General features: G+C 40.9%; 1 protein-coding gene, 3 long non-coding RNA genes and 1 other non-coding gene across 17 annotated transcripts; 3 read left to right on the top strand and 2 right to left on the bottom strand.

Moving 5' to 3' along the window:
* Nucleotides 1–22,344: 22,344 nt before the first annotated feature.
* LOC116594239 lies at nucleotides 22,345–34,441 on the bottom strand. The gene is made up of 3 exons (XR_004287121.1): nucleotides 31,389–34,441; nucleotides 23,104–23,206; nucleotides 22,345–22,585 (listed from the first exon to the last, which is right to left on the bottom strand). It is a non-coding gene; the product is annotated as an uncharacterized LOC116594239 (long non-coding RNA).
* Nucleotides 34,442–35,398: 957 nt separating this feature from the next.
* On the top strand, nucleotides 35,399–39,052 carry LOC116594238. Its single transcript, XR_004287120.1, has 3 exons — nucleotides 35,399–35,630; nucleotides 36,030–36,131; nucleotides 38,885–39,052. It is a non-coding gene; the product is annotated as an uncharacterized LOC116594238 (long non-coding RNA).
* Nucleotides 39,053–49,988: 10,936 nt separating this feature from the next.
* On the top strand, nucleotides 49,989–79,398 carry LOC116594237. Of its 3 annotated transcripts, none has more exons than XR_004287119.1 (5): nucleotides 49,989–50,226; nucleotides 69,876–70,064; nucleotides 70,603–70,832; nucleotides 74,371–74,480; nucleotides 77,988–79,398. It is a non-coding gene; the product is annotated as an uncharacterized LOC116594237 (long non-coding RNA). The 3 variants fall into 3 exon arrangements; XR_004287117.1 differs by having other exon boundaries at nucleotides 77,831–79,398; XR_004287118.1 differs by lacking the exons at nucleotides 74,371–74,480; nucleotides 77,988–79,398 and adding an exon at nucleotides 71,655–72,233.
* On the top strand, nucleotides 73,060–73,163 carry LOC116594580. Its single transcript, XR_004287293.1, has one exon. It is a non-coding gene; the product is annotated as a U6 spliceosomal RNA (small nuclear RNA).
* Nucleotides 79,399–101,433: 22,035 nt separating the features above from the next.
* Nucleotides 101,434–280,195, bottom strand: ZNF438 (zinc finger protein 438). Of its 11 annotated transcripts, none has more exons than XM_032349365.1 (8): nucleotides 280,108–280,195; nucleotides 271,126–271,174; nucleotides 244,055–244,113; nucleotides 237,525–237,698; nucleotides 204,959–205,036; nucleotides 128,507–128,574; nucleotides 103,834–105,664; nucleotides 101,436–102,445 (listed from the first exon to the last, which is right to left on the bottom strand). In XM_032349365.1, exons 6-8 carry the CDS (start codon nucleotides 128,541–128,543, stop codon nucleotides 101,827–101,829), a joined length of 2,487 nt encoding a protein of 828 aa, XP_032205256.1. In that variant the 5' UTR covers nucleotides 128,544–128,574; nucleotides 204,959–205,036; nucleotides 237,525–237,698; nucleotides 244,055–244,113; nucleotides 271,126–271,174; nucleotides 280,108–280,195; the 3' UTR covers nucleotides 101,436–101,826. The 11 variants fall into 11 exon arrangements, with proteins under 11 accessions (XP_032205265.1, XP_032205262.1, XP_032205256.1 ...); XM_032349373.1 differs by lacking the exon at nucleotides 271,126–271,174 and adding an exon at nucleotides 103,175–103,292 and having other exon boundaries at nucleotides 102,288–102,445; nucleotides 280,108–280,189; XM_032349363.1 differs by lacking the exon at nucleotides 271,126–271,174 and having other exon boundaries at nucleotides 280,108–280,189.
* Between the last annotated feature and the right edge of the window lie 8,163 nt (nucleotides 280,196–288,358).

Below are 288,358 nucleotides of genomic sequence, written 5' to 3'. Positions count from 1 at the left end.
GACAGTTGATCCTTACCTTGCCATGTCTTTTGTCTGGGTAAACTTGGAGGCTCAATACGGGCTCAAGGAGCCACCAGCTGGGTGGATGCAGATCCCCCCAGCTCCCCAGCCTGGACTCCTCTCTCACTGATTCCCCGCAAGATCAGCAGCTCAAAAATAGAAGTGCTAGAAAGTCCCCCAAGCAAAAGTCTGTTGGCACTCTCTCAGGAAAGTCTGCACTCTCTGGCAGATGCCTTCTTATCAGCTACTTCTACTTTGCTGCTGCTGCCCCGGTGGTGCCATTTCTACACCCTCATTCTAACCACCCAATAGTCCTGGGCAAACAGCTCACCCCCATTCCGTAATGTCTGCTGGCACTGCACCCCCAGACCAGGACTGAGCAGCCCTGCCCTGCCTGAACTGGTCACATGACCCTACCAGAGACCACGGGCACCACAAGCCACAAAGGGTATGCATTTCTGAACCCCAAGAGTCTGAATACTTGGAGAGACAACTTAAGACACAACCACGATCTAAGGCAAGGTTGAAGAATAAGGTTCATCTCCTACATAGAGGTACCCTGTCAAGACAGGGAGAGAGAGCAGTTTCACATAATACACAGAAACAAACATAGTCAAGCAAATGAGGATACAAATAAATTGTTCCAAATAAAGGAACAAGATAAAATCTCAGGAAAAAAAAAAAAACTTAATAAAATGGAGATAATTTACCTGGAAAATATACCTGAGTTCAAATTAATGGCCATAAAGATGCTCACCAAACTTGAGAGAACAGATGGTCATAGTGAGAACTTCAGTAAAGAGAGAAAATATAAGAAAGTACAAAGCAGGACACTCACAGAGCTGAAGAATACAATAACTATACTGAAAAATACACTACAAGCATTCAACAGCAGACTAGATGATACAGAACAGATCAGTGACCTAAAGACAAGGTAGTGGAAAGTATCCAAACAGAACAACAAAAAGAAAAAAAAAAGAATTTTTAAAATGAGGATTGCTTAAGGCATCTGTGGGATGACAACAACAAGCATATTAACATTCTCCTGAAGGAGAATAAAGAGAGAAAGGGGCAGAATATTTACTACAAGAAATAATGTCTAAAAATTTCTCTAACCTGAGGGGGAAAAAAACAGACAAGCAAGTCCAGGAAGCACAGAGTCCTAAATAAGATGAATCCAATGAGTTCCACACCAAGACAAATTATCATTAAAAATATCAAATTTGGGGCACCTGGGTGGCTCAGTGGGTTAAACCTCTGCCTTCAGCTCAGGTTATGATCTCAGGGTCCTGGGATGGAGCCCCACATCAGGCTCTCTGCTTGTCAGGGAGCCTGTTTTCCCCACCCCTCTCTGCCTACTTATGATCTCTGTCTGTCAAATAAATAAGTAAAATCTTTTTTAAAAATGTCAAAAGTTAAAAATAAAGAGAGAATCTTAAAAGCAGCAAGAGAAAACAAATGGTTACATAAAAGGAAATCCCATAAGACTATCGGATTTTTCAGCAGAAATTTTGCAGGCTAGGAGCGAGAGACATGGTATATTCAAAATGCTAAATGGAAAAGACTTCCAACCAAGAATATTCTCTCTGGCAAGGTAATCATTCGGAACTGAAGGAGAGATAAAGAGTTTCCCAGACAAGAAACAGCTAAGGGAGTTTATCATCACTAACCTGGCCTTACAAGAATTGTTAAAGGGACCTCTTTGAGCTAAAAAGAAAAGGTCATAACTAGAAATAAAATATACCTCACTGGTAAAGGAAAATATAGTAAAGGTAGTAGGTCAACTTCTTATAAAGCTAGTATGAAAGTTCAAAGAAAAAGGTGGTAAAAACTACACAATAGTTAGGTAAGGGATACACAAAATAAAAATCTGTTACAGATGTCAAAAACAAAAACTGAGTAGGGAGTAAAAACGTAGTTGCAGCCAAATTGAAGGGACTATCAACTTAAAGTAGGCTGCTATATAAATAGGTAATTACATACAAACCTCATGATAACCATAAACCAAAACCTTATAATAGATGCATAAAAAATAATTAGAAAAGAACCTAAACATAACACTGAAAAATGTCATCAAACCACAGGGAAGAGAGCTAGAGAAGAAAGGAACAGAGAAAAGCCACAGAACAACAAGAGAACAATGAGCAAAATAGCAATAAATATATGCCTATCAATAAGTAATTTAAACATAAATAGAATAAGTTCCCCAATCAAAAGGCATAGTGTGGCTGAATGAATTAAAAAAGAATATGACCCATCCATACGCTGTCTACCAGAGACTCTCTTCAGAGCTAAAGACACATAGACTGAAAGTAAAGGGATGGAAAAAGAAATTCCATGCAAATGGAAATGAAAATGCTGGGATAGCAGTACTTAATATCAAGCAAAACAGACTTTAAAACAAAGACTGTAGTTAAAAAAAAAAAAAAGGAAAGGATTACATAATGATAAAGGAGTGAATCCAACAGGAGGATATAACATTTGTAAATATTTATGCATCCCAAAGAAGAGCAGCTAAATATATAAAGCAGTATTGACAGATACACAGGGAGAAATTGACAGCAATACAATCATAGCAGACGACTTTAAAACCCCATTTATGTCAACAGATATTTCATCCAGACAAAATAAATCAAAAAGAAAATATCAGCCTTAAATGACATATTAGGCCAGGTGCACTTAACAGATATTTCCATAAGATTCCATTCAAAAGCAGCAGAATACACATTCTCTATGTGCACACATTCTTCAGGGTAGATCACATGTTAGGCCACAAACCAAGTCTCAACAAATTTAAGAAGACTGAAGACGTATCAAGCATCTTTTACAATCACAACAGCAGGAAAGTAGAAATCAATCAGAAGAAGAAAAATGGGAAAAACACAAGCACATGAAGACTAAATAGCCAATGGGTCAGTGAAGAAGTTAAATATAAAATCAAAAAATATCTTGAACCAAAAAAAATGGAAACACAATAGTCCAAAATTTATGGGATACTACAAAGACAGTTCTAAGAGGAAAGTTCTTAGCAATTTGAGCCTACATCAAGGAATAAACAAAAAAATCTTGAATAAACAATCTAACCTTATACTTAAAGGAACTAGAAAAAAATGCCACGCCCAAGGTTAGTAGAAGGAAGGAAATAATAAAGATCAGAGTGGAAATAATGAAACAGAGACAAACAAACAAACAATAGAAAAGATTAATGACACTAAGAGCTGGTTCTTTGAAAAGATAAAGTTGACACACATTTAGCCAGACTCATCAAGGAAAAAAAAAAAAGAGGAGGACCCAAATAAAATAAAAATGAAACATAAGTTTTAACTGATATCATAGAAATACTAAGAATCATAAGATACTACTTTGAACAAATTATACACCAAAAAATTGGGCAACCTAGAAGAAATGGATACATTCCTGGAAACACACAGTCCTCTGAGACTTAATTATGAAGAAATAGAAAATCTGAATAGACTAATTACCAATAAAGAGATTGAATCAGTAAACAAAAAACTTCCAGCAAACAAAAGTCCAGACAGCTTCACTGGTGAATTCTACCAAACATTCAAAGAAGAGTTAACACTATCCTTCTCAAATGATTCCAAGGTAAATGAAGAGAGGGTCCATTTCCAAACTCATTTTACCAGGTCAGTATGACACACAAAAAATTATAGACCAATATCCTTGATGAACATAGATGTAAAAAATCATCAATAAGATAATAGCAAATCAATTCAACAATACATTAAAAAATGATACACTATGACCAAGTGGGATTTATTCCAGGGACGCAAGGATGGTCTAACGTCTACAAATCAATCTATGTGATACACCACATTAACAAAGTGAAAGAGGATGATCATATGATCATTGTAATATATGCAGAAAGGCATTTGACAAAATTCAACATCCATTTATGATAAAAAACTCCCAACCAAGTAGTTACAGAGGAAACAGATCTCAACATAATAAAGGCTATATATGACAAATGCACAGCTATCATACTCAACAGAGAAAAGCTAAAAGTTTTCCCAAAGATCAGGAATAAGACAAGGATGCCCCCTCTTGCCGCTTTTATTCAACACAGTATTGGAAGTTCAGCCACAGCAATTAGGGAAGAAAAAGAAAAAAAGACATCCAAATTGGTAATGAAGAAGTAAAACTGCCCCTATTTGCAGATGACATGGTACTATATATTAAAAAGCTCTAAAGACTCTAAATTAATTCAGCAAAGTTGCAGAATATAAAACAAATATACAAAAGGCAGCTGCGTTTTTATACACTAAAGGAACTGTCAGAAAAAGAATTAAGAAGACAATCCCATTCACAATTGTATATTTAAAAAAATTCCCTAGAAATATATTTAACCAAGAAGGTGAAAGATCTATACTCAGAACTGTACGCACTGATGAAAGAAATCAAACCACAAACAAATTAAAAGATATTCCATGCTTATGATTGGAAGGATTAATATTGTTAAAATGTCCATGCTACCCAAAACAACTTATGGATTCAGTGTAATCCCTATCAAAATACCAATGACATTTTTCACACAACCACAACAAATACTATTAAAATGTGTATGGAACCACAAAAACAAAAACAAAAACAAACAAAAGAAAACCAAACCAAAACAAAACAAAAAACAAAAAAACCTGAATAGCCAAAGCAATCTTCAGAAAGAAGAACAAAGCTGGAGGTATCACACTCCCTGATTTTAAACTATACGACAAAGCTATGGCAATCAAAACAGTATGGTACTTGCCCAAAAATAGAAACATAGATCAAGAGAACAGAATAGAGAGCCCAGAAATAAACCCACACAGAGACAATCAATTAATCTCAATAAAGGAGGAAAGACTATACAACGGGGGAACATCTTCAACAAATGGTATTGGGAAAATTGGACAGCCACATGCAAAAGAATGAAACTGACCCACTTTCTTAATCATACATAAAAATAAACTCAAAATGAATTTGACCTGAAACCATAAAACTAGAAGAAAACATAGGCAATTAGCGCCTTGATGCCAGCCTTAGTGATATTTTTTTTGAACTGGTTTCCACAGGCAAGAGCAACAAAAGCAAAAATAAACAGGCCTGTATCAAACTCAACTCTTTTTGCAGAGCAAAAAGAACGATCAACAAAAGAAGGCAACCCACAGAATGGGAGAAAATATTTGCCAATCATATATCTGGTAAAGGGTTACCATCCAAAATATATAAAGACCTCATACAACTCAATAACAAAATCATAATCATAAATAAAAAGCCAATTGAAACTAGGCATAAGCTCTAAATAGACATTTTTCTAAAGAAGACATAGGGGCACCTGGGTGGCTCAGTGGGTTAAGCCTCTGCCTTCGGCTCAGGTCATGGTCTCAGGGTCCTCGGATGGAGCCCCGCATCGGGCTCTCTGCTCAGCAGGGAGCCTGCTTCCCCTCTCTCTCTGCCTGCCTCTCTGCCTACTTGTGATCTCTGTCTGTCAAATAAATAAATAAAATCTTTAAAAAAATAAAAAGAGGACATACAGATGGACAAAATGAGAAGATATTCAACATCAGCAATCATCAGGGAAATGCAAATCAAAACCATAATGGTATATCACAGCACACCTGTCAGAATAGCTATTAGAAAAAAAAATAAAAAACCAGTCAGTGAGGATGTGGACAAAAGGAAATCTTGGCACACTCTTGGTGGAATATAAATTGGTACAGCCATTATGGGAAATAATATGGAGTTTCCTCAAAAAATTAAAAATAGAACAACAGGATGATCCTGCAATTCCACTTCTGGGTATATACAAGGAAAACAAAAACACTAACTCAAAGAGATCTGTATACACCCATGTTCATTGCAGGATTATTGACAACAGCCAAAATATGAAAGCAACAGAACTATCAGTAGATGAATGGATTAAGAAGACATGGTATATATATATATATATACACAACAGAACATTGCTCAACCATAAAAAAGAATGAGATTTTGCCATTTGTGACAACATGGATGGGCCTGGAGGTTATTACGCTATCCGAAATAAGTCAGAGAGAGAAAGACAAATACCATGAGATTTCACTTGTATGTGGAATCTAAAAAAAAAACAAAAGAAATGAACAAACAAAACAAAACCAGACTCAAACAGACCCATGGTGGCCAGAGAAAAGGGATTTGAAAAGGGGTACGCAAAATCGGTGAAATATCGTATTAATTTTGTATGGTGATGGGTGGGAACTAGACTTACTATGATTATAATTTATATAAATCTTGAATCACTATGTTGTATCCCCGAAACAAATATACCACTTTATTTGTGTCAATTATATTTTAATAAAATTTTAAAAATTGTCAACTTAATGCATCCCCTCATGATTAATAGAATTTTATAGTATAATATGGTCTAATAGAATACAGTATCATATATCATATAAATTATTATGGTCTTTATAAGATGGGTAATGTTTTTCAACAATCACACTTTTGCCTAATCTTCAATAATTACATTATTTCTTTTCCTTTGGTAACAAACCCAATGTTCAGAAAAGCACAAAGAAGAAAAATTGAAAATCACTCATTTTTTCGCCATACAGAAAATGCTAATGGTTTGGTGACTCTTCTCCCTCAAGCATATATAATATATTCTTTTTAATATAAAATTGAGATCTTATGATATATTCTACTTTTTAACTGGCTCTTTGCATTGAACAATATTTCCATTATACATTGCATAACATGATTTTTATGGCTGTATATCATTCCATTGCATGGCTGTCCCAACCCTCATTAACCAATCCCCTTATGCCGGACATTTGTGAGCACGAGCAGTGCTCCCCTCAGGATCTCCCCTACTAACGGTTTCCCTTAGGAAAAATTCCTGGAAGTGAAATGGCTGGGTCAAAGGATCCAGTTTTTGATACTTACTGCCAAATGGTCTCTTGCAAATTTCATAACATTACAGTATGCTCCCTCACAAGAGTGCACGAGTGTTCATTTCCCCCGAACACTTACCATCAGCCAGTGGTGGTTTCTTCTTGCCTCTTTCATTTTAAACACAGCGGGCCATGTTTAACAGTGAAATTCATCTTTGGAATTCATCGCCATCCTGGGTAGCCTACAGATACACAAAAGACAGGCCTTCTGAAATGACCAGGGAAACGAATGACATATCTCAACGTGAACTGAATGCTGAATTTGGTTTTGCAAAATAAATGATAGAACAAACTCTTTTGCTGACATATTAGGGATTAAAATTCTGACCATGACCGTGTCCATATAGTTAAAATGACTGATTAGCCAGTGACAATGTCCCAAAGGCTTGTCACTCTCTCCACTTAGTTTCTGGTAGCGTCGGCTCTATACTCTAGAGGGTTGTGTTTTTAAATACTACTCCAAGTTTTATTCTCCCACCATTTCATGTCTCCTAGTTCTCATCTTGTGTGGTATCCCTGGGCTAAGGAAGAAGACGGGGTGCCATCTAAGCCCTCCTAGGGACAGCGGAGTTGAAATTCCGCCATCAATCCTGGTGCAGTGTCCAGCTGGGCATGCGTGCACTGCCTCCAGAACACTGACTCACACCTAGGGAACAGCCACGGTATTTGATGCAGGAAAATACCGGTGACTCATCTTCCTCTGGAAGGCCGAGCAAGAGTGTGGCCCTTTCCTAAGGTGAAGGTGCCTCATTTGAAATTCACCCAAAACCCCCAATGTCTCAAACAGTTCCTTCCGTCTGAAAAGCTGTATAAGATTTGTCACATTTGGCTACTCACATTCGGCCATAGGAAGTTCCAGCTCTGGAATGTAATCATCATATTGAACAACTAATTTCTAAATTGGGCTTGTGATCAAGACTGTTTTATAGGAATATTCATTGCTTCAAGTCTGCAGCCAGAAAATACATGACAGCCTAGATTTTATGGCTGGTTCTAGATAATGGTGACACATTTCTGAGAAATGTATCTGCTTCCTAACTCCATAAATTGGATGCTGTTTATAATAATGCAGCTAGAGCAGTCGCAGTTTATCATAAGAGCTGTTGTCCCCATGGAAATCATTATTCAGTGTATACTTGATAAACTAGTCATCATTCACAGACAGAAGAGAAATTGATGTGGCCCGTTTCTATTTACAGGGGAAGGGGCAATATGTCATCTTCTTATTGGACTGATGTTCATCCTACCAGAAGGACTATGTTGCCTCCTGCGTGTTGCTCAGAGAATTTTGTTAATGTCATTAGTTTTACAGGCTCTAACGCCCAGGGCTTGAGAAGAACCACTCCTGAGCTCAGACTTATTTTCAGAGAAGAACCTAGGAAAGAGATTTCCAGAAATGAATTTCGTCTTGTACTTCTCAGATGGAAAAACAAAGAGGAAGTGATGAATGGTGACGAGGACCTTTGCTCTTCAAAGCTGTCCTGGTCAGGATAGGCAAGCCACAATGACTTCATGTGCTGTGACGTATAGGAAGACGAATGGTCAACCATGACCTGGTAAAGAGTTTATAGCTGTGGCGAAGCCTTCCGTCCTTGTGGACATGTGCTCCCCACAAGGAACATGGTAACCTCTCCCTGGAGATTAAAATCCTTCTCAATGGAGAACAAGGCATCAATGCAGGGGACAGTCATGCTGTGGACATCACCCTGTCCTGCCCAGTCCTGCAAGCTCTTGGTCGGCAACCGTGGGTGACAGCTCTGTTGCCCCTGCAGAGAAGGCTGCCCCGGGCCCTGGCTGCCAGGTGTGTTTGCCAGCTGTATGAACAGGTGCCCTGGGAAAATGCATAGTGGCCATGTGTCTTCTGAATGGCGGTCAGGCTGGGTGTGGGCTGTGAACTGTCCTACTCACAAGGTCTCAGTCTCCTTTGGGGCCACACTGAGACTCTTACCAGCTTCTAGCACTTTCCAAGTTTCTAGTAATCTAACTTGCAGGCTGCGCAGCCTTGCTCAGTTTTTCAGCCTCTCCTGACTCACTGGAGGAAGCCATATTGAATTAACTTGCAAGGATTTATCACAACCCAGCTGCATGCCTGCCTCCGCGCTGAGAGAGAACTATGATCCCAGTTATAGGGTCCTTCTAGGTTTCCAAACGCTTTCACAAAAATTGTCTGGAGGTGGCACAAGCAACGGTTAGAGCTCCGAAGACCCAGCTGGGCCCCTGTGTGCTCTTGGCGACCTCCTCGGAGCTGCAAACATCACTTTCTCATCTGCAAAGCAGGGACCATCCTCATGGCCATGCAGTTCGTTTCCATGAAAATCAAAGAACATAATCCCTAAGAAGTGTTCGTTCGATGCTGGCTCAGGGGAGTTGTTCACAATCCCCCTCCTTTACAGGTGAGGGGACTGGAGGCTGGGCAGCGTTCCTCACTTTTTGGTACTATTGGCACTTGGGGCCAGATAATCTTCGGCCAGAGAGCCGGCCCTATACAGTGTAAGACGTTTAGCACCATCCCCAGCCTTGGCATGACAGAGATGGGGAGCGCCATCCCATGGCGCTGCTGACCAGCACTTTTTGATGCCCCCAAAAGTCTCCAAACATGGCAAAACCATGCCCCTCAACCCAACCAAGTTGGGAGCTACAGAGGTGGGATAATTTGTTAGAGAGCTGAAGAGGAGCCCAGAGCCAGGACCAGAGCCCAAGAGCCGAAGCCTGTAGATGACCCATCCTCTGTCACCACAGTATCTCCCCTCAAAGGATTTATTAGAGACTCACAGAGACAAAAACACCAGCAACTTCTGCCTGATACTCAAGGGCCATGGGGGTTGAGAAAAGGGGGCATGCAGGAGGGGATTCCTATTAGATGAGGACGGACAAGGGAAGGAGACGGAATGTGGCTGGGAGCTGCAGGCTGAGGGAAGACCAGGTGAGGTGTGGCTGCTGAGAGAATGAAGGGCAAAGGCTGGAGTTGGGGGGACGCATGGGGCACCAGGAGGACAGAGGGACCTACTGTGGGGAAAGGCGGGGGGCAGGGGAATGGAGCCAGGCCTCAGGGAACTAGCAAAGAGCTTGGAGCTAATGCTGAAATAGGTCTTGGCAGGGTGGTCCCTGGTCCCAAGGGTGGGGGTTAGAGGCGTGTGCCTGCAGGCTCAGATGAGGACATCTACTCAGGATGGGACTAAAGGGCCCCTGCGACCTGGAGGAGAGGCCTTCCCTGGCTGCCACCAGCCGTTCTGACAGCCAGCCTGTCAGAGCGGACCACAAGCAAGTTGCCTCAGAGAGAGAGGTGCTGTGTATTCAAACTTCGGTGAGGACTACGTGGGCGGTGGGCCACCTGCCTGCCCTACATGGACCCAGGCCATGTTCTGGGCCTCACTGTGCTCAGAAGCTGTGACAAATGACTTCTCCCTTAAGACTGGCCAGTTATCACAGGAGCCATTGTCCTTGTCCCCTGTCCTTCCAAAGCCAAACTAAAAGTCTTTGCTTAGGCCTCTTCCTGGTTCTGAGGCGGAGGTGACAGAGGTGTTTGCTCTAACCGCCATCTGGGGAGTCAGGATTTCCTGAGGCAAGGGGCAAATGCTTCACACTCCTACTCCTCAGGAAATCCGCCCCAAGAGGCAACGAAAAAAAAAACACACACACACACACACACATTGGGTCATTAGTCTATTTTTATTCTATGTGGCCTGCTCTGATGCTTATCTGCCCGTACCTCCATCTACCTGAGAGGATTTCAACATGATGTGTGTTCAGGAAGATGTTCTGAGAACTTCCAGCTTATGAATTCTGGGGGACTGTTGACAGAGCTCAGACAGGCTAATGGGTCCTCGGCCTTGGGGCAGGGTACCAGGTTGGGCAGCTTCTGAGAACACCTGGTGACTGGCCTCGTGAGCTCTAGAATAGGCCTTTTTCATTTCTTACTATTTCAGTGACCAGACCTTTCTCCCACATAGCAACAAGCCACCCACTGAGTCATTCATAGAGTGGTTCACACATTTATGCAGAAATACCATTGCCATGAGCAGGGTTCTCTGCCCAATGTGGGATCTCCACGAGATCTCGGAGTGAAGAAGCCAACAGCGCACAGACCCAATGCCATAAAGCTCTCCCGAGCTTGTGGGAGGTTGTGCCACATGCCACGAAGGGCCACGCATCTAAACCGTGGATGTGACCCCCAAGCACAGAAGTTTAGTTAAGTCAAGTGAGGAGAGCGGGTGTTACCACACGAAGTGTGGCCAGCGGGACAAACTCTTTCCTTCCTGTTATCAGTCATCTCACCGTGCTAAGGAAAATGCCTGTCGACTTTCTGAGTTTGCTTCTATAGTGCAGATGGCCTGGCTGGCCGCCCCTGGCAGGGCCTCTTGCCGGGTGCCATGGAGGCCGGCTGCCGGCAGAGGGGGCCTCAGGCCCATCTGGGGAGCCGGCTGCACGCAGAGGTGTGTGTTTGTGCTGCTGAGCGAGCCCAGAACACAGTAGAGGATGAGTTGATCAGAACACCATTTGGCTCGATCTCCACTTGCCGGACTGACGGAGACTTAAGTCCACGATGAAGTCACTTACAATGGAAAGTGCCTGGCAATGAGCAGAGATTACAAAACCAGAGAAAGGAAACTGCAGGCGGGAGGGGACCACGGGGACCAGGAAGCACTGCTTTTTCTTAGAGCCGGCATCTGAGCGGGTGCCAAAGGCCCACGGGGCTCACGCTGGCCATCGGAAGTTCCGGCCCGGCTCTGGTCTTCGTACCAGGTTGAGGCTGGTCATCCTGAAGCTGGAAGGGTCTCTAGAGGATGGAGAGTGAGGCCTCCAGGAGCGCTGGCCCTGCAGGCTGGCAGTCCACCCGCACTACTTGATAGCCCGCTGCGGACCTTAAGCGCTGAAGCCATTTGGTACACAGAAGCGGGGACCATGCAGGCAAGGCTGAGATCCCCTCTCCAGGGAGCCGTGCCATCCAGAGGTGGAGATGTGACAGCTTAGGAAAATTAAATGTGACTGCCGAGCCGTGCCTGCGGTTATGTGGCCCCAGCAGGGGGCCTGCAGCTTCCATGGCTCTTGGGTCTGGAGACGGTGCCCAGAGGGAGAGTGGGACAAGAAACTGCTGTGACAGGCTTGCATTTAAGAAGGTGCTCACCAAACACTAAAGCAGCCCCTTGACACTCCAGCTCAACTCAGGTGAGGCCCTGCCTCTGCACCCCTGCACGCAGCAGGACCTGGGGTCTGCTGTAGAGAGAGGTCATTCAGATGGGGTTTCTGTTCCTTCCTTTCAGAAGGGTCTGGGAGCCTGCAGCCTCCTTCATGGGTGTGGGGAGCGTGTGCAGAGCCAGGATGGCTTGGAGCGGGCTTGGTGCCAGTTACAGGGCACACGGGCCACCCCCATCTCTTCCTGCCCCTACCTGAGCTCAGCCCACCAGCTTGGCCCCAAGGCCCTGGGTGTCTGCCCTGACTGGGTTCTCAGGTCTAGCTTTACCGGGAGGTCCCAGAGCTGCCACGGAGCACAGAACGGCTGCCCGGGCCCAGACCTTCCCCACCCCTGAGGGATGGCACCGGAGCCTTGGCAGCCTAGGCCGCTTTTGCCTGAGATATTATGTAGATAATAATCATTTATTCACCAGTCATAACAACAAACCATGGCCCATGAGGACTCAGAGCTGATCTGATGAGCAGCAGGCAGCAGGCCTAATCAGAAATTCAATATTCTCTACCTTTCTTTTCTATTAACGATCCAAGCGCATTCCCTGCAGCGTGCTGAGCTCAGGAATGAGACTGTGGGGGTGCAGTCAGCCTGGAGGCCCTCCGCCTTCCTGGGTACCCCCTCCACCACCTCCCGGCCTCCCATCCCAGTGCGGGGAAGGACTCCTAGGCCCACAGCTCGGAAGCCGGGGCCGCCAGCAGCGGTTTGGTCCAGTGTCTTCCATCTCCACAGCTGCCTGAGATCCCCTTCGCCCATCTGCTTAACCACCACCCAGGTCTTTCAAACAAAGCTGCGCTGGCTTCTAGGGTTTTTGTGAGTGAGAGTCAAGTCTAAGGGCAAGGCTCTTACTATTTTTGTGTCCTTTCCTTATTTTTTTAAAAGACTGCTTCACCATTTGCTGTCTGGGCCACCCAGGGCCTAATTGTAAAGGAGACGAGCTATGGCCACACTCCTCCCCTTGCTTTCTTTCCTCCTGCTTGTCAGCACCCCCTTGTCCTCCAGGAAACTGGCCCACAGACTCTTGAAAGTACACCCATCCTGGGGGAATTTGCACTTCATAGGCTAGGAGACGGCCTAGCTCCCACAAATGCTACCGATACTTCTAGACTGGAGAGCAGTGTGGCGCTGCTTCCTGGGCCCTTTGCATCACAGCATTTGGAATATTCTGGAGGCCTCTGTTATAGAGGCCCCTGGCAACGTCTGTCCACCTCCTGCTGTCTGAGCCGCCCTCCCTCCCTTCACCTCCTTGGCCTGTTAGCCTGAAGATGGGGCGTCCGTCCACTGCTTTTACCTCAGTCCTGGGCTCCAGACTTCCCTTCCCATACATGTACTGAAACGCTAAGACGCCAGGTCACAGTTTCGGGAAGGCTCCATGTTGAGAGAACATTCTCTCCCCTCTGACTCTGCAAGGCCAGTATGGAGGCTTCTGCGTTCTCTCAATGCTGGGCCCCTCCCCCATGGCCCTGGGCCTTGGAGGGATGTTTGGAGGGTCTTCTGGGCAGTCCCACCCCGCCAGTGTGCTGACTGAAACCAGGCCTCCGATCTGCTGGCCTGAGGCAGGGATCCACCTGGGAGGGTCAGGGTGTTCGGGAAAGGAGCAGCCGTGGTCGAGGGGGGCCAGCGTGCGCCGGTGGTGTGCAGACTTGGCCGCCGGAGTTCTGAAGGTTCGCAACTCATGGGAAAATGCCGGCGCTGTTTACCCACCAGCCACTAGATCGTGGAGCAACATATACGTACCGGCTGGCGATCTTTGCAGGGAAGTTTCTGCAGAAGCCTGACATGTGGAAGAGCCCGAGCGGGCAGCAGGAGCTACTACGCACAGACTGGAAGTGGTGGTGCCTGGCCCTGGAGGAGGCCTCCCTACTCCTGGGCTCCCCCAGGTCCCGCACACTAGAGGGGCTGCACCTGTTCAGCCCTCGGGGAAGCCGGTCCGAGGGGATTGTCTTGTACCGTTGAAGTTTAGATTCCAATGAGGGTCTTGCTCCCGGCAGGCTCCCGGGGGTGAGCTCCGAGCAGCTCTGAAGAGGGGCAGGGAGGAGCATCAAGCCAACTGTGAGCACCTGCGAGAAGCTGCCTAGGGATTTCCGTTGTTTCTGTCCCCTCCCCCCAAGCCCAGGCACCACTGCCTCTCGTGACTCTTCCTTGGGGGTCCTGCTAAAGGCGGTGGGGGTGGTAGGGCTTGGCTCAGAGACTCTCAGCACCCCTCCTGAGAGGGGGAGTTGTGCCTCTCCGGTCCGACATTCCCACGTCTATTGAATCGGTGCAGGGAGAGGTGATGCGGATCAGTGTTATGTCAGGTCTTATTTACCAAAGGCTACAGGCCAAAGGTACAGCGTGGGGCAGGGACATGGGGACCTCAGCATACCTGTGAGGAGCAATAAACAAATGGCCTTCCAGAACATGTTTTCCTTTCTCTCCGGGCTCCTCTGTCGGCGATGGGAAGCAAACAGGGCAGCAACCTGCTGCTTCTCGAGTCGGCCTGTTTGCCCACACACACCCCCTGCTTCCATAAAAGTCAGAAAGGAAAGACCCCAAAAAATGTGCAAAAATTCGTGCTTTAGGTCCAGGAAATCCCACGTCCCGGAGCCAGTGGGTTAATAGGGTCCACTGATAAGCTCCAGCTGTGTCTGCGCGCGCTCTGAGCTACGCTCCACATTCCAGCCGGAGGCCACGTAATCAGTGTTGGAGTGGGTAAAAAGGATCCTATCCTGAGCTGTTTAATTTTTGTTCCTGCTTCCCAATGGGCCTCTGCTAAAATTTCAGCTCCTCGCCTCAGCTTGGATGGGTGCGGGTAAAGTTACTTTCCAAAGAAGCCAGGAGAACGTTTCGTGTGGAGAAGGTGTGGGGCAGATGGAGTTGGCCGGCACGTGACAGAGAACGAGGCTCCATGCTGGGCTGGGCCTGAATGAGTCCCAGCTGTGTGGCTTCAGGCTGCCTCCCGCCCACTCAGGGGACAGGGCTGCCCGCCAACCCCCCCCCACCCCCTCCCCCAGAGCAGGACATCCGGGAAACAGGCGGGAGGACAGGTGGGTCACCGCCAAACGCAGGCTCTGCACTGGCGGGCCCAGCCAAGACCTCAGAGCCTGTATAGTTCCTCAAAACCAGGAGGCCTAGCTCCCGATGAGGGAAAGCCCTCAGGAAAGTAAGTGTCCAGTCAGAAGAGGAAAAGCCACAGAGCCCCAGAAAGGCCTGAGAACCCCCCAGCCTTCAGGTTCAAGTCATTAACTTCTCCGTCTCCTTGGCCAGAACCGACATCGAGAGTGCTGGAGTTCTTAAAAGGGGAGGCAAAGGAGAGTTCCAGGCCGGCGTGGGCCTCCAGGACTGCTTCAGGTGCAGACGCTGGAGTGGAAGAGCTGAAGGCCCCTTTCAGGGCGGGTCTGTCTAAGAGCAGCTCAACTGGGCAGTGATGCTTTTACAAATAGGCAGCTTTCTCCGAGATGCACTAACACACGACGGCTTCCTCTTGGGTAGATCTCACACACAGGCGTCCCAGTAAATGAAAACAGGGGGCACCAACGGATCCAATGAACACTATTTGTCACGTCAGTACAGAGACTAACAAGGGTGTGCTCAGAACTGAGGGAATTTTGTCTGCACAATTTCTAAGTGGTTTCTCATAAATTGTCACTCAGCAAAGACTCAAAACACTTCAGTCCATCATTCACTTATAAGACTTTCTAAGCCGGGCACCTGGGTGGCTCAGTCAGTCTAGCATCTAACTTGATTTTGGCTCGGGTCAGGATCTCAGGGTCATGGGATCATGCCCTGAGTTGGGGGGCGGGGTGAGGGTGGGGGGGTCCTTGCTCAGCAGGGAGTCTGCTTGAGAGTCTCTCTCTCTCCCTCTGCCCCTCCCCCTTCTTGCACATGCACTCTCTCTCTAAAAAATCAAAACAAAATCTTAAATTTCTAAGCAATGCCGGTAAATAATCACTATCTCGAATATTCTCAAATCTGAATCTCTCCATCTCAGGTGGTCACCCAGAGGTCATAGTTCCGCAGGAAGATCTAAGGGTTTCCACCTGAATCCACTTCACTGAGGAGGCAAACAAGAAGAAGGAACCCCTATTCTGGGCCCCCCACCCCAAGTTAGCACGGTTGGATTGGGGTAATCAAACCCACCCGTTGCTCCATCGCTGACTCAAAACAGTGATGGGCTGGAGGAGTACAACTCCAGGTTGCTTCCTCCCTGGCCTTTAAGAGAGGACCAAGGCTCCCACCTACAATGCTGCCTTTCCCTGAAGAAACATACACAGTCTTTGATGGCTGATCTTGGCTGTGAGTGGAAAGTTTTAGAATTCCAGAGAAGAATTTCCTAAGCATGGCCCTATGGTACAGAGGGCTACGGCAATCATTTCTTAATTTCCTGCCCTCCCGGAGTTGACAGTCTAGTGGGGGCCGCATTGCTCATTGTAAGCAGACTGTCACTAACTGACTCCAAGGGAGATGGCGACTAGACCAGATTGTTACTTGGCTAAGGGCAGAGCAATTCCATTGTTCAGAGATGGGACCATGAGCCACAGCGGGAAAATAGCTAGCTAAATTACTTGAGGTTGCCTGAAATGAATGCCCACTGAGGGCAGAGCTTGGGGGACGGGGCTGGATCTGTCATAGAATGATGTTTGGGGCATGAAGGATGCACGGATTATGGGGCAAAGTGGCTGTCTACAATGGAACTGGACAGCTAGAGAGGAAAGCGAAGTCAAATCAGTAGTTTTGCCTCTCAAGGCATGGACTGCAACCCCCGGGGCTTAATTCTTGAGAGAGTGAGCCACAGGGCTAAGGCCACCAAGAAATGGCTGTGGGAGTGGCAGTTTTGCAACTCCAGGATAGCGAAAGCAAGGACCCACGTGGTGGCAAGTCAGCAGCAGCAATGAGACCAAGTCCAGATAGGGTCACCTTGCTACACATCCCCTATCCTTGCTCTTGACACTTCCAGACTCCAAGGATTTCCACACATTCTGTGAGCTACCTGTGATTTTCCACGAAATCACTGTTCTGTAGAAACTCCCCAGGGTCCGTTTCTGTGCTTAAAAATCCAGTACAGGGGTGCCTGGGTTGGTGGTCAGTTAAGCGTCTGCCTTTGGCTCAGGTCATGATTCCGGGGTCCTGGGATCCAGCTCCAAATTGAGCTCCCTGCTCAGTGCGGAGCCTGCTTCTCCATCTCCCTCTGCCTGCCACTCCCCCTGCTTGTGCTCTCTCTCTCTCTCTCAAATAAATAAATAAAATTTTTAAAAAAATAAATAAAAACCCAGTACAGACACTGGTAGTTCACTAAATGCTACAGAGATTTAAAAAGACTCGAGGGCAGGCAGCGATTTGCTCCCCTCATGTGAGGGGGTTAGGGGGGTGAGGAAAATGTGTTATCACAGGCTGTAGACTTTATGAACAACTATCTTCAGGGCTGGGCTCAAATCAGGCTGAAGTTCTCTTACATGCTGGGGGCCCAAACATTAGCCACGGAGGGGACTGATCACGCCTCTCACTGAGGGTCATACACTCCAGCAAATAAAAAAAGATTTACAGGCATGAAACTGGAATCACCGTCCATCACCACATAACCAAACGAGAGGAGCCAGCTGGTGGGTCTTCCTTCCAAACCCAGGACTGCTTCTTTGTGTCTACTTTGGGGCAGTTTCTGGGTAAACCCTTGCATCGAAGAGATTTAGATGCATCAATCCCTAGGTTCTCAGGACTGGAAAGAACTGAAATCCATTGAGTCAGAAAATAATGTTTCTCATCTGATTGTATTTTTACGTATCTTCTGAGTTACCTTAAGTGCTTTCTAGAAAAAGCGATTCAGCACAAGCTCTCTGGGACAGCTGAGGAGCTATGGGCAGCTGGGGTGGGAAGGCAAAGGTGGGCGGGACACGGTCGCATAGTGAGATGTGACATGGACCCCAAACAGCGCAGGGAAACCTGAACCACCATGCGCAGCAATGACAACAGCAAGGCAGGACTGCAGAAGATGAGAGGCTGGGGGGCTCAGGATGATGTCAAAGATATGCAAATGAGCTGCATGAGGGACCCTGTAAAGTCCCCCACCTGCCCAAGAGGCTCAGCCAATACCTAAGAATGACCCTCACTGACCCAGAGTCCTCTTCTGCCCAGCACCTGTAGATTCCATGGGAGTCCCTCCTCCTGTGACCCACGGTCTCCCCAGGGTCTGGCTGAGGTCCAGGTGATGGGGTCATCCTAGAAAAACAGGAGATGGGATTCTGCGGGGATGGAAAATTTCCGAATCCCAGGGGGTCACATGGAGCCCAGTGTGTCTGCAGGCTTTGGAGGGCACAGCAGTCCTCACTGTGCCCAAAAACGTAGGGGTCCCTCATCCCCTTTGTGGCCCAGGCAGACCCAGAGAGCTGTGGGGAAGAAGTCCCCATGTCCCTATGGCCCTGGCAGTGTCTGGCAGGCACTGGGATCCAGGCGAGGTGGCCACTGAGGAAGGGGACGGCGCAGGTGCTAAGGGATTGCTGGCAGTGACCCTGACAGGATACCCATGGCAGTTTCTACCCTGATCGAACCAACCCCACAGACTCTCTCCCTCGTTTTTAGGAAGAGCCATCTGCCCACCTAAGGAAGTGCAACCATCCCACAGGCCTGAAGGACACTTACCCTGGAACAGAATGCCCAGCATCCCCACTTTAAACCCCCCTCAAGGGGGGTTACAAGTGGAATCTGCCTTAAAGTGGCCTTCAAAGCATCAGACAGTAGCTCTGAGTTAAAAGGACTCATATGAAGCCATTGTAAGCTTCTTTTTTTTTTCTTTTTTTTTTGGTCACCTTTTTCTCTTTCTTTTCATTCGAGGTGAGGAGGAAAATTTTGTTCCCCTTATGGTGCAGTTATCTTTTTGTGCCATCAGCAAGGTTTTCTTGTGCCTCCAGCCAACACAAACCCAGTTTTGCTGACTGCCCCGGGCAGCACCCACTCCCTCACGGCATCCTGGGGAGCCCCATGTCTCCCAGACACACCCAGGAATGAAAGGGCTGCGGAGAAGTGGTTTCCAGCTCCGCTCTCCACAATTCTCAGAGTCAGCTCCTCAGCGAAGGGACTTTTCCAGAAGTTCTAAAAGGCTCACAGGAGGTTTTATTTTGTTTTTCAACAATTACCAAGGAAAAGAAAAATAAATCAACCTGAGTAAAAGCAGAAATCCCTGCTCCCTGAAACACACGCAAACCAGGGAAACGGCCCATGCTTTCTCACAGGCGGGTCGTACCCGGCCCCAGAGCTGGGAAAGGTCCAGAGTTGGTGTAATTGGCCTCGTGGACATTTTCTTTCCCTCTGCGCAATTCCCTAAGCCTGTTCCTTATTGAATAGACTTGCTCATGAATTAAGGCCTTGAAATTAAAATATATGGATCCCCAAGGGCACCTTTCAAATTACCTAGTCGGAGTGTTACACAACTACTGGTTTTCAACAAGCCAGGCGAAGGCTGCTTGACACCAGCCCCGTGCTGTTAGAGCCGCTCAGGCCCATGAACGGTGGGCTACAGCCAGGAGGACTGGTGACTCAAGAGCCCCTGATCAATGTTAACCACCCTCGCTCATAGTCCAGGGACAACACAGGGAGGAGACTCGTTTAAAACTCTCCAAAGACGTCCTTTGTTAAAAATCTATTATTGTAAAAGTGTGTGTGTGTGTGTGTGTGTGTGTGTGTGTGTGTTTAAAATGGGACGTCTCTCTAATTTTCCAGCAATGACTTTCTCTTCCAAGTCACACCTGAATTCACTTCTCATGGAAATTATCCATTAATACAAAACCAATCTTCCAAAATAAAGAATATGCCACTGGGGAAATCCTGAAAGATTAGCGATTTGCCACTGATGTTTGTTGACTGAATCACAGTTGTGAGTTGAGGTGCCGAAGTATCTCACCAGATGGGCCGTGGTGGTGCCCCAGGGGAGTGAGGGGCCTCGATTCCCTCCCAGGCCAGGATGAGACGGGAGCAGTGGAGGATGGAGGTGGGCCCGGGCAGGACCGAGGGGGAGCGCCCAGATGTGCCCAGCCTGCTGAGGGGACGCTGTGCCCTGTCAGCAGCCCACCCTGAGGCAGGCATGCTCCAACCCAGCCTTCCAGACAGAAGCAGAAGGGACACAGGGAGAGGCGGCTTCCTGAAATACTCCGGTCTGTGTGGAGAAAGAGGCAGTTGTCTCCAGGTTCGAAAATACCATAGGCCATGTGGTCAAAGCACGTAGGGCAACTGGAGTCTGCTGAGAACCAAGTCTCCAATATTTACATCTGTGGAAACATCCCATTTGAACACTAATTCCCAGGTCATATTTTTCCCTAAGACGATGGGGCATTTGGATGGGAAGGGGGTCAGAGGGAAACTGGCCGGACTGAACTGTATGGAAATCTAAGACTATTATGGAAGATTTCATGAAGCCCTCCAAGCTTTTAAGTATAACAGCTGGGTAAGATGAGAACTCAAAATGGGACCAAACAGGGCTGCCTGGGTGGCTCTGTCGGTTAAGTGTCTGACTCCTGATTTTGGCTCAGGTCATGAGCTCTGAAGACCAAGCCCCGGGATGGGCACTGCGCTGGGTATGGAGCCTGCTTAAGATTCCCGCTCTCTCCCCCTGCACCCCCAACCCTGTGTGCCTGCGCGTTCTCCTCTCTCTCTCTCTCAAAAAAAAAAAAAAAAGTGGGATCAAACATTTCAAGTTCAAAGTGAATGCTAGATTTACTGGAAGCTGAACTTACAAGCTTAAGAAAGACTGAGTTTTTAACGTTTCTAATTTTAATAAATATAATATTTCTTTAACAAATAAAATATTCCTGGGGCCCTACTGTGCCCCCTGGGAATGGATGGGGTGTTGGGGGGGCAGGAACAGCTTCCTCCTACCCCAGGTCAGACCCCGCTGGCCCTTTCAAGAGGCCTGAGTAGGAAGCTCTCCTGGGAGTTCTCATCCAAAGGAGCCCCAGCTGAACCCAGATCAGGGCTCCCAGAAGGCGCTCAGAGGGAGCCTGGGTCCTAAGTGGAAGCAGGGAGTTTGCCGGGTTCGCGGCCCCAGGGAGGAGGAGCCCTTGTGGTAACTGGCTCCCTTCGCTTCCCTGTCGCAGGCCCTGGAACTGATTAGCAGGACATGAGTAATTTACCCATTAGACCACCTCCGAAGCAGGTGGGGTGCAGAAAGCAGTGGGCAGAGACAAATAAAAGTCTCCATTTCCACTCTGTGAAGGCAGCACTTAGGCGAAATGAGGGGGTTTTAGCTTTCTTTGAAATGAAACCTAGGAAGACTGAACTTCAGCCTTTTTGTTGGCAGAGGAAAGGCCTGTGGCTGCCTCTGTGCTCCCACCCCTACAATTAGGCCAGAGGCCACGCTGCTTCCTGAAACAAGATCTGTGGCGTGGCCCCTTGCTCCCGGCCGGACACGTTGGCCACCGTGGTGTGGGAGGGACAAGGACAGGACGGCTCATTGAGGGAGCACGGGGAGCATGTGCAGAGATGCTGGGAGTGGGGGGCAAGGCACTGGCTCTGCTCCCACCCGGGAGACCCACGCTGCTCTACTCCTTCAGCTCAGTGGTCCGGGGGAGCCATCCATGTGGTGTGTCCCGGGCACCATCTGGAAGGTCGGTGAGGCCAAGGCAAGGGTGAGCCCTAGGCCCAGGCTCTTTGGCCCAGTCTGGGGTCCTGTCACCAGGAGTCCTAAGCAGCAGCCTGGGTCATTTGTTCCCTCTTATAATGGGAAGACACACCTAATCCGGAATAAAAATGTGTGTTTTCAAGTGTATGTCTCATTTCCCCAGGCTTCCTTCCTCACCCTGATGGTGGTTTTAGGGGATGGTGAGCGGCGTTGCCTCCCGGCCAAGGCCAGCCCCTGCCCCATCCGTTCCCCAGGGCCAGTCGCCACCTGCCCCTTTACTAGCGTCAGGAGGGCCTGGAATCTGCCCCTGAAGCTTGGTTTTAAGTGCTTCCTCAGATAGGTGAGTCAACTGGCTCTACCTGGAACATCATTTGGAAAATGCTGGACATTTCTATAGCAGGGCATTTGCTCATTTAGGAAAAAGTTATGGAGAAAGAAGGACCGGGCTCCCAGGAGCCACTCTCTGCCCACTCCCTCTCTCGGCGTCTGCTGTCACATTCCTACCGCCACCGGAAGCTCCGCTTTGACCAACCACCAGGCATTTGACAGCTCGGGCTTTTGTCCCCAAAGGAAACTACGTTCCGGGCTCTTAAATTGGCACACTCCACTTTACTTTCTAACAACTCAACTGCAGAGGAGCAGTAAAAATTTTTTTTATTGTTTCACTGGAGGCAATTATGATTGTGTGCAATAGAATCCATTTCCTTCAGTTAGTTAAGGTTTCTGACAGCTGTAGAGCAGAGAAGGGGAATTTCTGGGAGGGAGCGGACGAAGCACTGGGTCTCGATGGCCGCCTGTCTGGGGAGCGGCGTCTCACCACAGGCTCCTTGGTGTCCTGAGGCCCGAGTGTGGTTCTTCAGTAACTGCCTCTGCCCTTCCACATGTGACCTGCCAGGAGGGTCCCCCAGAAGCCTCTTAGACTGCTCCCCCTCCCCCAAAGAGGGGCGCCCTCCACAGCCTTGTGGAAAACTGGGCACATGTTGGTGGGCCTGGAGTGTGGTCACTCTTCTCTTTGGTGGTTCTCTCTCTCACCCACTTCCTTCCACACCACCCCCCATTTGGTGCTATTAGTGTATCATCCCTGAGTCCAGCATGGGTTTTCCAGAGGTGAAGTGCTGACAGAGGATTTGTAGACCCCAAGGATTAACCTACAATGTTTTTGTTTGCATTCAAACTAGACTGTGAGTTTACCTCAAATGAACGGGTCCTCGAATCCAGCTGGTTTGTGACCCAAGCCCAAAGCGTGGTGGGCACACCTCAAAGAACGTGCGCTATATTTAGTCCACCACAGGCCATACTCCAGTGCAGATTACTTACAGTTGTTCCAAAACACAAAATTCCAGGACCCCCAAAGGTCTCTTTCCACCACAGTTGAGGCTCGGATATAAGGTCTTGCCTCTCATTACCTCAGGCAGGTCTGTCCAGGAGCTTCTTTAGGAGCAGCTCTTCAAGTCTAGTGCACGATATTCCGAAGACCGAAATTGAGAAAGAATTCCGTGGCTCCCACACCTACAACAAGTGATGGGGATGTCAGGATAGGAAAGCTCCATTTAATACCCTCCCTTCAAAAGCAGAGAGGAGGGGAAGCCTGTGTGGGCAACTGGTCCATAGCAATTTGAAATCCAGCCAGGCTCATGTCTCTAGTTCCCTGGTTGGAGCCATGTCCTGCTCTCAGAGAGTGGCTCCCAGCAGCTCTCAGTCAAGTGCTATTATGGACAATGCCCTTAACATTCTTGTTTTTCATTTTTATTTTTGAAGATATTTATTTATTTATTTATTTATTTAAGAGAGAGAGAGAGCATGAGCTGGTGTGACCATAGGCAACGGTGTGCCAAACTTCCTTGTAGCCTCCAATAACATTTTCCTCACTGTCCTCCAGGCTTTCACAGTAGTTTTTCTGAAATCCCTCCAACTTTTATTAACAATTCTCACAAGGTCCTCCCCGATTTTTCCCAATGTCTCATCCCAAAGCCAAGGCCATGTGTTAGCTTTTTGCTATGGCAGCAACCCAATTCTGGGTACCAAATTTTGTTCTAGTTATCTATTGTTGAATAACAAATTACCCCAAAATTTAGTGACTTAAAACAACAATCATTTTTATTGTCTTTCCCAATTTTGTGACCTTAAAACTTAGATACAGTCCACTAGGTGGTATGTTTTTCCCTTCTCAGAGTCTGTTGGTGATGTTCAGCTGGTGGGTGAGCTAGCCAATGGCGGCCATGATGGCACCTTGGTGGAGAAGGCTAGAAGACTGGGTTCAACAGTAACTGTCAAAGGCAGTCCTTACACAGGGCCTCTCCAACACTGCCATCAGGATAGTCAGCTGTGTCACATGGCAACCCAAGGTTTCCAGAATGTTCTTAGAGGCTGTGGAAGCTGCCATTTTCTTAAGACTTAGACTTGGAAACTGGTGTAACATCACTTCTGCCATCTTCTAGAGCACAAAGTAGTCTACTCAAGGGGTGAGGACATAATCCCCACTTCTCAGTGGGAGAACTGTCAAGGAATTCATGGCCATGTTTAGTTTTCCATTTTTCTTTCTGTTGCCTGGAATGACATGTGAAGGCTGGAGTTGCAGCAGCCATACTGGCCCATGAGAAGCTATTGGGAAGAAAAGTCATGTACTGCAGATCCATAAGCTGGAAACAACTTGGATTGCTGACACCATAGAAAACTATCCAATCCCTGAACTATCTACTGAAGTTTTAGAATGTGAGAGAACCCAACCATTTTTAAGTTGGTGTTATTTTGGGGCTTTTCTGTCACTTGGGGTACAACCCATTCTCAGAGTAGCAGATTACCCAGAATATTTTGTACCTGAACCATTCATCCTGTATCCCATAGCCAGAGTTTCTTGAGACACCACATGTGGGGGCTGGCAAAATCTCCCCTACAATACCTTCCACTGTAAAACCTCTAACTCCCACCCTGATCTCATCACCTCTTTCAAAACAAATTTTCTGTCAGACTAAAATTTAGCATTCAAGACCCTGAACGATTTGGTCCCAACCCACTTCTCCAGCCTGATTTGTCCTATCTCCTCCTCAGCCCACCCGGCCAGTGAACCCATTGAGCAAAGTGCCCTGTGTGGTCCTGTCCATGGGCCTTTATGTCTGCTGTCCTCTGCTGCCACCCCCATGTCTTTCAAATTCTACCATGTTTTTAGGACAGCATTTAAATCTCCTTTCCTCTGTGAAGGGTTCCCAGGATCACCAAGAAAGGGCTAGCTCCTTCTCTTGAGACCTCTAAAAGGAATCATTCTCCAAATCCCTCATCTGACATCACATTCCACCATCAATGGAGAGTTCTATTGGTTTTATATCCCTCATACACACACATCTCAATCCTCTAAGGAGACTATGAGTCACCAAAGGGCAAGGGCCTGTGTCACAGCTCTTTGGGTCTGTTGTGTCTAGCCAGTCACGGCCAGCTTTGTTGCCCGGATCCCCCCCATACAGTCAAAGAAGAGCCAACTGCTGACCTAAATTGAAAGAGGGGAAGAAAATGCCATTCACCAAGCTACCACCATTTGGTCCCTGGCAGGCTTCTTGGCATACGCTGCCCACCATGCCACCTTCTTTTACCCTCACTCACTGGACACTTGTGTAAGTCCACCTCAGAAAAAAGATCAGGGAGGATCTAAGTACAGAAATGAGAACTTCTCACCTTTGCCTGTGGTTGCCTCAGAGAGAAGCCCAAGGTGCCCTCCAACCAAATATCTTGCCAGAACCCCCCGCTTCCCCCCTACACACAAACACGGTCCGGGACTGCAGAGAACCAGGATGGACTCTGCTGGGACATCAACTGGCTACAAATCAGGAAAACAGCTAAAGATGGCAACAATTCCGAAGGGAAACTTAAGCTAAGCTCTGCATTGCTCTCCGTGTGCACCAAAGGCCTGACGATGAGCAGAGCTGACATCCGGGGAGATTACATTTAATGAGTTATTTGGCAAAGGCTTTTTCTGAAATTAATTATCAAGCACTTGTAATTATTTTTAAATGGTGTTTATTAATCCACAACGCTTGGGGCAATGTGTGTGTTTGGGGGGAGTTCCCTCAGCCACTCTCAGGATCCCCACTGAGATGCATCCGGAGATTTGGTCCAACCTGGGCGCTCCATACAGCACCCGCTTGGATTTCCAGAGCAGAAAGCAGAGCTGGGAGAGGGAGATTCTGGCCTGAGCCAACCCCTGTTCAACACTGAAGCCCCATCTCCCTTCGGGCTCTGCCCCAGCCACAGGGCTTGATTAATAATTCAGCCCCATTTAAACCCAACATGCCTGAAAATCCAGCACCCCCAGCACATGCCTGACCTGTGTGTGGCACAGGTGTACCTGGGGCGCCCTTCGGAGCCACCATCAGGAGAAGATCAGGAAGGTGGGACAGGCGCTAAAGCAGGGACTCGAGCCCCGCCTTAGCTCACCTGAGCGGAGAGAGGAAGCAGGGCTCTGGCTGCTCCCACTGCCTTCCCGGGACCCTATCTTGCGGGCAGTTACTGAAGTCAGTGCTAGAAAAACAGCCAGGTACAAACACACAATGGAGTGACAAGGAGCCTAGCTAGGGCAGCACTTCTGTCCCCACACTCACCAGCAGAGAAATGGGTGTGACATGCTCAGCCACCAGCCTCTAGCACTGTTGCCAGGGCTGACCGGAGTGGCTCTCTTGGCCCGAGGTGTTCTCTGTCAAGCACACACACACCTCCCCTGTACTGGGGCATCTGTCTGATGGACCTGAAATAGTTTCCTCCTATATCTGCCAAGATTGGGGATGGCAGCTGGCTTCCCGGTCCTCGTGGCCCTGGTGCCCAGCAAAGTGCCCGGCAAGTGGTGGACGCTCAACAAAGATTGGTCTACCGATAACAGATGCTCCCAGACCTGCCTTCCAGGAGGCCTAGCGTCCACTGCCATGGTTCGGGGCCCCCGCCCGTGACACTCTGGGGCCGCCTGGAGAACTTGGAAGGCTATCCGTGTGCAGCTGTCCACTCTTCCCACCCCTCGCCAGCTGCTCTGTAGGCTCCGATGAGCTAGGGCGTGTTCTCGTTCATTAATGCTGGCTCACCGGCGTAGAGGGACGGCGGCCAGGATTTGAAGGTCTGGGTTCCTGACCAGGCCCTGCCTCCCACAGTCGCTACAGGCCACATTGGAAAAAACACTCTTCCTCTGAAATAGGGAGAGGGAGACTTAGTGGAGAACTTGGCAGACTCCCCCTCAACAGCCAAAAAGGTCCTGAAATTCATTCCTTTCCTGGAACAGTCAGTTCAGACAAGTCACAGTGTAACAGGCTGGAGAGCATGCACGTACCCTGGTCCAGACCAGAGTAGGTGGAAGGGGGTCTTTTCCAGGTGGTCTGAGAAGGCTGTCCCTTGGTGCAGACAGTCCTCAGGAGGTGTCCACCCTGGACCTGCCCCTAACACTTAGAGCAGCACATGACACTGTGACTCACACAGTGATCAGACTTACCCTGGTGTAGACTAGAAAAGACCCAAGCAAGACTTTCTAGAATCTTCACCCTTTCTTAGCACTTTTAGAACCATATAGAACCCCCAGACTCTTACCTACTAAGAATAAATGTCCTTGAGCTGGATCAGTCTAAAATCTCATGTCCTTCTCCCGTGTCCTTCCCATATTACAGGGTCAGGAAACTTTGAACTCAGATCCTCAGGCTGATAAGCTGCTTTGGTCGACTTTTTAAAAAAATGTCATTTGTGGAAGAATTTCTCTTTAGCTGAGGGTATACTAATCACCCCGCAATGATCTGCACTTAAAAAATGAGGCACAACCACAGAAGGACTAGATGGAAGTAGATATTGACATCAATCATCAAACTGCACCTTGGGCCAGTTCTAGCTGCTTCTACCTGGTCATGTGACCTGAAACAATCATGTCAGTGATTTGGCCATGGGTCCACATCTGCAGAATGAGGGTCAGGCTAGCCCATCTCTAAGGTCCCCTCCAGGCTCAATATGGGGATGCCCTGAACATGGCCTTAGCCTCATCACCTCCTGCTGGTGGGCAAGCACACTGCTTTAGCATCACACCTCAAGGGACCTCTGGAGAGCTCTGAGGTCTACTATGGTTTGTCATCTCTGCAGGGGGCCCGTTCTGGCAGAAATGAGAACAGGGACACAGTAGCTGGCTCTCCCAGAGGGATGGCATCTAGCTGGGAGTTACGTCTTTTAAACTGGTGATGGCTGAGCCGACCACAACCTGTGTGGTTTCAGAAATCAGCACACGCAGAGTTAAATCTTTTGAGACATCTGCTAGGCAAACTCCAAAAGGCGGGCCCAGGGCTTGAGAACCACAAATTCGGGGTGTCCAGGTTTAGCACAAACTCCAGGCATCCATCTCTAGGAGCAAACTGGCCATTTGGCACAGAGATCCGAGCCTGAGGCCTGCCAACGCTCAACACCTAAATCACAGTGTGCTCTGAAACTGGGCATTCCATGCGGGAGGGAGGGGTCTGCCCTCAGTCCCCAGTCGGATCCCATTTCCCTGCAAATGGTCGGCATGGCTCTTGTTATCACTATTTCTAGCTCGCGGCTCACGTGTTATGCCTTAGAGATAGTGTTTATTGATACTAAACAATGCCCAAGCCGCTCTGAGGAACATCTGTGCCGCAGCTGCCATGGCCCTGGTGGAGATTTTTGTAATAGTTTGGGGATGATTCGCTAGCACAGTACACACAGTCCTGAGAGGGCTATGTTCTGCGAGTCCAGAGGATTTGGGATAATTGGAAATTTCAGGGTTTTTAAGGTTGTTATTGGGTGTGGTTCTAGGGGGACGTTTTGCTTGGTTTTGGTGTAGAAGTATCAATTGCAAACATTTGTTTATAAACGTCAGCCAGAAGAACTTGGTATAGCTACAGCCTCCCACGGCCCCTGCAAAATGACTGAAGAATTGTGCTTGAAAAGTGCCCAAGGTCATAGAGCAAGTTACTGGAATGTTCTAGAACATTCGGCTGGTAATAACTAAACTGCCAACAGTTGAGCCGACTTCCTGGGCTAGAGGCAAAAGCAGGTCTTTTATGTTAAAGGATAAAAAAAGACAAAAAAAAAACAAAACAAACAAACAAACAAACAAAAAACAACTCCTCAGAGAGAAGGGATTTTGGGGGAAGAGGTTGTGATCCACCCTTCACTGGCATGTCAGCACATCACAGTGGTTGTTATGCTAACAGTCCTGAAAGGTTTCAGTAAAGCGTAAATACCTTCAATGGGTCTCATGCCCTTGTTCTGGAGCACTTTCCCTGTTCAATTTTCCTATTAGACCTAAGAGTCCCAGGGGAGCAGAGCTGAGGCCCACAAACACTCAGTATCTAATTCTTTTTTTGTTCTGAAAAGTGGGCAGAGCCTCGTGCAGAGCACTCAGCTACCAGATTCTAGTGCCCCCAGCCTTTCTGGGTCTTGCATTCGCACCTGCATCATGTACAGATTGTATGGCTACTGTTCAGCAAGCCACTGTTCTAGAAAACCAGTGGCAAGCAATCAGAGAAGGCCCCTTATCTCCACAAGTGATGCAATCCCCACACACATAAACAACAAGAAGAAACACACGGAATATAGACAGGGAAAAAGGACTGTGCAAAGCTGAAATAAGACACTGTGGAAGACAAGGATGGGGGCGACTTCAGAACGCCAGGTCCCAAGAAAGCCTTGTTGACACTGAACTCAGACTGCAAGAGGAATCCACCAGGGGAAGAGGAGGAGCTCAGCATTCTGGGCAGCCCTAAAAGCCACAACACTGGGAGAAGCTGGCCTTGCGGAGGATCCAGGGCTTGGAGCACAGTGGCTGGGAATGGGGGTGAGGTGGACGACAGAAGAGTGTGACAGCCAGGCAGGCGCTTGGAGAGCGGGGGCATATTGCCCCAAGTGCTGTGGGAACCCACATGTCAGTGCGGTATCATCTGGGTGTGTTGCTCTGCTTTCCCTTCAGGATAGAACCTTCTGGAAGGACAGTGGTCAGACAGCTTCCAGCTACAATGCCATCAAGATCCACCCAGCACTCAAGCTGAGGCCACGCTCTGCCCCATGACTGACCCAGAGGATTACTGGAGCTGGAACCCCAACAGTGTACTCCCTGCTGGGCTGGAACAGGCTTTCTAGAGCAGCACTGTGGTCCAAGGCTGTTGTTACCCACTTTCTTCCTCAGTCTCTCCTTTCCCAGCTGTCAGACCTGCATCCTGGTCTGAAGACTCTCCGACTCCTACTGCTGTCTCACCCCTTTCTCCCTCGCACATCCCCCCCGCCCCCACGAGCCTTCTAATCTTGCCTTGCAATTGCTTCCCAGAGAACCTGGCCTGACAGTGGGTCTGGAGCAGAGGAACTGTTGGGGACTGTTGGATGGAAGATAGCATGTAGGGTCACAAAGGGAGCTGGAGATCAGCTAGGAGCTGCTGGGGACAGCTAAGTCTTGGTCATGCTGTTTGAGTGGCCCATTAGACCCCTGCATGGGTTTCTCATTATTTTCTGGATCCAGGGGGAATGCTGCTTTTTGCATGAAACCATCTTAGCTGTTGCCATCAGGATTAAAGATGGCTGCCACTTAGGGAGAGCACTCGTGGGGACAGCACACGGGGCAGCATGCTGGGCACGCTGTAACAGCCATTCTATCCGGCCTTCATAACAATTCCACTTAGAGAACAAGAAGCTGGACTCAGGTTCACTGCAGAGTTCACAACCAAGCTAGGGCACTACGGGCCCCTAGGTCATCCTACGACAAGCATCCATCTTTCCAGTCATCTCCTACAGGGTTGAGCCTCCTGCTCTGAGCCCTTTCCTGTCAGAATCTCCAGTATGAACCCCAGGGTTCTGCCTACAGGTGCCCAGGCAGTAGAGGAACCTTCAGAAGGTTCTCAAGCTCTTCTGAACGCTGGCAAGGGGGGAGAAGCTGGTATCCCCAGACCACCAGGACCTCGACTACAGTGACCCGTGGGCCCCCTCCCCTCCAACTTAGGGAGAAAGAGAACCGTCCCAACCCCCGCTCCCCAGGCCTCCTCCTAAAAAAATGACTTTTTCTTCTTTTTTAGGCACTACTCTGAGCATCCAGGCAAGGCCCACTGGCCCGGAAGCCACTGTGAGACTGGGAGGCAGCAGCCTGAGGGCTTCAGCGCCAGCCCGCCCCGGAAGAAAGCTCCCTTGTTCCAGGCGCACAAAGGAAGGGCTCTGGGCAGGGACAGGCCGTGAATGCTAATAGCCCGGCGCTGGGAGACCTCTCTGGGTGCTTCTGTGGACGCTCCTGCCCTGGGCTGGCCCTGGCTGGGACCCTGCCCCATGTGGCTGCCCTGTACCTCCTTTTCCAGGGCCCTCCCCCATGCCTGTGCCCGTCACGTGGGGACCCAGGCGAGCATCTGTTGCAGGCAGCACAGCGTCTAAACATCCGTGCAAACTTGGACCAACAGGTCCTGTGAAATGTGCTAACCATCTGCTTTTCCTTAGCCGTTTTTGAGCAAATTATGTTTATTATGTTAATTTATTTTACTGTCAACAACACCGAATAACACAGTTGCTGCTAAACAACATCATTATATATCTCTTCTGGCATGTTACCAGAAGGTTGGGTTCGCGTTTTTGTAAATGCAGCAGGAATACATACATATTGAAATGCTGATCTATTTAAAATTGAATCCAGGACAGTAAAGCCATAGGTTGGGGGGGGGAGGTAGGGGTGGGGGGGGGGTTTGAAGCCACTCACCTTTTCAGGGGAAGGCGCTCTCTGGGAGAGGCCACAGCCTCCTGCCAGCCCTCTCCTGTGAGACTGGGCTTGGCTTGGGCCCCTGTGGGGTTGGGAGACAGAGAAGCTCTCAGGCATCTGGTTTTTCCTTTCAAAACTTGCCCTTCCTTCAGAAAATCCTCCCATTTTCCAGGTGGTCAAGCCAACGGGACCCAGAAGAGCCCTAAGCTGAGAGAGGGTGTGCCCTAGTGATTCACTGGGAACCACCCTGAAACCAAAAACAGCCAGGCAGGGTTTGGATCTTACAGTAATTAAGTTTGTGATTGTTTTTCCCTCCAGCAGAGGCCAATAAACTCCATACTTCCAGAGAGAGAGGAGAAAAAAAGAGGAGCGCTGTGTGGAAGACAGAGAGAGAGAGAGACAAGAGAGCGAGAAGATGGATCTCAGAATATACCAGATCAGTGCGTTGGGCCTGCCATGGGCTGCTCTCAGGAGCTCCTCGGGGGCCCAGCTAGTGCAGAGCTGGAGAGCCTCAGAGAAGCACCACGCTGACTCTGATAGTTCATCAGTTAGGTAACAAGCAACATGAGGTGAACGCAGTTCCTGGGAGGAAAGAGGTGGGAGAGCCTCAGACGGAGACCAGAACCACCTGCTGTGGAAAGGAGCAGCATCTCCCCCAGTCCGCTCCCAGGCCCCACTGAGACAGAGTCTGCACACCCCGAGATCTGGAACATGCCTGTGACAGCCGGGAGGCCAGGCTCCCTGTACCATGGGAGGGAGCTTTGCCTGCTGACCTCTCAGAAGCCCAGAAAATTCCCCAGGTGGGATTTTCACATCACCAGTGACCCGCCTGATCAAGAGATGTGGTAGCCAGGTGGCTTCTGGGTGTCCTCTCGAATATTTGGTTTCCGAGCACAGGTCGTGTTACACAGTTTAATACTGGAGACAGAAAGGGCTGGAGCAAGAAGCTTTTGTCCCCTACTTGTCCTGCAGCCGCCAGTAGACAGACTATAAAAACGTGGGGCTCATGTTCACACAGATGGCTGTTGGTTTTACGGGCTACAGAGGCGGGGGAGAGCAGCGGAAGAGGATGGCCTTAGTGAGGCTGTCTGAGAGTCTCCATTAAATGGGACTCAGCTGCCAGAGATAACCAGCAACCATAGAGGGACACCTGGGTACTGGGGGCCCGAGGGGGACTCATTATTCTTTGAAGGCTCCCTTACCACCCCCGAAATGTGCACAGGACTCTGTCCCACCCTGTCTCCCACAGGCACCATCTCATCACCCTCTAGTCTCACCATATGGGTGATCCCTGCCCCCTGCCCTCGAAGGGTGGTCACAGGGCTGGCTCCTGCCCCTCTTGGACATGGAAGGGGGAAGGGGGGACTCCTGCTCTTTGCTTTCTCCCTTCTCTAGGAGCCTTCTTACCCTTGAGAAAAGGTAACAAACCAGTTCACTCTGAAACAAGTGCCTAAATCCTATCTCTACTAGGACATTTTCCATTTTGTTGGAGTGGGGGTCAGCCTTAAATCATAAGAATGGGTTTCTTACTGTGGAATGTCTTGGTACATGACACGAAAGGAGAACCTGTCATCCTGTTTGCAGCTCATTCTAGGGATAGAGACCATTTCCACTACAAATCCTGGTGGGGGTTCCTCTGCAGCCCTGGATCCGTTTTGGGGCCCCTGGATCTGTTAAGGCAGTCTCCATTCCACGCAGGGATTGTTCAGCATCCTGGCCAAGGATCGGAGGAGACGTGTGCAGAGGAGATGCCCACAAGGTGGCGCTATTGCCCAGGGCCGTCTAGTTGCCCTCCGAACCCGGGCGGAAAAGGGAGAAGTCGCTGGAGCCACACTGGGGAAGGAAGCGGGGCGGGGGGTGTCACTAGAGAGTGCCGTCTTTGTGGGGTGCGGCGAGTCTGGAGTCTGTAACTCAGTGACCACCGGAGGGCGGAGCCTAAAGAACAAATCGCAAACTCTCCCACATTAGTCCGCATCTCTGTTGTCAGCTCCTGCAGTTCTCTGGTTCCTGGGGTGATGGGTCGCGGCTGGGTCAAGAACGGCCCGACTCGGCAAGGTCCTTGGGGTGAAGGGGGTGGGCGCAAGACACCGCTCTTTTCGGGTCCAAGCGGAGCGGTGCCAGCGAGTGGCCGGGGCAGCAAGGGCCGTGGTGCCCGGAAGGTGCGGCCAGCGCTGCGAGGACCGCAGGGCCCACGGACCCCCGCCACCCCCACCACCGGGCTGGTCCCGCGCGGAGGTCGGGAGGCGGGGTTTGGGCGGGGCTTGGGCACAGCTGCGCGCCCCCGCGCCCGCCGGGCCCGCCGCTCCCGCCTCCGCTCTGCGAAAAGCAAAAGCGTCTCTTCTTCTGGCTGGGCTTTCTTCGCATAAAGTGATTACCACGTGTCAGAAATAAACCGCTGCTTTCTGAATAATCACAGACCACTCGGGAGAACAGGGACTCTGGATCAAAAAGGAAAACTGTTTCCCAAGAAAATGCTACACGTTAGTTTTCTCTCTTCCTCCACCCCCCACCTCTCAGTTCGGGGGTGGATTTCCAAAAACAAACACCAAAAGTAAGTCGGTATCTTCTCACAACTGCAGCTGATTTCCTGTGTAAACGAAAACCATGTGATATTCCATAAATGCTTCCAGCTCTAAATGACAGGAAATGAAAACCATCGTGGAAAAGGAACGCTTCGGAATGAATTCCCAGCGCAGATATCATTAGGGCGACATTGCAGGGGGACGGTGGCGGGGCGGCCTGCACAGACCTGCAGGTCATTAGAGGGACTGCTAATGGGGGCCGGGCGCCGGGGAGAGCGGCCCCGCGAAGTGTTTCTTCTGCGGGAGAAGCGGGGCGGCGGCGATCACACCCACGGCGCAGCGCCTGACAACTCGGCTTTCAATTAGGGACCGAGCCGAGAAAAGTAGTCTTTTCTTTATGCACGCCTCGCCGGGGTCAGGTTATGACCTCTCAACCGTATTCAATCGGCGGTGGCATCCATATTCATGAAGGCTAATTAACTCTGAAAGGCCCGGCTGGCTGGGCCCTCCCCGCAGCGCAGGGGTGAGAGGGGTGGGGTGGGGGCTCAGGAGGCCTCCTGAGCCTCCACCCCCACCCCCCGCCAGCTTCCCCCGCGGCCGGGCCTCTGCAGCTGCTCCCGCGCCCGCCCGAGTGCGCACGTGTGCGCGGGGAGCGCGGCGTCACCGCGGCGCTGGGACCAGCGGGGCGAGGGGAATTAGCCGCGTCATTTGTCGCCAGCCTAGCAACACGTGCTTACTTAACCGGCTAGCGCCCGCCGGGGCCGATTGTGAGAAAGGGATGCTCTTTCTAAAGGGGGGTTTCAGGTTGGGGGTTTCACTTGACTTTGCAGCTTGGAGGCTCTGGGCCAAGATTCTGGTCCCAACTCCGGCTGCCTGTGGGAGCGTGGGTAAGTCACCCCAATTCTTTGGGCTTCTCTGCCATTGCCCTGCTCTGATGTGAGGCTGCCGCACTGAAGAAACAGTCACATCCTTTTCACGTAGGAACAAATCCCAAGAGATCTATCCGGGCACCATATTTTTCCGCTCAGAGTATTTTTAGGTTTCCCAGCTCATGACAAGCTAGGAGGTGCCTTGGTTTCCCCGAGATGCAGTCTGCGGATGACATTTCCTACTCCTTCCTGTAGCAGCCCAGACCTCTGATTCCAGTTACAAACTAACTGGACCTAGCTTAAGGCCACATGAAAAATTTTCTTTTATGGATAGATCCATGGACCCACAACACAGAATGCAGCCAGATTCAAAAAGCTCCTGCTTTCTCCTTCACTCACCTTTTCTCTTTTTCTGCTGTTTTGGTTTTGTTAGCCGACTGGCTTCCCCTAGGCCTGTTCCTCTGTCCACGCAGCATAGAAGATGGTCCCACCCACACTGTTCTATCAGTTTACAAGAGCCCCATTCAACTGAGAGATGAGCTAAGGGCCGCTGGTCTGAGAGAGCCTTTCCAGATTTCAGAGACACAATCTCCGATTGGTCCAGCTTGGGTCACGTGCCGAGCCTTAGTCCAATAAAATGTGAGAGGAGGGTCGGTCACATGCCACAACATGGCTGCCAGAGGATTCCACCTGGAGAGGGGACAGGAGTTAGGGGGCGAGCCGGCCTGACCTGCCAAAGGCTACTGCACTAACTCAAAGTCTGGTTTCTGCTAGGCACAAGTTAATTTCCTTAGCGGTAGCTCTTGGGCTCCAGACCCGAAGCTGGCTTCACCTTTTAATAAAGAGGAAGGGTAGGATTCCTTAAAGTGAGTTCAGGGTCACTAGGAAGAACATGACTTCTCCCAGCATCTAGTAGGGTGTGAGGAGCCCTGCCATCCCAGATAAGAGGAGAAGCCAACTCTCCTTAGAGAAACTTCTGTGGCCTGGGCCTGAGGAAGGATGGGATTTCTGGACTAGGGCACTGGCGCGTGCCCTCCATCCTGCTTGAGGGGGAGAGGTGTTTTTGGAGCACAGTGCCTCCAGCTCTGAGGGAAGGGGAGCCTACTGTGTATATGACTATCAATTTAACTTTGGCTAGTTCAGGGAAAAAAAAAAAATAAGTGTATTAGTCAGGGAAGGCTAACACTTTAACAACCCCGGAATCAAAGTGACTTAAGCAATAAGAAGCTTATTTTTCATTTGCATCACAGTCTAGCTGGGGAATTCAAGGGCCCAGACTTCTTCCTTCCAGTGGCTCCACGGTGTTTCTAGAGATCTTGTCCTGCATTTGCTCCTCTGCACTACGCTGGAAGGTAAGAGATGGAACATTGTGCCATAGGTTTTAGGGATCAGGCACGGAAGTCTGTCACTTATGCCCACTTTCCATTACTCAGGATTCAGCCATGTTGCCTCATGCAAGAGCAAGGAAGAGTGGGAAAGCGGGTCCAGCTCTGTGTGTGTCCAAGGACAAAGAAAATGGTTTATATCTAGCCGTTCTTTAAGTAATGTTAGGAAGCATGGAGAGTCACAGACAGGTGGGAGTCAGAGCTGAGGCTGACCTTCCATGAAGGTCCCCGAGACTCAGCCTTAGACCCCAGTCTAAGGAAGTGGAACTTCCTCCTCCGGGTTTTTCCCCTTCAGGTTATTGACTTCCAAATTCAAGTCTTGAATGGGAGCATTTGAAGGGCCAAGACTTCATCCTTCTTTCAAGGGATGCTGGGAATTTGAGTTCTGGCTCTCATTCGGAAGGCTGGACTCCTATTGTGAGCTCTTCCTGTAACAAGGAGATAGGCGCGAACGAGACAAATCTCCACCATCAGAGGAGCAAAGGGAGGGAGGCCTCCTGGCGGTTGTGCTCTGGCTGGACCTTGATAAAATGGTGTTGAGGATGAATTGTAAATTATTTTCAAATAGCTCCAAAAGCAAAAAAGGCCAAGTGGCAGAAACATAGGTTCTGGGAATTGGGAGTGATGTGAGAGCTTATCTGTCTGGTCTTCAACTTTACTCCAAATCCCTTCTACCGAAACTGCCCACAATCACTCAGCCCCACTGAAATAGTCACAGTGATGGATAACTCAGTATTTATAAGGTAGCCTTTTCGGTCACCTTTTGTTCTTAGAAGCTTTTTTTACGTGACGCAGAAATCTGGTTTTCTAGAACTTTTGCTGCTGGGAAGCCACTTGGAACAAATCTGTCTTCCGAGCATGCTGCAATTTTTATGTTCCACCATCCCATAATTTCTTTACTCTGCTCTAGGTTGCGCAGCCCTACTTCTTTCCAGTCAGTTCCTCATGTGGCTATCTGCTTAACAGAGGCCTGTGGGCAGAAGGTTGGGATGATGCAACCCCAGTGGTAGTGCTGTAAATTTCACTAGTCCTTCAAACTATCTCAGAGAGGTGCATAAACATTCCAGTTTAACCTATGGGAAAACTAAGGCACCGAGAAATCAGGCGATAGAAGAAATCCAGGGTCTAGATCAGCACTTGAAACCACTGTCCTGAATTCCACAGGCATGTCGCCACTCGGTCACAGCCTCCCCAGTTCCATCCAACGGCTCCTTTTCTGTGTGCTGGCACGCTGGGCTCACTTGGATTCCCAAGCTGGAGGAGGTCTGGTCTAGTGGCCCTCTGATGTCCCCATGTGATGGCTGTCACATCGGTACCTTTCAACAGTTCCTACAATCAGTAAAAGACACAGCCATGGGAACATAGAAACAAGTTCTCTATGAGAGCCTCTACAACGTTACTGTGAATGTGTGAGTAGAATAACTCAGAAAAAACAAACAAACCACAAACTCGTTTACCCTGACTTTTTCCTGTTTGGAAGAAGAAAGAAATGTATGTCATGTTACTGAAACCACTACCTGTCATCTCTGCTGGACTTGGCCTAATGTGTCCCCACGAGAAAGGAAGGAGCCCATTATTAGAGGAGTCACTGGTGACCAGGCAGAGCTGCTCTGAAAATGACAGCTGTAATAGACAATTGCTGTGGGCAAGTTCAAATGTGGGTATTTCCCAGGAAACCTCAACCATTCAGATCTTGCTCGCTATAATGGTTTATTTCAAAAGTTCTGGATCCTTTGCAATATCTGTCTTACCCCTTGTTTTCCTAATTATAAAGGGAATGGATGTTTATTATAAAATATCTTGAAAATACATGCAAATATAAAGAAAAAATTAAAATGCCTAAGAATAACCATAGCTAACAATTTAGTGCCTGGGTCTTTACACATATATTTTTATGTAATAATGTTAATGTCATGTAATATATACAGTTTTGTAGACTTTTTTTCTCATTGAATATTGTATCATATGGATATATGGATTCATTGAGAATTCAGCCTTAAGACTGAATCACATTCTTGAGGAGTCTGGCTGGCTCAGTCAGTTAGGCATCTCACTCTTGATTTCGGCTCAGGTCATGATCTCACGGTCATGAGGTGGAGCCCTGTGTTGGGCTCCACGCTGGGTATGGAGCCTGCTTAAGACTCTCCCCGCTTCTCCTTCTGCCCCTTGCACTCTCTCTCTCTCTCTCCAAAAAAAAGAGACTGAATCACATTTCACATTCCTTCTTTCACTTGCTTATTCCTGGGTCAGGAAGCATCATGTGTACCAGGCACTGTTGTAGGCTTTGGGGATTTCTTAGGAAACAAGACAGCCACATGGAGCCCTCAGGAGACTCACCATCTGGTGGGAGAGGCAGAAGTGGGGAGCTGGCCAGTACAGGGGTGATGAGCGCCATAGGAAAGGACAGAGCATCAGGTCAGAACGGGAGCAGTGGGGGTGGTCCGTGGTGGGCAGGGCTGTGGCAGGCCTTCTCTGAGGGGTGTATGCAGGAAGTGGTCAGATTCCTGAGGGAGGAGGTGGTGACAACACTCGATGGGAGGGAGGAACAAAGGATGGCTTCAAGGCTTCTTTCTAGAGTGGCCAGGCAGAGGGCACCGTGACCAACCTCCTGGTGTCAGAACTTCAGATTGTCTCCATTTTTCCCCCTTTGGCTATGAATAATGCTGCAGTGAACACCCTTCCCCAGAAGATTGTGTGAGCTTCTCTGTTCACGTTTTCAGGGTCAAGGAATTGCTGGGACAGTTTTTAAGGATTTTGACCAAACCACCTTCCAAAGAGGCGTTCCCACCTGAAAGGCAGCAGTGACGGTGACAACAGTAGTAACAGTGGAACACGCGTGGCTCTCCTGACACGGTGGGCACTGTTCTAAGCACTTCCCGTGCTGTACTTATTAAATTCTCTCAACAGCACTCTGAAGTAGGCGTCATTATCTCCAGTGTCATGGAGCTGGAGGAGACACAGGTGTAGTGACCCACCTGCTGTCACCCAGCACAGAAGCAGTACTGACGACACAGCCACCCAGGAAGTCTGAACTCGCAGCTCCCAGAGCAGTGTTTGGTCTCATGTAGCCGAGTTCAGATTTTTCTAAAATCAGTATTTCCTTGAACACTAGTAAGTCTGAATATTTTAATCTTTTTTTTTCTTTTCTGTCACATTTTTGGACGTGTGTATCGTGCGTGTATGGCGAAGTGTGCGGAGTGTTCAGTGCACAGTGTCACGTGGGTTGTGTGTTTAGGTGTGTGGTGTCTGCATGTGTGTGTGGGTGCGTGTGATGAGTAGACATGCGTGTCTGAGTGTGTGTGGAGTGTGTGTGAGTGGTGTGTGTGTCTGTGCCCATGGGCAGTATGCGGGTGGGGGGTTATGGAGTGGAGTGTGGGTGTGTGAGGAGGTCTGTGTCCATTGCCCACCTACACCCACGAAGTCATAGGGGTCTGGAGTCATGAGGAACTTTGGAAACTTGAGCAAATTCTGAGGTGTTTTCTCCCTCCATAAACTGGAGATAATGAAATAGCCTTTTTCGTGTTGACAGAGGATGAGGGCAGATGACACAAAGCCCGTGCCCGGAGTGTTGCTCACAGTGAGGCTTGCTGTGGGCAGGGTGAATATTTGGTCGTGGGTCGTACTCCGTAGTGGTGTCCCCAAGAGTCTTCTCGGGCGCATGTCTGGTGTCCGCTGGCTGTGAGATTTCCTGTTGCATGGTGAGATTTGAAGAACAACCTGAGGCCTGGCTGGGGGCGAGTTTGTCTTTGTCCTGCCTTCCTCACGGTCCAGAGGAGAAGTTGTGCTCACTCACAGTTAGAGGGACTGAAATCGAGCCCCTCGTCAGGTGACAAGGACCTGTGTTCAACCTCTCTCTTCCTTGCCCTGCCCCACTGAGCAGCTTTCACCAGGGGCCTCAAAGGGGCCCCCCGTTCTTCTGTCAGCTGTCTTCCTCCTTCTCTCCAACAGACTGTGGCGCATGTGCAGGTAAGAGGCTACCCGCACCCTGAAGAGTTTGCATCCTGCTTGAACACAAGCAAAAACAGCTGAGGTAGAAAGTAGTAAGTAAAACCCACCCAGGACCAAGGATCCAAATAATTAGGAGGTGTCATTGTCCTGTGGACCACCGCTCGGTACTGAGTCCCATCTGGGGCGCTGGGAGTGCATCGGGGTAGTCTCCTAGAGAGTCTCTTCCCAGACGGTAACTTCCAGAAGGCTCTCCAGCAGGCCCAGGGAGAAGCTGCCTCTGATCGCCGTGGGGACGTTTGTGCCACTGTCCAGCCCAGAGATGGTTCCCTCCAGGAGGAGCACCCCTATTTGCACCTCAGCTGGGGAGGGGGTGGGGAGGGAAGCCCAGGCCTGAGCAGGAAGTCCAGCTGTAAATGGAGTGAATCTTTTTATTTTACCAGAACCAGATGTATAAAAGTACCAGGAAAAAGGGAAGCCAAAGGTTAAAAAAATAGACTACTGCCATCAGGAACAATGAAGTTTTATTGCCATGCTTGTCAATGGCGCGGTTTACGAGTAGACTCACTGTACAGGACAGTGGAGGACAGAGGAGCCTCCTGCCCGGGAGGACAGGCATCCCCCTGCGTCAGCCCCATGTGAAGTGCTGCCAGGGCTCCCCCTGGCGTGTACCTCTAGGGGTCTGGGTCCTCCAGCCTGGACCACCTCTACAGTTTGGAAGTTGATCTCCACCACCAGTCCTGTCTCATCTATGACCAAAGCCCCGCCGTTGTCTCTGTGCCTGGATAGTGACATTCAGTATTGCCTTCCCTGCAACTCCACTCACCCGCTGCACCTGCTGGCTGCCTTTCCTGAGAATACCAGCCTGAACCGTGGTGAGGCTGGGATGTGTTCCCATCACTGTGACAGTTTGTACACAATTGCAATATAATCAGCATCACTTGCTCCTCTGCTCAAAAACGCCTCCAAAGACTCCCCTTCTTCCTCTCTCCAAGTAAAAGCCCCAGGCATCCTGCCAGCCCTCCTGCTCACTCCCCCACTCCATGCCAGCCCACTGGCCACCAGGCCCTTCTCCAGTGGGCAGACATGGTCCCACCAGGCCTCTGCGTTTGCTAGTCCTCCTGCCTGGAATGCTGCGTCTGGATATCCATGCATCTCCCTCCTGTGAGTTTCTGCTCACGCTTTGCCTGGCCAGGAGGTCCTCTCTGAGCACCATGTTTAAAATAGCAAACCCTCCCCTGCCACCTGCATGCCCTACCTTCCTCTTGCCTTATTCCCCTCCGTCATATTGTAAGCTACCTGAGAGATTTTTCTTTTGTTGTGTTCACTACTGTAATTCTAGTGCCTAGAACAGTCCCCCCTCGCCCCCCCCCCGAACAAATGAGTCACATGTGGATTTTCCATGCAGGGCATTTCAAGGAACAGTTTGGGCTTTAGGGGTGCTTAGGGAAAGCAATGTCAACATTAACTTGAGCTAAACAAAATGTGAAAGGTAGAATCTGTAGAAAGATTAAAGATATTCTCAAATCAAACATGTTGTGTGGTCTGTTTTTCCCTCCTCCATTGGCACAGGCAGCTGTGCAGGACACCCTCAAGCCTCACTTCATATACTCTCAACCCCGACCTTGGGATCCAGCCCCTGCTGCAGAGACCTGTTCCATGGAGGCCGACTGACCTTGACGGGTACAGCGAGACCCTATCTTGCCTCAGGCTCCTCTAACGTGCCCACCTCTCAATTCCCGATTCTGGTGTCTCCCCTGCCTGCAGGAAAGTGCTTGGCTCTTACACTTGTGCAACTTGGAAGTGTGGGGGCTTAATGCCCAGGGGGCCATCCTCACCCAGCAGGGGACAGGAATTGATGGGTAAAGCCTTCTACCCTTTGTCTCTGAGCAGAGTTCTGCCTTATCACTCATAAATGCTACAGTTCTCTCAGGAATGAGGACCAGTGGCCTGTACTGGTGGCCATGTGGCAAGTGGGTGGTGTTAACGTCTGATATGCAATCGCATCCTACTTACTCTGATCGTTCCCTTTGGCTGAAGTGTGTGGAAGGGAAGCATGGGGATACGTGAAGCTGTGGCATCTGATCAGCCTGGAGGCAGTGGTCACAGTGAGGACGCCAGAGCTGGCCAGGTGTTACCTGATAGGCTCGGGACAGCCAGGTAGCAGCTCAAGGCACATGGTGAAGGACAGAGGGGCCTCTATGACAGCATTGAAGAAGACGGTTCTCACCTGTCGTGGGCAGAATAGCTTGAAAAGGAAAGGATTTATTGATATGGGGCTATCACTCAGGACTGGGGATTCAGTGCCTGGCAAGGACACTTGGAATCAGTCGGCACAGTGCTAAGAAGGCTTCTTGAAGTTTGGGTGTAAATGGTAGAATTTCATAAATGAGGGAAAGATTTGGGATTATGTCCTTGCATATTATTGAGGAAGCGATCGGAAGGCTCAGGGGTGTTGAGTCAGTGGCTGTGATAATGGGGGATGTGGTGCAAGGGGGAAAAGGTCCCCACTACCACATCCAGAGACTCTAAAAATATCCTTGCTTATAGGGCGCTCTCATGTTCTTAGATCCTGAGGACAGGAGCACAGTATAACCCACACAGACCCAGGAGGTACGAGCTGGGCTCCCTGAATCCTTTAATAAATGGGATACCTCAAACCTGGGCCCTTCAAGTAAGAGCTGGTTGTTCCAGCGGGATGTGTCACACAGTGTATCACTGTTGTCACATTTCACCGAAAGCAAAGGAAGGCACCTGACTGGCCAGGGGGACCAAAAATTTATTACAGAACACAGTAATGCTAGAAGGTGGCAAGAGCTAGGTGAATCGATGCATTGGGATCAGAGCCCAAGCTCGGGCCGCTCAGAGAGGCAGGAGATGAGGAGCTGGGTGGGTAATCACCCCAGAGAGAAGCTCCCATGTCCTCACCGCCCCACCCCCTTGTTTAGCATCTGGGCTCCTTATATCTTACAGATTCCATAATTCGCTACAGAGAGGTTTATCTTCGAGTTAAGCAGAACTACTACATCAGGTTTTCTTGTTTAAGCATTTGCAAACTGTACTTGACCCCTTGCCCACCTCGTTCACCCCCACCGCTTTAGATGCCCAGCCTGACTCTAGTGTGTGGGTGTCCCTCCAAGCTGGGCCAGGTCCCGTAAGAGTTCTCCCGCAGTCACTTGGTCCTTTGGGCAGACCTGCTAGACAGAGGGAGTTGGGCAGTTGCACCTACTGTGTGCAAGGCACCGTAAAGGCCCTGTAGGGCCCCATGGGAGCAGCACCCATGGGAGATGTAGGTTGGAGGGAGGCACAGTGGCCCCTGGGTGCACCTTGCAGGGGTTTCCAGAGCTCTTGGTGGACATGCCCTCGAGAGAGCAGTAAGCCAATGAGCATCTCCGTGAGTACACACATGCAGAACCTGCTCTACTCGTCCCTGCTTCCCTCAGCCCGACCTGCCAAGACAAACGCAGGGCGCCATCCACAACCTGAGACGGGGGTGGAGGTGAGGGCTGTTAATTTAATGTATCGCTGGAGACAAGAGGCCGAATGTGCTGACTGAACATATTCTAATAACTCGGAGGGAAAAATCCATATTGCAAATCACCTTACTTAGTTTGGCTTTATAAGAACTATTTATTCTACAGGAACCGCAGTGCGTTTATCAATTTCATTCTCCTCGGAGCGGCACGAAACGGCACGCAGATGAATTAGGAAACTTTCCCTCTCCTAGCTACAACAGGAGGGTGGGAAAGAATGCATAGACGTTAGATCCTGTTCAAATAATTGATTCAGGCAGTGGCATTGGTCATTACGCACCAATACTCTTCACGTTTGGTAACACTGAGCAGTGGTCCCCCTCCCTGGGACAGAGGAAAAGAGAGTCATCTGTCATCCAGTGCGCACAGGGGCCCTGTATATCCTCCGGGTGCTCAGACCTCTGCCGGGAGCGGGGGGAGACAGGTAATCAGCACAGGAGGGGTTTGTGCCCGCAGGGACAATCGTCAATAACGCAAGAGGGTATAAACTGAATGTCTCCTGGAAGCTCCAATGACAGGTTATTACACATTTGGGAGAAATACAGGGAAGGGAGGGACACCCAGCATGCCTGCCTCTTTTGTGCCTGGCCCTGCACCCACTGCCAGGTGTAAGCAGGACCTGGTCAGGCGCATTGTTATCCCGCTTTGCAGCGAAAGGTGCCAAAGCCCAGAGCCATTCAGTTGGCTCAGGATCACATGGCTGGAAAATGGCAGATCCAAATCTCAGCCCTCTGACCTCACATCTACTCCCCTGTCCCCTGTCCACTATATTTTGGGCTGGGAGGGGGCAGAAGAAGATTAGAATGAAGACACAACCTAAAGGAAGGAGAGGGGTAAGATGGCTCCTGGCAAAGAAAGGACAGCTGAGACTGCAGCAGGGGGCGGGCGTCTCCCTAGTGACAAGGGATCCCAACTCGATGAAAAAGCCAGCTCCCTAGGGTGGTGACACCATGGCCTTGAGTGTCAGTTACATCTTACTGTGACTTTATTTCTCAGCCCCTTTGGGGAGGGGGGAGGGAGACAGAGGCACGAGGAGCCACTAGGGGCAAAGGTTGCTGAGGTTTAGAGTAAGGGTAACTAAGGAAAAATCTGAAGTCCATAAAAGCACATTTTTCTGACCTATGCATATTCTGGAGTGATCATCAGAGGCTAGGACAGAAGTGCCCTTGTTTAAAATTCATAATTCACAACTTATTCATTTCAATTACATCATATCCCCAAAAAAGAGGATTTTCTTTAGAACCTAAACATTGAAAGTCTTCATTAAAATTTTGATTAAGCCTAAAACCAGTATTTTTCTGAGCATTATGGACTGTGTGATTAATAATAGAACTACTTTTAATGTCATGGTTATTTTAACCCAATTCATCAGGGAGCCAGGGGAAACCATATTTGCCTATTCTTTGAATGCTGATCTTTTACATTCGATGGCATTGATTTTAATTTGGATGATTCTCTTTTCCTTGAATGTGGAAAGAACTTGAAATAATGAATAGAGTAACTTGCAACACAGCTCGCTTTTGTTTTTCCATATAGACATTGCCACTTGCCTCTCCCAAAGACAAAGCTAGAGAGACAACGCTGCCCTCCCATAGCCCCTGAGAAAGGATCCTCTGATAATCCCCAGCTGCCAAGCTAAGTGGGCAAAGGGAGTAAGACAAGCTAAGAGACAAGAGGAGTGAGATACAATGCACTCTTTCATGGGACTGAGCCTCCAGCACGGGCTTAGAAAGAGCCCATGAATAACTGTGGTGTAAGTATGGCGGTGCTAAGCATCATGGGAGAGGGACCGGGCCATGGGGGACACATAATGGAGAATCACATTTGGTTGAAGGGTAAAAAACCCAAAAAGCCCTCAAAAGGAGATGGTGTTTTGAATGTTTTATAGCAGCACTATTCAGAAGAGCCCAAGGTGCAAACAGCCCATGTGTCCATCGACTGATGAATGGAGAAGTAAAATGTGGCATAGTCACACAACAGAATATTACTCAGCCATGAATAGGAATGAAGTGTTGACACGTGCTCCAACAGGGGTGAGCCTTGAAGACAGCACAATAAGTGAAAGAAACCATTCACAAAAGACCACATATTGTATGACCCGGTTATACAATAGGTCTAAAATTGGCAAATCCTTTGAGACAGAAACTCGAGTGGAGGTTGTGTAGGACCAGGAGAGGTGGGGAGGTTGGAGAGGGGTGATGGCTAAGGGCCGGGTTCCTCCTGGGCCATGATGGAAGTGTTCTAAAATAGATCATGGTGATGGTTGCCCAGCTCTGAATCGTGGGACTGAATGATCTACTTTGAGCAGAATTGTATGGTGATTTCAATCTCAATGAAACTATTTTTTCTTTTTTAAAGGAGAAGATGTTTGAGATGAGCTTTGGAGATTGAACTGCAAATCCATGGAGGTCTTATTAGCGCTGTGCACAGGAAATCCACCTTTAGGTCTGAGCCGAGGAGCCATGATGGTAGACCCACGCATTCTCGCTTACGAGTAAGTGCCACAGCAGGTGACTGAGGCAAGCCCTGGATGTCACAAAGCTTCTTTCGATTTTTTCCAGCAGCTCTACTGAGGTACAATTGACAGATAAAAAATGTAGTTTATCTGAAGGGCACAGTGTGGGATTGGATATACATATATACATATATATTACGAGAGGACTTCCCCTATCCAGTTAATTAACACATCCATCACCTCACAGATGGTCTGGTTTTGGGGAGGACACTTATGTTCTACTTTCTTAGCAAATTTCAGCGACATCACCTGCATTATCAACTGTAGTCACCACATTATACATTAGATCCTCAGACCACATTGCTCTTGTAACTGAAAATTCATATCCTTTAAGCCATCTCTCCCTATTCCCCCCCCCCCCCCCCCCCCCCCCGGCTACCACCAGGCCATTCTCTGTTTCTATGAGCTTAATGGTTTTTTTGTTTGTTTGTTTGTTTGTTTTTTTAGATTCTACATCTAGGTGATACCATGCAGTATTTGTCTTTTTCTGTCTGGCTTATTTCACTTAGTACAATATCCGCCAGGTTCATCTGTGTTGTCACAAATGGCAGGATTTCTTTCTTTCTCAAGGTACAATGACATTCTATTATAGATATAATATTTTCTTTCTCCATGCATCCACCAATGAACTCTTGGGTTGTTTCCATACATTGGCTACTGTGAATGATACTTCAGTGAACATGGGAGTGAAGACAACTCTTTAAGATAATGATTTCTTTCCTTTGGATGTATATACTCAGAATGTAGCTTGCTGAATCATATGTTAGTTCTATTTTTAACTTCTTCAGGAACCTCCATACTGTTTTCATAGTGGCTATACCAGCTTACATTTCCACCAACAATGTACCCTGGTTCCCATTTTTTCATATCCTTGACAGCATTTGTCATCTCCTGTGATAACAGCCATCCTAGCAGCTGTGAGGTAATAGCTCATTGTAGTTTCAATTTGCATTTTCCTGATGATGAATGATGTTGAGCAACTTTTCATGCACCTGTTGGCCATTTGTATGTCTTCTCTGGAAAAATGTCTATTCAGATCCTCTGCCCATTTTTACGTTGGATTACTTGGTTTTTTTTTTTTTTTCTATTGTGTTATATGAGTTAATTGTATATTTTGGATATTTAACCTTTATCAAATATACGGCTTTGGGGGGTTCCTGGGTGGCTCAGTTGTTAAGCTCTGCCTTTGGCTCAGGTCATGATCCCATAGTCCTGGGATCGAGCCCTGAATCAGGCTCCCTGCTTGGGCGGGAAGCCTGCTTCTTCCTCTCCTTTTGCCCCTCCTCGTGCTTGTGTTCCATATCTCTCTGTCAAATAAAAAAATAAAATCTTTAAAAATATGTGTATATATATGGCTTGCAAATACTTTCCCCCATTCTGTAGTTTGCCTTTTCTGTCATTGATGATTTCCTTAGCTATGCAGAAGGAGTTTAGTTTAGTTTAGTTTAGTTTAGTTTAGTTTGGCTTAGTCACACTTGTTTATTTTTGCTCTTATTACCTTTGCTTTTGGTGTAAAATTCAAAAAATCATTGCCAAGACCAATGTTAAGGAACTTCAACCCTATGTTTTCTTCTAGGAGTTTCGTAGTTTCATGTCTTACATTCAACTCACTAATCCATTTTGAGTTGATTTTTTATATGGTTAAGACAGGGGTCCAACTTCCTTCTTAAGCTTTCCTAACACCATTATTGAAGAAACTATCTTTTCTCCATTGTATATTCTTGGCTCTGTTGTTGAAAATTAATTGATCATATATGCATGGTTGGGCTTTCTATTCTGGGCTTTCTATTCTGTTCTACTGATTTATTGTCTATCTTTATGCTGATACCATACTGTTTTGATCACTGTAGATTTGTAATATAGTTTGAAATCAGGAAGCATGATGCCTTCCACATTGTTCTTCCTTCTCAAGATTTCTTTGGCGATATAGGTCCTTTGTTGTTTCACAGGAATTTTAGGATTGTTTCTCATATTTTTATGAAAAATGCCACTGGAATTTGATAGGGATATTACAGAATTTGTAGATCATCTTGTGTACTGTGACTATTTTTATAGTGTTAATTCTTCTAATCTGTGGACACAGATTGTCTTTCTATTTGTTTGTGTCTTCTTCAATTTCTTGGATCAAGATTCAGTAGCTTTTATTGTACAGATCTTCCACCTCTTTGGTTAAATTTATTTCTAAGTATTTTATTCTTTTGATGCAATTATAAATGGGATTGTTTTCTTAATATCTATCTGATAATATGTTATTAATACATAAAAATGTAACTGATTTTTCTATATTGATTTTTTATACTGTAACTTTAGTGGATTTACTAGTTCTAACAGGTTTTTTGGTGAAGTCTTTAGGGTTTTCTACATGTTATAGCATGTCCTCTGCAAACAGAGACAATTTTATTTATTCCTTTATAATTTGGATGACTTTTATTTCTTTTTCTTGCCTAATTGCTCTGGCCAGGACTTTCATACTATGTTGAATAAAAGTGGCAAGAATTTAGCATCCTTGTCTTGTTCCTGACCTTAGAGGAAAAGCTTTTAGCTTTTCACCCATGAGTATGATGTTAATGTGGGCTTGAAATGTTGAGGTACATTCCTTCTATACTCAATTTGCTGAGAGCTTTTATTATGAAAGGGTGTTGAGTTCTATCAAAAGCTTTTTCTGCACATGCTGGGCTGCACGTACGATTTTTATACTTTTCTTTGTTAATGTGGTGCATCAAATTCATTGATTTGTGGATGTTGTATCATCCTCGCATCCCTGGAATAAATCCCACTTGATCATGGTGTTTCATCCTTTTAAAGTACTATTGAATTTTCTTTGCTAATACTTTGTTTTTCATCAGGGGTATTGGCCTTTAATATTCTTTTCTGTAGTGTCCTTGTTTGGTTTTGATATCAGGATAATGCTGGCCTTGTTAAATGAGTTTGGAAGTGTTTCCTCCTCTTCAGTTTTTTGGAAGCATTTGAAAAGGATTGGGAATAATTCTTCTTTACAAGTTTGGTAGAATTCGCTAGTGAAGTCATCTGGTCCTGGACGTTGTTGGCAGGTCTTGATTACTGATTCAGTCTTCTTAGCAATTTGGTCTATTCAGATATTCAGTCTTCTTGTTTCAGTCTTGGTAAGTTGTTTCTGAGAATTTATCCATTTCTTCTAAGTTATCGAATTAGATGGCATGTGATTGTTCGTTGTAATTTCTTTTGTACTTAGTATTTCTGTGTTATCATTTGTAATGCCTTCTCTTTCATTTCTGATTTGTCTTCTTTTTTTCTTAGTCTAGCTAGAGGATTGTGAATGTTGTTTATCTTTCCAGAACTTAGTTTCATTGATCTCTTCTATTGTCTTTCTAGTATCTAGTTTATTTATCTCTATTCTGATATTTGTTATTTCCTTCCTCCTACTAATTTAGGCTTAGTTTGTTTTGTATTTCTAGTCCCTTGCTGTGTAAAGTTAGGTTGTTTATTTAAAATATCTCTTTTTTTCTTAATGTATTTATTATTATAAACTTTCCTCTTATACTCGTTTTGGCTGCATATGGTAAGTTTTGATGTCTCGTGTTTCCATTTTTCATTTGCTTCAAGATTTTATTTTATTTTATTCTTGATTTCTTCTTTCATATAGTGGCTATTCAGGAGCGTGTGGTTTAATCTCCCCATATTTGCAAATTTTCCAGTTTTCTTTCTTTCTTTTTTTTTTTTTTAAGATTTTATTTATTTATTTGACAGACAGAGATCACAAGCAGGTAGAGAGGTGGGCAGGGAAGCAGGCTCCCTGCTGAGCAGAGAGCCCATGCGGGGCTCGATCCCAGGACCCTGAGATCATGACCTGAGCCGAAGGCAGAGGCTTAACCCACTGAGCCACCCAGGCGCCCCTCCAGTTTTCTTTCTTAATTGATCCCTGGTATCCTACCATTGTGCTCTGAAAAGATATTGATGAGATTTCAGTCTTCTTAAGTTTATTAAGAATTGTTCTGTGGCCTAACATCTGATCTACCTTGGAGAATGTCCCACGTTGCACATGAAAAGAATGTGTATTCTGCTGCTATTGGATGGAATGTCCGATAGGTCTGTAAGTATATCTGGCCTAATGTGTACTTTAAATCCAATGTTTCTTTATTGATTTTTTGTCTGGATCATCTATCCATTGTTGAAAGTGGGGTATTGAAGTCCCCTACTATTAGTGTATTGCTGTCCATTTCTCCCTTCAGCTCTGTTAATATTTTCTTTCTATGTGTAGGTGCTCTGATTTGGGGTGCATAAATAGTACAAATGTTATATCCACCAAATGAATTGACCACTTTATCATTATTTAATGATTTTCTTTGCTTCTTTTGTTTTAATTTTTTAAATTTATTCATTTGGGGGAGAGAGAGAGAGAGTGGAAGCAGGGGGAGAGGCAGAGGGAGAAGGAGAAGAAGACTCCCTGCCGAGCTGGGAGCCTGACATGGGCTTGATCCCAGGACCTGGAGATCATAACCAGCCAAAGGCAGACACCTAACCATCTGAGCCATCCAGGGACCCCTTTTTTGCCTCTTGTTACAGTTTTTAGTTTGTGGTGTATTTTGTCTGCTATAAATACAGCTTCCCCTGCTTTCTTTTATTTCTTTTGCATGGGATATTTTTTTCCCCATCTATTATTTTGAACCTATATTGTCCTTAAAGCTAAAGTGAATCTCTTGTAGGCAGCATATAATTGGGTCTTGTTTTTCTTTTATGCATTCAGATACTAATTGTTGTTGCTTTTGGTTTTGGATGTTTTATAATTCCTTTGTTCTTTTCTTCCTCTCTTTTTCTCTTCCTTTGTAATTTGTTGATTTTCTGTAGTGTGTGCTTTGATTCTTATCTCTTTATCTCTTCAACTGTAGTTACTATAATTTTTTGCTTTTTTCTCACCAGAAGGTTTACATGTAGCATCTTATATTTATAACAGTATATTTTAAGTTGATAACAAGTTAACTTCAAATATATATATATATATAAAGCTTTACATTTTTATATACTCCCCACCCACATTTTGTGTTTTTGGTGTCATGATTTACATCTTTATATTGTATATCCATTAATGAATTATTGTAATTAGAGTTACTTTTAATTCTTTTGTCTTTTAATCTTTATACTAGAGTTATAAGTGATTTATCCATCTCTATTATAATATTAGAGTATTCTGAATTTACCAGTTTTATACTTTCATATATTTTTATGTTACCAATAAGTGTTTTTAATTCATATTGAAGAACTCCCTTTTGCATTTCTTTAGGCCAATCTAGTGGTGATGGACTCCTTCAATTTTTGTTTGAGAAGCTCTTTATCTCTCCTTCAGTTGTAAAGAAAAACTTTGTTAGATAAAGATTCTTGGCTGGCATGCTTATTTTTTTTTTTCCTTTCAAAACTTTGACTATATCATCCCACTTCCTCTGGCCTGAAGATTTCTGCTAAAAAAAAAAAAAAAAAATCCATTGATATTCTTTATAGGGTTTCCCCTCGTATGTAACAAGTTGCTTTTCTTTTGCTGCTTTTAAGATTCTTTGTCTTTAACTTTTGTCAGTTTAATTATAATGTGTCTTGATATGCCTCTGTTTGAATTCCCTTTATTTGAAAATCTCTAGGGTTTCTGGATCTGGATGTTTGTTTCTTCCCCCCAGACTAGGGGGAATTTTTTTTTAAGATTTTATTTATTCATTTTGAGAGAGAGAGTTTAGGGGGAGGGGCAGAGGAAGAGGGAGAGAGAGAATCTCAAGCAGACACTATGCCAAGCTTAAAGCCCATGGCGGGGCTCGATTTCACAACCATGAGATCATAACCTGAGCTGAAATCAAAAGCCAGATGCTTAAACAACTGAGCCACCTAGGCACCCCAGCCATTATTATATTTAAATAACCTGTCTGTGCCTTTCTATCTCTCATTTTCTTACTCTGTAATGTATATATTTGTCTGTTCACAGTGCTGTGTAAGTCCTTAAGATATCTTTATTCTATTTCACTCTTGTTTCTTTTGTCCTCTGATTTGATCTGTTCTACTGCCTTGTCTTTGAGGTTAATCACTTATCTTCACTTCACTTCACTTCATTTTTTTGAAATGTATTCCCCCATTTCTTCATTTTCCTTGACTTCCTGCATTTGTTTTTGTGCAGTAGATAAAACAGCCTTCTATCCCAGGTCTTGACAGACTGGTCTCACGTAGGGAAAGAATCTCATCAGTCCACTTGGCTTGAGCTCCTGATTGCCTATCAAATCTTTGTGATTGTTCAAGTTGCTGACTTTGTTCCTAGTTGCTTCTAGTAGTTGAGAGTGTACCAAGACTTGTCAGTGACCCTGAAGGGGAGGATCACAGTCATCCAACCTAGACGCAAGATGATTACAGACTGGACTCTCAGGTAACAGCTGAAAAACTGTGAATTCAAACCCATTTCAGGGAGATACCACAAGATGGACATTTTTTGCCTGCACCATCTGTGCTGAGTCTGGGTGTATAGCCAGAGGGGGTCTTCCTGTGTCCATTTAAAAACTGCTTCTCTGGAGACACCTGGGTGGCTCAGTCAGTTAAGTGTCAGTCTTCAGCTCAGGTCATGATCCCAGGGCCCTGGGATCAAGTCCCGCATCAGACTCCTTGCTCAGGAGGGAGCCTGCTTCTCCCTCTGCCTGCCATCTCTGCTGTGTGCTCTCTCTCTCTCTCTCTCTCTCTGACAAATAAACAAATAAAATCTTAAAAAAAAACAACAACAATAGCAACTGCTTCTTTGTTTTCTATAACCCTATGGGACTCATGAATGTAAGTAAATCACCCATCAAACTAGGTGATTTGGAGGCCCATCCTTTGGATAGTAGCCATAAAAGTTGGGGGTGCTAGATGTATAGAAAAGCTCTTTCCAGGGAGATATTGGTGACTTGGTTTTATTTTGAAGTGAGGCAGAAAAAGAAGGCATGGGAAGTTCTTATTGGGTCTGTCAGGCTCCAGGGATGATCACAGTAAACACCTAGATGCATGCTACTTGGGACTCCCTGGCAGCAGCTTATAAAGTATGCAGTAGGAAAAAGCCCTGTCCAAGGAAAACTCCACTTTCTGTTCATTTTAATATGGGTGTTTTCTCAATTGCCCAATATGTAGGAGTCACTCAACTAGTTTCTGGATCTCTCTCAGAGTGAATTGCTTCCTGTGTAGCTGTAAATTTGATGAATCCATGGGAGGAGGGGAATTCAGGAGTCTACTGTTTCACCATCCTGGCTAGTCCCACAAACCCTCTTTTAAAGCAAGTTAGCAGGGGCACCTTGGTGGCTCAGTCAGTTAAGCGTCTGTTGTCAGCTCAGGTCATGATCTCAGGGTCCTGGAGTTGAGCCCTCCATGGGGCTCCCTGCTCAGTGGGGGGCCTGTTTCTCCCTCTCCCTCTGCCCCTCCCCACTCTCATGTTCTTTCTCTCTTGCTCCCTATCTCTTCCTCAAATAAATAAATAAATAAATAAATAAAATCTTTAAAAATAAATAAAGCAAGTTAGCAGTCTCTCTCTTCTCCCATCTCTCACTCATACAGCTACTGGCACCATCTTCCCTAAACACAAGAAAGAGTCACAAGTTTTCCATTTGGCCCTATTGTCCATATAAAGCCCTGTAGCCTTCAGGGCGCTCTTAGTATCGGTAGGCAGTAAACGCATCCTTTTCTCAAATAGGCCAGCCATTTTCATGCCATGTGTTGCATTTATGCTGATTCTTCAGCCTAGAATGTCTTCTCTGGTAAAGAACTCACACTCAAAATCTAAATGACATTGGGCCTCCCGGTTCTCCTGATTGGAATTGATCACATGTTCTTCTTTGATCCCCCAGTAGTTATCTAGTGCCTCCATTCTAGCATTTATTTCATTTTAGCTTTTGTATTTGTTTATATTCCTTAGCCTATAATAGATGCTTCCTGATGGCAGATATCCTTCCTCTATGTCCTTTGGATATTGATTGGGTCATACTGTGCACAAGTCACAGAACTCAATATTATGAGATTCAGATTTAATAAGGCATAGATCTTGACGTTAAGAAGTTTCAAGTCCATACTCTCAATATGTGTGGTAGAAAGAGATCTAATATCTTAAGCATAATGAGAGCTCTTACAGATCAATGAGAAAAGAATGAACATCCCTATAGGAAACGAAGGTAATTTCAGATGCTGTTGCTGAGAATAGCCAGTCACCACTGTTCCGGGGCACAGTTTAACAAAACACATTTAAAATATGTATCACCTTTGGTTCAGTAATTCCACACTAAGGAATTCCCTGCTAAGGAGTTTCACCTAAGGAAGCAATTAGGACACGCACCAAGATTACATATTACTGTAACTTAACATCATTATGTTAGAGACAGGGTGATTTATAAGGAAATAGCACATCCACAGAACAGAATATTTTGCAAAAATAAAAATCACGTTTTCAAAACATATTTAAGGTACAGGAAAGTATCTAGGATAAAATACGAGAAAAGGAGAATACTCACGAAAACCTGTTTTAATACTACGGTGTATCATTAAGAAGGGTTACTTAGGTTTCAAAAATTTTATCCCTTAAAATTTTTAATAATGATTACAAGTTTATTTCAAAATCAGAAAAAAATAATTGGAAGAAGAATATTAAATTTAAGAGGAGCATGAAGACACATACAGGAAGGCCCAGGGCTGTACAGTCATTACATACCAGTACACACCAGTACACTCCAGTATGTGCAGCTATTATGCCTCATGGCCTTTTGATTGGTTAGGGCCTTGATATATGGATCATTAAAAATATTTAATATCCTTTAAAATAAAATATTTAATATCATGCAAATAACTATGGTCAAAGGCAGAAAGTGACACATTTCTTAAAGTCTATGTGAAGTGCTTTGAAAAGAATTACTTGAAAACTGTTAACAAAAGAAAGGAAATAGGCCATCATATTTGATAGATGCTTGCAATCACTGAGCTTAAGTCTGAAAAGAGTCTTAGAGATTAGCAATGTCACAGATGGAGAAAATAAGGTTCAGAAGTATTCATCCACTCACCTAAGGTCCAAAAGTCAGGGTAGTGTTACGGTTAAATTGTGTCTCCTTACCCAAATTCATATATTGAATTCCTAACCTCTGGTTCCACAGGACATGGCCTTATTCGGAAATAAGGTCATTGTAGATATAATTGATTAAGTGAAGATGAGGTTATTCAGTTGGGCCCTGGTCCAATGTGGCTGATGTTCTTATTAAAAGGGGAAATTGAGGGCACCTGGCTGGCTCAGTTGGTGGGGCATGTGACTCCTGATCTCTGGGTTGTAAGTTTGAACTCCACATTGGGTACAGGGATTACCTAAAAATAAAATCTTGAAAGAAAAGAAATCTCAAAAAGAAAAGAAAGAAATCTTAAACATGAACACAGACATGCGCACAGAGAAAAACCACGTAAGTATGAAAGGTAGAGATTGGGATAATGCTTCCAGAAGCCAAGGATTCTTGCCAAGGATTGACCAAAGATTGCCAGCAAACCACCCAAAGCTGGAGGAGAGGCCTGAGCCAGAGTCTTTCTCACAGCCCATGGAAGGAAAAAATCCTGCGCCCACACCGCCATATTGGACTCCAGACCTGTGAGACAATCCACTGCTGTTACGTTAGCTGCTACTCGGTTAGAGCAGCCTTAGTGAACTACTGCAGGTGGGAGGCAGGCCTAGAACTCAGGAGTGCTAACTCCCAGCCCAGTGTTAAGCTTTTAAACATATTATATTGTATCTAGGAGAAGTTTCCCGACTCAGTGAACTCTTGGACCCTCTCTTGTGTGAAGGGTTTTCCGATCTTCATGCTCAGGATGGAACTTGTTTTGAATTCCACGCTTTGAGGTTGGAAGTTGAGCTGAACTTGAAGGGTCATGAGGACCTTACTCCTCTGGGGTCCACATGTGGCTGGAAAGGGGTGCTGAAGATCCCCTTACCCGAGTTTGAGGCCTGACAGATGGCAGAACCTGGACCACAAGGATGCAGGCTTGAAAGGCTTTCTGTTGTCCCCGACTATATGAGTTTCTAATTAAGACTAAAATGGCAAGTTTGGGACGAGCACCTTTATCCCAGGCACTTGGCGGCTCTTCATACATTCCTCCTCCAGGCACAGATGTCTGAGGCCAGAACACAGAGTCCGGGACTTTTAATTCAATCCAGATTATGTACTGAGTATGCTTACCGTTAGGGCAAAGAGAGGAGCTGTACAGGCTGCTGTCTGGCTTGGTAGAGGTTACCCTCTGTGCGTAGAGCACGACATATTCCCAGGAAGGTGAGCAACAGTGGTCTCGCCACCCACGAAACACCAAGGACGATACATCGAGAAGCGTGAGTTGTTGTCACCAACAGCAGACGACGGAGACCCCCGTCCTTGTCTACCCTCACAACACTCCAGTCCACGTTCAGAACCACCTGGAGACTCAGAAGAGGCGGGTAGTTGATGAGGTTTGTGCCTGAAGGCCATAGCGAAATGCCAACTCTTTAGGATGAAACAAGGCCGTCAGTAAGCCCCTAGGACTCAGTTTCCCTAACTGCAAGTTAGGGAGGCAGGTGAGGCATGCATGAGGATTTGGGGTTCTACAGGTTTTCCGCCTCCTGGCTGACGCTGACAGACCTGTCCCCACCCAGGCCCGAGTCTGCCAGCCCCCAGTCCAGCCTCCGGCCCTGCCTGGATCACCCAGGGAGCCAGCCTCTGGGGGCCCAGGCAGGATGAACACTAATTGTTTTATGACCCACAGAACCTTTGAAAATGGAGTATTTCCACAAAGCAGCTTTAAACACAAACAAGAAACCCTTCTGGAAACCACTGCCTCAAGCTGTATGAGGCAAAACAAGAAAAGGAAAGAAAGGAAAAGAAGAAAAAAGAAGAAGAAGAAGAAGAGGAACAACCCACAAATTAAAGTTCATAATACATTTTTAACATAGTTCGTGGTTTTATAGTCGCTTTAATCTTTTTTTTTCCCCGAAACTCCTCCAAAGATTTGAGCATTAGCTGAGCCAACACACAGTTGCATTTCTAAGCAACAAACTAGTAAAACTAGACTCTGGACCCCGTCCACAACAGCTTTGTAACATCTCCAAGAGCAGAGGGTGACACGATAGATTGAAACAGATCCAAGGAACCATGACTGTGTTTTGTGTCAAAGGGCTGCTTCGTTCAAGTCTTACCGGGGTAAATCAGGCTCTCCCACAGCACGTCTTCCCTCCCCTGTCTGTGTGCCAGGGGGACACAGTCAAGCCTCAGGGTCTAGGGGTGGCGCAGGGTGCCCCCGGAGTCTCTCTGGGGTAAACTGAGGGCACACACTGCTGAGGCGGAGGTGAGCGCACAGAGGGCAGGGGTGGCCACGAAGGCCCTTGTACAGGGCCCTACAGCTGTCTGCTAGATGTCCGGACACCGACATTTCCCAGAGCCCCCTGACCCCCCACACCAGCTCTCTGCCTGTGGTTGACCTACATCTGGCGGGAGAAGTCATTATCTTTTTGGTTTTTGCTTTTTTCCAAGTCTCAATTTCAAAGAGGAGAGTTGCGTCTCTAGGCCTGGCCTTTGTTCTTCTCTTTTGTGAGGGAAGCCTGAGCCCCGTGAGCCAAGGAGAGCCTCACCCAAGAACCCGTTGGCCTAGGAACAATGGAGTTCAGCTAATCCTTAGCATTGTAAGCTAATCTCAGGTGTTCACATTTCAGTAGGTGTGACAACAGGACCTCGGTGTTGAGCTCATCTATGTGTACCACGTGACACAGCCAGGCCTGCAGAGTCACGTGGGGTGACCTGGGGCCCACTGTCTTCCCACCAAGCGGGATGAGGCTCCCTCATGGGATAGCGGTGAGGGGATGCAGGTGGGGGGCTCAGGGCACAGCACCATGGGATCATCTATCTGTGGTCTGACAATCACTCCAGTGTCCTTCACAGGGGTCCTTGGGGAGCTTTACTTTTGCAAATCTCCCAGGAAGTGGGTTTGGGCTTTCCTACTTGTCTGAACGGAAAGGCCACTGACTGACACCAGGGAGCAGATCCCAGCAAAGTGACACCACTTCTGCAGTCTCTGATCCAGCTTGTCTACCTGGAGCACAGACCTACAGGTGACATCCAAGGACAGAGGTCAGGAAGTCTCTTGCGACTAGAGGTGTCTAACTGGCTCTGAACCCTTTGCTGCACCAGCACACAGATGAAGGGGAGAGAGAGGAATTCTAAGTGTATGTGAATGGGAGGAACAGTCTGGAAGGCAGGGAAACAAGGCCAGAACCAAGAAAAGGGATTTCTAGGGGAGAGAGGAGTTGAATGCTGTGAGGAGGTACAGTATGATGAGGACCATGATGAGGCCACAGAACTGGATGACACAGAGGTCTTGGTGGCAGGAAGGGACAGAAGCTGATCTGAGGAGGACAGGAAGGCCCGGGAGGAGGACCCACAGACAGTGTCCCAGCACTAGCCATCCAGAAAGACCAGCTGCCCCCCTGTAACCCTGAGTTCCCGGTAAGAAACAGTTCCCTTCTCCATTCCCTTCCATTCCACCTGGTGATGCCAGAGAGCACTTCTGTCTCACACCCATGGGCCCCCAGCGCCCCTTCCCTGATGGCTGATCTTCCCTTTGGAATAGAGAGCGGGCCCAGTCTTACAGACATCCGCAGGCAACAGCTAAATTTGGATGACCCTGTTTTGTTTTCATTGTATTAGTATGGTCTTCTCCTTCTCCTTCCTCGTCCTCTTCTATTTCTTCTTCCTTTTCTTTTTCTTTAGAGAGTGAGCGAACTCGTGATGGGGAGGGGCAGAGGGAGAGAGAGAGACACTGAAACAGGTGCCACATCCAGGGCAGAGCCCAGCACGGGGCTTGATCTCACAATCATGCCCTGAGCTGAGATCAAAAGTCGGATGCTTAAACCACTGAGCCACCCAGGTTCCCGTAGTATGGTTATCTTCTATGTCTCATGAATGATACTATTTTTCACATTTAGGATTGCACTAAGAAATTTCCTTATAAACTCATTAACGGAAGTAAAACTGAGTCCATTGAGGGAAACAAGATGGAGCAGATAGCAGACTACAGGAGGTATGTGGTTATGGCAAACATGATTAAGAGAGTACATCATGGTGTGGGGCCATGGTGCAAAGAATCATCCACGAAGGAGCGGAGTGGGCAAAGCTTCTGGTGGACGGGGAGTCCCAGAGTCCAAGTCGAGGGGCTGGCCCAGCTCCTTCCAGAGAGGCCAGGACAGAGGACCTGACTGACTGGTCTTATAGCTCACTGTGGTTGCTGACCAGGAGGGCTGCCTTTGTAAAATGGCCCAACAGGCTGCCCAGCCTGGACACACCTGGACTGGTAAGTTCCTGTCATTTGGGATCAGAACTTCTACCACTTGGGGTTTTCAGTAGCTGCTCATTCCTAACATGATAATACAAACAACCCAAAGCAAAGTAGTGCAAACACCAATGCTGAGGCCACTTGTCCTGGTCCCCAAGTCCCAGGGAGGCCGGATGGGCATCAGCCCACGAGCCTGTTCCTGGACGTCCTGGTTTGGTGACCTGCCTTCCAGGCCTCCAGCTGCTGGAGGACAAACAGCAGAATAGACATGCAAACTGTCACTGGGACGTCACAGAGGTGAGCAGGAAACACCAGACTCGTGGCCCTCCCTGCTGAGGAGCAAAAAGAGGGGAGATTGCGACGGAATCAAAGGAAGTCAGCTCGGCAGTAACACTGTGCAGACACAAACAGAATGAGGGATAGGTCTGTCTTCCTTTTTCCTTCTTGACCCCATAAAGAAAATAAAACACACATGTGGGGAATGTAAACTAGCGTGTGCTATTACCAAGTAGCCTGCATTCAAATTAAGGATGAAAATCTAATGCTTTTGGGGGGCTGCTATTGAAAAATTTATGATGTTCTGAAGACAAGATGTTTATCATTCATTTTCTCCCTCATTTCCCCCAGGAGAATCCAATCACAGGTTATTGCTCCCTGCTCCCTCTGCATAGTCCCAGGGTCTCCACCAGAGAAGAAAAACGGTTAAAATAACAGGCGGCCTGTGGGACTTGCCTTTAATTAAATAGTCTAGGAGGCAGGAATTAACTTACAATTTGACCAAAACTAAAGCTCGAGTTTAATTGAATCCACATTATGTCCACTTGCTTGCTTTCTTGTTGGCCTTCTCTTGGTTTCTGCTTTCGTCTTTCTTGACCCCTGACTTTTGGCTTCCATTTTGAGAGTGGTTTCCTTCAGAAATCTTAGAAAAATGAACATAGGGCAAAAATATGGTTGCTTCTGGAGCATTCCCTGAAACTGTTCCCAAAGAGTCCCAGCCAGGCCTTAGCCCTTCATGAGCTTCCTCCAGGACCTCAGGCTCCATGAGGACAGCTCTAAGAGGGCAGACACCAAACCAGTACCAAGCCTGCCACCTGGATGGTCCAGGAGAGGGCCCTTGGGTGCTACACAGGACTTACTAAACTGAACAATTTAAATGTGTGAAATTTATTGTATGTTAATTATATAATTGTACTTTCACAAAACATGAAGAAAAGGGTGGTGGAGAGGAAGGGGTGGGGAGAGCCTTCGCCTCTCTGACCTGAAATGGGCTTGAGACCCCTGGTTAGATGGGCAGATTGCACAGGCCAGATGGGCTGAGAAGGGCTGGGCTTCTGAGTCCCACTGGATTTGAGTCCACATCATTCACATGTTCATGGGCAAATCTTTCTGCCTCTCTGTCTGTCTCTCATTCTCTCTCTCTGTCTGCCTCCTGCCCAGCATCTTCCCCTTCCCATAAAAGACAATCAAGCAAGAATCACACCTCCCACACAGTCCTGGAGCATGGGGACCAGCCGGTGGCTTTGTTCTTCCGTGCTCATGGGCCCTGGAAAGGGAATGGCTGACCCATTTCCAGTTCAGATTTTAGGATGTCCAGACTTTCCAGGAATTTGGGAGTCTTCAAATGCAGATGAAGAACCATCTAGAATCAATAGAAAGTGGATAGTTATAGAAAAACCCATCTCCATCACTGGCAACATAATAATGAATAATACAAGAATGAACATGACAATGACAGGATCTCCTAACTATAAGCTCGCCTAGAGCTAGGCACTGTGGCAGGTACTTTGCCCACTGTCTCCCCAGTTCTCCCACCTTTCTTCCATATGTGAATATCCTTATTTTACAGAAGAGGTGGTTGAAGCTTAGGGAAGTTGTTGATGTCACTTAAGCAGGCGGGTGGTAAGGATAGACAGTAGATTGGGAGTAGACAGGGTAAGGAGAGGGACTCTGGGTGCAGGAAGCTGAAAGTGGCCTTTGTGTTGATTTACTAGCTTTGCTTTTTGAGAACCAGGCCCCATGAGCTCCACAGACAAGGAGACAGGGTTGTTGCACTTAGAGAAAAGGATGGAGGTGGCTTCCCAATGTCCTTGCACAGAAATGGGGATGAGAGTCTCTTCCTACTAAGTCCCTTTAGAAGAAGTAGATCTCATGGGTACTTTAGGAATGACTGAAGTCACCAGGACAAAGAGTTGTTCCACTCCTGGAATGGATGTGAGGGAGGTTTGCATTCTTGTCTTGGGAAGTGTGGACCACAGAGGAGCTAGCTGGGTTCCAGGGACTGGATGAGACTTCCTGCCGGCTATCAGAGTTACTCTGAGCTCTGATACCATGTGAAGTCTAACCAAGCCAGGAGCATGATTCTAGAAGGAAGAAGGACTTTTGCAAGTCAAGCCCAGTGCTTCCCTGGCTCAGGGCTAGACAAGGAGTGAGCCCAGGGCCCATGCCATTGCCAGGTGGTGGGAACTAGAGGGAGGGCAGGGGGTGGGCATGTAGCCACAGAGAGGAGGGAGCTGCGTCATGGACATGGGCCACCGTTGATATGGCCTATGGGCATGTCCCTTTACATGGTCACTGTGAAAGCAGAGAGGCACACACCCTCTCCTACAGGTGAGAAAGTCACCGGCAGCCCCACCTTCAGATTTAGCACCAGCACCTCCAAGCCATGAACCCCAGGCAAGTTCACTAACTTCTACCTTCCTCAACTGTAGAACAGGGTGACAACCTTTCAGGCTTGCTGTAAACACGGAGAGAGACAATACCCTGCAGGTACTGGTACCATACTGGCCCTGAGCCAGGGCACCAGCAGCAGCAGCCTTTGTAGAATAAGATCATGCCACAGAGTATTTTACCAGTTCTGAAAACCCCTCTCCCTTTGTCTTCATCACAACATTTGGAGATGGAGACCATGACACCCATTTTACAGATGAGCAAGTAGAGAGGTTAAAGAACCTGCTTCATGGGGAGGAGCAAGATGCCAGAGGAGTAGGAGACTTAAATATCTTCGGGTCCCAGGAGTTCAGCTAGATAGTTATCAAACCATTCTGAACATCTACAAACTCAACGCGAGGTCAAAGAGATGAAGAGCAGCAATTCTAGGAACAGAAAGGTGACCACTTTCTGGAAGGTAGGACCTGTGAAGAAGTGAATCTGAAGTGACGGGAAGATAGACTATAGCGGGAGGGGCCAGCTCCCAGCAGCAGTGGAGCAGCAGAGCACAAAATTGGAACTTTTTGAAGTCTGCTCCACTGAGGGACATTGCTCCAGAGGTTAAGCAGGGGGTGGAGCCCTCACAGGGACAGTGTGGTCTCAGTACGTGTGGGGTCACAGAAAGACTTGGGGTATCTGAGTGTAGCAGAGCTCCCAGGTATTGGAACAGGGGAAGTTGGATACAGAGACAGAGCCGAGCAATGGGCTCTCAGCTCAGGGTTACTTTAAACTGTGATCCAAGTCATAGGCCACTGTTCTTTGAGTGGGGACCCCACAAGTGACAGATCTGGGGAGACTCACCTTCCTCCTCTGGAAGGAGCAGAGCAGGAGCACACTTCAGGAATCTTCTGGGTTTGGAGACTCTAAAAAGGGCTGTGCACCAGAGATAGAAATGCTCAGTCACAGGGCAGGTGAGCACGAAGTGCAGCCGGAGACCAGGGTGATGGGAGGGATTGACTGCTTTTCTCTGAGGGTGCACTGAAGAGTGGGGCCCCAAGCTCTTGGCTCCTCCACGCCAGAGATTGGGAGGCTGCCATTTTCATTCCCATCCTCCAAAGCTCTATGAAAAGCATTCAGGGAACAAAAGCTACTGAGAGTGAACCTGAGCAGATTACTTAGCCTGGCCTCTGGAAAGGGTGGTGCAATTCCACCTTGAGCAAAGACATTTGAGAATCCCTGCAACAGGCCACTCCCCCAGAAGATCAACAAGAATATCCAGCCAGCCAAGACCAAGTTCACCAATCAACCAGAACTGCAGAACTCCAGAGCTAGGGGAAAGCAATGCATAGAATTCATGGCTTTCCCCTCCATGATCCTTTAGTCTTGCAAAGTTCATTTCTTTTTATTTTATTTTTTCTTGTTCTATTTTTTTTAGCTTTTCTTATTTCCTACTTTAACTTTTTTTAAACTATTTCATCCTATCAATATCTTTTTTAAAATCTTTTTAAATTTTCATTGTTATACTCATATTCTATCCTTTCATTGTATTTAACCTTATTTTTTGTATACATATAGGTTTTTCTTTCTTTAAAATTTTGGGACACAGTTTCTTCTAACAGATCAAAATATACCCTAACACTAGCTCATGGCTTTGTTCTAGTCTCCAGCCTGATCATACTCTTTCCTCTTTTTTTTTTTCTTTTTTCAACCAACTTCTTATCAATTCCTTTTTTAGAATCTTTTAAAATTTTCATCTCTATGTCACATTCCATCCTTTCATTGTATTTAATCCTATTTTTGTATATATACATTTTTCTTTCTTTAAAATTGTGGGAGTCAGTTTCTTCTAACAGACCAAAATACAACCAAAGTGTGTGGCTCTGTTTTATTCACCCATCTAATATATGTATATAGTCTTTGTTTCTTTGTTTTGTTCTCCTTTCTTCTTCCTCTGTTTTTGGGTCTCTTCTGCCTTGGTTAGTATATTTTTCTAGGGTCATTGCTACACTTTCAGTATTTTATTCTCTCATCATCTTCTTATCTGGACAAATTAACAAGGCAGAAAAACTCACCTCAAAAAAAAAAAAAAGAACAAGAGGCAGTACCGATGGCTAGGGATGTAATCAATATGGACATTAGTAAGATATCAGAACTAGAGGTCAGAATAACAATTATCAAGATGTTAGCTGGGCTCAAAAAAAGCATGGAAGATACTAAAGAATCCCTTCCTGGAGAAATAAAATCTCTTTCTGGAGAAATAAAAGAACTAAAATCTAACAAAGTTGAAATAAAAGAAGCTATTAATGAGGTGCAATAAAAAATGGAGGCTCTTACTGCTAGGATAAATGAGGCGGAAGAGAGAATTAGTGACACAGAAGCCCAGATGATGGAGAATAAAAAAGCTGGGAGATAAACAACTACTGGACCATGAGGGTAGAATTTAAGAGATAAGTGACACCATAAGATGAAACAATATTAAAATAATCGGGATCTCAGAGGAAGGAGAAAGAGAGAGAGGGGCAGGAGGTATATTGGAACAAATTATAGCAGAGTATTTCCCTAATATGTGAAGGGAACAAGCATCAGAATCCAGGAGGCACAGAGAAACCCCCTCAAAATCACTAAAAAGAAGTCCACACCCTCTCATCTAATAGTAAAACTTACAAGTCTCAGTGACAAAGAGAAAATCCTGAAAGCAGCTCAGGAGAAGAGACTTGTAACATACAACTAGAAATTTTAGACTGACAGCAGACCTATACACAGAGACCAGGCATCCCAGAAAGGACTGGCATGATATATTCAGAACACTAAATGAGAAAACTATGCAGCCAAGAATACCATATCCAACTAGGCTGTTATTGAAAAGAGAAGGAGATATAAAAAGTTTCCAGGACAAACAAAAATTACAAGAATTTGCAAACATCAAATCAGCCTTACTGGAAATAGTGAAAGGGGTTCTCTAAGCAAAAAGAGAGCCTAAAGGTAACAGACCAGAAAGGAACAGAGACTGTATACAGTAATAGACACCTTACAGGCAATACAATGGCACTAAATCCATATCTTTCAATAGTTACCCTGAATGTAAATGGGCTAAATGCCCCCAATCAAAAGACAGGGTATCAAAATGAATTAAAACAAACAAACAAACAAACAAACAAGCCCTGTCAATATGCTGTCTACAAGAAACCCATTTTAGACCCAAAGACACCTCCAGATTTAACATGAGGGGTTGGAAAACAATTTACCCTGCTAATGGGCATCAAAAGAAAGCTGGGGTGGCAATCCTTCCATCAGATAAATTCGATTTTAAGCCAAAGACTATAATAAGAGATGACAGAGGACACTATACTATACTTAAAGTGTCTGTCCAAGAAGAAGATCTAACAATTTTAAATATCTATGCCCCTAACATGGGAGCAGCAAATTATACAAACCAATTAATAACAAAAATCAAAGAAATACATGGACAATAATACAATAATAGGAGGGGACTTTAACACCACCCTCCCTGAAATGGACAGATCATCTAAGCAAAAGATCAACAAGGAAATAAAGGCTTTAAATGACACACTGGATAAGATGGACATCACAGATATATTCAGAACATTCCATCTCAAAGCAAAAGAATACACATTCTTCTCTAGTGTACATGGAACAGTCTCCAGAATAGATGACATCCTGGGTCACAAATCAGGTCTCAACTGGTACTAAAAGATTAGGATCATTCCCTGCATATTTTCAGACCACAATGCTCTGGAGCTAGTACTCAATCACAAGAGTAAAGTTGGAAAGAACTCAAATATATGGAGACTAAAGAGCATCCTAGTAAAGAATGAATGGGTCAACCAGGAAATTAAAGAATTTTAAAAATTCATGGAAACTAATGAAAATGAAAACACAACTGTTCAAAATCTGTGGGACACAGCAAAGGCGGTCCTGAGAGGAAAGTATATAGCGATACAAGCCTTTCTCAAGAAACAAGAAAGGTCTCTACACAACCCAACTTACACCTCAAGGAGCTGGAAAAAGTACAGCAAAGGAAACCTAAACCCAGCAGGAGAAGAGAATGTAAATATGGAATAAAATCTAAATGACTCATACATATGGTTTACAAAATAATAAATGTCAATTTATGGAAACTAAAAAAAAAAAGAAAGAAAGAAAGAAAGAAAGACCAGAGCAGAAATCACTGAAATAGAAACCAAAAGAACAGTAGAACAAATCAACAAACTTAGGAGCTGGTTCTTTGAAAGAATTAATAAGATTGATAACCCCCTGGCCAGATTTATCAAAAAGAAAAGAGAGAGAACCCAAATAAATAAAATCATGAATGAAAGCAGAGAGATTACAACCAACACCAAAGAAATACAGACAATTATAAGAACATATTAGGAGCAACTATACACCAGCAAATTTGACGATATGGAAGAAATGGATTCCTAGAGACATATAAACTACCAAAACTGAACCAGGAAGAAACAGAAAACCGAACAGACCCATAACCAGTGAGGAGATTGAAGCAGTTATAAAAATCTTCCAACAAACAAGAGCCTAGGGCCAGATGGCTTCCCAGGGGAATTCTACAAAACACTTAAAGAAGAAATTGTTCAAAAAAATAGAAATGGAAGGAAAACTTCCAAAACTCATTTTATGAGGCCAGCATTACCTTGATCCCCAAACCAGAAAAAGATCCCATCAAAAAGGAGAATTACAGACCAATATCCTTAATGGACATGAATGCAAAAATTCCCACCAAAGTACTAGCCAGTAGGATCCAACAGTACATTAAAAGGGTTACTCACCACAACCAAGATGGTTTTATTCCTGGGCTGCAAGGTTGGTTCAACATCTGCAAATCAATCATTGTGATACAATACATTAAAAAAAAAAACTACGAGAGTCATATGAAACTCTCAACAGATGCTGAAAAAGCATTCGACAAATTACAGCATTTTTTCTTGATCAAAACTCTTCAAAATGTAGGGATGGAAAGTACATACCTCAATATCATCAAAGCCATATACGAAAAACCCATAGCAAATATCATTCTCAATGGGGAAAAACTGAGACCTTTTCCATAAAGCTCAGGAACACAGCAGGGCTGTCCACTATCACCACTGCTAATCAACATAGTCCTAGAAGTCCTAGCCTCAGCAATCAGACAACAAAAAGAAACAAAAGGCATCTGAATCGGCAAAGAAGAAGTCAAACTCCTCATTCTTTGCAGATGATATGATACTTTATGGGGACAAGACAAAAAATTCCACTCCAAAACTGCTGGAACTCATACAGGAATTCAGTAAAGTGGCAGGATATAAAATCAATGCACAGAAATCACTTGCATTTCTATACACCAACAGCAAGACAGAAAAAAGAGACATTAAGAAGTTGATCCCATTTACAATTGTACCCAAAACCATAAGATACCTAGGAATAAACAAGAATCCATACTCAGAAAACCATAGAATACTCATGAAAGAAATTAAGGAAGACAGAGCAAAATGGTTGAAAGACCTCAATGTGATACAGGAATCCATCGAAATCCTTGAGGAGAACACAGGAAGCTACCTATTTGACCTCAGCCACAGCAACTTCTTCCTAGAAACATCGCCAAAGGCAAGAGCAGCAAGGGCAACAGTGAACTATTGGGGCTTCAAGATCAAAAGCTTTCGCACAGCAAAGGAAACAGTCAACAAAGCCAAGAGAAAACGGACACTATAGAAGATAATTGCAAATGACATATCAGATAAAGGGCTAGTATACAAAATCTATAAAGAACTTATCAAACTCAACACCCAAAGAACAAATAATCCAATCAAGAAATGGGCAGAAGACATGAACAGACATTTCTGCAAAGAAGACGTCCAAATGGCCATAGTCACATGAAAAAGTGCTCAATATCACTTGGCATCAGGGAAACACAATTTAAAACCACAATGAGATACCACCTCACACCAGTCAGAATGGCTAAAATTAACAAGTCAGGAAATGACAGGTGTTGGCAAGGATGCAGAGAAAAGGGAACCCTCCTACAGTGTTGGTAGGAATGCAGGCTGGTGCAGCCACTCTGGAAAACAGCATGGAGGTCCCTCAAAAAGTTGAAAGTAGAGCTACCCTATGGCCCAGCAATCACACTACTGGGTATTTACCCGAAAGATACAAATGTAGTGATCCAAAGGGGCACGTGCACCCAAATGTTTATAGAAGCAATGTCCACAATAGCCAAACTATGGAAAGAACCTAGATGTCCACCAACAGATGGATGGATAAAGAAGATGTGGTATATATACACAATGGAATACTATGCCACGGTCAAAAAAACGAAATCTTGCCATTTGCAATGATGTGGATGGAACTAGAGGGTATTATGTTAAGCAAAATAAGTCAATCAGAGAAAGACAATTATCATATGATATCCTTGATATGAGGAATTTGAGAGGCACGGAGGGGGGTTGCTGTGGGTAGGGAGGTACCAAATGAGACAAGATGGGACCAGGGAGGGAGACAAACCATTAGAGACTTTTAATCTCAGAAAACAAGCTGAGGGTTGCTGGGGCTGGGAGGGATGGGGTGGCTGGGGTATGGACATAGGGAGAGTATGTGTTACGGTGAGTGCTGTGAATAGTATAAGTCTGATAATTCACAGACCTGTACCCCTGGGGCAAATAATGCATTATATGCAAATAAAAATAAATAAATTAATTTTAAGAAAAGAAAAAAGGACGGCTTTGGTTAACCTGTCCTGCTACTCAACCAAATTTCTGACACACCACTTTGTCAGTGTTAACTGCAAGTAGAATCGTATATAGAAAACCATTAAAAATTGATAACCATTGCAAGATTTAAAAAAAAAAAAAAAAAAGAACCTGCTGCAAATCCAGTCTCCAGACTAGGGCTCATTCCATTGCACCAAGACTCTGTTTTCTTTTGTTCCCTTTTTGGTTAAACCCAAATACCCACAATGGGCCCCCTTCCCTGGCAAGCTCCAGCAGCCAGACGACAGGCAACTTCCTTCTCACTCAGGATCCATAGCAGTGTCCTGGTTCTTGCTGTCCTCGGCTCCTGGGGGATAGGCTGTCTGCTGCCCTCGGCTCTTCCAGCCACCTTTCATGTCACAGGAGTGGACCTTTTGTATGCCCTCCTATTCCACTCTTACTCACTCAGTTAAAATGCATTCTGCTGCGTTAAGGTGCACGTGTGTCCCCGTGGTTGGTGACTGTCTATGGAAAGATGCATTTAGAGGAAGACTTGTCTTCTAAGCGGCTTAAAGCCTTGCTGTCGAGTGCAAGGCCAGCTTTGATCATGAGCGGTGGCTCTGTGGGGCGACACTAGTGTCTGTCCACCCTCTACGCAAACACCAAATAGGCATCAAAAGCAAGGAAGCAGGAGTATGAGGAGGAAGTTCACAAGGAAGGGAGTGGGCAGCTCAATGTTGAGTATGAAAAGGTTCAGTTACTGTGTCTGGATCCCAAACTCCCAGATTGAAGGGAAAGTCAAAGGCACTCACCGCTGCAGAAGGCCCTGTGGCATGCCCCAGGCTGCAGAAAAAGTCCTCAGCAGATCTCCAGAGCCAGGGATCACCTTGACCTTCTTTTCTGCCCACCCATTCTCTCTTGACTTTTTCTCTCTACCCTATCCATCCCAGACCCTGCTGTGGTCAGAGGTTGCTGCATTAAAATCATGCCCAACAAGAGTTTTGCTGATGTCTTAGAATTTCTAGGGTGACCTAATTCCTTGTGTCTGTTTTTCACGACTTTTCTATTTTTTTCCCCCTCTCTTGTTTATAAGAGCGAATTGCTGGACTGAGATCAAGCGGTTCATGGTGCCAAAAAACCAGGGAAGCTGCTGAGGCTCCAAGGGCGATGCAGAAGGGCCTTCAGGGGCAGCATCACCCCACTGAGCGGTGGCCTGGCATGCAGATCCATGGGACCGCTGGTGTCGGTCCTGCACCCCGGCTCACCAGGGCTCACAGCTCAGGTGCACGACAACCACCACTCTGGGCTCCATCAGCAAACTGCCCTCAGCTCTGGGGGGGGGGGGGCATCGCTTTTACCTTCAAAGCTGGGGTGCAGGTGACCTGCACTGGTGTCCTATAGAAGAAAGAGAAAGTGTTCACGGCAGAGGGAGGGGTGCACACTAGAATGGGGGTAGATGACCCTTGCATTTTCTTCTGCTGGGAGCTCCTGAGACTTACAGCCTGGCGTGTCAGTTCACACCCCTGAGACTCCAAGGTTCCTGTGTGCTTGATACAGTGGGATTACTTCCCTGACCCTGGGCCCAGAAAATGAGAAAAATGCTATAGGAACTTGCCCAAGATCTCTGAGATAATAAATGGAAAAGTCCCAATAGAAACATAAATTTTTCTGAATCTAAGACTAAAAAGAAGTTACCCATATATCAAAAAGTTTAGATTGTAGTGTTTGTTCTTTCAATCGTACTTAAGTGGTGGGATTATTAGAGAGAACCTGATGGTGACTCTTGTGTGACCCATATTTAATCTGCTTGATCTATGCAGGTGCTCCTTTGCACATTCCTTAAAGGGAAGCCCCTTGCTGGGGTGAGCTCCCACGGACTTGGGAATGAAAGCCCCAACCAAGCACCTAGAGATTCTAGGTGCTTCCAGCCCATCAGCTCATTCAATGGATACTCTCATCACCCTCACCATCATCATCATCCCTTACCCCTGTCCGACACTGGACAAAGAGGCACAGAATCTTAATTCACCAGCCAGAGTCCTCCCCAGAGGTAAGGTAGTGTTGGCTCAAGCCCAGGAAATCTAGTCCATAGTCTCTGCATTTCACCACTTTGCTCTCTTCTCCTGTCTCTTTCTAAGCAGCCCTCGCTTTTCTCAACGTTTCCGTGGGGGAGAGGGGCACAGATTCAATTGTGCAGATGACCTGACCACACTGTGCTTGCCCTCCTGGAAGCTATAGCTGGGCTCAGTTCGTTGCAGACTCATTGTCAAAAGCCTCACCCAGGTATTTGGGATGACCCAAGAGAGAAAGAATATTTGGGAGTAAATCCTTTTAGATCTGCCCCCCAAATTTTAATGTGCACACAAATCCCCTGGAGAGGGTATGAAAATGCAGATTCGGTGTGGCAGGTCTGAAGTGGGCTGGATGCTGGACTCCTTCCTCACAAGTGGCCAGGTGACGCAGAAGTTTCTAGTCTGTACACCAGGCTTTGAGTAGCATGGCTCGAGACCACAGTTTTCCAGACTAGATTCCAGGGGCTAGCCTGGGATTGTGTGAAGAGTTTTGAGTAAGATTTCCTTTGAAAAAGAGGTTTTCATGCTTTGAAAAAAAGTTTGAAAACCACAGCCCTAAATTTAATATCCCATACATTTGGAGATACTTACTAGGATGTGTGGTAAGAAATTTCTGTCCCAAAGATCATTTTTTTATAGACTTTGCTGACTCAGGGGAATCAGCAGCCATATTTGGACAGCTGGCCTCACAGTGACCTCCCTGCTACCTAATGGAAAATGTTGAAGGTACTCTACTTAGAAATAATTATATTTACATAGCCTCTGTGGTCTCTCTCTCTCTCTCTTTCTCTCTTTCACAGATGCTTGTAGGAGAAAAGAATATTCACTTCTGGAATTCATCAGCTCCAGCTGTTTACTTCCATTTGAGGCCAGAAACTTATTTTTTCCCCCTGTGGTTAACTTTCTTATGGGAGAGGGGGAAGGAAGGCCTCTAACATGCAATTATCAGAAATTGTTACCCTTCACCAACAAAATCACTCAATTTGTCCCAAATGTTGACTGAGAGCTCACCACCAGACCAGAGGAGACAAGATATGGGGGGCTGAAGGACCTTAATAGAATCCAGGGTCTTCCACCATCTCCAGCTGCATTCTTCAAGGATAGGATTCTGTGATCAGAGAAGTCAAGGAAATGCTGGGCTACACGAATTTGTCTACTATAGGATTTCTTAGAGTCGACGTAAGCTAATAAAGCTGTAATGCTCCAATAGTCACCAATAATCTGCCATGCTGGGGCGTCCCAGTGGCTCAGTTGGTTAAGTGTCTGACTCTTGGTTTTGGCTCAGATCATGATCTCACAGGTTGTAGGATAAAGGCCCGCTTCAAGCTCAGCGCTCAGCAGGAGTCTGCCTGGATATTCTCTCCCTCTCCTTCTGCCCCTTTCCCCACTTGCATATGCACTCTCTATCTCAATAAGATAGATAGATGATAGATAGATAGATAGATAGATAGATAGATAGATAGATAGACGATAGACAGGTTTAAAATTGTATGCAGTGTTTCTTAAATTTCCTTGAGCACAGACAGAGCCTGCTTTTTATTGAACATCTCAAGGAACACTTAGAATTCCATGGATCCCAATTTCTGAGACCAGCTGAAAAAGCCCCAGCTTCAGAGATTCTGACAAAATCCCTAAAGCTGGAGGACATCTGCCCTTGCTGTCTGGTTCTCAACACAAGAAGACACCAAGACCTTTCGCATCTGGAATTCCAATTCTTCCTGCCTAAGATTCTGGGCCAGCCCTGGGAGAGTGATGTCAGAGGCTGAGGTCAGAGGGCCACCCTAGTGGCCAAGGGCTGCTCCTGCAAGACTGGGGCTGGGTTTTATTCCTCCTTTGGGTCTACCGGGTGGCCTCAGAGAGCCATCTGTAAATGTGGGTGGGGTAGGACGGAAGGGGATCACAGGAAGATGGTCAGAGGGACATGAAGGAGGAGGTACCCAAGCCAGTAGATATGCACAGCATTCAGGAGACTGGGGAGAGTAGGAGAGAGGCCTCTGGGTATGAGAGTTGGGAACCTGGACAGAAAGTACAAATTTCAGGTGGGCCTGGGCCAGTGCAGTGGGAAATCAGCAGGTCACTAAGAATCCATTCGGGCCAATATTGGGTGGGGCCCTGTTTTGCAAGAGTACCCTTCTGCTGTCCTGGGCCTCAGCTTACTCATTTCTCAAACAGGGAAGATTGATGGTTCTAAAGACCCTCCCAGTAGTCGTTTTGGCAGCACATATACTAAAATTGGAATAATACAGAGAAGAGTAGTATGGCTCCTGTGCAAGGACGACATACAGATTCATAAAACGTTCCATATTTGTAGCTATGGAGAGCCTAGATGTCCATCAACATGAATGGATAAAGAAGATGTGATATATATATATATATATATATATATATATATATATATATATATATACACACATACACAACAGAGTACTATGCAGCCATCAAAAAAACAAAGATCTTGCCATTTGCAATGACATGGATGGAACTAGAGGGTATTATGCTGAGCGAAATAAGTCAGAGAAAGACAATTATCATATGACCTCATTGATATGTGGAATTTGAGAAACAAGACAGAAGATCATAGCAGAAGGGAGGGAAAAAGGAAACAAGATGAAACCAGAAAGGAAGAGAGACCATAAGAGACTCTTAATCTCAGGAAACAAGCCGAGGGTTGCTGGAGGGGAGGGGGTGGGACATGGGGGTGGGTTATGGACATTGGGGAGGGTATGTGCTATGGTGAGCGCTGTGAATTGTGTAAGACTGATGAATCACAGACCTGTACTCCTGCAACAAATAATACATTATATGCTAAACAAAACAAAACAAAAAATCCTCCCGGTCTGGCACGTCCCTAAATATGGTGGTTCATTGGAAGCAAGTTGAGTGAGCCTAGGGGGTACACAAACAATTTTTTATTTTAATAGTGATGTTTTTGTTTTAACATTTATTAGAAAAAAATGTGAACTAGAACCTCCTGCTAATGCTCTCCCCAGCATTCCTGCATCAATGGAGGCTTAAAAAAGAGGGAGCCCCTGGGCCTCCAGCTTTGCTCAGCTCCTGAATTCTGCACAGTAGGGAACAGACATGACAAAAATGAGAGCAGGCAAAGGGAGTTGTAGTTATGGATGCCCAGGAAAATTCAGAATTCCCTCCAGGGAAGTAGGCTTCCTGACTATGGGAGGGAGCAGGTCCCTAGGGCCAGGGGAGGTGTGACCATGAGGTCACAGGCTTGGCATGCCCCCCTGTACCCCAAAACCCCTCCAACCAGCAGCCAGGGGATGGCTGGGCAGTACCCAAGCTCAGCTGCTTCTCAAAACAGCAGTAACTGTCATGTGTTCCCTTTACTGAAGCCTTCGCTCGTCTGCTCTCCAGTGTCTTTGGAACCCAGATCCCAAGTCATGGAGTGCTTCTCTCCCAGCTGTGCCGTTTGTCCCCGGAAGGGACAGACCGCCTGAAGATATCTACTGTCTGCAGATGAAAACAAAATGCCAGAAAATGCCCCATTTCCTGTCTGTCCAGCTGCCTTACAGTCTTTGGATTCCGAGACCTGGACTGCATGCACAGCATGAGATTACCTTAATTCACGCTGCTCCCAAGTACACCTTGCGAAGCTCTGTTTAAACTGAAAGGTAAGAGAGTGCTCCCTGAGTTAATTCCAACTAGGTCTCCAGCTGACCCCTTAATGCTGCAGTTTAATGTGACACAGGCTTCTCTGCAAAGCAAATGGCCGGGCTTAAATAATGTAAAACTTTCTATTTTCTGACTCTGGTTCCAACCTGGTTCCGGCAGGAGGGCTCTGCCCATTCATCACTCTCCTGCCGGGAATATTAATAACCACGGGGGGTTAGTGAGGGCCTGTTCTGTGTGAGGAGCTATTCTAGGAACTTGACATTTATTAACTCACTTAACTCCATGAGCCAGGGACAGTTATTATTCCCATTTTAAAGATGAGGCAAGTAAAGCACAAAGAGGTTAGCGCCCAGGGTCGCATGGCCGGGTAAATCACAGGGCAGGGCTTTCGAACACTTAACGGGAACATGCCCTCCCTAGAGAAAAGCTTCCAGGCCTACATCTTTCTAGTCATAGGCTCAAACAAAACAAAACAAAAACCAAACACCAGATATGTGGATTGCAAGTCAGCAATTTTCGCTGTGGACTGAGGACACTGAAAGCTTCCTCTAGAACAACATGAGAATTTAAGAATCTCAAAAAATCTCCAGGTAGCTGGGTTTTGAAATGTGACTGCAGGCGAGGAAAAAACCTGAGGCTGGCACCAGCTGGGCAGTCCAAGCTACCCAGTGGGGAGACGCCAGGAGAGAAGGAAGGAGAAGACGGGGAGTGGAGAACCCCTTCTGGAACCTCTGTCCCAGGGTTTGGTGCAGGGGAGAGAACCCGTTCAGTTCTTCCATGGGGAGCATCCTGGGAAACCCATCAGTGGGTACAGGGGGTTCCGTGGGAAGCTGATCTCACCTGCCGCTTATCAACCCAGCTTATCGGGGGAACAGGAATCAGTTTTGTACAGAATGGCAAATGTTGCACTGTTGGCCACATGGCGTTGGACCTGGAATCCAGGTGGGCCCTGGGGGCTACACTCAGCATGCTGGTGTCTGCCTGGTTGGCACCCCACGGGTCCGTGTGGGTCCATGTGCAGTTTCCTGCCCACCCTGGCCCTGGGTAGTGCCTGGTTGCTAGGCCATCAGTGATGCTCCCAGCAGGAAAAAGCCCTATAGACAGGACAAAGTAGGCATACTTAGGCCATGGGAGCCGGTAAAAGGTCAAGCAGACAAGCCAATGCAGCCACCAACCAGGGACTTCAGGCTTTGGAGGGTAAACTGGGTCTAAGGTCCTGGGCCTGGGAGCTCAGCCTCAGGATTCTTCTAGCCACGCCCCCCCCCCCCCCGCGCTCGTTCTAGCCACGCCCACCCACAAAAGCATTCTAGCTATGCCCATGCTTAGGCTCACTTGGCCACGCCCACCCCCAAGCTCCTTCTAGCCACGCCTACTGCCCCTGAGAGCTGTGCTGTACCGTCTCTCTGTTGGTGGTCCCAGCCTTCAGTCTCCAGCCAGTACCTCCCTTCTCAGCTCCTGACGGAATACACAACTGCCCACCTGACATCCTCACTTGGGTATTTCATGCGTATCCCAGATTTCACTCTGATCGCCTCTGCACCAGACCTTCTCTTCACCTTTGCTAGTGCCAACTCCATCCTCCCAGGTACTAGGCCAGCAACTCTTGAAGTGATCTTTGATTTCTTTTTGTTTTTCACCCCTCACACCAGCATGTTCTGTATTAGGTTGTCTGCTCACAACATATACTCCTCACTCCTGGGCCTGTGTCTTGATCAAGACCCCTGCTTCCCACCTGGACCTTTGCCTTGGCCTCTGCACAGCTTCCTGGACTCTCCCCTGACTTCCCACTTGGCAGGGCATCCCCTGGCTGCTGAGGGAGCCCTTGCCATGGGAGTCAGGCCATGGCCCCCTGCTCAGAGCCCTCTAAGATCCCACCTTGACCAGAGCACGGGCCCTCTGACCTGGCCTTGGAGCTCCTCTGTCCTCCTGTGCTGTTGCACTCCCCCCTCCCCCTCCAGCCACTCCGGGCCCCTTGCCCATCCCAGCGGGCCTTCGTCCTTCCTCAAAGCACGCTTCCCAGATATCTGAATGACTTGCTTCCTTGCCTCCAAATTCTTCCAGTCGCCACCCTCCCAGTGGGGCCTACTTGGGTCACTCTACTGATAACAACTGCCCCCTCCCAGGCCCATGACATTTCCTCCCTCCCTTTCCTGATTCCTTTCCTCCATAACAGTTTCCCCTTCTATGCATTCACTGTCTGCTCCCTTCCCCGGGGAGGCAGGGGCCACAGATGCAGGATCTTCACCCACATTGGCTGCTGCTATATCTGAGCACCAGGCACCAGTAGGTGCTGATGCTGGTTTGTTACCCAAAACCCCGCCTATCTGCAGCATAAAGAATAAGAGCCCTCTTCAAACAGAGGAGATGCTCACTGTTAGGATTTATAATCCTTAAACCGAAGACCTTCAGCTTTCTGGCCTCCCCTGTTGCCCACATCCCCAGGGAGCTCACTCAGGCCCGGCTCTCTGGATCTCAGCCATCAAGGGAGGGAGCAAGGTGGTCCCTGGGGACAGAGACTTTGTCCTCTTCTTGCTGGGATCCTAGGGAAACCTGGGGACCAGGAGCTGCCCCAGAGGCAGTCAGGTAACAGGAATAGTTGGAGGTTTGCTAACCATAGGCTGGCTGGCGACAGGCTGAGGCACTAAATTCAGGCAGGCAGACAAGGAGCCCGTGGCCTCACCAAGACGCAGAGCAGGTGGGACCCCCCCAGTGCTATGTGCTGTCTCTTCACCAAACTGCAAGCTTCTGGAGGGCAGGGCCTGGCCTTGGCCCTTTTCCTCTGCCCAGCGGCTGCCTCAGAACTTGGTACACAGTAGGTATTCATCAGAGGCTCATGAGGTGAGCTAAGCAGTCACCAAGTGACCTCTGGGGTCACTGCCTTTGTTTGCACATTCTTAGCATGGGCAAAACCCCTGGAGGGGTGCACGTATGGAAGATATGGTTCCCCCCAGTTTTGCCTCCCGGTTGGTTTCTTGGGATCAACCAGTTTCCTTTGAGGTAAGGCAGCTGTGTCTGCTCCAGGAAGTTTCAGAGTGGCCTCCGCTCTCCACTCACCCTGGGTTACCCCCAGGGCATACCCCGAAAACCAGAAAAACAGTGGAGCCCTCCTGAGCCCCGAGAGACAGAATGACATTTCTACAAGCCCTTTTGAAAAGAGAAAGGAGCCTGGAAGATCAGACCATAAAGAATCATCTCCTACATTTTCCTCCTTCTGCCCATCATAGAGGACACGAGGGAAAGGGCGGGATTCACCTGGTTTCCCTACACCCATCCCCTAATGGTTGCATCTTCTCTCCCACGGGGGGAACACAGCCTCCTTCACAGCTCCCTTGTCGCTTTCCTTCTCCAGGATGGTTTGCCACTTTGAGGCGGTAGGAATCTAGTGTGATTCCTGAAGCCTGGGAGATTTTCCACCTGTGGGCTCACGCTTTTGCAGGGAACCGAAACTGTGCCCTACCTGTTCTGCATAAACCAGGACACCCCCCAAGTCCCTCCCAGCCTTTCAGATCTATCCTTGAGGTCTCCACGCAGCTTTCACCACCAAAGGGAGGCTGCCAACCACACCAAGAGACCTGTCCCCAGCTCGGAATCCCCGAAACCCCCAGAGCGGGGAGGAACAGCTCCATTTCGCGTGACAGCTAGCTCGCTTGAGGATCAGTGGAAAACTCAGCGACACTGGGAGTAAGGAAGTTGGAAAGAATGTCGGTCTTTGCTGGGATTTAATATGACAGATTTCTGGCTCTGAACTTGGACAAGATTAACTCTTCGTTCTGAAGGAAAAAGAGAAGGGAAAAAAAAACCCCACCTCTCTGAAATCACAGTTTGGTGGAAAAATGTGCAGCTCTCAAAGTGTCACAGGCCGTCAGATTTGCACGTTCCCTTTTTCCGGGGCTGCATATTTCCTGCATCTGACAATATGTTTGTTACCCCTCCTCTGTGCCAGGGACACATACAGTAAATTGTCAGCTCGAACCATGTAATCTCTTAACCAGAAGGCTCCAACATCTGCTGGCCAGTTGTCGCATGGTTGGATCATTAACATGGCTTCTAATTTTACCCTTTGAATTTAACATAAAAGTTTTAATGAGCGTATGTAATTCATACTTTCCAACTTCAGAGAGTCCTGAAAGAGAAACCTATGCTTTTATAATCCAAGCCTCTGACGTAGCCGGTTTTATTTTTAAATCCCGCTTCCCCCCCAACCCCGTCCGTGCACAAATGCATTATAAAAGAGACCACTTGGACATCATCTCCCTTGCCAAGAGAGGCATTCAAATATTTGTCTAGGTTTTGGTGAAGAGCCCCTTTCAAGTTTGGGCTCAGATGATAGGGCAGACGTGCGCATTCTACATTTCATCCTGAGAATCGTGTTGGGAGCCCCCATTCATCCGTCTATAAAAACAAATTGAAAATTGGCATGAGAAAGACGACCCCTGAGTCATGTTGAGAGAATTCAGTTTTAAAACTTGCCATCGCTCTCATGCCTGTTTTTACTGAAACGAGCTGGGGTTAGTAATGGGTTGTTCCTGCCAGTTTAGTTCACTTTTCCCATTGCCTCCTCTCTGGGTAGAGAGGAGTCTCCAGCCTAGAAAGTGACTGCACTGGATTAAATGCAATTTGGAGTGACCTTTTTATTCAGAGACTTGCCTCCGTTGATATGTTTTGGGCTATTTTTTAAGAACAGACTCCAAGAGATGAGAGCAGAAACATTCAAAGCCAATAGAGAGAGACTGTCCCCTGAACACCGACTAGAGCTGTGCTTCTCATTTACCAGCTCCCGGTCAGTTTCAAAAGGAATTCCCCGTTTGAGTATTTGCCTCCTGTTCGGGGTCTTCTGTACTGAAAGCTTAATGAAGCTTTAAAGCAAAAGTCCCAGAACGAAGTTTGTTAGTGTGGCTTATTAACTCCTGCTGGAAGTTCTGCCGATATTCTACAGACACACATCCTTTTCTGCCACATCCATTTCATCTGCTCCCACCCAGGAGAAGGGGACAGGAATGCCAATGGTGGATTGTTATAGGAGATGAAGGGGACAACTTCCCTTTAATTCTCTCAGGTTTATGCAAGTTCGGAAGTAGGATTCCACTGCAGCATTTTGTAGGGAGAACCACATCTCAAATACACAACATTGATTCAAACGCGTGAGGCTGACCAGCTTGACCCAAGTCGAGATAAGGTTCCTCCATTCCTCAGGAGCTATGTATTGAGTTCTGTTTTATGCTGGGCAGTTTCTGAGCCCCAGGAACATAGTGGTGAAGCAGAACAAAAACCTTACATTCTAGCACGGGGTGAAAAATGATTAACCCATAAACGATTTGCCTATGGCAGTGAAATTTTTCTCTTGAAGAGCTGAAGAAAATTTCTAGTTTCTCTGGGGACTAGCAGTTCGCTGTTTTTCTAGAATTCTTAGGAAAATTTGCCCGTAAAACACATTTCAACAGCTAGCGGCCAGCACTGGGGCTGGTAAAGGGGCAACGGCCCCGGCAGTGGGGTCGGATGGCAGTGGGGAGCGATCTAGAAAGAATCTAGTCCAAGGATTTGGACTCAACAGGCTTGCAGGCATGGCATACGTGGGAGGGACCACCACCGCCTGTGTCGTCTCACATTCTCTAAAGAAGACAGAGGAAGGAAGATGGGGACGGTGACATGATAAGGGAGAATGAGGATCAGAGGGGAGGAAAAGGGAAGAAGTAGGGTGGGGAGTAGCTTGTGCGGGACTTCGGGCACCGAACCACATCCTACCCGTTAACTGGAAAGGACAGAGCTGGCTTCCATCCTCTTCAATCAGTGGGACAGACCTGGCTTCTTTGTGGCGAGTTTCAAGGATGATGTGGCTTATTCCAGCTCTTTCTCTTCCTAAGCTCTTCCCTTTGTCCCTGCCCTGAAGAAGGGCAGGATTTGCAGGAAGAGTCCTGGGTCTGGAGCATATATAACGCAGGGGTCGGGCACCAGGGTGGCTCAGTCGGTTAAGCGGCTGCCTTCGACTCAAGTCATGATCTCAGGGTCTTGGGATCAAGCCTCATATCGGGTTCCCTGCTCAGTAGGGAGTCTGCTTCTCCCTCTCCATCTGCCCCTGCCCCTTGCATGTGCTCTCTCTCTCTAATTAATAAAATAATCTTAAAAAACAAAAAAAATCACACAGGGGTTATCACGGTGCATGTGTCAATGGAATACGAAAGGAAATACGAAGGCCATGTAAAATCAGCAGCACGTCTGCTACCCCAGTGCCCTACCTCCTGAGATTTATTAAGCTGCATCCTTGGAGCATTTTACATTTTTAGCTGAGCACATATTTGATGGTGCTGACTTAAACCGCTGCTGCCCAGTTTGGCTGCCCAGGACCAGAGACGAACAGGAGACGGGGAGAAGACAGCTGTGTGGGCTCACACTAGGAAGGTCTCGGGACTCTGCCAAGCCAAAGAGAAGGGTCATCCTTACTCTGAACATCTACCGTACTTTCTGAATTCCTCCAAGAAGGCATTGATTGAGGTGGGGGTTGGGGGAGGAAAGAGAAAGCCAAGGAAAGGGATGGCCTTGCCACATGGATGGCCCACAGTCGCGCACCCTCAACCTCTTCCTTTCAGCCGCCTCCTCAGCCCTCAGCCTCTAGGACAGCTTAGCTTTGTTAATGGGATCTCCATCCATTCAGCTCTCCCTGAGTCTGTCACCCATCCCTACCCAATTCACCTTCAACCCCTCCAACCTGTGCTGGCCAATCCAATATGGCAGCCACAAGTCACCTGTGGCTATTTCAATTATTACAAATTAAATAAAATAAAAGATTCAGTTCCTTGGTCACATTCACATCCTCTCAAGGGCCCAAGAGCCACATGTGGCCAATGGCTACCATATGGGGCAGTGCACACAGAGAGCCCTTTCCCCTCACAGCCGGTTCTGTTGGGCAGAACAAGGGACTGTGTCCCAAGGGAGCACAGTTGGTGCGAAGCCCAACTGTCCTGTCTGTGGCTCTCTCACTGAACCCAGGCATTGCTACTTGAGGAAGTGACAGCCTCCCTCAGCCCAGAGTTTCATCATTTCTGGCCGGGACTAATGTTATAGTCTCCTAGATACCTCAACTTGACCCTGAGGGTTAGCATGCTGCCCGGCAGAAGTGTCCTCACTGCATACTTCCTGGGGGGCTCTAGGTTCTGAGCATCCTGCCTACCAGCCCTGCAGCACTACGCCCTCCCAAGTTTGTTCCTCCAGGCGACAAGTCTTCCAGGCAGTCCCTCATCCTTCCTCTGCTCTCCCACACACAAGCTGTTATTTGGTCCTGGAGGGGCCACATTCATGGTTGTCCTCCCTTCCAGCCCTGCCTGGGACGTGGGAAGGTCCAGGGGCTGTCGAGAGAGGGCTGACCACAAGGGAGGGAAGGGATACAGTGACAGATGGGGAACACCCAGTCCACCTTGGCTGGGGCTCTTACCTTGATGGGCCAGTCGGCAGCGCCAGAGGCAACGGCTGTCAGCCCAGTTGGTCTTTTGGATCATCTGCAGGTCAGGTGAGTGTGAGTCTCTGGGTGGGAATGGCCTGGGTGATTTGAAGGTTCCCTCTGAGATTTCAGGCACCACCAGAGCTGGGGAGCCTCTGGCTCTGGGCAGGAAGCAAGGCCAGCTTGCTTTCCACTTCCGCTGACCTTCTGCTGAACTCAGGGGATGCCACGGCTGCCTTGTGACCAGAGATCTATGAAGATCACACACGGTGAATGTAGGTTCTTATGCATGTCCCACAGTGTGGGACAGAGGAGGGGAGTACCGCAGAATGGAACCTGAGATCCCACACCGGGCCGTGTGACGGAGGACAGATCGTGTCCCCAAGTTGTGCAAGTTCTCTCTACACCCCTTTCTCACTCTAAAGAGGCAAAGGTTCGGAGCATCATTGTACCACTGGACATTGTTATAGAGGGGGGACGCTGATGGGACATGATGGACACTGGGGCCAAGTGGACCTGGATGACCCTGGTGTCTCCCAGTAGGACAAAGAAATGGCACATGTGTGCATGCTCATGTGAATGTATGTTATGCGTAGGCACATGTGAATGTGTGTGTGAATATGCACACATAGGAGTGTGTACAGGTTTGTGTGCAAGTGCATGTGTGGTTGTGAGTGTGCACATGCATGTGTATACACGTGAATGCAAATGTGTGTGCTATGAGAGTATATATGCAAACACACGAGTGTGTGCTTTGTATGCATGTGTGAGTGTGTACATGCATGTACGTGTATGTGTACACGTGTATGTGTACACGCGGGCGTGCACTTTGTAAGCGTGTGTGTGTGTGTGTGGGTGGGTGTGCATGTGCACATGTGTAAGTGCGAATGTGCATGTGAGTTCACATGCACGTGTGTGTGAGTGTGGGTACGCACGTGCTGAGAACTAGAGAGAAGAGCGGTTAAGTGTGGCAACAGAGACTCACCCGTGGACCCTGGGACCCTGCCCCACCTTCCTCTGCTGCTGGCGAGTCACAACCTAACGCCAGCATGAGGTCCAACCTCGAGACCAAGCAGGATTCGGAGGGCAGGCGGGGCCCTGCGGGCTTTGCAGATGAACCGAATGAGTGAATTCAGAGAACAGTGTGACTGCCATGGGCAGCGGAAGTGCAGCAAGAAGAAAGTGAGCAGGAAGCCCGGGGCTGCCTCCTCACCTACCAGAGGTGTGGCCCTTCACTTCTGCGAGCCCTTGCGTGTGGGCAGGGTGACCACGGCGCGCGCCTCTGCCTGCTGTGTGGGGCTCAGGTGGGTTCAGGGCCGGGCACAGGTTCCATGCTGGCCCTGCTGGGCTTGCCAAGCCTCTTCTTTCTCAGCGGGGACATCTCCAGGCCAGATGAACCAGCCCGGCATGAGCTCTGGCCTGGGGGGCAGCGCCCAAGCCCCACAGACGACCTGTCCGGAGCAAGGCTCGGTGAGTGAGTGATTTTGGCTCCATATAAAGGTACTGGAGAGGATTTCCAAAGTCCTAGTGGCCTTTGAAAAAGCCTAATAAATACTCCAGAGGGGAGCTGGGTCTTGCTGAAACACTGTGGCCAGGCTGGAGCTGGGCCTTGGAACTGGTGCCCAGTGCCCCACATCAAGCCTTTTCTCTCCGTGGAGCCTGTCATTCCAGCCATGTGTCACTGGGAATAGCAGAGACATCAAAGCTGTGCCCCTCATAAGGGAAGATTCATGTTTTCAGCCCCTCTCTGAGTGCCCCCCTAAGCACACAGAGACCCCCCAGCCCCTTCCAACAGGAGTCTCTGGCTTCTCTTTGGTTGGCCACTATGAAATCCTGTAGAACAACTACTGGAGACAGAAGCGTAGGCGTCTGCATTATTGGAACGGACTTCTGATTTTGTCCTCCCTGCATGCCTTTCTCACAGAGCCCTCTCTCCAGAGCGCATGCACTCATGTTTGCTTTGGGGGGACCTTTTTCTCTTCTTCTTTTTTTTTTTTATTTTTTTTTTTAAGATTTAGTTACCTATTCTAGAGAGAGACAGAGAATCCTCAAGCAGAGTCCAGCTGAGTGTGGAGCCTGACGCAGGGCTCGATTTCATGACCCTGACATCATGTCCCAAGATGAAACCAAGAGTTGGACTCTCAACCAACTGAGTGGTTGGGGATCTCTCTATGGACATCATCCCACCCCAGGCCAAGAGTGGGCATGTGACCAAGCTTTTGGCAGTGAGGCAAAGGACCCAAAGCCATGACCAGGACTTCTGCCGGCAGACTGGGGAAAGCTGTTTCCTCTTCATGTAGTCGGGAGATGTACGGCTTGGTAGGTTTGGGGCTGCCGGTGTCCATCTTGTCTCCACATACAGAGTCTGTTTGGAGAATAGACCCAACAAAGGCGAGAGCAGACCAAGCCACGGAGCCCTGATAACATCCTCTGGGCACCAATGGGTAGTGTCTAAACTTTTCAGCACCTGGCCCACCCCTGCCTCATTTTTGAGTCAACGCGGTTTGAGCTGAGTTTCTGTCACTGGCTACCATATGCTGATCATTAGGAAGCTCACTGCAGAGACTTTATTCCTAGCTGTTGGCAAATAATGTCAAACCCTCAAAACACGAAAACGAACAACTGGGAAGAGCTGAGATAAATGACTGTACATGACATTGGCCAGTGCAGGCTTCTAGGGTAGGGTCAGCACCCTGAGGCCAAAGCTGGATGGGAGGAATGGTGTGACATTGATGTGGGAGTGAAGGTGTGGGCAAGAAAAGGGGTGGGGGCGAAAGAGAGGGAGTAAAGAGATTCCAACTCCGCCTGACTTTTCAATTTGTCCATCACGCAGAGCTCTGGGGTGGATGGCTTAGGGCCGGGATTCTAGGAGAGAACGTGTCTCTACAAAATGCTTGCCAGTAGCTCCCACTCTTCCCTCTCCCATTCTGCTGCTCCAATCTGAGACCTCCCACGAATCCAATCACCTGGCCAATGGACAATTTTGGGGCATTGCCATGTGCCAAGTTCAAAACTGGGCCCCGGAGATGTAAAAGATGCCTCCTTAAGGGGCTCATGATCTTACGATCAGCAACAACAACAAACATGAGCAAACATGACAAATGACCCCAACGAACACAGGGAGAATGAACAGGGAGTTCATTCTCCAGAATGAGCAGGAAAAGAATGTGGCAAAGCTCCATGATCCAAACGAGAAACCATTCCTATCGTCCCCATCCTCTCAAGACTGGAAGAGCAAGCTTGCACGCTGGTCTGCAAACCACCTCCTTTTCCTTCCCTCTTTCCCTCCTGGCAGGCCTTGAGCGGGGGTGGGGGGGTGCGGTGGGGTGTCTTATCTCAGGCAGGTGCACAGATGTGCAACTACCCGGGGCAGAGGTAAAGGCCGGTAGTTGGGTCTGTCATGTGCTGTTACCTCAGGTCAGATGACCGTGCTCCAGGGCACAGAGTGACAGAAGCCTCACCAATTACTCTTCCCCAGTCGCCTCTCTGGGCCTCGGTCTGCTCAGACACCAAGGCTCTGGAAACACCTGCCGACCAGCAGCCGTGTGTGTCCTCAGGAGAGAGGGTGTTCTTCAGGAAGCTTGAGTATAATGGGCATGTCTGTACGATAGGCTCTTGGGTTCCAATCTAGTAACTGCTACTTGACAGCAAGTTACTTAACTGCCCAGGGACTCCGTCCCCGCATCTGTAAAATGGGCGTAATAAAAATACCTACCTCAGAGGGACACAGTCAGGTTTAAAGGAGCTAACAAACGCGAGGGCTTAGCCCAGTGCTCGGCACACGTCAGCTGCTACAGATGTCTCTATACTCACCCCTGAGGCCCCGGCAGACTGAGCAGAGGTGAGACCATCTCCTAACTGGAAGGGAACGATGCGGCCGTCCCTCAGGAGGAAGAAGCACTCTGTGCCCGGGTGTGACGGCCACGCTGGCAACTGCCAAAGTGAGCCATTCCCTCAGTGCTTATAAAAAAGCCCTGAAATACCAGTACCGAATGGCTAAACAAACCCAGATTGTTGCTGGGGATTTTGATGGGGAAAGGATTAACTCACTTCCAAGTGCCCTGGCTCTATCCCAACATTATTTACTTAGCTGAGAACTGCCTTTCAACACCAGCCTGGTGAGAAAGACCAGGAAGTCTGAGCCCTGGGGGAGGTGTGATGGGCGGAGAGGGGATGACGCGGGCAGGTTACAAAGACATTGGCGCCCCTCTCTGCTGGGTTTCTTGCTTGGCCAGACATCTAATTGAGGCACAGAGACACTGGAGCGGTTTACTTTTTGTGTTCCAGAAAGGACTGCATAATCAGGCTCATAATCAGCAACTGAAGTCTCGGCTAGGGAGAGCTAGCTTTCACCTGCTTACTTTTTCCCAGTCGTTAATCGTGATGACGGTGGTCCCCCCCGCCGGCTTTGTATGTGAGGGATACGTTCCAGGACCCCCGGTGGATGCCTGAAACCATAGATAGTACAGAACCCTACAAATCTGATATTTTCTCTTATCCGTATACACCTATGATAGAGTTTAATTTATAAATTAAGCACAGTGAGATTGACGACAATAACAAAACAGAACAATTATAAAAAGATACCGTAATAAACATTACGGGAATGTGGTCTCCCTCCCAAGACATGACTGTCTGGTACTCCCCCTTCTCGTGCTGATGTGAGATAATAGAATGCCTAAGTGATGATATGGAGGGTTGTCAATGACGTAAGCACCTCAACGTGGCATCAGGCTACCACTGACCTTCTCACAACAACCCAGAACAAGGATCACCTGCTCCCAGACCCTGGTTGCCCATGAGTAACTGAAGCCCCGGGAAGTGGAACTGCAGACAAGGGGCACCACTGTATTATGATTTAAATCCCTCTCCCCTAGCATCCCCGACAACTGAAGTGCAAGGTGTTAAGAGATGTTCTCATGCCACATCCCTGGCTTTCTGCTTAATGTGCCTCTTTGCATATGTGAAACCAAAATCTATGGACCTGGAAGGTTCTAACTAAATGTTGATAATCGGTCTGTTCTGGGTGGACTTGCTTATGATGCATGTCGGCGGCGAGCCAGGCTGGGGGTCTTTGTGGTGGGAGCTGCTTTCCAGGGACGTGCCTGTCCCGCTGGTGTGTGTTGTGTGCCTACAGGGGGCGTTTACACCAGTGACGCTGCCCCAGTGAGAGGGGCCCAGCATTCAGTTTATTCGCCAAACAGTCAAGTGTAGGAGTTTATGTCAGGTGTTTTCGTATTTCCTCTCTGCTTTTAAGAATAGAGGGTAAAACATGAAGCTTTGATTTTTCGGAACGATATAGGAGCCACCATAGAAAGCTAAGGAGCTGAAAATTGTTACCAGTACTCGTTGAGTGCTTAACTGTGGGCTCCAGTGGTATTAAGAGCTGAAGACCTAAGATGAATTAGCTCCAGATGCTTGCTTTTAAGGGACTCATAGTCTGTGGCACCAGCAAGTAGCCTTGGCCAGAACGAGTGGATGAAAACCAACATCTTCAGAGTGCCTCCCAAGGGGCTGGGCTTCTCTGGCCCCCCTAACAACTCTCTGAGGAGGCAGGACTGCCCACAACCGACAGCTGAGGACACGGAGGTGTGGAAAGGTGACTTCATCCCCGATTTCCACTGAGGGTAAGAGGTAGAGTGAGAATTCAAACCCAGATCCCTCTGCGCTCTGGGGTCCGTAATTTTCCAGTGGCACATTTGGCCTCGCCAATGCTACTGGGGTTCCAGAGCAAGGGGAGGTGGGCTCTATCCAGAGAAGCTGAGAAAGGCCTTGGAGGGAGGGTGACTTCTGAACCATAGAATGAGCCGAGACCCCTTCCCCTTCATCGCCCATCTCGGAGAACCATGGGGGTAGCCCTCCAAGAAGGCTGGAGTGCGGGGGGGCTCTGCTTCCTGCTAGTGCTGGGACATATGAATGAATCTTTCTCTTTACCACAGAAAGAAAGGAAGGCCCAGGATCCCTGGGGTACCACACCTAGGAGGAAGGGGATCAAGGCTGGGCCACCAGACAGGGCTAATAGTGTGCCACGGGTCACTGGCCAGAGAGGAACACAGGTGATTCTTAAAATGATGCACAAAGGGGCGAGGGCTTGTTTTGCAGCATTGACAAACGACCCTTGAGGGATGAGGATGTCACCGTAATAAATTCTGCACACATCGCTCAGACTCATGCCTTGGAACTGCCATCATCCCATGTCAATAACTGCTCTAGCTTGGGTGCTAAAATGTGCCCGGTACTTTTAAAGGGCTCCCGACTGTGTTTTTCAGATGTTGGCTGTGGGAGAATGCTCAGCTAAGGGCTAAGTTGTTGCCTGGGCCCCTCATTTCTGCCAAGGAGCTGTGAGCCCCTGGGAGTAAGTGGACACCCTGTTAGATCACACACTGGTTGTCACTGGCACCCTCTAGCCGACGCACCCGGGCTGCTCCCTCTGGAGAGAGGTGCCCACCCCAGGTGGGGAGCAGGAAGAGGGGTTGTAGAAACAGCCCCAAAAGAAGGGTTCACCATCTTGGGTTTGGACTTAGTCTCTCCCACCTGTCAACCAAAACTCAGAAACAAGCAAGCAAAACCCCACCAGCACGTATGGGCACTACACGTGACTCGCCTTTAGATGCAATGGAGAAAACTCCAGAGCTTGTCTCTTGGGGCCTGTTTAAATACTCCAGTGATAGTCATTTGTGATATCAACAGAAAGTCTGACCTGATGTTCAGTATCCATGGCCCCAAAGGAAGAGCGAAAGTCTGTACTAGAAAAAGCATGTGGGATCTGGGCTTATGATTTCATAAGGGAGAACTCTGCACCCCATCCCCTGCTGCCCCCCGAAGGGTCTTCTTTGGTAAATATTTCTGAAATGATCTAGGGGTGTCCTTCCAGCAGCCCCCACCTTCAGTATCAATACCAGTACAATTCCTATCTGAAATGTCTTTTATAATTGTGTAATTACACACCTCATTTATCCAATTGTTAAGCCAAGAGACTGATTAAATATTAACAACTGCTTGGTTCTCGCGGCGTCATTAGTTGGAACACAACCCTGTAATCTCAGGTAACACCCGATGGTAATTATGCTGCACGTTCACACTCAGCTGAAAACCCAGAGCAGTCAATCCAGATAAGGTTGCCAGGTAGAAAATGCATTGCCTTTAAATCCCATTTTATCTCCCCGGTCTGGAGCGAGGTGCATTTCAGCCCGGGCTCAGGGTTTTTGAGAATGAACTGGCCCCTTGCTGAGTAATGGCTGGGGCCAGGGGGAGGCAGCGTGGCCATAACAAACAACTCAATTCCCGCCTAGCCAGCCCTCTCCAGCCATAAATCCGACTGGGCTTCAGAAGTTATAATGGGATTTTTCCCCTAAGCACCAAGATGGAGAATCTGGTTTAGTGTAAGCATCCCTCATTTTAGGAAACAGTGCTGAGTCCGGCTGAGTTGGCGTTTGTTGCTTCCAGTGGGCCGAGGGACGGCGGGAGGTGGTGGTCCAGGCCCCACGACTCCCCGATCTGGGGCTGCACCCTGCCTGGCCCAGGTCTCCTGGGCTGAGCTGGCTGCAGGGCTTGGGAAGGGCTCTGCGTGGGCGGGCTTCCTTCCAAACTGGCTCTTTCTGCCAGGCCATCCCGACCATTTCCAGAGACCTGCAACTTGTCCGCCTGCTTTTTCTTCTCTTCCATATTCTCTGATCCCTTCCGTTCCTCCCCCACAGGGCTCTGCATGCCGTAATTCCTGCGGGGGCTCCCAAGCCCCACAGCCTTGGCTTGCTGATCCCTGAGCTGACTTCCGGAGACCCTCGGGTCTCCTGTGTCGTGTTGGTCTGGCTCCCCAGGCTCGGGGACACCTGGGGATGCCTCTCCTTTGGCAAATGTCGTAGTCTGGGGACATATTCAGCAAGACCAAGTGCTCTGTGCGTGCCTGGGGCAGTACTGAGGGCCTTAGCAGTCTTTCCTTCTAGCATCCTTCACACATGTGTGCCTTCCTGGTGGATGGGTCATGGTCTGTCTTCCTCTTGCCCCAGACTATTAGGTGGTATTGCGGCTTTGTTCAGACTCCAGGGGCACAAGGGGACCGCCCTGCTGAAGCTGCCACTCTGGAACATTCCTTCACCACAGCTCAGATATGGGGGATGATGGCAAGGTCTGACCAGCCCCGCAGGCTGGCCAGGGTGGGCTGTCTCCCCTTAGCCCAGGAGGCCAGCCAAGATCTCCCTTCTGCCCCTGGGGTGGTGCTGGGGCACATCTGGAAGGCGGCTGCCTTGAGAAGAATCATGAAATCACACGTCACATCTCTTTGTAAAAATACAAGACAAAGGATGCACGGCCGAGTTCCACGTGGCTACAGATGAGACAGCATTTGTGAGAAAGAATGAGCTCATTGTTGCTCACGTCACACTTTTAAAAAAACCGCTACCTTTGCTGAACTCTGGGGAAATGTCTAGAAGAATCTGGGTCGGTGTTAAAGACTGATTAATACATGGAGATATTCTGAAGGGAGGAGCAAAAGGAGGAAAGAGAAGGAGCAGACTGAGCAGAATTGATAGCAGGAAGGAAGCCTTGGAGCAGGAGAGAAGTCTGGGATGTCAGGAGACTCAGGCTGGAAGCGGGTGGGAGTTGCTGGCAGAAAGGATCCTTTAGGCTTCATTACATAACCTCACCCTCTGTGGTGTCTCCATGCCTAACCCTGATGTCTGCTGGCTTTATAAATTAATTGTGATAAAAGACGTTGGCCTGGACATGACATGCCAAAGATCCATTTCAGGCCAGGGAGAAACATGCAAAAAACAATCTCTTTTGCAAAATAAACATTCTGGGTTGCAGATTTGGGGTTTGCATTTCTTGCTCAGCAGGGCAGAGCTGTTTAAATCCACCAAAGCAAACAGGATGGCAACAATCCTCTGGGGAAGAGGAGGCAGTTTTCCTCTGACAACTCATTTGCTCCATCTTAATTAGAGGAGGTTTTCGTTGTTGTTGTTTGTTTATTTAATACCAAAGTCAGGGGGAAAGTCAGATGGAGCAAAATTACACAATGCTCGACTCTCTAGCGGAGAGACTCAGGACATTAAAGCTGTTTCTATAAATCGCCTGGGGAATCATTAAAACTAACTTCGAAAATAAGGAGACTTGATCAGTGGCCCCTGTTTGCTAATTTCTTATTTGACAGCTTATCCAAGGATTTGCTCCCGCATTCAATCAGCCAGTTCTGTTGGAAGCCTTCCTCCCCTTCTGATGTTTAATATGGAGGTTCCATTTTCTGCTCCCCAACTGAACTATCCACCCCTCTGTGTACATCAATGTACCAAACTCTCGTGCCTGGTGGCAAGGCTCCCTTAGCAGGTCCGGGGCTGCCCTGATGCTAGAAAAATATCCAGAAAGGCCCACCGTGGCCCCTGCCTCTGTGGATTTATCATTTCTCTTCCTTATTTTGCAACTGTTCCCAGGGACTGCCTTTTCGCAGCTGGCAGTAGGCACACGGCGCCCGAGGCACTGAGCCCCAGGGACATGACAAGACTGCTTGAGCCATGCCTGAAAAATGTGGCTCGTCTTACAGCCGTAGTGGGAAAAATGCAAGACTTTAATTGGTTCTGACTTCAGAATTCAGATCATAGTTTTCCCTGGAGGTGTGCACTGCAGGAAACAATATTACCAAAGCCAGGTTCTTTCTACACCGTTGAAGTCAATCAAGTTGCAGGATCATTTGTAATGGGAAAACGAAAGAGAGCATTCAAACATTTAATTACAATATTTTGTAATTGTTGAGCGACCAGTGACATTACGAAATGCTCTTGGTGACCAGCTGCACCATGTCTCTATGTGAGAAAGCAGAAACGCTCAGCAAAAATGAAGTAATTGTAGGCACCTTTTCTTCTCTTCAATCTTTCCCCAAAGGGACCAATTCAAATAGATAATTTGACTCGATTGTTTTTAATTACATTGTAAACATTTAAAAAAAACAACAATCTAGGATAAAGGTGAACATGAGTCAGTTGGTAATAAAATTCAGGCTCCAATTCTTCTTGGATGACAGATGAAATGAGTTTAATATATTCTTGTTCCGTGGAAAACACAGAGCATTTAAAACTGCAAACAACTGAATTCAATTAGCAGACCTTGTTCAAAATGGCCTGGAGAACCGGAGGGCCAGGAACTCAAATTATCCACCCATTGTAGAACGGGGAAAGCATCACAGTTCAGGGCTGATATGAATTGGTGAAGAAACAATATAAAATTGGTCCCTGTGTTTTTCCATCCAGCCATATCTGGCAAGCAGATCCACTAAGAGATTCAGCTGTTAATGCTTTCAAGCCCTCACCTTACATAAGCTCTTAATTCATCAGAAAGATATAAAAGGGGAGAAAATACATTCAGTGTTGAAAGATGAACTACTAACTGCATTGCTTTGAAATGCAAGTGAATCCCGGCGGTGAAGTTCAATTCCAAATTTCCCTGCACTAATAAATCACAATCAGCCGTTCCTGGGGGGCCTGTGTGCCCTGCTCCCCACTTCGGGCCTTGACAGTCCCTAGGAGAAACCTGGCCTGGGCCAGCCTGTGACGGTTACGTTTTTGACTTGGGAGAAGGGAACATCCGTCCGGTTTGCAGAAGAGCAAGGCCTTGCCTCAGTGTTCGTGTTTGAGGGAGGTGGCTTCCATGGTGGGGCCGGCCATGAGTGCTCCTGCCCAGGATTGCACACGTGTTTCATTGCTCTCACTGGTTGGGAGCAGAAACCCTGGGGGACACCTGTGTGTCCTACAGGCCCAGTCCTTCCTTTAACTAGCTGTGGATCAAGCTCAGTGGCAGACACAGCACAAGGCCCTCAAGGTCCAGAGAGGGATGATGTGGACAAGGCGACCGGAAGGCATTGTGCCTATATCTAATTTCCAAGAGCCAGACGGTGGTCCGAGAGTGAGGGGCTGGGCCACCGGGGGGAGGGAGGCGTCAGGGTACCCGCTGAGTGCCGTGCCTCCGCCCTACTGGTCATGACAACCAGGGGCCCAGGGGTTGATGGTTGAAATCAACCCGACCTCCCATCAGGCCTGCTCCAGGGTGGGTGGAAAGAGGGTAAACACAGGCTCAAAGGTCATCATAAGAAAACTTGAGGACTGCCTCCCACCTTGGGTCCCAATAAAACGTGGTGTCACTGTTGAGGTGGAGGGCACAGCCTCGTGTGGGTGGCGTGGACGCTCAGCTGGGCTCCTTGGTTCATGACCATGGGCAAGGGGTCAGGTGAGCCCAGAGGGGGTGAGGTGGCAGAGCCAGGGCAAGGCCAGTGCCCATCACCACAGTAGAGAGCAGGGAGGGCCAGCTGGGGGCAGGAACTCTGGGCAGCTCCAAGGCGATGATCTCCGAGCCAGAGCCAGAGAGGAGTTGGGTCCATATTCCCTGGCTGGCAGGTACATGGCCAGGCCCATAAACCATGGGACATGAATCTTGGTTTGAAAGGGGAGAGTGAAGGCACTCTGTGGAGGCTGGGGAGGGGCAAAGGTCCTGTGTGCAGCAGAGTCAACAGACTTCTCAGTGGCTCTTGATCTTTTCTGTGGCTTACTTTCATGGTCTTTTAAAAGAATTGCCCACGTTTTCTCAAGGATGTTGGTGACGAACCTGACAGAAAATACTGCCACCCGGGTCTGGCACTCAGCGGGACATTGGCAGATCTTCGCTAACAATCGGATGCCATTCTGGTCAGTGTGAAAGGTTCCATTCAAACCTCACAGCCTGTTCACGTTCCCCGAGCCTCCTGTGGTCCCTGCAAATAGCATCTCCCAGCCACAGTGCGTCAATAGAGAGCAGTTAGCCTGTTTTCCTGAAATATGGTCAAACGCTCTTCCTTCAGGAGAATTAGCTCTTTCTTCTGCCCCCTCCATCTGCTCCACCACCAACCGAAATTCAGTGGCTTCTTCCCCAAGTCCAAAGACTGTGAATGCCAGAGTGTGCTGGAGGTCTCACTGAACCTATTTTTAAGTTCCTTGCTGTACTAGAAGGTCTTTCGCTATTTCTGAATGGCTTGACTGCGACCTTGCAGCCCTAAACACTCCTTATCCCTGGAAGAGAGCAAACCTTGGGTCAAAACAGCATGATTTCCTTCCTACCTACCATCTCAACTTTTTAGCACATTGTTCAGTATTGGGGCTCAGAGCTTTCTTTTCTGGGATTGTCAACAATGAGGCCAATTAGTGTCCATTATAGCAATGGATTTTGTGATGTGGAAATTTTCCCGATTGTAAATGGACTGAAATCCCCAATTAATCCCACAGGACCCAGAAGAGCAGGAGTTTTTTTGTGAAACTGGTATAAGCTTCCCCTCTTCAACAATAAAGGCCCTTAGAGTTACACCAATTATTGCTCTAATTATTATTTTCCATGTAAGATGGCGGACATGTTTGAAGTAGTATTTCAGCGCACTGAGGAAAACCAAAGCAAAGCGAAAACATCCAATCATTGGCTAATCCCTGCCAATCTTCTTCTCTCCTCGTGCCTTTTATTATCAGTGAGAGGGCCAGATTCTCTTCTCCCGTCTGCTCCATGTGCAAGTGGAAAAGTACAGTCCAGCAGTGGCACCTCCGAGGTATACTCACCTGGCTGAAAGTCCAGAAGCCCTTCCCCAAGCCAGACTGGCTCTGCAGGCCAGTGACCCCTGGGGCAGGCATGCTGGGGGTGTGCCTCTGCCCTTGAGCATGGGCACTCAGGAGCTGTGTGTTGATTTAGAATATCCCCGGCGGACCGGTGAGTAGTTCCATAAACACTTTTCTCGCAACTTGGGGACAGATTAAAGCTGCTATAAAAAGGGGAACCAGACCTGTTTTCTCCAAGCCAACATACTGAAACTGAAAAAGAGGGACCCCTGAGGAATACACACAGGAGAACGAATTAACCAAGTGTTACCTCTGAATGGTCTGGACCAAGCAACAGCTAAGCAAAAGCGCTGGGTCTCTGCCATGAGGTGGGGGGTGGTAGCCTTTGTTTGCGTCAGTAAGAGACTTGGCCTAATTTCAGAATCTCTCCTTGAAGAGACAATGGGAGGATGAAGATCACTTTGAAGCCCCAGAGGCGTTTTCTTTGACTATGGTCTACCCTCGTGACCCCATCACCCCATTGTTCTGCAGGCCCGGCAAATGGCAGAAGGTTCTCCAGGAAGTGAGGCTGGGTGGAGGAGAGGGAGTGGTCATATCCCTGTCTTCAGAAAACTGGCCAGTGGGGGCTTCTTCGCACAGGACAGAAGGGGAGCCGGTGGAGGGTAGAGGAAGGCTGTGGGTTTGAATGTTGTCGGACTTTGCTTCTTGTTCAGTCCACGAGATTGCTGCCTCAGCGTTTTATGTGACTTTGGGTGAGAAGTCAGAGATGATTGCAAAATCAACCCAAACCCAAAGAGTCGGTAAATCTAGTCAAGCGAAACTTTGAGAAAGGTTTCAAATCCCAGAGCCTCAGTGAGGCAGCGATGTTTCCCCTTGCCCATTTCTGAAGGGGCGCTCAAGATCCACCAGGACATTGCTGGAGAGGCACCAAAGGCCTTCCTAGTGGTCCCAGGGTGTCCAAAACGCCCAGCTTTAGTCATGCATTTGGCCCGAGGCCACCCTTCAAAGGTCTATCAAATGCATCTTTGTGCAGAGAGAGGAGAGTTCCTCATCAAGCCTCTGGCAGCAGGGACCTGAGAAACTGGGGAACAGCCCAGAAAGGCTATGAGGGGATAGGGAGGGGTCACAAAGTCTAAAGTTTACAGTGGTGTATTTCAGATTGCATTTTCTTCTTAGTGGGTCATGAAGTCAATTTAGTGTGAAGTAGCCAGCCTCTAAAATCCAAGGGAGAAGAGGACATATCAAAATGCAGTGTGCATTATTACGTACGTTTTCACAAAGTCAAGCTTCAGTCTGGATTGTAGGTATCTGTGTCTCTGTGTGTGTATATCCATGTGCGTACTGGGTTGACAAGATGTCTCTGTCACCATGGCTCACTGTCTATGCGGTAATATTAGGCAGCAAGGGTGCAGATGGGGAAATGTGCGTGGGCCCCAAAGCTGAGGGGTGATGAGAATTTTCCTTCCTTCATGATTTGGCTGAGGCCTTCCTGAAAGAGCTACCACTTAATCTGGTAAAGCCATTTTTTTTTCAACTGAAAAAACAAAATGCAGCAAAACATTTCAACGGGGCAAAAGTGGGTCCCTCCTTCACATCTCCCAGTACTCCTTTCCTGAAATGACCCTCTGGAAATGTTCTATGCATACACAGGCATCTATAATACATTTATCCCTTCTCCTTCTCCCTTTCCTCCTCTGTTTAAAAAGCAAAGGAGAGTGGGGCGCCTGGGTGGCTCAGTGGGTTAAGCCTCTGCCTTCGGCTCAGGTCATGGTCTCAGGGTCCTGGGACTGAGCCCCGCATCGGGCTCTCTGCTCAGCGGGGAGCCTGCTTCCCTTCCTCTCTCTCTCTGCCTGCCTCTCTGCCTACTTGTGATCTCTGTCTGTCAAATAAATAAATAAAATCTTAAAAAAAAAAAAAGCAAACAAGAGCACACTATGCATTGTTCTGGAGTTTGCTGCTGCCTTCACACGTGACAGTCCAGCTCGCAAAGAGCTACTTCAGTGTCCTACGCTCTGGCGCGGTGTTCCATTATATGGTATGCGGTAACGTTTTTTTAAACCAGAATGGACGGACACATAAATTGCGTAAGTTTTCCACGCGTTATCACCTGCGCTGCCATGACCTTCCTCACACATCCATCTGCGCACATGCGCATTGATATCTTGAGGACATAGTGCCGGGAGCTCGGAGATCCTGGATCCAAGAGGTTGGTGCGGTTTCGATTCTGCTATGTGTCTGATTTCATTCGCCCCACTGTGACTGTACCTGAATACTACTGGCACTTGGCTGTGGGGGACACGAGATCCAGGAGCGCCGCTACCTTGAGAGTGCTCCCTTGGGGATTTTCATCATCAAAAAACTCCTCCCACCACATCCTGACATAGGACTACTGCCCTTTTGCTCCCCTAACCCCACCCTTTAGTTCAGGAAAGAATAAACACCATTCAAAAGACTTCGTTGTCTTGGATATTTTAACTTTCTTTGGGTGTAACTATGGTTCAAAAGGCTTGGCTCCATGAATGTCTGATGAAAAACTGAACTGTGCTTTAATTCGGATTACACTAGGAAAAGGCAGTGTTTTAGTGACCTAAGAACATATTCTTAAATATTGCTTCCAGATATAGCCAGAGCTCCGGGACGGTTATGCACTCATATGTTTGAGCCACCTGGATCTCGTCCATGGCCACATTTTTTTACTCAGATCTGCATTGCAATTCAGGCAGTAGTCAGGTCAGATTCATTGCTGTTTCTGCAAAAGCCTCTAGAAGATGGGGTGGTCTCTTTACAACTCCGGAGTTGGAGATTAAATTCATATTTAATGATAGAAGGTGAAAGCTTTCATTTATTTATTTATTTATTTATTTTGGAGTAGTGCTTAGTGGCTGTTTGACTTATCAGAAATGATCTATCATGTTAATTGCTTGCGATTTTGATTTTGGAGCCTACCGAAAGAGACGCTATGTAGCCTTCCTATTCTAGGTGAAGTCTTTGCTACTAAGCTAACCCAGGCATGAGGAGCAGTTCTGAAGATGAGAACAAGTTTCATAAAACGAAACCCTGATGAGCTTCACATCAAAATTAGAACAGATCATCTTTATTTCTCTTTAGCTGTCCCATTTGGTTTCCTTCCACAGATAGCGATTTTTTTTTTCTAGGCTTAGGCAACATGTTGAACCGTTTTCACACTTTGGAGTATGGAAAATGTGATGTACTGCTAAGCTAATGTCTGCATACTGAAACCAACTTTAAAATATGCTCACAAAACCGTGGCTGTAGTTTTATGATGGGGATGACCATGACCATGACCAAACAGGAGATACAATAAACATTTCACCTCAAAAGGAACATTCCCGGAGAGGTGGATATAGTTAAAATAGCTATTGGCTTGCACCACAAGCCTAGATAAGCTGCTGATGGTCTAATGTCGGGCAAGTCAGTATATAGTTGAAGCTAAAAGCCTGTTCCGTTAAACCCCAGTTCATCTCTATTGGGGCACTGTTTTTCAGGAGCTCAGCAAAAAGAGGAGACTCCATAAAATATGTACCTAACAAAGCATGTCAGCAGCTTGAATGGGGCAAACCAGTCCAGATCTGAGAATTCTAATAAATAAATGAAGTTGAGCATTTATTGCCAACAATCCTGTCACTGGGGCCACAGAAAGCTGGAGCCGTGCAGCTGGGAGGCAGGAGTGTGGAGCCAGAGAAGGTAATGGAACGCACCCAGGTTTGATTATTTATGGCGTGCTGATGAAGAGACAACTTTCCATATGAGGAACAGCTTAACGGAGGAACCGTCAAACTAAACCAGGAAGAGGTCCAGAGAAAGCGAAACAAAAGAGGACATGAATAAAAATGACAGCTAATAAAACAATACAAATCTAAAATGCTGTAACTTTCAGAAATAATTTAGGGCCAAAAGAAAAGAAAAAAGTCTCGTTTTGCTGGCTCTGGGACAATTTTCCAAGAGGCAAAGACATTAAGCAAAATGTGCGTGCTGAATTTAAGACCAGATTTGCCTCTAATACCTTCCTTGCTATGAGTTTGGTGGCTGCTAAAGCTGGCTTTATTCATGAAAAGGCAAGTGGCAGTTCTGTTGGTATTTAGCTAATGTATCTATTTTTTTCAACAAATATTGATTGTACATTATTCCAGTGTCACGTGCTGGATCCTTTGGGGTTACATGCTGAACAGACACAATCCCTGCCTTCAAGAGGCTTGTGGTCTGGCCTTGGAAGTGGACAAGACCATTGTCAAGTTCAAGAAACTGCTGGTACCCCCTAAATCAGGATTGGAGGCGGGGGGAGATTGGGAGACAGTAGCCCCAGGGAGACATACGAGGCCCAAAGTAGAGCCTGGAATGAAAATAATTCCATGAATTCTGCTTTCTGTATCGATTAAGTAAACCCTTGGTGAGCCTCCATGCAATCCAGGTCCTGGTTTGATTACTGAAAAATGAAAATATCCATTTTGTGCAAAGATGTGTATTTCTATGGTTCTAAGTTTTCATTTTTGAATTCTGGACCTGAGGCCTACCTGAGTTGTTTGACATGGTCTTTCTATGGTGCAACATACCTCTTATCCAAGGCTGGCTAGAAGCATAGTATCGGCCCCTGGTTCCTAGGCCCAAGTGTGCCAGATACTTCCTTTGGGTCTCCTTGGGCCTTCACCGCAGGAACATCCTTTCCATTCTACAGGTGAGGAAATGGAGCCTTGGACAGGTCGCCCTCTCATGGTCACATGGAGGACACAGCACATTTCTACCCCTCCCTGCCTTTGGGTCAAGGATGTGGGTTGGGACTGTGCCAATAACACGTCTGTGCCCAAAGAAGGCTTATCAGTGAAGAGGGGTGCCTGGGTGGCTCAGTGGGTTAATCCTCTGCCTTCGGCTCAGGTCAGGATCTCAGGGTCCTGGGATGGAGCCCCACATCAGGCTCTCTGCATAGCAGGGAGTCTGCTTCCCGCCCCCTCTCTCTGCCTGCCTCTCTGCCTACTTGTGATCTCTCTCTCTGTTACATGAAGAAATAAAAAAAAATCTTTAAAAAAAAAAAAAAAAAAGAAGGCTTATCAGTGAAGATCCACTGGGCCATCAAAATGAGCCATTCCCCGAGTCACTTTAGCTGGAGGGCTCCTTTTTCTTCCTGGCCCTCCCCGTCCCCACACCATCAGTAGGAGTCCTTCGCCGAGCCATTCTTGCTGAAGAAGGGCTAGTCTTAAGGGCCAGAAACCCCTTATCTTAGGAGGCATTGGGGCCATTCCCACTAAATGTAGGGGAGTGTCTCTAGAAGCTGAGAACTAGAACATTCTATTCCAAGTGAACCCACACGCATAGGCATCCAATGGGGTCCCTCTGCACTGCACACTTCCTCTCCTAACAAGAGTCTTCTTAAAGATGAGTGCCAACCCCCCCAAACCTAGGGTTTGGGGCCTTGCTGAGACGGGGATCCAGCCAGGCATGAGCTGGTCACACCTCTCTATCCAGGCTGGTGCCCCATTCCTAAATCTCTTCTTTTCAGAGGTCAACTACACCCTCAGTGTTGTGCCCTTGCTGTAAGAATCTGTGGTTAAACACTGGCCCTAGGCGGGTGTTACCACAACCTTGGGGACTCAGACTTTCCTTTCCATGCTGGGTGGGTGTCTCCTGTCCCCACCCCTCTGTTTCATTCATACTTCATTCATACCCACTCCTCTGCCTTAGCCAACTGACCTGTATTTCAGAAATGCTGCTTAATACCTGAGCACCAAGGAGTCTGAATTCGAGTTGGAATCCACCTTTCATGGTCTGAATTCAAGTAGGATTTTCAGTTGACCTCCTTTTTAAGTGTCTCCAGACCCATCTTCCCCAAACAAACTGGGTGCTGCACTGAATGGCAAAGCGGTTTCATTACTAACCCTGTTCTCCAAGTATCAAACAGTGAAGGTCTGATAGGATCCCTTTCAAACTGGGTAGAGCCCGATCAATCAGTAAACTATGGCAAAATCTTCCAGAGGTTTCCACCCTTACCCTCCTTTTCTCAAATTTATAGAACAGTTAGCAAAAATGCAAGAGGTGAGTTTTACCTTTCTGGACGATTCGAGCCAAATCCTGCTTATGAACATTTGCTTTAAAAATGAGACATTAAAAACAGATGACTTAAGATCCACAAGCTTATCAATTCTAATTCAGTTTTTCCTGCTTAGGCAACTTCCTGCAGCATGGAAAAATGGGCCACATGCACGGTACCTCCGCCCATAGGCTGAAATTCCAGTTGGCCGGCCGCTCACACTCCCCCGTTCTAAGAAAATGATTCTGCAGCCAAGGATGGCCCAGAGCTCCAAATGGCAACTTTTCTGATGAGAGGTCACTTCCCGGGAATTTAAGAGGCAACCATTTACTCTTTGACTTTCAAAGTGAACCCTGGGCTTGAAAGGCACAGAGCTTGGAGAGCCAATGAGCTAGGGACAACCCTGTGAAGTTTCTTGGGGGGGAGGGCAAGCTCTTCAGACACCTCGACATCTGGACTGCACACCTAGTGCACTTTCCAGGTTGTAAATTTCCTGGCCTGAAAGACTATTTGAAAAGAACTTTTAACCAAAAAAGTGGTTTTTTATTAGCTGAAGTACTAAAAAAGGTTTGATTACTTTGATATGGAACACTACAGCTGTAAGGCTTGGCCAACATCTGATCTTCAAGGCAACATACGTTTAAGAAAACAGCAAAATTAAAAAAAAAAAACAAAAAACAACCTGAGTCCTGGAAACATGGATTTTCAATTACAGTAGACGCGAACCTTATTAAATGTACTGCCCTATAGCCTCTCCTACTACCCCAGCAAATCTGATAAATATCAACACTATACTACACTTGAGACTGAACTGGTTTTGCCACCTGGAAACGTATCACATTTGTCGGTCTACTTAAACAGACACCAGCTGAACCAAATGACATATGCACACATTCAGAAACGCCGCAAACTGTATTTGAAAAAAAAAAATCTCTCATCTTTTACATTTCAATCTCCAAATTTTCATCTTTTTATTCATTCTCAAATAAAGTCTAGGCCATTAACAGTTAGTATATAGAATTTTGGGATAAAACTGAATGTAGTTAGAAAAATATACATCAAGGGTTTGTGTGCATGTGTATGTGTGTATATATATAAATATATATATATATATATATACATACATATATATATTTAAATATTTACTTATTTCATAAGAAAATAAAACTATGTACAAAATCACTTGTGCTCATTCATGCTAATCCTAACTTGTTTGACTTTTATAATGAAACACCACCCTAGGAACACAAAGCTTTGAGAGAAAGAGAAAGCCAGTGAGCAACACTCTCGTTAACCCCCTTTCCCACCCCAGTATTTCATTGTTCAGGTTTGTCGGAAAGTCCGATCACTCCCTGGTGGCAGAGTGTGTGTAAGATGGTCCACAGCTTGGAAGGGTTCTCACAATTGTGCTGCTGCTCCCAATGCAGGAGGAGTTCTTCCTTCCTTGGCAATGTCTGTGTGCACAGGATGCAGTTCAAGCCTGAGTGGGACCGAAGCAGGGGGACGTGGGGGTTGGGACCCGCAGGGGCCCAGGGGGCCACACCTGCCTCGCTGGGTCCTGCCTGGGCTCCTTCAGCCTTTCTGAGGATTTCCATATCCTTCTGGGGATAAAGGCAGAGCTGCCGTTTCAGTTTGGGAAATGCGGGGAACTCCTCCTCAGGGGGACAGTGCTTGTGAAGCAGCTTTCTTCTCTCAGGATGCTGTTTCCAGAAGGGAGCAGCGTATTTCATCAGCTCCTCCGGAGTGCCTCTGCTTCCTGGTAGGATCTCCTCTTGCAGCCGGCCCTGAATTTCCTCTCCGTGGACGTAAAGTAAGTGAAACTTGATTTCGGCGAAAGACTGGGCAGTGATCTGACAGCGACCACATTTGATCTGTAACTTGACTTCATCTGCCTGGGTAAGGAGGAGGTCCTCTTCCAGGCTTGACTTGTTTTCCCTGGAAAGGGGGAAAAATAGCCAAGAGAAGATTTCACGAAAAGCACCCCTGAAGCTTTTCCTCTCAGACGCTCACCTTCGGGGATCCAGAACACGCCCGCTGAGGAGAAGCTCCAGGAATGGGGGGAACAGCACCCAGGAAGCAGAGGCCGCGGGGAATACCGGCCGTCACTCCTGCTTGGGGCCACCTGGTTCTCAAGCTCCCAGCGTCCACGGAAGGAGGGGGTGTTTCCTATCCTGTCTCTCTCTCCCAGAGGGGCTAATGGCTCTTTGGTGACCAATGAGGTGTCATTGACTCAAGAGGCAGGTAGCATCAAGTGAAGCCTGGCAGGGACCCCGTTGGTTCAGCCATACTGTTGCCCTTCCTCACTAACCTTGAGTGTGCAAAGCAGTTTGGACATTTTACCTAAAAATCAAATTGTAGCATAGAAGACTATGAAGAAGGCGGGGTTTCGTGAGGGAGTCCTCTATGTGCATCAATGGAAGGCCCAGATGTCCCCAAGTGGACAGGAATGTCCGAAGAAAAGCAGAGAAACTATAGAAAAGGCGGGAAGAAATAGGCCAGATGGAAGATTCTAACAAATGTAACGGAGGAAGACACAACTGGATAGAAAGTATCTGGAACAATTAGGACAATTAAGAATGATGAGGGGCAGAGCATCTAAGGTTAGAAAATGTTTAATTTTCCAGGTGCAATGAGAATGGATTTCAGTGAAACTCCCCCCGTCACCCGGTGGAAAGTGGGCAAACGGAGGGGGACCACCTGGCGTAGCCACTGCTCGCAGCCCTGAGGCCAGACTGTGGAACTCCATGGCTTACTGCTGGTTCCTAAAGCCCAGAGCCAGGACCTGCACAGGACAGCAGTGTGACATGGGAAACGTTAATCAGGCCTGACAGGAAAAACTGGGCCAACGTCGCGGGCTGGGTCTGGGCACCTGAGGCTGTGGTCAGCGTGGGGCATGCGGAGTCCCCACCATGGGTCAGATTGTATTCCGGGGCAAAGGACAAGGTTTAGATGTAAATTCTGTGGCCACAGGTTTGGGGAAAATTAGTGTGCAGAAAGCACCAGGAACAACAGGCAGCACCTTATGGATTCCTGTCTCAGAGGCCAAAATCCTCCCTCACTCTGCTGTCGCCGGCAGAGCCCCACCTGGCACGTGCGCCCTGCCCTCCGGGGCGAGCGTAATGGACCACCGCACTGCTCGCAAACCCAAGAGAGATGAGACCATTCTTTACAGAACAAGAAGGAAGAGGCAGCTCCCTGTTGAGATCTTAATCTGGGGGATGTTTTTATGAAGTCACCTTTCTGAATGTGAAATCCCGGTCTGTTCTCCAAACCCAAACCGAGCCCCCTCCCCCGCTCCATGCCTGCATCTGAGGGTCACTCACCTCTCCTCGGATCCCTCGGTTCCTCGCGCACCCAGGCCTCTGTTCCTCGGCGAGTCCCCCGGCTGCCTCTCTCCAGGGGAGGGCTCCGTGCTGATGACCACCCGGTGCACTTCTTTCAGGTGGCCGAAGTAGACTCTGACGTGACCGAACACCTTGGCGCAGAACTCACAGCACATGAGTTTCTTCAGACGGTTCTCGCCGTGCTGGAGCCTCATGTGTGCGCTCAGGCTGCCCGAGCGCACGTACGCCTTGCGGCACAGGCGACAGCTGTATGGCCGTCTGTTGGTGTGTGTGTTCATGTGGTCTCGGAGGTGCTGCTTGAACTGGAAGTGGTGGTCGCACACGTGACACCTGTGCCAGGGCTTCTTGAGGCTGGGGAAGCCATTCCGCAGGGTGGAGTTGGGCTTTGGGGACGTGCCACCGTCCTGTTTCCAGCCTAGGTACTTAGGAGTGAGTGGATTACTGAACAAAACGTCCTGTCCCAGGCTGCTGGGGGCATGGGGCTGAAGCACGCCTGCCGGAGAAGCCAGGGTAGCCAGGGCAGGCACCATGATCACCGGCTTCGGCATAATGCTGCGGTATTTCTTCAGAGCCCCGGGTTTTTGGTCCCTGGATTCCTGGGGATCGGTTTTCACTCTTTCTTTACTATCTTTACACTTATTAATGAGACACTTCCTCCTTTTCCCCTGAAATGCCAACATTTCCTCTGATACCTTCCGTTTCCGTACTCTTCTCTTCGCTGCCCCGTTGTTCAGTTTGGCTTTGTGGCCTAGATCCAGTCTGGTGGCGGGACAAAAAGTACTCTCACAGGGATTCTGCTTTGATGACTGTGGAGCAGGTGCCTTGCCAACTGTTTTGGTGGCTGCATGAAAGCCCTCCGTGATGGAAGCTGTCTGATCACAGACGGCCCTGAGTCCGGACAGAGAACTGTTTGCTGTGTTAATATCCGACGGACCTTTGCACACCTCCGCTGTTTTCATCCGGGCATAGGGGAGGATTGGCAGTTTACCTCTGGGGACTGGAGAGATCAGCTGAACCGTGTTGCCAAAAACAGCGGGTGATAAAATGGTCATGGCTTTTGCAAGATCAACTTGTTCTTTAAGCTTTTCACCAGCAATGGAAGAAGGTTTACTGCAGGTTTTCTTGGTCACCAAGTTAGCTTTGCCTGAAGGCTTTGCGAGATCCTGCTTGCCAGAGAGCTCCTCTGGTGTCGACGATGGTGGGGTGGCAGGAGGGCTCATATCTCCACGGTCATTGGTCACTAGAGGTGGAGAGTCCCCGGGGCCACCTTGGTCGGTTGGTGCCACTGTGTTAATGCTGGCTGGGGCTTGGTCTCGTGACATCACTTGCTCCAACAGCCCAGCTTTGTGCGGGGGTTCGGGATGGTCAAGCGGGGAGGGGGACGCATGGGTTTGGGCAGGAGGTATGCCAGCACCAGTCTCAGAGGAGCTCAGAATGGGTTTCTTTCTTGATCCTTTGTTATTTCTTGGAGGTTGGTATCGAGGAATAGGCAGTTTAATGTTTTCAGGCAGCGGTATTCTGGGCTTCTGGATTGACTGAGCTGAGGCAACGTGTGGCAGAGCAACGAGAGAAAACGTCCCTTCCTGTCCAGCAACCTGCATCAGGGCATAATTCTGGGCAGGTACTCCCAGTGGCTTGGCGTTGATGGAGGGTCCTGGATTCACCTGATCAGAGAGTGATGGGGAATGGCACGATAGCACTCTGGATGTTAGGACCTTGGGCACGATTTTTGGTGCAATGGTCCTAAACTGACTTTTATTCTGTAAACCTTTCCCACTCTGAATCGATCCGGAAGAGATGTGTGATTCGCCTGCAATGACAGTACAATATAAAAAGTCACCCTAGTGTCGCTGTCCTCCTGTGGAGAGTTTATTTACCTGCAGTAAGCTCTCAGACCCACCGTGACCCTTCTGGGCAAACTCCTGTGTTTCTCAAGACCCAGACCTAAAATCAACTCTTACACACCTTCCCAGGGGCTGATTAGTCTCTGCTGTGGTTCCAAAGCCCCCAGGATACCATTGACCACTTTCCATGATAATTTATCTCTTTGTATATCCCTACTACTCAACACAGAGCTTCTCAAGAGCTGGCCTCTGTCTTTCCCAAACTGTATTCCACAAGTTCACCTTCTCTATGTACCTAGTTCTCGTTCCTGACCTCCCGAGCCATGAAGACTCTCCTCTGGTATGTTCTGCTGTGTATTTCATTTATTTTATGGACACGTCTTATTCTCCTTATTAAGCTTTGAGAAAGGAAAGCTTATGTTTAATTCATATCCATATTTCCCTATCTCCCGTATCCCTATTTCACCCCATCTTCAGTGTGAAACAAACGTGTCTTACATCAAGCTTGCTTCTCTCTCTCTTTCAGGACACACTATTTGACCCACTGGCAGTGGGCTGTTTGCACAGCAGAGGAATTCCTGACTGAATGCTAGTTTTGTTGCTGTTCCCCAGGTGACTTGTGAATTTCTTCTCACACCTTTCAAACTGTTTATGTGTGCTTTTGCAATTAAATCACCAGCATGAAAAAGGCTGATGTGACACCTTAAAAAATGTTGAAGGAAAACAAAATGATACAAAATGATAAGATATGGAGACAACATAAAAAAATACATGAATCACATAAAAAGCACCTGCTGGGACACTAATAGGAATACTTTTAAATTTTAACAATAACACTTCCTACTCCTGGGATTTATTAGGTTAATGGAAGACTAATTACAATTTATAAGCCAAGAGAATATTAACGCTACATTTCAATGCACCGCTTCTAAGAACTGAATCATCTTTTTTTTATTCCCCCAAGACCTCAAGGTCATCAGGCCTGGCTGTGGAAAAGCTCCCCTTTCCTAGGTGCCTCACGTTAGCCAAACTTCACTCCCACTCACGCTTATGGGGTACCCACGCCACCCTAGGGACTGGCTATGACAGGCCCACATCTCCTTTCTGAAACCTTTGGGGCCAGATGTATTCTGTGACTTACACTTAAATTTTAGGGAAGTAATAAGATGCACAAACCAAATGTTATGGAAACACCCAGTAGGGTCTGCAGAGCACCCAAATTAAACCTCTTGCCACTTCTGTAGTAAAACAGATGAGTATTCACAAAACACTGGGACAACTGAAGATTTTTAAAATAGTCTCACTCGGTTCAGGTTTTGCCTCTGAACAAGTTTTGCTTCCCAGCTATTGATGAGATTTTGTTTTCTGTGCTTTTGAGATTTCGAAGTTGTGGATGAAGAATCCAAGGGCAGATTGGGGGATACCAAGGACACAAAGATGAACGACACAATCTCTGCCTTCAGAAGCTGATAATTAAAACATTGTTGAGGCACCTGGGTGGCTCAGTGGGTTAAAGCCTCTGGCTTTGGCTCCAGCCCTGATCCCAGGGTCCTGGGATGGAGCCCCTCATCGGGCTCTCTGCTCAGCGGGGAGCCTGCTTCCCCTACCTCTCTGCCAGCCTCTCTGCCTGTTTGTGATATCTCTCTCTCTGTCAAATACATAAATAAAATCTTAATTTTTTTTTTTTAAATAGGCCTAGATTTTAATGTCTACAGTTACCAAAACTAACAATTTTAGCAGAAAGCTGTTTCTTTTGGCAAAAATGACACTCCTCACATTTAAGTAGTGCAGTAGGAATAAGGGTGAAATGTATACTGACCAACTTGTTTTAGAAAGTAATCACTCTCTGGTGATGAAAAAGTATGTTAAAAACACATTTCATGTGGCAGCTTGCATTAGAGTAAGAAGAAAAAGAGAAGCACGATGGTCTGGAAAAACTCAGGTTGGGATAACTGTGTGATCTGCTGAGATCCTTCTCAGCTTTGTTTCCATAAAGTTCATGGGTAAATAAACAAGCCGATCACCTCACAACAGTTTCCCAAATGGGTCTGCCACATTGGCTTCTTCCTGAATACTTTGATTTATTTTCTGGTTCTATATTTATGGCTTTTAAATTTAAATGTCTTTCATTTTAAGCCTTATCTTCTCGTGTTTGTGGAAAAAGTACAGAAATAAGTTGTTAAGAAATATGTTAAATCAGGATTGAATTTACAAAAAGCTTAATGTTATTGAAAGCTCTTGTTTGCTTAAAGACAAGGCTTATTAAATAATTACGTTAGTGATAATAATGGTCTTGGCATCTACACAACAAATTGAAGAGGGAGGAAGAGGAGAGAAAACATGGGGTCCTTCAGATCTGCTTCGTACTTGCAACTGACTAAGCACAGAAGTGGAAGAAAGGCTACTCTTCTTCATCAGTCATAAATCCTCTTGAATAACATGTGACAATACTACATCACAGAATAAGACATATTACCTCACTCCTTTGCTAAAAACTGTCCAATGGCTCTTCATCTCAGAGCCTGAGCCAAAGTCCTTGCCATGGCGTGAAGGCCTTATGGCATGGGAACCTCTCTGACTGACTTCCTCTGTTCACTACCCTCCAGCCATGGTGGCCTCTTTGCTGTTCCTTCCAGGTGCCACATATCTGCTTCCTTAGCCTTTGCATTTGCTCTGCTCACTGCCAGGAAGCCCCTTCAACCCCACATAAATCCCTGTATTTGCTGCAGCATTTCCTTCAAGTCTGGTCAAATGGCTTTTTCCCGGTGAGCCTTCTCTGACTACCTTAATTGAAACTACCCCCATTCTGAACTCCCCACCTCCTTTCCTGTTGTAATTTTCTCGAGCACATTGGCTCCATCTCCTGGACTACATTATGGGCCACTGCCTTCCCTCACAGAAGTGGACTTCTTTAAGGCAGAGTCTATCTATGTCTCCAGGATCTAGGACAGTGTTGGGTATGTGGCAGAAATGTCATAATTGTAATTACTTGTTGAAGTTGTAAGTGACAATTAAGTGACTCATGGCTGAAATAAAGACTTTATAGATTCAGCTTAAAAAACCGTCTTTAAAAAAAAGAAAGGGGGTCACAGTTTAAAAGTAAACTTTAACTTTTCCAGATTTTCAAAATTAAGAGGAGAGGATCTATGTCCAGAAAAAATTTTTTTTCAACTTAATTTCACTGCCAGAATATGAAACTGGGTTAGCATCACGATAAAGCCCTTTAATACAAAGGGGATTGGTGAGGCCTGCTGATTAACCATCTGAGGGAGGAAGAGAGAAAAGTAAATTATGCTGCTTGGGTACAAGATAACACAGAGCAACAAGCAAGCTCTGAAGAAGAAACTGTTTTGTTTTGTTTTGTTTTGTTTTCTTTTTAAAAAAGGACATCCACAGAAGAGTAAAGTGGGAACTGAAGAGGGAAAAAGACAACTGGAAATGGAAAAACTGAACCTCAAAGGCAGAGAATGGTGATGTCAACGTGAAGAAGAGCAGAAATAACAAAGACCAGAAGGTACAGCTGAAGCAACAACCTGTGGTCAAGGTCACTTCAAAGTCTCTAAAGATTTAAGTTGGGAAGGGGCTTCCTATTTTTTATGACCAAGTATAAGAAAGCAAGCTTCTGACAGTGAAGGTTTCCAGAAATGAAACTAGATATACTTTAGAGAGCCATCCAAAAAAGGAGCGAGCTAATTATGATGCATTTAAAGTTAATGTGCTTTGATTGATCTTCAAAAGTTTCTACATTACGGTGGAAATAAAATCACACAGGAAGAACAAGGCCATTCAAAGGAAAAGGAGGCCGGCTGTGATCTGGGAGCAGAGGGAAGCCTTTGGGGTCCCTGGCTGCCCCAGCGTGGGAGAACACTGAGCAGTGAGCAGCCCAGGCAGCCTGAAACAACAGTCCGAGGTGCCATATGTACAATGTCTCCCAGACAGAGCCAACTCTCTAGTCTGCTGCAGTTCAAAGAAGTAGGCCCGGGGGTAGAACTGTTGATCAGTTGTCTTTGTGAGCAACAATTACAGGGTAATCATAAGAAATCTGTCGGGTGAAATATAGGACCTTACTAGATAAATGTAAACTCAGCATGTGGGCCTGGATCTATCAGGAAGCGTGGACAAGGGTGAGGGTGTCCATGAAGGTGGTGATATGTCCCTTATTCCAGAATCATTAATGATGGAGCGACACAGAATGCAGTGATTCATTAGAAGAAATATAAGGCAGGAGAAAGAGGACAAGGTCCCCAAAAGGAAGAAAAGTAAACCCTAGAAATTACTTAAATATGTCCAGCAATAGGGACATCATAAAATAACCCTCCAACCATCCAATGTAATGCCATGCAACAGTAAGAAAGACGGGTGAGCTAGATCCATCTAGAATATTCTCCAAGATGTGAGATGTATAGTGTGCTATCACTTGGATTAAAAAAAATAGTGAGGTACACACACAAATATATTCCTTTTATGCAGAGAATATATCTGAAGGGAAGCAAAAGAAACTGGCACTCATCGTGGCCTTGGGTTTGGGGGACACGGGAAACAGAGCGGTCAGGATGGGATACGCGCTTCTCTTCCACTGAGCATTCCCTGTGCCTGGCGCACAGGAGGTGCCTGCAAATATCTGTTGGAGGAACTCAGGGACAATGAAGTTTCCCTTTTGAATCTGTTTTTAAAATGGGTACCTTTGGGTATAAGTCACAGTGGGTAAGTGTGTATCTACATAAATGTGTGTGTCTAGATTCCACATGGTATGTCTTCTGTTTTCCTTGCCTGTTTAAGGACAAGAATTGCTAACAATGAGGGAAGTAATCTAATCATCTGACAGGCCGTGCATAACCACCCCCCAAAGTTAAACACTGAGAAGTATGAGAGCTCATTACTTCCCAAGGACAATGGGAGTCCTGAGAATTGTTCCCGCAAACAGTGGGCTCTTTAGGATAAAACGAGGCAATTTGCAATAAAGGTCAGTTATGCTAGAATAACTACAGGTTTTTGTTGTTGTTGTTGTTGTTGTTTTAAAGTAGTTTGAACAATAGGAGTTGTTAGAGAAGCTGAAAATGCTGTTAGCTTTTTAAAACTCTAAAACACGAGGACAGCGTGACTGCAGGAAGTCTTTCTTGGCAATGCAGCTGCAACAGTGGTTTGCTCCACAAGCATTTACAAGGCCTCCCCAGATGGCGTGATCTGAAAACCCTCCCCGTCACCTACTGAATTATAGATCTCAAAGAACTGTGCACTAAATAACGAGAAGTAGAAATTTCCAGTGACATTCATAATTTCTGGAAATCCTGCAAAATTTCCCATAACACAGTTAAAGAGACTCACAGGACTCACAGGCACTAAACATGGACTTTTATTAACTGAAAACATAAAAGGCTCACTCAGTAAAATTAATTTTGTGCAATTATACAACGTGAAACTGAATATTAGGATTTTAAATATGGGCTGTTTTTACTACATTAAGCATATTAAAAATAACTATTTGCAAAAGTGACATTTACAGTTGGTGAAAAATTGACGGAACTATGGATTAAAGGAAAACATGGAGGTATGGAGTCCTTACTGTGGGCTGGGATCTGTGCTCGATCTTTTCACTGAGCCCTCACACAAACATTGCACGTAACTTATTGTCCCCTTTTCACGGACCAAGAAAAATGAAATTTGAGGAAGTTAAGCAATTGCCAAAGTCCAAACCACGCAGATCTGTCCCATTCTGATTTGAAGCTATGAACTTCCTCTCCTTCGTTCTCCCCTCAAAGGGGCTACATTATAAACAAAGTTGTCCTATTTAACTACAAGATATAATGTTGTCTCTGAATTTTAAAAAGAGGAAAAAAGGGGAAACTTGAAATAGGAATGACTTGTCATATTCCAAAACTTCTATTTACCATTAAATGAGACTTTCTGAAAGCTCACTCACTAGAGAGAATTCATGAAAAATAGTCATTAAAGTTTAAAGCAGATTTTTTAAAGTTGACTTTGCCCTTACTATCCATAGGAATCTGAGAAGTCCAATAATGTTACCAGACCTACTTGTTTGGAGAAGGTACAATGTGTGTCCTCCTCCTCCAACACCACCAAAGGACTGGTCCGACATGTGTCGGCTGCAGGCAGAGACAGCAGAGGGAGGAATGAGGGCCTGATGGTGCTAAGTGCCAGCATGGAAGCCAGCTTGATCACAGTCTCACAAGCACAAGAGACTAAGAGACAAGCACAAGGGTGGGCGATTCTGTCAATGACTGCAACGATCAATTCACTCCCTCATGTCCCCTGGCAGAACCAAAGCCTGCTCTGTGACTTCTGAGTGAAGTAGGTCCTGCTCGTCCCTTTGTTGGTTTGGGCACAGTTCCATGACCCCATCTGTTTGCGACCCCTCTGGCCTTCTGCTGAACATGGAGTAGTGAATGGGCAGAGGGAGGAGAGTCCCCGCTCTTGAAACAGGCTCCCTGACCTAGGCTCAGAACACAAGTTGCCAAAGTCTTAGCCACAAAAGAGCCAAAACTTTCAGATGTTGTTTAGGTTTTAATTTTCTTAAACTGTAAAACCCTATTTTTAATTTTATTTGCTGGCATCCCTGTTCTTCCTCTCACTTGGCTTTTAAATGATAAATTCCAGTTGGGGTTCAAACTGTTTCCCAAGATGGTCTCTGGTTAAAACACATTTGGTTAAACCCTGGATAAGTAGGAGATAAAAGAAACAGCTCATAACACAAAGGAGCTCAACTTCATTTTCTTTGAAAAACCTATAAACACACTGAGCCATTGCCTACCCTGTTTCCAAGGCACCACCCAGCCTCTGCAGCAACAGAGTCAACAAGAAATTCCTTCAGCACTAACTACAGAGTGCACTGTAAAATGTGCTGGCAACAGGCACACTGTTGTTTTGTGTCTAAGGACTCAGGATGCCAAATATAATTTCTAGTCCACTTATGTGGAGCACTAAGACCTCCTAAAGTCAGTACATCTAGGACCCAGATTTCAGGCAATCTGATACCATACAAATAGGCACTTCCCCAATCGGTTATCTTGTATCCAGAGTCCAGTTTTGTCCATTCTGCTCACACGCTTCCCTCCCTGCTCAACGCCTTCTCCTTCCCTCCTGTAATGACACCCACAAGTGACAGCCAGGTACACTCCCTGCAGCAAGGGACTGTGAGAGCCATCCTGCCAGAGAGTGAATTCATTCCCTTGATTAGCAAGAAAGGCAATGCTTGCTGAGCACCAGTTTCTTCACTTCCTAGTATTTATCAACACTTTACATACACTATGTCATTTAATTGTCACAAAAACCTGAGTTAGAAATTTCCATTAAGGGGTGCCTGGGTGGTGCAGTTGGTTAAGCGTCCAACTCTTGATTTTAGCTCAGGTCCTGACCTCATGGGTCCATATCAGGCTCTATGCTCAGCACGAATTTGCCTGGATATTCTCTCCCTCTGCCCTTTCCCCAACTTGTGCATGTGCCTCCCCATCGCTCTCAAATAAATTAATTAAAAATCTTAAAAAAATAGAGAGAGCAAGAGCGATTATTGCGAAGTACTTTTTATAGATCAAGACTTTGAAGATGGTTCAGTACCGGTGCTGGGACTCAAAACCCAGGCCTGGCGGACATGCTGACTGAGCTTACGGAGCACAGTGATGGCCTCTATCATGGTCACCAGTGAAAACATGGAGCTTGGGGTTCAGAAAGGTGTGGTTTCAGCTCTTGGCTTTATCTCATGGCTTGGGAAAGTCACTCTCTGAGCTTAACTGTCCTATTTACAAAATGGGCATAAGAGTATCTTGCTGCTAAGGTCACGGTCAGGATTAAATGAAAAAAGTACCCATGAAGGGGCCAGGATAGTGCCTATGACAGTTAGATGCTCAGCAGACATTAACCTTTCGCTTTCTCTTGACAAGAAGTCTATGAGGTTCCCAACAGTTATTTTTGGTGAGAAAAAAAAAAAACAAACACAAATCTTGAATGCTAATCATATGGAAATAGTACTGAATCCTTAAACTGATTTTTTCTTTTTTGAAAAGTAAATAAATATGGAAAGAGGGAAGGAATGGCTATTATTTGTGAATAATGGTCCCAATAAAACTGTAAAGCATTTTTTCCTTCACACCTCTCTCCAGCCACCTCTTAGGGCAACTCCACCGTCCCCACATCTCAGCTATCCTATCAACCCCTCTTCCTCCCTGCCCCCAAGTTTCCCATGCCTGTTGACAAAGTGCTAATCAGAGGAACCATTATAGTGAAAAGGAGTTAACATATGTGCATTTTAAAGAGTTGTTTACTGGGACACTCTTCCCTGATTTGTTTATATTGAGTATAGAGGCTAATTACTGTTCTCAGCCCTGGCCAGAAGAAAGTCACTCCCCTTAGTAGACTGGGAGTGGGGGTGAGTCCAGGTCTCAGTGGCCCTGGAAGGGAAGGAGCCTAGAGCAGAACTAGGGATGCTGGCCACAGCTCTGCAGGACCTAAAAGCAAAGAGCCATGGTGATTTTGCCATTTAGGAGGGAAAATATCCTCTCACAGAGGACAGGGACAGGTCCACCATAATTTGAAACCATTTTCTTATAGATTTCAGTGTTTTGGGTGAGGAAGTCATTAAGAAGAAAATTTAAGATAGCTTAAAAAAAGATACAAGGAAAAGGTGGGTGCAGAAAGAGGAGCCCATAAAATTAAATAAATTAGACATGTAAATATATCAGGAAGCAAGAGGAAATAAGCATTCTTTATGAAAGAATTTGAAATCCCATTACCTAAAATGTCAATGGCAATAAAAGGAAAACTAATATGACAGGGTTTGTTAAGTTTAAGTAACTAATTATTCTTTTTGGACCACATATTTCATGTCCCAAATGAAAATATAAAAAGCTTTATCATTTAAAATACATTTTAATAATCCTCCATTTCAATGAATTTTTCCTTCATTTTAATTATCAGTCCTTTTATCAGTCCTTATTTCTGGGAGGAATTCTGGATTTCAAGTGCTTCTGATGAAAAGCAGTTGAGAACTAAGAAATCTTTTAATTTTAATACAGTTAAAAAGATAAAGTTATTAATCTTTTTGGCCAAAAAATTATAACATGCACAAGACTGTATTAATTATTACAAAACAGTCAATTTTGTATCTTTACCCAAATCTAAGAATGACTGAGTAGGATGAAAACAACAGTTTATGATCTATGGGGGACACAAAGAAGACAAATAGAAACTCGAGAAATGCTTTATTAATTCCATTCTCCATTTCTCATTGTTACTGTTAATATTAACTAGAATTATTAAGACTCAGTTCGGTCACACAGCTGAAATTCAGAACAGTTTGAAACTGAATGTGATCCAGGTAAAAACATCACATCACTTCATTTGATGTCCTTCCCCTCCTAGCAAATACTGTGCACACCATCTTTCCAGGAGATTCCGACATTTTCTGAGTCAGTGGTTTTTCAACACAATGGGTGGGCAGGGAAACATCTCCCTCCCGCAGACGAACTTTCGTAAGCCACAGGGATGTCTCAGGGCAAGAACTCTTCGATCAGCAAATTAAAAATGGGCCCCTTTTTAATCATATTTTAATATCAGTTGGAATGGTTAGGAATCTGGGATGAGTAACAAGATGGCAGTTAGTGAAGAAAACCTTTTCCTTAGTGGGATAAACAGAAAGATAAGGTTTCAACATGAGAATGTACAGTCAGTTGGAACAATTAAACCGGGACACATGCAGAAGGCTCTTGCCTTTGGTCAAAGTACCATTTTTACGAACCCAAAGTGGCAAAGATCACAGTATGGTTAAAAGCAAGGGACTGGAAACACAAAGACAGTTTTATACTGTGATTTCAAGAGTAGATTTACTTTATAGAATGGGTAAATTTTAAGAAGCATCCAAACGGCATTTTTAAAAATGAAGTAATTGTTCCACTGCTTTATCGTACGGTTTTACAGATGTTTTGTTTTCACTTCTGATTTATCTTCAACTCACAGTGATTTGCTGCAAGTTTTTCTCTACCTCAGCTTTTATGTCAAATAGTTCATGATTTGTAAGTGCAAAGGCACAGGACTGTGTATCCCTTTGTCATGGGATACACAGATATTCCCTAAACTTGTGCTTGGTAAAGTCTTGACTGAATTATTTCTTAGTCAAGACACACCTTGATTAATATAGAGAGATCACCTAGAATACAGACACACTGGAAAAAAAAAAAAAGAAAGACAATGAAGCAGCAGACGCTCGCTGGTACTGAGGTAACTGCATGAGCGGTGGTTACCTTTGTGAAATGGACCAGACTGGTTGTGTAGGAGTTAATCAGCAGATACTGATTCTGAGGTGCAGCTGAGGTAATCAGATGCCAACCTGAGTCACCATAGAGAGAGAAATCATTAGAGCCGGAAAGCTGTGGGACCACTCTGTTACCCTTTCCTTGATTCTGCCCGGCTTCTTCTCTATCAACACCTTTACTGTAATTTGGATGGCAATGATAAAGTCTGGTTGAAGGAATATGTTCTCATCTACATGAGAAACGCGTCAGAGTTAACCCTCCATCTTCCCTGAAGAGATGCAGTGATTATGCAGTCCACCTGCGTTCCCTTTTTCTCAAGGCTCTGCTCAGTGATACGTGTGTGTACTGAGGTACATGACCCCTGGTTCTGGAGCTGACCTAATGGCTGACCATCCGTGGACACTGCTAGCATATGCTGGGTTCACCCCATTGCTATCTTCCTACGGCACCTACCCTACCTGGTCCCACGCTGTGCTCTCCACTCCCACTGCTTGCTGCCTGGCGCTGAGGAATCCAACCTCTGTGAACAACGGACAACATTACAAATTTAAAGTTCCCAGTGTCGAACAGCAGACCTGTTCCACAATCTTTTATCTCTAGGAGACTCCCTTCAGTTCTTCACAGGGGTTAGTTCAGGTTTCTCTCATTGCTTTTCTGAGGCACTCTCTCTCTCCTCCGCCTTTATGCCCATCTCACTCTCTCTCTCTTGCCAATGATTTCTGGCATTGACTCTGCAATGGACAAAATGTTTGTGTTCCCCCCAAATTCATATATTGAAATCCTAATGCCCCAGCATAATGGTATTTAAAGGTGGGGCCACTAGGAGATCATTAGACCATGAGGGTAGAACCCTTATGAATAGGATTAACGTCTTCATAAAAGAGACCCCACAGAATACAATGAAAATATAGCAGTTTGAAACCCAGAAGAGGGCTCTGAAGGGGAGAATACAGGACACCAAATATGCTACTTTGGCATGAAGATTATTTTGAGCTAAAGGCAACCAGATATAGAAGACTCGAAAAACTTTTACCTCTTCCCAACTACCTGAAAGAATTTTGCTAGGGAGCCTGGCTCAGAGAGAGGGGTATTACCAGAGACACGTTTTATCTGAATTTCCCATCTCTATGACAGGACAAACATCTAATTACCAAACATCTGCTCTTCTTATCATCTTATGAATTATCCTCCTCTTCTTTAGAGCCCCAGGCCCTTATCCCATTCCTTAGCTCAGGATGACCTATAAAAATCAATTCCCCAACTTGTCTTTGGGTCACACTGTCTTTGTGGGGCTTGCATTCAGACAAAATTGAATTTGTTTTTCTCCTGTCCTGTGTTAATTTTATGATTAGGTTAGCCAAAGAACAACAACAACAAAAAAGGGTAGAGGAGAAATTTTTCCTCCCCAACAGCTATCTCCAGAATCTGACCATGTTGGTACCCTGATCTTGTACTTTCAACCTCCAGAATTATGAGAAATAAATTTCTGTTGTTTATAGCCACGTATTCCACCGTGGAATACGTGGCTATAAACAGCCTGGATTGACTAAGACCTCATGGACAAAAGAGAAGTCATCAAGTAGAAAATCACTTACTGTTCCTTATTTCTATTTCTTAATTCTTATATGTAATTAAACAACACAAATAAATTTCCTATTATGGGGTGAGGGGAAAGGAGGCAGAAGCACTGTTACTCTAAATGTACAATTCCATCTACCTCAAGTCCTAAGACTTGAGGTAGTAAATGTAAATGTAAAAAAAATTGCATTTTAGAATAAGGAAATGGGAGTATTTCCAACCCTGTTCTGTACCTCATGCTTTTCTCTAGGCCCCTCCTGGTGTTTCAGGGATCCTCTACCATCAGTGAGCTCCCAGCCTTCCCTGACCATCCTGTCTAAAAGTACCTGCTTAGCCCCATGTGATCACCTGCTGTTTCTTTCTCTGCTCTTACTGTCCTTCATTATAATGATACTATATTATCTGTTTCCTCCTGTTGGAATACAAGCTCTAAGCAAGAGGAGCTTATTTTATTCACTGCCAAGACCTCAGTCTCCAGATCAGTATCTGATACACAGCCATCACACAGTATGTTATTCTCTAAATGAGTGAACTATTAACTCTCAACTATATTGTCTTGCTTTCTCCTTTGCTTTTGCTGAACACAAAAATATAAAGTGCGAGACACCAATTAGGAGTGTATTTGGGATCTATCTCCTCCTCAGGCTACTGTCCTATCTCCTTTCTGTTCTTCATGAGAAAATTAAATAGTAGTTAGTGTATATGGTCCCTGTCTCTACTCACCAGCTTCTATTCATTCCTCAATCCCCTATACCTTAAATTCCATTGTGTAATCCTAAAATGCCCTTCTGTCAGGAGTCAGATTTTGTGCTTAATTTATTATATCTCATTTAATCCTCCACCAACTCTTACTATTAACATCTCCAGACTACAGATAGGGAAATAGAGTATTTCTTGAAAGGGCACAAGGCTGGTAAGTGAGAGTAAAATTTGAACCCAGGTCTGTCTGGCACTAAAGCTGTTCTCCCTTATATTCCAACACACTGAACTTATTACTAAATTGTTTCACAACTTATCTATTTACATGTCAGTCTCCTCTGGTGGCTGGTGAGTGCCATGTAATAGGAAGCCATAGCATCATTGCTGGAGAGAGAGTTAATACACAGAGTGATCCCCTTCAGTGTCCTGGGCCATTCTTGCCTGGGTGGCCTTCTTTTACAGAGCTTCTAGTGAGCAAATCAAGTTCACACCAAAATGTCATTTTTAAAAAGCAACAATTACACAATAAATTTAATGGCACTTCCAAATACTGATGTATTTTTTTATGCTGTGAATGAAGAAAAAAATTATTACAAAGGTGTTTTATAATTTTAGAGATAATATAGGTTTTGTAATCCTATACCACCTGCTTTTGAAATGAAGTCACTGAAGAACACTAGGACTGAACAAAAAAGTCTAAAAATGCTGAAAGAACTTCTGGATTCCTCATGTGGCAAGTCCTGCCTCTTTAATAAACTTGATCAAACATTAGGGCTTCAGTGCTATGGCCTATGGTTTGGATCTGGGGGATTTCCTTTTTTGGTGGTTGCAGGGGAGAGGGAGTTCCTCAGGGAAAAGCAAACAAATTACATCACATATTAAAAGGAGGGCAGGGGTCTAGCTTTGGTTTTTCCTTTTGCTACTGGAATGGGTCTGAGCAAGATAATAATCCTTATTGGACTTTAGTTGCCTCCTTTAACAAGAGAGGATTACAGTGGATCATCACGTCTCAAAGTGTGGTCTACCAACCCTGGGAAGAGTCCCAACACTGTCTTCTCATACTAATAACAAGATGCCGTTTGCCTTTCCCAGTGCGTTGATCTCTGCATCTGTTGCACTAATGGGACAAAAGGGAGAACTGGGTAAAACTGCTCTGACACCTTAGCCTGAATTCAGGCAGTGACAGCAAACTGTCCACACAGCCATATTCTGTACCAACACACTCTCTCAGTACAGTAACACAGAGGCAGCACAAATTTTTAGTTTTATAAAAACCATGCCTTTTAAAAACGCTGTGTGATGGAATGGTTCATACTCATAGAACTTCCTGCTGCACACCGAAGGATGACTTGAGGCCAAGCACTTGAGCCACGTAGTTGCAAAGCTGAACTAGTGGCTTTTGTCACGGAATGCCACTTCTACCTGACACTACAGCTGACAGACACATATTGAAAGAGCATGGTCAAATTTAGGTACTTGGCAGACATTATCTCAAAAGTGAATGAACAGAGCTTGTCACTACAAGAAAAAACATCTGATGATAACCGTTGCCAGTGATAAAACTCATTCTTAAAAGCGGCAGAATTTTGGAAAACATGACTCCATCACTGGGAGCTTGAAGTTTCCCAATACTCAGTGATTTTTGAAATGAGACTGGCAGTTACATTAACAAATCTTTCAAATACTGAGTAAAATGTTACATAGAAGATCTGCAAACTCAATGAACTTCCCCCCCAAAAAACCAATACCTGATGTTACATGTATGGTTAAAAGACTCACTCAAGAGTAAGACCAAAAAGTAGAAGAAGAGAAGTACCTTGACGTGGTTTCAAATTTCTCATCACAACTAAACTTTAAGAAGTGACCTGACTTATTTGAAGTCAGTTACAGTTATAGGACATATTTTAGTGTTGTATCAAAGAAGAAGAGGCACAATTACCTGAAAAGGCTATTAATATATTCCCTCTGTTTCCAGCTACTGGAAAGCTGGATTTCCTACAAACACCTCAACATAAATGACATATCACAACATACTGTATGTAAGACCAAATGTGTGACTCTGCCATTTTTAATGAAGCCAGACTTGTAAAACATATTTGCAAAGAACAAAAGTCAATGCCAGTCTTCTGATTAAATGTTTCGATTACATAAAACAGGTTACTTATATTAAGCTGTAATGAGCTTCTTATTCTTATTTTAAAATGAACTCACAAATATATATATATATATATTTTCAGCTTATAATCTCAAATATGATAAATACCAATAGATACAATGGATATACACAAATGTTCTTTAAAGTCCTCAAATTTTTAGGAGTATAAAGGGGTCCTGAAACTAAAAAGTTTGAGAACTGCAAACTTAGATAAAATCTAATGTCCCAGCTCTTCTGAGAGTCTATGATTTTTTTTTTTTGGGTTTGTGAATGAGAAAAGAAAATCTGGAAATGTCTTGCTATTGGTTGATAAGTTTCTATTTCTTTCACTGTGGTGTCCTGTGAGAATATAATATGGCAGATCCATAGGACAGGGTTTTGAAAATAAAGCATCTTTAAAGGTAATTTATCCTAATAAAAATATCAACTATAATTAAGACTTCAGTAGTTGGAAATGTTAGAATGAAGATTAAGTAATGAAATGCTTGACAAAAATCTTACAAGGGTGTAATGCTTCAGAAATTTATTTTACTTAGTGTGAATTTATATTCAAGGAATAGCTCATAAATTACATTTAAACTAACGATGTTTGTACTTTCCCCCAGTTTAAAGAAATGCCATCACAAGGTTCTCTTGGTAGTATAAAATCTTTTAAAACATAAAGCACTGTTTTTAAAGAACTTGTAACAAAATGCATTCCCAATCATTTTAAACTATTTTATCAAACAAAACTAGTACGTTTTTGTTTCTAGTATAAGTTGCATGTTGGAATTTCTGTAAGGATTTTAATAATTTTGGTGCCAATTACTTTACAGATAGGACAGTATGTTTATCCATTAAAGCACTGTAAGACTTATGTATTTCTGTTCTTATTAGTATTAGACTTTTACAAACATGAAATGCCTAGCCTACCTTTCTGGCTTGCAAAGCATCCATAATACCTCTGTCAAACTTCTTTGCTTTTATCTCGGCTCAACTCATCATACCAACCATCTGCATAAATAAAGATGTAAGCATCTGCTATATGGCAAATGGTCTCAGGGGCAGATGTTTCCATCCTTGTGTTCATGTCACTGGGGCTAGATACATTATTTGAACAGATGTACACAATCTGAAAGTGTTGTGTCCCTCAGTGAAATGTCTCCAACTGCTTTCTATCAAAGAACATAAATGCTATTTGCACCTGCATTTATGTTAATAATATAAAGGCAGCGGGGGTTCTGACAAAGTGGAATGTGGTGCTATGAAATATATTTGCATGGTTAATTGGAGCTTCTGAGAGACTCTGCTGCCAAATGGCCGCAATGACATTGATACATGCCCAAGCGGACTATCTGATTAGTAGCCTGTTTTTTAAGCAGGGAAATACGGCTATTTCAAACAACAAACTCATAATCTGAATTTACTAATAAGAATATTCTAAAGCCTAGCATGGTAGCTCAAAATAGGAAAATAACTTCCAATATAAGTTCTACCTGATAAGCTGCAGGCCACCCAGGTCATTTCCATTTTGTTCTATAAGGAAATTTCTATAGGTATTTGTGTGTTTTCCATTTGTAATGCTCTCAACAGCATAACATACCAATAGTCTATAGTGGTATTTTGCAGAGGTTATTACACTGGAAAGTTCCAATTTCCAACATTAAGTAAGTTAACCAAAACCAGCTTGAAAATGTCAATTTGTAGATGGTCTATGACATAAAATGGTACCAAAAGTCCAAGAACAGCATTTATACCACTAGTTAAGATCAAAATGTTTCCATATGAATGTCACATATTTAAAAACTTAATATGTTGGTAATACATAGGGAATGATTCCCCACCCCCCAATAATGAGGTGACAAAGCCATGTTAACCACTAAACACAAAGCATCAGATTATAGTGGTTCTCCTTGCTACTGTGCATTAAATGTGAGGGCTGAAGAGCTAAAGAATTTGCATTAATTGTATTCAAAGCTTTACTGAGCTAAAGACTTGTGGTCTCTTTCAAATAATATATTTATTACTTTATTTTTATTTTTTTAAAGATTTTATTTGAGAGAGAGAATGCATGACAGCACAAGTGGTGGGAAGGGACAGAGGGAGAGGGAGAAACAGACTTCCCACTGAGCCAGCAGCCCAACTCGGGGCCCGATCCCAGGACCCTGAGATCAGGATCTGACCTGAAGCCAGACACTTAACAGACTGAGCCACACAGGTGCCTTATATTTATTATGAAATTATGAAATTGACATTGATGATATCAGTTATCAGTGTGTTGATAACATCAAAGTGTTCCCTGAATTTTATTTATTGTTTTTTTTTAAAGATTTTATTTATTTATTTGACAGAGATCACAAGTAGGCAGAGAGGCAGGAAGAGAGAGAGGGGGAAGCAGGCTCCCCACCGAGCAGAGAGCCTGATATGGGACTTGATCCCAGGACCCTGAGATCATGACCTGAGCCGAAGGCAGAGGCTTTAACCCACTGAGCCACCCAGGCGTCCCAGTTCCCAAAGTTTTAATATGCTATACTCATAAATACCAAAAATCAACTTTGCACAAAATTCTTGTATTTGAGCTAAATGTTACCCAAAGTAACTTATTTAACTTATTTGGCACATTATTCTGAGATTTACATTGCATTTTAAAAGAATTTATAAGGTAAATTATAGTTGATCCTCATTATTTTCAGATTCTAGAGGTACAAATTTCGCCTGCTTGCTAAAATTTCTTTACAGTCCCCAAATCCATACTGGTGATGCCTGCGTGGTCATCTGTGAACACGTACAAGCGAAACACGCGAGTCACGCCACACACACATTCTCAGCCGTGGCTGATGCTCTCTGCCTTCTTGCAGCTCTTCTATTACAAACAAGTGTCATTTTTGTGCTCTATTTAGTGTCACCTTTTTCTTATTTTTTTCCCTTTTTGGTTGGTGATTTCACTGTCAAGCACAGGGCTGCTATGCTGTCCAGTGTTCCTAAGTGTGAGAAAACACGGATGTGCTTTGTAGAAAAAAGACATGTGTTAGATAAGCTTTGTTTAAGGCATGGGCGATCATGCTGTGTCTGTGAGCTCAGGGTTAAGGACTCCACAGAAAGCTAGGTTCTGTACTGATAGTTGATGAAAATATTGTGCTGTGACCAGAGCCTCAGAGGAACCTAATGGTGTGGGGCAGCAGTTCAGTATTAGCTACGACCTTATAGCGCCGGGCTCTCATGAATGAGAGCATCAACTGTATCTTATCTCATCTGGCTGGTCCAGAGCAAGAATTACTGTTCCCAGTTGAGAGATGAAGGGAAAGGCTCACTGATTTGGCCAAGATCAAAGAGCCTGAAAAGAAGGGTGGAGGGGTCAAGAGAGCTCAGCTCGTCAGCTCTTAGTTAGGTATTCTTTCCCCAGACTGAGGGAGCAGGAAGAGAGGGGGAAGGAAGGAGAGGGGAGAGGAGAAGAGAAGATAGGCCTGGAACTTAACAAGCGGCTTCAATACCATGATGTAAAGAGTCAAACTGTAGTTAGATAAGACAATAAACCATTTTTAGGTTAAGTCCTCACAGAAAGTAAAATATTCTCATAGGCAGTACAGCTTTACTGAAACTGAGCCGAAATTGTAGAGCTTCATTTGGATTTCCTTTTTCCTTCTGTGCTCCTTCCTCACGGCCTCTCCAAAGGCAGTACGTATTTGTTAAGTGAACACGCAGACTTGGGAACTCCATCTTGGTGTTTTGTCAAGAAGCACAGATTAAAATGTTTTCACAGCATCTAAGTCTAAGAATTTTTTTGAAGTTTGAGTTTAAAGCATTTTCAACAAAATTTAATGTATATATGAGAAGCCACTACATGCCAAAGTGCTTGAAAGCCTGCCAGAGAAAAAAAAAATGCATCAAGAAGTTTATGAAGAACCTGATTCTAGGAGCTTAGAAGAACATTTTGCTTAACTTTAAAAAAAAAAAAAATTCACTACTTTCCCCAACTGTTCCCTTAGTTCTAATATGCTATACTCACAAATACTAAAATGTTTATGTTGAATGTAAGTATATATATATTTTAAGTCTACATTTTTAAGCCATACCATAATTATTTTAAAAGTATTTTATTAAATCAGAAAATCCATGTTTTTTGTTTTTTGTATTTTTTTTTTTTAGATCTAAATCTGAATTCACATGATACATGGTAATGGCCATGACTGCAGTGTTAAACACTGTACAGGTTTCGGAAATGAGTCGGGGTTGACTGCATATTTAGCTAACTGCTGTAGTTCGAAAGGGGGTCATTAAGACCCTCTTGCCTCTTCCCTCTGTTGTGTCCTCACTCCCACTTATTATTAGTCTCATTGACTAAAAATAGCACTCACAATTGGAAAACTACCTTTGAACAATGCAAATGTTATGACAGAGCTGAGAAGAATGTTGGAAGATCTGCATAAGAAGACCCTTCTACCTGCAGCACATTTGCCTCGTTAATGGCAAAACTGAATTGTGAAGTTGGCAAAAGATGAATTTCGAACGACTCCAGTAAAACAGACCCTCCCTGGGCTTAAATGAAGATTCTTTCCTATCCATTGAACAGTAGGACTTGTTTCAACCAACTACCTGGAGACAATTCATCCTGTCTTCTCTGAGGAGCAAACTTCAATCCTTCATTGGCATCACCACAGTGAACTTTCTGGCACATGGAAAGCATAAACTGTCCTGTCAAAGAACCATGGGGCAGAGCTGCTCATTTGTATGTTCCTTACCTGGCAAGTAAAAAATTCATGTGCATTTTCAATCACTGTGGTGGTTTTGTCTTCCTTCAACAAATTTAAAGTAGATGTTACAACAACTGTAGTCGGCTTTATTCCATTGTTTTCATACCTTTTTTTTTTTTTTTCCAAAACATGGTCTATTACTTGCTACAATTTGCTATTTTCCAACACGAAATATCCACCCTTATAGTTCTATTATCTTACCATTTGAAAATATCAAGCAAAAAACTAGAAAGTTATGGGAAAACCATAAATCCTATCTCCAAATCCCAAATGCATGAGAAGACAGAATATTGTAATGAAGTAAGTCTAATGAACTTCTGGAGATTCGATACGTAATACTTTCACACAAAAAGGAATAATGATGACACTAAATTATACTGGAAAGCTTTTAATATACTACAGATTATCATTAGAGTGATACTATGATATTAAATCCCCTTATCCAAAATTAGAAAACATTTAAATAGAAGGCACTAGAATTTCTAATTAGTTTCCTCCAGTTCTTTCTCAGCATTAAGCCCATATCCCTTGACCCCTAAAGTCCACTTCTTAGTGTTCTACACACGGATTAATGTCCTGAACAAATGTCATCTCCTCTGGTGTGTTTCCCCCCCAAAACATCAGCCTCAAAACTTCTGGCCTAACCAATGATCCCTTCATCCAGGTTCACAAAGGATGTCATACTTTCAATACAGCATTTGCCATGAGTTTAGTTAATTACATACATGTCTGCTCTTCTAATAGGATTTTGTGTTTTGTAAAAGCACAAAGATCCCTCAGATCTTTGGATCTGACTGGTTAACTATTATACTGGTGATCATTAAATCTGCTTCCACCATGGAAATTTTGTTAGGAGACACTATGTGACACATTGGATTTTCTTAAACTCCACAACTCTGCTAGTAATATCTTAACCTGAATTTCATATATTAATATGTATAATATATGTTCATGTGTGTTTATAAGTCTGAAATGTTTAAGTACCATAATTTTAGATAGCCATCAATGATGTGTTAAATAAATTACTCAGCATTTAATTAACAAATGACATGTGCTTAGCACATGTCTCTTGTCACATAACTGATTACATTTGATGACAGAAACATAAATTCATATGGCTGATCAAAGAAGAAAAAGGGGAATGATCTAAAAATAGAACTAGAAATGCTCTTTATAGATTTACCCTGTGACACAGGGAACACATAGTGAGTTTTGGATTTTGATAGCTCTGCGTTCAAGTTTTAGCTGTCACTTCCTTGATTGGTGATCTTGGTAAAAGTAACCAATCTCTCTGAACCTGTCAAAGATTATACCTAATTTATGGTGAGGATTAAAGAAAACAAAGTTGTGGGCAGAGTGACTACCATACTGGAGGCACTTGATCAATTGAGCTCTTTTATTTTTTTTCTTTTTCTCTTTAAATTCTGGGCTTGGGGTTCAAGCATCTCTGGTCCCAGAAAAGACTGACAAAGTATTTACGAGTGCTACTGAACTCCTTGCTAGGCTTGAAGGTATCTTATTTTTTGGCTAGGGCCATGGAGGTAACTAAGCTCATGCAGCTCAAGAAGTAGACACACACACAAAAAACCAGAATAAGGCCTGATGAGAAACAAAGGAGGCAGGAGGCATGAGAGGTGACATGAATGACTCTCCCATATTAGATGGAAACCAAGCAGCTCATTGCTTCATTACACAGATTTACCACCTTTTAGAGATGGAGAAGAATATCTAATAATCCTGGCTTTACTAATGGGGAAACCGAGGCTTTGTAAAGCAAAATAAGTTGTCTGAAGTTCCACAGCTAGTTGGCAGTAGATGTGGGAAAGGAGGCCAGTTTTCCGGACATTCAGTCCTGTGCTCTTCCTTCTAAGCAGTCACACCACTAGCCCAGATAAACAAGGTGATACCAGCTAGGACACTAAGTTTCCAACTCCTTGATCAGCTACGTACTACTACAGATATCTTCCAAAGGATATACACCAGAAAACACTCACAGGAAATGCACACTTTCTGTTTCTAGTTAGGGTTCTCTCCTTTCTCTCACACCCCATGCCCTTTCTTGCCCTTGTGCTCAGGACTGGATCTCATGTGAGTCTTAAGGACACTTAATCTTCCTTTGGTCAAATGTCTGGACCAGAAGTAAGCCTGAGGTCCGCTCTGTATTTACTTCCCTTGGGTCCCCATGGATCATGCTTGGCGTTTTAAGGTACCTGGTACCTGAAGGTACCTGAAGCAGGAGGCAGCCATGTTCATCTCATTGCATCAACCTCCTCAGATGGAGAGAGCCCAGATATCAATAAAGACCATTAAAAGGATAGCCACTATCATCTTACAGTGCCTTGTACACAAGTAGGAATACGCTGGGTGATTCATGTGCATATCTCCTTTCATCTCCATGTGACCATAGGGTAGTACTTACTATGTTCATTTTACTGATTTATAGAGGAGAAATTGGAGTCAAGTGACGTACCTAAGGTGTGCAATGCAGTGGGAGAACTGAATGTCAGACCTGAACTCTATGCTCTTAACAGTTATGATGCTTCCTTTTGGTAGAAAGATCAGAGTGTTTGCTACGGTTAAGGGTTCTTTATAGCGAATTCCCTCATTCATTAAAAGTTATGTCTTCCTTGTAGGAAGCCCAAATTCACATTATTAAAGACATTATTTTTCTCACATACATATCAAAACTTCTCTTCTGTGTAGAAGAGAACATGTAGGGGCAGGTGAAAGACTTGAATTCTTCCTAAAGGTTAAAGTTTGCCCTTGACAGTGACGGAAATTTAATTACTCTTTATTCAGAAAAAACTCTATCTCCACCTATAAACTGCTTTTCTGAAACCTCCAAGAGTTCCCTTTTAAAAAAGCCATGACTTTCTTTACAAATCACGTGGGGCTGGATCTGAATAAAGTAATTCCGGTTTCTTTCTAAATGACTATGAGAAGAAACAAGTCAAAGAAATGTATTAGTGAATATCCCCTCTCTCTACATGTGTGTTGTACGTGTGCATGTGTGTAAGAATATATATATACACATATATAGTCTTCTCATTAAAACACGTCATTCTGTTTCACCAAAATCAATACCTGATAATTGCTGTTGACTTCAATGGGTGCCAACTAACTGCGAACTCATGGCGTGGGTTCTGTGAGCTTTGTGTGGGGATGAGATGGTCCTGCTCTCGGGGAGTTCTCAGTCAAACATACATGTCCTTCATACACTTCAATAATTTACCAAAGGAAATCAACTTTCTGATATAATTAGAATTTTGTTCTCAGTTCCAGGAAATAAATTACCTCTGGTTGGGGGACAGTGGCACTGAATGTGTCAATTTCCACTATTTATAACACACGCATTACCACTTTCCTCAGCACAGTTTATCTTACCTTGATCTTTTGGTGGTGCTGAGAGAGAATTCTGCATTATGATATGCTGGACGTGAATAGCAACTTTCCTAGAAAGAACCAAGCACAAATAATAATTAGAAACCAATTCACATGCCTTGTTAATACATACAAACAATGTACATAATAGCTCTTTAAAAACTCTTCCTAGTTTTAATGATCTGAGTAATAAGAAATGGACTGCACTATTAAGAAACTCCTGTTTTTATTTCCTTCTCATTTGCACACAGAAAGGGATGCCCGGAGGGTACTGGTGTAGGCCTGGAGGCGGAAGCAATGACACTGCGAGAGAGGAACTGTACCTGCATCTCTGTCTACCGTAGCAAAAAAAAAAAAAGTAGGCAAAATTAAGATTCCCTAAAAATGCCTGCCAGATTATTATGTTTCATATACTCTATTTAAGAAGAAATAACTCAAATGTTTAGCAATATAGGTAAAGCTAGCATAATTGCACTAATTGCAGTGTACTCATTGGATGAAATACAATTCAGTCATTAAGATACAATTATAAAGATTATGTAGGAAGATGGAAAATGTACGGAATGAACATGGTAAATGACATACACCCTAGGATTACAACTATATAAAAAATAAAGGGATAGCAAAATGCAGGACAGGAAATAGGTTAAGATGGGGACTGGCCATGTGTCTGTTGAGGCACTTCAGGGCTTTCTGCCTCCAAATTAGCTATTTTCTGAATTGTCTACAATATAATGTATATTCAAAACATCTGAATATAAAAATAAGGCAGTCAAAGACATTGAAAAAAATATAGGTAAATATTTTATAAGCTGTCAAACACAGAAGTGTTTCAAGCATGATACCAAAGACAGAAGCCATTAAGGTAAAGATGGATGAATTCTTCTATTTAAAATTTTAAGTGTTTTAAAATAGAAAATTAGCCAAAGTTAAGAGGCTTGACTTCTATGACAGCCAAGACTGAGTAACAGAGGCCAGATTTATCCTCCTGCCTGAAAAAACCCAAAATACAGACAAAATATGTGAAACAGTATTTCAAAAAATTGGACATCAGATCATAAGAGACTGTTCTCCTGGGGGAGAGGAAACAAATGAGAAGAGCCATATGATAACGTTGTAGGAAAGGAGAAACTTGGTGGAGATTCCCAGAGTAATGGAGAAAAGAGAGCTGTGGAAAGAGAAAGAAAGAGCAAAGAAGAGGGTCTCTATCAGGTATTCACACATGTAATAGATCAGTACATGCAAATAAACTACCTGAGGTCAGGGGAAGATCCAAGCTGCTCTACACTCACAGAAACACAGGGATATCACCCCTTCCTACCAGCCAGACTGAAGAAACTCCTAATTCACAGGACGTTGAATAGAGGATAAAGAAGGTCTTGCCTTAGCAGAGGAAATAATCAAGCCCCACAACAAGCATTTCTCTGGTTTCATGTAACAAATTGTAAAGCGAGACTGAAAAGGAACAAACTATTTCCAAGTGCCTTATCTGTACATTTAGAACAGACCTACAAAAACATCCATCACCCAACAACATAAACTTCATATCTGACATAGAATTAAAAATTATCAAGCATATAAAGAAGCAGGAAAACATGAGCCATAATGCAGAAAACAATCAAAACTGACCCTGAACTGACATTCATTAGAATAAGCAGTCAAGAACATTAAGTTCTAACTGTAATTAAGTGAGGACTGTATTTCATATGTTCAAAAAGTTAAATACAGACAGGAAAGATATAAAAAAGACCCACATAAAATTTCCGGAGATGAAAACTCTAACATATAAAAAGAAAATACACTGGATGGGGTTAACAGCATATTATCCATGTCAAAAGAAAATGTTAGCAAACTTGAAAACAGTAATTATAGATTTTTCAAAATGAAACTCAGGGAGAAGAGAGTAAAAAAGAAAAGAAAAAGAAAGAAAGAGAAGAAAGGAAGAAATGATTAGTGAGGGCTATAGGACAATTCAAAGCAACAGCCCAATATATATTTGGAGAGAAGAAAAATGGAAGGACAAAAAAATCATTTTAGAAATAATGGGCAGAAATGTTTCCAAACTTGAGTAGAACTATATAAACACACAGACCCAAAAAGCTCAAAACTACCCGAAGCATTAAAAAAAACAGTGAAAACTATACCAAAGCATATCATGACCAAATTGCTCAAAACTGCTAAAAATAAAATTTTTTTAAAGGCATTCCAAAGATACATTACATACAGAGGATTTCCTGTTGGAAACAATGCAAGTGAGAAGATAGTGGAGCCACATCTTTTAAAATACTGAAAAAAAAAATACCCTGTAATGTAGAATTCTATGTTCACAGACAGCATCTTTAAAAAATAAAGGAGAAATGAAGATATTTTATAAATATATAAGCTGAAAAATAGATTACAAGTTCACTCACACTATAAAAATGTGAACAATGTCTTTTAGGCAGAAGGAATGTTAGATTAGAATATGGATCTATAAATAGGAAGGAAAAATAATAGAAAGTGGAACTGTACAGTAAACATACAAGGCTTTTTTTCCCTTAATAGTTGAATCTCCTAAAAATATAACTATTTGAATAAAAAGAATTAAGGATGCAATGTGGGGTTTATAACATATGTAAAATGATATATGATAACAATCAGACAAAAGTTGAGAAGGGAGAAACGTAAGTATACAATTGTAAAGTTCTTTTATTATCAGTGAATTGGTATAATATGACTGCATGGTACATTTTGCAAAGTTGAACATGTATATTATACATCTCAAGACAACAACTAAAATCACATACAAAAAAGAATTTCAGCTAAAAACCAAGAATTAAAAAAATGGAATCACAAAAATACTGTTTTTCAAGGGAATAGAAGAGAATAAAATAGATGGGATATCAAGATGACTAAAACCTAATCATATCAATAATCGCATTAATTATAAGTGATATAAATACCTCAATGAAAGATAAAGTTTGGATAAAAATGCAAGACCCAACTATATGTTGCCTATAAGAAAGGCACTTTAAATATGGAGATACAAATAGGTTATAAGTAAAAGAATGGAAAAAGATATATCATGTTAGCACTAGATAAAAGAAAGTTAAGTGGTTATATTAGTATCAGAAAAAGTAGATTATATAGTAATGAATATTACCAGGCATAAAGAAGGTCATTTCATAATTATAAAAAGTCAACTCATCAAAAAGATGTACTAAGCCCAAATGTTTATGTTCCAAATAATTGAGCTTCAAAATACACAAAGCAAGAACTAATAGAACTGTAAGGAAAAGTAGAAAATAATTCATAATCAATACTCAGTAAGAGATAGAAAATCACTAAAGATATTAGAGGTCAACTTGACCCAACATTTATAAAACATTCCACCCAATACCACAGAATACACATGGTTTTCAAGTGCACATGAAATATTTATCAAGACAGACCATATCTGGGGTCATAAACAAAGTCTCTATACACTAAAGAGGATTCAAGTCATATAATGTGTGTTCTCTGACCACAGTGGAATTAAAAAAAACACAAATATTTCCTGGGAAATCTTCAAATATTTGTTAATTAAATCACACACTAACCTATGGATTCAAAGAAGAAATCAAAATGAAAATAATAAAGTTTTTGAACTGAATGAAATGCAAAAACAACATATCAAAAAACAGTACACAGAAATTTAGAGTACTAAACATCTCTTTTAGTAAAGAAAGTAGGCCTCAAGTCAATGACTTGACTTGACTTCTACCTTAAAACCCAGAAAAAGCAAACTTAACCCAAATCAAGTGGAAGAAAAGAAATAAGAGACTGGAGTAAATAAATGAAAGGAACAACAGAAAAATAAGTAAAAATAAATTAAATCAAAAGCAAACTCTTCAAGAATATCAATAAATATGATAAACCTATAGCTTAATTAATCAAAAGAAAGAAAACACAAATGACCAGTATCAGGAATGGGAGAGGTGACCTCATTATAGATACTACTGCTATTAAAAAGATAACAGGGATCATTACAAACAACATTTTGGCAATAAATTTGATAATTTAAACTAAATGAACAATTCTCCTGAAAGACAAATTACCAAAGCTCATTCAAGAAGTTACCTTATATTTTAAAAGAAACTGAATTTCTAGTTAAAAATCTTCCCTTGAAGAAAACTCCAGTCTGCAGTGGTTGGTTTGCTGGAATGTACTGAATATTAAAAGAAGAAACACTATCAATTATATACAAATTCTTCTAGAAAATTGAAAAAGAGGGGGAATTCTAACAGTCTAATTCTATGAGGTCAATATTATACAGATACTATACAATATTAAAACCAGATAAGTCACTAGAAGGCAAGAAACTTCCAGACCAACCTCCTTCAAAACATAAATGCAAAAATTACAAACTAAATTTTAGACCAAAGAAAATACAAAAAGAGAAAACTACAGGTCCTATCCCCGTTGAACACAGATGCAATAAATCCTCAATAAAATACTAACAAACTGAATTCAACAATACATTAAAAAAATTTTCACCATGATCATGTAAGATATATTCCAGGGATACAAGGGTGGTTCAATATTTGCAAATCAATCAATATGATACATCACATTAATCAGAGAAAGGATAAAAACCACATTATCATCTCAATAGATGTAGAAAAGCATTTGACAAAATACCACATCCATTCCTAATAAAAACCCTCAACAAAGTGGATTAGAGGGAACATATCTCAACATAATAAAGGCCATATTTGAAAAACCTACAGTTAACATCATACTCAAAGGGAAAAACTGAGAGCTTCTCCCCCAAGATCAGAAGTAAGACAAAGATATCCACTCTCACCACTTTTGTCCAATATAGTATTGGAAGTTCTAGCTGTAGCCATTAGGTAAGAAAAAGAAATAGGAGGCATCCAAACTGGTGAGGAAGAAGTAAAACTTTCACTATTTGCAGATGACATGATATGATATATAGAAAACCTAAAGACTCCAACCAAAAAATAAATAAATAAAAAAGATTCCACTAATAGAATTTATAAATGGATTCAATAAAGTCAAAGGATACAAAATTAATATGCAGAAATCTGTTACATATCTGTGCCTTAATAATGAAGTAGCAGAAAAATAAATTAAGAAAACAATCTATTTACAATTGCACCAAAAAGAACAAGATGCCTAGGAATAAATTCAATCAAGGAGTTGGAAGACCTAAACTCTGAAAACTATAACAATGATGAAAGATACTAAAGACAACACAAACAAATGAGAAGATATTCCATGGTCATGAACTAGAAGAGAATTACTGAAATGTCTACAGTACCCAAAGCAATCACAGTTTCAATGTAATCTGTATCAAAATATCAATAGCATTTTTTCACAGAATTAGAAAAGATAATACTAAAATTTGTATGGAGTGACAAAAGACCCCAAATAGCCAAAGCAATCTTGAGAAAAAAGCACAAAGCTAAAGGTATCGCAATTCCAGATTTCAAACTATATTACAAGGTTCCAATAATCAAAACAGTATGGCAGCAGCACAAAAACAGACAAACAGATCAAAAGAACAAACTACGCTAGAAATAAACCCCTTATTATAGGGTCAATTAATCTATGCCAGAGGAGGCAAAAATATACAATAGGTAATAAATAATGTTGAGAAAACTGGACCACTACATGGAACTGGGTCACTTTCTTACACCATACAAAAAAATAAACTCAAAATGGATTAAAGAAATAATTGTGAAACCATAAAACTCCTAGAAGAAAACATAGGTAGTAATTTCTTTGACATCGGACTGAGAAGCATTTTTTTCCTCAGGCAAGGGAAACAAAAGCAAAAACAAACAAGAAAGTACACTAAAATTTTGCTTTTTGCACAGCAAAAGAAACCAACAGAACAAGGCAGCCTACTTAATGGGAGATATTTGCGTGAAGACTCTTTGGGGGTTATTTTTGCAATATGCAACCTGAGCCTTAAAGTTCCACATTCCTTTTGATTCGGACCTTCCTTCCACTTGGAAAATTATCATTATAATGTGCAAAGCTATACTGCCATCAATCTTAATTATCATCATCTTTAGCACCCTTTTAAAATTCTTCAGGGTGCCATTTAAAATACACACCAGAAGTAAAACCCTAAGTAAATTAACATACAATTTTACAATAAAGCTATTATCAACAATGTTTCTTAAAGTATTTAAAATATGAAAAATGCTTATCATACATTTTTGTATGAAAGGGGCTGGTTATGGAGAGGTATTGGCTCAATACTTTCCCCCATGTACGTATGAGAAAAACTACCAAATATTAAAGGGGAATATTTCTTACCTTTTTTTTTTTTTTTAAAGATTTATTTATTTTAGAGAGAGAGTGTGTGTGAAAAGGAGAGAGAATCTCAATCAGACTCCCCATATGGAGCCCGACATAGGGCTCAATCCCAGGACCCCAGGACCATGATCTGAGCTGAAATCCAGAGTCAGATATTCAACAAACTGAGCCATCCAGGCACCTCTAAAAGGGGCTATTTCTGAATGGGGGATTAAATTACTGTTTTTTTCTTTCCTTTTTATGCTTATGGATATATGACTAAGTTTCCCAAATGAACAAATACTGTCTTTACCATCAGAAAAAAAAAAAAGCCAATTCTTTATATTGTTGCTATGGAATGCTATATGAGATAAGGAGTGCTATTAAAATAATTATACCTGTATCTCCAATATTTTGGTATTTAAAGTAGAAAATTTGCTCAGATGGAATCTAATTTCTTCCTCTACCATATAAAGCACTGTTGTATTGAATTCTACTGTAATTATGAAAAATGAACAAATTATGTAATAAATGCACCTATGCTTATTATAGAAAACTTATGAATAATCATAATCTTGCATCTTCTGATTGGGCTGGAAATAAAAGTGCATTATATAAATGTGCTAGAGGAAAAGTGGCATAAAAAGTCACATAAGATCCAAGTAATTTTCAAATATCATATAAGCAAAGTCAATATGCATCTTTACTCAAGGCACCATGATACAGGACTAGCAGTCAGTGGGTCCTTCACAGTAAGTACAATTTCAGATAATTATAACCTGACTTTCTCACTTGAATGCTGAAAGATATAGTAAATAGAAAAAATCTACCTGAGAGGAAAAAATATTAACAAATGCAAAGAGTGAATGCCATAAATTACAGCAAGATTTAATATAATACACTTTCTAAATGACTCATATGAGTACTCTTAATCTCAGTTAATATGTCATTTTTTAAGGACTGATTAAAAATGAAGATTAGGTGAATTGGTTACTTGAGAAGTGACAGCTTGATGGTTCTAGAAATGGAAATCTCCCATATATTCCTAGTTAAGGAAAGCTAAGGCAGACGTTGCCTTGTCTTTGTTATGCTAGCTTGCCTTAAAAATAAATTTAGATAAAGAACCATACATAATACATGAAAATCACTGGATCCATGCTCAGTGAACTCATTAACATTAACCCCAGTGTGAGTATGTGACTAAGTGCATACTTTTTTGTGTGCATATGGCACCAACCAGAGCTGCAATGTGGCTATTCATGTAGATTATTATTTCTAGGGAACCATTTCCTAGAGAAGAAACATGTCATACATCACCTGCCTGATACACTGTCGTTTAGATAAATGCCATAATGCAGAAAAGTGGTCAGGAGAACCTGAAATGTGAAATATTTAAAAATTTTTGGGTGCCTTACCATTGGTAATTTATGAAAGGCTCTTCTTCGTATGTTAAAATAATGTGATTGGGCAGGTGCTCCTCCTACAGGTCTTCCTGTTTTGATTCTAGGGTGACTTTTGATTTTAAAAATTTGTATGGAACTAGAAAAAACTGCGAATTGCTAGGGAAATGTTGAAAAAGAAAAAACAAGCTGGGGGCATCACATTACCCAACTTCAAGCTTTACTACAAAGCTGTGATCACTAAGACAGCATGGTACTGGTACAAAAACAGACACATAGACCAATGGAACAGAGTAGAGAGCCTAGATATGGGTCCTCAACTCTATGATCAAATAACCTTCCACAAAGCAAGAAAAAATAGCCAGTGGAAAAAAGACAGTCTCTTCAATAAATGGGGCTGGGAAAATTGGACAGCTATGTATAAAAGAATGAAACTCAACCATTCTCTTACACCATACACAAAAATAAATTCAAAATGGATGAAAGACCTCAACGTGAGGCAGGAATCTATCAAAATCCTAGAGGAGATCAGAGGCAGTAACTTCTTTGACATTGGTCACAGCAACTTCTTTCAAGACATGTCTCCAAAGGCAAAGGAAACAAAAGTGAAAATGAACTTTTGGGACTTCATAAAGATAAAAAGCTTCTGCATAGCAAAAAACAAAAAAACAAACCAGTCAACAAAACAAAGAGACAATCCACAGAATGGGAGAAGATATTCACAAATGACACTATAAACAAAGGGCTGATATCCAAGATCTATAAAGAACTCCTAGAGTTAGAAGTAAGATGGCAGAGGAGTAGCAGACTGAAATGATATCAGGTTCCAGGAGTTCAGCTAGGTAGTCATCAAACCATTCTGGACACCTACAAACTCAACAGGAGATAGAAGAGAAGAGCAGCAATTCTAGGAAGAGAAAAGTGACCACCTTCTGGAAGGTAGGATGTGCAGAGAAGTGAATCTGAAGCAATATACAGGAGGAATGACCACGGGGGCGGGGGAGAGGGGGACAGGCTCCTGGCAAGCGGTAGAACAGTGGAGTGCAAAATCAAAATTTTTAGAAGTCTACTCCATTGAGGGACATCGCTCCAGAGGCTAAGCGGGGGTGAAGCCCTTGGGAGGACAATGTGGTCTCAGGACCTGCAGGGTCACAGAAAGACCAGAGTGTCTGAGTGTGGCAGAGCTCCCAGGTATCGGAGCAGGGAAGCTGGCTAGCAGTGAGTACATAGCTCACAGTGACCTTAAACTGTGATCCAAGGCACAGCTGGGCCATGCTTTTCAAGCAGGTACCCCACAAGTGGCAGATCTGGAGAGACCCCCCTCCTTCCTCCTCTAGGAGAAGTGGCACAGGAGTGAACAGCAGGAATCTGCTGCGTTTGGAAACTCCAAACAGGGCTGTGCGCCAGAGTAAGAAACACTCAGTCACAGGCTGGGTGAGCATGGAGTGAGGCCAGAGACCAGGGAGACGGGAGGGATTGACTGCTTTTCTCTGAGGGCACACTGAAGAGTGGGGCCCCGAGCTCTTAGCTCCTCCATGCTGGAGATTGGGAGGCTGCCATTTTCATTCACATCCTCCAAAGCTCTATGAAAAGCATTCAGGGACAAAAGCTACTCAGAGCAAACCTGGGCAGATTACTTAGCCTGGCTCCTGAAAGGGCAATGCAATTCCAGCTCAGAAAAAGACATTTGAGAATCTCTGCAATAGGCTCCTCCCCAAGAAGATCAGCAAGAACATCAGCCAAGACAAAGTTTACCATTAACAAGAACAGCAGAACTCCAGAGTTAGGGGAAAGCAAGGCATAGAATTCATGGCTTTTCCCCCATGATACTTTAGTCTTGCAAAGTTAAATTAAACAAAAAATTTTTTCTTATTCTATTTTTTAAACTTTTCCTCTTTCTTCTTTTAACGTTTCTTAACTAGTTTATCTTAACAATACCTTTTTAAAAAAATCTTTTAAAATTTTCATTGTTATAGTCATATTTTATCCCTTCATTCTATTTAACCTTGTTTTTTGTATACATATAGGGTTTTTTTCTTTAAAATTGTGGGATACAATTTCTTCTAACAGATCAAAATATACCCTAAATCTAGCACATAACTTTGTTCTAGTCTCCAGCCTGATCACATTCTCTCTTCTTTTTTTTCTTTTTCCAAGCAACTTATCAATTACTTTTTTAGGACTTTTTAAAAAATTTTCATCTTTACAGTCACATTCCATACCTTCAACGTGTTTACCCTTATTTTTGTATATATATAATTTTTCTTTCTTTAAAATTTTGGGAGCTGGTACCTTCTAAAAGACCAGAATACACCCAGAATCAAGAGGGTAGTTCTCTTCTATTCACCAGTCTATTTATTTATTTATTATTAAAAAATTTTTTTTTAATTTTTATTTTTTCCCTCATTCTTCTCCCCTAGTTGTGGGTTTCTTCTGATTTGGTTAGCATATATTTTTCTGGGGTCTTTGTTGCCCTTTTCGTATTTTATTCTCTGGTTCATATATTCTTATCTGGATAAAATGACAAGGTGGAAAAACTCACCACAAAAAAGAGAACAAGAAGCAGTACTGCTAGCTAGGGACCTAATCAATACGGACATTGGTTAATATGTCAGAGCTAGAGTTCAGAATGACGATTACCAAGGTGCTAGCTGGGCCTGAAAAAGGCATGGAAGATATTAGAGAAAACCTTTCTGGAGAAGTGAAAGAACTAATCAAGTTGAAATAAAATTGAAATCAAGTTGAAATAAAAGAAGCTATTAATGAGGTGCAATAAAAAATGGAGGCTCTTACTGCTAGCATAAATGAGGCAGAAGAGAGAATTAGTGATATAGAAGATGACAGAGAATAAAAAAGCTGAGAAAAAGAGAGATAAACAACTACTGGACCATGAGAGTAGAATTTAAGAGATAAGTGATACCATAAGAAGAAACGATATTAAAATAATTGGGATCTCAGAGGAAGAAGAAAGAGAGAGAAGAGCAGGAGGTATATTGGAGCAAATCATAGCAGAGTATTTCCCTAATTTGCAACGGGAACAAGCATCAAAATCAAGGAGGCACAGAGAACCCCCCCCTCAAAATCAATAAAAATAGGTCCAAAACCCTCATCTAATAGTAAAACTTACCAGTCTTAGTGACAAAGAGAAAATCCTGAAAGCAGCTTGGGACAAGAAATCTGTAACATACAGTAGTAGAAATATTAGATTGGCAGCTGACGTAACCACAGAGACCTGGCAGGTCAAAAAGAACTGGCATGATATATTCAGAGCACTAAATGAGAAACCTATGCAGCCAAGAATACTATATCCAGCTAGCCTATCACCGAAAACAGGAGAGATAAAAAGCTTCCAGGACAAACAAAAACTAAAGAATTTGCAAACACTAAGCCAGCCTTACAGGAAATATTGAAAGGGGTCCTTTAAGCAAAGAGAGAGCCTATACAGAGACAATATACACTAATAGTCACCTTATAGGCAATACAATGGCACTAAATTCATGTCTTTCAATTGTTACCCTGAATGTAAATGGGTTAAATGCCCCAATCAAAAGACACAGGGTATCAAAATGGATATAAAAAAAAGACCCATTGATATGTTGTCTACAGGAAACTCATTTTAGACCCAAAGACACCTCCACCTCCAGATTTAAAGTGGGGGGGGGGGTAGTGGAAAATAATTTACCATGCTAGTGGACATCAAAAGAAATCTGGAGTGGCAATCCTTATACCATATCAATTAGATTTTAAACCAAAGACTATAATAAGAGATGAAGAAGGACACACTATATCATACCTGAAGGGTCTGTCCAACAAGAAGATCTAACAACTTTAAATATCTATGCCCCTAACATGGAAGGAGCCAATTATATAAACCAATTGATAACAAAATCAAAGAAACATATTGACATTAATACAATAAAAGTAGGGGGCTTTAACAATCCCCTCACTGAAATGGCCAGATCATCTAAGCAAAAGATCAACAAGGAAATAAAGGCCTTAAATGACACACTGAATCAGATGGACATCACAGATATATTCAGAACATTCCATCCCAAAGCAAAAGAATATACATTCTTCTCTAGTGCACATGGAACATTCTCCAGAATAGATCACATCCTGGGTCACAAATCAGGTCTCAGCCAGTACCAAAAGACTGGGATCATTCCTTGCATATACTCAGACCACAATGCTCTGAAGCTAGTACTCAATCACAAGAGAAAAGTAGGAAAGAACTCAAATATATGGAGGCTAAAGAGCATCCTATTAAAGAATTGAATGAATGGGTCAAGCAGAAAATTAAAGAAGAATTAAAAAAAATTCAGGGAAACAAATGAAAATGAAAACACAACTGTTCAAAATCTGTGGGACACAGCAAAGGCGGTCCTGAGAGGAAAGTATATACTGATACAAGCCTTTCTCAAGAAACAAAAAAGGTCTCAAGTACACAACCTAACCCTACAGCAAAGGAGCTGAAGAAAGAACAGCAAAGAAAGCCTAAACCCAGCAGAAGAAGATAAATAAGAAAGATGAGAGCAGAAATCAATGAAATAGAAACCAAAAGAACAGTAGAACAAATCAACAAACACAGGAGCTGGTTCTTTGAAAGAATTAATAAGATTGATAAACCCTGGCCATACTTATCAAAAAGAAAAGAGAAAGGACCCAAATAAATAAAATCATGAATGAAAGAGGAGAGATCACAACCAGCACCTAAGAAATACAAAAAATTATAAGAACATATTAGGAGCAACTATATGCCAGCAAATTTGACAATCTGGAAGAAATGGATGCATTCCTGGAGACATATAATCTACCAAAAGTGAACCAGGAAGAAACAGAAAACCTGAACAGACCCATAACTTGTAAGGAGATGGAAGCAATCATCAAAAATCTCCCAACAAACACGGGCCCAGGGCCAGACAACTTCCCAGGGAAGTTCTACCAAACATTTAAAGAAGAATTAACACCTATTCTTATGAAACTCTTCCAAAAAATAGAAATGGAAGGAAAACTTCCAAACTCATTTTATGAGGCCAGCATTACCCTGATCCTAAAACCAGAAAAAGACCCCATCAAAAAGGAGAATTATAGACCAATATCCTTCATGAACAGATGCAAAAATTCTCACCAAAATACTAGCCCATAGGATCCAACAGTACATTAAAAGGATTATTCACCACAACCAAGTGGGATTTATTCCTGGGCTGCAAGGTTGGTACAACATCAACAAATCAATGAGATAGAATATATTAATAAAAGAAAGAACGAGAAATGTGTAATACTCTCAATAGATGCTTAAAAAGCATTTGAAAAAGTACAGCATCCTTTCTGGATCAAAACTCTTTCAAGCGTACGGACAGAGGGTATAAACCTCAATATCATCAAAGCCATCTATGAAAAACCCATAGCGAATATCATTCTCAATGGGGAAAAACTGAGAGCTTTTCCCCTGAGGTCAGGAACACGACAGGACTGTCCACCATCACCACTGATATTCAACATAGTAAAAGAAGTCCTAGCTTCAGCCATCAGACAACAAAAACAAAAGGCATCTGAATCGGCAAAGAAGTCAAACTCCTCACTCATTGCAGGTGATATGATACTTTATGTGGACAAGCCAAAAGATTCCACTCCAAAACTGGTGGAACTCATACAGGAATTCAGTCAAGTGGCAGGATATAAAATCAATGCACAGAAATCACTTGCATTTCTATACACCAACAGCAAGACAGAAGAAAGAGACATTAAGGAGCCAATTCCATTTACAAGTGCACCAAAACCCAGAAGATACCCAGGAATAAATCTAACCAAAGAGGCAAAGAATCTGTACTCAGAAAACTATAATGTACTCATGAGAGAAATTGAGGAAGACACAAAGAAATGAAAAACGTTCCATGCTCATGGACTGGAAGAACAAATATTGTGAAAATGTCTATGCTACCCAAAGCAATCTATACATTTAATGCAATCCCTATCAAAATACCATCAATTTTTTTCACAGAAATGTAACAAATAATCCTAAAATTTATATGGAACCAGAAGAGACCCCGAATAGCCAGAGGAATGTTGAAAAAGAAAGCCAAAGTTGGTGGCATCACAATTCCAGACTTCAAGCTTTATCACAAAGTTGTAATCATCAAGACAGCATGGTACTGGCACAAAACACAAAGACACATAGATTAATGGAACAGAATAGAGAGCCCAGAAATAGACCCTCAACCCTAGGGTCAGCTAATCTTTGACAAAGCAGGAAAGAATGTCCAATGGAAAAAAGACAGCCTCTTCAACAAATGGTGTTGGGAAAATTTGACAGCCACATGCAGAAAAATGAAAGTGGACCATTTCCTTATACCACACAGAACAATGGACTCAAAATGGATGAAAGACCTCAATGTGAGACAGGAATCTAACAAAATCCTTGAGGAGAACACAGGCAAACCTCTTCGAGCTAAGCTGCAGCAACTTCTTCCTAGAAACATTGCCAAAGGCAAGGAAAGCAAGGGCAAAAATGAACGATTGGGACTTCATCAAGAAAAAGGCTTTTTGCACAGCAAAGGAAACAATCAACAAAACCAAAAGACAACTGACAGAATGGGAGAAGATATTCACAAATGACATATCAGATAAAGGGCTAGTATCCAAAATCTATTAAGAATTTAACAAACTCAATACCCAAAGAACAAATAATCCAATCAAGAAATGGGCAGAGAACATGAACAGACATTTCTAAAGAGAAAACATCCAAATGACCAACAGACAAATGAAAAACTGTTCAGCATCACTTGGCATCAGAGAAATACAAATCTAAACCACAATAAGATACCACCTCGCACCAGTCAGAATGGCTAAAACTAACAAGTCAGGAAACGACAGATGTTGGCAAGTATGTGTAGAAAGGGGAACCCTCCTACACTGTTCGTGGGAATGCAAGCTGGTGCAGTCACTCTGGAAAATGGCATGGAGGTTCCTCAGAAAGTTGAAAATAGAGCTACCCTACGACCTAGCAATTGCACTACTGGGTATTTACCCTAAAGACACGAATGTAGTGATCTGAAGGGGCACATGCACCCAAATGTTCATAGCAGCAATGTCCACAATAGCCAAACTATGCAAAGAGCTAAGATGCCCTTCAAAGACGAATGGATAAAGAAAATACAGTTCATAATATACAAGGGAATATTAAGCAGCCATCAGAAAAGATGAATACCCAACTTTTGTATCAACATGGACAGGACTGGAGGAGATTATGCTGAGTGAAATAAGTCAAGCAGAAAAAGTCAATTATCATATGGTTTCACTTACTTGTGGAGCATTAGGAATAACACTGCGGACATTAGAAGAAGGAAAGGCAAAGTAAATTGGGGTAAATTGGAGGGAGAGGTGAAGCATGAGAGATTGTGGATTGTGAGAAACAAACTGAAGGTTTTGGAGGGGAGAGGAGTGAGCCTGGTGGTGGGTATTAAGGAGGGCACGCATTGCATGGAACACTAGGTGTGGTGCATAAACAATGAATCTTGGAACACTGAAAAAATAATATTACATGCTAGGTTTGATGCTAGAACTGGAGTGGGTAAATCCACAGGTGAGAGCTTCACCAACACTAACTGTTCTGCACTGAGTGCCTATTATGCTGTGACCTACCAGGTATTCACACATACCTCTTTGCCTCACCTGAGGATCAGCAGTTAGCATCTTTCAAGTAAGAAACGCAGGCTCAAAGAAATGAAGTGACATGTGCCAGGTCACTAGGATGAGCCAGAATTAATGTCCTCAGGTGTGTGTCTGATTCTTAAATTCCTTTTTTTTTTAAAAAGATTTAATTTATTTATTTGACAGAGAGAGATCACAAGTCGGCAGAGAGGCAGGCAGAGGGGTGGGGGAAAGCAGACTCCCTGATGAGCAGAGAGCCCGATGCCGGCCTTGATTCCAGGACCCTGAGATTATGACCTGAGCCGAAGGCAGAGGCTTAACCCACTGAGCCACCCAGGTGCCCCTGATTCCTAAATTCTTATACATGTTCCTGCTCTCCTACATGCAGGTTCTCCCTCCCTCTCCACCCTTCCTCCCTTTTTTTCTGATGCACACATGAATGCACACACAAGTATGCACCAAGTCAATGGAAATATGCAGAGAACCTTTTTGTGCTAGATACTAGAATCAACGAAAAATCAGGGAAACAAAGAATGGGAACAAAGTAATGGGGAAATGTGATTTGGGAAGCTGGGAAAGGAGTTAACTTGCGGAATAAAAGAATTCAGAGAGAAATGATAGTCATCTTTGATAATATGAAGAGAAGTTACTTGGAAGAAGGATTGGAGGGATCCTCTGGAGCTCCAGCAAAGACCAGTGAGGGAAACACATAAGAGGGCAAATTTAGCCTGCATATAAGGAAGAAATTCCTCATGACTACTGATATTCAACTCTGGAACCTAGCGCAAGGCGTGCTATGAGACATATTAAATTCTGTTACCCAAGAAGTTCAGGGAGAAGCTGACTGAAGCTTTGGTTTTCCACCCTAAGAATACATACACTATACCTTAGGAACATAGCAGCAAAGGACTGAGAAAGGTTGTATAACCCCAAACAACACATAACTGAAAATGCCACCTTCTTTTATGTATTAAGGAAATGAAACTGATCATGATACAGAGGAGGAAGAAAAGGAACTGCTGGAATGAACTCATACTTGTGAAGTATTCAATGCTGTTCCTGTCCTTTATATACTCAGGTCTTGTTTGAACAAATGAAATGCACTTGAGGATGAATTTTCCTAGCTTGACTTAAGTAATTTCATGTGTCTACCACATATCACTATTTTTTTTTAGCTTTCAAATCAATTTTATTGAGATATAATTTACATAGAACAAACATATACACAAACATATTACTCCTGTGTACTAATCACATTCTTTATTCATATTAGGGACCCAGCTGGTAGGACAGAGTGCCCCTTCCAGGGCTCGCTAATCCTGCAGACAGCAAACAACTCCCCTGTGAACACTCGTTTCATATGCAAACAAATCAATCCAGAGTTCATATCCCCAACCAACTCTATTATTTTACTGTCACCCAACTTGCCAACATTTTCCCTGGCCTAAATCACACCAGGGCCAGGTACCAGACAGCCAGGTACCAGACCACCTTACAGCCTGGAGCTGCTGAAATAATTCAAACTAGCCAATCGTAAACTGTTTTATCTTGCCCTGCCTTACCTCTCCCAGGAAAACCACAATAAAGGCTCTAAGCCATGCCTTCCCATAGCTCCTTCTGCTTCCTGTCCAACCCTGGAACTTCCCAACCTGTGCCCTCTCCTCTTAGGAGCTGTTAAGAGAGAAATTCCTTTTTCAAAGGTGGTTTTCCCTGTGTCTTTCACCCCACCATATCTGAAACAAATCCCAGATATATTTAAAAAAAAAAAAAAAACAGAATGGGAATATCAGTTTGGAAAGTTCCCTCATTACCCGAAGACGTTCCCTTGTGTTCTTTGTAGTCAATCTCCACACTCCTCATCACTAGACCCAGGCAGTCACTGATGCTTTCTGTCACTATAATTAGCTTTGCTTGTTCAAGGATTTTATATCACTTCATATCAATCAAACAGTAGGAATTCTCTTCTTATACACAGCTAATCATTCTTTTCTCTTGTTGAACAGTATTCCATCCTATGTCTATACCACTATTTGTTTATCCATAAACACTGATGGGCATTTTTCTTGTTGCCAATTTTGGGCTCTCATGTAAATATTGTTACAGATATTTGTGTCCAAGTCTGTGTGTAGATAAATGTGTTCGCATCTCAGATGAAAGCCTATGAGTAGAATTTAGCTGAGGGTGGTATATTAACTGTATATTTAACTTTATAAGTAATTAATTGCTTGTTTTCCAAAATAGTTATACTATATTCCATTGATTTAAAAAACTACCTCTTGTAGCAATGATCGAATTCATGTTTCTTGAGATCTTTATATAAGAGGAACCGAATCCCTTAAGGTTCCATTTTGTTAAAATAATATAAGCTTACAGTACATAAATTTTGACTAATAGCAGTATTCATCATTTGCATTTGCTCAATTGTAATAAGAGCTTATTCCTATCTCTGTCCTACTTAAGAAACAAATAATAAAATTCTCAAATTGGTACTAAAGGATAAAGGAAAGCTGAAAGAGAATCTATAAATTTTGATCCACTTAGAAAATTCTTAATGCTTCATTAATATAATGTATTAATATTTGACAATCTCCTTCCTTCCCTAAATGACTGCATACTGCTAATGAGTTCAGTAAGAAAGCCCCTCTTTAAATTCAGATATTTCTGAATGTCAGCCACTGACAGAATAAAGTGCTTTAGAGAGTCATCCTGGGGGGACTAATTTGTTTAAGACCCCTCAAGGTAACTTCTTTTCTACTTAGAGTTGGGGAAACTTTTGAAGTACAAAGTCCCATTTCCCTCAATTTTTTAGATGTGTTGTTAAGGTGGTCTCACCAGATGCTCACTACTGCTCTCCAAACCAAAAAACCCTACAAGACTAGATTGACCCTTGAATATCAGGACCATGTTCCAGCCCAATCTCAATGAGTTAAGTCCAATGTAATGAGCTAAAGGCTGTAAAAGGATCAGCAAACTGAGTAAGAAGATGAATGTTTTAAATGAAAACTTCTTATTGTGTGGCCTTGGAGACGTCATTTTATCCTTTTTCCTGTTTCAGTTTCCCCAAATTAGGAAGGGAGAGATGATAATACATAACTGGATTGACTGATTAGAAAACACTAAACTAGAGTGGTTGCACCAACTTGCATTCCCACCAACAGTGTAGGAGGGTTCCCCTTTCTCCGCATCCTCGCCAGCATCTGTCATTTCCTGACTTGTTGATTTTAGCCATTCTGACTGGTGTGAGGTGATATCTCATTGTGGTTTTGATTTGTATTTCCCTGATGCTGAGTGATACGGAGCACTTTTTCATGTGTCTGTTGGCCATCTGGATGTCTTCTTTGCAGAAATGTCTGTTCATGTCCTCAAAATGTTGAAAATAGAACTGCCCTATGACCCAGCAATTGCACTACTGGGTATTTACCCTAAAGATACAAACGCAGTGATCCAAAGGGGCACGTGCACCCGAATGTTTATAGCAGCAATGTCCACAATAGCCAAACTACGGAAAGAACCTAGATGTCCATCAACAGATGAATGGATCAAGAAGATGTGGTATATATACACAATGGAATACTATGCAGCCATCAAAAGAAATGAAATCTTGCCATTTGCGACAACATGGATGGAACTAGAGCGTATCATACTTAGCGAAATAAGTCAAGCGGAGAAAGACAACTATTATATGATCTCCCTGATATGAGGAAGTGGTGATGCAACATGGGGGCTTAAGTGGGTAGGAGAAGAATTAATGAAACAAGATGGGATTGGGAGGGAGACAAACCATAAGTGACTCTTAATCTCACAAAACAAACTGAGGGTTGCTGGGGGGAGGGGGGTTGGGAGAAGGGGGTTGGAGTTATGGACATTGGGGAGGGTATGTGCTTTGGTGAGTGCTGTTAAGTGTGTAAACCTGGCGATTCACAGACCTGTACCCCTGGGGATAAAAATATATGATTATAAAAAATAAAAAATTAAAAAAAAATTGAATTAAAAAAAAACTACATATTGTATGTATAAAACCAAAGAAAAACATGAAATATGGATTAGAAAACAAATAAACAAAAAAGAAAACACTAAACTAGATCTTATGTGTTGAAAATACACTGTAAAACAAAACAAAACAAAATAAAACAAAACAACTATTCCAAAAAACAGTGCGTTCTATGTTAACCAAGTTCTCCAGGATTTCTTCCAAAAGTAAAGAAATGGTTATACTATCTTTGGCATTTCCAAGGGAAAAAAGGAGATACAGTAGAATATATTTAGAAACACAAACAACGTTCTTTTCTTTCTTTCTTTCTTTCTTTCTTTTTAAGATTTTATTTATTTATTTGACAGAGAGAGAGAAAGATCACAAATAGGCAGAGAGGCAGGCAGGGAGAGGGGTCGAAGCAGGCTCCCTGCTGAGCAGAGAGCCCAATGCAGGGCTTGATCCCAGGACGCTGAGATCATGACCTGAGCCGAAGGCAGAGGCTTAACCCACTGCACCATCCAGGCATCCCAACAATGTTATTTTCAACTCTAAGATCTAACCATTTGCTCTCTTAAAGTGCACGTAGATATAGAATACTCAGGTTCCTTACCACGTGCTGTACATATGACTGAACAACGCAGGATGTTGAGGAGGGCATTTTTCTGTCTCAATCAAAATCTATTCAGGAAAATATGTTCTAGCCTGAGACCTTCATTTCTTTTCCCTTCACAGGATTTCTATACAATTTCTTCCAACTCCTATGGCTCTAAGTACAACTCTACATTTAGATTTTCAGTTTCCAGGTGCTAGGGTGAAATGTTCTCTGCTTACTACGTATCTCCACTTGCCTACCTGAAGACTGAATGTAGTTCCTGCTTCCTCTGAAAATGTTCTTCAAAATGATCGCCTCTACTCCAAACCCATTACTGCTTTAGGTCAGGACTTGTTGCTATTATAACAGCTTCCTCAATAGTCTCCTTGCTTCCTGGCTTCCATCTTTTCAACTATTCTTTGTGATATAGCTAGAAATCTCCCTCCTCCTTTTTAATGAAAACAATTTTTATTTTATTTAGATTTGTTGAGGTATGATAGAACTGTACATAGAGTGTACAATATGATGACATGACATGTATATACTTTGTGAAATGGTTACCACAATCAGGGTAATTAACATATCCCATCATCTCACACAGTTACGTGCGCGTGCACTGTCAACATTTAAGGTCCCCTTTTAGCAATTTCAAGGAAACAACACAGTATTACCAACTATAGCTGCCATGTTGTACGTTAGATCCCCAGAGACAAGCACTTTCAATTCTCAGAGCTGATTTTTCTGGCATTTGTATCTCTGTATCTGTGGATAACATGCTTATGATTTTACTTCTTGACTGGCCAGTTTTAGGCAGTATCTACTGTTGCTCCACTGTGGAGTAGGGAGGACTATCTGTATTTTTCTCTCCCCATCAACAAAAATCCTGCTTAATCATTTTTCTGAGTATAGAATTGCAGGTTGAAATTTAAAGGCATTGTTTCACCATCTTTCGGTTTCCAATGTTGGTGTTAACAAATCCAAAGTTATTTGTGGTCCTTTTTATGCAGTCTGTTTTTATTTTTTCTCTGTGGAAACAATGTTTAGAAATTTCACAATTTTGTATCTCAGCATATTTTCATCCATTTGCCAAGTGCTTGGTGGGCCTTTTCAATCTGGAAACTCTTATATTCAGATCCTTGGTTATCCAATTGTTTTTTGAGATTTCTTAACTTACTTTTCTCTGTCTCTCCCCCTCCCCCAGCCCACCGCCCCAACCTCTTATTATTCAGATGTCCACCCTCCCTGGACAGCTACACTTTGTTTCCCCTTCTTCCTATGTTTTCTCTCTTTTATTTTTTCTCTTCCTGGAAAAATATATCTTCCAGTGTTTCAACAGAGTTCCAACTGTCATCTTTACCTAGTGGTCCACAATTTTTTTTTTTTTTAAGTAATCTCTATACCCAGTCTGAAGCTCAAACTTATAACCCCAAGGATCAAGGATCCCATGCTCCATCTACTGAGGCAGCCAGGCACCCACCATGAATGGTCTTTTTAATGCAAATCCTGCTTTTCCTAGCCCTCAACTCCTTCAGTGGCTCCCTGTTGTTCACAAGATAAAGTCCAACCTCTTTTGCACAGCACATGAAGCCTTCCACACACTGGCTTGTGGGGTCACTGATGCTACATTATTAAGAGCTGCATCTCCAAGGCAACCAAACGGGTCGACTCACTCACAGGCCTCCACAATTCTTCATGGAAAGGCCTTCTCTCCCCTGTCTTGTTACATAATTCCTACTTATCTTCCTCTGCAATGTCCACCTGGCCAATTCAAGTTATTTTTATTGCTCTGTCCATTATCTTCCAACACACTTTGGCTCTCTCATAGCATACAGCATCTGTTTAAACCTGTCTATTTTCCCCTTAATTTTGTGATTTTCTTGACAGCAGGGACAATGTCATATTTATCTCTGTATTTCCAGAATCTAGAAGTGACTGGTCCTTAAGAAGGTTTAGTAAATATTCACTGAATGAATAAAAGTCACTAGTCCTATAAAAACAATAGTGCTAAAAATTATTTAATAATACATGCACAGTTTTATCTAGTGCTTTTCATACCATTTAAATCTTTCAGTTTGCAATAGTAAGTTCCTAAAATTCTGAGTAATCTTTTCATGAATAGTGATTTCTAAAATCTGAAGCAGTATCTTTTAATTTTGCCATTATTATACTTTTCCATAACTTAAAGTGACAGATAATTGACTAAATTAATTTTTTCAGTAGTAAATTTTCTTTGATCATGACAGATTGCCTGGTTGTGTTTTTAGAAGGACTGAAACACTCCTAAAATGACTTAAAAATTATCTTACATAACTGTGAAAAAAGAAAAAAGTCCCACTTTCAATTTCTCTAGTACCAGGCTGGGGCCTTTCAGACAGATCAACACTGTTCTACGTGTCATCACCTACCAATAAAAAGTCCCAGGAAACAATGATTCCCAGCCTTATCTCTAAGTGCAATTCGCTGATGCTGCAGCTTTTTTGTTAAAAGGTCTTAGTGCTTTTTTTTTTTTTTTTTAAGATTTTGTTTATTTATTTATTTGACAGACAGAGATCACAAGTAGGCAGAGAGGCAGGCAGAGAGAGAGGAGGAAGCAGGCTCCCTGCCGAGCAGAGAGCCCGATGTGGGGCTCGATCCCAGGACTCTGGGATCATGACCTGAGCCGAAGGCAGAGGCTTTAACCCACTGAGCCACCCAGGCGCCCCGGTCTTAGTGCTTTTTAGTCCAATTTAAAAACACTCAAGTTTTGGCAAGTTTTAACAAACAGGCATCCTTCCATTTCTTATTTCTTCAAACGTAAAAGATACAGATAAAAGAAAAATATTTGGGTGTTTCTACACCAACGAGAGCATCCTTAGAATTTCCCGCCTGGATTCTCAATGCTCAAAGAATGAAGATGTTCAGGCCAGTGAAGTTACTATTATGAAGAAGATGAAAGCAATGTGAAAAGAACTGCACCATCTGGTAATAAATGACACTCATCAGTAAAAGAAATGCATAAAATAAAGATGCTGTCATTTACACATTCATGATATAGATACATATTTTGAAACTGTTCATTATTTCACTCCCTTGGATCATTCAGGCTGGTGGTGCTTCAATCAGTTTAGATTTAATTCATTACTTAGAAATAATCGTATCTCCACCATTAGTGCTCTTCTGTCTAAATTCAGCGATGCAATCATCTTTAAACGAAGCAGGTTTACAGCAAATTAGTATAATTTCAAAATCATTTTAGGTTCCTCACATTCTTTTTCTCTCCTAAATCTTACCTGTGGCCAAGCTCCACTGTGTTTTGGTTTCATCACCATGGACCCACTGGTGTGATTTCAACAGACTCTAGTTCTACCTCGTGTGTCTCTTCCTTTCTCACCTGCTTGCAGCACTGCCAGGAAAGGCCATTTCTCTCTCAGCCCTGCTCCCATCTTTAGCTTTTTTCTTCCTCCTCTACAGTGTCTGCATTAAATTAAAATCCCATCAATTAGCTTTACAATGACTGTTTCAATTAAAGAAAAAAAACCACATCACTGCTCTATTTCCTGCTAACTTCATCCATATTTTTTATGTTCTTGTGGGTGTGTGAGCGGCTGCTAACAAATGATTCTGTGATTTTTCTTCCTCTTCTCAAATAATTCAAACTTTCATCTTTTCCCTGGAGCACTCTAGTCACAGATTTACCTTTTCAGCATCAGCTAAATTTTTGTTATTTTATGCCCCCCATGGCATTTGTCTAATACTTAGGTTATCAAAATGGAAAAAGTGAAACAAAAATGAACAAGCCTCCCTCTCATTCTATAAACCTGTATTCCTTCCTCAGAGGCAACAGCTCTTAGCACCAGTGTGGGTCTCCTTTCAGAAATAGTCTGTGTATGACTTTCTCCTCTCCCCAAATCAGGGCAGACGATATATGCTACTCTTTTTTCATTTAATATATTTTCAAGAGCTCTCCGTATCAGCACTTATGGATCCTCTTCATCCACCCCCCCCCCTCTTTTTTTAAGATTCAGCTTTTTAAAGATTTTATTTATTCATTTATTTTAGGAATGGGGGAGCAGAGGGAGAGGGACAAGCAGACTCCACGCTGAGCATGGAGCCAAAAGCGGGGCTTGATCCCATGACTCTGAGATCATGACCTGAGCTGAAATCAAGAGTTGGACGCTCCACTGACTGAGCCAGCCAGGTGCCTCCTCTTCATTCTTTCTAAAGGCTGTCTAGTATTTCATTGTATAGACCCACAACCTCTTAACCATTTACCCACTGACTGACAATGAGATTGTTCTCAGTCTTTTGCTCTCAAAAACAAAGCTACTGTGTGCATTCTTACACCATGTAAGTCCATCTGTGGGATGAAAGCACAGTAAGGAGTTTCTTAGGTTGATTTAAAATTTTTATGGATATTACCAAATCGTCACTCAAAGAAGTTATACTGACTTAGCCAACAACATATGAGAATGCTTCTAAAGCACTATTTGCAAAAATTGCCACAGGAATTTTTCAGTCAACTATCCAAAAGTTTTAAAGTGTCCAGCATGCCTAGATATTTTTCTCAGCTCTAGTTGAATATAAAAACACTGCTCTTTGTTGAGATATACAAACACTGACAATAAAACGAAAATCAAGTTTCAAAGCTCAAGGATTTAGAAAGCTGATTGTTTATGGAAAATCCCTGACAGACTAAAGAGGAAAAAAGAGTCAGTTGTAAAAGAAAGTGCTGCTGCCCAGTATCACCCAAAGGAAGTGGGTATTAATGTCATGGTCCATCGCCCATTAGTTGGTGTCGGTACATTCTTGCCATGAAACGAGAAGACAAAGTGATTTCCTAATTGAAAAAGACAAACCAGATAAAATAATAGCAGGAAAAAATCCTACATATATGAAAAAGAGCCTTTTAAAAATGCTTTTCATTACAAGACACCACAGAATGTACAGGTGTAGTTTAAAGGATAATTTTATAGCATAAAAATGGTGCTCCTTTGTCTAATATGAAATGGTGTCTTGACTGAGGTGCTACCAGCTGAGGATCAGGTGAACCCAATTAACCCAATTTTTACTTGTCCGTACTAAGTGGTTTATTTTAGATGTATACTACTCCCTAAATCCTTTAGGGTACAACATAGAAAACCATAAACAGGCTATAAAGGTCATGACATTAATTTTCCTGTCATTCTCATGCTTTAAATAGGCATCAGAAAACTAAAAAAAAATCTTGTCCTCTGGGAAGGAAGGCAAATCTGAAACTAATTATGGTAGTTATTATTGTAATACTATTAAATTAAACACTGTGACCCAAGCTAAATTTATCGTGGTACCTTCTGTTAATGAATAAAACTTCCCAAATAAGATTACTGCATCCTCTCATATAGCAAACTTATTCACCAGAGGACTAGTAGAACAAAGTAACCACTGCAAAACCTGAATTTTCACTCACTTAAAGTTAACTAAAAAGTTTAAAAAGCATACATGGAATCGTTTTGCATAAAATGCTCTTACAAAGCTTTATTTAAAAAGTAAAACCTTTACATGGGCAGAATAGTCATATCTGTCACAGAGAGTTTATCTCCACTGTTTTCTGTGGTCTAATACTTTTGTGAACTAGGGATTTGCTCCTATTACTATTTATTTAAACCTAAGAGAAAATAAAGTGTGTGTGTGTCGAGGGCGGGGGGGGGGGGTGGGCAGTTATCTCAGTAGCTTCTTTTCCTGCTGAAATTTCCGAAACTCAAACTGCTTTAGGTGTTTGGAGGACAACATGGTTCAGAGGCAACATGTAAGTTTGAGTTTCCTGAGAGTTCATGTTCCCACCTCATTACCAACAGCTGGCCTGGGCTCCAGGTGGAGAGGAAGCTGCTTGACCTGGCAAGTAGGAAGTGTTTGCTGTGTGTGTCCTCGAGCGCCCTGACATGGGAATGATTACCCATGCAGACTCTGTCAGGCTCTTTTAATTCTTACAAAAGTTCGAGAAGAGATGAGGGCCAAAGGCAGTGAATGATGAGTTGGAGTGGGTGGGAAGAAAAGTTAGGCAAGAAGAAGGACTCTCAACATCTGTGTGAGACTAAAGAGCAGGGGAAAGGTGAATAAATAGCAATCACAAAAGAAAGAAAAAGGAAGTGGGAGGGAAAAGGAACAATGGCAACATTATTTTAAAAGGAGAAATGGCATGCAAAAGGAAAAAAAATCACTTAAATTCCAGTTTCCTTAAATATCTCAGAAGATACAGAAAACCATTTAAGAGCTAGTTCTTCGTACACTCTCTTGGCAGTTAGTAAAGACACTTTCAGGACCTTCTGTACTCTGGCAATAGTCCTAATAGTCAGTCTCTGACTACCGACTCACTGTTAAATTTTTGCTGCTGATCAACGGCAACAGAATACTAACTTAAGGTGACTAAAATTAAATACTTTACGTGTCTATTTTTTTTTAAGATTTATTTATTTGAGAGAGAGAGACAGAGAAAGTGAACAGAGGGAGAGGGAGACAAGCAGCTCCCTGCTAAGTGGGGAGCCTGATGCAGGGATCCAGCCCAGGATCCTCAGATCATGATCTGATTCTAAATCAAGGATCAGATGCTTAACTTACTGAGCCACCCAGGTACCCCTAAAACTAAATACTTTAATAGCATCTTCATTTCTCTAAATTTGAAATTAGTTTTAAAATAAGATTTTCTAAAAAATAAAAAATTAAAAAAAAATAAAATAAGATTTTCTAATTGTCTTTATTTAGTGTTAAGGGACTATGGGGAAGTACCATGCTGGAAAGACTTGAGAAAAATCAGAATGCAGAAGGCCAACAGAGAACTATTTTCTCTCGCAAGGGTTTCGACAATGGCTGAATGTGGACATGCAAGAATTCCAATTCAAAGGATATGATTAGGAGTGTTTCCCTGATCTTTTGTTTTTATGTATTTGACCATGTTCCCACAACCTATCATTTTACAGTTTAGAGACCCACAGTCAAACTGCCCTTTTACAAAACATGTATATTTTCACAGGAACTGATGAAATAACTTTTCCAGCTAGTGCGTGATAGCATTACTTGACTGCCTCGAGGCAGTCATCTCCATTTTATAATCATTTCAATGTTTCATTGCATTTTGCAGTTACTGTTTTAGAAAAATTAGTAGAACTCAAAACATGAAAAGTAAAAGTGATTAATATGACACCAAAAGCACAGACAATAAAAGTATACATAGACAATTTGTACTGCATCAGAATTAAGAACAACTGTGCATCGAAGTAAATAAGAGAATGAAAAGGCAGCCTACAACACAGTAGAAAATAATCATAAATCATATATCTGATAAGGGAATAATATCCATAATATAAAAAGAATTCCTACAACTCAACAAATAACCAGTTTAAAAACTGGGCAAAGACCTTGAAGAGACACTTCTCCGAAGAGGATATATAAATGGTCAACAAGTATATGAGAAGGTGCTCAATACCACTTACCATTAGAGAAATGCAAATAAAACCCAATGAGATGTCACTATACACCCATTAAGATGGCTACTATCAAAAGGAAAAAAAAAGAAAAGAACAAGTGTTGATGAGGATGTGGAGAAATTTGAGCCTTTGCACACTGTTGGTGGGAATGAAAACTGGTACAACTGCTTTAGAAAATAGTATGGTGGGTTCTCAAAAAATTAAAAACAGAATGATCATCTGATCCAACAACTTCCTTTCTGGATAAATATCCAAAAGATATGAAAGCAAGATCTTGGAAGAGACATATGCACACCCACGTGCATTAGCAGCACAATTCACAATAGCCAGGAAGCAATGTGAGTATCCATTGATGGATGAATAGATAAATAAAACACAGAGTATATATACAATGGACTATTATTCAGCCTTAAAAAAGAAGTTTTGACACTTGCTACAACATGATGAACCTGGAGGACATTGTGCTAAGTGAAATAAGCCAGTCTCAAAGACAAATACTATGTGATTCTACTTAAAGATATATCTAGAGTGGTGAAATTCATACAAACAGGAAGTAGAATGGTGGTTGCCAAAGGCTGGAGGGATGTGGGGAGAGAGGGATTTGTTGTCTAACAGGTATAGAGTTTCAGTTTTGCAAGATGACAAAAGTTATAGATTGGTTGCACAACAATGTGAATATACTTAACACTACTGAAGAGTACAGTCAGAAGTGCTTAAGACGATGAATTTTATGTTATATGTTTTTTTACTATAATTTTTAAAAAAGCAAGTGTCATTATACTAGTATTAAGAATAATAAGTTTGGGTGCTCCGTTGGCTAGGCCTCCCACTCTTGATTTCGGTTCAAGTCATGATCTCAGGGTCCTGAAATCGAGTTCCGCATCAGGCTCCACACTTGACTGTGGAGCTGGCTCAAGATTCTCTCTCCCTCTGCCCCTCATCATGCCCCCCACCCCGCTTATGCTATCTCTCTCTAAACAACAACAAAAAAGAATAAATCTTAAAGGCAACATAAATTTACACAAAAGTGGCAATCATTCAGAGTGTTTTACATAGGCAAATCTTTAGTATTTATTGGAAGCATGCTGGACTTTGCCCAGGCACATATGTGTTCAGTTGTGAGAAAAAATAAAATAAAATGAAAGAATATTAACAGGGACACCGGGTGGCTCAGTAGATTAAGCGTCTGCCTTTGGGTCCTGGGATTGAGTCCCACACAGGGCTCCTTGCTCAGCAGGAAGTCTGCTTCTCTCTCTGCCTGCTGCTTCCCCTGCTTGTGTGCTCTCTCTCCCCCTCTCCTTCTCTCTCTCAGATAAATACATAAATACATAAAATACATAAAGATCTTTAAAAAAATAAAGAATATTTATGGAATACACATTATTTATACTAGACATAGATCTGCGTCAAAAGAAATGATGCATTAAGGAATTAGATAATGTTTTAGTAGTTTGCTGGTGACAGAATATCTTATTACACACTTTTGTGTATTTTTTTGAGGAACATAATTTATACAAAATTAAATACTATCTATAAACAGGAAGTACTAGTCTAGGGCTCCTCAGGCCATGGGCTATGAACAAAGCTACTCTGAAGACTGGATCTGGTTCATTTCTAAAGATTTTTACTTTACTTATTATTTTTATTTGAGAGAGAGACAGCATGAGCAGGGAGACGGGAGGGGCAATGGAAAAGGCAGAAGCAGACTCCCTGTTGAGCAGGGAGCCTGACATGGGGCTTGATCCTAGGATCCTGGGGTCACAACCTGAACTGAAGGCAGACACTTAACTGAGCCCCCCAGGCACCCCATGATCTGGTTTATTTCTATTTACCCAAACACATATCACTCCATGTACTCTTGTGAGTATATCAGAGAGGCAGGGGGTTTCTAGGTAACATTTGTTAATGAGGCTACCTTAATATTAGCAGCTGACAAAAGACCTAGTGGTACAGGGAAAGTGCCTCAATAAATAATAATATCTTCTCAGCTCCAGATTGGCTCTGGCAGGGGTGAGTCTATTCTTCCTCCTTCAATTCACAGTTACCTCCTTCCCACTCCCCAGGCTCTGGTATTACCAAAGTTGAGTTGAGAGAATTAAGTTAACGAAAGTGGTTCTAGATTAAAATAGCCACAGGTATATCACAGTTTAGCTATAAACCCTTCAATTACTTTTGAGATTAAAGCAGCAAGGCCATTGATGCTTGGGCACCCCAAGACTTTGTGGCTGTATTCACAACACGAGGCAGTATTCTCCCATCCGCATGAAGGGCCTTCTCCCGGGGATATTCAGTTACATTTGAAGGATCTAAAATGCTGGCAACGACTGTACACCTACAGATTATATCTTCCAACAACCACACTGCATGAAATCCAAAAATGAAACACCACTAATCAGAAATATTTTCTCATTTTGGCATACAATCTCTAACACTGGTATTATAAAATCAATTGGTTGCTGCTGTAAATTCACTAAGCATTCAGTTTCCCTGTAAAGGACTGGACAGGGAGTTAATTTTAGTCTAAGTAAAGGCATATAAAAATAAAAGGATGATTTCAAAGGAGAAGGAACTGCTAAGGGCAGCTACTTCTGGAAAGAAGAGTACTGGGAGATAGGCACACTTGGTGGGGGAGAATGACTTCCCATCATGGGCTCCTTTGTAAATCTTGTCAAAATTTTACCTTGTTGGATACACTACTTAAGACAACATTATCAACAATAAGAACAATGAGAAGGATGAGTAGATTTAGAGAGAGAGGTGGTTCTCAAGAAATACTGGCAGGGAAAAATGTCCATGAAGTAATTCCAAGTGAAGCAAATTGTCGAACAATAGGTATACTCTGATCCCACTTATTAGAAAAAGAAAAGGTGTATTCCTGCAGAAACTTCAAACTGTCAATAGCCATTGCCCTGGGGACTTAGGATTAGTAGAACTTTCCTTTTTTCTTTGTACATTGTGTGTGTGTTTGGGGGGAGGATGCATGTGTGTATGCATGCAGATAGATACACAGTGCATATAACCACATTACCATCTTTTTAATAATAAAAACAATAAACAACTATCCTGAAAGAGAGGAAAGAACCCCAGATTCCACTTTAAAAACACCTGTTTAAGAAAGACAAATGGATATTTTGAAAAAAAAGTTGTTTTTTTTTTTTAGATTGATTGATTGATTTTTGAGAGAGAATGCATGTGCGCAGGGCAGGGGATGGCAGAGAGAGAGGGAGAGAGAATCTCAAGTAGACTCCCCACTGAGCATGGAGTCTGACATGGGGCTTGATCCCAGAACCCTGAGATTATGAGCTGAGGGAGTTGACACCTAACTGACTGAGTCACCCAGGTGCCCTGATATTTTGATTTTCAAGTAGTAAATTAACAAACGAAATGATAGTCTTTTTTTCACTTTCTGTATTTTCCTCATTCCAAATTCAGAATGACCATTACTATCAATAAATTATTTTTTTGTCAAGATCAAATGCACAAGATTTACCAATCAACCATCTAATATCTAAAACAAATAGCAATTAGTAGATTGTGCTTGTATCAATTGGAGGGATACTAGATGTAACTTCTCAAAATTCTTGTTTTGATACTTTTGGCTCAACTTAAGATGATTTCAGCTTAGTAACAGACACGTACTTCAGGATGGATTTTCAAAATCAGCACAAAACAAAAAAATTTCTATAAAGAAGCAATATTCTCTGACTTGTTTCACATTTTAGGTTCAATTAGTCTATTTCCTAATGCACAATTTAATTCTCCAACACTGAACTGACTACATGTCTACTGATTCCATGTCTCTTCCCGGACAGACTCAAAACTCTCGAGGGCAGGGTCCAGGTTTGTCTTGTTCCCATTAGACCCAGAGCCTTGGAGGGGGAAAAGTCTTCCAGAAGTATCTGAGGAACAGACTTTGAAAGATATAAACCTAAATAAAAGGAGTTGTGAGATTTACAGATATTCAAGGGCAACACAGATCCTAAATAAAGATTATATAACCAACCAACCAAAAAAGATCCACATCACAGTTAAAAAATAGCATAAGGATAGAAGAAAAAGTTATTTGCCTAAACCATCAGTCCAACAAAATCAAAGCATATGTTCTCTAAGCACAATTGCCAAAGCCTCCAGAGTTTGGCTATCTTATGAATATTAGGCTCTGAGTCACAAAACCAAAGCCTTAAAAAAAAAAAAAAAACCACAAGTAACTTCTGAAATGGGATTACAATATTATACAGTTTTAAGGTATGTTATCACAGGAAATGTGATCTTATTAGAAGATTCTCTTGGAATTCATTTTGTTTCAATTATCTTTTTTTTTTTTTTAAAGATTTTATTTATTTATTTGGTAGGCAGAGAGGCAGGCGGGGGGGGGGGGAACAGGCTCCCTGCAGAGCAGAGAATCCGATGTAGGGCTCGATCCCAAGACCCCTGAGCCGAAGGCAAAGGCTTTAACCCACTGAGCCACCCAGGCGCCCCTCAATTATCTTTAAGTAAGAATTATGAGATGCCGAATATCCTAACACACACACACACACACACACACACACACACACACACACACAGAACCAGACTTCCATTCTAACCATTCTTGACAGAAATCCAAATCTTAATGCTCTTCATGAATATGTATGGTTTTTGGCATGTCCATACTTATGTCATCTACTACAGCTGAATTAAGTCTACTCATGAAATATCCACTTTCAGCAGAATTTTAACCAAAATGGAAGGTTATACTTTTTCTAAATCAAAAAAATCTAAGCAAACAAAACAAAACTTCCCTAGCCACAAGGATAACTAATTAAAGTCATATGCTTTCTTACGCAAGCTTACAACTTTTGTCAAAGCAGGACAGTATAAAAGGCAGTTCATTCATCAGATCAATATAACTAACAACCCCACAAGCCAGCCATCAGAAAATTTTTTCTGAATAAGGGCTATATAGGTCATATTTGCAGTTTTGTGGGCCCTACAGGCTCTGTCACAACTACTCCTTCCTGCTGTTGTAGCATGAAAGCGACCACAGAGAATGTAATTGAGTAAGGGTGGGTATGTACCAATAAAACTTTATTTATGGATATTGGAACTTTATAATATTCTCATTTGTCACAAAGCATTATCTTCTTTTTCTTTTTTTCAATAATTTGGAAATGTAAAAACTATCCTCAGTTTGCAAGCCATATAAAAATAGGCCCAATGTGGCCGCTTAGCCACAGTCTACTAACTCCTGACCGAAACCAACTCTTTAATAAACCTGGTTTATACCAATTGCTAGCAATGTAACCTTGTCCTTACTCCACCAAAATAAGCCCAGATAACAAACAAAAGCAGCAAAAACAACAACCACAACTGAATTATAATATCTTAATTTGCAGGTGGGAGTAGTAACAACAGTGGTGACAGCTAACATTTATTTTGAGCTTACTATGTCCCAGATAGTGTTCTTAACATTTTTTAGGAGATTTAAGTGAGAGAGTGAGAGAGGGAGAGAGAGAGACAGTGCACAAACAGGGGAGGGGCAGAAGAAGAGAGAGAGAGAGAATCCAAGCAAACTCTCCAACCCAGCACACAGCCCAACTGGGGACTCCATCCCAGGAACCCTAGATCATGATCTGAGCCAAAATCCAGTCAATGCTTAACCAACTGAGCCACCCAGGTGACCCTAAGCATTTTAAATGTGTGCTAATTCATTTAATTCTAACCATAGTCTTGGGATAGATATTTTATGACCATCATATTACAAATGAGAAACTAGGCACAAAGAGGTTAATTAATTTATCTAAGTCACACAACTAGTATCTGGTAAAGCTGAAGTTCAAGACAGGCCTTGGGTTCTGCTCTTAACCACAAATGTCCCAACCTCAGATATTTCCCCATTCTTTTCTTAAAGTTCCCATTTCAAATGACAACTTTCAGAAATTAAGACATACAATGGAAAAAACATATATGAAAAACAAATGACAATTTTCAGAAATTAAAACTCACAATGAAATAAGCACGTATGGAAAACAAGTAACATAGTTAATGCTGATAAGTAAAGCACTAATCCTAAGGTCTAGCCTATACTGACAGCAAGAAAAATGGAAACTTCAGACAAGTGGATTCAAGCTTTGGTGTTTTCATGGAAAAATTAGCAGAAATGGCTCTTGACTCCCTCCTGTGTATGCTGGCTGATGAGAACAGACATTGGTGAGAATGTCCGAGAAGAGGTTTGCAAAAGGCAGGTCATTATGATTTTCTCTAAATGACCCTTGATTCTCCCAATTTAAATGTGCCTCAAGGTTTGCTATAAACAATGGCCTTTACAGATTTATAATGTTTCTCTTATCACTTGTACATTAGCAGTAAAATACTAATGAAAAGGGAGATGTCTTTCTTGTAGCAGTTAGAGTATAACAATTTAAATCACAAGTCATTTGTATGATCTCTTTTCTTTCCAGATCTTTACTTGTCAGTTTGTTCTGTGTGCTGACATTCCAAACCCGAGTGAATGCCCAATGACTAACTCTTCAAGGGTCATTTGAAAAACAATTTTAGGGTACAGACTAAAATTTATTTCAGTGTAGTCTTAAATTGCCTAAGTGGCTTTTAGAAATTATAATAAAACACTACCACTCTACATAACTGCAGAATAAAAACATCTTTGAAGAACCTGACATTTTAAGACTTTGGCTGGCCAAGGAAATAAGAATTGCTAAAACTGAACTCATTCCAATTATTCCTCACTGGAAGGTAGTCATTTGCCAAAAAATTATTTCAAAGTCTATTTCTATTACTTACATCAAACTGAAGAAACCTAAATGACAGATGATCTCTACAGCATTGGGGGGATCATCAGCAAGGCCAAGTACATTAAAATAAGACACTGAGGATGTAGACTAGGACAAAAGAGACTCCCAGATGGGGTGCCTGAGTGGCTCAATGGGTTAAGCCTCTGCCTTTGGCTCAGGTCATGAGCCCAGGGTCCTGTGATCGAGCCCCACATCAGGCTCTCTGCTTGGCAGAGAGTCTGCTTCCCTCTCTCTCTCTCCCTGCTTCTCTGCCTACTTGTAATCTCTCTCTCTCTGTCAAATAAAATCTTAAAAAGAGAGAGAGAGACTCCCAGAGGAAAAACCTGTCTGGAAAATATATAAAAATTATTTGTCTAATTTCTCAAACATTTTTGAGCTTTCCCCAAATATTTGCTACCAGTAAACTGCATACTTCTATACGATCTGACTACTTCGGCAAGAAAGAGCTATTGCTTAACAGAAAAAAAAAAAAATCCCTTTACAGTACTTGAAGTTGTTCATAGCAAAGTACATACTGAAGGAATCTCTGGCTTAGCAATGACCCTCCAACCCATTCACGGGGAAAAGTCCAACATCTCCCTCACTTCCCAGTTCTAGGTTTTTACCAAATCCCGTCAATTTTAACTCCGAAACAGCCCTCAGATACATCCGTATCTTCTCATTTCTATTGCAAACTACCTGGTGCCAGTTGCTCTGTCATTCTCTGCAGAGACCACTGAATATTCTAATAGCTTCCTCTCTTGTTCCTTCTCTAACCAACATGGCCACAGTCCTGTTTTCAAAACATCAATTAGAATGCGCCATCCCAGAATGAAAACCATTGGACGCCATAGCAAGTCCGTGAATTTTTGCATAGTCTCACCTCAGCCTGCTCCTCAGTTTCAACCTGCACCCTATCTATACCCTCACCTTCTGTGTCCCAGCCACACAAGCTTTCCAGCAGTTTCCTGAACACAGCATGGCTCTGTTGGCAGAGTCTTTACACATCCTGGTTCCCATTCCCTGTAATGCTGCTTGTCTTCTGGATAACGTGGCTTCATCCTTCAGTTCTCAAGGCAGGATAAGCTCTTTAGGAGAACTGTCTGACCTAGTCTGGTCTGATACTCCTATTAATAATCTCACTGAACCCTGGACCTTTTTCCTTAGAGCATTTACCACAATTGTAATTTTACTTAGATAATACCTGGTGTCTTCAATACATAAGAAGCTCCAGAAGGCAGTGGTCATATGCCTTTGTGTTCATCTGGCACCCTAAATATCTGGCACAATAACAGAATACCTAGGAGGAGCTCAGTTAATACCCATTTACTTGTATTTGTGATAAAATTCACCCTTTTGAAGTATAAAATTTGATGATTTATAGTATATTCACAAAGTTATAGAACCACCACACCATCTAATTCCAGAATATCCCATCACCCTAAAGAGAAACCTCATACCCATCAGCAGTCACCCTACTACCTGCTTGGCCCTGGAAATCATTTATCTACTTTCTGTCTCTGTAGATTCACTTATTCTGAAAATTTCATGTTAGTGGTATCATGTAATATGTAGCCTTTTAGTGTCTGACTTCTTTCACTTGGCATAATGTTTTCAAGATTCATGAGTGTTACAGAAGGTACCAGTACTTTGTTCCTTTTTGTTGCCAGATAATAAGCCATTGTATGGATATACCACTTCTGTTTAGTCATCAACTGATAGACATTTGGGTTCTTTCCACTTTTTGGCCATTATGAATAATGCTGCTATGAACATTTGTGCACAAGTTTTTTGTGTGGCCATATTCACTTCTCCTGGATATATACTTAGGAAAAGAACAGGTATATTCTATAGTACTACAGGCTGGGTCACAGGGTAACTCTATGCTTCATCTTCTGAAGAATGGTCAGAAGCAGCTGTCCATTTACATTCCCATCAGTAATATAGGAGGTTTCCAATTTCCACATATTCTTACTGAATCTTTTTTGTCCATTTTTAAAATTATGGCCATCCTACTGGGTGTGAAGTTGTATATCACTGTGGCTCTAATCACTCTAATGTTGGCAAGGTTGCCAGGTGCTTGCGGATGATTTGTATATCTTCTTAGGAGAAAGAGCTATGTAAACCCTTTGATCACTTTAAAATTGTGGTTCCTTTTTGTTACTGAGGTAAAATACTTTTTATATTCTCAGTCCAAGTCCCTTAGCAGATATATGATGGTGTCCCATTCTGAAAGATGCCTTTTTGCTTTCTTTTTGCTATCATCTAAAGCACAAAAGTTTTCAATTTGAACTTTTCTTTTATTGCTCATGCTTTTCATGTCAAACTAAGAAATGATAGCCTAATCCAAGGTATAAAGATTTCAAACTTTGTTTTCCTTTCAGAGTTTTATATAGTTTCAGTTTTAGCTCTTGCATTTAGATCTTTGATCCATTTTGAGTTAATTTTTGAATATCATGTGAGGTACAGATCCCCTTTCATTTGCTTTCATGTGGATACCCAGTTGTTCCAAGCCACTGGTTGATAAGACTGTTCTTTTCCCCCCTGAAATGTCTTCACATGCTGGTTGAAAATCAATTTACCATACATGTGAGGGTTTATTCACAACTTTCAATCCTATTCCATTGACCTCTATGTCTAGCCTTTTGTCAGTACCACCCTATCTTGTTTATTGTATATTTACAGTAAGTTCTGAAATTGAGAAGTGCGAGTCTTCCTCTGTTTTCTTTTTTAAGATTGGTTTGCCTATTATATTATAAGTCCCTTGAATCTCTGTATGAATTTTAGGATCAGCATGTCAACTTCTACAAAAAATGGCAACTGGGATTTTCACCGAGATTGCTTTGAATCTGCTGATCCGTTTGGGTGTATTGCCATCTTAACGAGGTTAAGTCTCCCAATTCAAGGGGATTAAGAGGTATAAACTTCCAATTGTAAAATCAGTAAGTCACAGGGATGAAAAGTACAGCATAGGGAATATGGCCAATAATACTATAAAAACTTTTACGGTGACACATCGTAACTATGCTTATTGTGGTGAGCATTTCATAATGTATATAATTGTCAAATCACCATGTTGTACAATGGAATCCATAGAATACTGCATATCAACTACACTTCAATTAAAAAACTGTAAGATGTCTTTCGATTTATTTGTCTTTACTTTCTAACAACATTTTTAAACTTTAGCACATAAGTCTTGTACTTCTTTTGTTAAACTTATTGTTAAGTATTTATTCTTTTTGATGCTATTATAAATGCAACTGTTTTCTTAACTTCACTTTTGAAGGATTCACTGCTAGTGTACATAAATACAACTGATTTTCATACTTGTGTATTTTTTAGCCCTGCTAAAACTTGTTTATTAATTCTAAGTTTTTTCAGTTGGTTCCATAAGGTTTTCCATATTCAAGATTATACTATCTATAAATACCAAAAGTTTTCTTTTTTGATTTGGATCCTTTTTTACCCTTTCCTTGCCTAAATGCCCTGAATAGAAGTGGCAAGAGAAGACATCCTCATGTTCACCTTGATCTTAGGAAGAGAGCTTTCAATCTGTCACTGGTAAGTATGATGTGAGTTGTGGAAATTTTGTAGTTCCCACCTATTTCTACATTATTGAGTGTTTTCATCATAAAAGGAGTATCAATTTTGTCAAATGCTTTTTCTGTGTTTATTAAATTATGATCACATAGCTTTTCATTTTATTAATGTATTACATTGATTAAAAATAATCTTGCATTTCTGATAAAATCATCCCATGTGGCCTTTGTTTCTAATCTTCTTTATAGTTACTAGATTTGGTTAGCTAGTATTTTGTTGGCAATTTTTACATTTATATTTTTAAGGAATATTGGTCTGTAGTTTTCCTTGTGTTCTTTGTCTGGTTTCAGCATCAGGATATACTGGCCTAATCGAATGAATTGGAAAGTATTTTCTCCTCTAATTTTTAGAAGACTTTGTAAAGTACAGATATTAATTTTTCTTTATAGCTTTGATAGACTTCACAGGTGAAGCCATCTGGGTTTGGGCTTTTTTTTACTCTGTGGGAACTTTTTAAATAATTCAATCACTTGTCAGTTCAGATTTTCTTTCTTGAGTTAGTTTTGGTAGTTTTTGTCTTTTAGGAGTTTGTCCATTTCATCTAAGTCACCTGATAATATTTTGGCATACAATTATTTCTACACTTGATTTTAGCCAAAAGGCCAAGAAGTGATGGCATACGATTATTTCTAATGTTCCTTTAAAATCCTTTCTTATTTCTGTAAGATCCGTAGTAATGCACCCTCTTTCATTGCTGATCTTACTAACTTGAATGTTCTCTCTCTTTTTTTCTTGGTCAGTCTAAAGATTTGTCAGTTTTATTAAGATCTTTTAAAGAATCAACCTTTGCTTTCATTGATTTTCTCTATTTTTTTAATTCTCTAGTCCTTAAATTTATGCTTTCACCTTTATTTATTATTTTCTTTTTATTTGCTTTGGTTTGCTCTTCTTTTTCTAGGTTCTTAAGGTAGAAGGTTCAGTCACTGATTTGAGGGTTTTTTTTAAGATTTTATTTATTTATGTAACATACACTCAGCACCTCACAGTTGCTATCCATGAGCTGCTACTAAATCACTGCCATCTTTATCTTTACTTGGTAACAGAAAAATCAAACTCCAAAGTACATAAAAATTTTTTAACTGAACTCATGGTTCTGGGCTGATATTTTCTATTTCCAAAAAACAGAACTCAAAGTCCAAGCCAATAACTGAAATGATGAAAGTCAGAAAATAACTTTTCCTTTAATTTTCTTTTCCTAGTCCTTATTTCTACTCACTCCTCTTCACTTTTACCTTATACCTAGCCTTACATCACATATCCTCTTATTTGAAAGTAATAAAAACACTTATTTTCCTTTTTTAAAAAAGATTTTTTTTTTTTTTTTCAGGGAGAGAGTGAGTGAGCACAGTGGGAGGGGCAGAGGGGGAAGGAAAGGGAGAGAGAGACTCTCAAGCAGATTCCACACTGAGCATGAAGCCTAACGTGGGCTCCATCTCATGACTCTGAGATCATGACCTCAGCTGAAACCAAGAGTTAGATGCTTAACCAACTGAACCCCCCAGGTGTTCCCAAAACACTTCTCTTCTTAATACTACATACTGAATCATTTTCAAACTTGTAAGAGGTAGTGTTAATGATAAGAGGGTGCTTTCCATCCCAAATTAATGACACTGATTGTATGATCTAACTAGGTGAACAAATTTAAGTACAGCAAAGGTATTATAGAAGGAGCTGTGGCTTATGCAGTCATAGTAATCATCACAGACCACAGGCCTGAATCTAATATTATATTTGCCATGCTGTTACATCACGCCTTCTTCCAATTTTGATAGCCACAGCACAATATATCCACACAGCTATGGTGCATGTAAAAGGCAGTGATAACAACAGGGATGTGAAGAGATTTTTGAAACTGTCGCTATGACCAAAATAAAGGTCATGGCAGGCACACTTACTCTTATGCACAGTCTGCCTGGCTGTGTCTTCTTCACATTAGTTATTGAGGCTCCCTAGGTTCAACTAAGCACTTCTGAAGAAGCAAGGTCCTAGAACACTCCATATTCTACCCATGCCTGGGACACACTGGATGCAGAAAGACTTAAGGCTTTCCTAGAACATGCTTACCATGTTCAACAGCAAAAGAGGCTATAAGCACAGAAAAGCGGAAAAGTCATAATTAAAGTGGTTACAGATAGCAGGCAGCATGAATCTCTAGAGAGAAAGATGAAGAATCTTAGTGTTAAGGAAGGCAAGAGCTGATGGGTGCTTAAGAAGAGACAAGAGGACTGTGCTTCAGCAAATGTCCACATTCCTCTAGTTCTCCTGTACACATCTAGAAGAATCTAGTAATATCAAAACATTCTTTTATCCCCATTCAGGAAAAAGCCTCCTACAGACACAAGTGGGAAAACAGGCAAAAATATAGTGAAAACAGTAGCAGGCACTTCCACATCTGATCAGACTGAAAATAAAAAAAGAAAAAGAATCTATTCAGTACAAAAGACTCTCAGCAGGGATCTGGTAGCATATTGGATGGAGAACTGTATCTTATAAAGGGAGCAGAGAGGAACTTTATCTTTTAGTACTAATACAGGACTCTTCTTTGAAAATCACTGATATAAACCAAGTCTTTAGCTGTGTTTTTGTAAAATATACTTAGACCTACAGAAACGTATTATCCTTTCATCCAGACTATTCTTGATAAAAATGATAATATAAATATATATTTTTAGGAGTACCTGGATGGCTCAGTCAGTCAGGCAGCCAACTCTTGGTTTCAGCTCAGGTCATGATCTCAGGGTCATAGGCTGCAGCCCTGCATGTGGCTCCATATTCAGCAAGGAGTCTGCCTGAGATTCTCTTTCCCTCTCTCTCTGCCCCGCCCCCCACTAGCATGCATTCTCTCTCTCAAATAAATCTTTATATATACATATATATAGTTTTAAAGTACCTTTTAAAGAAATTTTGTATAAACACTGTTTTTGTTAAGCCAATTCTAAATTAATAGCATTAAAACTGAAGCTATTATATTCAATTTTCTTTCATATAAAAATCAAGGCTAAAATTTCATATATTCTAGAATTGAAAATATCCAGGGGAATCAGTACAAAAAGTATCAAAATCTTAAGGTAATTTGGTTCCCGTAAACAGAAATCTTCATAATTTTAAAAATCTGAACTAAGGAATAAATATATCAACTATGATCCATACTTCTCAGCTACTTTAAATAAAAATTTTTTAAAAAGATTTTATTTATTTTATTTGAGAGAGAGAATGAGAGAGAGAGACAGAGCATGAGAAGAGGGAGGGTCAGAGAAAGAAGCAGACTCCCTGCCTAGCAGGGAGACTGATATGGGACTCAATCCTGGCATGACCTGAGCCAAAGGCAGTTGCTTAACCAGCTGAGCCACCCAGGCACCCTAAATAAATATAAAGTTTAACTGGGTAAGAGAAAGTAATTCTCTTGGTAGGTCACAAAGATGGGAGTCACTGTTACTTCAAATAAGAACATTTATCTATTTAGTAAATGTTTGTAAAAAAGTATAAAATTTTATTAAAAATCCCTGATCAAATAAAATGTGTCCCATAGTACCATTAGAACTGCAATATCCAGCACTTTTTCACTATTTACTTAGTGACTACCTCTGAGGTATACACAGTGAACAGCTTGCTTAGATATATACAGGTTCTGCCCTTAAAAAGCTAGTTAAATCTTGTTGGTGGAAAAAAGGTCTTGTAGGAGAAATAAAATGTATGATAACATGTGAATTACCAGAAGATTCTTTCCTGAAAGCAATTTAAACCACCACAAATGTTGTTTTTTTCAGATTTAAGGTACAACTGACAAAGCTGCAAGATATTTAAAGTATACCAAGTAATGACTGATACATGAATACACTGTGAAAGGATACCCCCATCAAGTTAAGTAACATGTCATCTCATACACGTAATCTCCCCCTTTTTTTGCCAAGAACATTTAAGTTCAACTCGCTCAGTAAATTTCAGAATGATACATCATGCCATATATTAGATCCTCAGACTTTATTCATTTTACAGCTGAAAGTTTGTACCCTTTTACCAACCTCTCCCTATTTTCCAGACACCCCAACCCCTGGCAGCCATTTTTCTACTTTCAACTTTGTCCATCAGTTCAACTTTTTTTTCCTTAGATTCCACATTTGTCTTTCTCTCTCTGGCTTACTTCACTTAGCATAATGCTCCCCAGATCTATCCATTCATTTGTTGCCACAAATGACAGGATTTCCTGTAAGTGTATTTTCTCCAATCTTGTCAGTTTTTATTCAAATGACTTATTTGTAGGACATGGAATTATCTTTTTTTTTTTCCCCTACTGCAAATATATCTTCAGTACACAGGTAGCAATTCATCTGGTCTTGGTATGACAAGACAGAGGCTAATCCAATCTAAATAACTAAAAGGACACTAAAAACTTACCTATAACTTTAAACAGGTTAATTGTAACATCTAAAAAAACTTGTCAGTTGATATTTCAATTATCTATCATTTTATGTGTATTTATGTGAATACTAAAAATCAAAGTACATTTTGATGAAATACCACTCATCAATAAAAAATAAACTACTGATGATGAATGCAATTATTTGGATCAACATTCAGGGAATTATGCTAAATAAAATAGTCAATCCCAAAGATTCCATTTATGTAACATCATTGAAATGAAAAAATTATAGAAATAGAGAACAAATTAGTGGTTCCCAGGGGTTAGGGATGGGAAAATGGGGTAGGTGAGCATGGTTATAAAAGGGGCAATATGAAAAATCCTTGTGATCGAACTGTTCTCTTCTTGACTGTGGTAGATAAAGAAAGCTACTCATGTGATAACTTCACAGAAACTAAATGTATACATATGCATATGAGTTCAAGTAAAGCTAGGGAAATCCAAATTGTATCGCTCTATCATCTGGATGGTATTCTAGATGTTGTTATCTTTTTGGGGGAAAATGCATAAAGATAGCATTGGGTGCCTATTATTTCTTATAACTACAAGGGAATTTATAATTATCCCAAACTTAAAAGTTTAGTTAAAAAAAAAAAAAAAAAAGCTTCAAGATACTCAGAGCATTCTCAAAGACAATTATTGAATTGTCCATGACAATTCAATAGATATTGAATCTATCCATGACTACAGAATTCCAATTTCTTAAAGTAATTTTCCTTCAGTTTATCTACATTTCACTTTAGTTGGTGTCAGCCCATGAAGAAAGGCAGATTTCAGCAGACAAAGGAAGAAATGTCTTGAGGTTGTAAAGAATGCAATAAAACCATATTAATATTTTAAAAAGTAGATCTTGAAATGTATTTGAAGGTTTGAGATCATAATGACATAAACAAGTATTTATGACCTAAGAAGAACTGCCTCCTTTGGTACTTTGAAGAATTAAAAAAAAAAAATCACACAGAATTAAGTTACAAAGCTAACACATTTGTTTATGCAGCTGGTCTTTTTTAAAATTGAGGAACTTTAAACCTACAATTCTAATAGGCTTACTGGTGACACCCCAATCCTTTGAAAAATAAATGAAATATCATAAATCATCTGACAGTTCTTAAGCTTAGATTTTTATCATCACTCAGATGCTTTAAAAATAAAAAGCAATATGAAAGGATAGGATCTTGTTTTGTGCCTTATAAAGTTTAGGATAGAAAATAAATCATAATATTAAACGTCATTTAGAACCTTAACTTCAATACTTAGGATTGAATTGGCATAATATTCTTGGTTATTCCTATGAGAATTCATGCAAGTAGAGTAGCTTTTCTTACAAAATATTTCAGAACTCTGGCACTTCCTGTGATAAATGAAGCAATAAGGCTTTGGAATTGCAATTGGGTATATTTAAGTACTTCATATAGGCAAGCAGACTGTCATCCTGCTGGATATGTAGCACTATGAATTTATTATTTGGCATCAAAGGAATGTCTGAATACTTATAAAGAGTAAAGGGTTGGGGTAAGCCCTTTTAATTTTAAGCTACAAATTCAGGACCACATTAGAGCTACAGAGTTCAACCTTTGTTTTCTGGCAAGCTGATGTAATGAAAAATAATCACGGATTTTGCAGGAAATGTTGAAATGAAAAATCTATAAATACCTCAAAAATGTTTAATATTCAACAAAAGAACAGTAAGATATGTGTGTTAGCCACAGCATCCTAAAAATTTTTATCATAGTTAAGTTTCAAGAAAATAAATTACAGGACACATTCTCCATGACCTGATTATAAGGTACCTTTATGATTGGTCAATGATCAATTTACCTGACACTCCAATTCATAAAAGTATACCTTCAGAAGTCCCCTGGAGTAGCATTAAGGGAGTGAGGTCAAAGCTGGACCTATATACGACTGTCATCATTTTAGATCTCACTGGTTTTTAAATTAATTTTTAAGATACAGCTACCAAAGTGGTAGCCTCCCAATAAGGGCTTAACTAATGTCGCACCCCTATCAGGCTATGTACAAGCATTTGATAAACATCTGAATAAATGGCTTAACTTTGCATCTTACTGCTAATGAAAAATTCTTAGATTTAATTTTAAAATGTATATTTTGTTACTCATGGAATTATCAAATATTCAATTATATCAAGGAATATTTTAACATGTGCAAGTTATAAAGAAAAATAATAAACACTCTTCCCATTAGCCATTTTAGGGAATAAAACCTTACTAGTAATTTTGAAGTTGCCTTTATGGGCTTTTCATTCCAATTCTAATTCTCCTTGCCATGCCTTCATCCCATACACTGAATTTATTTTCTCTGCTTTCCTTTACAAGAAATGTATCCTTAATCAACATAGTTTGCAATTTTTCAAGATTTTGAATGAAATTATATTGATTGGAATCATATTGGGAGCATTCTTATATGTTCACAAGATTCATCTGTGATAGTGTATTTGAATATAGCACAATTATGCCTTCTCCTGTTGATGGGTATTCTCAGTTCTTTTCACTTTACTGGAATATTGTTATATATGTCTCTCTGTGTACATTTACAGAAGTTTCTATGCCTCAACATGGAATCATTTTGTTGGCATATGCACTAGTTATTAGATAATGACTAACTGTTTTATATGGTTGATCTAATTTACACTACCGCTAGCAAGGGTGAGAGAGGTCAGGATATTCCTTTGCCAACACTTGCCTATCTGGCAGACATAAAACAGTATTTCCTTGTGATGTTTTTAAAGTTCTTTTTTCCTTTCTTTTGAAGTAAGATTTACATAAAATACAATGTACCAATCTTGAGTGTACCATTCCATCAGTTTTTACAAATTCATACACCTTGTAACCCAAACCATTACCATCACCTCAAAGAACGTTCCTTCGTAATCCTTCCCAGTCAATTCCTGCCTATTCCCTAGACAAACCACTCCATTCTTTTCCCTCATAAAAGTTGCTTGTACCAGAACTTCATAAAAATGTAATACTGTACCGTACATATTCTTTTGTATAAGATTTCTTTCAGCTAATATAATGAGATTCATCCATGCTGTTGTAGGTATTAGTACTGTGTTTCAATTTCTTGCCGAGTAGTATTACTTGACCCCCAAAGTCATGAAGATAGTCTCTGATTTTTTTTTTTTTTTTGCCCCCAAACCTTATGGTTGCAGCTTTTTAATTTAGTAATATAATCCATCTCAATTAATTTCTGTGCTTGGTAGAATGTAGGAGTTGAAATTTTTTTTCCCCATATGGATATCCAGTTATTCCAGCAGTATTTACTGAAAAACTTACCTTTCCCCCTTGGGTTCCTTTGAATTTTGTTTGAAATCAAATGACCAAATAAATATGGGTCTATTCTTGCCTCTCTATTCAACTGTATTTATCTTTTTGTTGATCCTTACAGCAGCACCACACTGTTTTTTGGTTATTTTCCTGTACAGTTATGTTGTGAAGTCAAGGTCTCCAACTATGATTTTATGATTGTTTTAGAAATGCTCAATCTTTAACATTTACACATAACTTATAGAATCACCTCATCAATTTTATTTAAAAAGCCTGCATGAATGTAATGAAAAATAAATAAATAAATAAAAAGCCTGCATGGGGAAAAAAAAGGCCTATGTGAATATGGTAGGGATTATGTTCAATCTATAGATCAATTTGCAGATAATTGTCCTCTAATTGAGTATTCCAATCCATGAATATGTCATATCTCATCATTTATGCAAGTATTCTTTCATTTTTCAGTAATGTTGTATTGTTTCCCATGTAGAGATCCTACAGGTCTTTTGTTTAATGCAGTTTTAAAAAGATTTTATTTATTCATTTGAGAGAGAGAGAACACAAACGGAGAAGAAGCAGAGGGAGAGGGAGAAGCAGACTCACTGAGCAGGGAGCCTGATAGGGGCTCAATCCAAGAACCCTGAGATCATGACCCAAGCAGAAGGCAGATGCCCAACTGACTGAGCCATCCAAGAGCCCTATTTAATGTTTTCTTAAATACTGTATAATTTTATTAAAATTGGGAAACAGGATTATTATTGATAATCTCAATTCAAAAATACTCATTACTTATTAGGGCCACTCCATCACATACTCTAGCTTTGTAAATATTAAATACATCAAATTCTGAGCAATTTTGTTTAACAGTAGTACATTCTGTATAGTAAGATAAGAATTTCTAAAAATGGGACAAGAACTCTACAACTTGGCAATAAAATAAATAAGTGGATATAGTCCAAGAGCATACATGCTGGAAATAGGATCAGGAAATTTCTTTAATCCACTCTCATTTGAAGTATATTCTCTGATGGGTCAAGAAGGTGGTTAGCTATATGATGACCTCTGTATAGAGTTCTTTAGAATCTAGATCCTTGAAGCGTGGACTCTTTGTTAACTATTCCAAAGCCAACTCTTTTTTTTGACTGGTGGCCCATATAATCATGACAAAGCATTTCAAAAAGAGTAAAGTAAGTAGTAGTTAGCTTTGAGTTTTGAGCAGATGTAACATCTCTGTGGTCTTTGGTAAAGACAGACCTGTATCCAAAGGCTCTTAGGTTTCCCACTAGGCCTTCTTTCTATTGCAACCTGTTTGTTTCACTTCTTTCACTTCACTATTACCCCTTTCCTCATTCTCTGCTTCTTCCTGGCATCACTAATGTCATCTTCCATACCTTCACTATCTGATTCTTCAGACATCTGTATTTATCAGGATCTAAGAATGAATAGATCAAATTTCTCACCATCATAACACCAACCCTAAAAGGTATCCCTCTTGGCTTTCCTTTCGTTTTATTAATTTTGAATCCAGTCAGTTAATATAGTGTCGTATTAGTTTCAGGTATACAACATAGTGATTCAGTAATTCCATACATCACCCAGGCATCATCGAGACAAGCGCCCTCCTTAATGCTCATCATCCTACTTAACCCATCCCTCATCCTCCTCCTCACCGGTAACCATCAATTTGTTCTCTATAATTAAGAGTCTGTTTCTTGGTTTCTCTCTCTCTCTTTAAGATTTATTTATTTATTTGGAAAAGAGAGAGAGAGTGAGCAGGAAGGGAAGAGGGAGAGGGACAGAGAATCTCAGCTGACTCTATGTTGAGCAAAGAGCCTGATGCAGGGTTCAGTCTCATGACCCTGAGATCATGATCTGAGCCAAACCAAGAGGTAGATGCTTAACCAACTGTGCCACCCAGGCACCCCCCTTTTCCCCTTTGTTCATTTGTTTTGTTTCTTAAATTCCACATGAGTAAAATCATAAGGTATTTATCTTTCTCTGACTTATTTTGCTTAGCATTATACTCCCTACCTCCATCCATGTTGTTACAAATGGCAAGATTTCATTCCCTTTGATGGCTGAATAATATTCCATTGTACATATACCTCATGTCTTCTTTATCCTTTCATCTATCAGTGGACACTTAGATTGTTTCTGTAATTTGGCTCTTGTAACCAAGGCTGCTATAAATACACAGGTACACAGGTATGCATCCCTTAGAATTAGTTTTGTATTACTTGGGTAAATAGCTACTAGTGTGAATACTGGATTATAGGGTAGTTTTATTTTTAACTTTTTGATGAACCTCCATACTGTTTTCCACAGTGGCTGCATCAGTTTGCATCCTATCAACAATGTACGAGGTTTCCTTTTCCTTCACATCTTTGCCAACACCTGTTGTTTACTGTGTTATTGTTTTTAACCATTCTGACAAGTTTGAGATGGTATTTCATTGCAGTTTTGATTTGCATTTCCATAATGGTGAGTAATGATGAACATCTTTTCATGTATCTCTCTGTTCATGACTTCTGGCCATTTTTTAATTGGATTATTGGTTTTTGGGTGTTGAGCTGTATCAGTTCTTTATTATGTTCTAGATACTTTATTGAATATGATGAGAATGAATATGATACCCTTTACTGAATATGTCATTTGCAAATATCTTCCCCGACTCTGTAGGATGCCCTTTACTTTTGGTGATTGTTCCCTTCTTCAAAAAAAACTTTTTATTTTGATTTAAACCTAATAGTTTATTTTTGCTTTTTGTTTCCCTTGCCTCAGGAGACATATCTAGAAAAAAGTTGCTATATCAAAAAAAATTGCTTATGTCAAAGAATTTACTGCCTGTGTTCTCTTCTGGGTTTTTATGGTTTCGGGCCTCATACCTACATCTTCAATCTATTTTGAATTTATTTTTGTATATAGTATAAGAAAGTGGTCTTTTTTTTTTTTTTTTTTGCATGTAGCTGTCTAGTTTTTCCAACATCATTTATTAAAAAGACTGTCCTTTTCCCACTAGATATTCTTTCCTGCTTTCTTGAAGATTAATTAATTGGCCATAAAGTTGTGGGTTTATTTGTGGGTTTTCTACTTGGTTCTTTTGATCTAGGTGTTTATTTTTGGCTAGTATCATACTGTTTTGATTATTATAGCTTGATAATATAAAAGTCTGGAATTATGGTTTCAGCTTTTCTTTTCTTTTTCAAGACTGCTTTGGCTATTTGTGGTCTTTTGTGGTCCATATAAATTTTAGGACTGTTTATTCTAGTTCTGTGACAAATGTTGTTGGTATTTTAAAAGGGATTGCATTAAATGTGTGGACTGCTTGGGTAGTACAGACATTTTAATAATATTTGTTCTTTCACTCCACGAGCATGGAATGTCTTTCTTTCTTTGTGTCATCTTCAATCTCTTTCATCAATATTTTATAGTTTTCCAAGTACAGTTCTTTCACCTTTTTGGTTAGGTCTATTCCTAGCTACCTTATTGTTTTAGATAAAACTAAAAATGCGACTGTTTTCTTAATTTCTCTTTCTGCTGCTTCATTATTGGTGTATAGAACTTCTATAATTTAATTTTGCATCCTGCAGTTTTACTGAGTTTGTGTATCACTTCTAGCTTTTTTTTTTTTTTGTTAAGTCTTTTGGGTTTTCTATATATACTCTAATGTCATCTGCAAGTCGTGAAAGTTTTACATATTCCTTACCAATTTGGATGCTTTTTATTTCTTTCTGCTGACTGCTGTGGCTAGGACTTCCACTACCATGTTGAATAAGAATGGTGAGAGCTGCCATCCTTGTCTTGTTTCTGATCTTAGGGGAAAGGCTCTCAGTTTTTCCCCACTGAAGTTGATGTTTTCATACATAACCTTTATTATGTTGAAATATGTTCCCTCTAAACCTACTCTGTTAAGGGTTTTTACCATGAATTGAAGTTGTGTTTTGTTAAATGCCTTTTTTGCATCCATTGAAATGATCATGTTTTTTATCCTTTCTCTTCTTGATGTGATGTATCACATTGCTTGATTTGCTAGTACTGAACCACCCTTACCTGCTGGCAGGTTAGGAAGCTAGTGTCTGTGTAGTGCTGCCTCCTACAGGTGGCTTTTTTATGCTGGGGGACTGTGGAGGAAAAAGGCACCTGCCAGCTCCCTTGTTTTCAGAGAAGTCCCCCAATACGCTTTGAAATCAATATAAACAGATTTGTCTCCTGGTTGTCCCTGGCTTCGTGTAAACTGCTGTTTTTATGTTGCCTCTCCATGTAGGCTGCTATGTCTTCAAGGACAAAGACCCAGCTATCACTCATCCTCTTGGCTCACACACTAAGTCCACTGACTTTTAAAGCTCCAGGCTCCAAGTCCCACTCATTTTACAAATTCCAATTCAGCCTCTCTGGTCAAATGCTATGGGTTTAGTCTTCCTTTTGTGAGCTTCTTGTTTCAAGAGCGCATTTCTCTGCCTTATCCATGCACATAGCTCCCTTCCCCTTGCAGGCAGCCTCCCCCTCTATCTTTCTAACCTTCCTAACCTTTCAGATGCAGCTTCTTCTCTATATTTATGTGGAGTTTGTTCCACCAATCTTCGGATTACTCTCTGCTTTACTGCCTTGGATGTGGATGATATCTAGTTGTAAATGTGGAACAGGGTAATAAACTCAGGGTTCTCCCACTCTGTTATCTTCTTGGCTTCTCTAAGTCTTTCTCCATATGCTTTCCCTTAACTTTCTTCATATTCTCTTCTCAAATTTGTCCTCTTCCTAAAGGCCTTTCTTCTGCTTTATTAAGGCTGTTACTGGTATAATCCTCTTCCCTGGTATCTTTCACATGCATTTCTACATTGGTGGTCACTGGTGAGCCAACTTCCTTTCATTAGTAAACATTATTCACTTGAAGTGTTTTCATTACGTTGTTTCTGTGATTTCTTTGATTTTCTGTGCCTCATCAGTATTAGGGGATCATTTTGTTTTTATCATTTTTTCTTCCGGTTTGCCCCTCATCTGCCTCTCTTCCTCTTTCCTTTATTATTAATTCCACTGGCCAGCCTGTACTCTTCTGCTTCTGGTCTCTTTCTACCTCCCTGAAGAATGGACATTTTCTCACCAAAATAAGCTCTAAATTCTACTTAGTCATTGGTAAGAGACAGAGCGCTAGGCTCATTAATTCTTTAGTTAGTTCTTTCTACATTTTCTGAAGAAATCTTATCCCTGGTGTCACAGCAAGACCGAAAGATTACACATCTGGGTAAAGGTAACTTATTCAAATCAATTGTTTCTTCATCATTCATCATATATACTAACACATGTAGAAAACAAAACACCTGCAAGCTCATTCTTCTAATTGTTGATCGTGGGCTAAAAATGACTCCATATTTTTTTTCCTTCTAGATATCCAGATTTTTATTTCCTTCATAGGCACTTTCTCTCAAGAAGTCACTATACCATCTTTTTTTTTTCTTTTCTTCTGGAAGAAGCAAAATTAAGAAAGCTTCATCATCTATTTGACAGGCCTATCTGTTCTGTAAATATGAATTGGCAGCCTCCAGATAATCAAACCAAAGAATCCAATTCATGGCCTGGATATCCAACACACTGGCTGAAGTACAAAAAGCAGAGAGCACTATTAGCTCTCTTACAGATAAACTTACTGCAGTCTTCCATTTTTCTTATCTGTTGCTGTTAACCATAAAAGTCAAGAACAGAAATATTAGAGTGTATAGGCAGTAGAACACTTGATCTAGACCCTGAACCTTTTTACAACTGAAAAAATATATATAACACACTTCTTCAGATGGCTTTTCAAAAAGGAATGTAGGACACTCTGTTACCACAGGCTCACAAACTATGTAGTTTTTGTTCCATATTGACAGGGGTGGTATATTTTTTATATTCTCACCAACCCAAACATATTCAGACTTTTTCTAACTTAAACATAAAAGGTCTTTTACAGATTTCATTTGTTTTGCCTAGAAAAAAATAAAGTAAATGTTTCTGGGGAAGATTTTTGATAAAGCACTCAGAGCACAGTTACCAGCAAAGTCTATGCCCAAGATTCTACTTCATCATGAGTTAATCTTTGGAGATTGGTATCATGTAAACTTATTGGTTCATCTTTATGTTTAAGAAGTCAAACTGGCAGCAAAACAAGTATATTTACATGTTGATTTTCTCAAACTTCTTGTCTTAGATCCATCCTATGGATGAGATTGCTGAAAAGTGATTCTTCCCTAGTTCTTGAAAAACCCAAAGGCTTGAGAAATAGATCAGTTCTTTCTTAAGTATTCTTTTCTTGAAAATCTTTTACGTATATTCCATTGTTTGAAATCTTGCACTGAATGAAATCTGAAGCCAACATAATTTCTCTATTTATAAATAACTCAAACCTATTTGCCTGGCTCTTTCTACCAAAATCTTTCTTGACCTCTGAAGTCCAGCACTTTACTATAAAAACCCAGTCACACAGTATGCCCTCTCAATCTTCAGATGCTAGTTGTCTTTTATCTCTAAGTTTAATCTCTAAGCATTAATTTTACCACACTAGCTTGGTTATCATGTCTGCAATTATACATATGATGGATCTTCTCTGCCTGTCTTCTGTATCAGTGGTCCATAAATTGAGGTACACAGGGGCTACATGAAGACTTTCCAAGAGATATGCTGGTACAGTTTTAAGGTAATCAAATTCCAGATCATCAGCTTCCATCTTTTCTACTACTGATCTTTTGGCAAATACACCTGTATCTAAGGTATCAAGCCAACCTCTTTCGCATTTCCTTCTCCTCTCCTTCACAATCACTTTTCTCACTTTCCAAAGAAATGCATCCCACCCATTAATCCCAACTAGTGTATTTCCCTGGAATATAAACACTCCAGGATGTCAAACCTGTAAATCCTCTGTTTAATCAAAGCAGTACAGTAAGGGTTTGTTTATCCCCCATCATATATATATAGATATACATATGTAGATACATATATCATATATTTTATTAAGAAATGGACTATGTGGGCCTACGTTAGTATAAGTTCAGATATGTAGTAGAATGAAGCAGTAAGGAGGGTATTTTTACTTAAGGACCTTACATCTTCCATATCCTTATTACAGCAAAAGAATCATCTCAACTTTAGAAGACTTTAGTGAATACAAAGCAAAGAAATATTGAAGGCAGCAGTATCTTACTGTATCCAGGCAACGCATAGTAAGGCTCTGCACCTTATCTATTTATCTATATTAGAATTAGAATTCAGCTGTGTGATGGTTGTCATGGAGACATATATTAACATATTTATTTGAGCTGAAAAATCAAGTTGGACTTTTACCCACAGAGGAAGTCTGATTTGAAAGATAAACTTGTAACTGAAGACTAGCTTTGTCATTTAAATGACAACAATTTTCCTTAAATTGAGTGATCTACATTTATAACTGCAAGGTTCTAGATAAAAAAATACATTTCAGATGTATGTTAAGACAAAAATTACTCCCCAAAACTCACTGTATAATGGAAAAATGTGTTTTAAAATTCATAATATCTCTAAACAGTCCTTTCTAAGTATTTTGAGTTAAACAAGTTACCTGTAAGCAAAAGAGTAATACGTTTTAATATTCTTTTGATAAATCTTAATTAACCCTTTTTGATAAACTTCCCCAAACTGACAAAGTGATAATGAATCCCTCTGCAAGTGAGGTGGTTTCCAATTCTTTGCTTTCTATAAGTGATTGAGCAATTGAGTTGTCAGTAGATAGATCATTATAATAATTTATAGATTATTTTATGATTTCTGGCACCTAACTCGGCAGAATGAGAGAAGTTAATGAATGATGCAGTTCTGGCATATTGCAAACACTAATATTTTAAAACTAAAGGTGTTACATCACCTTTTAAATGTATATTTGACGTGGCTCACTTCTCTCATTTCTATTTTTTTTTTTTTTTTCATAAAGTAGGCTCCACACCCAGTGTGGATGAGATCAAGAACTGAAGTGAGATCAAGTGTCTGACACTTAATCAACTGAGCCATTCAGGTGCCCTTACTTCTCTCATTTCTAATCTCCATGACTTCACTATTTTTCTATACCAACTCTTCTCTTCTCTTTTCTACACCAACTCCTTCAAATTTTGTTTTCATTTCTTTGGTTGTTTTGTTTTTTTTCTTCAACTTCTTTTCTGAGTTCTGCTTCTAATCTTTAAAGATTTTATTTATTTATTTATTTATCAGAGAAAGAGAGAGAGAGCACAAGCAGACAGAATGGCAAGAAGAGGCAGAGAGAGAAGCAGGCTCCCCACTGAGCAAGAAGCCTGATGTGGGACTCCATCCCAGGACCCTGGGATCACGACCTGAGCCGAAGGCAGCAGCTTAACTGATGGAGCCACCCAGGTGTCCCTCTGCTTCTAATTTTATAATTAAGTTTACTTATAATTAATTTATAAATTATAGTTTAACCATTTCCCATTATGTGTGATGTGAGATAGGAATCCAGTATTATTTTCTTTCATCTGAGCAATCTCTTGCCTCAGCACCTTACACTGAAAAATCTAACTTCTGAATATAAATGGATCTGTTTCTGAATTCTCTCTTCTTCCCACTAACCAACATGTATATCCTTACACTGGTTTAAATTTGTTTTATATTAAATATTAAATAAATAAGGCAGGAAAAACACTTTGTTCTTTAGGAGTGTCTCTGTAATTTTTGGACCATCTTTCAAAATAAATTACACCAGTATCTTACTGGTATTGAAATTATATTCAATTATATTATATTATATATGAAATTATATTTATATTTATAAATTATATTATATATATGAAATTATATTCTATTAACTTCCACCATATTAAAATTATATTAAAATAAACATGTTCTATAGAATTATTCTAATGTCTTTTTTCAAATCTGTGAACATAATCACATGACATTTTCTCTTCATTTATTTTTTTTTAAGTTTTAATTTTAATTCCAGTATAGTTGGCATAGCATTATATTAATTTCAGTTGTACAATATACTGATTCAACAATTCCATTTATCACCCAATGCTCATCACAACAAGTGGTCTCCTTAATCTTCACCACCTACAACCTATCATTACCCATTACCCTTCTGGTAATCATCAGTTTGTTATCTAGAGCTTAGAGTCTGTTTCTTGATTTGTCCCTCTCTTTTTCCTTAGCTCATTTGTTTTTTTTGCTTAAATTACATATGAGTGAAATCACGTGGTATTTGTCTTTCTCTTATTTCATTTAGAATTATACTCTCCAGTTCCAATCATGCTGTTGCAATGGCAAGATTTCACATTTCAGATTTAATAGCTGAATAATATTCCCTTATATAGTATATATATTTATATATATATATAATACATACAATAAAATACTGTAATGTATAATATATACAATAGGGAACATCTTATATATAAGCATTTTATATTTTTTAAATTATAAAATTTATATATAAATTATACATACTTACAAATAAATTATAAAATTTACAATTATATATAATTATTAGTATAATTTACCATTATATACATATGATTTATAAAATTTATAAACTTTATAAAAAATAAAAGTTTAGATCTAAAGATTGCAAACACCTACAAATCCAACGGCAGATTGAAGAGAAGAACAGCAATTCTAAAAACAGAAAATCAACCACTTTCTGAAAGATCAACAAGAAATACAGCCAGGACCAAGTTCACCTACCAAGGAGTGCAGTTTCAATACCAAGGAGAGCAGCAGAATTCCAGAGGAGGAGAAAGCAAAGCACGGAACTCATGGCTTTCTCCCCATGATTGTTTAGTCTTGCAGTTAACTTAATTTTTTTTTCTTTTTCAATTTTTTTTTCTCTTCTTCTGCTAAATTGTTTTTAACGTTTACCCTTTTCTTTTTTAACGTTTTTTAACTAGTTTATCTAATATATATATTTTTATACTTTTTCTTTATTCTTTTTTTTTAAATTGTTTCTTTTCTTATCTTTTCTTTTTTTCTTTCTGAACCTCTTTTTATCCCCTTTCTCCCCCCGCACGATTTGGGATCTCTTCTGTTTTGGTTAAAGCATATTTTCCTGGGGTTGTTGCCACCCTTTTAGTATTTTACTTGCTCCTTCATATACTCTTATCTGGACAAAATGACAAGGCGGAAAAATTCACCACAAAAGAAAGAACAAGAGGCAGTACCGAAGGCTAGGGACCTAATCATACAGACATTGGTAATATGTCTGATCTAGAGTTCAGAATGACAATTCTCAAGGTTCTAGCCGGGCTCGAAAAAGGCGTGGAAGATATTAGAGAAGCCTTCTCGGGAGATATAAAAGCCCTTTCTGGAGAAATAAAAGAACTAAAATCTAACCAAGTTGAAATCAAAAAAGCTATTAATGAGGTGCAATAAAAAATGGAGGCTCTCACCCCTAGGATAAATGAGGCAGAAGAAAGAATTAGTGATATAGAAGACCAAATGACCGAGAATAAAGAAGCTGAGCAAAAGAGGGACAAACAGCTACTGGACCACGAGGGGAGAATTCGAGAGATAAGTGACACCATAAGACGAAACAACATTAGAATAATTGGGATTCCAGAAGAAGAAGAAAGAGAGAGGGGAGCAGAAGGTATACCTGAGAGAATTATTGGAGAGAATTTCCCTAATATGGCAAAGGGAACAAGCATCAAAATCCAGGAGGTGCAGAGAACCCCCCTCAAAATCAACAAGAATAGGTCCACACCCCGTCACCTAATAATAAAATTCACAAGTCTTAGTGACAATGAGAAAATCCTGAAAGCAGCCCGGGAAAAGAAGTCTGTAACATACAATGGAAAAATATTAGACTGGCAGCAAACTTATCCACAGAGACCTGGCAGGCCAGAAAGAGCTGGCATGATATATTCAGAGCACTAAATGAGAAAAACATGCAGCCAAGAATATCCAGCTAGGCTATCATTGAAAATAGGAGAGATAAAAAGCTTCCATGACAAACAAAAACTGAAAGAATTTGCAAACACCAAACCAGCTCTATAGGAAATATTGAAAGGGGTCCTCTAAGCAAAGAGAGAGCCTAAAAGTAGCAGATCAGAAAGGAACAGAGACAATATATAGCAACAGTGACCTTACAGGCAATACAATGGCACTAAATTCATATCTCTCAATAGTTACCCTGAATGTTAACGAGCTAAATGCCCCAATCAAAAGACACAAGTTATCAAAATGGATAAAAAACAAAATCCATCTATATGTTGCCTACAAGAAACTCATTTTTTTTTTTTTAAAGATTTTATTTTTATTTATTTGACAGAGAGAAATCACAAGTAGAAGGAGAGGCAGGCAGAGAGAGAGAGAGGGAGGGAAGCAGGCTCCCTGCTGAGCAGAGAGCCCGATGCGGGACTCGATCCCAGGACCCTGAGATCATGACCTGAGCCGAAGGCAGCGGCTTAACCCACTGAGCCACCCAGGCGCCCCAAGAAACTCATTTTAAACCCAAAGACACCTCCAGATTTAAAGTGAAGGGGTGGAAAAGAATTTACCATGCTAATGGACATCAGAAGAAAGCAGGAGTGGCAATCCTTATATCAGATCAATTAGATTTTAAGCCAAAGACTATAATAAGAGATGAGGAAGGACACTATATCATACTCAAAGGGTCTGTCCAACAAGAAGATCTAATAATTTAAAATATCTATGCCCCCAACGTGGGAGCAGCCAACTATATAAACCAATTAATAACAAAATCAAAGAGACACATCAACAATAATACAAGGGGGACTTTAATACTCCCCTCACTGAAATGGACAGATCATCCAAGAAAAGATCAACAAGGAAATAAAGGCCTTAAATGACACACTGGACCAGATGGACATGGTAGATATATTCAGAACATTTCATCCCAAAGCAACAGAATACACATTCCTCTCTAGTGCACATGGAACATTCTCCAGAATAGATCACATCCTCGGTCCTAAATCAGGTCTCAACTGGTATCAAAAGATTGGGATCATTCCCTGCATATTTTCAGACCACAATGCTCTGAAGCTAGAACTCAATCACAAAAGGAAATTTGGAAAGAACCCAAATACATGGAGACTGAACAGCATCCTTCTAAAGAATGAATGGGTCAACCAGGAAATTAAAGAAGAATTGAAAAAATTCATGGAAACAAATGATAATGAAAACACAACGGTTCAAAATCTGTGGGACACAAAAAACTTTCCTCCTGAGAGGAAAATATATAGTGGTACAAGCCTTTCTCAAGAAACAAGAAAGGTCTCAGGTACACAACCTAACCCTACACCTAAAGGAGCTGGAGAAAGAACAAGAAAGAAACCCTAAACCCACAGGAGAAGAGAAATCATAAAGATCAGAGCAGAAATCAATGAAATAGAAACAACAACAACAAAAAAAAACATTAGAACAAATCAAAGAAACTAGGAGCTGGTTCTTTGAAAGAATTAATAAGATTGATAAACCCCTGGCCAGACTTATCAAAAAGAAAAGAGAAAGGACCCAAATAAATAAAAACATGAATGAAAGAGGAGAGATCACAACTAACACCAAAGAAATACAGACAATTATAAGAACATACTATGAGCAACTCTACGCCAACAAATTTGAAAATCTGGAAGAAATGGATGCATTCCTAGAGACATATAAACTACCACAACTGAACCAGGAAGAAATAGAAAGCCTGAACAGACCCATAACCAGTAAAGAGATTGAAACAGTCATCAAAAATCTCCAAACAAAAGCCCAGGGCCAGACGGCTTCCCGGGGGACTTCTACCAAACATTTAAAGAAGAACTAATTCCTACTCTCCTGAAACTGTTCCAAAAAATAGAAATGGAAGGAAAACTTCCAAACTCATTTTATGAGGCCAGCATCACCTTGATCCCAAAACCAGACAAGGATCCCATCAAAAAGGAGAACTACAGACCAATATCCTTGATGAACACAGATGTGAAAATTCTCACCAAAATACTAGCCAATAGGATTCAACAGTACATTAAAAGGATTATTCACCACGACCAAGTGGGATTTATTCCAGGGCTACAAGGTCGGTTCAACATCTGCAAATCAATCAATGTGATACAACACATCAATAAAAGAAAGAACAAGAACCATATGATACTCTACATAGATGCTGAAAAAGCATTTGACAAAGTACAGCATCCCTTCCTGATCAAAACTCTTCAAAGTGTAGGGATGGAGGGCACATACCTCAATATTATCAAAGCCATCTATGAAAAACCCACCGCAAATATCATTCTCAATGGAGAAAAACTGAAAGCTTTTCCGCTAAGGTCAGGAACACGGCAGGGATGTCCATTATCACCACTGCTATTCAACATAGTACTAGAAGTCCTAGCCTCAGCAATCAGATGACAAAAGGAAATTAAAGGCATCCAAATCAGCAAAGAAGAAGCCAAACTCTCACTCTTCGCAGATGATATGATACTACATGTGGAAAACCCAAAAGGCTCCACTCCAAAACTGCTAGAACTCATACAGGAATTCAGTAAAGTGTCAGGATATAAAATCAATGCACAGAAATCAGTTGCATTTCTCTACACCAACAACAAGACAGAAGAAAGAGAAATTAAGGAGTCAATCCCATTTACAATTGCACCCAAAACCGTAAGATACCTAGGAATAAACCTAACCAAAGAGGCACAGAATCTATACTCAGAAAACTATAAAGTACTCATGAAAGAAACTGAGGAAGACACAAAGAAATGGAAAAATGTTCCATGCTCCTGGATTGGAAAAACAAATATTGTGAAAATGTCTATGCTACCTAAAGCAATCTAAACACTTAATGCAATTCCTATCAAAGTACCATCCATCTTTTTCAAAGAAATGGAACAAATAATCCTAACATTTATATGGAACCAGAAAAGACCTCAAATAGCCAAAGGAATATTGAAAAAGAAAGCCAAAGTTGATGGCATCAAAATTCAGGACCTCAAGCTCTATTACAAAATTGTCATCAAGACAGCGTGGTACTGGCATAAAAACAGACACATAGATCAATGGAACAGAAAAGAGAGCCCAGAAATAGACCCTCAACTCTATGGTCAACTAATTTTTGACAAAGCAGGAAAGAATGTCCAATGGAAAAAAGACAGCCTCTTCAATGAATGGTGTTGGGAAAATTGGACAGCCACATGCAGACAAATGAAATTGGACCATTTCCTTACACCACACACGAAAATAGACTCAAAATGGATGAAGGACCTCAATGTGAGAAAGGAATCCATCAAAATCCTGGAGGAGAACATAGGCAGCAACCTCTTCAACCTCAGCCACAGCAACATCTTCCTAGGAACATCGCCAAAGGCAAGGGAAGAAAGGGCAAAAATGAACTATTGGGATTTTATCAAGATCAATAGCTTTTGCACAGCAAAGGAAACAGTTAGCAAAACCAAAAGACAACTGACAGAATGGGAGAAGATATTTGCAAACGACATATCAGATAAAGGGCTAGTGTCCAAAATCTATAAAGAACTTAGCACACTCAACACCCAAAGAACAAATAATCCAATCAAGAAATGGGCAGAGGACATGAACAGACATTTCTGCAAAGAAGACACATGAAAAAGTGCTCCATATCACTCGGCATCAGGGAAATACAAATCAAAACCACAATAAGATATCGCCTCACACCAGTCAGAATGGCTAAAATTAACAAGTCAGGAAATGACAGATGCTGGCGAGGATACAGAGAAAGGGGAACCCTCCTACACTGTTGGTGGGAATGCAAGCTGGTGCAACCACTCTGGAAAACAGCATGGAGGTTCCTCAAAAAGGTGAAAATAGAACTACCCTATGACCCAGCAATTGCACTACTGGATATTTACCCTAAAGATACAAACGTAGTGATCCGAAGAGGCACGTGCATCCACATGTTTATAGCAGCAATGTCCACAATAGCGAAACTGTGGAAAGAACCTAGATGTCCATCAACAGATGAATGGATAAAGAAGATGTGGTATATATACACAATGGAATACTATGCAGCCATCAAAAGAAATGAAATCTTGCCATTTGCGACAACGTGGATGGAACCAGAGGGTATCATGCTTAGCGAAATAAGTCAACTGGAGAAAGACAACTATCATATGATCTCCCTGATATGAGGAAGTGGAGATGCAACATGGGGGATTAAGGAGGTAGGAGAAGAATGAATGAAACAAGATGAGATTGGGCGGGAGAAAAACCTTAAGTCACTCAAAACAAACTGAGGGTTGCAGGGGGGAGGGGGGTTGGGAGAAGGGGGGTGGGGTTATGGACATCGGGGAGGATATGTGCTATGGTGAGTGCTGTGAAGTGTGTAAACCTGGCGATTCACAGACCTGTACCCCTGGGGATGAAAATAGATGTTTATAAAAAATTAAAAATTAAAAAAATAAAAGTTTATTTTTATAAAAAATAAAATTTATAAAATTTATAATTATATATATATCACATCCATGTATATGCATATAGTGGATTATTCTATACATAAACTTCCATTTATCTATTGATGGATGCTTCTATAATCTGGCTATCGTAAATAATGCTGCAACAAACATATGAGTGCATATATCCTTTGGAATTAGTGTTTTCTGATTTTTTGGGTAAATACCCAGTAGTGCAAATACTGGATTATAGGGTGGTTCTATCTTTAACTTTTTGAGGAACCTCCATACTGTTTTCCACAGTGGCTGTACCAGTCTGTACTCCCACCAACAGTGCATGAGCGTTCCTTTTTTTCACATCCTTGCTAGCAGTTGTTGTTTCTTGTGTTGTTGATTTTAGCCATTCTGACAGGTTTGAGGTAATATCTCATTGTAGTTTTGATGTGCATTTCCCTAATAATAAGTAATGTTGCACATCTTTTCATATGTATGTTGGACCATTACTTTTCCATATAAGTCCAGAATTATGTCAGTCATCACCAAAATAACAACTACAATAACAATAATAATAATCAAAAGTAGTAGTAGTAACATTAAAACTCCCCAAGTCTGTTAGGAATTTGATTCTAAATGCATTAAGAGAATTAATGTCTTTGCAACATTTAGCCTCCCAATATATTAATACAGCATTTCTCTCCATTTAATTGGATCATAGTTAATATTCAACAGAAATTTATAACTTTCTCAATAAAGGTCATAAACGTTATTTGTTAGTTTTACCCAAATGTCATCTATACTGTGTTCTATATTTCATTCTATATTGTAAATTTTATAGTTTTAAAATTATTTACTATAGTAACTTCACTATAAAGAAACCTGGCAGACACCACCTTAACCAAGTGGTCAAGGTTAACATTAAGAATAATGTTATGTTATATGATATGATAACATCATGGGGCCCATTTTGCCAATGACCTCACCACTACTCTTCAAAAGTGTCAGTGTTCTGAAAAGAAAAGAGCAAGGAATAGCTGTAAATTGGGGTAGACTACAGACATATAGCTACCCAGACTTGATTCTGAAACAGAAAAAGGGTATCAGTAGAAAAACTGGGAAAGTCTGAATAAAGGCATAGTTTAGTAACATTATTGTACCAAAGTCAATTTCTTAGTTTTGAAAAAAATATAGCATGGCCACATGGGATGTTAATAATTTCAGAATAAAATGTTCTTAAAATTATATTCTGTTTTTTTTGTTGTCACTGCCAGTCCATAGAAATGTAATTGGCTTACCTATACTGCTTCTGTATCCAAAGACCTTGCTAAATTCTCTAGTCAATTCTAGGAATTCAGCTGTAGAGTTTTGGAAATTTTCTACACAGATAATTACACCAATTTGCCAACAATGACAGTGTTTTTTTCTCCTTTCCATTCTTATACCTTTTCTTTTATAATCGTCTTCCGCCTCCCATCACCGCCCATCTTATTCTGCGGGCTAGCATCGCTGGTTAAAATCTCTATTCTAGTCTATATTGAATAAAAATGGTGATATCAGGGATCTTTATATTTTAAGACTTAAATTATATCCTCTAACATCACTGTAGCAACATTTTTTTTCTATATATGTCTCCTATGGCAAGGGAAATAAAAGCAAAAATGAATTATTGAGACTATATCAAAATAAAAAGCTTCTGTGCAGTGAAGGAAACAATCAACAAAAGTTAAAGACAAGTTACTAAATGGGAGAAGGTATTTGCAAATGATATACCCAACAATAGGTTAGTATCCAAAATATATAAGTAACTTACATAATTCAACACCCCAAACCCAAATAACCTAATTAAAAAATGGGCAGAAGACACGAAGGACATTTCTCCACAGAAGATAGCCAGATGTAGCTAAGAGAAACATGAAAAGATGCTCAACATCACTCATTATTGGGGAAATGCAAGTCAGAACCACAATGAGGTATCACTTTACACCTGTCATAATAGCTAAAATCAAAAACACAAGAAGTAACATGTGTTAGTGAGGATGTAGAGAAAAAGGAACCCTCGTGCACTGTTGGTGGGAAAACAAACTGGTGCAGCCACTGTGGAAAACAGTATGGAGGTTCCTCAAAAAATTAAAAATAGAACTACGCTACAATCCAATTATTGCACTACTGGGTATTTACCCCCAAATACAAAAACACTAATTTGAAAGGACATATGTACCCCTATGTTTATTGCAGCATTATTAACAAGAGCCAAGTTATGGAAGCAACCCAAGTGTCCATTGATAGAAGAGTGGATAAAAATGTTGTGTGTGTCTGTGTATATATATATATATATATATATACACACACATTTCTATATATCTATTTATATATAGATATATCTATTTACCTATCACATATCGCACACACACATAATGGAATATTATTCAGCCATCAAAGGGAATGAAATCTTGCCATTTGCAATAACATAGATGGAGCCAGACAATACAAAGCTAAGCAAAGTCAGTCAGTCAGAGAAACAAATACACGTGATTTCACTTAAATGTGGAATTTAAGAAACAAAACAAATATAGAAATAAAAGAGACAAACCAAGAAACGGACTTTTAGCTATAGAGAGCTGATGGGTTCCAGAGGGGAGATGAATGGGCAAGATGGATGAAATAGGTGATAGGGATTAAAGGATACACTTATTTTGATGAGCACTGAGTCATGTATATAGACTTGCTGAATCACTGTACTGTATACCTGAAACATTAATATAACACTGTATATTAACTATACTGGAATTAAAATAAAAATCTTAAAAAAAGATTTAATTATCTCTGTTGATGGCCAGAGATAATATTAATTTCATCAGAATAATATAAAAAGCAGTTAGTTGCTTTTACTTCAAACATTCCCACAGAGATAGCAGTATCACTGTGGTTTTTTTAGATTTAAATATTGAAATGCTTGTTCAAAGTGCATAAAAGAGTATAACACAAAGAAAAGGAAGTAACACAAAGACAAAAAAGGAAAACAATATGGTATTATGTTACTAGCACAAAATAAAAGCTGTGCCATTAACCATGTTAACCCGTGGACAATTCATTGCCCAAACTTTACCTTCCCCTGTGTCACAGTGTGGAGCTGTCACTGAGAAGCGGCTGCCTAGCCTACATGTAGAGCCTACATTTTCAAACCTTGCCTCCCACCCCATTACACCAGGTGTGGCTTTGTGAATAGTATTCCCCAGAAGGATGTCAGTGCAGCAAGTAGTGGAGTGTCAGTTCTCAGGTTCAACCTGAACTTTTCAGAGCATGTGTTGTGTGTTCCTGCTCTTTCCCCAACTCCTGGAGGACTCAAAGGCCCACATTACAGAAAGTTACCTACCAATAAGGAATGCCTTCAATACACTGGTTATTGGTGATAAATACACTTCACTCAGGTTTAATCTATCATATTTTTTGGAGTCCATTTATTGTCGCAGGTAGTTTTCAAGTGGGTACAGACCAAACGGAAAATATAAAAGACATGGCAACTGCTTAGCAGTCAGGCAGCACGAGATAAACTGAGTAAAGGATGGGAAGATGGTTATGTCAGACAGTCACAAAGACTTAGTAAAAATATTGTTTGTCAAAAGGAAACTGTTATAGAAATAAAAAAAGTGGTTGCCTCCAGGGGAGCAAAGCAGGGGATTAACTGGAAAAGAGCATACATCTGGGGTAATGGAAGTATTCTATATCTTATTGGGGGTAGTAGTTTTTACTGTGTGTTTACTGTGTATAAATTATATCTCAATTTTTTAGAATGCCTGAGATAGCTTCAAAGACACAATGGTGTCTACCAAGAGTACAGCTGTAGCGTAAATGAGAAGGAAAACAGAACACTAGAATAACAGTATTACTTGCTGCTTTTCTTGAGAATTTACAAGCAAGGAATGTACACAGGCAACAACTAACTGAATGGACAGCAGAAATGGCAGGGAATAGAGAACCCAGAAATTTGGGGGTCCCAAGGGTTAGAAACACTGATTGTTTCTGGATTTCAGTAAGAGAGAAGGCCAAAAAGCTTTGAGCAAAAATGGCCATTAGTTTTTCTCATGGAACCAGTGTGAAGTCAGTCTTGTTACAAATCAGGTTAAGTACATTACTTCCCATGAAACCTATTTCAGATGGCCACATGAGAGCATCCTTTGAAAGATAAGAGAGGTAAGAACAGAAGTAAGGAAGCAAAGAAATTAAAGATACTGGGATTTTTTGGCGTGTTTTTTTTTGGTTAGAGTAACCATATAATTTATTGTCCAAACTGGGATAGTTTTGAGAATGAAAGAAGGAATTATTACTTACCATGCACGAGAGATATGTATAAACTAATAACTCCCTCTGCCAGACTGGGACATGTAAGTCACTCTATTACTAGTACAGGAAATTAATTACAAAACGATAGATCAGGGCCAATTAAGTTTCTGAGGGAATAACATTGAGAAAAAACACATAAGCCTTGCCTATAAGCCTTTCACGCTTCAAACAATGCTCACACAGTCAAAATTGCAGGGACAAAAAGAAAGATATAAAGGTTACATAACCTCCAAGGAAGACATATTTCCCAATGTTCACACAAGTTGACCTTGGAGGAAAATAAACAAGGAAGAACCTTCCGGAAGGCAGAATTATGTCCTATAGAATAATGAATAATGGAATTCCTTCTAGAGAGGAGGAGGACCAGAGTCTAATCAAGAGACAGCTTCTATCCTGGGCAAAAATCCTTGCCATCTCCTGTTTTTGTCACTGTCAATATTCCTAATTCTAAATGTTCCTTCAGCTTTAGGAAATTAAACATAAACTTGTAATTTGCTAACTGGGCCCAGTGCAATAAATTATGGGCATTGCACATAATGTGATGGTGGTAAGAATAAGTCCAAAAAGTCTTTCACAAAGATCACTGAACTAACTGCCAAGAGGCCATGATTCTCTTCTAACCTTCACTATTAGCTGTGTGACCCTGGATAAATCATGATTTCTCAGGACTTCAGTTCCTTCACTTAGAAAGTGAGTAAGAGGATGCCTTCCAGCTCTAATAATTCTAATTTAAAGTTCCTGACCTCACTGAGCCAAAAGAACTACAAAAATCCTCTATAAAATGTCATTACCTAGAGAATACATAATAAACTAGTTGGTGTGGTTTTATAGCAAAAGCAACTCAGCACAATTCTAAAAAGTTATATTGGCAAGAAAAATCCTGGCACTCTTTCATTTCTTGATTTTTCTATATTATTTTAGTTTCATTATAGTACATTAAGGAATAAAATAGAACTTTTTTTAAAACTGGAAAAGACAATTACCTTCCATTTCATTAGGTTTTAGAAACTAATCCAAAAAGAAAGGGAAAACTGCACTGCACCTAAAAATTTCAATTCTTTTATAGTACGTACAGACTAAAAGAATATTTTAAAAACAAAAATGCAATTTGAAGTACTTTTAATCTAAAGATACCATAACAAAATATAAGTTACATAGTCAACAATAATATTTGCAGAATCCTAAAAATATTATTTTTTCAAATAATTAAAATTTTGAAAATATATCTGCTAAATTTCAACTTTTGAAGCCCCTTCTAATTTTCTTTTTTTTTTTTAAAAAAAGATATTATTTATTTATTTGACAGAGATCACAAGTAGGCAGAGAGGCAGGCAGAGAGAGAGGGGGAAGCAGGCTCCCCGCCTGAGCAGGGAGCCTGATGCGGGGCTCGATCCCAGGATCCCAGGATCATGACCTGAGCTGAAGGCAGAGGCTTAACCCACTGAGCAACCCAGGCACCCCGCACCTTCTAATTTTCAAAAGAAATTCCATTCAGGACTTTGTCTTCCTTATTAAGAGAAGACAAAAACTAATATTCTATATGACACGTTGTTACTCATAATATATATATATATATATGTGTGTGTATATATATATATATATATATATATATATATATATGCCAAACATTTTAAGAGAGTAAGGCCCAAACTTTGTCACTTGAAATCACCAGATGATGGCACAAAGGAAAAATGGCAAATATTTTGCAAGTCCTGCTATCACATACCCCAGTATTATCAGTGAGTTTCTAACGCAATCACAGTTATTGTTACCGATTATACAATTATGGATAGATGTTGGACTACTATATAAAACAAGAAACATTAACTCCGTTGTATCTGGAAAAAAGTTCACACTCATACTCTTGGGTGAATTAGTGAATCAAAAAGAAAAACAAGAGTAAGGACCATGAACATGCCTCAAATCTCTGAATGGAAAATTTACAGGTATAACTCTGATGATATAAAAATTTCAGTAAGTCTAAATGATGGAAAGTTATAAGAGAAATCTTTTTTAAAAACCATTTAAGAGAACTATTTAGAGATATTTGACAACAACTCTCAAAGACATGCTTTTGTTATAATAAAAATTACCCCTTTAATACATTTCACAGAATGCCTGGGTGGCTCAGTTAGTTAAGTGTCTGACTCATGATTTTGGCTCAGGTCATGATTTTGTGGGGGGCGGTCTGCTTGAGATTCTCTCTCCCTTTCCCCCACTATTCTCTCTCTCAAATAAATAAATAAACCTTTAAAATTTTTTCACAAATTTTGATGTTTCCATAGCAGCACTGATGTTGAGAAGTCTCTTGTTTGGTTTTATTCAAAACACTTTGCATATGACAATTTTTTTTTCTTCTCTGGAAACTTTCAGGCTTATCTTTCCTTCTGTTCTAGAAAACAGTCTTCTATTATTTCTTGAATGATTCTCTCCTATTTTCTCTTGCATCAGTGAGCTGCTATTGGACCTGCTGGGGTGCGCCGCTAATGATTTCTCCCTCAAATTTAGCCTTGAACAGCTCAGTGAGTTTCTTTCAGCCTTTAGATTTCTAATTTTTGAGAGTTATTTCCTGTTTTTTACTTTTATTTTAATTCTCCTTTTTAAAAAAAGACTATTTTCTGTGTAAAATCTTCTTACATTTTCAAAGACAATAATTATGGTTTCACATTCTCTACTAGGTCATAGTATCAAACACTTTCTGTGTTTGCATTTATGAGAATTACTGATGTCATCTACTTCTTATCAAAGAGAGAGCTGGAATTTTTATTTCCCGTTTCTTTTGTTTTGGATAGATATTTTAATAGGAGAAGCCAGAAAATTCTTTATATGCCATCTTAAGAGCAAAAGTACAGTTTCTAAGCTAGTTCACACATACCATTTGTAATGGTTGAATTTACTACAGTTTTAGTCTGCTCAGCACACATTCCCATATCCCTTCTTCTCATTCCTTTGGAGAAAGCCTCTCTCACATCCTGAGATCCCAGAGGGGCCCTCAGTCACTGGACAATGCACCTCTGTTGCAGCACTAGGCTGGTCCACCAGAATAATCGATTCCCTGGGCCACAGTGATTATTCATCACACATGTGGCCAGAGCTGTTCCGTATCTTCTCTGAGGCTGATAGCTAGATGGGTGGCCCGACAAGTTCTCTTCCTGTTGGCTTTGGTAAACCAGGAAGACAACAGTCTCAAGATGCTGGTGTTCACTTTACTGATCATATACCTGTCTGCATAATGATGAATAAAGAAACCAGCAAAGCTGAAAAAGGGTCCAGATGAGATCATCTGAGTTCCTGGCTGCAACCATGCCTGAAGCCAGATGCACCTCTGGAAACCATAGTCATATAAATAATTAAGTTCCTTTTATTTTCATAAGCTGGCTTGAGCTGGCTTTCTTTCACTTAGAACTGAACAAGTCCTGATGAATTCATCATTTCATCAAAATGTTCCAAATTACTAATACTTGAACTATAAAACACTACTTCTTTGCCAAAAATTAAATAGCCCAACTTTTTATTAAAATAAAATCACAATCATAAATAATACACACATACGTCTCTTTTATTTGCATATTCTCATGTTTTCGGGATAACAGTATCTTTGAGAATGAGGGATATATACTCTGATAAGATATGTAAGATATTACATATCTTATAGCCACTGACCTACATAATAATTTTCTTCCAGGTACTTCAGAAAGTCTGGTCATTTCTTAAAACCTTCTCTATCAGAGCTCTCAGTTTTTAATAAAACTCAAGTTGCATGGTTATCTTACCTAAAGGCTATGTGGAAAAAGAAAATAATAGATCTCAAAATATTCATTCCCTTAGGAGGAAAAATTTGGTTTACATTCAAAAAATTATTCAGCCTCAATCTCTGACCCAGGGACTGGAAACAAGGATATTTTCAACCCAAGTATTTGTGGGAAGGAGGTAGACAGTAATAACATGCTTCCAAGGAGATAGGTAGGAATGCTTAGAAGTCATGTGTTCCTTGGACGCTCTCCCTGGAGTAACTTTCTTCTTATTATGTAAAGGCCGTGTGCTCTCCAATCCAACGGTCAATGTCCAAGCTTCTGGGTTTGAAGATCTTGCCTGGGTCTTTATTGGTTTCAAGAACATTTACAGGCCAGGCAGAAAATCTCAAAGAAGGAAGAAGCTGAGGAATTTTAATGTATTACATTCCTTTATCTGCACTAAAAAGTATATCCTTTTAAAATTCTAGTGTCTCTCACTTCTCTTTTTTGATTGGTTCAAATATTTTTTTTCATGCATCATTTCTATCTACTGTTCCTCTTTCATCCATGGTTTGTTTCACAGTGCTATCATAAATAACAGATTTCTGGTACTGATATTCTTTGTATGCAAAGAAATCATGTATGAATAAGAACTAATAATAATTAATGATAATAATAGTTCAGTTTATTGAGCACTTAGGATGTGTCATGTACTGTTCTAAATGATTCCCACATATTAAGTTATTCTGTCCTCATTTCAACCCTATGTGGTAGGTACCATGATCCTCACTTCACAGATGAGACCATGGAGACACTGAGATGGGTAAGCAGCCTATCCAAGAGCACACAGAAAGTAAGTTGTAAATAGGAAAACAGGCATTCTGTCTCAAGGATCTCTGTTCTTAAACTATTACTCTGCACCATCCAAAGAAATATGCCATCCTATTATTATGGGTTGAATTGTGTCCCACAAAATGTTATGTTGAAGTATTAACCTCTCATACCTGTGAATGTAATCTTATTTGGAAACAGGGTCTATGTAGATGTAATTAGGTTAATATGATGTTATACTGGCTTTAGGGTGGGCGCCAATGCAATATGACTACTGTCCTTATAAGAAGAGGAAAACCTGGACACAGAGAAAAGACATCCATGAGACGATGGGGTGGGCGGAGATTGTTCAGAAGCTTGAACAGGCAGGAAGGAGCATCTCCTAGAGGTCTCTGAGGGAGCATGGCCCTGCCAACACCTTGATTGCAGATTTCTGGCCTCTAGAGCAGTGAGAGGATATATTTCTGTTGATTACAGCTACCCAGTTTATGGTACTTTGTCATGACAGCCCTAGGAAACTAACACACTGTCTTTTACTTACACCGAAATATACCAACCTATCAACCTGCTATTTCCAATTTTCATATAGATGGCAGAAATAGTACCATTTAGCTTTCTTCTTAATTCTATGTAAAGAAAATCAATAGCCAGGAGTGGGACCGTGAAAATGGGAAAGTAAAGCCTCCCATCTAGTACAAGCAGCTGCTTTTCCACTCCAGCAGAGTACCGTCACATGGAAAGGTAGGACTAAAGTTGCCAGGTCTCCAGTTTGCATGGGAACCCAGAAATGTGGATTTGTACATTAAATCAGTCAACAACAAATTAAACTGGTGACTAGTTAAAATAACACTAGTTAATAACAAATTCGCATTTAAAACAAATACTGGGCAAACATGGCACATCTGCAGACCAAATCTGACCACAATCTCTGCTTTTCATGTTTGCTTGACTTCCTGTGTCCACTCTCCCTTTCACTCCCCTTGACCAGGACCTAACTGGGGCCATCCAGCCACCAGACCTAGGATGTAGGCAGAGCATGGGTGCATGAGAAGCCATGTGGAAGTCAGCACCCTAGAACTAGGGAACCCTCTTCAAGATACAGAATGCGGCAGATGTGGAAGAGTTCTCCACACTTCTGAATACAAGACAGAATGGGTACATTCCTCTGGATCTGGATCTGGAGTCTAACGCTACTCCAGTTGGTCTTCTGAAGGCTTTCCTTTCTTTTTTCTTTTTCTTCTTCTTCTTCTTTTTTTTTGGTCTTTGTTAGTCTGATGTATAAGAAACTTAGAGCTTTAGCAGGTACAGGTTTTGGGTAAGTCTAGGACACGACCTTGGTACTTCCAGGCTCCTGGCTGGAGCTGTACTTACACTTTAATGAGTACCCTAAATTTCTTATCCCTCACATGTACACTTGAAAAAAGCGCTGAGTGGGTTGTAAGCTCACAGTTGCCTTTCAGTATTCACCATCCTATAACCTTTGAAAGTTGTCCAGAGATCTGGAAACATTTTTGAAAAGAAGTTCTGTGAAATCAGTTTTATAAAACGTGACTTTACTACTCAGGCTTATTTAAAAAACAAAAACCAAAAAAACCTTCTAAAATATAAAGAATTGTTCTGATAATGTGAACATCCACTCTAGCCCAGTAAATCTATTACTATGTGGTAGCCTGAGACTCTTCTGAGTCCTCATTGGCTACGAATCTGTCTTCATTCAGTATCTACCAGAGCTCAGACCTATTTGATGTGGTACAGAAACTACTGATTGCTGCTGGTGAGAGAAAATAAGTACCTGACAGGTTGCCAGGACTCTTTCTGCTACATTGAGATATTAAAGTCAGTGATGCAGTTTGGCACACTGTGGTGTTTGGGGCCTGCAAAATCGACAAACATTATTTTGGAAAGTCTGCAGAGCGTGTCAAGAAGTGAAATACCACAAAATCCGTCCAAGTTCATCTCATTTAATGGTTTGGGTTTTTTAAGTTTATTTTTTGCTTGAATTAAAAATATCTCAATCTTCTTTCCAAACCTGTAAAGTCATACTGAAAGTCACTAACAGGTTTCTCACAAAACCTCAAAGGGTCAGTAAAGCTGGTTTTGTCCCCCCATAGCAGATGAAGAAACTGAAGTTGAAAGCCTTAAGTAACTTGTTCAGGGTTGTTTGTGATGGAGGGAGAAGCTTGCACGCACAGCGCCTGATGCTGAGTTCAGTGACCTTTCCCACAAATAAGGCATGCAGGATTGGAAGACCAGACTGCTGAGCCATTAGGATAGCCAGAGCTGCGATCAAAACCACCCTTAACTTGTGATGTGAGAGAAACTGTTCAAGCCTCTGTAGATTGGAAGCTTCTCACTTGTAAAGGGGAGTTAAAATTATAAAATACATGCAAACTCCATGGCGCAGAGTGGGCACTCAGCCGATGTCCATCCCCTTCCCTCACTTCCTCCGACAAGATCCCTTAGATCTAAGCAGACCACCCATTCTCTAGTTAAACACTTGAATGATTAGTGAAAACCTAAGTAGCCACAGAAAAGTAACTCAAGGGGTGCCTGGGTGGCTTAGCCGTTAAGCATCTGCCTTCAGCTCAGGTCATGATACCAGGGTCCTGGGATCAAGGCCCGCATCGGGCTCCCTGCTCGGCGGGAAGCCTGCTTCTCTTTCTCCCGCTCCCCCTGCTTGTGTTACCTCTCTTCCTGTGTCTCTCTCTGTCAAATAAATAAATAAATCTTTTAAAAAAAAAAAAAAAAGAAAAGAAAAGTAACTCAAGACACTGAAGAAACAACAATAAATTCACTATCACGGGCAAAGACCACAGGAGAGGTTGTTACCACAGAAGAGCCAAAAAGAGTGGTTTAAAAAAAAAAAAAAAATCCACGATGTGGAGTCTTTTCTTAAAGGAAACAAACAGGTCACATCAAAACATCACAACTTGAACTTATTCTCTGCCATATAATAAATATGGTTCGTTGTTTCCAAATACAAAATATTCAAAACATTTCCAAGAGGTATGAAATGCTTTCAACCCATGGCATTGTTTGAGACTCCCAAAAGCTGTCATGTCCCACGGCAGCCAGGAGTAACAGTCCTCAGGATCATGTAGCTTGTCGGTGCCACAAAAGAACTACAATGCTGACTCCTTTACACCTCCTGTCTGCTGGCTCACTTGGGTGAGGACGAGGTAGGGGCATGCATGACCGACACTAGGAAGGTATGGGCCTGGATAGAACCACTAATTGTGGATGTGGGCAGCCGAGAAACATAAGCTCAGAGCTGCTAGGATCAGGAGGTATTCACAGGCCTACCTACTACCACAAAAATTAAGCAATTAGCAAATATGATGCTAAAAATATTAAAATGCATAACACGATTTAGAATGTTTCTTCAAATTTCAACTTAATGCTAGGGAATTATGTGCCAATAGCTGTCTTATATTTGTGACCTCAGCTCTTGGCACAATCCTGCAGAACTGGGGTTGTGTTATTGCATACGTGGGTGGTTATTAAATGCTTTATAATGATTATGTTAAAGGTCATATTCCTCATCCACATAACTTCACTTACTATTATGAGTTAGATGTGTACATGAGTAGACAATGGTCTCCTTCCATTAAATGCAAACTGGCTGAAATTACTGCTTAAGTTGCCAGGTTGTAAGAGAGAAGAGATCAAATTAATGAGGGTGAAGTTGTATAATCAGTTTATAAAACAAATCATGCCGAGGTCAAGGCTGACATCGCCAACTCCCACTCATCTAAGTACCCTTAAAAATGTGACCTTCTCTGTTTTCGCTGCCACTACTGCTCTAATTCAAGCTGTTTCTTATTTCTTTTCCATTCACATGCAGTTGGTGAATCATTTATCTTGGCAAACTCGAATTCCATCATGTCACCGGGCTCAGAAACCTCTGAGGGCTTCCCACTGCTTGACACACAAAGGCCCAACTCCTCAGCAAGGCATTCATGGCTCTACTAAACTTGGCCCATCCTTCTAATGGAGTGGTTCTCAACCGCTAGGGGAACTTTGAAAGATAAACAGGTTTACATCTTGTGTCCCAGAAATTCTATTTATTAGTTCTGGGGTAAGATCCAGGGACCTGTATTTTTAAAAATATCTCTAGATGACTTTTATTCATTGCCAGTGTTGAACCACTGGTGTAATTTTACCACCTATTATTTCACCCAACATGAAGGAACCTTCTGTTCCAGCCAGTAATGCTGATTTGTTTGTTTGTATCTCTAGTTCTCCATTCATGCTGTTAATCCAACCTGGAATGTCAGTTCCTCTCCTAGCTCTTTATTTAAATTTAAATCTTTACCATTCCTCTAAGAGTAACTGAATTCCCACCACCATCTTTACAAACATTGTGAATCTTAATAATATTGCCATTTGATAACCCCAAGAGTGTTTGTTACCTTAATGAAGTACTTTATGGCAATTAATAACACACTGTTTGTACTGTGAGTGAGTTTTTTGTTTTGTTTTGTTTGTTTTTTTCATACTTCACTCCCTGTATTCCTGGCTCCTGGAGGGAAAGTAAACTTTTCATGATATCTTTGGTTCTCATTCCCTAGTCCCTTGCACCTATGAAAGCATTAAACATAAAGCAGACATTCACTCATATGCTCAAACCTTATGATGACTAAGCAAATTAAAGTCTCTAAAATTTATGATGTGTATTCTTACAGCCTGAAAACGTAAGTTATCAACCTTCCGGACTGTTTATGCACACACTGATGAGTTTTTCATGGGAAGCATCAGTATTCCCATGCAGAAATGAGAATCTCTCATCCATAAAACCTGATATGATGGGAAACACAGGGTTGGTTGATCCCTAATAAACATGTTCCTCCTACAGACAGAAGTATTTTCCATATTTATATATTTAATTCTCATAAGTTCACAGGAAAGGAAGAAGTAGTAAAACAGTCTGAATCTGCCAATACCTGACTTAGAGTGACCCACCCATGTGATAAAACAGTTGAAGACTCAGGATAGAATCAGGATAGCTGATGACTATCCTTATCTACTGCAATAGGACCACAAGAGCAAGTGTTCCCTTGCCCTCAATTTAGAAGACATGAGAGTACCAGTAACCTACAGTAAATGTCTCTTACGCAAATACTGAAAACCAAAAACAACTGGCCCAAGAGCATCCAATATGCCGAGCCACTGCCAGAGGTCCAACTCAGGCTTTCCTATTGCTCCAGCTGGCCAGAAAGGTACTGTTCTGCTTCTACAGCACAGGAGATGTGATTTCACTCTCAGAGCTACAATTTCTCTACAAAACGGTGTCATGCATGATGACTTCCTGTAGTTCAAGTAGCACTGATACTTACAAGTTAAATAGTCTTGGGAGGACTTGCTGAGAACCGAACCACTATTTATAACATGTTTTTGTAGGAAAATGTCTTCTGCATTCCAAACAACAGAATTAGATATGAACTTTTGGAATCCAGTTTATTTCACAGATTAAGAACTGACTGTATCTTGTTAATTACACTATGGTTAGTATTTTCCTAGGATAAAATGGCAGTGTGGAGGCTTGCCAGAAGTGTGTACCAGGAATGAAAAGTTGCATGAATATGGACCATATGTGGCTATAAGGATGAAAGACAGAAAGGATGATGAAAAAAAAATCCAGGCACATTACTAATTTATTAAGCAAGTATTTACTGAGCACTATTGAGGCTATGTTGAATGCTGAGAAAGACCAAAATTACTCAGACAAGAAGTTTGATTCTATAGTCCTTACAACCTAAGATGTAAGATAAGTAAACACAAATAATAAAGCTGCCTGGTAAAATGTGCTATGATAGTGATAAAAACAAAATACTGGATAAAGTCAGCAGAGAGAGCTAGTGTTTTATCTGGAGCAATCAAGGAAAGCTCCACAGATGACCGTGCACCTGGGCTGAGCCTTCAGGGTTTGCACAAGATTTCAACAAGCACAGTCAGGGCGAAGAAGAGAACATCACAGAAAAAAACAAGAAATACAGAACACATCAAGCCACAGAAGCATGAAAAATGATGAGAATTCAGAGAAGAGGAAAGAGTCCAGTTGGCTAAGCTGAGGCATATTTTTAGGAACTGGGTAGAGGGCTTTGAATACCAGGCAATGAAACATGGAATTTATCCAGTGGTGAGTGGGGAGCCATTAAAGTATTTTAAAAGTATTAGAGTTCTATATGCCGATCTATCTAGCAGTGGAATACAGGATAGAGGAAGAGTAAATGGAGACAGAAGACCATTAGAGGTAATTATATTAGTTGAAGGTGGTTAAGATGACCTTTCAAAGCTAAGTTTTTGATTAAAGGTTCAAGTACTAGTTCATTACTAAGTATCTCCCTCCAATAATCATAAACATATAAATCATTTAGAAAAGCCATACAAAACCTCAAAAAAACTGAAAAACATAATATTAGCTATAATGGAAAAACCACCTTTAAAAATATTAAGTTTGGCATATCATCAGGACCTGATGACTACACTTACTGCAAAATAAAGGAGGATTCTGAGGTGTTAATCACATTTTAAAAAAATAATACCAAGAGTTTAAACATTACATTTTTAATAAGCTATGAAACTTACTAGGAAATCATCTTTCTACTATTTTCCAAGACCAATGATGCAATATATAATGTGACTCCAAGATATTCTGAGAAATTTGACAGTTGAAAAAGTGTCAAAGGTACTGGACTTAATTCTTTACATGTTAAATCAATCTTAAGCTGGCGTTAAAAAGGATACGAGCAGACTTACTTGAAGTGATCTGACTTAGCAAGTATCTTCAAAACTTCAAATTTTTAGTACTGGATGAAACACAGCGTTCATCTTTATCTGAAAAAAATGTAATGGAAGTAATGAAATTGAAAGAATTGATAGGTAGTTTATAGAAGCCAATTATATGATTACAACTTAAAGACCATTAAAGAGTTATATAAAGTCCTATAAAACTGACATTACTTAGACTATGTATAATTTAAGAATGTAAGACAAAAATCTCAAGCTATGCCCAAAGGCTTCTAAAATAGGAGATATATTTCTTTCATATATTTTTATGTCAATTTCCTCAAAATTCTGAAAAATATATTATTAGATATTCAAGCCTGATTCACACTGAATTCTTTCATTTAGCCAATAATCAAACCCTCTTCAGTTCTAATATCATGGAGAGCAGGGAAAGATGAAGTTGCGTAAGAGACAGTTCTGTCCTCAAGAAACCCACACACTACAGAAGGAGACAAACATGAAAAACTCCATATCAAGGCAGATAATAATAAGCGTGCAAGTGGTACAAGGTATATGGGATTGTGGAGAAGGTTAATTACTATAGGGAATATGTGGGAAGGTTGTATTACAGACTGAATTGCAACTTGGAAGTTTATGTAGTAACTCCTTGATCTCCAGTACCTCAGAACATGACTTATTTGAAGACAGGACTCTTAGGAAGGTAATTAAGTTAAAATCGGGCTGCTAAAGTGGGTCCTAATACAATCTGACTGGTGTCTTATAAGAAGAGATTAGGACACAGAGAAAGGCACCAGGGATGTGCACACACAGCAGAAAGACCATGTGAGGACACAGCAAGAAGATGTTCATCTACAAGCCAAGAGAAAAGCCTCAGAAGAAATCAAACTTGTGGACACCTTTATCTTAGATGTCTAGTTTCTAAAACAGCAAATACATTTCTGTTGAATCATGCAGTCTGTAGTTTTTTGTTTTGCCTAACATACTCTGTAAAGGTAATAATCAGATAAAGGTAAGGGTTGGAAACAACATTCTAAGAAACAAAAATTATTTTAGGCAAACGGGCCAACATGTACAGTGTGAAATAAATCACTAATCTTCCATAATATGAGTATAGCTTGGGGACAAGGAAGAGAAAAGTGAGAATGGAGGTGAAGGGGAGGAGAGAGGGAAGAAAAGACAGGGACCGAGAGGCCAACAGATAGATAAGGACTAGAATTTGGAGTTCAGATCAAATTGTAAAAGGGGCTGAATGCTGTATTTAGTATATGAGCTTTTATTTTAGACATAAAAGGAAGCATCAGTGGTTTTTCATGTTTGAATTTGTATTTTTGGAATGATGGCTCTAGTTTTGGAATACGAGTTACTATGAAAAGATCCCCAAGGCAGTGAGACCTGTTTTGCTACTGCCATAGTCAAAATAAGAAACCAGGGCAATTGTAATGGAAATTAAAAGTTAAAAATTCACTGAAGATGTGCTTGAAAACGAAAACCAGAATAACCACTCCATCACTTATGCATGACTGAGAACTGGAACAACTAACACCATTCAGTTATAGTTACAAATGCACAGTGTCTTGGCCCTCAACAGGCCTTTCTTCTCAATCACAACCATATATTGTGTGTATCAACTATTACCTTAAAAAAAAATCAACCAATCCAAAGACTTGCCCCACTTCTAATATCTGACCCTAGAACTTCAGAGCTCAACCTATAATCAGTAAAAACCTTAAACTCATTTCCTCAAAGGAGGCACCACTTCAGAATCATCTGTGTGGTCTCTCCTGCTACAGCAAAGTCGATAACAGTCTGCCTATCCCCTAAAAGGTGTATTTATTTGAGAAGGGGGTTTCCACAAAAGATGGATGTCCATCAGTGAAGTCAAGGAAGAAGAGAAAAAGGAGGGAGAGCCCTGTCCTACCTTTTAAGGGCAGAAGGAAAATTAAGCGCTTAACAGTCACTGATGACCTTAGAAAGAAATTTCAGGAAGGCAATAGAAGAAAGCAAAAACTTCCAGTAAGGACAAGTGACATTAACTAGCAAATTTATTCTTTTAAGAAGGCTGGCATAGTTTAAAAGTGAAGGTGAATCTTTAATAAGGATGTTTGCTGGGGCACTTGTGTGGCTCAGTGGATTAAGCCTCTGCCTTCGGTTCAGGTCATGACCCCAGGGTCCGGAAATCTAGCCCCACATCGGGCTCTCTGCTCAGCAGGGAGCCTGCTTCCCCTTCTCTCTCTGCCTATTTGTGATCTCTCTCTGTCTCTCTCTCTGTTAAATAAATAAATAAAATCTTTAAAAAACAAACAAGGATTTTTGCTGTTGTTACTGCTTTGTTTTCCATTTTTAATGTTAGTAGAAGAAGGACATGGAGAAGAAGAGTGGCAAATACAAGAGAAAAAGGGAATAAAACTCTGGTAGAGTTAGCCTGGTTAAAGAGAGAAGACAGTTTCTTCCCTATGATTAGAAATGAAGGAAAGGATGGGTGATAAATATAAAGAAAAACTGTTGTGTATAAGGAGGTAAAGTTGAGGTAGTTAAGATCCAATGGCAAGACCATCTATTAACATAGAGAGGTTCAAAGAGGGAGGGGAAGAAGGATAAAAACAGAGACAGTATATGAATGAAGGAATATTAGAATTTAAGAATTTAAGAGAGAAAAAAAAATTGCCAGAGGAGTAAGGAAAAGAGAGGGCTTTCAGTATTTGAGATCTATGAAAGCTTCTGGTTGACAGAGATGAGCAAGTTAAAAAATAACGAGTTCTGAGTATCAGAAATTCAAAAACATGAATTAAGAAGAGATTATAAATCACATAGTGTGGGGTGGAGAGGACAGTTCCGGGTCTGATGCCGACATAACTGAGGAAGTTGGAGCAATGTCCTCTAAATCAACCAATACCAAGACTTAGAAAGGGGAGGTGGCAGTGTTAAGAGAGAAGGAACTGATGCACAAAGGTGGCACACTAATGACTGAATTGACAGTGGACAGCAAAGGAACACATCAACTGTCCTTTAAATCTAAAATTAGATCCATTGAGGGGTACCTGAGTCACTCAGTCAGTTAAGCGTCTGCCTTCAGCTCAGGTAGTGATTCCAGGGTCCTACAATCAAGCCCCATGTTGGGCTCCCTGCTCAGCAGGGAATCTGCTTCTCCCTCTCCCTCTGCCCCTCACTCCACTCATGCTCGCTTTCTCACTCTCTTTCATAAATAAATAAAATCTTAAAAAATTTTAAAAAATAAATTTAGATCTATCGATAGGTGACTGGATAAAGATGATGTACTACACACACTCACACACACACAGGAGTATTACTCAGGCATAAAAAATTAAATGTTGCCATTGGATGGATCTAGGAGTTATTGCTAAGTGAAATAAGCCAATGAGAAAAAGAAAAATACCACATGATTTCACTCACAGGTGGAATTTAAAAACAAAAACAGAAAAAAAGGAGACAAGTTGGAGTGCCTGGGTGGGTCAGTCATTTAAGTATCTGACTCTTGGTCTCTGCTCAAGTCTTGATCTCAGGGTTGTAAGTTCAAGCCCAGTGTTGGGCTGCATGCTGGGTGTGGAGAAAAGGGAAATGGAGAGGGGAAGGAAAAGAAAGGGAAAGGGAGGGAAAGGGAGGGAAAGGGAAAGGGAAGAGAAAGGGAAAGGAAAGGAAAGGAAAGGAAAGGGAAGGAAAGGAAAGGAAAACAGAAGGAAAAATGAGACAAGCAAATAAAAACAAAAAACCAAGAAACCAGACTCTAAAATACAGAGAACAAACAGATAGTTACGAGATGGGAGGTGGGTGGAGCAATGAGAGGTGAAATAGGTAAAGTGCATTAAGAGCAGAAATATCTTGATGAATACTGAATAATGTATGGAAGTGCTGGATCATATTGTACACCTGGAACTAATTTAACACTGTACATTAAATATCTAGAATTAGAAAAATTCAATACATTTTCTTCAAATGGCCATGAAAAAAACCCCAAAAAACAAACAAACAAACAAAAAACCCACAAAACAAATGGGGGACTGTCCATAAAAGCCAAGTTTAAATTTCTAAGGAGGACGGGGAAGAAGAGTTCCAGGGAAAGATCAAAGTTATAAAACTTTTTCAAAATAGAGCAGAGGATCCAGATGACATGAGGAACTGGAAGTAGGCCAGTAGTGGAACTGTGGGTTCCATGAGAATAAGACAGGTCTGACTCCTTGGAAAAAAGAACATGATTAAGAGTAGGGCTTCGCCCAGGATGACAGGTGACAAAACACCACTCGTTCTCTTTCTGCTTTATCTGTTTGGTGAGATAGGGTAAAAGATGGGCCACATATGTCACCAATCTCTCACTCCCTCTTAGACCTTGCCAGCCCAAAACTATATATATTCTCTTCTCATTCGTATAGCAAACTCAACAGGGCAAGTCAAGTCAATCCAATTTGAATATGCAGGAAGACTCCACAGAGACCTAAGCACACTCTTTTATCCAGTTTCTCCAAAATAAAGTTGGTATTTTTTATTCTGAGCTATGTCTACTTCTCAAAGGGTTCAGAAATTGGAAGAAGGAATAGATGGTGTATTTAATTGGCCTACTCAAACTCCAACAAAAGGTATGTAAACTGAATAAATGGAAATCAATCTGAAGGAAATTATATGGAAAGTGAGTTTAGTGTAGAACTTGTTTCAATTCATTCCATCTAATCTTTTCTTTTAATTTCTTTTCTTTTAATTAATAAATGGTTATTATTGTATTTTATTTCGTTAGCTTTTTAAAAATTCCAATATAGTTAACATATAGTGTTGTATTAGATTCAGGTATACAATATAGTTTTCTGCAGTGGCTGCACCAGTTTGCTTTCTCACCAACAGTGCACAAGGGTTCCTTTTTCTATATATTATTGCCAACATATGTTATTTTTTGTTTTTGATTTTAGTCATTAGGGCCAGTGTGAGTTGATATCTCAAAGTAGTTCTGATGTACATTTGATAATGAGTTATGTTGAGCATGTTTTCAAGTTTCTTTTGGATATCTTCCTTGGAGAAATGTCTGTTCTTGTCTTCTGCCCATTCTTTAACTGTATTACTTGTTTTTTCGGTGTTGAGTTGTATTAAGTCCTTTATATATTTTGGATACTAACTCTCCATCAGTTATGACAATTGTGAATACCTCTTCCCATTCAGTGGGTTGCCTTTTAGTTTAATTGATTGTTTCCTTCACTGTGCAGAAGATTTTTATTTTGACATAGTCCCAATAGTTAATTTTTTTGTTTTTATTTCCCCTGTTTTAGGAGACATATCTGAGAAATGTTCCACGGTCAATGGAGACATCACTGCCTATGCTCTCTTCTAGGACTTTATAGTTTCAGGTCTCACTTTTAGTTCTTTCACCTATTTTGAATTTTTTGTGTGTGTGGTGTAAGAAAATGGTCCAGTTTCATTCTTTTGCTGACCAGTTTTCTGAATATAATTTGTTGAAGAAATTATTTTTTTCGCACTGGATATTCTTTCCTGCTTTGTTAAAGACTGACCATATAGTTGTGGGTTTATTTCTGGGTTTTCTATTCTGTTCCATTTATCTATGTGTTTATTTTTGTGCCATTACCATACTGTTTTGATAACAACACCTTTGTAATCTAACTTGAATTCTGGAATTGTGATACCTTCAGCTTTGCTTTTATTTTTCAAGGCTGCTTTCATTCTTCTGGGCCTTTGTGGTTCTATATAGATTTTAGGATTGTTTCTGTTAGCTTTTTGTTCAAATACCTTTGTACTTTGTTAAAGCAATTATCCTAGACATTACAAATACTTCCTTGAGTTACTACCTTTTAACCACTTCATATACAAGACAAAAATATTGGTTTTACTCCATTTACACTTTTCTGCCCTTTGTTCTATTGTTTTATTTTATTTCTACATATGTTTTAAGCCTGAAAGATACTGTTATTGCTTTAAATAGGCAAAAAAATTTTCTATTTACTCACATATTTATGCTTTTCATTTTTTCCAAAGTTCTATGGTCCCAACTGGGATCATTTTTCTTCAGACTGAATACCTTCCTTTAGCATTATTGTACTCTGGTGCTACCTGTAATAAAGTCTCCCATCTTTTGTCTAAAAATATCTTTATTTTGCCTTCATTTAAAAAATACTTTTACTGGACATGAAGTTTTTTTGGCAATATTTTTCCTTTCTGTGCTTAAATTTTAAAGATGTCATTCCACTGTGTTCTAATTTTAAAAATTTCTATAGAACAGTTTGCCATAAATCTTATCATTGCTCTTTTGAAGTTACTGTGGTTTCTTCCCTTGGGTTATTTTAAGATTTTCAATCTGGTTTCTTCAAGTTTCATTATGTTGTACCTACGTGTGGTTTTCTTTATATTAATCTTGCCTGAGGTCCAAAAGATTTCTGTATTGCTTGACTCTGTAGATTGCTATCTTTCATCAGCTTGGAAAATCTTTGGTTATTATCCTTTCAAGTATTGTTTTTGCTTCTTTTCATCTCCTATGACTCCAATTATATGTATATTAAATGAAATGACAGTCCATATATCTCTTATCCTATATTGTTCTTTACATTCTTTTTTTCCCTGTGATTCAGCTTGTACATTTTCCCACTGAACTCTGAGATTACTAATTCTAGTTTATTTTTTGCTGTGTCTACTTTACTATTAAAATCAAATCTTAATTTCAGATATTGTATTTTTTAGCTCTAGAGTATTTTTTTATATATCTCAACTTTCTGTTATTGTTCTTTGTCTTTTCCTCCATATTTAACCACTTCCTTTATTTCCTTTAATATATTTATAACTGATAAAATCCTTGTCTGATTAACTCCTACTTAGAGTGTCATTGATGTATCTAAGTATACTTTTACTTCTTCCTTGGATTGATTTTTCCTTTTTATATCTTATATAACTTTTTAGTGTATTCTTAATACTGTGAATGTGACAAACATAAAACTGCAGTGGATATTTTTTCCCATATAGGACCCATCTTTTCCATTATTAGACAAGTAGAGTGAGGAAACGATCTCTTCAATCTAATCCGTTTACTTCTGGTATAAAATGTCTCAAATGTTGGAAGTCTGACCATTCTAAGACTACCATGCTTTTAGAAAGGTCAGGTAAAGCCAGAATTCCACCTCTGCCCAGGTACCATATCCATGCATAAAGATATCTTAGACCCTCTAAAGCAATTCACCCATGAGCTAAATACTATATAGTGATCTCATTCAATGCAACATGGAACAGAAAAATCACCCAGCTAAGATAGACCTTAACTGCCAATCCACAGAATCATAAGCTATATAAAACAATTATTGTTTTAAATCACTAAGTATTGGGGCAAGTTATTATGTAATAACAGATCATCACAACAATGACTTTTGTAATTTATTTAAGTTATTACAGGGGCCACTATGTCCTGTCACCACCTTCTAGAACCCAACTGGAAGCAAAAGCCTAAAGTTAGATATTATTCAGAAGTAATGTACAAAGATAATTACAAGGTGAAATTATTCTTCGAAGATAAAAAAAAAAAGCCAACATTCTCTGGAATATTATAAAATAAACAATTTTCTAAACATAAACTTCAACTAAGTTATTGCAATTAACATTTTCTTCTTACTAAATGAACTATTGTACATATATAATCAAGCCAAACGATTCATGCTCAGGTTATCCGTTAGTTAATTTAACAAATGGTTATTTAGATACTTTCTCATGATTAGAGCAAGAGCAGAATTACAAATATAAAATCAAATACTGGTAGTGGTCTAAAGCAGTGATTTTAAAATATAAAATGAAGAAATACTGCTATATTAAAATAAATTATGAAATACAGAACAGGTAATAGCTGTTACTAAAGTGATAATATATACACACACCCACACAGACACATATACATGCATGTATGTATATGTAATTGTGTAAGTATGTATGTGTGCACTCAAATCTTTACTTAAATGGAGGAGTGCCCTATGCCAGTATGTTTACTACAGCCTTATTACAGCTAAAAACTAATTTAAATATATATTAACAGGAAAATAAGGGAATAGAGAAAAGAAAGAAGTCTTTAATTTTTTATTCTATATAGTCTATACTTCATATATGAATTGAATTGTTAGAAATGCTTTACAACACCTATGTATCAGTTTTGAAAATTTATAATGGACACCACACTATTCCAAGTTTAGTGTCTATGGCCATGTTATACTGTCTTCAGAGCCTGAATGATCCCTTGGTCTAAACACTAGAGAACAGCCAGAATGATTTCTCAGGGAGAATCATAACCCATCAGCACATATTTCTCCAGGTTACCCCTATTCATATACAGTAGACAGTCTATTCTGATACTTTTCCTCCTCAGGCTCCCCAGCATCCCCAGAGGATGCCAACCGTACTCTCAATCTAGCTATTAAAGCAAATGGCTCCATATCTAATCCGTAACTGAGAATTACTACATTCTAGATACTTGCCAGGGAGTAAAATGCTAAACTTAACCATTACTCAGTTCTTACAAAAAAGTTTCTGCGGAACTGCTGCATATCTATTGGTACACCCATTCATTTTTCTAAAACCGCATGTCTGGACTAAGACATATCACCAAAGAGCAGCATTCTTGGCTTTGTCCTTTTTCTACTCTCCTTCTTATTCACCCGGCATTACCATTCACGCAGTATTCAGTGAAGTGCCTTTGATGTTAAGCCACTAGACTGTACTGAAGGAAGCTTTAAGAGAAACAGTTGTAGAAAAGAGTCTTCAGTTATTTACTACACGGATGCTCTTGATGGCAGAGTTGAATATGCTGCACTATGAATAAAATGATACATTTTTCTTTGAGTTATAATTATTAGGTTTCTCCTAAAATGCTGATAAATGTTGATCTTGTGAACACTAGTAAAAACTTCTCATCTTAGAATGGTCTCTTTAGAAAATTCAGAGTAAAATTCGTGACCCCTTCAAGGAAATATAGGGGCTTTTATGAGATGCATTGTGTGTCCTGCCCTTGGTCCATTTGTCCCATTTTTATCACCTCTATTATTTTTACAATACTAGGTACAATTAATATACCATAAAATTCACTTGTTATAAGTATATAGTTCAGTGTTTTAGTCAATTTACAGAGGTGTGTAATCATCGCCAAAATCAAATCTCAAAACATTCCCTTAACTCCTCAATATCCCCTTAAGTCCACATGCAATAACCCCTCCTGCCATCCCCCAAAACTCCTCTGATTGGCTCTATCTAGATATTTCATTCTTTTGAATTTGGCATCTTTCACTTAGCATAATATTTTTGAGGTTCATCCATATTATAGCATATATCAGTATTTTCATTTATCAATTACTGAAGAGTATTCTAATATATGGACATACCATGTTTTGTTTATCCATTTATTAGTTGGACATTTGAATTGTTTCTCATTTTTGTCTATGATGAAAAAAGGTACTATGAACAATTGCAAACAAGTCTTTGGGTAGATATTTTTTCATTTGTCTTGGGTAGATTCTGAGAAGTAAAATTGCTGGGTTTTATGGTATGATAGTTAATTTTACGTGTCAACCTGATTGGGCACAATGCCCAGATATTTGGTCAAACATTATACTGAAGAGTGTTTTTGCATGAAATTTACATTTAAATTGGTAGACTTTGAGTAAAGCAGATTGGCCTCCATTTTGTAGGTGGGTCTCATCCAATTAGTGGGAGGCCTGAATAGAACAAAAGGCTAACCTCTCAAATGGAGAGGAAATTCCCCAAAAGACTGCCTTCACACTTCATCTGCAACATCAGCTCTTCCTAGTTTTCCAGCAGACTAGCTTTGAACTCAAACTGCAATTATTTGTTGAGTCCTCAGCCTGTCAAGCTCCCCTATCACATTCTGGACCCACCAAACCTCCACAGTTACATGAACTAATTCCTTAAAATAAATCTCTCCCTATACATAGACAAATCCTATTGAGTATTTCTCTGGAAACCTGACTAATGCATATGTTAGGTTGGTTTCATTTTTATTTTAATTTAATTTTATTTATTCATTTAAAAGATTTTATTTATTTATTTGACAGAGAGAGACACAGAGAGAGAGGGAACACAAGCAGGGAGAGTAAGAGAGGGAGAAGCAGGCTTCCTGCTGAGCAGGGAGCCTGATGAAGGGCTTGATCCCAGGACCCTGGGACCATGCCCTGAGCCTAAGGCAGATCCTTAATAACTGAGCCACCCAGGCTCCCCATGTTGGTTAATTTTTAAAGAAATGGTTAAACTGTCTTCCAAGGTGGGTATACCATTCTATATTCCCACCAACAACGTATGGGCCTTCCTATTTCCCCACATCCTAGATAGGAGATATTATGTATCTTTTTTGACAAGAGGCCTTACCAGTGGGCATGGAGTAGTATCTTACTGTGTTTTTAATGTGGGTTTTCCTAATAACTAATGACGATGAGCACATTTTCAGGTGCTTACTAGTCATTTAAGTCTTTTTTTATGAAATGCCTTTTCAGTTCTTTTGCTTATTTTTTAACTGGGTTGTCTGTCTTCTCATCATTCATCTGTTGGAGTTCTTTATATGTTCTGGAAACCGTTCTTGGTATGATCAGATATGATCTGCAAGTATTTTCTCTGTGGCTTGTCTTTTCAGTTTTTTAACAGTGTCTTTTGAGGCAAGTTTGCAATTTTAATGAAGTCAAATTTATCCCTTTTTTTCTCTATGTCTCGTGCTTTTGGTGTTATATCTACTAACTCTTTGCCCAATCCAAGGTCATGAAGTTTCTTCTATGCTTTCTTTCAGATTTTTATAGTTTTAGCTCTTACATTTAGGTTCATAATTAATTTTGAGCTAATTTTTTGTACCATTGTTTTTGTGAGAAAGTACATTTTTTCACATATGGATGCCAGTTTTTTCAGAACCATGTGTTTAAAAGATGACCCTTTGTTTACTGAATAGTCTTTAGCAGCTTTTAAAAAAATAAAAAAGAAAAAAAAAAATCAATGAACCAAAAATGTAAGGGTTTATTCTCGGACTCTCAATTCCACTCTATTGATCTGCAAGTTTATCATCATGCCAATGATATACTGTCTTGGTTACCGTCACCTGATATTGAATTTTTAATCTGGGAAGTAACAAAGTCCTCCAACTTTGTTATTTTATTCATTTATTTAAAACATTATTTTATTTTATGTGTACTAATGAATACTATCTTCAATTCTTTCTGAGGGAAGACAGATATAATATAAAAACAAAATAGAGTATATTTTAAGGATGTTTTTAAAAAAGTATACTCCTCTTAAGATCTGAAAGAGGGGTACCTGGGTGGCTCAGTGGGTTAAGCCTCTGCCTTCAGCTTGGGTCATGATCTCAGGGTCCTGGGATCAAGTCCCACATTGGGCTCCAAGCTCAGCAGGGAGCCTGCTTCCCCCCCTCTCTCTGTCTGCCTCTCTGCCTATTTGTGATCTCTCTCCCTATGTCAAATAAATAAATAATTAAAATCTTAAAAAAAAAAAGATCTGAAAGTGACAAGCACTAATGCATTTTCCTAGGAATAATTATGGTATTAAGTCTCCTGCAACAAACACCCACATCCACACTAATCAAATGCTTACTAAGTTATTAGGCATGATGCAGAGTTAAGCACTAAAGATACAAAGACAAGACACAGTCCCTAACTTGGCACAAAAATAGAGAATGATGGTATAGTGAATTATAGCAACAATTGAAAGAAACAGGGGTAGGAAGGGAAAGGTATATTAATTTCATCCAACAGATTTACCTTACTTCATATAATCTTGTTTCTGAAAAAAAAAAAATGGCTTAAGATTTTTGGTATTTTTTTTAAACAAAGTGAGTTTGAAAGCACCAGAGACTACTACTTACAAAAGCTTAGAGTAAGAAATTATTTTTATAGAGTTTCTCTCAACTAGTAAGGTCTTTTACTTCACTCCTTATTTTTAAGAAACTTATAATTTTTACCAAAAAAATTTACACTAAGGAAAAAATTCAAATAAAACAGAAATATGTATAGTAGAAAGTGTAAGCCCCATTTTACCTTCAATCCATCCTTCTCCTCTCCCCAGAAATAACTTCTGTTATGCTTGGTCAACTCCTGTTTGTTCAGAGCTATATAAAATGCAGAGAGTAAGAACTCTTGAAATCCTCACACCAATCTCAAATCTTGTTTTATAAAGGAGCCTCTTTCCCACTCACACAATACCAGAACAGCTAGCAAGACTAAGCATTATTATTCTTTTTCCTTCTATATCCCATCCTATACTCTAGAAAAGGTAGAGATTAAGAGAAAAATGGACATAAGCAACAGACCTAAATTGTGTGTGTATGTGTCATGTCTATGTGTGTCTGTCTGTGTCTGTGTGTATAACCTTCATAGTAATGATTCCTGAAACTTGTTCTACAGGAGATTTTAACAGGTATTCTTAAAAAAGGAAAGAAGGAAGCTAAAAGGAAGGAAAGAAGAAGGGCAGAAAGGAAGGCAAGCAGGCAAGCAGTGGGCATTTCCAAAGTTAAATATATTTGGGAAATACTGGCTTAAATGAAATATCAATATTCACTGAGATGCTCCTACCTTTCATAAAATTAGCTGACCACCAAACTCTTTAATCATAGATCACTTTGCGATGCCCTGAAAGACTGAGGCAAAAATACAATGTGGGAAATAACCATTGGTTATAGTTTCCATTCATCATCACACTGGCAGCAACAAGTGAACAAATAAGGATATGGAGAGATGTGCATGCAGTCACAAAAATGTGCTAAGGCCAAAAGACTAAACAGTAAAGTCAGGCAACTGTCTTAAAATTCTATCTTTACTATGTTAAAGAAACTGATTTCATTTCTTTGTTGTATTGTTTTTCCTTTGTTTATGAAATAAAAGAATAAAACTAGAGATAAAAGCTTGGCTCTAAAATTAAATGGATTAAAGTATTTGCTTTTCTTTTTTTTTTAAGATTTTATTTATTTATTTGACAGACAGAGATCACAAGTATGCAGAGAGGCAGGCAGAGAGAGAGAGAGAGAGGAGGAAGCAGGCTCCCCACAGAGCAGAGAGCACCATGTGGTGTTCGATCCCAGGACCCTGGAATCACAACCTGAGCCAAAGGCAGAGGCTTTAATCCACTGAGCCACCCAGGTGCCCCTAAAGTGTTTGCTTTTAATAGTGAGTAGTAACAAGTAAATACAATCAAAGGGTTTCAATGTAAATTCTAGCCATACTTTAATTTGCTTCACAAAACTGATTTGTTTGGGATAGTATTACAGTATTTGCTTTATTGTAGAAGAATCTTTAAGAGGTTAATAAAAAATTGCTGGGAGGTTGTATTTTTACAAAGTTACTATAGCTACCTATATCTGTGCAACAAAAAAACAGTAAATTTGGATCTATCTCCTTATAAATCAGACTTCAAATCAAGGTATAAATCAGCAGTGAAATCTCTTAAAAACTTGCCACTGAGATTGGATGAAGCCTTTAACACCAAAGTATAATCACGAATGATAACTTTTCAATATATATCCTGTCTTCCCACTGAAATTTTAATTAGGGAAAACTTTTTATTGAAGTGGATCCTTACGATAACTAACAGAGTTGTATGTCCTTAGTGGAAGCTATTCTGAAATTGTACTTCACTAAAAAATAAGGAATAAATAGATCACCAATGGAGAAAAGGCTCCATCATATACTTCAGCTTTTTTGTTTTTGTTGTTTCTTCATTGCTGTTGGGAACAGGAAGTGTGATAACTAACACCAGTATTTATAAATGTAAAACAGCCTCATTCCTTTATAGTTAAAACCCAACTATTTGTCTAATACCCAATTCACACTTCCTTTATGAAATCTCGCACACTCTCTAGTTAAAGTCAAAATGATATTTCCTTCCACTAAGCTACATGAGTCTCATTCAGGCCGCTCACTTAGCACATCCCCATATTTAATGTACCATAAGTTGCTGTTCAACTTGACTAGTGTATGTATTCTATTCACTGAAATGTCTAAAAGACTTCAGATTTATTTAGTAAGTATTTGTTGATGACTGACATTACTATTCAGTGCTTTACGATGGTCTTAGAAATAGAGAGTCCTTGGGAGAAAATGTAAGTGTTTTTCCATTATGAGAACAGTGAACAGGCTTATCAGTTTTAGGAGATGTTAACAGACTATCTATAATTTAAGTAACTTATAACTAAATCTCATTGTTTTCTATGACACAGCAGTGGTGTGGTTAGACCAGCCAGGAGTACAATACTTTTATGGACTTGGGCACAAAATGCTTTGAGAGAATTAACTGTTTAATAACAAAGGACTTCGAACAAGATCTTTCATTAGAGACTAACAAAAAGGGTGAGAGAAACATTAGACATACACATAATAATGCATATACAGAACAAGTAAGGATCCACAGACGTAATCTGCCAGTTTAATTCACTCATTCAAAAAACCATTATTGAAAGCCCATGGCGCGGCAGGCTCTGTTTTTCGTTTAGGGGAACTGAAGGTGAATGAGAAACATCAACCTTTCCTGTTAGCTCTCTAAGGCAAATCCAAACACAATCAATCTAAAAATTCATCTACCCACCTCTGTGTAAAACCGTATTACACATGGTTAAGATGCATAAAGAGTATTTTATCTCACTGTTTTAAGCAATACAAATAGTTTTTCAGCCTAAACACCAGCAAGCTTAAATTATCCTAGAAGCTCCTTCCAAGAGATGTTGTTTCATTTCTAGTCTGTCCCCAAACCCTAAGGTTCCCAAGTTGTTGAATGAAGACACAGAGATGTGCTATTAGCAACACAAGCAAACTGACCCCAGAGCCCTGTCTAAAGAAACACTCCTTACCTAACAATGAGGGCAGTGCTAGCCCAGGGACCCCCTGCCCCTATCAGTTCACCAGCAGCTGCTGACATAGTCTTAGGCTTCACAGGAGCACAGCATTTTCTTCTAAAACTTAAGGGGAAAGGCAAAAATAGAAAACCTTTTGGCAACCACGAAAATGTATATTTAAAAAATTGTGGAATAAAAATGAGCTGCTATATACTTTTAAAACCAGAGCAAAAGGAGAAAATTACAAGTACCAGTAGCCTCCCTATGCACAACTACAACCTGAACAGAACCGAAGCAGAAATGTGGCAGTTTCAGTTAAGCAGCTTTGCATTTGAGGGAACTTAAAATGATCTAGCAATTAAGCAAGCTGAAAGTAACATGGTAGAGACAAATTTTACTTTTAGAATCAGAACCCATTTTTCAAGTGTGTTAAGAAGAAAGAACGCAATCTTTAACAGATGGGTGGGCTTTCATTTAACTAGAAATTCACTAAACCAGGAATCAGGAGATTTTAAAACCTACACAGTTAACTGGACAACATACTTGGATACTAAATTTGATTTTTAAAACTAGTAGGTTATGCTCTGTTCTTGTGTTAAATCACAGGGATTTCTTCTGGGATTGTAAAGGAATGAGCATGTAGCCTATCTCACGAAGGAAGGAGAGATTTCTAGCCTTTTAAAACAGGAGGTTCGCCTACATGATCACCTGGGACAAACTTGGCCAGAGCAAGCAGGCTAGAAGGTTATAGGAGCCTGGGAATGTTTAACATCAAGAAAGAAATTACAGCTCAGTAAGATCAGAGGGAATTACACAGGAAATGTGAACAGTAACCCTTTCATATCTCCACACCCCCTCCTACTGCCTGTGATAAATGGACTCCTGCAGCCATCCAGCCATGTGAATACACAGACCAACAGCAGAGGGGGACTGGGAAAAAGGAAAGAAGCCATTTTATAAACACACACACACACACACACACACACACACACACACACACACTCTCTCTCTCTCTCTCAGCCCAGCCAAAATTCATGCCATGCTAAAATCATGTTGCTCCAGAAAACTGCCTTTAGCCTTTCTAATTGCCACGTATGCACTGTATCAAAGCCTTATCCAACGGAGCCTTAAGTAAAAATTCCAAAGAAACTTGAAGAATCAGGCAGGGGTGGGGGGACAGAATAGTTGGCAGACGCATCACAAGTAGGGAAACGTGGCTCCTCTGAAGCTGACCAAACAAATAGGTCTCCACCCTGGCTTATGTTTAAACATCTTGTTCCTAGTCAGTCTGTAGGGAAAACATTCTTTCCACAATAAATAATACGCAACCAAATCAGAAATTCTTACTCCATCCTTTATCTGCTCTATGTAGAAGTTCTTCAGTATTACAAACCAGAAGCTCAGAGAAGTCAACTAATTTTGAATTCTATTTAAAAAGTTTAGGTGGAGTCAAGGCAAATTAAATATTTCTTGTTTCTAATCTGGAAAAACAAACCTGCGATCCTAGACTCCTCTTGAGACCCCTGGCTTGGGATCTCAAGAAAACAAGCTATTCTTACACAACTGCCTTCCTTTCAGAAAAGAGGAAATATTTAGTCTCCATAGACAGGTTAGTTTAAAAGAGATTAATTAAAAACAAACAAACAAACAAACAAACAAACCCTATCCATGGTCCTCAGACAGTGAGGGCATGGGTGGGGCAGAAAAATAAATAAAGAAAAAAGTGATATTTCCAATGGGCTAAGCTTAAAATATGGAATGGAATTTCACAGATCACTTTGAAATAAGGTTTAACTTTTTTCATTGGTATAACTTCGGGATAGAGGTGGCCTGCCACAAAGACTAGGTTAAGAAATAAATGAAAGTAAACAGAGATGACAAAGCAAACCACAGGTAAAAGTCAAAAGCTTTTTAGAACTATCCAGAAAAGGAATAATAAAACCAAAGGATTTTATTTCTTCCAGCAAAGTGCCTCCTCCAAAGTACATGTATCTTCTTCAGGAAACAGCCTATACCAGTAGTGTTTTTGTATAATAAATGCACATCAGTCAAATGGCAAATGAGATTTAAACTGCAGACTTCCTAGTTGCCTTAAACAACTGATTTCTTACAGCTCCCGGAGAGGCAATCTGGTAACTCTTCAATAAGTTAAAGGTGCTTGTTCTTTCCATGGACTCTGAGTTTATGGTAACCTTTATGTTAGGAGAAGCATTAGGGGGATGACAGGGAGCAAAATAATAAACAAATTCTGAATAAAAAACCAGACAACTAAGGGGGCTTTCACACAAAGATCAGTTCCCCATTAAATGAGGACCCTGAAGGGCACCAAATAGAAACTCAGTGTAACCACCTCCCCATCTGGAAACAAGAACTTACTCTTAGCACTTCTTAACCACCATTCACCCAAGTCTTGTTCTGATAAACATAAACACTTCATATCCCCAATGAATGTTGTTTGGGATCTCAAAATAATTTAAGTATTATAACCAAAAAGAAACCACAGCAAGATAATTTGATTGTTTTTTTCAAACAATGTTGCACTACAACAGAATTACACTTTTTTAAATACACAGATGTTAATTTATATTTGCTTACTTTTATCTTGAAGACAAAAGATCAAAAAAATGTCTGTGAACATGAATGTATAATGACAATGAAATGAAGATTACTGGGACCTTCAGCATATCTCCTCTTTTGAGTTACTGTCAATGATCTTTTCAGTTCTTAAACTGGGCCTAAAGAAATGCTGACTGATACATATTAGGCCTTCGATATTTGTTAAATGATTCAGCAGTAAGGCCGCTTCTTCTATTTGTAAAATAAGAGAGCCCTAATATAGTACTCTCTTGCAAGTAATAAAAGATAGAAGCAACAATGAGGTTAAATCTTCAGTACAGAGGCAATATAGTTAAAAGAGGCAAACTGTAGACAGCCTTGACAAGAGTTATGATAATAAAAACAGACTATCACCTAATATTTGCACATTTGTACAGTACTTCCCAATATATAAAACATTTTATATAATTTCAACCCTACAACTTTATAAAGTATATGTTATTATCATTTGATTCAAACAGCAGAAAGTGGCTTTTTCGAGATCACCCAGCTAGTTAAATAGCAGAGATGAGATTCAAATCTTTCTAAAAAGCTATCTCATTCATTAAAGGCTTTATTTTGTCATGAAATTCTGAAAATTTCCTCCAAACTCCAAAATCAGAGAAGACATAATAAACACAAACTTTTTTTCCCTTTCAATCCACTCACTATCACTCCCTTTCTACCAATTCCCATTTAAAAATAAAAAAAATTGTCCAAGCTCCCACTGCAGCAGCCTCTCTCTGTTCCTCATACCAGAATGACTAAGGGCACAGAAAGAAGCATCTTCTAAAAACAAACCTCCTGTCACTTAGGTCTTGTAACCTACAACTTTCCCCAAAATAAGGATATCGTCACAGGCAAGGACTTTTAAAACCATTAACTAGTGAGGAATGTCTGGGGTTGTCTGTTCTTTACTGAGAATGAGTCAAATATGACAAAAATTACCTCTGCATTCCTAAAAGGTGAGCAGGAGTTCCCCTCACATTTCCCTCCTTCTGGCTTAGCAAAAACACCCCCTCTGGGGACTTGGTAGTGGAAGGCTGACTGCACAAGAGTAACAAACTAACAGAACTAAAAGTTATTTTCTTACCAACTCGTACAGAATATTCCTCATGTTTATTTCTGAAGCCTTATTAAAGACTGATAAACTACTGGCATTAGTAATTTAATGTAAATGTGAGGTATAATGAAGGTAAAAATGTATTCCTACAAAACCAACTATTTTTACTCACTTCTGAAGCTTATTATAAAGATTATTAAGCTAAATTATATAAAAAATGCTAAATATCTCATCTAGCACAGAGTAACTACTCAATAAATGTCAGCTATAATTAGTAACATTGAAGAATTAAAAAACTGAAGAATTAAAAGAATTAAAAAACTGAAGAACTAAAACCAAAACATGACAGAAGGCCATATTTAAAATGAACAAGCAAACAATATATTCCGCGGGTTGTTTTTTTAAAATCTACGCAAAACATAAATATCCGTTCTATGTATACAAACACATGCCTATAAATATTCAAAAAAACTTTTTGGATGAATGAATGACAAAATGATGACCTCTGGGAGGATGGGGGGTGGTCAAAGGGAACTTTGATAGGTAATAAAATTAATTTTTTAAAAAGCAAAATAGAAAATATCTTTACATAAAATCTTATCTTCATTCCTATAGTTGATTTCAGTAGTACATGAAAAGTTTACTTCTATTTTTAGGAAATGTATCCAAACGATGTCTGAAACCTCATTTTCTTTAGGATTACCATCTAAGTTTTATATTACATACTGCTTTCAATAATCTTCCTAATGATACTCCTAATTGGTATATTAAAAATACCAGCTGGTACACAAAAAATATATTTATTAAGTTTTAGAACTCAATGTATTTAATCAAGGGGCAAGGAGTCTTTCAAAGTCCAGGAAGCCATAAATCAAAACAGTTTTACATAAAAAGATTACCTTTTCTCTTTAAATTTTCTGTTTACATTTAATAAACTACAGACAGAAAGTCAAGTCCTTGATTCTTTTTAAAGCCAAAGGGTTGCCTATTTAAAATCATCATAACAATCTCAAATGTCTTGAGTGCTGCTCTAATTAAAAATCTTTCTTTCTAGGTTCTTCTTAACTTGTAATTCTTTTCTGTGCCATACCAATGCTGGTTTTAAAATTCTAACTTTCCTTCTAGTTTACAACCATAACTTTGACTTTTTCATCCCATTCTTTTTTCTTTCAGATCATCTAGATTTGAGCCCATAAACTGTGGGCAAACTGGGTCACAAAAGCTCTTATTAACTCCCTCAGTGCAGCAAATAGTGGGCCTCCTGTGGTTTAGGCACGGAGGTAACCCACATGCACCACAGACCCAGCCAGCCTGGGCCCTTCAATTTACAAATCCAGCTTATAAATTAAAGGCCTCCACTGCTGTAAAAAAGAGACCGACATTTCAATAGATGAACACTAGAGAAAGTAGCCTCTTCCTTGTCCAGGAGACACTGGGCTTAATAGGAAATCCCCATCTCAAAGAGCTGTGGGATTCAGGAATTGTGGGAAGCTATGCAATCTCTTTAGATATATTCAAAATTCAAGAAAGCCCCTTTCTGTAAATTAATGGGGAACAGTATTTGATCAAAAGGTATTTTTCTATAATTTCAAATAAAGTATTCTAGTTATCATTTGTAGCTGCCACAGGGCAATTCCAACAATAATAATAATAATAATAATATACAGCTTTATTTCTAGAAAATAAGCAGCACATGTACTGACATTTTTTTTTCTCCTAGATGCTCAGCTGTGGACTCATTAATATTAAGCTGCTGGACCTACAAAAATGTACAATGGTTCCCCCAGTAGTCAACTCTCTTAATTTTAGACAGCTTAACTTCACATAGTAGTTAAGAACATCAGCTTTGGAAACTAGGCCTAGATCTACTTCATAATAATTGTCATCGGTCAAGTTACTCAGGTGCTCTGTGCCTCAGTTTCTAGGTTAATACTAATACCTACCTTATAGGACGACTGTTAGGATTACTTAACTGGTTATACATAAAGCACCAGAACTGTGCCTGACACAGAGTAAAACACTGTGAAATTTTTTTGGCTGTTATTATTATCCCTAACATCAGAAAAGTATAGCTCTTAGAAAAAAAAAAGAACCTTTAGCACAGCTCACTACAACCATTAAAGAAATAGGTTCTTTGAGACTGTTTAGTTCTATTAGAACACATGGAAAGCTCCCTGCATCATTCTCTTCTGTGCATTCTAATGATTTATTCCCTCCTGTATGTCTCCATGTACCCTGGGCTCTACTTACCCATTTACTCATCTCCTTCTGGACTATAAACGTCTTAAGAACAGGGATTCTATCTAACCTTGTAGTCTCAACATCTAGCACAGAGCCTTGCATAGAGCAAATGCTCTACAAAAACAATGAAACATAGTCTTAGCAATTTAACCTTGAAATTCCATGGCCATGACATTAATTCCTTTGTGAAAAAGCTGTGTTTTGCAACTCTTTACCCAGGTAGTCCAGCAGAAGGTGAATAACCTTCTGTATGATAATGACATACAGTACCCTTCTATGTATAGGCTGAAGAGAAGAGGAATCCTGTGTCCCACAGAAGAGTCTAGAATTCTGGTTGTTACTACCAATAACAAAGGTCTTCCTCTACCAAAAAAAAATGTACTAACCATTTATCCATCTGCCTTACTCACGTTAGGTTCTTAAGGACAGAAACCACTGAATGTTGACCTCCACATCCCTAGATGGGCCTACCATACAACGGCCCTTCATAAAAGCCTATCGCCTGCATTTTTTATCCAAGCTTCTAACTTATTTGTATTTTACTTGCTTTATTCATGACATGTCTTTATTTACTAGAATAAAACACTTTTCTGAAATGAAACAATTCTCCTTTTTCCCCAGAAGCTCTTGGTAGAGAGAGAAATGAAAGTCCGCAAAGTGATGACTAGAGAAGAGAAGCAACTAATGTCTGCTTGCATGATCTTTTCCGTGCTGTCCCAGATGAAGCCTTTGTCAGTGGCTCAGCCTCCAGAACCGAGCCAGAACAAAGCCTTTCTTCAAAAAAGAATCATCCTTTGACTGCTGTATAGATTTTATCAGTCAGCACTGTTTCCTCGCTCTCTTACCATTGTGACATGTTCATTATTTCAAAATTCTATCTGCCCACCCTGCTTGTGACCATGTCCAGCTTAGCTTATGACAAAAAGCCAGCTTGGGAAGCATCCTCTCGCTGATGTTGTGAAACATGAATTCAGTGCCAGCGGCCTTTTGACCACTCAGCGGCCTTTTGACCACTTTTGATTTCAGCTCATCAATGAAAGACCTTCAGTGTGACCTTTAGTCTCATGTCTGACTATTATCACCCAGTGGGCCCAAGTCCCAGCACCCTCAATCTCAAGACAAGCACATATCCTAGAATCACCTTCTGGGAGTCTAGATAAATATCTTTCCACATTTTCTCAAGGAAAAGGAGTGATTTCACATTCCTCTAAGTCATTCTATGAGAAGACTACTTCCACGTGTTATAACTGGGATCTCCAGCACAGCATGTGTCATTTACCTAATATTAGGTCAGAACATAAACACACAAGTCATATATGATCCCTTCTTCTAACTCTCTGCACTCAAAGCAATCAGATAAGTGATTTATTCCTCTTGACTCTGCAAGATGAAATTAAGCTGATTTCTTTGCTTAATGAAATTAAAAATAAAACTGCTGTCAAATGGAAACTTTTTTGCTATCCTTGGGGTCCTGGCCAGTCATGGAATTTTAAAGTTAGAAAGGATCTGAGAGAGTCATCTTCCTCATTTCATAGATGTAGCCTGAGGCCCAGAAAAGCTGAGTGTTTTGCCATGGTCACAAAGAAAAACAGAGAACTAAAGCTGGGGGGGAAAGGCCTTCCTGCCTCCTCAGCCCTTATGCCATCCACATACCACACTAAGATGAGTCTCTTGGCAAGAGACTTCACTATAACCCGCAATCCCGGAGAGGCGGTTCTCAGCTTCACTTCACTCCCTACATCTTGGTAGTCCAGCCACATAATTACCTGCTTTAAAAATAGATAGATGGATAGATAGATAGATAGGTAGATAGATATGGATATCTATCTATATATATATATGACAAAATGGAAGTCTTGTCATTCATTCATATATATGTATACATGAATGAAAATAATTAAAATAACTCTAAAAATAACTTTGCAACATCACTATTTTCTTAAAGATATTACCCTTAGCAACTGCCACAGGCTTCTTCTTCCACACTGTTTCCAAGATAAGACTGAGTGCTAAGCCCCTACTTCCCTAAATAGTCTTTAAGCATAATGTGAAAAAAATGGGAAAGCCCCATATTCAAGCTTCCTTATTATAGAAAGGGAATGGAGCTGGTACCCTCTCATGACAAGGAATGTTCAAGATAGGCTAACAGTTTAATAGAGACTCAAAGCACTGAAAGGACAGCTTCTCTCACGATGCTAACATTAATGAGAATGTGACTGCATGCCCTGTGTTACTTACATGGTAATGACAGGGACATCTCAGAAACAAGCTGTCTAGTAAATAACTGGAGATATTCCCAAAAATTGAAAAAATAAGAACCAAATTAAATGAAGATAAATTTTAAATCAAAGAACAAGAAGTCCAAAACACAATGGAAACAAAAAAGAATTTAAAACAGAAATCTTCAAACAAGATCAATGAAGTAAAACCAACTAGATCAATTCTGACAATAAATTTAAATGATTTAAAATATCCTTAAAAGAAAAGGTTCTCACTAGGTTAAAAAATAAAATCTAGCTATACTCTACTTTTAGGAAATATCTAAAAGACATGACAAAGAAAGAGCAAATATAATAAGTATAAAGACATATAAGGAAATATAAACTAAGGTAGCAATATTCATGTCAGCTAAAATACAAAGCACATAGCATATTATTCTGACAAAAGTATAATTATCAATTGAGATGTTGAAAGCAAATAATACATTAACACACATTCTAAACCAAAAGCTGATACAAATATAAGGAAAAATTAATAAATTAATGTTTTATATCTTTAAGCCTCTGACAGACTAGACAAAAAAATTATAGAAAAGTTGGTAACAGATAAATAATTCTAGCTGAAACTGTACCTCAAATTTTGAGTTTTGACTTTTCCCAGGATAACAACATAACACTGAAAAATTGGTAACAGTAACACTGAACTCTCAAGATGCCGAGCAGGCACAGCTCCCAGTCAGCCACACAATCATGAGGGTAAATGACCAATAGGCTTAAAACACATACAACCATTCTGTTTTTCACTTTCAATAGAGCATTCAATTTATTACATGAGATATTCAACATTTTATTATAACACAGTCTTTATGTTAGAGGATTTTGCCCAGAAGGCTAATATAAATGTCACACATGTTTAAGGTAGGCTGAGCTAACTATGATGTTTGGTAGCTTAGATGTACTAAATGCATTGTCAATTTAAGATACTTTCAATGTACAATGGGTTTATCAGGATATAGCCCCACTGTAAGTTGAAGAAAACCTGTATATCAATTTAATAATAATTAGTACGTAAAGTTTAAAAGTAACTTAAACTTTGAGAAACACTCTCTTAAACAATTATTTTAATTGAGACTGCCCCCTAAAATATACTGGATATATCCAAAAGTACACAGAGAAAAATAGAATTCTTAAATGCTTTCCTTTGAATTAGTGTACAAACTTTCTGCTATAACAAAGAGATTCAGGGGCGCCTAGGTAGCACAGTCAGTTAAGTGTCCAACTCTTGGTTTTGGTTCAGGTTGTGATCTCAGGGTCACATGAAATCAAGCCTTGTGTGGGGCTCTGTGCTCAGCGCAATGTCTGCTTGAGAATCTCTCTCCTTTTCCCACTGCCTCTCCTGCTCGTGCTCACTTTCTCTCTAAAATACATAAATCTTTGAAAAAAAATTAAAAAAATACAGTAGCTCGTTAGAAATTCTTCTTTCTCATGTTATAATATTGGGTGACATGGAAAGGTATGCTGTACAAGATCACCATGGACCTACACTGGCTCTATTATCCTTTACAGGACCTCCAGCTCTGGACCTAAGATGGTTGCTACACCTGATATAACATGCCAGCCAAGCAGAAAGGGAAAAGAGAAAGTCTAGGACATGTGGCTTGTTTTGAAGGGGTTTACCTTATACAATCATCTTTCAACTATTATTAGCCATAAAGTCATACCCTGCTGCAAGAAAAGCAGAACAATGTAGTTTCTAGGTGGATGGCCATATATATGCTCAGGTAAAATCTAGAGGTCCTGTTTCTAAAATGAAGAATAGACTCTAAGAGACACTAGAGTTATTATGTACATACTCTGATTAGAAAAATGCAAAAGAATAATAAAACAAAACCCAGAATGAATTCTGTGTAATCACTTCATTTTAGCTGGATTCATCTTAGTGCCAAGGACACTACCAAATATCAATTTAAGAAGAGAGAAAAGTACATCAGTGAAATCGAAGGATGCTCGGGTCCTATTCCAATATCAAATCACAGGCTAGAAAGTATACCGAGAATTCATTTATTCTCTTTCCTTGCTTAAGGATATTTAATTCATGTATTATTGTTTCTATTGTATATACTGATTTATCTGAACAGACTTTTCAGGTTGACTCAGTATCAGTCTTATACAGAGGTCTTCTACTATTAGACAGAGTTAATCTTTTGCTAGTTAAATAACTTTCAATATTTGTGGAATGCTTTTTAAGACAACATTACTAGGGCTGCCTGGGTGGCTCAGTCAGTTAAGCATCTGACTCTTGGTTTCAGCTCAGGCCATGATCTCAGGGTCATGAAATCAAGCCAGCAAAGGGCTCTGCACTCAGCACAGAGTCTGCTTGGGATTCTTCCCCCTCCTCTCCCTCCCCTTCTAGTCCCTCTCCCTGCTCACACTCTCTCTCATATAAATAAATAATCTTAAAAAAATAAAACATTATTAAACTACAGTTTATATACAGTAAAATATGTGCATTTTCATGCATATTTCAATGCATTTTACAAATGTATATCCATATGTCCCTATAATCACCATCAGAACACACTCGTGCCAAAAGTTTTCTCATACCCAGTCCAAGTCAATTACACTGAACTCTCAGCTGCAGGCAACAACTTGTCTGCTTATTATCACTAATGATTAAATTTGCCTTTTCTAACATTTCTGATGTAGTAATCCAAGGCAGTAAATGGAATCATAGAATTTGGATTCTTTTGTGTCCGGCTTATTTAACTCAGCATAATGTTTCTGAGAGTCATTCATGCTGTGTGTTCTTTAGCCCCTTTTATTGCCAAGTAATGTTCCACTGCATGGATATACCACAGTATGTTTATCTAGTCACTAGTTGATGGTCCTAGCTTGCAGCTATTATGAATAAAGCTGCTATGAACATTCATGTGCAGGTGTGTATGTAAACCGACTTTCATTTCTTTGGGGTAAATATTTAGGAGTAAAATTGTTGCATCTTATGGCAATAATATTTACCTTTGTACTACCTAAGTGTTTTCTAAAATAGTTTTATCATTTCACTTTCCCCATGGCAAAATATATGAAAAGTCCAACTGGTCTACATCTCAGCTAACAGGTGCTCTTTTTTAATTTTTAATTTTAGTTATTATGACAAATACATAGTGGTATCTCATTGTATTGATTTGGGTTTTTTTCTGCGGTTTAATGATATTGAATCTCTTTTCCTGTGCTGCACCAGCCATTCATTATTTTCTTGTGCATATTTTTTTAACTGGGTTGCCTTATTATTGATGGGCTATAAAAGTTCTTTATATATTCTGGTCACAAGTCATTTGTCAGATATATATATACATATATATATATGTACATATATGTATATATATATAGTGCATACATTCTTGCTGTTTAAAAACTACCTTTTCATTTTCTTAATGATATCTTTCAAAGAATAGAAGTTTTAAATTTTGATAGAGTCCCATTTGTCAATTTTTCTTTTATCATTCATGCTTTTTGTGTCCTGATTTTTTTCTTAAAGTTTTATAGTTTCAGTTTCAATCAGTTTCAGTCAGTTTCAGATCCATGATTCTTTTCAAGATATTTTTATATACAAAGAATAACAGTTGAGGTTAATTTTTTTAAAAAATTTGGATATCCAGGTGTTCTAGTACCATATGTTGAAAAGACTATCTTTTCTCCATTTAATTACCTTGGCATAATTATCAAAAATCAATTGACTATATAGTATGGGTTTGTTTCTGGATTCTCTATTCTATCCCATTGATATACATGTCTACTTTAAACCAACACTGCTTTGATCACTGTGGCTTTAAAGAGGAAGCTTTAAAATGTAGAGAAAGTCTTGAGGAACCTGGGTGGCTTGATCTGTTGAGCATCCAACTCTTGATTTTGGATAAGGTCATGATCTCATGGGTCATGGGATTGAGCCCTGTATCAGGATCTGCACTCAGCAGGAAATATGCTTGAGATTCTCTCTCTCTCAAATAAATAAATTTTTTAAAAAGTAGAGGAAGTTTTGAAACTTCCAATTCTGTTCTTGTTAATCTTTTTTTTTTTTAACTTTTCTAGGTCCTTTGTATTTCCATACAGATTTAAAATCTCAATTTCCATTTTTCATTGCTAGTATATACACATACAACTGATTTTGTAGATCTACTTTGTGTCCTATAATCTTGCTAAAATTCAATTACAAATTCTAGTGGCTTTTGAGAGATTGCTCAGCATTTTCTCTATACATGACCATGTCACGTGCAAATGAAGATGTTTTATGTATACCTTGGCAATCTGTATGCCATTTCTTTCTTTTTATTGCCTATTACACTGGCTGGGGTCTCCATCACAGTGCTAGACAGACATAAGGAGGGGAGTAGGCATACTTGCCTTGTTTCTTATCTTAGGGGGAAAGCATTCTAATTTGTGATATTAATGAGATTTTAGCTAGAGATTATACGTAGATGTCTTTTCTCAAGTTGAGAAAGTTCCCTTCTGTTTTTAGTTTCCCAAGAGATTCCTTTTATGAATGGCTCTTGAATTTAGTCCATTGTTTTCTTTGCAACTATTCACAGTACTGTATAGCTTTTTCCCATTTTTCCTGTTAAAGTGATTAGTTACACTGGGGCATATCCTAAATTTAAACCAAGCTTGCACACCCAGGAAAAACCCATGTTTTTATATACTGCTGGATTTAATTTACTAATCTTTAAAAAAACTTTTCTTGTATGTTCATGAGGATATTTATTCATAGTTTTCTTGTAATATCTGTACCTTGATTGATATCAACATAATGCTGATGTCCTAAAATGAGTTGGGATGTGTTCCTTCTTTCTCTATTTTCTGAATTATTTCTCCTTTAAATGTTTGATGGAATTCATCAGTTACAACATTATAACATCCAGTTATAGGACTGGAATTCTTTCGGTTTTTGTTTCTGGTTTGCTTTGTTTGTATGGAAAGGGTTTTAACTAAGGATATAACTTCTTTAATATATGGTACTACCCTAATTTTATTTCTTCCAGAGTCAAATTTCAGTAATGTGTGTCTTCCAAGGAATTTATCTGTTTCATCACTGTTGTCTAACTTATTTCTAAATGATATTTCTTCTATATGCTATTAATTTCTGGAGAATATGTAATGACATCCCTTCTTTCAATCCTGATATTTTACTTACTAACATGTGTTTTCCTCCTTCTTTATTTTTCTTGATTAGACTACCTACAGGTTTATTCATCTTTTCAAAAAGCCTGCTTTTGGTTTCCTTGATCATTTCTTCGATTGCTGTTCTTGTTGATTAGTTCCTTCCTTCTACTTACTTTGGCTTTAATTTGCTCTTCTTTTTCTGGCTTCTTAAGGTGGATATTTAGATCACTTATTTTATCCCTTTCTTCTTTTCTAATACACATATTTAAAGTTAAATATTTGAGCACTGCTTCAGCTAAACCTCACGGATTTTTATGTGTTTTCATTCTGATTCACTTCAAGACAACTTTTAATTTCCCTGTTTTATTATTATTTTTTTAACCAATGTGTTAGAAGCATTTGGTGTAATTACAAATATTGAGGATTTTTCAGATACCTTTCTGATACTCATTTCTAACTTAATTGTTGGGGTCAGGGGACATACTATGCATAACTTCCAGTACTTTAAAGTTAATGAGACTTGTTTTATATATTAGCATGTGGTGGTCTATGTTGATGAATGTTCCACATGCACTTGAAAAGAATATAAACTCTGCTCTTCTTGAGTGAAATGTTTCATAAATACTAATCAAATTACATTAGTTTACAGTGTTGTTATACACAAATCTATATCTTTCCTGATATTCTTTGTACTTGTCCCATCAATTACTTTTATCAGTGCTAAAATGTCCAATTATAATAGATTTCTCAATGTATTCTTTCAGCTCTATTGGTTTCTGCTTCATGTATTTTGACAATGTAGCATATTGGCTGCATTTAAAGTTATTATTTCATCTTGAAATATTGATCTATTTATCATTATGAAGTGTCCTTTTTTAACCTTATTAACATCATTTGTTCTGAAGCCCACTCTGATATTAATATAGCCACTCCAGTTTTCTGTTACCTAGGACTTACATTGTATATATTTTTCCAACTTTTTTCTAACTTATTTCAAGAGTTTCTTGAGAACAACATAGAGTTTACTCTTCCTTTTTTATTCAATCTGACTATCTTTGCCTTCTAATTAGAGTACATCATCTACATTTAATGTGATTACTGACATGGTTGTATATAGTTCTACCATCTTGTTGCAGGTTTTCTATTTGTCCCTTCTGTTCTTTGTTCCTTTTTCCCTTTTTTTTTTAATCTTCTTTTGGTTTTTTTTTTTTCAGGAGTTCATTTCATATTCACCAATGGTTTCTTATTAGTTAAAACTCTGTTTTTCCAACCTTTTAAGGAGATGCTCTCTAACTTATTATAACCTATCTTCAAAACACATTACACCTTCATGTCTAAGACTATTACAATAATATGATTCCTTTCCCCATCCAATTCTTTGAGCTACTGTCGTCACACATTTTACTTTTACATGTTACAACTCCACTAGACAGACACTGTTATTATTTTTTGCTTCAAAGGGTTACATATTAAAAAAAAAAAACTAAAATACAAAGAAAAAAATTCTTATGTTTATTGACATATGAGACATTTTAAGGAATCTTTATTCCTTTGATTAGTCCAAATTTCCATCTGCTACCATTTCCCTTTGCTTAAAAAAATTCCTTTAATATTTCTTATAACATAAGTCTGCTGGTCATAAGTTGTTTTAATTTTTGTCTAAAAAAGCTCTTCCTCTCTTGTGTTTTTTCCTCCTTAACGTCCTAAAATATTTTTGTTAGCTATGGAATACTAGGTTGACAATCTTTTAGTACTTAAAAAATGCTATTAAACTGCATTCTTGTTTGAATAGTTTCTTTTAAGTCTGCTGTCTAAATTCTTAACTGTATTCCTTTGTATGCAATGTATTTCTTACCCCCTCTGACAGCTTTTAAAATTTTTTCATTATCACTGATTTTCAGCAATTTTCTTATGCTGCGCCTTGGGATGTATGTATCTTGCCTGGGGTCTGTTTAATTTTTTGGACCTATGGGTTTAGAGCTTACTTCAAATTGGGGTAATTTCAGCCATTATTTATTTAAATTTTTTTTCTCTCTTGCCCTCCCCCCAAAATTCTGAGACTCCACTTACACTTATGTTAGACTCATAGTTATTTATCTTATAGGGCACCAAATTGCTTTCATCTTTTTCAGTCCTTTTTCTATCCTGTGGATGAATTCTCGCCATTTTCAAGTTCACAGGCCTTTTCTCCCAAAGGATCTAATCTGCACTTAATCCCACCTAGTTACTGCATTTTTAAATCTCTAGATATTCAAATTCTCATTATGTTTATTTATATGGGCCATATTTACAATAGCTGCTTCACTGTACTTGTCTGCTAATTGTACCATCTCTGCCATTTGAGGGTCTACTTTTATTGTGTCCTTGTTCTGAGACTTTTCTCTTGCTCCTTTGTTTATCAAGTAAGGCTTAACTAGATAGAATTTACTTGAATTTTATGTTGCTGAGTGCTAGATTTTTTTGTATTAATTTAAAGAGTGTTAAACTGCCAGAAAGTAAAGTTACCTGCAGATTAACAAGATTCTTTTGAGGCTTGGTTTTAAGCCCTTTTAGAACTTGTGTAGAGGAACCTTTATTCTAGGGCTCATTCTCAGGAAGAACTGATAAGTTTTCATTCTTTACAAGTTATCCTTGCCAACTTCTAGGGGTTTCAAATTAAATGCACAGTGTGGTGTTCAGCCAAATCCTCAAGAACACCCCTATGCAGATTTCAGGAATTCTTTCTGTGCCGAACACCCCCTTCTCCAGGAGAATGAGATTTTAAATATATCAGACTTTCCTATCTTGCCTCCTTTTTACTTCCTTCCCTGCTCCATAGTGAAAAACACTTCATTTCTAGATTCAGGTTACTGAATTCTAAAGGTTGAAAGGAAAACCAACCTCCCTTTAAAAACCTGCTTGGCCTACCTTACTAAAAAGGAGGCAGCAATGTAAAGGGTGTTTATTTATATAAACACACACACACACATACACACACACACACACACACACATTGTTTAGAATACAGAAAAAGCACAGATTTTGCTTCTCAGTAAACTTACGCTTAAAAAGCAGCAAATCAATAAATATTAAAAAGTAGAATTCTCTACTCTAAACCGTAATTCTGCATAAAAAACGTATTTATTTCTCTACCTTTTTTCTTAAAAATATTTGCCCTTTACTATTTGTTTTGGAAGATGCCCTGACTAAAGCCCCCACTATACCATTAAATAGTTTACATGTTTACTGAGGGAAAAAATGAGATTTTGGGGGGAGACTGAAGACAGACATGTGGGTGGCAGGAAGCAAATGTTTCCTCCAAAGCTAGGCTGTCATAAACCCAGTTTATATCTTTTTTAAGTCAAATTGAGTAATAGTGCAAATTTCATTTTTGAATTTTCTCTCATTATGTTATAAGAATAACTAAGAGTCACCGAATAGTCTTTAAAAACATGATCCTTATCCAGGGATGGAACTAAGGAGAGATGAGTGAGGCACCTACCTCTCCTTAGTCCCAGGCCTGTTCTTAACAAACATAATAGAAAGGTACTGAAATTCCTTGCTACACAGAGTGGGATCCATAAATCAGTATCAGCATTCTCTGGGAACTTGTTAGAAATGTAAAATCTTGTCCTCCCCAGACTTAATCAAAATTTCATTTTAATAAGGTCTCCATGTGATTCATATATACATTAAAGTTTCAAAAGCAGTGCCCTAGTTTATCTATTTCTTCTATTATTGAAGTTCTGTATTATTTTCAATTATTCTGCCATAATAACTATTTTTCTATGATAACATTATCATAGAAACCCACTGTACATGTATTTGTGTTCTTGAGTAATTATCTTATTAAAAGGAATACATTAAATTGGGAATCCTAGGTCATTATGTTTTCTTTCAAATTTGAAACTTCTAAGCTGCTTGGTCTGAGAAACCACTTAACTGGGCTTCCTAGAATTATGAGTTAAGAAAATTCACAGATCAAGATAAAAAGTGGCTATACACATGAACTTGAATCCCAGCTCTGACAAAACTAGCCGTGTAACTATGGGCAATGATGTAACCTGTCCAAGACAGTTTCCTCAGATGTTAAATGGGGGTTATAATAGCCTCACAGGATTGCTATGAGGATTAAGTTAAGTAAAAACAGATAAAGCATTTAGAAAACATATGTGTTTGCAATTAAGAGGAAAAATTAGTAAATAAAGAGGCTCTAAGTGAACCTGATGTATTTTTAAGGTCTGAATTTTCAAACATCATCTATATGTAGTTTAAAAGCCTCTTTCTTCTTATCCTTGATTCTTGGATCTGTCCTAAGTAGATGAGTTTGACAGAAAAAAGTGCATTACATTTAAGAACTGCTTCTTCCTTTTCTTTCTTTGGTACTTCATTATTAATTTTAAAAGAAATGTGGATATGTCAGTCTTCTGCTAAGGCCAGATACAAAAATTAATCTTAATTGCCAGGAGCAATTGGTCAAGAACCATGACACATATGTAATGCTCATGTTACCTTTATAGTTGAGGAGGTACTGCTATCAGTTCTCTCCTCCTAGGAGAATCCCTGGCTCGAGTCAAGACAGGAATATCAATACAGGAGATAATCCGAAATGTATGTTTTGAATCAGAGGAGCAGTTTTGTTTGGGCAAAGTCGACATAGTAATCATGAAGAAGGAGCAGTCAAATCTAAAAGACAGAGATAGATATAATGGGAAAGGAGGCAGCAAAGTCAGAAACCCAGAAAAAATTGAGAAATAAGAGGAGATTCAAGGTGAAAGCAGGGTAAGGAGTTAAGGCTTTCCTTAGAACAGTATATTCATATACTGCTCATTTCATATTGATTTCATATTGATCACACTGCTGATTTCATATTGATCTGCCAAGCACCATGCTGGTTGGGGCAGGCCCTGTGCTACACGAAGCTGCCAGGCTGGAGGCAACTTCTAGATGTGCTATCCTATTATTTGGGTCCTAGCTACCAGAAGCAATCAAATATAAAGTACTTTAGTATCCAGAGACCCTGAAAATTATTCTTTCTTATATCACTGATTCCAAATTCCACAGTTCAGGGGTTATAAGCAACTGGGATTTGCATGAATAGCATTACCCAGGTCTAACTAAAAGCACTTATAACAAAGTTCTCTACTACAAAATCCTACTTCTGCCTTTGTAAGAGAAGATAAGGGAATGGCTACATCACCCTCAAGGAAACATTCAAACATGATCACTAATTCTCAAAGGCTTCTGATGTAAGGGAAACTATGAGATGAATTTTCCATTTCTAGTAAACTTTAATCAAAAGGCTATTTCCACAAAAAAAAAAAAAAAGACATTACCACATATTATTCTCTCTACTTCTGCCATTCAGTGAACTTTTTGTTTAACAAGTAAAACCTACCAGGGAATTTGTGTATGTATGTATTGCTTATTAATTAATTAATTAATTATTAATTTAATTAATTTTGATTGCAAAAATTAATCAAAATAAAATCTAAATAAAAAATGGAAGAAAGAAAAATTTCTCAAAGTAATTTCCTTTAGATGGGGACTTGAGCAATCTCACTGGAGTCAACCCTAAAAGCAGCTCTTCTTTCTCTTCAAATATTGGAAACTTTTACCCTTTATTGGTGAAAGTTTCCAATACAAATACAGGAGAATAAATCTGAGGAAGACTTGGAAAGAGTGCCCTGAAGAAAAAAAATAAAGATTCTAAAAACTTATATAATCTGAGTTAGAAAGATCTAAAAATCAATTTTCTGACCCTTCACTCCAGCACATTTTTCCTCCACAACTTGTGGAGCCCCAACCTGATCAGCCTCAAAGATACATACGCTGCCAGTGCTGGAGAACTCACTGTCCAGTGAAGGAGCCCAGTTTATCCGCAAGTAAATGTAACTGTTGCCAGCTTATTCATTATAGTGCTCATTACACTAAGCAGAAATTCTGTGACTTCTCCCACTGATTCTATCTATGTCTTTCTGTTGCTCTGAATCTCCCAAGTCCTCTTCCACTTGAAAGCAATGCAAATGACAGAAACTTGGAATAATAAAGTTGCAAAATTTCTAGTGTAACCTCACTTACTACATACACTAGAGAGCCCTGGGGATGTACGTTTGTTCTCTCTAAATCCACCTCCGCTGCTATCAGACTGGAGTCTGAGCTGGTTGGAATGAGGATGCAGGGTAGGGAGTAAGAGGGATTTAATTGATTCCAGGGGCCTTGGAGAATTTAAGGAATTGCAAAAGGGCAACTGTGGCTGGAGCAGTGTGAGCAAGACAGAGAATGGTAGGAGATAAAGTCAGCAGGCAGAACACACAGGGTCTGGTAGAACATGGTAAGACTTGGGGTTTTATCCTGAGTGTGATGGGTAGTCACTCAAGGGTTCTGAACAGGAAAATGACAGGCACTGTTAAACAGTTTTTAAAAAACACTTTTGTTCCTGTATGGAGAACTGACTGGAGAGGTGCAAGGAGGAGATAAGGAAGGTCAGTTACAAGTCTGTTGCTATCATCCAGGTAACTTGTAATGAGGACAGGTTGTATTATATCAGGAAGTAGTGGGTAGCGGCAATACAGGGGTATTTAAGGATTATGTTGAAAGGGGGATATATAATAATCCTTACTGATGGGCTGGAAATGGGTTCAGAAGGAAAGAGAAAACTCAAGATGGCCTCTAATTTTTGGCCTAAGCAACTGTGTGGACCATTTACTGAGCTGAAGAAGAAGGAGGGCAGGAACACATTTGGGGAGGAGAGTCCAAGAGTTCTATTTCAGCCATGGTAAGTTTGAAATGTTTATTAGACTTTCAAATAAATGTTGAATAGGCAGCCATAGATATGAGCCTGGAGCTCATAGGAGAGATACAGATTAAGAATAAATCTGGGAGAACAGGAGGCATTTAAAGCAAGGAGTCACATAAGACCACATAGGGAATAAATGTAGAAGGTAGCCAAGGGCTAAGCCCTGAAGAACGTCAGCTTTTGGAGACCATGGAGAAGACAATATAGCAAAGGAGACTTTGTAATTTTAGGTGTATTTTATGCAGAAAGATATGGCTAGAACCAATAGGGAGAAGTTACAGGGAGATTTCTGCATGGTGTAATGAGCACTTTGATGAATAAGTTGATAACTCTTATCCTCTCAGCAAAACAGAATTACAGTTAACCCTTGAAAAACACGATTTGAACTGCACGGATTTTGGGATGCTTGGGTGGCTCAGTCGGTTAAGTGTCTGCCTTGGGTTCAGGTCATGATCTCAGGGTCCGGGGATGGAATCCCACATCAGCCTCCTTTTCTGAGGGGAGGCTGCCTCTCCCTCTGCCGTCACTTCTCCTGCTTGCGCTCTGTCAAATGCATAAATAAAATCTTAAAAAAAAAAAAAAATTGCATGGATTTTTTGGATACAATACTATACTCTAAATGTATTTTTCTTATAATTATCTTAATAACATTTTTTATCCAACTTATTTTAAGACTATAGTATATAATAGTGTACAAAATATGTGTTAATCAACTGTTTACATTATTAGAAAATCTTCCTGTCAATAATAGGCTATTTGTAGTTAAGTTTTAGGGGAGTCAAAAGTTATATGTGGATTTGACTGTGGGATGGACCAGAACCCCTGAAGCCACATTGTTCAAACGCTAACTGTATTTTATATGCACAAAGTTCAAAGTTACCAATCATAATCTTTCAAAGTCACGTGCCTACTCTATTTCTAACTCCTGCCCTATTGACTGAGTCTGGATAGTTGCATTTCACATGTCAGCTGCTCAATTACCGCATCTCTGGCCTCTGGCGTGTGCCCTGGCTTCTGGATCCAAATTTTCACCCCAACTAACAACTCCTAGTTGCCCAACACTGACCAGGAAGCACGCTGAGATCATGTTCCCCAGAGCTGCCAAAAGTTCTTGGCTTATGATCAATGAAGCACACAATGAGTGAGTGTTTAGCAGTTAATCAGGTGACAGAGAACAAATGACATGTTAGGGAATCACAGAATGAGCCAAATCAAGGCTGGAACAGGGAACAAGAGATTGTACTCCAGGCTAGTCACCCCAGGGCAATCTGCTCTAGGTCACCCAGTGTGATCAGACACCCTTTTCCCCAGAAGAATTAAAATTCTCTCAAGTTTACCAAGTGTCTATGGATTAAGGATTTCCTGGACACTGGTAACATTATGAACCAAACAGCAGGTACTGCACACCATGGGGACCTGCTCTTTCTGCACCAAAGCCTCAGGGTTAGCCTGGAGACATGAGTTACTTCCCCCGCTACATCTATAAAGGGGATTTCAAACTATTTTTGTATTTGTGAAGATTAAATGAGATCACTCTAAGTACCTGGTACATAGAGTGTTCAATACCTATTAGGTATTCTCATTTATACATTAGATGACCACAAAATGACAGTCAGCTGAATGATAAAGTATGTCTCTAAAAACAACACGTTTAGGCTTTCTAGTACAGAGGATTGATAAAAGAGGGTTTTTGTTTGTTTATATATGAACTATTACATGATCAAAGGAATTTAAACTTCTCCTGAGAAAACGGTCTTCCATTTTTCTGAACTTCCCTACCAAGATCTGGTGAAATTATGTTACACGACCAAGAAATAAAGAGGTCAATTCCACTAACATGAGATCGATGAATAAATACCATCAAGCAAAACAGAAATCTCGGAGCCTAATAATTATTCTACAATAGTCACTCAGGTCTGTTGTTATTTTAAATGTCTATATCCTTTAAGTATAATATATTTCTATTTCCCTTTATGAAATTTAAGTTTAACTAAAATCATTAAAGTTGGCAACAGAAGCAGGAAACCATTTATAAGACCAGCATGGATATTTTACTTTTATTAATGAAAACTTATATAATAGTTTCAGCAAACTACAGAGTTCCATTCTTGTAGTCTTTTAATATTTATAGAAATTTAAAAGAGTTATACAGTTAGAGTTCATTTTTGAAACTGAGAATTTCTATTATCTGACAGCGATCAATTATTTTAGCTCAATTACAGAAATGGCTATTTAAGAGTTATGTTCATCTTTATTCATACTCCTTAACAATAGGTCAATTGTGTCTTGTACTTGACCTAGAAGCTCACAGAGGTGTAACTGAACATACACTGAGAGAGTCTCAACTCCAAAATGAAGGCCCATCACTGGCCTTTGGCCTCCAATAGTACATCAAAGTAAAAAGAAGAAAAAGAAAAAAGCAGGGCATAGGGAAAGTGCTTATGTTAATACAAAGTGCTGTACTAAACTACCAAAAATCATAGAATCAAAGAGCAAGTCTATACTCAGGTGTAAGGAGATGGCCACAAACACCATGCCAATATCCAAAAACTGAAATCCCATGCCTCCTACAAACTGAAAAATGAAACCCATAGTCACACATTTCCTTGCATCTTTATTAATAGAATCTGGATTTTTTTAAAAGGCAACAATTTTAAGACATCCAGATGGCCAACAGACACATGAAAAAGTGCTCCATATCACTCGGCATCAGGGAAATACAAATCAAAACCACAATGAGATATCACCTCACACCAGTCAGAATGGCTAAACTCAACAAGTCAGGAAATGACAGATGCTGGCGAGGATGCGGAGAAAGGGGAACCCTCCTACACTGTTGGTGGGAATGCAAGCTGGTGCAACCACTCTGGAAAACAGCATGGAGGTTCCTCAAAATGTTGAAAATAGAACTGCCCTATGACCCAGCAATTGCACTACTGGGTATTTACCCTACAGACACAAACGTAGTGATCCGAAGGGGCACGTGCACCCGAATGTTTATAGCAGCAATGTCCACAATAGCCAAACTAAGGAAAGAACCTAGATGTCCATCAACAGATGAATGGATAAAGAAGATGTGGTATATATACACAATGGAATACTGTGCAGCCATCAAAAGAAATGAAATCTTGCCATTTGCGACAATGTGGATGGAACTAGAGTGTATCATGCTTAGCGAAATAAGTCAAGCGGAGAAAGACAACTATCATATGATCTCCCTGATATGTGGAAGTGGTGATGCAACATGGGGGCTTAAGTGGGTAGGAGAAGAATCAATGAAACAAGATGGGATTGGGAGGGAGAAAAACCATAAGTGACTCTTAATCTCACAAAACAAACTGAGGGTTGCTGGGGGGAGTGGGGGTTGGGAGAAGGGGGTGGGGTTATGGACACTGGGGAGGGTATATGCTTTGGTGAGTGCTGTGAAGCGTGTAAACCTGACGATTCACAGACCTGTACCCCTGGGGATAAAAATATATTATATGTTTATAAAAAATAAAAAATTTAAAATGTAAAAAATATAAAATAAAAAAATAAAAGGCAACAATTTTGATTTTTCAAACAATTACAGAGAAAAGCTACTTCTAAACTATAATTTTCAAATAAATCAACTGTTTTAAGTGAATTTTTATTTGGGAATAATTTTAGATTATTATACTTATCATATATTTATTTATAAATATATATATTTATAATATTTTTTATAGATATTATTTATTATAAATTTAAATTTTAGATTTACAAAAAAGTTGCAAGGATACCATAGAGCTCCTGTATACCCCTCACTCAATTTTAACATCTTACATAATCATGGTTTTGGCAAGACAAAGGAATTAATCTTGTTTTACTGATACTAATTAAGCTGCACATTTTATCTGTATTTCACCTGCTTTTCCACTAATGGCTTTTTGCAGTTGCAAGATATAATCCAGATACCACATAGCATTTACTGATTTTATTTATTTAATTTATTTGTTTACAGTGCTTTAAGTTCTGGAATGTGCCAAACTTGTGTGTCTTATTAAATGTCTTCCTTATAAATATGACAGAAAATAACTCTTCCCTCCCTGGAAATATGACTTTTCAGATCCTATAGAAATGGTCCATTAAGACTCATATAAATATATATTTCTACTAATGTTTTACTGAAGAGAAAAAGAGGTAAGTCACTTTGTCAGGAACCTATGAGATCAAATTATTTAATGTGTCAGAGATATCTCTGCAAAAAATACTTGTCACTTACCTGTCTCCCAAGGTTCTGGTAAAGAGCCATAGATATACAGTAAATCCTTTTAATTAATTCTGTAATAGAATGTAAAGTATTATTATACTCATATTCAAATAACCCATTTTTAATAAACATAAAGAAACTGCCTTCCTTTCATTCCCAAATTTCATTTTTAATTACTGTATTCTTTTTTAAGATAACAAAGGAACTAATTTAAGGGAGAATAATTTGGGAAATCTGTTACATGTCTTTAGTTTAAAAGTGAAGGCATGCAAAATTTAATAAAAGTTTTGAGATGAACAGAAAATGTTCTACAAAAAAAAAAAAAGAAATGCCAAATGAATGAAACTGACTAGGAAGAATTCTTCACATTCTTTTCCATGTACATAATTGCGGTAGAAATTACTGAATAGTCACAAACAAGTGAATCATATTGAGGGCATAGCCTTTTGATGGAACAATAGTAATCCAGAGTTTGGAGTTAGGAGGCTTTTGAAAAAATACATGTCCAGTTAAGTGTCCGCATGTGTCAGTTTGCCTGAGACAGTACCAGCTTATGCCTGTTGTCACAGTGTCCCACTAAATTTATTATTTCTCTTGTATTTTTCTTATTCTGGTGCCCTTTTTTTGTTGTTGTTAATGGTAGCAGTATTAATAAGCCTGAATTTTCACTTTTAGGCTCTGCCATTATCTTGTCAAGCAGTATGAGATGCAGTGCAGGGAACCCAGCTACCAATCTAACATGGTTAAATCTGAAAGACCCTGAGCAGTAACCCATCTCTTTTGATGTGCTGTAGCTGATACCTCATTCTCAAAGACAATACTCAAAGCCACTGGCAGGGGGAAGAAAAAAAAAAAAAGCTCACTCAGATAGGACTAGCTAGAGATAATTAACTCCTTCAGTCTCGGATGGAGGTGGAAGTACTGAATGCTGCTGCCACTGCTTATGACTAGCTCAAAGACCAATTTAAGAAAAACAGATGGAGAGGTTTTACGTATTACTCTATAAAGCATGACTTTTCATTTAGATCAAATGACTATTCTTTAAATTTATCTCTCAATTCTAATTAAAATTTATCTTGTTTATACAATCAAAGTTAAGGGACAGCTGTTACTTTCCTGGTTCTGTTAACAGAAGAAATTCACACTTAAATGATGTCCGCTTTCTACTGGTGTAAGGAGATACATCAAACAGAAAACTCAGTTAAGGGGCACCTGTGTGGCTCAGTGGGTTAAGCCTCTGCCTTCAGCTGAGGTCATGATCCCAGGGTCCTGGGATCGAGCCCGCATCGGGCTCTCTGCTCAGCGGGGAGTTTGTTTCCCTTCCCCTCTCTCTCTGCCTGCCTCTCTGCCTACTTGTGATCTCTGTCAAATAAATAAAAAAATAAAAATCTTTAAAAAAAAATTAAAAAAAAGAAAACTCAGTTAATTCCTTTTTCTTAACTGATTTAGAAAGTAATCCAATAAAACAATACATATACAAATGTACTGATGACCTAATAACATAAATTTTATATATTTGCAATAACAACATAGATAAAGCAAATGAGAGGAAAGCTGTATTGGGGTAAGGAAATAACAACAAATGGAAACTCAAATCCACAGAAATCTAAGAGGAGAATACAAAATAGAAAGGCTAATATAATCAACTCTATAAATATGTATTTGTTCTCCTTTATTCTCTCAGCTTCTTTGAAAGACATAAGATTAGGGGCACTTGGGTGGCTCAGTCAGTTAAGCATCTGAATTCTGCTCAGATCATGATCTCAGGATCCTGGAATCGAGCTCATTTTGGCAGGTTCCATTCTCGGCTGGGAGTGTGCCTGTCCCTTTTCCTCCCCCTGTGCACCTCTCCTCACTTGTGTGCTCTCTCTCTCTCAAATAAGAAAATAAATAAATAAATAAATAATAAAAGACATGAAATTACATAAAATAAAAATTATAACAATATATGGTTGGGTTTTTACAACACAAAGACATAATACATATAATAATGGTAGCAAAAAGTGGGGAAAGAGAAAAATGGAGCTATACAGGAGAAAAGTTTATTTTGCTGAATTTAAGTAAAAATGAGAAGTAGATTCTTCTAAGTTAAAATGCGTATTTTAAAACCTAGAGCAAACACTAAGAAAACTCAAGTTGTATAATTTAAAAATGATTAAGGGACTCAAAATATCAGAGTGGAAAATATTCACTTAATTCAAAAGAATTCACTTAAATTCAGAAGAATTCAAGAGAAATTTTTTAAAAAGCATGAGGCCTACAGAAAACAAAAAGCAAAAGAGCAGATGTAAATCCAATCATGTCAATAATATTAAACATAAACATACTAACCCAGTCAAAAAGGAGAGATCATCAGATTATATTTTTTAAAAAACCAGTGACACTTAGCCCTTGAACAATATGGTTTGAGCTGCACAAGTCCATTTAATGTGGATTTTAAAAAGTAAATACAGTACTGTAAATGTATTTTCCTTTCCTTAGTATTTTCCTTTTTTTAAAAGATTTTATTTATTTATTTATTTATTTATTTAAGAGACAGAGAGAGCATGAGCAGGGGAGGAGGGCAAAGGAAGAGGAAGAAGCAGATTCCCTGCCAGGCAGGGAGCATTACATAGGGCAAGATCCCAGGACCTTGAGATCATGACCTGAGCTGAAGGCACAGGCTTAACTGACAGCCATGCAGGTACCCTGAAATCTGGGATTTTGATGTTTCTACCTTTGTTCTTCTTGCTCAAGATTTAAAAAAAAAACTTTTTGGTTTCAGTTTCATTTTTGTTTTCTTAACAAGTCTACTGTTTAATCTCTCAGGATTAAAAAAAAATTAATTAAGGTTCTAAAGAATTAAACAACAAAGGAATGTCAAGGGAACTATTCTCTGGGGTATCAGAGCTATTCCAGTTGAACACCTAGCTTCAAAACAAAATGAGTTTTTATATTTTCTAAGTGAAATAATGTACAACCACCATCTTCTAACTTCCAAACACAAAGCTTCATCATAAGCTTGGTTTAAAAAAAAAAAAAAAATTTTTCTTAAGTTTTTTGTTTTGTTTTGTTTTGTTTTTGGCTATTTGAGGTCTTTAGCAGTTCTACACAAGTTTTAGATTTTTTTTTTTGTAATTATATAGTTTATTGATGTGTTCACTGTCTGTCTTGCCTCCTCCATTACACTATAATTTCCCTGAGGACAGGGAGTAAGTCTGTTTTAATTACCATTATATACTACTGGTATATTACTTAGTACTTAAGGAATCTCAAAAAAAAAAAAATCACTAAAAATATCAGCAGTACTTAATGAAGAAAAAAATTTGTAATTATAAGAGATGGAGATTTTATAATTGTTTGTTCTTATTCTGTGAAAAATATTGCTGGTATTTTGATAGGAACTGCATCAAATCTGTAGATTGTTTTGGGTAATATAGACATTTTAACAATATCAATTCTTCCAATCCAAGAGTATGGTATACCTTTCCATTTGTCTGAGTCATCTTCAATTTCTTTTATCAGTGTTTTCAGTTTTCAGAATATAGGTCTTTTCTCTCTTTGGTTAAATTTATTCCTAGTTATCTTATTGTTTTTGCTGCAATTTTAAATTGGATTTTTTCCCTTAATATCTTTTTGTGCTAGTTTGTTATTAGTGTATGGAAATGCAACAGATTTTTGTATGTTAATTTGTATTGTGCAACTTCACTGAATTCTTTTATCAGTTCTAATAATTTTTTAGGGCTTTCTATATATAGTATCGTGTCATCTGCAACTGGTGCATTTTACTTCCTCCTTACTAATTTGGATGGCTTTTACATCTTTTTCTTGTCTGATTGCTGCAGCAAGGAATCCAGTATATGTTGAATGAAGTGGTGAATGCAGACATCCTTGTCTTACTCCTGATCTTACAGGAAACCCTTTCAGTTTTTGCAACTGAGATAATGTTAGCTGTGGGTTTGTCATATATAGTCTTAATTACATTGAGGTATGTCCCCTCTAAACCTCTCTTTGTGGAGTTTTTACCATGAAGGAATGTTGAATGTTGTCAAATGCTTTACTGAGATGATCATGTGGTTTTTACCCTTTGTCTTGTTAATGTGATGAATCATGTTGTATGATTTGCAGATACTGAACCCTCCCTGCATCCCAGGAATAAATCCTATATCATCATCGTGAATGATCCTTTTAATATATTACTGAACATAGTTTGTTAATATTTTGTTGAAGATTTTTGCATCTATGGTTATCAGAGATTACAGGCCTGTAGTTTTCTTTTTTTGTAGTGTCTTTGTCAAGTTTTGGCATTAGGGTAGTGGCTGGCCTCATAAAATTAATTTGGTAGTTTTCCTTCTTCTTCTATTTCTTGAAATAGTTTAGGAAGAATCAGTATTAACTTTTCGTTAAATGTTTGGTAGAACTCACCTGTGAATCCACCTGGTCCTGAACTTTTGTTTGTTGGTACATTTTTGATTACCAATTCATTACTAGTAATCAATCTGTTCAAATTTTCTATTTCTTCTGATTCAGTTTTGGAAGATTATAGGTTTCTAGGAATTCACCCATTTCTTCTATGTTATCCAACTTCTTGGCATATAATTTTTCATAGTAGTCCTTACGATCCTTTATATAATACATAGTATATTATATATTATAACATATATATTTTATTATTATTTCATGATGTCATGACCTTGATATGGTGTCAGTTATTTCTCCTCTTTCATTTCTAATTTTATTTGAGTCCTCTCTTTTTTTCTTGTTGAATCTGGCTAAAGGTTTATCAATTTTATTCATCTTTTCAAAGAACCAGCTCTTGATTTCATGGGTCTATTTCTTTTTTAACCTCTATTTCATTTATTTCTGTTCTGATCTTTATTTCCTTCCTTCTATTAATTTTGGGCTTTGGTTTTTTTCAGTACCCTTAAGTGTAAAGTTAGATTGTTTATTAGAGATTTTCCTTGCTTATTTATCTAGGACTTTATTACTACAAACTTTCCTCTTAGAACTGCTTTTGGTAGGTCACAAAGATTTTGTACTGTTGTGTTTCCATTTTCATTTGTCTACATGCATTTTTTAAATTTGTCTTTGATTTCTTCATTAACCCACTAATTGTTTAGTAACATGCTGTTCAGCTTCCATGTATTTGTGTTTTCTTCCCAGTTTTCTTCTTGTAATTTCTCATTTCATACTTCTGTGGTTGGAAAAAAAAGGGCTCAATGTGAATTCAGTCTTCTTAAATTTGAGGCTAATTTTGTGGCCTAACATGTGCTCTATCCTAGAGAGTGTTCCAGTGCACCTGAATATGTATGTTCTGTATATGTATCTGTTAAGCTCATCTGGTCGAAAATGGCATACAAATTCACTGTTTTAATCCTATATCTGTCTTGTCCAATACAATTATTGAGCACCTGAAATGTGGCTACCATCATTTGGGAACTGAATTAAATTTTATTCTAACAAGTTTTAATTCAAATTTAAATAGCCACATGTTGTCGATGGCTACCACACAGACAATGCAGGCTTAGAGCATACAACCACTATGAAATTTTTGGCAGATATGTATTTTCAAAAAAATGGATAAATAAGCTAACCTTTAAAATATTAAAAATAAAATTTATATATCACAGAGATGGCAGCTTTATAATAATTTAAATAAATAAGTAAATATAACCCTTTTTAAGTTTGCATAAATTTCTCAAAAAGTCTTCCTTAATATTCACCACCAGGCTCACGTATTATATGGAGCACTGGGTGTGGTACATAAACAATGAATCTTGGAACACCAAAAAAAAAAAAAAAATTTTAAAAAAAAAAAGATTTCTCAAAAAGCAATGAAATAGGGAGTGTATATATATGTGTGTGTGTGTATATATATATATAAAATATACATACATATATGTATATAATGTATATGTGTGTGTATATATGTAAATATATATATCAGAAAATTTTGGAATCAGTTGTGCTCATCTTCCTGGATAGAGTTCTTAATGGGCTGAAGAACTCTTAACAGCAGTCCTATTTCTAGATTTCATCCAAACTCTCAAGGAAATGAAAAAGTCAACCTAATGGGAATAGTACTCAAGTGTTTTTCCATAATCTATCAACAATCGCCAACCCTACTCAGTCAAAAACTATAAGAACTGTGAATTTTACCAGAATCTTAAACAAATCCAGTGAAAGTATAAGGTATTTCTGTCACCCTATTTGTTCCCCAGTCCTAAATTCTTCAGATTTGATTTTTACAGCCAGTTTTTATCACTAAAAACGGTCCTTAACTTTCAGTCACTCTCCAAACGTTTCTTATCATGTTAGGGGCTACATTAGGAAACAGGTGAAAAGTATAATCTTTGTCCTTAAAGAAATTATAGTCTAGAGAGAGCAAGCACTCAATAAAACAGCAGAACTGAACAATGATTAAGGGCCAAATGAGTACCATTTGTATACCTATATGGTAGCAGAGAAAAGGAACACCTAGTTCCCAGGAATAGAAAGGAAAAAGTATCAGGGAAGTGAGGCAATAGCAGAGGCATCCCTAAGCTAAGTCTTAGAAGATAAGCAGGACTTACCAAAGCAGTCAAGGAGGAAAGAGAAGTGTTTCAAACAAGTAAAGGCTCAAACAAGTAAAGACTCAAAACAAGTAAAGGCTCAAAAAACAAGCAAAGGCTCAAAAACCCAAAAGAACTCAGAATTGAGACAAGTTCAGTACTGAAATACAGTAAAGAAGAGAGCAGAAAAGAGCACTAGACAAGTGGGTAGAGACTCTACCCTGAAGCTCTTTGCTTGCATGGGAGAAGACTGGATTTTATCTGGAAGATGCAGGAGCCCAAAGAATTCTGAGCTCAGGAATAACGTGATCAGATTTACATAAAAAAAAAAATCAGTCTGCAACAATAGGAAGTATAAATAAGAGAAAATCTGAGATGGAATATAGGACGAGCACATCAGAGACCATTCTAGTAGTGTAAGTGAAAAGAAGTAAGTGCTTAAACTCAAGGAGAGGCAATAGAGATGGTGACAAAATTATGCATTTGTGGGGTATTTAGAATATGAAACATGAATTGACTGTATATGGAGATAAGAAAGAATTAAAAAAAACCAGGGTGAGCTCCAGTTCCTTACTTGAGAAAAAGGACACTGGTATTCATCAATAGAACAGAATACAGGAAGAACAAGAAGGCAGGTTTGAGAGGTAATTTTGGGAATTTTGAAACTAAGGAAGAAGGCAGTAATCAGTAAAATCAATAGTACCCAAAAAATAAGCTCAAATCTACAAGCCCCAGCTCAGATTTACTGAATTAGAAACTCTACGGATGGAGCCCAGCAATCTGTATTTTTAATCACCCTCCAAATGATTCTGGTGTTTGCTAAACCTGCAGAACCACTAGTCTTGCCAAACATTACTGGTAATACCGGCAAAGAATCAAGCAATCGGGTAGGCACTGATGATGACAGAAGAGAAAGGTTATTAGTTGAAGGAGCAGAATCCCGATCACAGAAGAATTCAGGGATACACTATAAGAAGAGAGAGCACATGTAGACTCTTCTTTCAATACAGCCTTAAGAGAAGAGGAAGAGGTGATTAAACAAAAAATAATTAACAGAAAAAAGTCCTCCAAAAGGAAGAAAATGATTCACAGCCCAGGCAGAGCAACTGGCTTTGGGAGGTAAGGCAGGCACCAGTGGCTGCCTTCCCAGTCCACTCTCCTTCCTGGAAAACAGAATCCTGATTTAGTTCTTCTCTGGGAGGGTTGGAGGGCCATGAATCTTGACTAATCTAAGCCAATCACAGGACTTCTATACCCCCTGCCATGGATTGGTTTAGAAATGGGTTATATGATGTAGATTCAGGTAGTGAAGTCTGCTAAGTTTTTTTCACTCTACAAAAAGACATAAAAGAAAAGCTATGGTCTGCATTTTTGTGCTTCCCACCCCACAAAATGCACAGGTTGAAGCCCTAATCTGCAGTGTGATAGTATTTAAAGGTGGGGCTTTTGGGAGGTAATTAAGGTTACATTAGTTCATGAAGGTGGAGCCCCAAATTAAGTGTTCTTACAAAATGAGAAAGAGACTAGAAAGCTCTCTCTTTGCCATGTGAGGAAACAGCACAAAGGTGGTTGACCTCAAGCCAGAAACAGGCAACTTTATCTCAGACTTCCCAAACTCCAGAACTGTGCAAAATAAATATTTGTTGTTTAAGCTACCCAGTCCATAGTATTTTATGATAGCAGCTGTTGCTGCTCAAGACAAGAAACACGTTCCTTTCTTACAATCTTGAGTGCTTGGGTTTAAGGATAGAAATCTTGGAGCTAAAGCTGTCTGTCATCTTCAGACCAAGGGACAAGCCTGAGGACAAAAGCTAACTCATGCAGGATGTTAGAATGGAAAGATAGATCCTGAGAGCTTAATGACAGCAGTGAGCTGCTACATGAACCAACTATAAAACCATCTTTCTTCCAAATTTCTAGTTATATGAGATCATAAAATTTACTTATTATTTTCAGTTTTAGTTGGGTCTTCCACTACTTGCCAGCCAAAAGGCATTCTGATACAGAAAGACATTTTCACTGAGATGAGTGTAAATGAAATTAACTTTGCCTACTGGAGACATGGGAATTTGAGGGAGTTTCAGACTAAGGTTTCATTTAGTAGACAAAATGAAGCTCATATAGATCTATTCTATAAAGGGACTGCCTTAACGTCTCTTTTCTACTTTAAAATATCTAGTATTTCTAATGATAACAATAGTCATGAAGAAGATAATGGTGATAAGCTCATGGCCATTAAAATATTTTTAAGAGCTAGGCATTCTGTCCTTGTATTGTTTAGCTTCTGCATTCTATTTGACTTCCACAGTGAAATCATACCAAAATCATCTACTTTCTGTTTATCACAATTTTCAGGTCAGTTTCATTTTTCAAACTTTCTTGGTATATAACACTATACACCACAATATAGTTTACAGAGGGAACCCTTAATTTGAAAGAAACTCTGAAAACCAAACAATATATTTAAAATATTTCTATTTTTATTTCCTTTTTTTTTTTTTTTTTAAAGATTTTATTTATTTATCAGAGAGAGAGGGGAGAGAGCAAGCACAGGCAGACAGAATGGCAGGCAGAGGCAGAGGGAGAAGCAGGCTCCCCGCCGAGCAAGGAGCCTGATGTGGGACTCGATCCCACGACCCTGGGATCATGACCTGAGCCGAAGGCAGCTGCTTAACCAACTGAGCCACCCAGGCGTCCCTCTATTTTTATTTCCATATATTTTCTGAATCTGTTCAAGGAAAGAAAACATTTCAACTGCATCTATGGAATGATACCTTTGATTCATATCAAGGGGTGGAAAATCAACATTGTGGCCATGTAGATAAACACTAGAGAAAATACAATTTGAGCACAAATAACAAAAAGCAATAGAACTGTATGTCTATCCAACCAGTCCCCAAATGGTGAAAAACAAAATTGGAAGTTGAATTTTAAGAGTTTTTGAAGCCCCAAACATTTTTCCTATAGAAACAATGCTACTGTAAGTCATTCCATTACTGGGCCAGTTTATAAAACCCTTATAAAACTATACACAGAAGACTATTGTTTGAATTACACCCAGAAAGAATAATACTTTTTCCTTTGGAAAATACACCATTTTCTCCCTCCGCCCTCTACCAAGTCCCAGGAGAGTGGGCCTAGCCACGGACTCCGTTCACCTCTCCAACCTCATCATTACTCTCCACACTGCACGTTCTCTGAATTGCTCTCCTTCAACCTGCAAGGTCTTTTTTCCTTGTAGTCGCTGCTGTCATACCCTCCTCGACCTCTTCCAGGTCACCCTCCCTCAGCCTTCTGGGGCTTAAATGATACTTCCTCAAGAAGACAGTTCCTTCTCTCCACACTGAGTCACTTGTCCCTGCTGAACCCCTCACCACAGTATTTCTTCCACTGTACTGTAATTACTTTGCTTAGCCTCCATATTTGGAGGATACATCTTACTTGCTACTCTTTTAAACATAGATGAGTAGCTGGTATTTTGAAGATGTTTAATACATATTTGTTTGTATGAATGAATTTACATAACCAGGTGTTTCAATTTGTTTTTAACCTAACCCATGGAATATTTAACCTGATCTACGGTCACTACCAACAGATGAAGCAGTTTTCCAAAGATTTCTTCACTCTTGAATTTATACCTACAATTTGTTCACAGAGAGGAGGCTACCTATCCAATTTCTTCCCCATTGCATAAAGTAACTTAAATAGAGCATTAAAATTCTAGCAAACAGAAGTATGTATTCTAATATTATCTTTATCTCTTTCCTATAGGTAATGTCATTCACTTTTGTGTTTGTTTTGGTTTTTTAAATTTTTAAATATTTTATTCAATTTAATTACCATATATTATATCATTAGTTTCAGAGGAAGAATTTAGTGATTCATCAGTTGCATACAACACCCAGTGCTCATTACTTCATGTGCCCTCCTTAATACCCATCACCCAGTTACCCCATCTCCCCATCCATCTTTTCTCCAGCCACCCTCAATTTATTTCTTTTAAGTTAGAGTCTCCTATGATTTGCCTCCCTCTGTTTTCATCTTATTTTATTTTTCATTCCCTTTCCCTGTCATCTGTTTTGTTTCTTAAATTCCACATATGAGTGAAATTATATGGTATTTGTCTTTGAATGACTTGTTTAAGTCCATCAACAGATGAATAGATGAAGATGTAGTATAGATACACAATGGAATATTACTCAGCCATCAAAAAGAATGAAATCTTTCCATTTACAACAACCTGGATGGAACTAGAGGGTACTAGACTAAGGTAATTTCATTCATTTTTATGGCTTTTACTACAATCGATGAAATGCTAATTCCCCAATTTGTATCTCTAGGTCTGATTTGTCTCTTGCCTTAAAAATCCAAATTTCCAGGTGTCCATAATTTTATACCTGAATGTCCCATAAGGACTTCACTCTAATATTTCTCCTATGTTCTCCATTTCAGATAATGACATTACCATCTGAATACTAGAACGTGATACTCAAGTGCTCTCACTCTTGTTATTTAAAGATTGGCCCATGGACCAACAGTGTTTGTTGTTCATCACCTCGAACCTTTTTAGAAACACAACATTGTACCCCACCCTAGACCTGGTAAATTAAAATTTACCTTTTAACAAAATCCCCGGGGAATTCATATACATATTAAAATCTGAGAAACACTAATCTCTAATTCCTTTTTCTACCTACCCCACACATCAAGAACTGAGTCTACACAGGAAAACGTCTCATATACATTCCTTCCCATCCATTTCTGTTATTGTCCTGACTTAACCCATCACCTCTTGCCTGAAACATTGCAATGACCTCTTTGTTGATCTCATTCCTCTAATCCACTGGTTCTCATCCAGAAGTTCATAAGAAACACTCTGTTATAAAGCTATGAATTTGAGAAAAGCCATATGGTTGGCTGACCAGAACTGTGCATAATATAAAACTCATCTTACCTATGTTGCAATCTAAATCTAGGGATGCTTACATATGGGAAAGCATGCAAAAATAAAAAGCAGAAGACTGAGAACCACTCGTCTTGTGTCTCCTCAAAACACTCATTCTCCATACTGACCTCAGTTTTCTCTCCAAAATACAAATATGATCATATCATATCACTCTCTAAAGTCTTTCAGTGGCTTCTGCACACATCATGTACTTCCACACCTCCCCCTTTCTGTTCATGTTTTCCTTTTTTTCTCCTTTTGGCAAAAATCTTGCTCATCTTCTAAAGTCCTGTTCAAGAATCAACTCACTGGGGGGAAAAAAAAAAGTCATCTTATCCTGCCAATTTTCTTGGTAAATAACTGCTTTCCTCCTCCCCCTGTTCCCCACCATATGTTCATCACATGATCGTGGCTGCCTATCTTCCCTGCCAGACAAGGACTTCCCTGAAGGCACTCTGTATCTCAGTCACTGACAGATGGTAGATACTCAAAAAATGTAAAAGAAGTCAATTACCATTTATATCTGACATCATCAAAAGCTGTAGAACTTCTCACTGATAACACGAATGCTTTTATAAACTATAAATACTAAGTACCATATATCTATAAGATGGAATCATTTAGAAAATAAAATGAAAAAGATAAATACCTTTCAAGCTAGATAAATCCAAGTATAGTAAAAGTTTAAATATGCTTAGAGACTTAATTCACAGTCACATAAATGCAGCTACCCTTGTGAGTCCACAACCTGGGTAGGTCTACCCTTCTTCCTAATAGTTAAACCAGATAATTGGACAAGAAGAAAAGTTTAGCTTTTGATAGGAGAGAGAGAGATAAGTCTGCCAGTTTACGTGAAAAATTACATATTTTATCATAAAGATTAAAAAGTTATCTTTATGTAACAAAGAAAATTATTATCTGTAATTTAAAATCATTAACATTTCAGCTTTGCATATTACTTTTCAAAGGTGGTTAAATCACACTAAACATACCATTTTGTATTCAGTTATAAAATTCTGCCATAAATTACACTCATAATTACACTTTTGGTGACCACATTATTTTATCATCTTGACATACCTGTAGTTCATTAAAATATTCATCAAATTTCATTAATTTAGTTCTAAATTTATTGAACAACTGCTGTGTGCCAGGCCCTGAGATAGCTGACCACCCCTAACCTCAGGATCCCCTACCCAAGTGGCAGGCGTTGACCCATATACCCTGCACTGCAGTGGCGTGCTAAATGTAAATCAAGTATGGCTCACCAGCAGTGCTAAGTGGGGTGGGATGACTCTCCCATCTGACTGCCACTCTCAAAGGATGAGAAGTCAACACGAGGGCAGAAGGAAGAGGGAGAGAAATGTAATATGGACAAGGCATAAGAACCTAAAATCACACACATTCAGAGACAGGAAGTGGCTGAGAGTATAGCACAAGAAACAAACGTGAATGGTGCCCACTTCATTAATATCTCACCAGAACTGGAAGTTGTTTTGATTTCCAGTACTTTCAAGAGAATGGAAAGGGTGACTCAAGGTAGATTTAAAATGCATTTCTTTGATTACCTATGATGATGAACATATTCCTACTTTTTGATTACTAACTGTATTACTCATTCATTAAAATTCTGTCCATTTATGTACTAAGTCTTGATACTTTTTTCCTCATTAAGTTTAAGAGAACTCTTAAGGTATTACAGATATAAACCCTTAGTCACACTTGATACGAGCATTTTCCCCAATCTGTTACATGACTTTTCCATTGTGAGTAAGTCTTAAATGTCATATATTCACACCGTTGACCAATTCTTTAGTGAGGTTTTCATTGCTCCAATATTGAATTATTGTACTGAGTTACTGAGTTATCCCAAATCTGATAAATGTAACATTCTATTTTCTTCTTTTAAGATTTATTTATTTATTTGAGAGAGAGAGCGAGAACAAGCATGGGGGGAGCAGCAGCAGGAGAGGGAGAGAGAGAGAAGCTGACTCCCCACTGTGCACAGAGCCTCATGTGAGGCTCACGCCCCTGAGATAATGACCTGAGCCAAAATCAAGAGTCAGATGCTTAACCAACTAAGCCCCTCAGGTGCACCTACATTCTATCTTCTACTGAATTTTCTAAAGTGTGATTTTAAAAATATTTAGCTCTTGATACTATCTAGACCTGATAAAGACATGATGTACAAAAACATTCACACATAGCCATTAATCTCCCTCCTTCTATCCTACTCCCACTCCCTTTGCCAAAATACAGCTAGGGAATTCATTTGTATACAAACTCTTCATTCCTTTTAATTCAAATTCCCTTAAAACCAGTGCTAATTTTGAAGTACTGCTGGCAACATTTCATTTCTATACCTTCTACATCCCCAAAACTAGAAACAACCAGCATTTTCTTTGAGGGCTTGGCATGCCATAGCCTTTTGAATTGATGTTATGGCAAGCAATTTTAAAATTAGAAAGGAGGGGCTTGGTCAAGCGGTTTGCCATTGAGCACCTCTGACTCCCATGGGAGTTTGGAAATTGGAGGGGAAAGGGCACATTCTAGATGTCACAATGAGGGAGCAAACATTGCTATCAGTGAGAAACCAGAGATCTGAAGTATTCCACTACATATAAGGCAATCTTGTACAACAAAAATGTCCACCCCAAATGCCAATGGCTACCTCGCTTTAGCTTATAGCCCAAGGTGACTTGCTTCCAATATCTAGTCAAGGTATCTCTCCTGACTTCCGTTTGTTCTATCCACCCTGCCTTGGGTACTTGTTTCACAGTGATAGGGTCGGCCCCAGGAAGACTGTGAAGTGTACCTGGCTTTACTGGATGTCCTCCTTACTCCACCTATGGGGACTCTCACTTTACCACCCTTTCTGGCCTGAAGTCATTCAAGTAACATCCCTACAAGTTCCTGGGCTTTAGCTACACTGTTCTTGCTCTGATCCACCCAAACATGTTTCCTACAAATTTTCAGCAAATACCTGATAAACAAATCACACTATGAAAAAAAAAATATGAAATCTTATGACAATATAGTGCACTCTTTTTCCCAGGGATATCCGTATTGAAAACTTAATCCAAAGATACCACTTCTTACCATCTCCTCTATTACCACCCTGGTCCATCTTTCTACCTGCACCACCACAGCATTTTCTTAGCAAGTCTTCCTGCTTCAACCTTATATATAATTGGTAGTCTCTTCTCAACAGTGATCTATCATTTCTTAGCCCCAAGCCCTCTGATAGCTCCCTAATTCACTCAGAATAAAAGCCAAGTATTTCCAATGGTCTTCAAGGCCATAAATGAAATGAGGAAATCTGGAGGAAGAGTGTACCAGAAAGAAAAAACAAGAGTCCACTTTGGTCATGTTAAGTACGAGATGCCTAGGAGACATTCCAATGGAGCTGCCAGAAAGGTGTTATTCTTAGATCTTCAGACAAGAGCTTCCGGCTAAATGGTTTTCACCTGGGGGTGATTCTGACACCCCAGGAGACACTCTGCAATGTGTGACATAGTTTTGGTTGCCACTTGTGGGATAGAGGGGGTTCTACTGGTATCTAGTAGGTAGAGGCCAGAGATGCTGTTGCTATACACCCTACAGTGTACAAGACAGCCCCCTGACAAAAATGGACCCTATATAAAATGTTACTAGGTGCTAAGGCTGAGAAAACCTATGCCAGAGAAATAAGTAAGGGAGAACTATTCAAATAGATCATATTTAAAACCCAAATAGCAAAGTGAGAAAAATGAGAGACCCTGAGGTGCTCCTCTTCCAGCACTCAGGTAAAAGTGCAAGGACCAACACAGAAGACTGAAAAGGGTCAGCCAGAATGGGAAAAGGCAATGCAGGAAAGGGTGGTGGGCCAAAGGCCAGAGAAGAGTGTTCCTGAAAGGAAGCAATGCTCAACAGTTGTCCATTCCAGGATAAACAGCTAAGGTGGCAAGTGACACCAGTCTGGGTAAGATCTGAAAGAATAGAGGAGGTGTGCTGTGGGTGAAAGAGAACAGAGGCACACGGGAAGGCTGCCAGGCAAATGAGGCTGCAGGGTTTATCACTCAAGTGAAACCAACAGGCAGGTAGTCGGGCTCCTCCAGCCCTCTGGCTTTGCCAGATGGGAGAGATCAAAGAGGTGCATAAGGGAATCTGCAGGACAGCAATTTGAATTGGGGCAGCTAGGACTGGATAAGGAAGAACTGATGAGAGAAGGGAACTAATGAATAAAGAGTGGGGGGAGGGGGTTAATGAACTGAAATTATTTTTTTTTTTAAGATTTAATTTATTTATTTGACAGACAGAGATCACAAGTAGGCAGAGAGGGGGGCAGAGAGAGAGGAGGAAGCAGGCTCCCCGCTGAGCAGACAGCCCGATGCAGGGCTTTATCCCAGGACCCTGAGATCATGACCTGAGCCGAAGGCAGAGGCTTTAACTCACTGAGCTACCCAGGAGCCCCTGAACTGAAATTCTTGATGAGTCATAACCATGTTTCCATATCAATAAATATACTCCTCTACCGTGCTTTTAATTGCTCCATATTAATATAATCTCTCTTAATACATTAAAGTAAATGTGATTTTACTTTAGCAAGAAAGAGCTATTTACTATCTGAACACTGCTCAGGGTCCTATTTACTTTACCAGACCAGGATGAAAGAGCATTTGTGGAAAACACCATGTAATCATGAAAGATATGCTAAATAACAGTCATGGGTTAAAATACTGGTGTTTTCATTGCTCATGTTGCAACCATTTTCTTTTTAAGATTTTCATTTATTTATTTGACAGACAGAGATCACAAGTAGGCAGAGAGAGAGGAAGGGAAGCAGGCTCCCCGCTGAGCATAGAGCCCAATGCGAGACTCGATCCCAGGACCCTGGGATCATGACCTAAGATGAAGGCAGAGGCTTTAACCCACTGAGCTACCCAGGTGCCCTGCAACTTTGGATGACTGACTTAACCTCTCTGATCCTAAATTTCTTTACTTAACAGAATGTGGTAGGCACCAGAAGGCACATAAAATCCCCTTCAACAATATCCACATCCTAATCCCTGGAACCTGTGAATATGTTATGTTACATGGCAACCAGGAATTAAGGTTGCTAATCAAACGACCTTAAAATAAGAAGACTATCCTGGAATACCCAGGTGGACCCACAGGAACCACAAGGGTCTTAAAGGGAAAGAGAGAAGCGTTAAAAGTCAGAACCAAAAAGACTGCCTGTGAGACTTGTCCCACCACCGCTGATCTGTACATCGAGGGAGTGCCACAAGCCACAGAATGTGGGCAGCCTCTAAAAGCTGGAAAAGACAAGAAAACTGATCTCCCCTAAAACCTCCAGGAAGGAATGCAGTCCTGCCAACACTCAGTAACACCCATTTTGGGCTTCTGACCTCAGTAACAACCATTTTGGGCTTCTGACCTCCAGAACTGTAGGATAGTAAGTTTGTGTTGTTTTAAGCCATGAAGTTTCTCTTAATTTGTTACAGAAGGATAGGAAACTAACACCAGGTAAAATGAATCAACTTCTGTATCTGTATAACCAAGAAAATATATGTATAAAATACCAAACAGAATGCCTAGGATATGGGGAATGTTTAAATAGCTGTTATTAGTATTATTAGTATTATTAGTGCTAATACCATCATAGCACCAAAACCAGTGGTAGTCAAGAGAAAGAACACTAATTCAGTTCTAGAATTTACACAGTGCTATGACCTAAGACATCTTAGCTAAACTTAGTTACCCTATAGGACTCATTTTCACACTTATAAAACAAAATGAGGGGGCCTAGAATACATGACTTCTAAAGTTTCTTCCAGCTCTAAAATTTTATGATTCAAAAACCTAATTCCTTAATGACATTCTACTTATTGCTAATTAACAGATTCAGAAAATCCTATTAAATAAAAACAGTAAGCCAAGCAGTTTTCATTTAATGTTTCAACATTTTCAATATTTTATATTGCTGAGTTATAGCCTTATAAAGTTGAGTCATGGCATAAAAATCATAGATCTGCAAGCAAGGGAAAATATCTAAGTCATCCTGCTACTATTTAAAGGACTCACAGTCAAACTACAATAATATCTTCTCAAGTAGCTCAAAGTATATTCCCACACATTACCTAATTTATTCTTTTTTATAATAGCTCTATTGAGATATAATTCACATACTATGCAATTAACCCTTTCACCGTAGATGATTCTCTGATTTTGGTACATTCAGAGAGTTGTAAAACCATCACCGCAAATAATTTTTTAGACCATTTCCATTATCCTAAAAAGAAACTCACTATGCATTAGCAGTCTTTCCCCATCTCCCTTCTATGACCCTTCCTGGCCACTAATCTACTTTCTGTCCCCTACGATTGGCCTATTTTGGACATTTCATATAAATGGAGTCCTACAACACAGGGCAATTTGTGGGTCTGACTTCTTAACACGTTTGAGATTTGTCCATGTTATAGCATGTGTCAGCACTTCCTTTTTCATGCTAAATTATATCCCATTGGATTGTGTGACTAATATACCACATTTTGCTTATCCATTCATCAGCAGATGGACATTTGCATTGTTTCTGTGTTTTAACTATCTGGAATAATGCTGCTATGAGCATTAGCGTATAAATGTTTATGTGGATGTGTGTTTTGAGTTCTCTTGGGTATAGACCTAGGAGTGGAATTGCTGGGTAACCTATGATAACTCTATGTTTTAAGCTTTTAAAGAACTGTTAAGCTGTTTTCCAAAGGGGCTGCCTCCTTTTCTCCCACCAGCAATGTATGAGCATTCATTCCAATTTCACCACATTCTTACCAACACATTATTATCTGTCTTTGACTATGTGTTATCTTTTGTGATTCTGACTTGCTTACCCCTATGACTAATGAAGTTGAGCATCTTTTCATAAGCTTATGTACGATTTACCCATCTTCTTTGGAGAAATGTCTATTCAGGTCCTCTGTCCATTTTTTAATTGTGTTGTTCTTTTTATTACCAGGTTGTTAAGAGTTCTTTATAAATTCTGGATACAAGTCCACTGTCAGATAACTGATTTGCATGTATGTATTTTCTTCCACTCTATGTACCTCATCTAATCTTAGTGGAGCTACTTACACTCAATAAACAAAGTCTGTGTTGCTATCCCCGTTTTACTGGTAGAATTGGCATTTTTATATGATTAAATAGACTTGACAACTGACAGACTCAAAAAAAAAAAAAATGTTTATAGCTCCGCTCCTATTTTTATTAATTTAAAGGGGCCATATATTCATGGCTACAGTGTTGACAGCATACCCAGAAAGGCGCCCTCATTCAATCCTGATGCTGCCTGTATCAATAACCAGACAGTATTATTTCCACAGTTATATCACAGATGATTCATTCACTCAAAAAATAGTTATAATGTGTTAATGTAGCAGGTGCTGTGCTCAGGATGCATCAGTGAACATGACCAAGTCCTTCATTAACCTTATAATTGGGCAGTGTTATACAAAATCCCAAGTGCTAAATCAATTTCCTGATGGCAAACCACCCAAAAAAAAAAAAAAAAAAAATCCTAGTGCTCAGAAATCTACCCTTAACTCTCATGAAGAAACATTATAGATTTTAATGCAAGGAATATCCTATTTTTTAAAAAAATCCATAGTGTCAAACTTATTTTGTGGCCCAGGATGACTTTGTTTGAGTACTGACCTTACTAGGCCATCACTTGGTTCTCATAAATCCTTTTTCTAATGCAGCCATGTTTACTTTAATGGCATCTGTCAAAAGGAAATCCAAGTAGAAGAGGAAAATACTCATATTTTTACCTTTAACCAGAAAAGCCTAAAGGCTCAAAATCTATATCATAGACAGTTCGTACCCCATGTGAATAAAAATGTTATAATAGCTCCATTAAACATAAAAACAAAAATACAGAAATTATAAATCCAACCACCTAAAAAGGTAGTTCAAACCTGGCCTACCAAAGTATCCTTAAGGCAAAGCAGAGGGACTAAATAGGCCCCGGAGACTGAAGGCATAGCACTAAATGGCCCTCACCAACTTGACATTTCTTGGCCTTGTGTTTTGTCCACAGAATTGTTATTCCAAACTATAATATACCTATTTTCTTTTTTAAAAAAGTTAGCATATTTAATTAGAGTCAATAAAAGAATTTGTTGAGAAAGATGGTTTATAATTAGAACTACATTCAGTTTTGCTGTGCAGGCTCAGTAAATCAAGTAACAGCTAGTAAAACTACCAATGGGGAAGAGAGTACCACGCCTACTGGTAGCTCTGAATGGCACTGCACACCACTTTGTAATCGGAGGGCGTGCATAGTGCCCTCCTCCAGCTAAGTGCCTGCAGATTAAGGCAGCACAGGCTGAGCCTGGAGAGGGGTACCCAAGGTGATCCTGGAGATGGCATGCTACAAGGGAGGCAGCAGCCACAGACCAGCGCGGGGCTCTTCCACATGGTGAACTGAAAGGCTTGGGCTTTGCTTCAGGGAGCCAGGGAACCGCCCTAAGAGGGCAGAACACAGCACGCAGCCTTCCATTTCCCCTACTTTCACCTATCTTATATCCTGGGCTTCCAGGGAAGTTATCCAAAGACTAAAATCAGACTCTGACAAAAAGGCCTGTAAATCTAAATCTAGAGGAAGTCTTGGCTCGGCAGACAACAGGGCGCATCACATCTGAAAGACTGGCAGGGACAAAATGGGAGAATGAATAATGAAGCTGGTGAGGGGCAGAGTTAAAAACAGGAAAGGGTGCGGCAGAAGCCAAGGGTCAGGGTCAGACCTTTATCCACTGAAAATAATGCCTATTGTGGAGTGGGTGTGCCTGCTGAAAAGAGCAGCAATGGGATCCTTCACCCAGAAGGATTCAACTGCTGAAATCTTAAACTCCAGTCTGCTACTTAGAGGCTACAATCCCCTACCCTTCTAGCTCTCTCAATCCCTTACCTGCCATTGCCAATCAAAACCCCACAGCACAGCCAACGTGAGCCTTCAGAAAAGTAAAAGAGATCACGTCACTTCTCTGATTCAAACCTTCCAATGGCTTTCTCAGGACACTTGAATGAAAAAAATCCCAGATCCTACTGCAGCCCTGCAGCATGCAGGCCCTGGGTAATTACCTCTCCTCCTCACTCACGCTCCCCGGCTACCCCGCCACTGCTCAGGCAAGTTCTGGGCCAGGGCTCTGGCATACCCTGGGGTGCTCTTCCCACAGCTGTGTCTTAACCACATGCCAGTCTCAGCTCAGAGGGCATCTCTTCCAAGAGCCTTTTCTTGTTCACATCATCTAAAATAGCATCTGCATCACTTTCTACCCCCTTATCCTTCATTTTTCTTTTTAACATTTTCATGTATATATATGTTTATCTACCTCCCCTCTAGAAGCCAGCTCCAGCAGGGCAGGGACCTTGTTTTGATCTAAGCTGCCACACCACAGAGAACAGTGTTTGGAAGATAAATGCTCAATATTTATTGAATGAATGAATGAATGAATGAATCATATTTGGTCTTAATATGTTCAAGATTTCAGTTTCTCCCCATACACTCTCTATTCTCTTCCTGATCCATCAGCCATGCTCCAAGCTTCACTTCCTACGCACTATAAACCTAGGATCTGATCATCCAGCGTTGCCCACTGTCTTGCCTATACTTCGCTTTCTGGCTAGCTTGTCCTTCCCCTAAACCAATCTTCTCCACTCCCACACTTATACTAGAGATTGCTACTGTTGAAGCCCCAACCAAGTGGAGCAGAGACTCTGCAAATGCATGGTCTCAGACCATCTCGACAGGGCCCTTGCTTGCTACTGCCCATCAGTCTCTTTGTGGGCTCCCTATCAACTCCCTCTCTCACATCTCACAGAATCAATTCCAAACTTCCATTACTTTCTTATACTTCCTATTCTTCCCTCTACTCAGCAAATGACATTACCTCCACAGAACCAAGAGAGGTTATTAGGTCAGACTCCTTTGGTTTCCTCCACCCCTGGTGACCAACAACCACACTCTTCCTCCTTCCTGAGAAAGTGGAGGAAGGATGTCCCTCATCCTTCCCAAAGGTAACCTTCAACCAGGCTCCAGAACTCAAGCCATCCAACCTCCTAAGGGATCCAAAGCCATCACTTACCCACCTCCCTCTTCCAAACCTTCCACTTCTCCTTTACGACTTTCCCCCCACTGTACCACTGTATAGAAATGCTTAAAGTTCTCTCATTATAAAGCAAATGAACAAACAAACCTAACATACTCCCCAGATGTGATGTCTCTCTCTCTTGCCACTGTCCTAGTTGTGCCTTCCCTTTTACAGCCAAATGTCTTGAAAAAAGGGCTTAAACTCATTATTTCTACTGTTCCCACCACCATCATCAATTCACTACTCAACCTTTGCAATCTGGATTTTGTGCAAACACAACACTCTCTCCAAAATACAAATGACTTCTTAACTGAAAATTCACTCCGAATTTACTACACTTGTCAATTTAATATTGACAGTCTCAATTTTAAAATGCTTATCTCTTGGCTTCAGTAACATTACTCTTTCTTGGTGTTCTCTTTTGGACTCTTTTTTGCAGTTTGCTTTACTGTTTGTTGACTGTGATCTGAGAAAAGCCCCTTGCATGTGGTATGGCAGTTAAAAACCTGGGCTGCCATAACAAAATACTGTGAGTGGGTGGCTTAAAGAATAAAATGTATTTTTCTCACAGTCTGGAGGCTGCAAGTCCAAGATCAAGGTGCCTGTATAGTATGGGTCTGGTGAAAATCCTCCTCCTGAGTTGCAGATAGCTGCCTTCTCACTGTATCGTCACAAGGCAGAGAGCTCTGGTGTCTCTTCCTCTTTGTATAAGAACACCAGTTCCATTGGACCTAATGGATCACCCTTATGAACTCATTTAACCTTAATCACCTCCCTAAAATCCCCATCTCCAAATATAGTCAGGTGGGTGATTAAGACTTCAAAATATGAATTGGGAGGACAAAATACTGTCCATAATAGCCAACAGTAAGACAAGAATGGTAAAAACCAAATGTTAAATGACAACAATAACTATACAAGTGAAAGAACTCCACAGCAACAAAGAAAATGGACAGCACATGGATATACCAGGATACAAAATTTTTACAAGAATATGCTATGCATATGAAATAAAAAGAAAATCACAACAGGAATGATGTTCAAATAAAGGAGTTTATTTCTAAACTCTTTATTAGACAATTTGATAGATAAACTTTCACAGAAAGAATATATAAACAAAAAGTGTCACGTGAGAAAAAAACCACTAAGAACAATTCCAAATTGTATTCTCCATGTTTGTTTCCTGTTTCCATCACCACCATCTGTATTAGCCAAGATATAGGCTAAACTGCTGTAACAAGACCAGGAATGTAGCGACACCAACAAAAAAGGAGTTCACTTCTCTCTCATGTAGTGGTCATGGGGACTGAGGTCCCTTCTCTCCTGTCCTGCCACTCTCCCTGGAGGACTGCCCTTGTCTGTAGGATGGTAGCTGGCTCAACCACAAGTCATCCATGGGGGCGAGGCAAAAAGAATATGACAGACAGCTGATTTTTAATACAAATGCGATGTGCACATATCACTTCCACTCCCATCCATAGCCAAAACTTAAGATATGTGGTCTCCTCTGGCTACGAGGAGCCTCAGAAATCGGAGCTATGTGACAGCAAATATCAGAGGTGGGAGTGCATCCTTCTTCCCACTCTGAAACATTCCTCTCTTTTTCTAAAGGGATAACCTGAAGTCTCACCCAGTTATTGGATTCAGCTCAAAGCCTAAGATCTCTGGGTGATACACAACTCTTCAAGAGATACCAGTTGTGTCCCTGTCCCCTGTCCAGTGACCTACAAGCTAACAGACAAGTAACTTTGCTCTCTACCACCACAATTACACCCAATGTACAACAGAAGACAAATAAGATTAATGCAATTAAGTTTTCCATTCTGAAAAGAAGGGCAAATACTATTCTTACCAATGATGAAATACTGCTGGACAGGAATGGCAGAGAGTCCCCACTCTACCAGGGAAACAAGATTCTTGGTTAAACTCAGGTTCTGTGCTGGGGTGGGAGTGGGGGGCAGGGGGACCTTAGGGAGAAGACAGACTCCCTTGTCCATTTGCCTGCTGGAAACCGGCTTTGTCTCTGGAAGATACTTTCTTCTGTTATCCCTTCCAGCAATATATGAAGTGAACACAAGAAAGTATGTGCTCCCAAAGAGGTCGGAAAGAATTAACAGCCTATTTCCTGGGGGCACATGTTTGGGGGTCAAAGATTGCTTTAGTTGTCAAACAAGGGCAAACTATCACAGGTTTTGGCAAGCTAAACTTGTGGCATCTTTGGCAATATAATCCACTCAAAACCTCCACAAGTCTCTTGTCTTAGGCCAGTGCCACGTGAAAGGGACCACAACTCAAAATTTAGTCTGATGGTAGATGCTAAGCTTGTCAGTTCTGTCCTCCTATTATTAGCTGACCTCTGAGGCAGATGCATCCCTATCTCCCTTGATTTCAGGTTAGCTAACTTGAGAGCATCTGATTCACACGGTGGGATGATACCACCACCACACCCCACTCACATTGGGACAAGCCATGTGACCTAATATGTTCTTTCTGCCTGAATGATTTCAGGCTCAGCCACTCGATTAGCTCTGGCCAATAAAAGATGAACAAAAGTAACACATGCCGCTTACAAGCAGCTGCTTCTGCCATGTCTCCCTTCCCTCTGAAACAGAACAGCAATGTCCCCAAAACGCCTATTCCTTTGGCTTCGAGTGTAGAGGATGGTGGAACAGAGCCATAGACATGTCCTAAGTAAGAAATAAACCTTTGTTGTCCTACGGAGACTTTGTATTTGTAACTGGAGCTTTACCTAGCTTAAGTGACTAGTTCAGGTGGCAAGATAAATCCTTAATACAATCCTTGCCTAGCCTGGCTTCCACTTTTCTCTGGCCAAGAAAATCTGACAAAGTTTCCTAAAAACAAGTCTAACCTCTTGCTGTTTGGGAAAAAGAAACTACTTTTTCCGGCCCTGCAATACCCCATATTACTGTCCTTTTAGTCAGCTGGAGGCATAGGCTATGAGCACACAGAACTCCATTAGCAAATTTATATCCCCTCCCACCTCTAAGTGCAAACTAGCTAATTGTTCTCTTACTTGACACCCTCCTGCATTTCCTTGCTAAAGCAGCTAATCAACTCATGTGAGCCTTCTCACATTAGCAGTCTAACCACTCTCCTGGAGCTACAAACTGGAGAGACACACCCATGCCCTTCCAAGTTATCAGAAGTGACAGCTTCAGCAAGGGTTCTGCTATAGCGTAACAAGGGTCGCCAGTTTTCCAGCCTCTAACATGGTGTCTACTGTCTGCTGGCCAACCACGCAGCCAGTGCCATGCATTTTAGCTATTACAGCAACACCCCACTGCAGATACCCATTTTGGTACTAAATTGGGTATTGGGAAAGCTGTTGTGATAAAACAATGACAAATACAGTGGCTCAAACAAGAAAGTTTATTCTCTTCCTGGAAATAGTACAGAGATAGGCGTGCTTAGGGGAAGGTGAGCAGTAGTTGGTTCTGTCCCACAAGGTCATCTGGGGACCTAGGCCAACTAGCGATGGCTCTCCCATCCTCATCACAGGAGGTCTACCTCTGGGTTCAAGGCAGCTGTTGTCATTCTAGTTGTTTTTTTCCTAGTCAGGGTGGGGCTGGGGGTATGGCACAGAGAGAACAGGACTAGCACCTCATCTTTAATAAAGTAACCCAGAAGTTGCACATATCACTTTTGCTCACATTTAATTGGCCCAAACCTAATCACACAGACAATCTCCTACAGTCAGGGGTAGTTGGAAAATAAAGTCTCTAAGAGAGATTCAGATACGAATAGAGAAAAGGATATCCTAGATACCAGCAAAGAAGTAACAATAGTCTCTGCCACACCTCACACAATCTATTCTCAAGAGTCATCAGGAAATTTTTTTAAAAGCATATTTCAGATTTCAGACAGTGGTACCCTCTGTTTAAAACCTCCACTGGCTTCCTCTTTCACTAAGCATAAAAACCAAAGTCCTTACAATGGCCTACAATCCCCATGCAATCTGCTCCCTCCATTACCTCTCTAATTTCATTTCCTAATACTCTTCCCTTAAAATAAACACCAAATGTATAAAAGACCTAAATGTGAAAGGTAAAACTATGAAGCTAATGAAGTAAAAAGTAGGATGATATATCTACGATCTTGGAGTGATAAAAGATTTCTTTAGATCCCAAAAGTATTAACAATATGGGAAAATTCTGATGGAACTGAAAGAATTGACTCCATCAAAATTAAGGGCTGTTAATCAACAAAAAACATTATAAAGTTAACAGCTATACAGAAGACTGGAAAAATATGTTTGCAACCTCAAAAAAAATTTTTTTTAAAGCATTTAATATCCAGTATATGCCAAGAACTCTTTAAGATAACAAGAGGATAGGAACTGAAATTAAAAATTTGGTAAAAGACAGCAGCAGATAATTTACAGAAGGTAAAAATAAAATACAGAATGCCCCATTAAATTTGAACTAAAGATAAGCAATAAAGATATTTAGTATAAGTATATCCCAACTGATGCAAGGGTATATGCTTATATTCAATATTTATTTATCTAATATTCAAGTTCAACAGGTTGTCCTGTATTTTTATTTGTTAAATCTGACAACTAACAGTGAAATCCATATGGCTAACAAGTAAATGAAGAGAAACTCAACCTCTCTGCTTATGAAAGAAATGCAAAATAAAACTATGAGATACCATTTTATACCCATTATATTAACAGATGATTTTTTTTCCTGTTACGACAGAAGATCACTTAACTCAGGATTCTTTTTTTGATCATATCACTGGGCAATAAAAGCCTAACTATTTACTGCATATGCACAGAGAAAAACCATATTTCAAATGCATTATTTCATACACATAAATAATAGCACATAAGTAATCCCAGTAACCACATTCAGGTATCAAAGACATCTTTTTCCTAGAAAATCTAAGTACCTATTTAGTATAAATTTATAAAATGTAAATGTTGAGGATAAAAATGTTTGAGTATCATTTAGTAATTAAACAACAGTGCTTCATAAACAATATTAATTTTAGTACTGGATTGAGATTAAGCTCTTAAGGTTAACTATCATAGCAGGTCAGAAATTTGGACTGTGAACAAATACAAGAATTAGGCTTCACATTTGCAAAGAGCTTTCACATAAAAATGTTTTATCTAAGTCATAAATGTAGCTTTATCTCTGGATAATACTTGTCTAGAGGGCGGAGAGGGATAGCACAGCTATAGGTTACAAAAGGAAACCGGCTGCATATAAACATGACAATGCCCGTTACCCATTCTTTTTTTTAAGTACTATGAGCTTATTTCATATGTAAATACAGTACACAGGGTATTTTTAATAAGACTTCAATACAACAAAGAAAATATACCAAAAACTAATTTCGCCTTCTCTAACTTCTAATATAAAGAATGCCCTCTGAGTTTATCTTAGCATCTCGAAGGAAAACATTTTTAAAACTGAAATATCATGTGAGAGATCACTTTAGAAAAATACATACTTTTTGTCAGAGTTCCAGTAAACCGTCGTAAATACCTCTTTATTTCATTCTGAATAAAAATATTGTAAAATAAGAATTAAAACAAAATACTTTATAAAAATGGTACTATAATTGTGGTAAAATGATTCAAAGATACTAAAATAATTCAGCCTACCTTATACAAAAGACATACACTATAATCATTAACCTTCTAAAATGCTGATAAGAATAATCCTTAATTAACTTTCAAAAAGTCATCACTTCTAGATGTATCTCTAACAACAGCAAAAACAATAAACTTTTAGATCTATAATTCAACATCCATCAAGACTGCTTTTGGCAGCATATGATACAACACACTCCCACAAGAGAGAAAAACAGACATAAAAGTAACAGCTTTCACCACAGTGTTTAAAACATTAAAGTATTTCCATAAATAACATATTACCTTTTAACTATATATAAAAATAATCCTTGAAGCAGCCTGGGTCCCAAATAACATATAATCCTGTGACTGGTAGATAGAAAACAAATGATATTCACCGCACTCATTTCTTTTTTTAAAAGTTTCAGAAGAAAAGCAAAATCAGAAGTGTATATTAGCTCAACTGCTAATATAAATGTTTGACATAAATTTCAATAGAAAATAAAAGTACCTATTCTCCAGTTTCAAGAAAGGAAAAGATTATTCTTTGGCTCTATTCCAAGCTGGAAACAAGTAACCACAGAACCAGTTTTAAATATGCCCCAATCTATCAATCCTTAAACTCTAGTCAACATTTCCACTTAAGCCCTCAGCTGAAAAAGTCAGCCGGTCAGTAACTGTCTTGCTTCTGTACCCTTGCTTCTCAATGCCAGCCAGTTCCTAAAGTCCAAGTTTAAAGTTGGCCAATGCCTAAATTGTCTCACTGAAAGTAAGCCAATCTTAAAATTCCATGCTTCTTCAAAACCCTATCTAAGTACATCTCTGCCTGTTTCGAGGATTCTACTCTGCAAGCATAGCTCTCCCTTCCTTAGCAAATATGAAATCCAGCTCTGTTTCAGTTACACTTAATGGTGGTCTCTCCCCTCAATAATGCTATAAATATTATGTTAACCTGGATATAGCATTTTTCTTCAAGGAGGTAAGAAAAATATTTTTATGCTAAGTCAGTTGTATGGGAAGTTGAAAATCTTCACTTTTTAAATGTAATTATATATTATATATATATATATAATAATTATATATTATATATATATTATTATATATAATATGTAATTATAATCCTTCATGGCCCAATATACAAATGCACTAACAAAGGTCTTTTTCCTTCCCTTCTTAATCCCAGACCCACAGTTTCATACTATCAATTGTCCACATCCAGCCTATTCTATTCTACAGAAAACATTAAAATTTCCAATTACAGACCTAAAAATACAGAACTGTTTTATGCCACAAGGGCAGGAGGTGCGGGGATAGGTAAAAATGGGTGAAGGGGAATGGAAAGTACAAGCTTCCAGTTATGGGATGAGTAAATCTCAGGGATGAAAGGGGCAGCATGAGGAATATTGTCAAGATATTATAATAGCTTTATATGGTGACACTTGCTGTAAGCACAGCACAATATTCAGAGCTGAGGAATCACTATCTTTGTATACCTGAACTAATTTAACACTGTGTCAACTATACTTCATTAAAACAAACAGCTTGATTTTAAAAATGGGCAGAGGATCAGAATAAACATTTTTCCAAAGAAAACACTGTGGAAAACAGTGTGGCGATCCCTCCAAAAAAGAAAACTAAAACTCCCATATGCCCCAGCAATTCCACTTCTGGGTATTAAAATTTTTCTTCTAATCACTGAAACTCACACCGAGAACTGAGTATCATCAAATAATCTTCAAACGAAATAATAACTCATCAAAAATTTGAGTAGATATTCTTTTGGAAAGTAAGAGAGCCTCAAATGTGACTAAAAGATGGCAAGGGCTAAAGAGAATAATACGGTTTCTAATTTAAAAATTAGAATGAATGGAAATCCTATTCCAAATCTAAATCCCTCTATCAGAATGGCAAAGAGAATCATGCCAAGTAGGCTACTTCACCCAAGTATACTCAAATACAGCTGAGAGCCATCTCTTCACACTGCTTTTGGACCTGAGTGTGCTCAAAAAATAAATTCTACATAGCAAGCAGCACTACCTTATGCTTTATCAAAACTCAGTAAAGATCCCACTCAACTCCAAGCACAGTACAAACACTGAATTACCAACTGATTCAAGTGACAACATGAACATCTGACTAGGTGTTGTAGTCACCCCCAAATATGCCACTTTGACCTTTTGATTATTTTGAATCAAAGGTACTTAAGAAACAGCAGGTGCAAGGACACTCTGACTCTCCTTTTTTTTTTTGTCCTGAAAGTAAAAGATAAACTCCCCTGTGAAAGGTATCCTCCCTTGTACCAGGAGGAAGACATTCTTACCACCAGAGATAGGGATCTGGGAGCAGAGAAACCTGTACAAAGAAATCTTATTAAACTAATCCTTATCTTCCTCCTTACTTCTTCACTATTTACTACCCCTAGCCCAGACTCTTCTGGATCCTGTCAGTTCTTCACAAATTTATTGTTTCTTTGCCTAAAATGTGTAAAAGCTTCCTGTTCTGGTTACTTCTTTGGGTCTTGATGAAGGTTCCCCTGTATAAGTTTAATAAAGTTTGTATGTTTTTCTACTGCTAATCTGTCTTGTATCAGTTTACTACTTAGGCCCAGACTGAGACCCAAAGATGATGGAGACTTTTTCCTCCCTTACGGTGTCAAGAGACCTACTTAGTTAGGTTAAGAATGGATTTGGTGAATTTATCCAGAAACTGTCAAATTTCTTTATTAGAGGGTATCCAGACAGGCAGCACAGGATAGTAAAAATAGTCGAAACTTTATTATGAGTTAGGTGATCTTAAGTAAATTCCTAGTTTTTATAAGACAGGAAGATCAAATGAAACAACTAGTAACTTTAAAAATGTCCTAAGCATCAAACCCTCGCAGAGTCCTAGATTTGCTTTTGTCCCTAACTTGCTATAATATATATAGCAAGTCATTTTGATCTAAGTCTGTTTCCCCATCTGGCAAGTAGTGAGGATAATGCATGTCCTACACATTCCATGGGGTGTTCATGAAAATCACATATAAAAATTAATGTGAAAGTATTTCTGAAATATATAAACCACCATGTAACTGTGAGATAGTTAATTCAATATATGAATGAGATTTATATTAGCAAACCTGTTACAACCCAGAATTGTATAATGCCCAAATTAAATTAACTTTATTAAGAAAAAATATTCATAGCTAAATACCAAACCAAAAACACTAGACATATTGACAACCAAAAAAATTCAAGGCTATTAGGTACATAAACTATTTTCCTTGCAATAAATGAACCAAATTGGCTCAGCTCTTCAACAAACTAAAAGCAGTTGAACACAATCTTTTGTTCAAGTCAGGTATTTGCCACTTACAACTACTGCCTCAACCTCTAAAGGCTGAGGCAGTAGCTGTAAAAAAAAAAAAAAAAAAAGTAAGGAAGAAAGAAAAAAGTTACATACAGCAGTACTGACATTTTGAACTGGATAATTTTTTTTTGTTGCGTTGTCTTGTGCGTTACAGGGTATTTAAGAATATCCCTGGCCTCCACTGACTACATGACAGGTACAGTGCCCCCAATACATAGTTGTAATAACCAAAAATATCTCTAGATATTTGCCAAATATCTCCAGAGTGACTTGGGGGAAGGAACAAAATCATCCCCAGTGGAGAACCACTGAGGTAAATCCATAGTTCCATATATTCCAGTATTTATATCACATTTATGTAGAATGCAGCTTCAAGCTAGCACCTTTGCTAGGACCAAAGAAAAGAATGCTATCTGTAGGATAGTAATATTTAGTAATATTTAACAATTATAGCTATGGTAGGGAGTTATGGTTAATATATCCCTTCCATCACCATGTAGTTTTTGCTTAAACTCTCTAAGTATTTTCTTCTTGCATGTTCTTTTGGGATAATAATTTGGTTAATCTGTCACTAAAGCTCAGTCTCCACCCAGTCCTTCTAATTAATAGTCATTATTTATGTGGGGGAAAAAATCAAGCTTCAAGATCTTAATTTCTAAGTAACCATGTATCAAATGAATCAAATTTAAGTGACACTTAAGTGTTTACATTATTTAAATATATTTAAACATTTACAATGCTAAAGAAAAGTACACAAACTAGTATATTTAGCTCTTACTGCAAGTACACTCTGTGTGTATATATATGTATATATACATATAATGTGTATATATACATACACACTATATACACACATATATACACACATACATATATGAGTTAAAGGTAATAACAGAATTGACTAATAGAAACTACAAGATAAAAAAAAAAGAAACTACAAGACATTTAAATATTAAAAAATATTTAGTGCCCACTACATGTTACCAGTGGGCGAGATAAATAATTTTCTAAAAGAAACAATTTCCAGACACTTGCATTTGTATTCTTAACTAGTAGATTCTAAATTTGTTCATGTAAATATAGATTTTTAAAAGAATTTGGATTTTACAAGTTATCTAGAACGCTCAGTGTTAGAAAAAGGGGTTCCTGTCTTCAAACAGGAAGACTTAACCATTATGCCCACCCTGCTGGGAGTGTTCTAGCACAATTAAACAATGATCAAACAATGCCCTCACTAAGCCTGAACTTAAAAAATGACAAAGCCTGAGCAATCAGGAGCCCCTTCAAGATACTTTATACTATATATGAATATCTGATATTCCTGGGAAAGCTAGCTGCAACTGTAGATAAAGAAATAATAATCCATTTCAACCCTACTAAACTTAGGGAAGCCATGGTAGGGGACTTAAGGTTCTGTGAACTGCAAAATGAAATGGCACATTTCTGCATTTCTATTTGTGTAGGGTTCCAATTTAGAGTGATGGTGGATTTGGTTATTCATATCAGCTATCCCACTGACAGCTAAAAAAGCTAAACAAGATATTTTATATATTGTAAGAAAAAAAAACTCTGAAATTAATCACAAAATCTACAATGGTGTAATTCTATAAAATGTTTTAATGGTTCAAATTTGAAATACGTTAGGAAGTAATAAAATTATGACAAATATATTGACATTAGAGTATACTCTTAAAGAGATGTACAGAAGTAAGACCCAAATTTTTGTGCATATTGTTCTAGTTTCCATGTTCTACAATGTTCCAGATGGGAGAGGTCATCTATAACTCCACCTATGACATATACCACCAGATCCCCTTTCTATGACAAAAAAAAAATAGTTCAGTGTTAGAGAGATGAGCAGCAGAGAAACTGAAGCCTACTCCAACATATGGAACTTTGGCGTGATACACTTAAACCAGTGGAAACCTGCCTAAATACCTCACACAGCCCCTCCATCACTCTGTATTATGCAAGCTGCAACATTTCAAGCCAACTCCCTTATTTCACTAGTAAATCCTGTCAACACTGAGGTAATAGAACTGGAAAATCTCATCACTCCACAATGATACTAAAATATCAGAATTTATTTCATTTGGTAAAAATTATATCGTTGCCAAATAAAGCTAATGCAAATACAGTAAAATATGCAAGATTATGAGTAATTCTTAAAGAGGACTCTTGGGGAGCCTCAAATTCACTGTGAAATTGGTTAGGCATTCTTTTGCTCCTTTGACCCCTTCATGCCCCATCCCTCCAGAATATAGGATGGAGGGGGCTGCAAAGGTAAGAATGAAATGATCAGCATGCTTTTATGCATTTGGTCTACTCTGGTTTTATTCCCACAGGTTTTTCCTCAGACTGCTCCTCCAAGGAGAGTGCTATGTATTATTCATCCCTAAACTCCCAAAACTTAACCAAATGTCCCACATATAAAGTCATCCCTAACAGCTACTACACGGCAGGCACTGGATTAAGAACTAGAGACAGAGAAGTAAAAAAGATACAGATCTCACCTTCACAGAACTTCATGGAAGGGGGATATTAAATATCGGTTGTGTGAACTGAATTAAAGCCCAGTCAGCACAGCCCAACTGCCCAGTTCTTTTTCTCCACGGCTAACCAAGGTTTAGGTGAGGAATAAAACCAGGCTTTCTTCAGAAATATACATGTGAGTCTCCAGCTCTGACCATTCCCCTGAGTTCCATATTCATATATCCAACCGCCTACTCAACAAGTTGACTTACAGGTCTTTATAGACATTGATTGTGGGGACTCCGAAGCCAGACTGCTGGGTTTTGAATCCTGGTTCTGTCACTCTCAAGCTGGGTCACTTTCAACCTCTCTGTGCCTCTGTGTTCTCATTTGCAAAATGGGGATTACAATGGTCCCTAGCGCATACAACCGTTTTAAGGATTAAATTAATTAACACACCTAAGAATGCTTAAAACCCTGCCCAGTACAGTTTATGCCTACAAAGTGCTTACTATTACTACTAGCTCTAGTATTACTATGTCTACAAGGCATCTAAAACTCGTCCAAAACAGAATTCATGATTTTCTCACCAAATCCCTTTCTACCTGCTCAGTCAATAGCACTACTGTTCTCCCAGGTGTTCCAGCCTAAAACCTAGTTAGTCAAGATTTTTCCTTTTCCTCACTCTCCAGTTTAGTAAATCCACACCAGTAGCTCTACCCTCAAATTTTGTCATGAATTTGACCATTTACTATCATCTCTGCAACTACTTCTCCAAGGCCAAGACAGCAGCAGCTCTCCTCCAGGGTAGAGCCACACCTCCTACCTCCCCACTTTTGATACCCTCCCCCACTCCATGACCTTCAAGTTAATTCTGCAACCAATAAAAGTAAAATCAAATGCGATTTCCTTGATATAAAACTTCCAGTGGTTTTCTATCACACCTAGAATCACACCTTTACTTCACCATAGCCGCCATAATCTGGCCTGGTTTTCCAACATCATCTGCCACCACTTTCCCTCTCCCTTGCAGTGATCTAAACACTCACCTTGCTTTGCCTTGGCCACCTCAGGCTACCTTCCCCCTCAGACCATTGCTTCTTTGTTGCTCCTGTTCTACAGGACTGTCATCTGGAGCAGAGACTCTGAAGCCAGATTGCCCAAATTTGTATACTGTCTCTATCACATTTTAGCTGTACAATCTTTGAGCAATGATTCCTGTGTGTCAGTTTCTTCTTCTATAAAAATGGAGGTATTCGTACTTACAGCATAAGGTCGGTATAAAAATTTAGTGTTTAGAAGACTGCCTCACGTATTTAAGCTCCACGTAAGTGCTGACTGCTCTTATGATCCTTGCCTGAAATGTTACCTCAGGCTCTTCCTCTCACTTCAGTTGATTCAACTGTCACCTTTTTTGAAAGGCCTTCCCTTATAGATCATATCTAAAACAACCTACCTTTTTCCCCCACTGTCATTCCCTTATCTTCCTTTATCTCACTATACTTAGTCACTCTCTGAAATAATATTATGTACTTAATCTTTGTAGCCCAGTCACTGGAAAATGAGCTCCACCAGGTTGGGGACTATCTTGTTTGCTGCTCTATTTCTGGTTCTGACTCAGAACCTGACTTCTGAATAAACATACCTCTTATCCAGGCTAGGAGACCTACGGGAATTTCTTAATAACAAGACCATACTTAGTCTTTTGTTCTTAAACTTATCATCTCCTTTGATCCTTGAAAAAGCAACAGCAAATACACCATCATCTCTCAATTTAGAACAAAAAAGGAAATCCCAAATTTGGGTGACTTGTCTTTGGACACAAAACTATTAACTGGTAGAACCAAAATTAGCACCTCCGCTTTCTAATTCTAAGGCTTCTCAAAGAAGGATAAACTGACTTTACAGAAATGTGACCTCTCAATCCTTGGAATAAATACTCTCTGAGATGTGTACAACAGTCTTCCCTTCAAACTTCCTAACAAATACTTACCTCTACATTTGAGAAGTATTAGAGTACTCACTCCTCTATAATGTACTAACCCTTGGCAAGCCAAAACATTCAAAGTCCGATATGACAATGGGATATTCCAAGTCCACACAGAAACAACCTCTAAAATTAAGTGTATCCATGTTGACTATAATGTACTAGTTCCAACAGGATAAAACCTTTCTCTGAAAAACCCAGCCAAGGAGACTGCATACTCGTCAAAAACACTGTGATAAGGGCAGCAGTCATTTCTTGATCCCTGTTCCACAAAGTTCAGTGACAACAGTTCAGGTCGCCCATCAGACTCAAATGTTGTCCATGATCAGATGGGAGGTGGGTGCGAGGGGGTTGAGGGGGCAAATTGTGAAGATCCCTACCTACAAGACCTTGGTTAAATGGCCATTGGCCGGCACATTCTCAGAATAACAACTGTCTTTCTGAGCCTTCACTTAGCAAGTTTACATGCTTGTGTTACCTCATATGCTCTCACAATGTTCCCCGTTCTGTCAGAATGCTAACTAGGCCAGAGGTTGCGTCACCTCCATTTTACACAAAAAGGAAACTGAGGCAGCAGGTAGTTATCTTTACAGCTTGTCCTCAGCGATCTGGTCACTTGCAGGATCCCAAAGAAAGCCTAGATGTGGAGTGTCTGAAGAAACCCTCCATTCCAGACTTCATGTCAAACTCCAGGGCTGAGGGGGAAACTAAGCCCCTTCATCAAGGAAGAAGAAAAAAGGGGGTCGCTCCCCTTTGGACTTTCCCCGTTACTTCCCTGTCCTCGTTTGCCAGCCCCTAGAGCCCTCTCGGCCCCAGGGGAGAAGTGCGGGCCTGCCCCCGCGGGGCGCGGCCTCGCCTCCTCGCACTCCCGGTCCCGCCCGCCCCAGAGGGCGCGCTCCCACTCTGGGCGGGCACCTGTCCCTTCACCACGTTCGGCGGCTCCCCGATCGCCCAAGAATCAAACGCCCGCAGCCACCACCAACACCGGGAATGCGAGCAGCAGGGCGAGACCCGCAGGCCCAGAGAGCTGCAGGAATCCTCGGAAACTTACAGTTTTCCTACAGCGTGCGCGTCACGGCGAGGTGACGTCACGGGACCCGGCGTTCAGGGAGGTCAGGCCGCTGGGCGCCGGGCCGCACCACCCCCACGGCTCCGCCCCGTGCGCGACGGCGGGAGAGACGCCCCTTTCCTCAGCGGCCCCGCCCCCCACCGTGTAGCGCTAGGCGCAGGCGCACACGGCCGCTTGGCCGCCTTTTAGGGCGGGGACTGTTTGAGAGACTTTCGCCGAAAGCCTGTGGCGGGGGCGCCAATGTAAGGGGGCGTAGACATACACCCCTTCCCCACCATCTCCCCCACCCTCGGGAGCGCAGCAAACAAGCTGTCGCCCAGGGAGCTGGAGTCGGACGCCAGGGTTGTGAGGTAGATTTTCCGCAGATATTGCCTCCTTTCCCTCACGTGTTCATTAAAAGTTCTCCACGTGTGGAAACAACCATTTGCTCCCCACCAGGTGCGGGCAAGCCCTCGGGCGGGAGGAGTCAGCTCTCCCACGGGTCCTCGCTCCCACCCGGCCCCGCCCTTGGATCCGCCCCCGGTTCCGCCCCAACCGGACCTGCCTCGGCTCGCCCCGCCCACGCCGGCTAGACCCCTCCCCTCGAGTCCGCCCTTCCGGCTCCCGCTCGGAGCTCCAGCAGGCGCCCCCTGCCCCGCCCTGTCCCGGCGCCCGCTAGGAAATTTCAGTGTGTTCTTCCTACTGGATTTCCCGTTTGGGCTCAGTGAAGCTACTTACAGGCTACCGTTCACCTCTATTAAATTTAACAAACAAATACGTACACTTTTTGGCCAGTGTGAACTTTCCACCACCTCCCACTCACGTGATGATGCCTTCCTGTGCCCTGGGTCTCTGCTCTTCTTTATGCTCTTACCGACGGCGAATTCTGATGTTAAAAGATAGCTCAGCAGAAGGGAAAATGAAGGCTCGAAGAACTAACGCCGATATAGTAAGAGATTATTTCTGGCTTATAGGATTCTTACATTACTCACAGAAGCAGGGGAAAAAAATAAACGTTTTGGTTAAAAGTGGCTCAGGCAAATCATTCTTGGGGGGGAAATAATAGGAAAAACAGGCCTTGGAAATAGACCCTAAGGAGGAAATGTTGAAGATGCCAATAATCTCTTTTAAAAACGTATTTGGAATCACGACAAATTGTTAGATCAGGCATGGGATTTTGCCAGGCAGCTCCAATATAAATAAAACCTGAAACAATGGTTTGTTTACACTCCCATTGAAAATATTGTAGTATTTTCATAGGAACGAGTGATTACAGGAGAATATTAGTCTTTAACTCTTGACATCTAAGCGGGTTAAAAATAAGTATGTGTATTATTCAGGAAAAATCTAAAGTTTTGGAAAAGTTTCTGATTTGGGTAATATTCATATATTTAGTTAATATAATATTATACAAGATCTTTATTATCAAATGATGTAAGAAATGTGTAAATAATTTAAGAGTGAAGTATTTTTCTGTGGAGCAGAGATAGAAAAGTTAGCACGTTTTAAAAGTGCTACATTTTAAAAAAATGATATTTATATTTTTCTTTGTAAAACAACAACTTTTAGAGAACTTTAAATTGTACATTTGTTAACATACCCATAAAATGTTTTATGTGTATCATGCCAAAAGTTGTAATTCTCTTGAGATTCTAGATAAACCTATGGGAGTATTTCACAAGTAAATGCCATCTCTCGTTTTTAAGAAGTACACATCAAGTTCATTAAACATTTTTAACACAGAGTATATTTGCTTCTCTAAGATGGTTTGGCTTCTGGATGTTTACTATACTGGTACGTTATTAGTATACTTTTGAGCTTGTGCTGGAGACAGGAACACAAGAAAGAAGACAAATATCTTCAATAAGATGGGTGGGGGGAAAGAAGACAAATGTCTTATTATTTAGTATGTTTTTTCCCTTGCTACCCCAAGATTTAAAACAAAAACAAACACTTCCCACTTCCTATATTGCTAGATGCAGGAAAGAAGTAACGTGGTCAAGAAAAGAATGACAAGCAGAAAGGGTACCCAAACAAAGAGGAACTTCAGGGAATGTCAAATTTGTGGGAATATACACATTCAGATTCTGTCAAGTTCCATGACAAACTGGAATCTGATCTAAATAAGTAGCCAGGAAAAAAAAAAAAAAGTAGCCAGGAGGTAGGGTCAAAAGTGTGTTGATAGGGGTGCCTGGGTGGCTCAGTGGGTTAAAGCCTCTGCCTTCGGCTCAGGTCATGATCCCAGGGTCCTTGGATCCAGCCCCGCATTGGGCTCTCTGCTCAGCAGGGAGCCTGCTTCCTCCTCTCTCTCTGCCTGCCTCTCTGCCTACCTGTGATCTCTGTCAAATAAATAAATAAAATCTTAAAAAAAAAGAAAAAAGTGTGTTGATATTAGAGAGAGGAACTCTGAGAAGAACTTCTTACTTTAAGAAAATAAAATCCTAGACATTCAGTGGTTAGCACTGGAGGGACTAAGGGCTTCCACTCCGGCCCTTGGGGTTTCACTCTCCACTGGTGGTTCTTTCACTTTAAAATCTGCTTCCCCTAAGCAAGTTAGCCCCCAGAGCACTCTACTTCAGAACTCTTCCCTTGGTCCTACACTGCAAACTGAGAAAACCTTAACTGTACTACTAGGGAAAAATAAAAGGTGGAAATACAATGGCTACTATTTACTGGGTTTTATACATACCCAACCCTGCGTTATCTGATTAATCCTTGCAACTGGATGAGATAAATGCTGCCATTATCTCCATTTGACACAGAAGACAAGCATGGTTCCCAATGCTAAGTATGTCACATCCTGCAGCCTCTAAGTAGCAAAGTCAAGATTTAAATCCATACTCCAGAATCGAAAGCCATAACCACTGATCTATATGAAGTTTCATGTAACAACATAAGAAACAGAGACTGAGAAGGTCCAAGATACATAAATTCTAGCTCACAAAGACTGATACCATGGGTATCTTCTTCACTATTCCTCAGCCTGTCTTTGCATGGATACTTCTATATCATTGTTTAAAGTGCTCATCATAACCCACTGAGTTGATTTTGTAACCATTAATAGATTACCACCCTGAGAAACACTCATTAGAATCCAAAATATAAAATATCAAACTGTATTGCATGTGATAAGTGTAATTTTTCCAAAAGCATAAATTAGGAGAAACCATTGTTTCAGAACACACACACATTTGTTGCTGTGCTGATGTAGTTCTTCCTGTGGGTCTCAGTGAAAAAAAAGTGTGAAAAACGCTATTACAACCACCCCTTGCCTGACTTCTATGCATATTTCTTCCTTCAGAATCAAGACCAAGAGAAACCAAATCCAACTCTGTAACCCCCTTGCATCAGTCTCAGCTCCAAGATCTGGTCTGAGAGGTCTCTCTCCAGGCAATCAAGACAAATGATGAGGTCATTCTTACATCCAGAAAGGCTGCTGTCTCCAGCACAAGCACAAAAGTATACTAATAACTTGACAGTATAGTAAGCATCGAGAAGCCAAGAGTTACACAGAATTAAAGAGAGGTCATTCAGAAAAGGGGTCAGAGATAAGGAGCTTGGTGGAAGGAAGACCTGAGACAAAGATTGGAGAGCTATAGAAGTATGTGTGATTAAGAACCACATAATCTTTCACAGGTCTGCTGGCACAGAGTTTGCAAAGTATTTCATTTTATCAGTTCTCCCCGCCAACCCCTTTATTTAGCTAACTCTCTCCATTCTTTCAGTCTCTTCTTAGCAGGAACTCCCTCTGAAGATTTCCCTAAGTGCTCTTTGCTCATGGCCTTGAAAATTATTTTCATTTCCTTCTCTGCTAGACTGTAAGCTCTGTGAGGGTAGGGACAATGTTGGTCTTGTTCAAAGTCAAATCCTCTGCTTGAAGCTGAACATACCATAAGTTGAGACTCAGGAACTGTGTGTGGGGGGAGGAGTGAATGGACAGATGAACTCAAATTTTAAGACTGGCTAGATTTCTTACTCAAGATGCTAGTTGGTTTTTTTTTTTTTAAAGAAGGCATTGTGTTAATAGAAATAGTACTGAGAAGAAAAATCCTTAAGGAGAAAAAACATTCAGAATGATGATGCAAGCATATCATAGCAAAACACTGATCAGGGTCAGCTCTGTTGTTAAATGGGTAGCTTTGTGCAAGTCCAATAACTTTCTGAGTCTTTAATGGGCTCAATAAATGTTATTTGTAGTGAATGTCCTAATAGAGTGTTACCCTGGGGGAACTCTGGGAAATCAGGGCAGGCCACCTGGAGCCTTATTTGCATGAAGTTCTCTGAAAGAAACTGACAGGCACTGGGAGCTGGCAATTAATCCTCTTAAACAAAAGATGTTGGACAAAGGCTTCCCCCAACAACAAGAGGGTGGAATGGGGGAGTGAGGAGGGAAATGGAAGACAAGTAACTAGTGTCATTGCTCTCAGGAGCCAAGTTCATGATTGAGTACAGGGCCAGGTGCATGCTTTTTGAGTATAAAGTTGAAAAAAATCAAGCTGTGTGTGTGTGTGTGTGTGTGTGTGTGTGTGTGTGTTGGGATTGAAGGGTAGGGGAGCAAGATGCAGGAGAAAGAAGAGGATGTCAAAAAGATTTACAATTACTCAAGGAAAAAACCTCACCTACTACGGCACAACCAGCAGGCAGAATGTTCCAGAAACAGGCCTCTGGGTCTTTGTGTATTCTGTTCTTCCTCCCTGGAATCTATTTTCTCCCTTATCTCTTGGAAAAGACCTACTCTTTCTTCAAGTTCAAGTTCTATCATTAATTACCTCTGCTAATAACTGCCAACATTAACTGAGCGCTTGCTTGGATCTAAAGCGGTGTACTCTCCAATGAAACCTTTAATCTTGACAACTATTAATTTTTTCTTAGAAGTACAAAAACTAATAGTGCATCTTATAGTTGCTGGCATATTCAGTTTAGTAACAAATAGTGTGTTGTATTACATTTGTATGTGCTTCCTTCTATCCCACGAAGCTGTGAATTCTTTGAAGACGAGAGGGATTTATTCAACTTTGTGTCCTTAGCACCTAATGTAGCTCCTGGCACATAAAAAACATTTGACAGACTTCTCGCAATCAGTTGAAGAGGGAATGTCATCTCCCTGACAGACTGACAGGTAGGTGCAATCTAGAAGACAAAAGTCATAGACTGTTATCACCAAAATTTGTGGTTATCCCTAAGACCTCACTAGCCTGGGAAAATGAAGTCACAACTTCCTCTGAGTTTTGTCCTAGTTAAGTTCTATCTGGCATTAAAGGTATGTGACAGTCCCCCTGGGCAATTAATTCAGCACGTCTCTTCTTCACTTGACAAATTGCCATTTATTACTTACCCTTTATGTTGGGCTTACACAATTTTTAACCAATTAAAGCAGTTATACTAAGGCCAAATCAAAACAATGTTTTAAAATCTGATTCAGCAAACGCAGATCCAGTTGTGTTTAGACTTTAAACTGGAGATGATATTCAGCTCACCAAATTCTTTGATTTATGTTTTTACGTTTTTGACTTGACTGTCAGGAGATAACACATTTTAAAAGCAAGCATTTGACTTCTTCCAAAAAGTCAGAAGCTCTGATGATGTTGGCTGCCCATTCACCCAGGGCATTCATCACTGGAGTGAAGCTGCCTGGTTCAGAGGCACAGATGTTCCCCATTTTCCCATAACCCCACCTGGGGACTATTTAACCTACCCACTTGGCCCCTAAAGGCACTTGAGTTTATGACGGATCTTGAAAGTAAAGGGCTTGACCATTTAAGTTTCTAGCTTAAGAAGGATCATAAAACCTAAAAATGAACAGCTTTGCCCAGAAATTTGGTAATGCTGTAAGCAAATTAATGATAGTCAATAGTCACATTTTCCTTTATAAATAGAGTTTTCACAATTTTTATATCTTTCTTCTAGAGAAGAAATATTCTTGTGCATTAGGGATTTTCCAATACTGTATTGCTTTTTGGTGTGTAAACAAAAGAGAAAAATATTTAAGAGAAATTGAAATGCAAAATACACAGTCGGGTTCACAATATGGCGTGGCATGTGTGACTGTTGTATTGATTGACTCACAGAATACATAGTTACCCAGCATGCAGCTTTCTTTCCCGGGCCTCCCAGTTCTCTTGTGACACATGGGAGAAGGGAAGTGCATATCTGTTAATTATCAGGTTTGTGTTTTGTTCTATACCACAAACGGTACTCACAGTCACTTTTACATTATACTTCAAGCTCTGAGGTTATATAGGATATGAGTAATTCATCAGTTTGTTATTTTGGCTCTCTTGTTTAGATATGTAGTAGGTACAGCTATTGACCTTGGTTGCAAATGACAGAAAAACCCCAAGATAACAGGCTTCAACGGGATTGGCTTATTTATTTCATGTGTAAAAAATGTCTGGATATATGTGATCCAAGGGCCAGTTTGCCCATGTCAAATGTCAGCAACTCAGGTTCTTTCTATCTTGTGTTCAGTCATGCATGACCTACATTCCCAGTCATCTCACAGTCCAAGATGGCAGCCTAGCTCCAATAATCCCTCAGCATGCAGGAAGGAGAAGCTCCAGAATATTCTGCAGCTAGTACTCCTCAAATCCCACTTTTTCAAAGAAGCTTTTCTCAGCAAATGAAGAGACTGATCAATCGATTTCTCTTCTAAATTCCCTTAAAACCTATTTGTACTGGACTGTAACTGTTTAAATACTTAAAATGTATTTAATTATGAATATTCTCAACATCTCTGTCATCATCATCATTCTTAAATCTATAACAATGATTCTAAACCCTGGTTACACATTAGAGTTGCCTGACAAACTGTAAAATGAAAAACAGTCCTCAGGTGCCACTGGTCCAGGATCTATACTTGGAAAACATCTGCAAAGGTGGAAGAAGACCACCTTTGAGAATGGGGTTGTTTAGAGGGGATTCACACCAGTTGTAGGTTCTGTCAGGGACTCACTTAGGAGTCTGTGTGCCAGGGAAGCTAGATATCAGCCTAGGGTTCTATATAGAGGGTCCTGAGGCCAAGCATGATGCAAAGGCATGAGGCTTCATAACTGTGAATGGATGACAGAAACCCCTGGGCCAGGATGACCAGAAGTGGCAGCCACCAGGCACTGAGGATTTGAGGCTCTTCGCCATCATTTCTGGGTTTGTGTACAACCCTGAGAGAAGGAATAGGAGCCAGGAAGACAGACAGACAGAGAGAGATAGCAAGCATTTTTAACCTCTCTAGTATGGAAGCTAAATCAGATTGGATTTAATTTAGAAGAATTAAAGACATATGATGGTTCTTATGACTCAAATCTTATGGACCAAAATTGTAGATGTGACAAAAGCTGATATATGTGCAGGAAAATACCTTATATTTAAACAATAGTTTATTGTCTTATATTGTTCCGTGCTCTAATTATTATCTGATTATAACTACAAAGCCACCCTTTAGAGTGAATACAGAACAGAGAGGTGATGTCAGTAGAAATTTAGGATACCCCAGATAAAGATGGTGAAACTCAGAAAAATATTTGTGGTTTCTGACTCTTACAGTTGACAAAAATGTCAAGTATATTCCTAACTAGAGATTTTCCTTGCTATCAGTATCTTCTTACTTATAGAAGCAAAAATAATTTTTTCACTTTAAAATTTTCATTCCTGCTATATCTATCTGATTGAATGGGCACCTAACCACATTTTTACTTATATACACACCAAAAACATGCAGGGAAAGAGACATCCATTCTACATTAAGTTGCTTTGAATTTTCCTTTCATATATTACCTCTAAAGTATATATTACTTCTTTTTAAATTGGAAATATATTACTCTTGTCATGTAAAGTAGACCAGTTTCTTTTTTTTTAATTTTTTGAATAGATTTTTATTTATTTATTGGACAGAGAGATCACAAGTAGGCAGAGAGGCAGGCAGAGAGAGAGGAGGAAGCAGGCTCCCCGCTAAGCAGAGAGCCTGATGTGGGGCTTGATCCCAGCAACCTGGGATCATGACCTGAGCGGAAGGCAGAGGCTTAACCCACTGAGCCACCCAGGCGCCCCAGACCAGTTTCTTTTTTACTATTATTTAAATTTTAGTTAGCATAGAGTGCAGTGTTAGTTTCTGGAGTAGAATTCAGCGATTCATCAGTTACATAAAACACCAAGTGCTCAGCACAAATGCGCTCCTTAATATGCATCACCCATTGGGCCCATCCCCCACCCACCACCCCTCATCAACCCTCAGTTTGTTCTCTGTAAGTATCTTACGGTT

The sequence above is a fragment of the Mustela erminea genome, chromosome 6, assembly GCF_009829155.1.
Source record: "Mustela erminea isolate mMusErm1 chromosome 6, mMusErm1.Pri, whole genome shotgun sequence".
NCBI lineage: Eukaryota > Metazoa > Chordata > Mammalia > Carnivora > Mustelidae > Mustela > Mustela erminea.
Note: the sequence above shows the minus strand (reverse complement) of the source record. Positions and strands in the feature narration are given on the sequence as shown.

Bases quoted from the DNA above. Each gene is read 5' to 3' on its own strand.
- ZNF438 (XM_032349365.1), bottom strand. From the start codon at position 128,543: ATGCAGAATTCTCTCTCAGCACCACCAAAAGATCAAG. The intron at 105,665-128,506 runs GTAAGATAAACT...CTGTCATTGCAG, and splicing joins AGCACCACCAAAAGATCAAG to GCGAATCACACATCTCTTCC. The intron at 102,446-103,833 runs GTGAGTGACCCT...CCCCCTTTCCAG, and splicing joins ACCGAGGGATCCGAGGAGAG to GGAAAACAAGTCAAGCCTGG.